The sequence below is a fragment of the Phyllobates terribilis genome, unplaced genomic scaffold (genome assembly GCF_046119375.1).
Source record: "Phyllobates terribilis strain yellow unplaced genomic scaffold, ASM4611937v1 Scaffold_11__3_contigs__length_659146591, whole genome shotgun sequence".
NCBI lineage: Eukaryota > Metazoa > Chordata > Amphibia > Anura > Dendrobatidae > Phyllobates > Phyllobates terribilis.
Genome location: NW_027362771.1, coordinates 349931891 through 350220248, shown reverse-complemented (window position 1 = coordinate 350220248; position 288358 = coordinate 349931891). Strand labels below are relative to the sequence as shown.

General features: G+C 44.4%; 4 protein-coding genes and 1 pseudogene across 8 annotated transcripts; 4 read left to right on the top strand and 1 right to left on the bottom strand.

The window, feature by feature from the left end:
* The first annotated feature begins 26862 nt into the window (after nt 1-26862).
* LOC141167275 (olfactory receptor 5I1-like) lies at nt 26863-27795 on the top strand. Its single transcript, XM_073654705.1, has one exon. The coding sequence runs from the start codon at nt 26863-26865 to the stop codon at nt 27793-27795; it is 933 nt and encodes a 310-aa protein (XP_073510806.1).
* A 142-nt stretch (nt 27796-27937) lies between these two features.
* LOC141167273 (olfactory receptor 5AR1-like) lies at nt 27938-32803 on the top strand (annotated as a pseudogene).
* A 32179-nt stretch (nt 32804-64982) lies between these two features.
* LOC141167272 (olfactory receptor 5AR1-like) lies at nt 64983-65927 on the bottom strand. Its single transcript, XM_073654704.1, has one exon. It carries the CDS (start codon nt 65925-65927, stop codon nt 64983-64985), a length of 945 nt encoding a protein of 314 aa, XP_073510805.1.
* A 36472-nt stretch (nt 65928-102399) lies between these two features.
* On the top strand, nt 102400-108442 carry LOC141167271 (olfactory receptor 5AR1-like). The gene is made up of 2 exons (XM_073654703.1): nt 102400-102777; nt 107459-108442. Exons 1-2 carry the CDS (start codon nt 102400-102402, stop codon nt 108440-108442), a joined length of 1362 nt encoding a protein of 453 aa, XP_073510804.1.
* A 35037-nt stretch (nt 108443-143479) lies between these two features.
* Nucleotides 143480-268820, top strand: LOC141166314 (uncharacterized). Of its 5 annotated transcripts, XM_073652882.1 has the most exons (8): nt 143480-143614; nt 192375-192515; nt 196200-196370; nt 209002-209056; nt 252786-252888; nt 261850-262118; nt 266303-266947; nt 267309-268820. In XM_073652882.1, the coding sequence occupies exons 1-7, from the start codon at nt 143489-143491 to the stop codon at nt 266932-266934; spliced, it is 1497 nt and encodes a 498-aa protein (XP_073508983.1). In that variant the 5' UTR covers nt 143480-143488; the 3' UTR covers nt 266935-266947; nt 267309-268820. The 5 variants fall into 5 exon arrangements, with proteins under 5 accessions (XP_073508983.1, XP_073508982.1, XP_073508985.1 ...); XM_073652881.1 differs by having other exon boundaries at nt 266303-268820; XM_073652884.1 differs by having other exon boundaries at nt 143572-143724; nt 266303-268820.
* The last annotated feature ends 19538 nt before the right edge of the window (nt 268821-288358 follow it).

The window sequence follows — 288358 nt, the reverse complement described above, 5'->3', positions numbered from 1 at the left end:
AAACACCTGAGGTAGGTCTCCAAATTCTGAATGACATGCTCAGTCTGTTCATGATTCGACTGAGGGTGGAAGGCAGAGAAAAAGGACAGCTCCACCCAGAGTGGAGAACAGAATGCCTTCCAGAACTTGGAAACAAACTGGGTCCTCCGATCTGACACCACATCAGAGGGAACCCCGTGAAACTTCACAATCCCATTTATGAACACCTGAGCAAGTGTCTTGCCTCTTGGAAGCGCAGGCAATGCGATAAAATGAACCATTTTACTGAACCTATCTACTACCAACAAAACAACCGTTTTGCCTGCTGAAACTGGTAGGTCAGTAATAAAATCCATGGACAGGTGTGTCCATGGCCTACTAGGGATAGGTAGCAGAAGAAGAGTACCCGCGGACAGGTATGCGAAACCTTAGAACATGCGCAAATACTACAAGCAGCTATGTGTTCAATTACATCCCGATGCAACCCCGGCCACCAAAAATGACGAGTGAGGAGGTCCACGGTTGCCTTACCACCTGGATGCCCAGCAAATACAGAGTTATGATGTTCCTTAATTACTTTGCAGTTCAGATCAGATGGTACAAACAACCTTCCTGAAGGGCAGGAGGCAGTGGCGTCCCCCTAAGCCTCCAACACATCACCCTCCAATTCAGGATACAGTGCCGAAATGACTACCCCATTCTGTAATATCGGGGCAGGGCTTTCATGGTTACTACCACCAGGGAAGCTCCGGGACAAAGCATCAGCCTTGACATTTTTGACCCCTGGACGAAAAGTGACAACAAAATTTAATCTAGTAAAAAAACAGGGACCATCTGGCTTGCCTAGGGTTGAGACGTTTAGCTGACTGGAGATATAACAGGTTCTTATGGTCAGTAATAACAGTAATAGGATGGACAGCCCCCTCCAACTAATGTCTCCACTCCTCGAACGCCAATTTGATTGCCAAAAGTTCCCTATTACCCACGTCATAAGTTCTCTCAGCCGTAGACAATTTTTAGAAAAGAAGGCGCATGGACGCCATTTACCAGGGGACGAACCCTGAGACAGCACAGCCCCACCCCCGATATCCGACGCATCAACCTCCACTATAAAGGGTTGAGAAACATCGGGTTGACTGCGTATAGGTGCAGTCGCAAAATGATTCTTTAAGGAAGAAAAAGCCTGGAGGGAAGCATCCGACCATTTGGAAAAATCAGACCCCTTCTTAGTCATGTCAGTAAGGGGTTTCACTATAACAGAGTAATTTTGGATGAATTTCTGGTAAAATTTAGTAAAGCCCAGAAAACGTTGTAGAGCCTTCAGGATCTCGGGACATTTCCAGTTAAGGACTACCCGGGTCTATTCAGGATCCATCCGAAAACCCGAAGATGACAACAAGTACCCCAAAAACTGCACCTCCTGAACAGGGAAAAAAACATTTTTCTAGTTTGGCATAATGTTTGTTATCCCTTAATATCTGGAGCACCTGCTTAACATGCCCCTGATGAGTCTCAAAATCAGGTGAGTAAACCAAAATATCATCCAGATAGACCACCACAAACCTCCCCACCAAATGATGAAAAATATTATTTATGATATGCTGGAATACCGCAGGTGCATTGGTCAAACCAAAAGGCATAACCAGACTTTTGACATGTCCTTCTGGGGTAATGAACGCTGTTTTCTATTCGTCCCCTTCTCTGATTCTAACCAGGTTTTAGGCTCCCCTTAAATCCAAGTTGTAGAATATCTTAGCTCCCACAACCTGGCTGAACAAATCAGAAATCAGAGGAAGAGGGTATGGATCACGGATGGTAATTTGATTTAATTCCCGGAAATCTAAACAGGGATGTAGACCGCCATATTTTTTCTTCACAAAGAAGAACCCTGCTGCCACGGGTGAAGATGAAGGTCTCATATGTCCCTTCTCCAGACTTTCCACAGTGAAATCCTTCATGGCTTGTCTCTCAGGGCCAGAAAGATTATACAGTTTGGACTTTGGTAGTTTAGCTCCGGGGGTCAGGTTATTAAGACAGTTATAATCACGATGAGGAGGCAAATCCTGACACCCCCTCTCAGAATAAACGTCCTCAAAACCAGACAGAAAAGCCGGTAATATTTCCATAGAGACAACAGCAAGAGAAATATCCAAACAGTTCTCATGGCAGTAATCTCCCCATTCAATAATCTCTTTGGCTTGCCAATCCACCAACGGATTATGTTTAACAAGCCAAGGAATACCCAAGACAATTGGTGTGGGAAGCTTGTCCAGAACATAGCAAGGAATTATTTCACAATGAACTGACCCCACCCTCAGTTTTACATTATGTACAATCTGAGTAAATGCTTTTTGTGCAAATGGTGCCGAGTCAATGGCAAAGATGGAAATAGATTCAGCTAAAGCACAGCAAGCAAGACCATGAGTTTTCACAAACTTCGCATCAACCATGCTGACTCCGGCTCCAATGTCAACAAGCATAGAAATTTTCTTGGTTTTGCTCTCTAGCACCACCTCTGCTGTCAAGACAAAGCGGGAACTGCAGTTTGGCCACAAACGCACCCCTTGTTTACCCAACTCCAGACTACCAAGAGTTAATCGAGTCTCCTTTTGCTTAGGAATTGAAGGACAGGTCCCAACAAAATGTCCCTTTTTCCCACAAAAAAACATACTCCTTTTTTCTTTCAAATCTCTGGGGAGATGTATGATGTAGAGACAACCCCTAACTGCATGGGATCCTCTACCTCCCCCAGTACTGGCTCAACCCTGAACCGCTCCCCCAGCAGAGGTACACAACCCGGACAAGAAGGCCCCGGAGAAGGTGGTCTCACCTGTCTATCCCGAAGGCATCTATCAAGACATATGGCCAATGACATGGCAGCCTTCAAGGACTGAGGGGTTTCATATACTGCCAAGGCATCTTTCAACCTTTCAGTAAGCCCCTCACAAAATTGACTTCTAAGGGCTGAGTCATTCCATTTGGAATCCGTTGCCCATCTACGGAATTCCAACTGTACGTTTCCACTGACCGATTCCCCTGCTGAAGGTGACGTAGCCTAGACTCAGCCAAGGTGATTCGGTCAGGGTCATTATAGATGAGGGCCAGAGCCCCGAAAAACCCCTCCTCAGACTGGAGAGAAATCGAGTCCTGAGTTAACGAAAATGCCAATGACTGAGGATCTCCCTGCAATAGAGAGATCACAATACCAAGCCGTTGCTCCTCATTACCGGAGGAGTAAGGATGAAGTTTGAAATACAATTTGCATGCCTCCTTAAATACAAAAACCTTGCCCTCCCGGATGGGTTTTCAGGAGGTAGGGACAACATTGGGTTCAGGTTGGACAGGCCTACCTGCAGAGACCCCCACATTGACGACCTGTAACCGCTGATGCTGCTGCTGAACCTCACGGCGGAAGTCCTTCACCTCCAGAGACAGACGGCGGAACTGCTCTGCGAGCTCTGCAACTGAACCCATACCAAGGGAGAAAGGAAAAAAAAAGTCCACACCCAAAAACACACAAAATAAAAGAAAAACAAAATGCTATATTCCTTTTCAAAACGTGCTCGGCCGGCGATAAAGTCCCGCAGGGTGTGGGAAAGACTTAGTGCAACACAGAAGGAATAGGGAAAGGGAGCCTAGACACTAGGAAAAGGGGGGATTGGAGACCTCCTAGTCTGGTCTAGTGTCACCCTGTCTCAACTACTGTCCCTATATTGGCTCTTCACCAATCGTCGCATGCGCGCCTCACCCTGACTTTTCCTGGCATATGGCTAAGGCTAGGAAAGGGAAGAGATGAGCACTGGTCGATCTCCACTAAACTCTATAGATAACAAGGGTAGACAAACAGGGGGGATTGCTTAGCTTTAGATGACTCCAGACAAATGCACACACAGCCTCAAGCTCCAGAGAGCCTCACAAGTAGTAATGAATATCGCCGGCACCTCCCTCTCAGACACACCAGGTATTTATACACTCAGGCCAGGGAGCTAATTAGCCAGGGGGAGGTAGCCGCTGGGTCCTAGAGACAGCCAGCCTCTAAGAAGATGTCTGTAATGCCAAACATAGAGATCTCCTGCAACCAACTGCAGGGCGACTGTATGTCACCTCTGACACACCCATGACAGTACGTTATGTCCAGGTCGTGCTTCTGGAGACATGCACCCGTAAATTAGGCGGGCTCTTATCACTACAGTAATGCCAAACATGTGGACGCAGACTGCAGTTTAGGCACACTGTGGAGCTCAGAAAGGAGGGGTACAGTTGGATTTGGGAGCGCAGAATTCGCTGGATTTCTTTTGGAGGGCGAGGAGCCATCATGTTTTTCCAGAGCCTTTGTGCTACCAGTAACGTGGAAGCCCCCTATATTTCTGTTAATAGATGACATACCAGAGTAGGGACTTGCTTTTTTCGTGAATGGAGTTGAAGCTTTTATTGGGAACATTTTACATAACATTTTGGATCACATTTATCCTGCGCGATACGCTGAGCACTTATATTGGGGTTTCCATCTAAATCTCCAACTGACGTGATTCAGAAACCCCCGAGGGATCCATTCACTATAATGAGACAGCAGAGTTACTTTGGACTCCGTCTGGCCTCTGTTCAGCGTTGTCCTTCTTTTCAAAAGTGCACAAAACTGTGGCCGACGGCGCTTTTATGTACGGCTAATAAAAAGACGGACTCCGCCGGATCATAGGCCAGATGGTGTCCACAGTGCCTCCATCTGCCTCATTATAGGGAATCTTCTGCTGGGGATTCCGTTTGAATCATGTATTCCAGAGATTTACACGGAAACCTCTGTATAAGTGCTCAGTGCAGACCACAGGATAAAGGTGAGCTGATCCTTACTGCGATCTTTTGGAGGCAGAATGAGCAAATCAACAGAAGTTGAAAATTTTATTTTATTTATTTTTTATGCTGCTGCTTGTGCGTTATAAGTGATTAGGTGACTTTATTCTTTGAGTCGGTGCGATTACATCGATGCCAGATTTATAGCGGGTTTTTACGTTTGGCAGCTGTGACACACTAAAAGACGCTTTTTATTGTAAAAACAAATTTTTGCATCGCCATTTTTTGATAGCTATATTTCTGCCAGAGAAATTGGCCTGGTCAGGAAGGTGAAAACAGGCTTAGGGGTGAAAGGGTTAAAGGTATCTGCTGGTAGAAATGCCACAAAAACATCTTCAAAGATGGCAGCGAAGCCGCTTCAGGAAAATGACTTTTGACGTTTTCCAGAAGCAGCTTCAACTAAAAAGAAACCTGTATGTTGGTGTCTTGGGCACATATCCTAAGAGTCAAGCTATAAACCACCTTTATGTAATTAGATATTATATAACATTAGCGATGGGCGAGCACTAAAATGCTAGGGTGCTCATTGCTCAGGTCGAGCACATTGGAATACTCGGGTGCTCGACCCGAGCAACGAGCCCAATGTAAGTCTATGGTAAACTCAAGCATTTTTCAGGCGGCTCCCCCCGGCGGTCTGCAGAGGCCTAAAAATTGCCCAAATCGATGGGAACAGTGCTCAAATGGCATGGAAACAGCATGGGGAAGACCCCAGGAAGCATTTCTGACTCCCAGGTCACTGCTGTCAACAATGTTGTCAGAGGTATTACGCCACTTTTACGGACTCACAATAAAACATACAAAAACTAAATCAAAATGGATTTTCCTGGGAAATATGTTAAGGAACATCCTTTCCAGGGTAATGACTTGTATATAAGGCAAAATAAATAACCAAAAACAAAAATACTCCTCCACACCTTGGGCTATGTTCACACGTAGCGTTTTTGATGTGTTTTTGCACTTCTGCATTGCTTTCAAGCGTGACAAATGCATTCAACAGGAAATGTCATTTTAACATGATCAGACACATCCTGTTTCATTAATGAAGGAGGGACTCTGAAAGTCACAAAGCCTATTTTTATAGGGCCATCAGGCAGCCTTTACTATTCTTAAAGGGCCAGCAGTCGGCCCTGACTATTCTTAAAGAACCATCAGCCGGCTATGCTTTGTTGTTCCCATTACTTAAGAGTGGGTCTCCTATACTGTTATTGCGTATGCAGTGAGTGGCAGGGCTACCCAAAATTTGGACGCACCCCAATACCCCTTTGAAAATTTGGACGCACCCCAATACCCCTTTGAAGAGACTTAAAGGAGAACCTCCTGAAAACAATGTTCCCATTATTAGGAAGTGGGTCTCCCATACTGTTTGCCTATGCAGTGAATGCAAGGGCTGCCAAAAATTCTCCCTGAACTTTGACAGTGTTCCCCTGCATCTGCAGGATTGGAGTTGTGTCTCTCTCGCCTGTAGTCCTTAGTTGTCCAACAAACTGTGACCTCTGTCGCCAGCGTTTTGAGATGGGAATTTTTTTAATAGTTCCGCAACAAGGGCCTTCTGGTACTGCCCCATTTTTGTATACCTGTCTGCCTCAGTAATAAGAGATATAAAGTTCTCCTTGTAGCGTGGGTCTAGAAGTGTCACCAACAAGTAATGACTGTCACCCAAAATTTTGAGAACGCGAGGGTCATGGGAAAGGCAGCGTAACATAAACTCAGCCATGCGTGCCAGACTGCTAACAAGCAAGACTTCCGTATCCTCACCAAGAGGACGACTGACCATGCTCTCCTCCTCCTCTCTGTCCTCAGGCCATCCATGCTGAACAGCCTAAACTAACACCCATGCGTTAGTATCATCTTCTATTCCAGATCCAGCTGATGCAGAAGGTTGTCATACCCTCAAGCCTGGAGATTATGTGTATGTGAAGAAGCTTGTTCGGAAACATGGACTAGAACCACTGTATGATCGACCATACCAAGTGCTCCTGACAACCGCAACAGCAGTAAAACATGAATTTTCTGAATTTAAGTCTAGTGATCCAACATGTGGCAATTCGAATGTTGGATATTGTAGCCCCCTGGGACAAATGCCTTCATGGTGTATGTTATCAAATAACACTGTTTTTATCGATTTGGTACATAAATTAGTATTACAGCACTCTGCTTTATGGGACCTGCCATCAGCCACATATTGGGTCTGTGGGAATAATGCATACAAATGGCTCCCAGTCGGAGTAGGGAGGACTTGTACGTTGGCCCGGCTAACTCCAGCCACTTATCTTACTCCCCATAGTAAAGTAGATATGAGAGCCATCCCTCTTCATACCATCTATAAACGTGCTAAGGACAACACCCCATGCCCATCAGGAAGACCTCATTTAGTACAAATGAGGATACCCAATAAGATAGCCAGTACTGTCTTCCTCTACCCTATGGTAACACAAATGTGGGACAAATTAGTGGAAGTCACTGATTACTTAGATGACCAGATTTGGAATATTTTGGAAGTAATTAATACTACTGTTGCGGTGCAGAATCAGCTTATCATAGTGGCCAATTAACATACTTTAGTGTTGGACTATTTGACAGCAGCTCAAGGAGGGATGTGTCAGGTTATAGGTCCAGCCTGTTGTCACTATATTGACCCCAACTCTACCATATGGTTAAAGACTAAAATGGAAGACATTAGGAAATTCAGGGAAGAATATAACAAACATAATGAATTGACCAAAGACAGTTGGTGGTCTGATACATTCTCCTTTTTGAATCCTGCTAATTGGTTTAAAGGGATTGGTGGATGAATTGCTGGAATATTACAAGGAGTGTTGCATATTGCTGCTTGCATCTTGTTAATGTATGTTTTACTAAAACTAGTCTTTTATTGTATCCCATTTTGCATGAGGAAAGCCTGCCAGTCATCAGAGAGGAGCAAGGAGGACGCTGTCAACCAACATCCAGTGCTACTATACACAGACCTCCCAGATGTAACCAGCATTGAGGACCTGGATGACAAGGGAATGATGACCTTTACCCGCATGCCCCGACCAACCTCACGTCTGAAGATCAGAGCTTTATGATTATATCAACTAACAAGGGGGGATGGATATGCCGCGACAGCCTCAATTGGTAACAAGGGCACTAATTGAGTGAAGACCAATGTCCCTCAGGCTCAAAGCATGACCCTGGGATAGCACCTCTATTGTTGATAATAACATAATTTTTAGGGGGGGAATGTAAAGGACATATTGATACTCATGCTAGAGCAACTCCATTTTGTCTGCTTGCTTTAAAATCATGTTATTATCACTCCTTGCATAACATACATTCTTTCCTTCTTTTCTTCTGTTCACATGCATCTTTCCCACAAACTTTTTCTCACAAGAACATTTTGTATTTTGTCAGACACTCCGCTCCTGTTAACTAACTAGTTTAGGCCAGGATTGACCTTGTAAAATTTCCATAGTGCTTCGAACTAACGATGATAATATGACCATATATGTGTTTCCGTAATAATTGTACTAACATTGGTTCAAGCCTGTAGTACGGCAGTAGATGATTGGACATTAATAAACTCAAAACAATATAAAATGCTAAGCAAAATAAACGGGATCAGAGATTCTTTGAATCCTCCCAATACAGAGCACGCATTGTCTCCGTTTGGTTTTCTGTGGATTGCGCAATCAACATAATAATTTGACACTCACTTGGTCAACCGTGAAGGGTTATTGCCCTCCCTTAACAAGTTGTGCAGGGAGTACAGTCTATAGCGCATGAAACTAGCTCCTGTTCTTCCTCCTCCTCTTCCTCATTGTCACCCAATCCATGTTGGGATGAGATGAGGCTGGGCTCTGTGTAATCACCCTGTATGGTTCCTTAGTCCATCTCCTGGTGCTCCGCCTGCAATGCATCCTCTTGACTGTGTGGAAGACAGGGTGGTGGTGGTGGTGGCTAAGTCACTGGAAGCATTATCTGCTATCCAACAAATAACATTTTCACACTGCTCTGTGTTCAATAGTGGTGTTCTGCGGTCCCCTATTAATTGGGACAGGAAGGTCGAGCGAGAATATGTGGGTGTTTGTTGTGGCACAATTTCAACTTGTCCATGGGCTCGGCCTCTGCATGCACCATCACCATCACCATCACGTCCAGTTCCCCGTCCCTTGCCACTTGCATTGCCAATTTTAAATGGAGGACAATATCTTCCACGCTCACTACAAAAGGCTGAATTTGGAGCAAACTTATATGTGATCCGTGTGACGGACAAACCACTATTTTAAATAGCTGGCCTGTAGGTAACTATTTTTAACAGCAACCTGGTGTTAATAGCTTCACTGACACACTGAAACAAAATTTCAGTGGAGGCCAGAAATGGCAATATTTTCAGTGCAATTATATGTGATCCGTGTGACGGACAAACCACAGTTTTAAATAGCTGGCCTGTAGGTATCTATTTTTAACAGCAAACTGGTGTCAAAAACTTTGCTGACACACTGAAACAAATTTTAATGGAGGACAGAAATGGCAGTATTTTCTGAAAATGTATATGTGATCCGTGTAATGGAGAAAGCACAGTTTTAAATACCTGGCCTGTAGGTAACTATTTTGAACAGCAAACTGGTGTCAATAGCTTCACTGACACACTGAAACAAAATTTCAACGGAGGCCAGAAATGGCAATATTTTCAGCACAATTATATGTGATCGGTGTGACGAACAAACCACAGTTTTAAATAGCTGGATTTTCAGTGCTGTAATATGGAAAGGACCTGGCTGTATTCTGCAGTGCCAACAAGGAAATGGTGCAGAAAAATGGTGTTCTCTGGATTGCTTTTTAAGTAAATAATGGGGATTAAGATCCAAAAAAAAATTATTCCTGGACCCTGAGACCTGGGCCTATGTGTAGAAATGTCTAACAGCAGCAGCAGCAGACAAAACTGGAATGGAGCCTCTTGTGCTATATGCACTGCAGACTGCTATATACCCTGCCTGCCTGCCTATACACCCTGCCTGCCTGATATCTCTGCAGATGGATTAGTCCTCAGAAGGACTGTTTGTTGAGATAGATATGTGTAATATACTTCTGTTCTACCTACACTCCCTAATAAACAATCAAATCTCTCCCTAGCTCAGCAGCACCTCTCCCTACACTGTCTGATTCCAGAGTGACTGTGACGAGCACGGCGGCGCCAGGTCTGATATAGACCTGATGACGCTGTGCAGCCAGCCAATCACTGTAATGCCACAACCAACATGGCTGCGGCATTACAGTGGGTGGCAGGCAATCCCTGCATGTTCATTGGCTCTATAAAGAGCGCCATACATGCAGGGAGGGGACCCGAGCTCCCGCCGAGCAACCCCAGAAATACTCGGCGAGCACCGAGCATCTCGAGCAGTGAGCACCGAGCAGTAGCGAGCATGCTCGCTCATCACTACATAACATATCAATCTTTAATTGTTATATTAAAGAGGAGCTGTCATCATATCAAAAGTGGTCAGTTTTTTTCTTATTTTATTTCATGTTGCTCTCCTGAGAATTCTTCTTTGTATTTTAATAATATTTAATAAAGATCCATATGTCACATGTGTGCATTGTATTTAACTCTTTCATGACAAGACAATCCCCACCTTTCAAGAGCCATAACTTTATTATTTTTCATGCAATGTACTGAAAAACGGAAAACCTTTTTTTTTTTCTTCATTTCACTCACTAGTTTGGACTTTTACAGACACAGCTATATCATAAAAAAGGTAAAAGAGAGGGTGGCTTGAACATTTATGTTTTGTATATTCTTTTATACTTTACAAACTTTTTAAATTATTTTTGACATTTTTAATTTATGGACCTCTAAGGGACTTGAACTTGTAATCGCTTGATTGAAGACATAGCACACTGTAATACTTTTGTAGTGCAGTGTGCAATAAATTTTGCAATCTCATCTCATATGAAGATCATAGCACTACCCAGATTGCAGGCACAAGGGTCTTTATTAGACTTGCTCCACACACCCTCTGTGCGCTTATCACACATTCTTATGTTAGGTGGTTGTGAAAGGGTTCAAATTTATGCAACTTGAGCTTTACGAGCATGCTCGGGTGTATTCCGAGTATCTTCAGCGTGCTCAGGTGTTATGTTTTAGTCACTCTGTGCGCATGATTTGCGACTGTTTGACAGCTTTAATACATGTGAGGAATGCCTGTTTCTTAGACATAACATAACACCCGAGCACGCTGATGGTACACGGCGAGCACCCAAGCATGCTCGCCGAAAGGGTTAACAGAACATACTCGCTCATCACTAGATGGGGCCTTTACCTTTTTCTTTTGCCAGCATAGATGATGTTATAAAGTGGTATTATCGCTGGTCTGCAGAACTTTCTCAGAATCCTTAAGGCCTCTCTTTGGCTACAGATGTAAAGAAAAGCACGGCACTTCTGGAAGTAAAGGTGCACAAGTAGGATCCTATTGCATTAATAATTTTCAAAAGATACTTGGCACTCATTCAGTGTGTTTAACAGGAGTATTTTATTGAGCATGGAATATCCAGAAAAGAATGTGATGTTTCAGACAACAAGACCTTCATCAGTCCTCTGGATGAAGAGAGAGACTGCATGCTGCAGCGCTGAGAGGAAGTCTGCGGCATCCACTGCATAGACATGTAGGTAGACCAGGTAGGGGCGCCGGCATTACTGTTAAAATTACTTTGCAAAGGAGTGAATAAATGTTACTTTTAACTGTATGTAGATGTATGACACCTTTGGAGGAATGATTGTTTTATAGAACTGAAAATTTATACACTGCTAAACATAATTTTAAGATCCCTAACAGAGTTAATGTTAGTCAATATAGCCATTTCTTTAGCTGCATTTTATTGCTTATATTGGAGATACTGAGAAAAAATATTGTATAAATCACTCACCATACAATGAATGATTAAATGTGTCCTTTAATGTGTGATGGGTGCTGTTTAGCACTAAAATGCTCGGGTGCTTGATACTCGGTTCGAGCAAATCGTAATGCTCGGGTGCTTGACCCGAGCAATGAGCCTAATGTAAGACAATGGGAAACTCGAGCAATTTTCCGGTGGCCCCTCCCGGAGGTCTGCAGGGGGCCTAAAAATAGCCCAAATTGATGGGAACAGTGCTCAAATGACATGGGAACAGCATGGGGAAGACCCCTGGAAGCATCTCTGACTCCAAGGTCAGTGCTGTAAACAATGTTGTCAGAGTATTACACCACTTTTACAGACACACAATAAAACATACAAAAACTAAACCAAAATGGATTGTCATGGAAAAAATGTTAAGGAACATTCTTTTCAGGGTAATGACTTGCATATAAGGCAAAATAAATATGCCCAAAAAAATGCTCCTTCACACCTTGAGCTATGTTCACATATAGCGCTTTGATGTATTTTTGCACTTTTGCATTGCTTTCAACGGTGACAAACACATTCACCAGTAAATGTAATTTTAATATTTTACTACCTTATCTGGCCATTTGGTGTGTGAGACATGATCAGACACATCAATACAGTGCTTAAAAGACATAGAAACAGCATGGGAAAGACCCCTGGAAGCATCTCTGACTCCCAGGTCACTGCCTAAAACCGTGGTCATCAAACGTGATCCCATATTACTGCAGTAATAATACAGACAATTTTGGCAACGTGACAAATATTAAACTCCGTTTAAAATGAGCAAGGCGCCTGGCAAGGGACGGGGAAGTGGCCGTAATGGTGATGGTGCACGCAGAGGCCGAGGCCGTGGGCAAGATGAAACTGTGACTGCCGAGGGAGCACAACAAGCACACACATCATGTCGACCTAGCTTCCTGTCCCAGTTTCTAGGGGGCCATGGAACACCACTTTTGAAGCCAGACCAATGTGAAAAGGTTATTGGTTGGATAGCAGATACATAAATAATGCTTCCAGTCAGTTTGCAACCACCACCTTCTTCCACACAGTCTAGTCTCAGTAGCTGTTAGTCTGGACCACAGTATTATTATTATTATTATTTATTATTAGAGTATCTTACATGTGAAAAAGGGGTATACATAGCAAAAACAATTACAATAATCTTGAACAAAAACGTGACGGAAACTGGTACAGGAAGAGAGAGGACCCTGCCCGCAGTCTACAAGGGATGGGTGAGCAAAAGGATACAGTAGGTGAAGGTAGAACTGGTCGTGAAGTGGTATGGTGGAGTGAAGGTTACTGCAGGTTGTATGCTTGTTGGAAGAGGTGGGTCTTCAGGTTCCTTTTGAAGGTTTCAACAGTAGGCGAGAGTCTGATATGTTGGGGTAGAGAGTTCCAGAGTAGGGGGGATGCACAGGAGAAATCTTGTATGCACTTGTGGGAAGAGGAGATAAGAGGGCAGTAGAGAAGGAGATCTTGTGAGGATTGGAGGTAAGTACCAGGAGACTAGGTCACAGATGTAAGGAGGAGACAGGTTGTGGAATGCTTTGCATGCCAAGGTTAGGGTTTTGAACTGGAGTCTCTGGGCAATTGGGAGCTAGTGAAAGGATTGACAGAGAGGAGAGTCCGGGGAATAGTGGGGGGACAGGTGGATTAGTCAGGCAGCAGAGCTTAGAAAAGTTTGGAGGGGTGCGAGAGTGTTAGAAGGGAAGTCACTGAGCAGGAGGTTGCAGTAGTTAAGGAGGGAGATGATGAGGGCATGCACAATTGTTTTTGCAGATTCTTGTTTAAGGAATGTGGGGAGATTTTTTTTACTTGGAGTTGGCATATTCCTCACCCTGATCCTCCTTCCTCCCACCATTTCAAGTGCTCGGAGACAACAGATCCCACACTTGGACACTCAAAAGAGGTGTTTTGTTCATCTTTCCATTTATAGATTCTGGCCTCTAGCTCGGTTCGCTTCAACCAAGGCAGCGGGAGATCACATGTAGAGATGCCCAAACATTTGAGCAGCCATGGTCACACAAAGGCGACGGTGGGAAAGTGCAATTACTGTCACAAGAGGTGGATGATGATGAGACACAATTGACAGAAAGTCAGGAGGAGGATCAGAGTGCGGAAGTTTAAGACGAGTTGGTGTACGATGAAGTCACTAATCCAGCTTGATAAGGTGACATGCATAGCGAGAAGATAAAATGCTTAAGTGAGAAACCGCACAACGCTGCAGAGTTGCTGAAAGCTGTAACGGAGCATGCAGATCTGTGGCTCTCACCACTGAACCTACAACCAGGTGTGGCGCCCCTGCTGCGCACTAGTGCCACAGATCCTAGAGGGGTGTATGAATGGATTTCTCCACAAGAGGCCCCCACAGCATACACACACCTCCACCTTCCACCTCAGACCACCAGAGGGAGCCCGTTAGGGATATAAAAAGGGAAGGTGGAGCTAGGCAGTTCAGTCTAGCAGTTCCTCTGGAGAGTTCAGCAAGTACAGGTCTGAATATAGAGTCGAGCTCAGTCTAGAGAACAGAGTCCCTGCTCAGAGCCAGAGAGGGACAGAGTTCTCAGTTCAGTTCCTCTAGTGAAAAAGCCTAGAGTGAAGCTCAGGTTAGTGAGCCCAAGGCGTGCCGACGCCATAAGAGCGGTGAAGCGCGGCAAGCTGCCGCTAGTGTGTATAGCCTAGTGAGAGCCTCGAGCGCGGCCGAAGGCTAGAGGAGTGAGTAGCATTGGGGGCAGAGGAGCTGTACAAGCTCACCCCAGAAAACATATACCGGACACCGGGTCCGCGTCTACAGGGCCGTATACCCCCCTGTAGAGACAACCGGAGACCCCTGGAAGACTTCAGGTCCCAGGATCACCCAAAAGCTGATACGTACCAGAGCCAGGAGTCACAGAGGCCCCACAAGCTGGGAGTGTGTACTCCAAGAGAAGGCCCTACCACAAAGTCAGCCGGTGCAGGACGGAGACAAAGTTAGGCCTAGCTCCAGGCAGGTCAGAAACTTACCACACAAAGGCAAGAAACAGGAGGCCCTATACCCGCTCACTGGGGAGAATCCTGATATGCACCCTTCACCCTACAGTGCTCCGGAATGTGCCTGGAATTCCATCAGTAAAAGGTACTGAAGTGAACTGTGTGTTTGCCTATCCTTCTTCATACCCGGCTGGGTCCCCCCCCCTGTCCTGCATTCCTACATCCACGCTGCCCTGAGGCCCAGCTCCACCTGTGGGGAGCTATGCCACCCAAGCTGCCTTAACACCGGCCTCAGTGGGCTGCCGCAGTGCTGGTGATCCTCACCAGACACCACAGGTGGCGTCACGAACTTTCACATAATTATCCACCCTTTTAAAGAGAGGCCCAGGGTACTGGCCTGGGAGCCGACTACCGCGACATCTCCAAGATCAGGCAACAAGGTCCGGGCGCCGAGTCATCCCCATCCCCTGGGCGCGTCATCTCTTTCCTGGCGTCACGAACAGGATTCCTTGCCCGCTGCAACGACGGAGTGTGTGGCCGTTGCCACCGGGTACTGTGCGCCTTTAATCAAAAACTGTGTATTTGACTGTGGCGAAGATTGCCGCCATTGTTGGTCCGCCGAGCGGGAAGAAGGGTGTAACCGCGGGAAACTGAGGGGCGTACCTGCAAAAAGCGCACGATGCCCCGGACACGCCCTGCGCTTCGACGTCAAACCAGGAAGCGCCAGGTCCTGGAAGGAGCGTCGCTGAACATTCTGACGTAGGACGCAAGCGACGCAAGGTCCTGAAGAAGACCGTCACCTGTGGAGCTGCGGCCTACCGGAAGAAAAGAAAAGGAGGTAGGCCACGGTTCGCTAGGGGGGCGCCAGGATGTCCGAGGAACAGCACAACGCCGGAATACCGGTCAACTGCCCTGATGCTCAACCCGCGCCCGACGCCGAGCAGGCCGGAGCAGCCGCTCCACCAGCTGGGCCTGTAACCCCTGTCATACCCATGGCCCTACCGTACATCCCTGGAGCGAAGTGGCTCCCCCAGTACAGCTGCAAACCAGATACCCTGTCTGGATTTAAGCGGAAAATATGCGGTATACTAGACATGTACTCTATGACAGGCAAGCTAAGAGCCGCTGTTGTATTAGGACAACTGACTGGTGCTACGGAGCAAGAAGTAGAAACCTGGTCGGCCGCAGACCAGGAGTCAGTGTCCGCCATCTTTAAAAAATTACAGACTGTCTTTGAGAATCGTACTGAGACAGACCTCCGGATGAGGTTCTACAACTGCTCCCAGAAACCGGAGGACAGTGTTCGGGACTATGCTTGGCGTTTACATGGGGCCCTGCGGGCTCTGAAACAGGTTAGTCCAACCAGCATCAATGATGAAAATAAAATGCTGAAAGAACAGTTTATCCGGGGACTGAGGTCCCAAGAGGAGAGCAGGACTGTGCATTGGTGGTCCCTGGATCATCCAGATGCCACCTTTGACACCCTTATGGACATGGCTATAAAAGGACTGCAGCCCCTGGAAACAACTGCTATCCAATGTTACCAGGGTGGGGCCACCCCAGTACCTGCAGTGTCCACCTTTTCCCCGGTGTCTGCTGAGGCCAAGGTTTCAGCAACGTCCCCTAGTGAGCTGGACAGCCTGCGCTCTGAAATGCGTCAGTTCAGCAAAACCCTGACCACTGTACTGAGTGCCCTGCAGCTACGGATGGAGCCCGAGGAGGAAGAAAGGATCCTGCTAGCCGATAGCCCTGAGGATGTCCCCTGGATGAGGAGGAAGAGGACAACGCCACACCCTGGGAGGATCAGCGACCAACGCCGTCCACCAAAGGACCCTGTCGGCCACCGCTGCCACAAGTCAGGTCACACCATCCAGAGTTGTCCTTTAAACGAGAAAACCCTGGGTCCGAGGGCCAACACCCAGGAATAGACTCAGCAGGCCCCTCAGACTGGCACAGCAGGTACGTGGGAGGAAGACCTTACCTGTCCATAATCCTGGACGGCATTGCGATACCTGCCCTGCTGGACACTGGATCTCAGGTAACAATTATTCCTGATGTCCTTTACAAGAGATACTGGTCCATGGACGGTCTCCAACCCCCGAACCCAGATTTTTCAGTATATGCCTCTAACGGCCTACCTCTTAACCTAGTTGGGGTTAAGGATGTAACGGTAAAAGTGGGGAGAATGGAGCTGAAGGACCAGGGACTCATTGTGGTAGAGACTGTCTCTGAGGACTCAGGACTGAATATGGTACTAGGCACTAACATTGTTGGTAACTGTTTGGAGGAAGTGGTGTTTTTGCTCCAACAGCTCGCTAACGCCGCCAGACTGGGGCAGAGAAGAGCAATCCAGAAGGAGATCCGAGCCCTGATGTACCAGCAGCAAGTAAAGCTATCCGGTGGTGAGATTGGTAATGTGCGGGTAACAGACCCCATACCCATTGTGATCCCCCCAATGAGTGAAATGCTTATCTGGTGTAGAGCAGCAATAGGTCTTAAAGGACAGAGCTACCAGGCGGTAGTAGAACCCCTTAGCTCAGAGCACAGACCTACACTCTTACCTGCCAGAGGGGTAGTGGATGTACGCAATGGGAAGGGTGTTTATGATTAGAGATGAGGGAATATTTCAATATTCTGTTCGGATTACGATCGCCGATTTTGCAATATTCACCGATTTATTTGTCCAATATTCACCGACCTTTGCCAAACGCCATTGGATTCAATAGGGGGCAAAACCAAACGCATACACAACACATTCAAACTGGCCCAAAAGCTGCCAAAACACATTAAATTAGGGGCAGACACCAGGAAAGTGCCATCAATTGACCCAGAGTACAAGTAGTTTAATTATTATTACTTATTATTATTATTATTATTATTTATTCCATGGAGCTTTACATGTGAAAAGAGGTCACCGACTGGTACAAGAGGAGAGAAAACTCTGCCTGTGAGGGCGCACAAACAATCTACAAGGGTGAGGATAGAGTAGGTGAAGTTACAGCAGGTCGCTCAGCGGTATGGTGGAGCGAAGGTTACTGCAGATTGTACGCTTGTCAGAAGAAGTGGGTTTTCAAATACGCAGTCACCCACCCACAGGCCACAATACTAAACTGCCGCATTTCTCGACTGCTTGCACTAGTAATTTTACCTTTTAGGTTCATGGAGGCGAAAGCCTTCCGCAACCTCATGGTGGCAGCTGTCCCTCGGTACTCTGTCCACAGCCGCCACTATTTCTCCTAGTGTGCCGTCCGCACCTGATACAAGCACGGGTCCCAGAACATTACCCGTGCCCTCACCACCGCAGTTACTGGAAAGGACCACCTAACCACAGACAAGCAGACAAGTGCTTGGGGCCAGGGATGGTACATCTCACTGACGGCACACTGGGTTAATATTGTGGAAGCCGGGACCCAGTTGGACCCTGGGACAGAACATGTCCTCCCGACCCAGGGGATTGCGGGCCCTGGGTTAATCAAGCTTCAACATAATGTTCACAAGGTAGACATCAGCGGTGATCGGTCTCCTAGACAACGAGCAAACTCCTTCATGATAATAGAGGCCATCATCTCCTTAGCTTGCTGCTGGTACTTGTCTGTGGGAATGAGCTTGTCTCCAACCAGCCTGGAATATTTCCAGTGGTTTGGTATTAGCACCCAGTACCGGAAGTGGAGCCTTCCACAAAGTCCTTCAGGAATATTATTTGGTAGTCTGCGTGGCTGCCCAAACATTAGTTTCTCACAAAGGAGCTGAAGACACTGAGTGGCAGTAGGTGCAAGTTTCTTCAGCATGACCTGTTTGTTAGATATCAGAGGGAGAAAAGAATTTGGCTTTGCCAAGGTGCCAGATTGCATATTCTTAAGTCGTATAGATTGCTAGAGCCAGTCCTAAGTAAAAAAAAAGCAGCCAGCCATAGAGTGTCCGGGAACCTTCACACAGACTTTTCTGACCCATTGCTGCTTCTTGGTGAGAGTTGTATTTCACCACAGCCATATCCTTTAGGTCGGATGAAAGGATTGGCATACAGTGAAACCGTATCTACTCCTTCTGTCATTTCTCCACCACCAGGTTCCAGCCATTGTCACACACGACCATGCCTGGTTGTATGTTCAGCGGTGCTAGCCACAGATCTGCCTGCTGTTACAGCTTTCAACAACTCTGCAGCAGTGTGTGGTTTGTCACCTAAGCATAAGCATATTATCTTCAGCACAGCCTGTTGTCGCTTGGCCGAGGCAGTGCTGCAGTGCTTCCAGCTTGCGACTGATGTGGTTATTTCAGAGATGGAGGCTGAAGAGGAGGAGGGGGTGCAGGAGCTGTGTGACTACACTGAGGTTTCATTGGCGAGTCTGTTTTTATGCTGTTTTTAAATTTACATTTTTTTTTACATCTCTTCAAATATGTATTGGAGTGCGTCCTAATTTTTGGCAGCCCTTGAAATTGCTGCATATGCAATAACAATATTGGAGACCCACTCCTTAATAATGGGAAGGACAATTCAAATAGATTCTATATTCTAGAATATTACATGTCTTTTCTGAAATTCATTTATTGGTGAGTTATCGCAGTATGGATAGCATATTACACTGATTCAGCCAGGTGTTACTGCCTTATACTGCGTGCTGCTGGTACTGCCAAAAAAAAATAAAAATCTATTCTATTCCCTATCGATACCGCTGTTAGATGCATTTACAATTAGGACAGGTGCTGCTAGGTGGTATCATCAGCTCGAGATGAGTGTTCATTCTGGTCACATAAATCTCTTCCACAGTCCATAACTTTTTTTTTATTATTTCTTTAGCTTTATATACAAGTCATGACCCTGCAAAGAATGTTTCTTAACATTTCTTCCAGGAAAATCCATTTTTTCTTTGTTTTTGTATGTTTTATTGTCAGCCCGTAAATGTGGCACAATAATCTGACAACTTTGTTCACAGATATGGTATTGGTCAGCGACCAACTGTGAATAGGTTTGAACACACAACTGCCATGCTTTAAATGGAGTATAATACAAGTGCTTCTCACTAAATTAGAATATCATCAAAAAGTTAATTTATTTCAGTTCTTCAATACAAAAAGTGAAACTTATATATTATATAGAGTCATTACAAACAAAGTGATCTATTTCAAGTACTTATTTCTGTTAATGTTGATGATTATGGCTTACAGCGAATGAAAACACAAAAGTCATTATCTCAATAAATTAGAATACTTTATAACAACAGCTTGAAAAATGTTTTTAAAATCCAAAATGTTGGCCTACTGAAATGTATGTTCAGTAAATGCACTCAATACTTGGTCGGGGCTCCTTTTGCATCAATTACTGCATCAGTGTGGTGTGGCATAGAGGTGATCAGCCTGTGGCACTGTTGTAGTGTTATGAAAGCCCAGGTTGCTTTCATAGCAGCCTTCAGCTCATCTGCATTGTTGGGTCTGATGTCTCTCATCTTCCGCTTGATAATACCCCATGGGGTTAAGGTCAGGCAAGATTGCTGGCCATCAAGCAAGGTCTCCCGATCTGACCCTCTTAGACTTTTATCTTTGGGGTCATCTGAAGGCAATTGTCTATGCTGTGAAGATTCGAGATGTGCAGCATCTGAAACAATGGATACTGGAAGCCTGTGCTAGCATTTCTTCTGCGGTGTTGCTATTAGTGTGTCAAGAGTGGGAGAAGAGGGTTGCATTGACAATCCAACACAATGGGCGTGCTGCCTATTTGAACACATTTTATAAGTGGTCATAAACTTGTAAATAACTCATGAAAGAATAAAGTTACGTTAAAACCAAGCACACCATTGTTTTTCTTATGAAATTCTCAATAAGCTTGATGTGTTACATGACCCTCTTCCCATTGAAAAAAATAAAGTTGGATCCGAAATGGTCAACTTCAAAATGGCCGCCATGGTCACCACCCATCTGGAAAAGTTTTCCTCCTCCCATATACTAATGTGCCACAAACAGGAAGTTGATATCACCAACCATTCCCATTTTATTTATGTGTATCCATATAAATGGCCCACCCTGTATAGCATTGGTCAGCGACCAAGTGCGAATAGGTTCAACAAAACATAGCTGGCAGACTTTAAATGGAGTGTAATATCTGACACGCTCCCAAAAATGTCATGATTATTACCGCAGTAATATGGGATCACGTCTGATGACCACAGTTTCACGCAGTGGCCTAATAGTATGGTATTGGTCGGTGACCAAGAGTGAATAGGTTCAACAAAACATAGCTAGCTGACTTTAAATGAAGTGTAATATTTGACACGCTTCTAAAAGTTTCAGGATTATTACGGCAGTAATATGGGATCACGTCTGATGACCACAGTTTCCGGCAGTGGCCTAGTAGTATGGTACTGGTCAGCAAAGAAAGTGTGAATAGGTTCAACAGAACACAGATGGCTGACTTTAAATGGAGTGTAATATTTGGCACGCTCCACAAAATGTCTGTGTTATTATCCCAGTAATATGGGATCACGTGGGATGATGGAAATGTTTCTCTGCTTCCACAATACAGCAACGCGAATAGAATCAAAAAAATCTGTCTGTATTCTGCTAACAAGCAAATGGAGCTTTTTAAACAAATAATAAAGATTAAGAGACTAAGAAAAAGACAAATGGGCAGCACTTTGAACACATTTTATAAGTGGTCAAAAACTTGAAAAAAAAACTCATGAAAGAATAAAGTTACATTAAAACCAAGCACACCATTGTTTTTCTTATGAAATTCTCAATAAGTTTGATGTGTCACATGACCCTCTTCTCATTGAAAAAAATAAAGTTGGATCCAAAATGGCCAGCTTCAAAATGGTCGCCATGGTCACCACCCATCTGGAAAAGTTTTCCCCCTCCCATATACTAATGTGCCACAAACAGGAAGTTGATATCACCAACCATTCCCATTTAATTTAGGTGTATCCACATAAATGGCCCACCCTGTATATCTTCCTGTGGAATACCTAACCTATACCTAACTATTAAACCACCAATTCTGAATCTCACTCAGCAGCACCTCTACCTACTCTGCCTGTTTCTGGGGTGCACTGTGACGAGCATAGGGTCATCAGGTCTTATACAGACCCGATGAAGCTATGCGGCCAGCCAACCATTGTAATGCCACAACCAACATGGCTTCGGCATTACAGTGAGTGGCAGGCAATCACTGCATGTTAATTAACTGTCTAAAGAGCACCAAACATGCGGGGTGGGGACCTGAGCTTCTGCTCGAGCATCCCGAAAATACTTGCTGAGCGCCGAGCATATCGGGCAGTGAGATGCTCGGGCGAGTACCGAGCAGTGGCGCAAGCACTCTCGCTCATCACTAATGCTGTTTTAAATAATGCTGACTGCCAGAAAATATGTCCAAGAAAAAGTTGTCATAGACTAAGGGCGCACACAGCGCCAGAAACGTGTAAGAGTGTTTTTTCTATCAACAACATGTAAATGTTAGTTGTTTGACATTTTTGGAATACAATTTGAAGATGTCATCTATTTTTTTGCATCTGTCAATTGACTCTTCTTGAACATATAACTAAAGTTCACAAGTTTAGTTCTGGTACCTTTTTCTCTTTTCTTCTAGAAAAGGAAAAAAAACACTCCAACTTTTTATTGCTTCCTCTGTTACCAGTCAATAATGTGTGTAGTGAATGTGTTAAAATACTTACCCATTGCTGTTGTCTGCCATTCCCAACGCCACTCTAGTCACTCTCAATGTTAGTCTACGAGACTAAGAACAAATATACTGTATAATAGCCCCATTCTGCCTCTCATAAACTTACATTGAAAATGTGAGCCCTGGTCCACACTAAAGACACAGTGTGAGCCAGCAGGTCACAATTGCACTCACGTGAAGCAGGAAAGGACCAGAGCAGCGTTGGAAATGGAAGAAGACCATAAAGGGTAAGTATATTAATGCACTCATCACATACAATAATGATTGGTAACAAAGAGGGTAATACAAAAAATGCAGGAGTGATCATTTAAAAAATCAGCATGGGTACAAAAGGGCCCAATATGAACATGAAGTTTTCAAGTCTGAGCAACGCGATACATATTTTCATATATTCTCTTGATCTCAACTATATTGAAATACAATTTATATATACATTTTCCAATTATTGGAATACAGTGGGTACTCTTTGTTTCATTGCAGCCATTTGGTAAATTCTAAAAAGTACATTTGTTTTCTCATTAAAGTACACTCTGCACCCCATCTTGACTGAAAAAAACAGAAATGTAGAAATTTTCGCAAATTTATTAAAAAAGAAAAACTGAAATATCACATGGTCATAAGTATTCAGACCCTTTGCTCAGTATTGAGTAGAAGCACCCTTTTGAGCTAGTACAGCCATGAGTCTTCTTGGGAATGATGCAACAAGTTTTTGCCTGGATTTGGGGATCCTCTGCCATTCTTTTTAGACACCGCATACATCCTGGTAGTTTAGTGGGCTAAATTATTGTGACAGCTTCTAAAGTAGAGTGAATATTCTAAAATTTGATTCAGGCATATTTGCTCAATGCAGGCAAGAGAATCAAATCTCATTGCATACATTTTGTATGAATTTTCCTCCTTGGCCCTCAATATATCTGTCTTACTGCTGCCTCTCCTCTTTCTTTTTCTAGTCTCTTCCTCTTTATTCTTCTCCTGTCTGGTTTTGGGCAACGCCATTGCTGACTAGGCTCTAATGGTCAAATGGGATGCAACCCATGTAGGGGGTGGCCAATTAAAGCCTGGGGCGAAAAGATGACCGAACTGAAACAGAATGAAGAGGAAGCACTCAGATGATGAAAGTGAAGCAGCGACGGCGGGATAGGCATACAGTGGACCAACGATGAGTCATTTTGTAAGTTTATTGTTTTTTTTACCCAGTCATCTAAATTCAGCAAAATGTTGCTGATAAAATTGTAGAGGATTTGAGTAGTGTAATATTTCTTGACCAAGTTTGCACACACTGCAGCAGGGATTTTGCCCACTCCTTCATACAAATCTTCTCCAGATCTGTCAGGTTTCGGGGCAGTCGCTGGGCAACATTGAGCTTCAACTCCCTCCAAAGATTTTTTTATTGGGTTCAGGTCTGGAGACTGGCTAGGCTACTCCAGGACCTTGAAATGCTTTTTTCAGAGCCACTCCTTAGTGGTCCTGGCTGTGTGTTTCGGGTCATTGTCATGCTGGAAGACCCAGCCACGACCCATCTTCAATGGGAAGGAGGTTGCTGTCCAAAATCTTGTGATACATGACATCCTCCCTTCAATACGGTGCAGTCGTCCTGTCCCCTTTGCAGAAAAGCACCCCCAAAGTATGATGTTTCCCCCATGTTGCTTCACGGTTGGGACGGTGTTCGTGGGGATGTACTCATCCTTCTTCTTCGTCCAAATATGGCGAGTGGAGTTGATAGGAAAAAGTTCTATTTTGGTCTGATATGACCATATGACCTTCTCCCATGTCTCCTCTGGATCATCCAGATGGTCATGGTGAGCAGTGGGACCTTGCGTGACTTGCAGGATTTTAATCCATGACAGCGTAGTGTGTTAATAATGGTAATGTTTGAGACTGTGGTCCCAGCTCACTTGAGGTTATTGACCAGGTTCTCCTGTTTAGTTCTGGGATGACTCCTGACCTTTTTCAAAATCATCCTTACTCCACCAGGCAAGATCTTGCATGTAGCCCCACACCAAGTAAGATTAACAGTCATCTTGGGTTTCTTCCATTCTCTAGCAATTTTGTCAGATGTTGTGACGCGCCCCCAGGGCCGTGGGGTACTCGGCAGCCGGGGGATATCACGGTGGCTGGCCCGGTCCGTGGCCCAGGGTGGTCACTCAAAAGGGGAAGATATTTAGGGGATTTGGGAAAGTGTTCGTGACGCCACCCGTGGACTGCGGCTAGAGGGAGCCGCTGCGGAACAGTCCTCTGGAGCTGGTGTTACGGCAGCAGGGATGGTGTGGCTCTCCATAGGTAGAGCTAGCTCCAGGGCAGTGTAGGTAAATGGTGGTTGCGCTGGGCGTTGTAGTGCAGGGAGGGAATGATGGAGCGGACGAAATAATGGGACAGAGGCGGTGCGGTGCAGTCACCCGAGTCTTTACTCACAGTTCTTTAGTTCCTCAGGGTGCACTGTCAGCTTACATCCTCCCGTGTCGCGCTGCGTTCACCAGGCAGGGGTTCAGTGCTTCCTCAGGTAGATCAGGGGTACCTGGCAGAACCCCACTTTCATGTGTTCCTATTTAGACCGTCTTCACACTGGGTCTTTCTCCCTCCTGCCCTGCGCTGCCCACTCTCAATCCCGCTTGGGTGCTCTGAAGTCCCTCCTGTGCGTCGGATCCCGGACCTACTTGACCCTCCTGGGGATTAGAATGTGGCTTACAATCCCCCTGTCTTCTGACAGGTGCAGGGCGTACGGGTGCCTTCCTGCACTCGCCGTACCCCCTAGGATCACTTCTTAGAACAGAGCCTGCTCCCTGCTCCCCTCCTGAGCCTCTGACACTGGGCCCTACTTGTGGAGCAGAGCTCCTAAAGAGACTCTGCTCCCAGACTGTTCTTCTGAACTGTCTCCTCTGTACTGAACTGCCACCCTAAGATGGCTTTCCTATATATATCTACTACTATGGTGCTCCCTTAAACTACTTCCTCCACCCACACCCACTACTGGTTGCCCCTACCTTTGGGTTCCCCCCACTCCAGCTAGGGTCAGGGCTCAGCAGAAAACATACATTGCGTCTTGCCCCTCAAGCCGGCCTGGAGCAGTGTAGTGTTGGATGCAGGTGTTGGGGTTCCGGGCAGCACTCCCTTCTTACCTGAGAGAAGGAGACACCACACCTCTGGGTGAGGTGCAGTACCTCTGTGGTGACTGAACCCTCAGGGGCGCCACAGTTGCCTTCTCACCAAACTGCTTGACTATTGTCCAGTAGCCCATCCCAGCTTTGTGCAGGTCTGAAATTTTGTCCCTGGTGTCCTTAGACAGCTCTTTTGTCATGGCCATGGGGGAGAGGTTCAAGTGTGATTGAGTGTGTAGACAGGTGTCTTTCACACAGGTAATGAGTTCAAACAGGTCTCAGTCTGTGAGATCCAGAATTCTTGCTGGTTGGCAGGTGAGCAAATTGTTTTTTTTGTAATCTTGCCTGAAGAAGGAGCCTCTGTGCTCTGAAAGCTTGCATATATATATATATTTTCTGGTTAGCCAATAAAGGTATCACCCCAAGAATACTTTTCTCATTTTTGGCATACAAGTATTTACATCGATTTGACTTAGCACCAAATTCATGAATCGCGTGCACCATTTTGAGGAATTTGGAGCCAAAAAACGGTAACAAATACCAGAATAAAAAAGGAAAGTGACTTAAAAAAAAGCTCAAATGATGAATCAAAGCCATTCTCTATCATGTTTCCATTTCTCTGGTGCTACTTGTAGGAATTACAGAACAAGATTTCTTTTAAAATCTGTTTCTCATTTTTATAAATGTCAGAAAGTGACGTTTAGCAGTTGATGTTGTTATTCTAAGATGCCTAGAATGATCCATTCAATTAGTTCAGACCATCTATTGTGTAAATGAAAAGTATGACTAATGCGAGGTTCACACTAGCTTTTATTTCCCATTCAAAGGGACTTTTTACATGGGGCCCCATATGCGTAGGTTGCAGTGAAAAGACATGAAAAGTTTATCATTATTTGTACTTTAATTGGACCTGTGCGTCTTTTCCTCTTTTCTTTAGTCTCTCAGTGATCTGAATAGTTTCTCCACTCAATATTTCCATTATTTCTAATTATATCTGATGACTGATTGTATTGGCCTCCTTAGTTGTCGAGCTCCATAACAACGGCTAGGACCTCTACCTATAGGGACTTGAAGTTGAATCTCCCGCAGTAAATTCTATTAATTTCCCTACAGACAGATGTCTGGGATAAATACAGATAACAAATAAGTCATTAATAATGATCAATTATGGGACAATTAGAAATAATAAATCCTTTTGGAACAATGCTGCTCTCAGATTGTGCAGCTCAAGAGCTTCAAAACGAATGCTTTATAAAAGTCGTGATTGCAGACATTATTCTGTGCTTTTTGCTGCCTTGCTGCCTGCAGTTTTACATACCCACATATAGTTTGAAATAAAAATATTTCTGTTCCTTTTTTTAAAAATGGAATGTTAAGCTGACACATGGAACCACAAGAATGAAGAATGAAACACGTGTGACAGAATTCATTCTCTCTGGTCTCTCCTCAAACCCAAAGCTCCAGCTTCTTCTCTATCTGCTCTGCCTAATAGTCTACATGATAACTTTGCTGGGTAATCTTATGATCATTGTATTAATTAGAGTTGCTCCTGGATTGCAGACACCAATGTACTTTTTTCTTATGAATTTATCATTTGTAGATGTCCTTTATTCATCATCTATTACACCCAACATTATTGCCAACATCTTCTCTGAAATCAGAACAATCTCCATTATCGCTTGTGCAATACAAATGTTTTTATTCATTGCCCTGGCGAGCACAGAAGGGATGATACTTGCAGTGATGGCTTATGACCGATATGTAGCTATATGTAAACCTCTGTATTATACAGTCATTATGAGCAAAGTGACGTGTGTTAAATTTATTATTTTAGTGTACACAGCAGGATGTCTTAACTCATTAATTCATACATGTGCGGCATTTCGCCTCCGGTTCTGTCGGTCTAATCGTGTCAACCATTTCTATTGTGATATCAATCCCATCTTAAGACTTTCATGTGAAGATACATTTCTTAACCAAGTTTTCTTATTTGTTTTTGCTGGTTCTATTGAAGTGGGCTCTTTTTTATGTATTGTGATATCATATGTCTACATTGTATTTGCCATATTTAGACTTGGGTCTACTAGAGGTAGGAGCAAGTCTTTATCCACTTGTGTCTCTCACTTAACTTGTGTAGCCTTATTCTACTGCCCGGTTTTCTTTATGTACTTGCGACCAAATTCTGCATATGCCGTGGATCAGGACTGGGTAGTGTCAGTGTTCTATACAGTAATAATACCTATGTTGAATCCAATGATCTATAGTTTAAGAAATCAGGATGTTAAAAAAGCTCTGCTGCAACTTAATGTAAGTAGGATTCGCTGTGTATAGATATAGCAGAACCACAATGATTCTATCACATGATGTCAGCTTTGCTGCATGTATATCCAAATGGGGTCAGGACCTAAATGACATTAAATTAAAAAAATAGTATAATGATAATTTGAAAAATCCTGGATCAAATAAATCCTAGATGACTCAAAATGCTGAAATGAGTGATCAGAGTTTATATTTCATGAATGCTTTCTTTCACTTACTGTCCTGTGGTTTTGGTTTGGTTTAATGCTCACCATTTGGTCTTTATTAGTGATGAGCAAGCACTAAAATGCTCGGGTGCTCATTGTTCAAGTCGAGCAAATTGGAACGCTCAAGTGCTCGGTCCGAGTAACGAGCCCAATGTAAGTCTATGGGAAACTAGAGCATTTTTCAGGCCGCTCCCCCCGGCAGTCTGCAGAGGGCCTAAAAAATTGCCCAAATCGATGGGAACAGTGCTCAAATGACATGGGAACAGCATGGGGAAGACCCATGGAAGCATTTCTGACTCCCAGGTCACTGCTGTCAACAATGTTGTCAGAGGTATTATGCCACTTTTACAGACTCACAATAACATGCAAAAACAAAACCAAAATGGATTTTTCTGGGAAATATGTTAAAGAACATCCTTTCCAGTGTAATGACTTGTATATAAGGGAAATTAAATAACCAAAAACAAAAATGCTCTTCCACACCTTGGGCTATGTTCACACGTAATGTTTTTGATGCGTTTTTGCACTTTTGCATTGCTTTCAACCAAGACAAATGCATTCACTGGGAAATGTCATTTTAACATTTTACAACCTTATCTGGCCATTTGGTGTGTGACACATCATCAGACACATGCATACAGTGCTGAATAGACATGGGAACAGCATGGGTAAGACCCCTGTAAGCATCTCTGACTCCCAGGTCATTGCTTAAAAGTGTGCCTATCATAAGTGATCCTTGTCGCATGCGAAGAAGTCTCCTGCCATGCACCTGTCGTTGCAGACTTGTAACAATCACCGTCCATGTCCTTGTCCCAGCGTAGCGTTCAGTTGTCTCTACCCCATTCCTTGGAATGCAAGCGCAAGTATGCAGCCAGCCACCCATCTACCTACAGGCTGCAATACTATACTGCCAAATTTTTGACAGCTGCTTGCACTTGAAATGTGGCCTTTTAGGCTCGTGGAGGCAGAAGCTGTCCACCACCTCATGATGGTGGCCGGGTGTCCATACTCGGTCCACATCCGCCTATATTTCTCCTGGTGTCGTCTCCGCCTTCCACAAGCAGGGGTCCCACAACATTACCCATGCCCTCCCCCAGGGAAGTACTGCCTAACCACAAACACATGGACAGGTGAATGTGGCCAGGGACGGTACGGTGCCAGTCCACATTAAAAAAGTAGCCATAGAGTGTCCAGGAACCTACCCAAACATATTTCTTAGCCAGGGTTGCTTCTCGGCAGGGTTGGACGGGCCCACCAGAGAATCCTCTAGTGTGCCTTTGCTTCTACTTCAGGAGAGTTCATGATAGCGCAAACTTTGCAGCTGCTATGGGGCTCTTGAGTGGGGGAAAAATTTGAGCCCTCAGAATCAAATCCTCTGGTGGGCCCAGTGTTTTTCAGTTTGAAACTGCTTCTCAGTGCAGTTGTATTTCACCACAGCCATATTCTTTAGCTTGGTGAAAGGACTGTCATAGAGGGAAACCGTATCTACTCCGGCTGTCATTTCTCCGTCACCACCAGGTTCCGCCCATTGTCACAAATGACCATGCCTGGCTGTATGTTCAGTGGTGAGAGCCACAGATCAGGCTGCTGTGTTACAGCTTTCAACAACTCTGCAGCGGTGGGCGGTTTGTCACCTAAGCATTAAGCATGTTATCTTCAGCACAGCCTGTTGCCGCATGGCCAAGGCAGTGCTGCAGTGCTTTCAGCTTGTGAATGATGTGGTAATTTCGGAGATGGATGCCGAACTGGAGGAGGAGGTGCAGGAGCTGAACAATGTGATTACATTGAGGTTACATTGGCGAGTCTGGTTTTTATACTAAACAAATATCCTACTGTGTTTTTATTTTATTTTATTTCTTTTTTTATGCTATTTTTTAAGACAAATGCATTCATCGGGAAATGTCATTTTAGCATTTTTACAACCTTATCTGGCCATGTGGTGTGTGACACATCATCAGACACATCCTGTTTCATTTATGATGGAGGGACTCTGAAAGTCACAAAACCTATTTTTATAGGGTCATCAGGCGGCCCTTACTATTCTTAAAGGGCCAGCAGTCAGCCCTCATTATTGTTAGAGAACCATCAGCCGGCTATGCTTTGTTGTTCCCATTATTAACGAGTGGGTCTCGTATACTGTTATTGCATATGCAGTGACTGCAAGGGCTGCCAAAAATTTGGACGCAACCCAATACCCCTTTGAAGAGACATATAGGAAGGTCTCAGAAAAAAAATGTTCCCATTATAAAGCAGCAAGTCTCCTACAGTGGTAATGCCCATGCTGTGATTGCAAGGGCTCTCTGATCTCTTTGTCTCTTGCAAGGGGCATTGGAGTTCCTCCAAATTTTTGGCAGCCGTTGCATCACTGCATAGGCAAACACTATGGAAGACCCACTTCCTAATAATGGGAACATTGTTTTCAGGAGGCCCTCCGACCTCTACATCTCTTGTAAGGGGCATTGGAGTTCCTCCAAATTTTTGGCAGCCGTTGCTTCACTGCATAGGCAAACACTATGGGAGACCCAATTCCTAATAATGGGAATATTGTTTTCAGGAGGCCCTCCAACTTCTACGTCTCTTGTAAGGGGCATTGGAGTTCCTCCAAATTTTTGGCAGCCGTTGTTTCACTGCATAGGCAAACACTATGGGAGACCCACTTGCTAATAATGGGAACATTGTTTTCAGGAGGCCGTCCGACCTCTACGTCGCTTGCAAGGGGCATTGGAGTTCCTCCAAATTTTTGGCAGCCGTTGCTTCACTGCATAGGCAAACACTATGAGAGACCCACTTCCTAATAATGGGAACACTGTTTTCAGGAGGAACGCCGACCACTACTTCTCTTGTAAGGGGCATTGGAGTTCCTCCAAATTTTTGGCAGCCGTTCCTTAATTGCATAGGCAAATACTATGGAAGACCAACTTCCTAATAATGGGAACATTGTTTTCAGGAGGCCCTCCGACCTCTACATCTCTTGTAAGGGACATTGGAGTTAATCCAAATTTTTGGCAGCCGTTGCTTCACTGCATAGGCAAACACTATGGGAGACCCACTTCCTAATAATGGGAACATTGTTTTCAGGAGGCCCTCCAACCTCTACGTCTCTTGTAAGGGGCATTTGAGTTCCTCCAAATTTTTGTCAGCCGTTGCTTCACTGCATAGGCAAACACTATGGGAGACCCACTTCCTAATAATGGGAACATTGTTTTCAGGAGGAACGCCGACCACTATGTCTCTTGTAAGGGGCATTGGAGTTCCTCCAAATTTTTGGCAGCCGTTTCTTCACTGCATAGGTAAACACTATGGGAGACCCACTTCCTAATAATGGGAACATTGTTTTTAGGAGGCTCTCTGACCTCTGTGTCTCTTGCAAGGGGCATTGGAGCTCCTCCTAATTTTTCGCAGCATTGCTTCATTGCATAAGCAAACACTATGGAAGACCCACTTCCTAATAATGGGAGTATTTTTTGCAGGAGGCCCTCCGACCTCTACGTCTCTTGCAAGGGGCATTGGAGTTCCTCCAAACTTTTGGCAGCCGTTGCAGTCACTGCATACGCAACAACCGTTAGTAACTCGTTAATAATGGAAACAGCAAAGCATAGCCGACTGATGGCTCTCTAACAATAGCGAGAGCCGACTGCTGCCCTTTAAGAATAGTAAGGGCTGCCTGATGATAGTATAAAAATAGGCTTTGTGACTTTCAGAGTCCCTCCATCATAAATGAAACAGCATGTGTCTGATGATGTGTCACACACCACATGTCCAGATAAGGTTGTAAAATGTTAAAATTACATTTCCTGGTGAATGCATTTGTCTTGGTTGAAAGCAATGCAAAAGTGCAAAAACGCATCAAAAATGCTACGTGTGAACATAGCGCAAGGTGTGGAAGAGCATTTTTGTTTTTGTATATATGTTTTGCCTTATATACAAGTCATTATCCTGGAAAGGATGTTCCTTAACATATTTCCAAGGAAATTTTTTGTATGTTTTCTTGTGAGTCTGTAAAGGTGGCGTAATACCTCTAACAACATTGTTGACAGCAGTGACCTGGCTGTCAGAAATTCTTCCAGGGGTCTTCCCCATGCTGTTCCCATGTCATTCATGTAATTTGAGCACTGTGCCCATTGATTTGGGCAATTTTTAGGCTCTCTGCAGACCGCCGGGGAGAGCGCCGGAAAAATGCTCGCGTTTCCCAGACTTTTATTGGGCTCATTACTCGATCCGAGCACTCGAGTATTCCAATTTGTTTGATGCGAACAACGATCACCCGAGCATTTTAGTGCTCACTCATCACTAGTAGCTATATGTAAACCTCTGTATTATACAGTCATTATAAATAAAGTGATGTGTGTTCAATTTGTTATCTCAGTGTACACAGCAGGATGTCTTAATTCATTAATTCATACATGTACTGCATTTAGCCTCCCGTTCTGTCGGTCTAATCGTGTCAACCATTTCTATTGTGATATATTAATCCCATCCTGAGACTTTCATGTGAAGATACATTTCTTAACCAAATTTTCTTATTTGTTTTTGCTGGTTCTATTGAAGTGGGCTCTTTTTCATGTATTGTGATATTATATGTCTACATTGTATTTGCCGTATTTAGAATTGGTTCTTCTAGAGGTAGGAGCTTTACTTGTGTAGCCTTATTCTACTGCCCGGCTTTCCTCATGTACTTGTGACCAAATTCTGCATATGCCGTGGATCAGGACTGGGTAGTGTCAGTGTTCTATACAATAGTAATACCTATGTTGAATCCCATGATCTATAGTTTAAGAAATCAGGATGTTAAAAAAAGCTCTGGTGCAACTTAATGTAAATAGGATTCGCTGTGTATAGATATAGCAGAACCACAATATTGTATCACATGATGTCAGCTTTGCTGCATATATATCCAAATGAGGTCAGGACATAAATGACATTAAATTAAAAAAAATAGTATAATGATAACTTGAAAAATCCTGGATCAAATAAAACCAGATGACTCAAAATGCCTAAATGAGTGATCAGAGTTTATATTTCATGAATGCTTTCTTTCACTTACTGTCCTGTGGTTTTGGTTTGGTTGAATGCTCACCATTTGGTGTTTGTGTTTGCATTACCAGTTGAATTTTCCTGAAAACCGTATAGACCAACATATGCAACTATATGCCTATTTTGTGTCAATGTCAATACAAAATGTACACCATGCAGTATATGGATGTTGTTTATGCCTGCATTTGCACATTAATGGATATAGAAAAGTAAAGTGCAGTGTATGTTCAGTGGGGAAAATAAGTATTTGATGCACTGCCGATTTTTCAAGTTTTCCCACCTATAAAAAATGGAGAGGTCTGTATTTTTTATCATAGATACACTTCAACTATGAGAGACAGAGAGAGAATCGTAATCTTGTATGATTTTTACATAATTAATTTGCACTTTATTGCACAAAATAAGTATTTGCTCACCTGCCAACCGGCAGTTTTGCTGCCTGCTTCTGATTGGTCAGCATCAAACAAGGAGAAGCAGTGAATGCCCCTAGTGAAAACTGTCTGATAACACCCACTTAGACTTTAAAAACTTAACTTATTAGGTACCAAATAATTTCATTGCTAATATCATAATTTCATTGCTAATACTGTATCTCCGCAACAGAGAGGCGAAGTTAGCAAAAACAAAAAAAGTTTTATTCCGCTCTGCAGCCACTATTACTATGTCCAGGTCAATAGGCAGAGACACAGCAGAGCGCAAGCATGCCTGCACTCTGCAGTGTCTGCAGGAGAATTCTCCCACGCTGTCAGTGACGTGCATGAGGTGAGCTGAGTTCATTGGACATGACCTCGGCTCATCTGGATGCCGTCACAGCCTGACACTGCAGAGCGCAAGCATGCCTGCACTTCTCAGTGTCTGCGGCATGGCAAGCTGGATGGCAGCTTTCGGCTGTGATCCAGCCTGTCATGTCAATGTAGCAGAGCTGGAGCCGTCCTGGGAACCATGGAAAGGTAAGGATGAGGTTGCTTTATTATTTTACTTTTATTGCAGAAGACATTAGCTTCAGCTGGAATGGGTGTGATGGTAAGTATGGTTTAACTTAGAACATTAAAAAATTGTGTGTTTATTTCAATTAAAGGACTTTATTGTGGGTGTTGTGTTTTTTTAAATACTTTACTAGAAATTCATGGCGGTCATGTCTAATATTGGCGTGACCCCATGAATTTCGGGCTTAGGGCCAGCTGATAATGCTGGCCCTAACCCCTTTATTACCTGGTGAGCCACTGCACCAGGGCCCTGGATGAGTTGGCTACAGCGCCAGAAGATGGCGCTTCTATGAACGCGCCATTTTCTGGGGTGGCTGCGGAGTGCAATTTGCAGACGGGGGGGGGGGCAGAAAGCTTGGGCCTCCCTGCGCTGCGGATTCCAGCCCCCAGCTGCCTAGTTGTACCTGGCTGGACACAAAAATAGGGCGAAGCCCCACTTATTTTTTTTTAATTATTTCATGAACTTCATGAAATAATAATAAAAAAAAGGGTTACCTATATTGTTGTGTCCGGCCAGGTACAAATAGGCATCTGGTGGTTGGGGGCAGCCCGTTCCTGGATGCTGTACCTGGCTGGCATACAAAAATATGGCGAAGCCAAAAGCTGCCATCCAGCTTGCCATGCCGCAGACACTGAGAAACGCAGGCATGCTTGCGCTCTGCAGTGTCTGGCTGTGACGGCAACCAGATGAGCCGAGGTCATGTCCAATGAACTCAGCTCACCTCATGCACGTCACTGACAGCGTGGGAAAATTCTCCTGCGCTCATCGCTTCAGCAGGAGAATTCTCCCACGCTGTCAGTGACGTGCATGAGGTGAGCTGAGTTCATTGGACATGACCTCGGCTCATCTTTATGCCGTCACAGCCAGACACTGAGGAGCGCAAGCATGCCTGCGCTTCTCAGTGTCTGCGGCATGGCAAGCTGGATGGCAGCTTTCGGCTGCAATCCAGCCTGTCATGTGAATTTAGCAGAGCTGGAGGCGTCGTGGGAACAATGGAAAGGTAAGGATGATGTTGGTTTATTATTTTACTTTTATTGCAGAAGACATTGGCTTCAGCTGGAATGGGCGTGATGGTAGGTATGGTTTAATTTAGAACAATAAAGAATTGTGTGTTTATTTCAATTAAAGGACTTCATTCTGGGTGTTTGTGGTTTTTTTTTAACTTTGACTATGGGGTTAGTAATGGGGGTGTCTTATAGACGCCTCTCCATTACTAACCTGGGCTTGATGTCAGCTGGCATTATAAGCTGACATCAACCCCAGCCCTATTACCCCACTGCCACCGCTACAGGGCAGTGGGAAGAGCGAGGCTAAGTGTCAGAATTGGCGCATCCAATGGATGCGCCATTTCCGGGGCGGCTGACGGCTGGTGTTTCTAGCCTGGGAGGGGGCCAATATTCACTGCACCCTTCCTGGGATATTAATATCAGCCCCCAGCTGTCTGCCTAGCCTTTGCTAGCTATTAAAATAGGGGGGACCCCACGTCATTCTTTGGGGGGTCCCCCATTTTAATAGCTAGTAAAGGCTAGGTATTCAGCTGGGGGCTGATATTAGTAGCCTGGGAAGCTCCGTGGGTATTACCCCCTTCCCAGGCTTCAAACATCTGCCCCAGCCATCTGCTTAACCTCCGCTAGAGACTAAAATTACAGGGAACCCCACGCCAATTTTTTTTAATAAATCCTTTATTTTAACACTAAATGACAAGTACAGTAATCAACATTATCACTGTACTTATTATATATGTGACTGACATGTTTCTATGTATCTAATCTATGTGTGATACTCTATTCTTTCTGTTCTAAATTGTCGGGTACCGGTGTATGCCGCTGCTGAATTGCTGGCCGGCTTTTTTAAAGAGAGTGTCTTCTGAGCAGTTTGTGAGCTTTTGGACACCTTTGAAGGTGTTTTCTATGTGTTTTCTATGTGTTTCTATGTGTTTTTGTTTGCCTGCCATTGGTTTTAACGGTGCTCGACGGTGTTCTAAGGTGTTCGACGAACAGTTCCACGAACATCCCAGTGTTCAACGAACCGAACCGAACCCGAGCACTACGGGGGTGGCTCAACACTAATAGCGAGTTGATTAGGAGCATCTAACTGGTCTGTAGGAGCCAGAACTCATAATGGTTTGTAGGGGATTAAACACTTATTTCTCACTGTAAAAATACAACCAAATTTATCTAATTTATACAATGTGATTTTCTTGATTTTTTTTTTTTAGTCTATCTATCTCTCGATGTTAAAATTAACCTACCCTTAAAATTATAGACTGTTCATGTCTTTGTCAGTGGGCAAACTTACAACAGCAAGAGATCAATTACTTACTTCCCCCACTGTACGCTTTGCCTATATTTGATTAATATTGTGATTTATAGAGGGACAATACACATGTACACATAGGATTCCTACACAGTAGATGTAAATGTCTAAGAAAAAGAAAATTTGAGCAAACACAGTATTTAAAGAGGACCTTTCACCAAATTTTTTATATTGACCCGGACATAGCAATAGTGGCTGCAGAGCGGAATAAAACTTTTTTTGTTTTTGCTAACTTCGCCTCTCTGTTGCGGAGATATTAGCAATGAAATTATGATATTAGCAATGAAATTATTTGGTACCTAATAAGTTAAGTTTTTAAAGTCTAAGTGGGTGTAATCAGACAGTTTTCACTAGGGGCATTCACTGCTTCTCCTTGTTTGATGCTGACCAATCAGAAGGCAGCAACACTCAACAGAAAGAAGAACACTCCTCACAACAGCTTAGAACAGATTTCTCAGTTCTGATCTCCTGGTCTAACTTTATGCAAAATTAGAGAGCACAAATGACTATCACCTTTTAGATAAGGTCCGCATAGGGTGTGGGGTAGCTGAGATAACCTGTGTCATATCACAAATCTTTTATTCAGCTCTCCCCATGCCCCCACCCCCCTCCATTACCTGTCTGGTGAAGTCAGTAATCAAACTAATGTTTGTTGTGCTCAACTTGTAATCACTGTGCAGTGAGTATGCAAGGTATCATTACCTCTCACAAAAGAGTAGTCCAGCATAGTAAGGTGCTTGAGCACAGCAGATATAAGTGTGATTAGTGACAACCTCAGTAATTTGCTGAGCTGATAGAAAAGGTTGTACAAAATTTGTAAAAACCCCAATACACCTTTGAAGATACATAGAGGGCCTGATTTAAAAAAAAAAATCCCATTATTAAGGAGCCGGTCTCCTATACTGTTATTGCGTATGTAGTGACTGAAAGGGCTGCCTAAATTTTGGAAAAACCCGAATACCACTTTGAAGAGACATAGAGGAGGGCCTCAGTAAAAAAAAATGTTCCCATTATAAAGGAACGGGTCTCCTATACTGTTATTACGTATGCAGTGACTGCAAGGGCTGGCAAAAAATTGGACACACTCCAATACCTCTTTGAAGAGACGTAGAGGAGGTCCTCATTAAAAAAATTGTTACCATTGTTAAGGAATGGGTCTCCTATACTGGTAATGCCCATGCAGTGACTGCAAGGGCAGTCAAAAAATTGTACGCAATCCAATAACCCTTTGAAGAGACCTAGAGGAGGTACTCATTAAAAAATTTTTTACTATTGTTAACAAATTGGTCTCCTATACTGGTAATGCCCATGCAGTGACTGCAAGGGCTGGCCAAAAATTGGATGCACTCCAATACACATTTGAAGAGATGTAGAGGAGGTCCTCATTAAAAATTTTTTTACCATTGTTAAAGGGAATCTGTCACCCCCTGGGAGATATGAGACCTATAATATGGGCATACAGGTTATAGAAAAGTAAATCTATACATACCTGTATGGCCAATAGTAGAGGTTTGATTGCAGAGAAATCTGTTTTTATCAACTCTGTTTTGCACAGGCTTTACATCCCCCAGATGCCAAGAAATCCCCGCCTATCTGTTTATTAATCCTCGAAATCCCCGCCAATGTGCTTATTTATCATATTCTCTGCCTCCCCTGCACGTCACAGGGCCCTGTGATGTGCTGCACTGGTCTCCCTCACTTCCCAGGCATGCGTAAATCGCCGCTCACATACAGCGCGCTTTGTTCCCTCCTTCCCCCATCTGCCTGTGCACTGTGCTGCAGGATTCTATTGCGCAGGTGCCAGGTAGTCAGTGACTCCCCAGCACCTGTGCAATAGAACCCTGTGGCGCAGTGCACAGACAAAATAGCCAAAGTGTATACCCATGTCTGGGTGTGAAGAGGTGCATAGGAACAGACCTACCAAAAAAAGACACTGGATTTGACTTTAAGTTACGCTGCTATCATCCAGTGGTGTTGAGAAGTCTGGCCAAATCAGTCCTTGTTCATTTTTATAAAAGTCAGTCTGTCAGCATTTTCAGTTGACAACCGGGTGTCAGTTATAATGCCCCAGGAGGCACTAAAAACCCACTCTGACAAAACGCTAGTGGCAGGACAGGACAGGACCTCCAAGGCGTAGAGAGCCAGTTCACGCCACGTGTCCAGCTTGGATACCCAATAATTATAATGCACAGAGGAATTAAGGAGGACGTTGGTACGGTCGGCAAGGTAGTCCTTTAGCATCTTCCAAAACTTTTCCCTCCTTGTCAGAATATCCCATGCATCAGGGCCTGGGTGCTGGGAGAGACTGAGAAAATTGTCCTACACCTTTGAAAGTGTTACCCTGCCTCTACTGCATAGTATTTGTGTCTCCCTTGCCTGTACTCCTTGGTTATCCAAGGAACTGTGACCTCTGCCGCGAGTGTTTTCAGATGGAAGTTTTTTTAACAATTCTGCAACAAGGGCCTTCTGCAACAAGGGCAACATTTTACTAGACCTCTCCACCACTATAATGAAAGATAGAAAGCTCTCCTTGTAGAGTGGGTCTAGAAGTGTGACCAACCAGTAATTACTGTCGGCCAAAATGCATACAATGTGAGGGTTACGGGAAAGGCAGCAGAACATAAAGTCAGCCATGTGTGCCAGACTGCCACCAGCCAAGTCTTCCCTGTCCTGAACAAGAGGACAACTGTCCATGCTCTCCTCCTCAGTCTCCCTTTCCTCAGGACATCCACGCTGAACAGACGGTATGAGTGTGTTGCGGGTAGTACCGTCTGTAGCGCAAGAAAACAACTCCTGTTCCTTATCATCCTCTTCGTCCTCCTCCACATTAGCACCCAATCCGCATCGGGATGAGATGAGGCTAGGCTGTGTGGCATCACCTTGTATGGTTCCTTGCTCCATCTCATCGTGCTGCGCCTGCAATGCCTCCTCTTAAATTGTGAACAGCGAGCGTTTCAGAATACAGAGAAGCGGGATGGTAACGCTAATTATGACGTCATCGCCGTTCACCATCTTGGTGGAGTCCTCAAAGTTTTGGAGAATGACACAGATGTCTGACATCCATGCCCACTCCTCAGTTCTTATGTGCAGAGGCTGACCTGAATGCCAACAGGCATGTTGAAGCTGGTACTCAACAACTGCTCTCTGCTGCTCACAAATCCTTCCCAACATCTGCAAGGTTGAGTTCCAATGTAGCACCCTGAGGATTCGGCTGCTACAGGGGTATTGCACCTCAACCCAGAGGTGTGATATTCCACTCCCGGGTAAGGATGGAGTGTGGAACTGAGCTCAGTTAGCTGCATACACTACATACATCCCATTTCCGAGGGACAGACCGATGGTACTCCCACTAGGTATATGTGCAGGTACGACAGTGTCTGTCCCTGGCTGGAGTGGGAGGGGGGTGGAACATCCCAGTAGTGTAGGGGCAGATAGGGGGAGCAGTCTGGGTAATGCTAGGAGCTCATTGGGTGCTGGTCACCTGAGCTCACACATAGAGGGAGTATATAAGGTGGGAACCATCTTAGATCAGGGTCAGTCTTCTGTAGAGGGTTAGTCAGTCCTGAGAGAGGTCCAGGAGCGCCTGCAGAGAGAAGAGAGAGGAGAAGAGAAGGACCCAGAGGGGGAGAAGAAGGAACCCCAAGAACCCAGAATTAGACCAGAAGGGTGAAGGGTTGGCACGCAAGGGAACCGGATCCCAAATTAGTGGAGGAGAGAAACAACCCTCAGCTAAGAACCGGAGGCTGCGACATTACATGTGGAGCAGCCCCTCACTAAGTCCACTAAGAAGGCACACCAGGCATAGGGTCAGGGAACCCCGAAGAGGTGCACCCACCAAGAGGCCCGAGGGAGCCGGATATAAGTGGACCCCTGGTGAGAAAGGCCAGTAGGAAGGACAGTCAGAAAGGGAGCTCAGGACCACGCTCCAGAATTGCTTGGGGGTTGGCCGAGTCCAGGACCTGGTGGACGCAGCACGGCTCGGGCGGTCACTCAAGGCCAGAGTGACCAACAGAACAGCAGTAAGTAAAAACCCTGAACTGCACAGCCCGACTCTGAGTCTTCTTACCATCCACACTGCACCACCACTACCACCATCCTCTACACCTGACCCCCTGAGGCTATACCCCTCCCGTTGGGGGTTATACTACCCGAAGCTGCACACATACCACCAGCCTCAGCGGACCCTGCTGCAGCGGCGGCCGTATTGACCGCAAATCAACGGGTGGCGTAGTCGACACAAAGAACAACTAATAACATCTGTAAAGACTGCCACACACTGAGCTTGACACCCTGGGCACGGACCGGGTCACCGCCACTCGGAGACTACAACCCCCATCTGATCCGGCTCCGGGTATTCCCCAAACAGCACTGGCCCAGGGGGCGCGTCACCAACATGTGGTGACATCGCACACAAGTCGGTGAGCTGGAAGCTGCAAATGCTGCTGAAGCATGGAAAGGGCCGCAGAAGCTGTAGGTGACTTTCTGAAATGGGCACACACGTGGTGTACTTTGACAAGCAGATCAGGCAGATCCATGTAGGTTTTGAGAAACCACTGAACCACTAGGTTGAGTACATGGGCCAGGCATGGTACGTGTGTGAGGTTACCTAGCTCCAGAGCCGCCACCAGGTTCCGGCCATTGTCACACATGACCATGCCTGGCTGTAGGTTCAGTGGTGACAGTCAAAGATCTGCATGCTCTGTTACAGTTGTCAACAACTCTTCAGAGGTGTGCGGTTTGTCCCCTAAGCATATTAGCCTCAGCAGTGCCTGTTGCTGCTTGGCCAAGGCAGTGCTGCAGAGCTTCCAACTGTAGTGGTCACTTCGGAGAAGGAGGCTGAGGAGGAGGAGTGGGAGGGGGATTGACGTGCACGTACAACAGCGGAACAAGCAGTGGTGTCACCCGCAGACAGTTTCTGGACCCTGGCATTTGGCCCACCTAGTCAGGTTCTTTGCTGTCAAGTGCCTGAGCATGCTGGTGGTGGTCAGCAGGGGCTGGCTGGCAAATTTTGGCCTGGGGGGCAAACTCACAGCAGTGGGCCACACGTTGTGGCGGCCCGTTTTAACCTCCTGCATAAAATCAGCAAAAGTAACAAGGCTGCAAAAGACAGTTATTGGGATCGAGCACACATGTGCAATCCTATATATACATTAATGATCTGTTAATAACATCGTAATCATTCAGAAAGAGCAAGAATTAGATTTACTTACCGTATTTTCTTTTAGTTGTAGGTGATGCGGAATAAATCTATCTGAAACATAATTTACATTTGTAAAAAAACAAGGCCACATTAACATACATGGTACGAATCTAGAATAAGGTGTGCTCTATATTACAACTGCAGCATCAGCCAAAATACTGGGGTTGTTCACTACTAGGACAACCCTTTCTTAAATTAAATATTTGGCCCCGATAAAAAAAATAAAATAATAAACCACTACTCCCCTCCTGTGCGGGCTCCGTTCCAGCAGTGTCGGCGGTGCTGATTGGGTGCCGGGATCATGTGTCATTCCACCGCATCAGAGCCCCGGGACCGCGAGTGTCGACACTGCTGGTACAGAACTGACATGGGAGGTGAGTATAGTTTTTTTTTTCATTTTATCAGGGCCGAACATTTAGTTCAAGAAGGGGTTGTCCTAGTAGTCAAAAACTCCTTTAAAGAATTCAAAGGTAACACTCTGCAGACTGAATCAATCACATCAATAATTGATATGTTCAACTGTATTTATACCAGGTATATGTTTTTTTAGGAGTATTATATATGTTGTGCTTTAGCATACAGACATAGACGTAAGCATAGGTGTACTAGATCTGACCATCACACTCAATGGCTCAGCGGTGCCTCTAAATACCTCATTTGTATCTTTTCATATGTACATCCTAGGCCAAAGCGAGATCGTAATGTCTTTTCTGTTTTAGGAATAAACAAGTGGAATCGATGTGCAAAATGGAGACCCCTGTGCTGCTGTTTGTATCAGTTACACAAAAGATCTGTTTTATGCATAAAATTACACTTGTCTATTCCTAAAACAGAAAAGACAAATGGCATTCCCCAATGTCGGCCCTTACAGATTTATTAAACTGGCCCCAAACATCAAATTGTTTTTACACCCATAAACATTTCTAATCACACGTATTCGCACACAATAATACACTATTCGGCCCCATTCAGACATCAGTGTTTTTCACGTACGCAAAAAAAAATTGTGTCAGTGTATGTTCCATGTGTCCATTTTTACCATCAATGTTTTTCACAGATGAATAAATAAATTACAAAGCTTCTCCTATCCATTGCAATATTAAGGGGGTTGTCCACTACTCGGACAACCCCTTTTGAATACCTACCATATTTTTCGGACTATAAGAGGCACCGGACCATAAGACGCACCTAGGTTTTAGAAGAGGAAACTTGAAAAAAAATTAAGCAAAAAATATGGTGATGCCCTGTTAAGGGGGATGGGGCCTGCTGCTGACACTGTTATTGGGATAATGTCCCTCAATTCTGTTAATATCCCCCATCCTTGTATATATGGCCCCCTCCTTCCTGTTATATATGGCCCTAACCCCATCCTGATATGCATGGCCCCCCTCATCCATCTTCCTGGTATGCATTGCACCCTTCATCCTGGTATGCATGGCATCCCTCATACTGGTATGTATGGCACCTTCATCCCTCTTCCTGGTATGTATGACACCTTCATTCCTCATCCCTGTATATATGGCCCCCCTCATCCTGGTATGTATGGCCCCCCTCATCCCCATACTGGTATGTATGCCACCCTTCCTGGTATGTATGGCACCTTCATCTCTCTTCCTGGTATGTATGGCACCTTCATTCCTCATCCTGGTATGTATACCCCCCTTCATCCTGGTATGTATGGCACCCTTCATCCCAGTATGTATGGCCCCCTCATCCCTCTTCCTTGTATGTATGGCACCCTTCATCCCTCTTCCTGGTATGCTTGGCACCCCTCATCCTGGTATGCTTGGCACCCCCTGATCCCCGTCACGCTGCATAGAAAAAAAATAAACAATCATACTCACCTCCTCTCTCCTCCAGCACTGCGTCCTGCTCTGCTGCCGACAGGGTTCTCACTGTGTGAGCCGCGCATGGCATAACTGCTATGCGCCCTCACACAGTGAGATGCTGTGCCAGAATAGTCACTGGTCCCCATGCCGGGACTCTGTGCGTGGGGAGCAGTGATCATTCATTCTCCCTAATAGCGCACACACTGCGGCCGCAGTGCGGCTCCTGCTGACGCTCTGCAGTCAGTGTGCCTGCTATTAAAGCTATTCATGGTCTTTAATAGCGGGCACACTGACCGCCAGCCGCAGCAAGAGCCGCGCTGCGGCTACAGTGTGCGCGCTATTAGGGACAGCATCTCACTGTGTGAGGGCGCATGGCTGAAGCACTGGCTCCGGAGGTGAGTTTAGGTGTTATGCTTTTAATTGGGGATATATAGGGATTGAGAAGGGCTTGTCCGAGTAGTGGACAACCCCTTCAAACAAGGACAGTACACTGATGCCATTTGTCTGCTGTATGTGTTTTTCACAGTCCCATAGACTTGTATTGCCACTTTTCATCCGTACTGCTGGAAAAAAAAACACACACGTTCCATGAAAAAACTTGAACATATAACAGCCCCATAAACTATAATTGGTACTTGGACTTTTACTCAGAAGCAGACAACTTCAAGCAGAAAGAAACAGATTAATTAGATAAAGAGCTTTGCTATCTTTGGCGCTCCCAATGAGGATGAACGGACACCCCCAGTGTCCCAGTTGTTCTTGGGACACTGGGGGTCCCATCAGGAAATTATCCCCTACTATGTGGCACAACAGCTTTAAAGGGAACTCATGAGCTGATTCATGCTGCCCAAACTGCAGGCGACGTGAACCAGATCCTGGCTGCACGATTGCAGCTAGATATACTTTACCTATTAATATAGTTAGAAGATCTGGCTGGAGATAACAGGGAGAGACGGGACTAGTCCAGCGCCGCCCCCACCCGTGGTTTGGGCAGCATGGATCAGCTGACACATTCTCTCTAACCGCTTCACAAAGAGGCAAATTTCAGTTTTTGAGTTTTCACTTTTTCCTCCCCCTTCTTACCAGAGCCATAACATTTTTATTTTTCTGTCCACATCACCGTATGAGGGCTTGTTTTTTGAAGGACAAATTAAACTTTTTAATAACACCATTTATTTTACCACATAGTATGCTGGAAAGTATATGCCAAGTGAAGTGAAATTGCGAAAAAACACAATTCTGACATTGTTTTTTGGGAATTGTGGTTTTACCGTGTGTATTGTATGGTACAAATGACCGGGCAATATGATTCTGCTCATCAGTACAATTAGCGATGCCAAACATGTCCGGTATTTTTATTACCTTAGTGGTGGAAAAAAAATCTGAATTATAAAAAAAAAATGTTTTGGGTTGTGTTGCCATTTTCTGAGACCCGTAATATTTTTATTTTTTGGCCTTTGGAGCTGTGTGATAGCTTACATTTTGCGAGGTGAAACAACGTTTTTATTGATATCATTTTGGGATAGATGCGCAGCGGCCAAACAAGTGTCATTTTGGCGTTCTTGATTCTTTTCCTTTTACAGTGTTTACTGATCGGATTACAGTTTCCACACATACCGGAGACACTGACACACATTCAAATGAATGGGTCTGCGCACATGTCAGTGCATTTTCACAGACCGTGTGTCCGTGTGCTCCACACTCTGACATGTCTGTTTTTGGCCGGTAGTACAGATCACACTGATCCATTCAAGTCAATTGGTCTGTGTAAACACGTACCGCACACGGATGCCATCTGTGTGACACGTACCGGCGCTTGAGAATCAGCGGTACAGTTAGCGCTGTTCCCAAGCACTGGGTGGTGAAAGCTGTCCTCATCATTGTCCCCTGCCCATGCTGTGATCAGCATTAGCAGGGGACAATGATTGTAGTCTGCTCCCACAGTGTTCACCTGTAAAAATAAGAATAAAATTAAAAAATCCATATACTCACCTGTCCTAAGTGTCCCCCTCTGTAATCCATGCGACCGCTCACGCCAAGGAGTCGGGGAGAATGAACCGCTGCAGCGAGCAGGCCCTGGAGCTGCACTCAGCGAGCAGTGTCCTGTCACTCACTGAGCACAGCTCCGGGGCCCGCTCGCTGCAGGAGTCATTCTCCCCGGCTCTTCTGCTCAGCGGTCACATGGATTACAGAGGGGACGCTTAGGACAGGTGAGTATATGGATTTTTTTTTTTATTCTTATTTTTACAGATGGAGACACCAGGAGCAGACTACTACTACTCTCGTCATTATCCCCTGCTGGTGCTGATCGCAGAGCCGGCAGGGGACATTGATGAGGGCAGCGTTCAGCGCCCGGCGCTTGGAAACAGTTCCACCTGTACCGCTGATTCCAAAATGGCAGGACGTGTGCTTCTGATGCGGCACACGGTTGCCACACGTGTGACACCTGTACAGGTGCACACAGACACGGATATCTCCGGTACCAAAAATATCCAGACGTGTGAAACCGGCCTAATTATTTTGATAGATTGGACTTTTTTGAACGCAGAGATACCAGATATTTATTTACCTTTATTGTTTATAGGGGAGAAGGGGGTGATTTGAACTTTTGTTCTCTTTTATTTTTTAAAACATTTTTGTTTTTACTTTTCACTGTTTTTATTAGTCTCCTTAAGGGACTTGAACCTGCAATTGTCTTGTGCTATATACCACAACGCCACAGTATTGCTGCATATAGCAGGAATCACGGTCTCTTTTGAAGCCAGGCCGCAGGGAAGGTTTCAGGGGAGCTCCAGAATGACAAGTATGGAGGTCTTCAACAGACCCCGGCTGCCATAGCAACCCGCGATCACGTCACGGGCACAAAGAATGATGTGGTACCATGCTGGCGTGTCTTAAATGCTGCTGTCAGAGTTTGACAGGTGCCTATAACAATCGCATGCGGCACTTCACTCCACCTACGATTGTTAGAGGCAGGTCCTGGCCGTAACACACAGCCATCACCTGCACGGTATGAGGAGGGTTCACCCCATGAGCCCGCCCCATACACCTGCTACCGACTTGCACCGTACATGTACTGCGGATGTTTCCCCTGTACGGACGGCGCTTTTCTACTTGCCGTCCGTATAGCCTTGTGCAGCAGGGAACTTGTGCGCAGGCGCAGGGAAGACAAAGTGACTCACCTGTGCCTGCGCACAAGTTGCCTGCTCCACAAGGCTGTATGGACGTTAGAGAGAAGAGCGCCGTCCGTACAGGGGAAACAGCGCAGGCGCGGGATCCGGCCTGGAACAGGGCCCTGTAGCGTGCAGGGGAGGTGTGGTGATTATGAAAATAGGGCTAGTAAGCGTGGATTTCTTGGTGTCCTGGGGACGCGAAACTTAGCTGAAATAATTTAATAAAAAGCTATTATACAGAAATCAGCTATTATGGGACATACAGGTAAGTATAGATTCACATTTCTATTACCTGTATGCCCATATTAGCGGTCTGAAAAGTCCCAGGGGGTGACAGATTCCCTTTAAAGTATAGAGAGCAAGACACAGTACAGTATAATATTACCTCAGGCCCTAACAGAACACGGTGCAATACCCCCTCACACAGGGTATAAAGTGTAGCCGACCCTGCAGCCCCCAGCCTCACAGGGTAACATTAATCTGTATCCTCCATAATAGTAAACTGTGCAGCCCCTAGGGTGACATATCCTGCAGCCCATAGCAGACCCCAGGGTAAAATAACCTGCAGCCCATAGCAGCCTGCAGCCCCCAGTGTAAAATAGACTGCAGCCCCCAGTGTAAAATAGATTGCAGCCCCCAGTGTAAAATAGACTGCAACCCCCAGGGTAAACTAGACTGCAGCCCCCAAGGTAAAATAGACTGCAGCCCTCAGGATAAAATAGACTGTAGACCCCAGTGTAAAATAGACTGTAGCCCCCAACGTAAAATAGACTGCAGCCCTCAAGGTAAAATAGCCTGCAGCCCCCAAGGTAAAATAGACTGCAGCCCCCAGGGTAAACTAGACTGCAGCCCCCAAGCCAAAATAGAGTACAGCCCCTAGGGTAAAATAGACTGCAGCCCCCAGGGTAAAATAGACTGCAGCCCCCAAGGTAAAATAGACTGCAGCCCCCAAGGTAAAATTGACTGCAGCCCCCAGTGTAAAATAGACTGCAGCCTCCAAGGTAAAAAAAATAATGCAGCCCCCAGGGTAAACTAGACTGCAGCCCCAATGGTAAAATAGACTGCAGCCCCCGGTGTAAAATAGACTGCAGCCCCCAGCAGGGCTGGCTCCAGGTTTTTGTGGGCCCTGGGCGAAAGAGTCTCAGTGGGCCCCTATAACACATACCATGATTCATGATGCACAGATACCGCAGAAAAAAAAAATATATACAGTACAGACCAAAAGTTTGGACACACCTTCTCATTTAAAGATTTTTCTGTATTTTCATGACTTTGAAAATTGTACATTCACACTGAAGGCATCAAAACTATGAATTAACACATGTGGAATTATATACTTAACAAAAAAGTGTGAAACAACTGAAAATATGTCTTATATTCTAGGTTCTTCAAAGTAGCTACCTTTTGCTTTGATGACTGCTTTGCACACTCTTGGCATTCTCTTGATGAGCTTCAAGAGGTAGTCACCGGAAATGGTCTTCCAACAATCTTGAAGGAGTTCCCAGAGATGCTTAGCACTTGTTGGCCCTTGCCCTTTTGCCTTCACTCTGCGGTCCAGCTCACCCCAAACCATCTCGATTGGGTTCAGGTCTGGTGACTGTGGAGGCCAGGTCATCTGGCGTAGCACCCCATCACTCTCCTCCTTGGTCAAATAGCCCTTACACAGCCTGGAGGTGTGTTTGGGGTCATTGTCCTGTTGAAAAATAAATGATGGTCCAACTAAACGCAAACCGGATGGAATAGCATACCGCCGCAAGATGCTGTGGTAGCCATGCTGGTTCAGTATGCCTTCAATTTTGAATAAATCCCCAACAGTGTCACCAGCAAAGCACCCGCACACCATCACACCTACTCCTCCATGCTTCACGGTGGGAACCAGGCATGTAGAGTCCATCCGTTCACCTTTTCTGCGTCGCACAAAGACACGGTGGTTGGAACCAAAGATCTCAAATTTGGACTCATCGGTCCAAAGCACAGATTTCTACTGGTCTAATGTCCATTCCTTGTGTTCTTTAGCCCAAACAAGTCTCTTCTGCTTGTTGCCTGTCCTTAGCAGTGGTTTCCTAGCAGCTATTTTACCATGAAGGCCTGCTGCACAAAGTCTCCTCTTAACAGTTGTTGAAGAGATGTGTCTGCTGCTAGAACTCTGTGTGGCATTGACCTGGTCTCTAATCTGAGCTGCTGTTAACCTGCGATTTCTGAGGCTGGTGACTCGGATAAACTTATCCTCAGAAGCAGAGGTGACTCTTGGTCTTCCTTTCCTGGGGTGGTCCTCATGTGAGCCAGTTTCTTTGTAGTGCTTGATGGTTTTTGCAACTGCACTTGGGGACACTTTCAAAGTTTTCCCAATTTTTCGCACTGACTGACCTTCATTTCTTAAAGTAATGATGGCCACTCGTTTTTCTTTACTTAGCTGCTTTTTTCTTGCCATAATACAAATTCTAACAGTCTATTCAGTAGGAATATCAGCTGTGTATCCACCTGACTTCTGCACAACACAACTGATGGTCCCAACTCCATTTATAAGGCAAGAAATCCCACTTATTAAACCTGACAGGGCACACCTGTGAAGTGAAAACCATTTCCGGTGACTACCTCTTGAAGCTCATCAAGAGAATGCCAAGAGTGTGCAAAGCAGTCATCAAAGCAAAAGGTGGCTACTTTGAAGAACCTAGAATATAAGACATATTTTCAGTTGTTTCACACTTTTTTGTTAAGTATATAATTCCACGTGTGTTAATTCATAGTTTTGATGCCTTCAGTGTGAATGTACAATTTTCATAGTCATGAAAATACAGAAAAATCTTTAAATGAGAAGGTGTGTCCAAACTTTTGGTCTGTACTGTATATACATATACTGTATATATAGTACAATGCCAAAGATTTCACTTCTTACATTACATGAGTGATATCTATTGTAAATTCTACAAAAGCTCACAAACCGGCGAATCCTTGCAGTGTTCAGTGCAGACCGGACAATGTTGTCCTCCATACAGTATTATGGGCATCACCTAGTCCTCCATACAGTATTATGGGCCCCATATATTGCTCCATACAGAATAACGACCCCACATAGTCCTTAATACAGTATTATGGGCCCCATATATTGTTTCATACAGAATAATGGACCCCATATAACGCTCCATAGAGGATACTGGCCCCCATATAACGCTCCATAGAGGATACTGGCCCCCATATAACGCTCCATAGAGGATACTAGCCACGTTATAATGCTCCATACAGGATACTGGCCCCCATATATCGCTCCATACAGAATACTGGCCCCCACATAATGCCCCATGCAGGCTGTGCCCCCACATAATGCCCCATGCAGAATGTAAAATGCCCCATACAGGATGTCACTCCCCCTCCCATATAATGCCCCATGCAGGATGTCACTCTCCCCCGGGCCCCCATATAATGCCTCATTCAGGATGTAACCTCTCCCCCCATATACAGTGTGTGCATAATTATTAGGCAAGTTGTATTTTAGAGGATTATTTTTATTATTGATCAACAACTATGTTCTCAATCAACCCAAAAGACTCATTAATATCCAAGCTTAATATTTTTGGAAGTTGGAGTGTTTTTTTTTAAGATTTGGCTATCTTAGGAGGATATCTGTTTGTGCAGGTAACTATTACTGTGCTTAATTATTAGGCAACTTAATAAAAACCAAATATAATCCCATCTCACTTGTTTATTTTCACCAGGTAAACCAATATCAGTGCACAAAATTTAGAAATAAACATTTCTGACATGCAAAAACAAAGACCAAAAAAATTAGTGATCAATATAGCCAACTTTCTTTATGATGACACTCAACAGCCTTCCATCCATAGATTCTGTCAGTTGCTTGATCTGTTTTCGAACAACATTGCGTGCAGCAGCCACCACAGCCTCCCAGACACTGTTCCGAGAGGTGTACTGTTTTCCCTCCCTGTAGATCTCACATTTTATGATGGACCACAGGTTCTCTATGGGGTTCAGATCAGGTGAACAAGGGGGCCATGTCATTATTTTTTCTTCTTTTAGACCTTTACTGGCCAACCACACTGTGGAGTAGTTGGATGCATGTGATGGAGCATTGTCCTGCATGAAAATCATGTTTTTCTTGAACGATAATGACTTCTTCCTGTATCACTGCTTGAAGAAGTTGTCTTCCAGAAACTGGCAGTAGGTCTGGGAGTTGAGCTTCACTCCATCCTCAACCCGAAAATGTCCCACAAGTTCATCTTTGATGATACCAGCCCATACCAGTACCCCACCTCCACCTTGTTGGCTTCTGAGTCAGAGTGGAGCTCTCTGCCCTTTACTGATCCAGCCTCTGGCCCATCCATCTGGCCCATCAAGAGTCACTCTCATTTCATCAGTCCGTAAAACCTTTGAAAAATCAGTCTTAAGATATTTCTAGGCCCATTCTTGAAGTTTTATCTTATGTTTCTTGTCCAAAGGTGGTCGTTTTTCAGCCTTCCTTACCTTGGCCATGTCCCTGAGCATCGCACACCTTGTGCTTTTTGATACTCCAGTAACGTTGCAGCTCTGAAATATGGCAAAACTGGTGGCGAATGGCATCTTGGCAGCTTCACGCTTGATTTTCCTCAATTCATGGGCAGTTATGTTGTGCTTTTTTGGCCAACACGCTTCTTGCGACCCTGTTGGCTATTTTCCATGAAACGCTTGATTGTTCGGTGATCACGCTTCAAAAGTTTGGAAATTTCAAGACTGCTGCATCCCTCTGCAAGACATCTCACAATTTTGGACTTTTCAGAGCCCGTCAAATCTCTCTTCTGACCCATTTTGCCAAAGGAAAGGAAGTTGCCTAATAATTAAGCACACCTTATATAGGGTGTTGATGTAATTAGTCAACACCCCTCCTCATTACAGAGATGCACATCACCAGATTTACTTAATTGGTAGTTGGCTCTCAAGTCTATGCAGCTTGGAGTAGGACAATATGTATAAAAAGTATCAAAGTGATCAAAATACGCATTTGCCTAATAATTCTGAGCACAGTGTAATGCCCCATGCAGGATGTTACCTCTCCCCCCATATAGTGCCCCATGCAGGATGTCACCTCCCCCCCCATATAATGCCCCATGCAGGATGTCATCCCTCCCTCCCCATATAATGCCCCATGCAGGATGTCACCCCCCCATATAATGCCCCATGCAGGATGTCACTCCCCCCATATATTGCCCCATGCAGGATGTCATCACCCCCCCATATAATGCCTCATGCAGGATGTCACCTCTTCCCTCATAATAATGCCCCATGCAGGGTGTCTCCCCCATATAATGCCCCATGCAGGATGTCCCCCTCCATATAATTCCCCATGCAGGATGTCACTTCCCCCCCATATAATGCCCCATGCAGGATGTCACTTCCCTCCCATATAATGCCCCATGCAGGATGTCACTCTCCCCCATATAATGCCCCATGCAGGATGTCACTTCCCTCCCATATAATGCCCCATGCAGGATGTCACCTCTCTCACCATATAATGCCCCATGCAGGATGTCCCCCCCTCATATAATGCTCCATGCAGGATGCCCCCCCCCTTATATAATGCCCCATGCAGGATGTCATAACCCCCCATGTAATGCCCCATGCCTCCATACATATGAAAAAAATAATCAAATACTCACCTCACTTCTCACCTGCTGCCGCTGCTCCGGACCCCTCACCCGTGCCGGCGTCTTCCCGCTCTGCGCTGTGACGGCTCAGGAGAGATCGCGGTGTAAAGACGTCACAGCGCCCTCTGACCTGAGACGTCACCATACACCAGCCACAGAAAACACCGGTCCTGCTGCGGAGGCACGGGGAGAAATAAGTATTGTGCCGTCTGCCGGGGCCCTGTGCAAGCGAGAGGGGGGCACCGTGATCCCATAGCTCGGCGGGGTGCCCAATGGTGAGTGGGCCCCCCCGCCTGCTCAGGGCCCCGACACTTGCCCGGGTGCGCCGGGTGCTGACGCCGGCCCTGGCCCCGAGGGTAAAATAGACTGTAACCCCCAGGGTAACATACCCCCATCCCATTTACCATCAATTCACTGGCCTGGAGCTTCGAGCAGGAGGGAAGCCCAGTGAAAAGAAGCACAGGAAGACGAGCAGGGAGGCGGAGCCAGCACCCAGCACAGTACAGGTCCTGAGCTGCAGGAGAAGAAGACAGCCGGGAATCCCAGGGCCTGTGATGTGAGTAAAGGAGGCATGACCGCGCAGAGCGCGCTGCCTGCTCTGTCTGCTGTATTGTCAGGCTACAGTGCTACCCAGGTTCCGGGCCTGAAAAGCTGTGGGAGGAACGGCCTGGAGGGCAATTTCCCCTCTGCACACCAGTCCAGCCCGCCCCTGGTGGTCAGGCTGGTAGTTTTGCTGCCCCTGCTGATGCTGGCCTGGCAGATGTTGCAAATGGCCTTTTTGGGGTTATCTGGACAGTCTTTAAAAAAGAACCAGACACGGGAAAAGTTAATAGTTGTACTGGCAACTTCAATTTTGTTGGTGTTCCGGGGATCTGTTGCCCACCTTGTGTCTGTGGCCACCACACTGCTTGTTTCTGCCTGTTGTGGTGCTACGCCTCCCTCCCCCTGTGGGCTGCTGTCCGCACTCTGCATGTCACCTTGCCAGGCTGGGTCAGTGACTTTATGACTTTATCGTCCACCATCTTGTCTTCCACTTCCGCACCCTGGTCCTCCTCCTGAATTTCTGGCAATTGTCTCTCATCATCATTAGCCACCTCTTGTGACAGTAATTGCACTTTCCCACCATCGCCTTCGTGTGACCATGGCTGTGTAATAGTGGGGAAGGACGTAGCCTTCCCTTGGCACTGAGATAGTTAAAGGAAATGTTCCTGAAGTCAGACCTCTCTGAACTGTTGGTAGACCAAGCTAAGGGGTTAGCTTTAGTGGTCCAGTCAGTAGAGTAGAGGGGGAACTTAGTGCTCTGATCAAGCCTTGAGTGATATAGAGCTTGTTCCTGGCATAATTCCTTGTGGGCTGCAGTACCTGTAAACAGCCACAAGATGCCACTGTCCTGGGTGCAGATGTCAGGTTGAGTCTGCTAGCAGTGTTACAGACAGTGATGAGTTAATGCTGTGCGATGATTGCTCACTGAGGGTGGGCACATTAGGAAAATCTCTGTTTAGTTTCCAGAATCAGGAAGTGATTCTTCAGTAAGAGATAGGACAGAGAACCATACAGGCAGCCTGAATATATATTGGCTGCTAGGGTAGACGGGAGCTCCTTATCCTCAGACAGTGGGATCACTAGTGTGAAAGTCTCCCTACGCAAGAGCAAGAGTCCTGTTAGCCGGCCGGAGAAACTCATCAAAGGTAGTGAGGACCCGGGGCACTTCTAGTCTGCAGGAAGCAGAGGAAGATAAATAGGACTCCAGGCTAAGATGTGGGGGAGAGATATCGGATCCAGATCACTGTTGGTATTGTGGAAGAGTCTCTTGGGCCAGAGATTAGAGTCACAGAGATGCTTCACTTAAAGAGGGAACCAGGGCTGAAGGAGTTGCCAGCGCCTGTGAGAGAGATGATAACCTGTCGGGCCTTATCCATTATATCTGCCTGTAAATATTGTATATATTCCTCTTCCCCAAGTAAAGTTCAAGTTCTGGTTAAGAACCTCGTGACCTCTGAATTTATTGCTGTCCTCGTCCCAGAAGAGAAATGCCTGGAGACAGCCGCGATCGGATGGCTTGAAGTAAGTGAAGAGCACCACATACACAGCCACTCTTCAGAGGGGGGACACGAATTGTCTGTAGGGTGCCAGAGCGAGAGGGGGCTACAGCTCGCCCACGACTACCTTGCTGGGGCACCTTACATTTAGCGTAGTCGGCAGGATACGAGCTCCTCGCATGAAGAAAGCGGGGAAGAGCCAACGCAGAACACTGAAGAGAAAGTGTTGGCAGGCATGCGGCCCAAAGAAGGATGGGCCCAGCAGTGAAGATGCGTCCCAGGATGGGACGTCCAGTGAAGAAGAGGGTGCGGCGCAAAGTAAAGTCCGGCCCAGTGAGCATCAGCACGCACAGAGAAGGGGCGCGGCTGAAGGCGGAGCTGCCAAAAGTGATGAGTGACGCAGCGGTCGCGTCAGAAGGCCGGCCCAGGAAGAGGAGGAGTTGGGCGCGCAGGACGCGCGTCACTGGTAAGCGACCAGCGCCATTTTCTGTCCAGCGCACGAGAGGAAGGAGGTGCTGCAGTGGACGCTCTGCGAAGATGGCAACCGGAGGATCGGATGACCTGTCCGAAATGAGCGGCGAGGGAGAAATTCTGGAGCTGATTACTCCAGGGGCTGCAATCAAAAATCGCTCACTTGCGGATGCTGCCCGTGAGTCGTTGCCCCCAGTGGCTGTTCATTGGTCCACTAGGCCCGATCCGGAGTTGGGCCTGCTCATCCACGAGTTTCGCATGTGGTGCTGGAGCCGGATGCCGGAAGGCATGTCCCCCTCGGCGGAGGGTAGAGAACATCCTGGAGGAGCCGGAGCAATAACTGCAGCAGGGCTTGATGGAGGTGAGCAGCCTATACCCCAGTGGCCGGTTTCGCCTGCGGCGCCTGCCGTGACAGCTTCCGCGATGACAGGGGCCCCTAGGCCTGAAAGGGGTGGTGCAGAGGCGAGGCCTCCCGGGAAGAGGGCCCCGCAAGAGAACTTCTGGCAGGTAGCGCTAGAGGCCCTGAACAACCCCTCGGCAAAGCGCTACGCTGAGCTCGGGAGTCTGAAGTGGACTACCCGTAACCCCCCGATGACACCACGAGAGCGGCGGCGATGGACTGACACTTTCCTGAGAGGTTGGCTGGAAGGGTCCAACGCGGCGCGGAGAGAGTCGATGGAGGCTTCCCAGACTCGGGGACGAGTCCTTGAGTTCCACATCCGTGAGGGGTACGGATTCCTGGAGGAAGAGTGGACCGGGCACGAGGTGTTCGTTACTCGCGAGGTAATTAAACGAGATTATCTGCCTGATCGCTTTCACAATCTGCGTGTGGGGGACATAGTGCACTTCGTTAAGTGCGAGTGTTCCGGAGGGTGGTACGCAGCTGCGCTCACCCAACCGTATGAATGGAAAGATGTCCTGGAAAAGGACGAAGAGGTCTTCAGAAGGAGGGCCAAGAGGGAGGCTAAGCAGCGCTGGGCTAAGGAAGCCCCTAAAGGCTTTCTGCCCCCACCTAAGGCCAGTGCTCCGCCAGCAGAGGAGCCTAGGAGGCGGCAGTGGGGGGAGATTGTGAGTGAGGAAGAGGAAGATCTCACAAGTGGCAATGAAGCTGATTTCCCTAGTGAGGTGCCAGAGGAGGAGTCGGCGCCACAATACCCAGGAGGGGCTGAGAGAGCTGTCGGGGAAATTCAAGCTGGCACCAGTATTGTCGTCCACAGCTTTACAGTGACCAGCTACGGCCCTACCCAGGTCGGCTGTGGCAGTGCTACATCCTCGGATGAGGACCCTGGGCCTACTAAGTACCCCAATCAGCCTTGGAGGTGGAAGAAGCCACATTCCTCTGCAGCATGGGCCACCTTCATGAAGGAACAGAAGGAGGCCCGGAAGAAGTGAGCTGGCTGAAAGGTCCATTGACCTTTCACCTATTCTTCTACTAGGACCCACCAGCTGTGGTCCTGATTCTGGGACTGTTTCCCAATGGGGGCGGAGTGCCCCATGTTGAATTAAGTTGGAGAGAAAAAATGGAGGACTGTTCCCCTACCTCCCAGGCCAGGAAGGCCTCAAGCAGCACTAAAGTTGTGTGCCCAGGAGAGCTGCTCTTTTTGTTTTTACTTTTTATTTTTATTTTTGTTGCGCTTGTTGCGCCTTTTTTCTGCTGGAATTTAAAACGCTGAGGCACACCTTGAGGATGGATATCCTCCAAATCTAAGAGACTTGCGGCCTAGTGGGAAGAACCGGTGACCCCCACTAGGGCCAAGAAGAAAGAGATTCACGGGGTGTTACCTGTGACTGTGTGCCTCAGAATGCAGCCCTTGAAGGAGATTGGGGACTATTGAGGTGTTGGCCTGTCTTAAAAACATGGACATGGACACTGTGTTTCCAGGGTCCTTACCAAGCAGGACCAGTACTCCTGAGAAAGTTTGAAAAGTTGATAATGGACTGTCCTGAGCTGCTGTTCCAGGGCCCTTAACCGAGAAGGGCCGGTCTCCCATTCAAGAAGACGTTTTTCAGGACCAGTCGTTTACTAAAATGTTTTAGTAAATTTAGTAATGTGACATAATGTCATAGCTGCTGATCTGTGTTGATTGTTTAGTGTGGTCGGGGACGACCAACATTAAAGTGTCGGGGAATGTAATAGTGGGGAAGGGCATAGCCTTCCCTTGGCACTGAGATAGTTAAGGGAAATGTTCCTGAAGTCAGACCTCTCTGAACTGTTGGTAGAAATGATTGCAGCACTGCCCCTTGATGATGTCCTGTTCCGGGAGGAGCGATAGACACTGCAGGGAAGTGAGTGCAGCTCCAGCCTTCTTTTTCCTTACATTTGAGACTCTTCTCAAACAAAATGTCACAGAATGAGCAGTAAAAAAAACTAATTTAGATATTATTTAGATAGAGAGAAGAAAAGGACATTCTAGAAGAAAGCTAATTACAAAAGTGGTAGGGTGTAAAGATAGATATTTAGAAAGAACATTTTAGATTTGAGACCACCCCTTTAATAGGAACCTGTCACCACTTTGACCTTTCTAAACTATTAATATGGGCATACAGGCTGTAGAATGCTGAAAATAGTCATAACTGTATGCCTCATATAAGATACTTTCTTGTTGATAAATCATCTTTGATCACTTTATATAAATTACCTCTTCCAGGCTCTGGGGAGGATGTTGTCTGGAAGATAACTCTGCCTACAGAGCTTGTTTTACATGAAGGGGAGTTACTAGTGTGATGTGTAATGACCGATCTCTGTTCTCCTGATCTCACTGTAGAGCTGTGTGTGATTATACCTGTACAGTGTCCATTTTAGGACATGATCAGATATCAAAATCAAACATCAGAATGATGTCAGTTTGAGGCTAAATACCCTGTCTGACAAGTGATCCTGACAAATGATTTTGACAAGTGACTTTTACAACTGTAATAATAAAAAATATTCTCTGTTTGCTGATGGGACTTGAACCCAAAACTCTACATCTAGAAGTCACTGCACTAAACACTGAGCTATAAACTCAGTTGAGAAACGCTAAGTGTTCTATTTGGTTATATGATTTTCAGTGCAAACCTGTCTGAAACTGATTGGGACTTTCAGAAATACCTCCTCCAAGCCAAAGTCAAATGATGTTTGATTTTGATGTGTGAGTCTGATGTGTGACTTTCTTCAAACATCAGAATCAGAATCACAATGACTTTTAATTACCCTGAGTATTTTCATGGTTGATCTCATAAGACAAGAAAAGCAACCAGTCAGTATCACTTTGAAACTACAATGTCTGGGTTCAAATCCCATTGGGAATGATATTTTTTTTGTAATTATGCCTATTTAGCACACAAACTACAGGGGTGTTTTACTTTTAATATCTATAACATTCTGATTGTCATCCTGACGTGTTAAGAGTTTTAGACATGCTGTCTATTTGCATGGTAAATTACAGAGCCAAAGTAAATTGGGAGTTTGCAGCTAGTTCTTGGGTGGATGGAAAATTTTTTTTTGCAATAAAGAGATTTTATCATTAGGCACCTTTAAAAAATTATGCAAATGTACAGTCACTTGGAAATAGATATGTAGTAAATTAGTGCCTCCCAATTTACTTTGGCTATGTAATTTACCATGCAAATAGACAGCGTTTCTGAAACTCTTAATACATCAGGATGACAATCAGAATGTCAGATATTAAAAGTAAAACACCCCTGTAGTTTGTGTGCTAAATAGGCATAATTACAAAAAAAAAATAACATTCCTATTGGGATTTGAACAGAGCCATTGTAGTTTTAGAGGTTGATGCTTTACAATTGATCTATCCAGTCAAGTGATACTGACTGGTAGCTTTTCTTGTCTTATGAGATCAACCATGAAAATACTCAGGGTAATTAAAAGTCATTGTGATTCTGATTCTGATGTTTGAAGAAAGTCACACATCAGACTCACACATCAAAATCAAACATCACTTGAATTTGGCTTGGAGGAGGTATTTCTGATAGTCCCAATCAGTTTCAGATAAGGTTTGCACTGAAAATCATATAACCAAATAGAACACTTAGCTTTGCTCAGCTGAGTTTATAGCTCAATGGTTAGTGCACTGGCTTCTAAACGTAGAGTTTTGGGTTCAAGTCCCATCAGAGAACAGTGAACATTTTTTTATTATTATTACAGTTGTAAAAGTCACTTGTCAGGATCACTTGTCAAAATCACTTGTTAGGATCACTTGTCAAAATCACTTGTCAGGATCATTGGCAAAATCACTTGTCAGGATCATTTGTCAGAATCACTTGTCAGAATCACATGTCAGAATTACTTGTCAGGATCACTTGACAGAATCACTTGTCAAAATCACTTGTCAGAATCACATGTCAGAATCACTTGTCAAAATCACTTGTCAGAATCACTTATCAAAATCACATGTCAGGATCACTTGTCAGAATCACTTGTTAGAATCACCTGTCAGAATCACTTGTCAGAATCACATGTCAAAATCACTTGTCAGAATCACTTGTCAGAATTACATGTCAGAATCACATGTCGAAATCATATGTCAGAATCACTTTTCAGGATCAATTGTCAGAATCACTTGTCAGAATCAGTTATCAGAATCACTTGTCAGAATCTCTTGTCAGAATCACTTGTCAGAATCATTTCTCAGACTGGGTATTTAGCCTCAAACTGTCATTATTCTGATGTTTGATTTTGATATCTGATCATGTCCTAAAATGGACACTGTATACCTGACATATCTGCAGCTCTCAGATTCAGCTTCTATTTCACATGCAGACTGGGTTGCTATATTGTTGCAGTACAGCAGAGCTCAGAGAGCTGCAAAAATGTGTTTGCAAGAAGACAAATTTAATTTCTCCTCTTCTGTGTTAGTTACTTTTCCCACACTGGTAACTCCCCCTTCATGTAAAATAAGCTCTAGAGGCAGAATTATCTTCCAAGGAGTGTTCACCCCATAGTCTTGAAGAGGTCATTTACATATAAGAAAAGCATGAATTTCTCTGGAATAAGACATTGGATTGCAGATATTAAGGTGTTGTTTTATTCAACTTCTTATGACCTGCATGCCTTTGTAGACAGCTTAGGAGGGTTGATACTACTGACAGATTCCATTTAAACACTAGCAATTATAAATGGCAGCAATCAGTGGCTGCAAAATAAAACTAATGAAAACAATGTTAAAACAGTGCATTTTATTTTGTTTTAAACATAAATGATTATATAATCAATTAATACAAAAACAAAAATGGCTACACATTGCCTTTAGCAATTATTATTCCCCACAGTTGTGTTCTGAATTGTCCAAGGACTGTCATATCCTTTGTTGTAGCCCCAAGTCACTGTTCACCTTGTTGCAGTGGAGATACTTTTTGCTTCCCTATGGTTGGTGTCTTGTTGCCAAGCCTAACATTCGAGCTGTGTGTAACATGCCTCTAAGGTGAGGCTTCTTAGAAGCCACTTTTTTAAGCTCTCATCGGCTTTCCACTGTATCATTAGAAAATAATTGCAAATTACTTGCTTATTGTTTATAGCCACACACATTTGCAAAAAGCTGCAGGTTAATAGTGTGTATAAAGATTAGATGACAGTTTGTCAAACACGCTAATTTCAGCAGGACAAGATGTCGACCTAAAATGTATATACAGTGGGGGAAATAAGTATTTGATCCCTTGCTGTTTTTGTAAGTTTGCCCACTGATAAAGACATGAACAGAACAGTCTATAATTTTAAGGGTAGGTTAATTTTAACATTGAGAGATAGAATATCCCCAAAAAAATCAAGAAAATCACATTGTATAAATTAGATACATTTTTTTGCATTTTGCAGTGAGAAATAAGTATTTGATCCCCTACAAACCATTATGAGTTCTGGCTCCTACAGACCAGTTAGATGCTCCTAATCAACTCGTTACCTGCATTAAAGACAGCTGTCTTACATAATCACCTGTATAAAAGACTCCTGTCCACAGACTCAATTAATCAGTCTGGCTCTAACCTATACAACATGAGCAACACCAAAGAGCTTTTTAAGGATGTCAGGGACAAGATCATAGACCTACACAAAGCTGGAATGGGCTAAACTATAAGTAAGACACTGGGTGAGAAGGAGACAACTGTTGGTGCAATAGTAAGAAAATGGAAGAAATACAAAATGACTGTCAATCAACATCGATCTGGGGCTCCATGCAAAATCTCACCTCGTGGGGTATCCTTGATCATGAGGAAGGTGAGAGATCATCCTAAAACCACAAGGAGGGAACTTGTTATTGATCTCCAGGCAGCTGGGACCACAGTCACCAAGAAAATCATTGGTAACACATTATGCCTTAAAGGTTTAAAATCCTGCAGTGCCTGCAAGGTCCTTCTGCTCAAGAAGGCACATGTGCAGGCCCATCTGAAGTTTGCCAATGAACACCTGGATGATTCTGTGAGTTATTGGGAGAAGGTGCTGTGGTCAGATGAGACAAAAATTGAGCTCTTTGGCATTAACTCAACTCGCCATGTTTGGAAGAAGAAGAAGGATGAGTACAACCCTAAGAACATCGTCCAAACCGTGAAGCATGGTGGGGGAAACATTATAATTTGGGGGTGCTTTGCTGCAAAGGGGACGTGACGACTGCACTGTACTGAAGGGAAGATGGATGGGGTCATGTATCACGAGATTTTGGCCAACAACCTCCTTCCCTCAGTAAGAGCATTGAAGATGGGTCGTAGCTGGGTCTTCCAGCAAGACAATGACCCAATACATACAGCCAAAGTAACAAAAGAGTGGCTCAAAAAGAAGCACAGTAAGGTCATGTAGTGGCCTAGCCAGTCTCCAGACCTTAATCCCATAGAAAACTTATGGAGGGAGTTGAAGCTCCGAGTTGCCAAGCGACAGCCTCAAAATCTTAATGATTTAGAGATGATCTGCAAAGAGTAATGGACCAAAATTCCTCCCGACATGTGCGCAACCCTCATCATCAACTACAAAAAAACTCTGACTGCTGTGCTTGCCGACAAGGGTTTTGCCACCAAGTATTAAGTGCTGTTTGCCAGAGGGATCAAATACTTATTTCTCACTGCAAAATGCAAAAAAAATTATCTAATTTATACAATGTGATTTTCTTGATTATTTTTTGGATATTCTATCACTCAATGTTAAAATTAACCTACCCTGAAAATTATAGACTGTTCATGTCTTTGTCAGTGGGCAAACTTACAAAAACAGCATAGGATCAAATACTTATTTTCCCCACTGTAGATTCCCAGTCGCAGATATTGAGATAGAGAAGGATCAGGTATATTGGATTTTTGCTGGATTTCATATTTGATCCATACAGGATTTTTGAAAAGGAGAAACCCTGAGAAGATCAAAAAGAAAACAATTTTTCGAAGGCTGTTGGTGCACCTGCAAACCATAGTATTTCCAAACCTTGGAAAAACGCTACAGGAGGAGAATGCATATTAAATTCAGGCCTAGTTTCCTCAGATAAGGAACGCAATTATCATTCCCCTATTAGGGTGTGCATATATATTGTACAGTAGAGATAGTGGCTCAAAAGTAACAAAATTAAAGTGGTTATCCTCTACTGGATAAACCTTGCCTAATCAGTGCCCCATAGAAACTAAAAACAATTTACAGTATACTCATCTCCTGCACCAAAACCATTACATTGGCTGTTCTCAACAGGTGATGTGATTTTGTGTCACGAGACTGCTACAGCAAATCGACTGCTGTTTATTGGCTGCAGCTCATAAATATTCCTTCAGAGCAAACGTTCGATCTGACAAAATAGTAAAAGCTGCGGCCAATCGGCTCCTGCTTATTGACTGCATCTCATAACCAGTCCATCAGAGCAAACATTCAATCTGACAAAATAGTAAAGTCTGCATCTGGTCGGCAGCTGTTGATTGGCTGCAGCAAACAAGTAAACAAAAACGTCATGTCACGCACTAGGAATGGCGCCACTGTGGGAGGTGAGTATACAATGTTTTTATTTTTGAAGCTCTGAATTGATTAAGCAAGGGTTATCCAATAGAGGACATCCCCTTAAAGGTTTTAAAGTGACCAGAGTCTAAATCCTGGCTTGATATGCTGTAGAGGGATTTAAATCGTAGGGTCACCAGTCTCAGAAGCTATTCTAGCAATATGTTATAGCAATAAATTATGTAAGGTTAGTTTAACCCCTGAAAGAGATATTTCTACTTCAAAAATGTATAGCATCTGTCATAACTGTGACAAGTTGAAGAGGTGTTTTAATGTTTTTATTTCTTTAATCATTAGTAGAGATGAGCAGATCTTTTGTAATTCGAATTCACCAACTTCTGCAAATTTTCCCCAAAAATTTGAATAGCGGCGAATAAATTTGTGCGAATCTCAGTACTATAAAGCTTGTAATTGCTCAGAAAATACATGTAGGGGAGAAGAGAGAGAAAGAGAGAGAGCACACATTGACCTTAAGAGCTTGCACTCTACAGGAGAGAGAGAGGACCCTGCTGACCATAAGAACTCACACAATACAGAAAGAACAGACTGAGAAAGAAAGAGAGAGGACCCCTCTGACCATAAGAGCTTACACTCTACAGGAGAGAGAGCACCCCACTGACCATAAGAGCTTATACTCTACATGAGAGAGAGAGGACTGTGCTGACCATAAGAGCTCACACAATACAGAAGGGACAGACAGAGAAAGCGAGAGAGGACCCCACTGACCATAAGAGCTTACATTCTACAGGAGGGAGAGAGGACCCCGTTGACCATAAGAGCTTGCACTCTACAGGAGAGAGGGAGAGCACCCCACTGACCATAAGAGCTTACATTCTACAGGAGGGAGAGAGGACCCCGCTGACCATAAGAGCTTATACTCTACAGGAGAGAGAGAGGACTCTGCTGACCATAAGAGCTCACACAATACAGAAGGGACAGACTAAGAAAGAGAGAGACAGGACCCCATTGACCATAAAAGCTTACACTCCTCAGGAAAGAAAGAGAGAGCACCCCACTGACCATAAGAGCTTACATTCTACAGGAGGGAGAGAGGACCCCGCTGACCATAAGAGCTTATACTCTACAGGAGAGAGAGAGGACTCTGCTGACCATAAGAGCTCACACAATACAGAAGGGACAGACTAAGAAAGAGAGAGACAAGACCCTACTGACCATAAAAGCTTACACTCCTCAGGAAAGAAAGAGAGAGCACCCCGCTGACCATAAGAGCTTTCACTCTACAGGAGAGAGAGAGAGAGAGAGAGGACCTCGCTGACCATAAGACTTTACACTACACAGGAGAAAGTGACTTACCCAGTGACTCTGGAGATGGAAAACCACTCTGTCGTATAAACTGTACTGAGAACCACTGATCTGTGATGGCCCAAGTACTGACCACCACTGTACAAATTATAATAATCTGGAAGATGTCAGAGCATTATAGGGAGGTCCAAGCGGCATAGAAAAATTACATTAGCCTGTTCGCTGATGCTTCAGCAGTGTGGATAATGGTGTCAGGCAAGTTTTTTTTTGTCGAACCACGAATCGAATTTCAGAATATTTGAATACACACATGAAACTGTGAATTTCAGGAAGTTGGACTCAAACTCAAACCTCCACAGATCAATCCACTCATCTCTAATCATTAGTGATGTAAAGTTGTTTTTTCTTACAGATCTTTTATTGGGCAGGGCAAAAATTACAGTTTCACTTAGCTTAATCAGTTATTTTTACTGCATTTACTTAATGTTTCCTAAAATGTCTGGAAAATAAAATAAAAATGTATTTTTCTATATTACTGCATATATTTGACCTAAAAGTAGATAAAGACAACCACATCAAACAAAGGAGTAAAAAATATTAGACTTTGATATTTTTTAAATGAAGTAAAGGATCAAATATCTCTTTTTTTGAGAGAATGCCAACGGGTGTAAACCCAATATCAAAGTAAGAGGGGGATACTTTGAGGAATCTGAGGTTTAACACAAATTCTGGTTAGTTTCACGTTTTTTATTCCTTTTCTTCATATGGATTGTCTGTGGTTTTGCTGCCTTCAGTCTGAATCTACAATGTGCAGATTCCAATAAAAATAAGGAAAACCATTCCATGAACAGGTGTGTCCTAACCTGACTGGTACTACAAGTTTATGCAGAGAATTGGGAGCTTCATTTTAGAACCAAGACAAACAAAAGTGTATGTAGACTGCCCAACAGGCGCTGGATTAGAGAAGGATCTGGCATGTTGCATTTCAACATGCCTGATCTTTTGTATCTACACAAGACACATTTGGCTGCTGCCTCTTTCCTCACTGAGCCAAGCAGCTAACAGCAAATATCAAAAATGTACAGGCAGCTTTAACTTGCCCTAAATACATTGCAAATATCATAAATACTAAATTGTACCAGTGCTAGTTTTACATCTTGATTTCTTAAACTGTAGATAATGGGATTCAACATAGGTATTACTACTGTATAGAACACTGACACTACCCAGTCCTGATCCATGGCATATGCAGAATTGGGTCGTAAGTACATGAAGAAAACCGGGCAGTAGAATAAGGCTACACAAGTAAAGTGAGAGACACAAGTGGATAAAGACTTGATCCGACTTCTTGAAGACTTTATCATAAACAAGGCAAAGACAATATAAGTGTATGATATCACTATACAGAAGAAAGAACCAACTTCTATCGCGCCTGCAATTACATATGCCAAAATCTCATTAAGATACGTATCTTTACATGACAGTTTTAATATGGGATTGATATCACAATAGAAATGGTTGACACGATTAGACCGACAGAACGGGAGGCGAAATGCCGCACATGTATGAATTAATGAATTAAGACATCCTGCTGTGTACACTGAGATAACAAGTCGAATGCACGTCACTTTGTTGATAAGGATTGCATAATACAGCGGTTTACATATAGCTACAAATCGGTCATAAGCCATTACTGCAAGTATCATCGCTTCTGAGCTCGCCAGGTCAATAAAGAGAAACAATTGTATTCCACAAGCAATAAAGGAGATGGTCTTGCGCTCAGAGAAGATGTTGGCCATAATATTGGGTGTAATAGTTGTTGAATAAAGGACATCTACAAAGGATAAGTTCATCAGGAAGAAATACATTGGTGTCTGCAATCCGGGAGTCATTATAATCAACATAATGATCATGAGGTTACCCAGCACAGTTATCATGTAGACTAATAGGCAGAGCAGAAAGAGAGGAAGCTGGAGGTCTGGGTTGGAGGAGAGACCAGAGAGAATGAATTCTGTCACACGTGTTTCATTCTTCATTTTAGTGCCTCAATCAATATATTTTAAAAAATGGGAATTATATTTCTGTTTTTCATGTGATTAAATACAAAAAATAAATAAATATATATATACATTTTAGTTTTAAGAAACAGTCTGGCAAGTGCAATTCAAACAGTCTGGCAAATGCAATTAAATATCTAATCTATCCCTGTACTTTTTATATCTAAGATAAATACAATTTTAGCCTTTTGGGATTCAAATAATGATATTATTCCATGAGGATTTCTTTTAATGAATAATTCCCAAGTGTCCCATTATGATTCAGTTACTATGCATAGATTGAAAATGTATAGAGAAATGCATAAAATTACAGCCTACCATTCATATTGTCGATTCTGTTTTGCTGTAAATTAATGCTTAGATATAGTATGTGCAAGTCTAGGAAATTCTTAATTTCAAACATTCTATAAGAGGCAAATAGCTCTTTTTATGTAAAGCTGAAGTAAGACAAACTGATTTTCAATTCTTCATACACCATAACAAACTCATAAAAATAATTTTCTCCACTCCAATATGCAATTCAGCCAATTACATAAAAGGTAACCAGTCATGTCGGATAATGCTATTAACCTACAGATATGGGGTTAATATACAAGTTAACAGTGTTAGGTGCCTGGCCATTGTACTGAAAGTGTGGCTCCCGTGAGAAAATGAATTTTATTCCTCCCACGTCATCACAGCTATAGTTACCACTCACAGTACTACAGCAAAGGTAAGCACGCTCTTGCACTTTGACTAACAGCCAGCTCTGCACTGCATCAGGGCACCTTTATAGTACTGTTAAACTGCAGATTAACCCTATATCTAGCATTATCTGGCATGACAGGTTCCTTTTCAAGTTGAAAGAAATTAATCAACCAATGCTGCACTCTAGAAATGCTTTCCACCAGTCCAAGTTTTTTGCTCAGAGGGTGGCGCTAGTCGGGATGCACGGTTAAATTCTAGCACAATCAATCACTTTCTATTCATGTGTCAGTTGTAGAAGTCCACCCTGTTTTGTAGTGTTCTATGCATGACTTCTTGCATCTTTGCTTTTTGTCCTGATTTTGCTTTCAGACTGCTCCTGTTATGCTTTATGAGTGTTTATCCTCTACTATCGCATGCCTTTCTCAATCTTGGATGTAAGGTATGCAGCAGATAGCCTGCTGCTCCCAATTAAAATGTGAGGAAAATTGAGAACAGTCCCATTTGGAAGTTCCCTTCTCAGAATGGAGCAGAACTACACAAGGACCCATTCTCAATGATAAGCGGTACTTTATTCTGGTAACGCTCATGCTGAAACATTTAGTAACTTAAAGGGGTTGTCCAGTACTCGGACAACCCCATCTAAATCCCTATGTTTCTCCCTAGTAAAATAATAACACTGATGCTCACCTCTGGCACCACTCTAGTGGTGTTAGAACTGGCTCTCCCGGGGATCCCAGCTGCCAATCTGCACTGGCTTCCCACTCCCTGAGATCTAGAGGAAGGGAGAGCTGCTGTTCTTCTCTCATTTCCTCCAAATGCCAATTAAGTCCATAGGAGAGTGAAGCCACCACTGATTGACTGCAGAGATTGTTATGTCACTCATCCCCGGGAGAGCTAATGCTGATGCTGACATCGCTGGAGTGGCGCCAGCACCTGAGATGGGTATAGGTGTTATTATTTTACTGGAGGGAAACTGTCACATCTCCACCAGAACCTGCTCCTGCGGTTTCTGCTTCTGTCACCAGGAGCCGCCACTACTCCTACCCAAAAACTATTTATTCCTCCCTAGTTTCGCCTTTGTATTCTTCAGGAGTCTCATGATTCTGTAGTTGCAGAGCATTCTGGTATAAACAATACCATCTGACTGGTAACCAAGAATTTTTGGTGGTCAACCATAGTTAAAGACTGTAGTGAATATGTGCTCGCTTGTGAAACTTGTGCCCGAGCCAAGAAGACCCAAACTCATCCCGCTATTTTTCTCTAGTCCCCCCCTAACCAGAGGTTTTATTGGACCCACCTCTCCATGGACTTTATTAGTGACCTTCCATGTTCTAAAGGGAAGACTATTATCTGGGTGGTGGTTGATAGGTTCAGTAAAAAGTGTCATTTTGTCACTTGGTGTGGGTTGCCTAAATCTGACACCCTAAGTAAGTTGTTCATTAATCACACTGTGCGATTACATGGAGTTCTGGAAAATATAGTTTCTGCTTGGGGGACTCAGTTCATTTCCAAATGTTGAAGGGCATTCTGTAAAGAGATCAATATTGAGTTGTTTTTTCTTCTGCCTACCACGCAGAGACCAATGGTCAGACAGAATATAGTAATCAAACACTCAAGCAATATCTTCGGTGTTATGTGTCTGATCATCAGTCTGACTATGTGGAACATCTGTTAGCTAAATTTGCTATTAATAATCAATATCAAGAATCCAATAAAACTACTACATTTTTCTGAAATCTTGGATTGCATCTTCCATTTGGTTCCTTTTCAACCGCTGTGATGGGTACTCCAGAGGTTAAAAAATCTGTGGATTAATTAAAGGTTATGTGGTCTGAAGTCAGTGAAAAGTTGAAGAGGGCGCAGGGTGGTCAGGCCTCAGCTGCTAATAAGAAACGTTCTAGAGGCCTAAGCTTTGGAGTTGGGGACAACGTATGGTTATCCATGAAAAATATCAAGCTTAAGATTCCTTCTGCCAAGCTGGGTCCCAGATTCATTGGTCCTTATGAGATTATCGAGGTCATTAACCCTGCAGCTTTCCGCCTGAAACTTCATCTTTTAAGATACCTGATGTGTTTCATAAGTCCCTCATCAAGCCATATCGTTCCCCGGTTCACCCAGTCAGAAATCCTCCTCAGTCTACTCTAGTTAAAGGAAATTTAGAGTATGAAGTGTAGAGATGGTAACAGGGTCTGTACAATATCTGGTGCAGGTTGGAGGGGTTAATACCCAGAAAAGAGATCCTGGGTCCCGACGTGTAATATTAATGCCAAAAATCAGATCAGAAAGTTTCATCTTCAGCTTCCTAATAAGCCTAGTTCTAAGGTTCCAGAAGCCCTTCATAAAAGGGGGGGTGCTGTTGTGGCATCCTGCTGCGCACAAGTACCACAGGACCCAGGGTACATGGACGGACTTCTCCACAAGAGGCCCTCATTACATACAAACACCTCCACCCTTCCACCTCATACCACCAGAGGGAGCCCGTTAGGGATATATATATATGGAGGGTGGAGCCAAGCAGCGCAGTTAGTTGTTAGTAGTCAGACTGAGAGGGAGTCTGAGAGCGTGCTGGCGCTGAGACCTGTGAAGAGGCAGCACGCTGGCTGCTGTGCTTAGGCGAACCAAGGCTTACAGCACGAGTTGAGTTCTGAGGGCCCCGAGTGTGGCCGACGGCATGAGGAGAAAGGAGAGAGGAGTTGAGGGGGCAAAGGAGCATCATAGGCTCACCCCGATATACATACCGGACACCGGGTCCGCGCCTACAGGGTCCCTTTATACCCAGTAGGGATAACCGGCATCCAAGGAGAACTACAAGTCCCTGGCTGACCTGAAGCTAGACCCACACAGGACCAGGAACCACAAGGCCCCAGCGTCCAGGGAGAGTGGTTATCAGCAGAAGGTCCTACTACCGAGCGACAGGTGAAGGAATAGCACGACACATAAGCTAGGCCCAGTTGCAGGCTGGCCAGGAGCATACAGAGAGGCAGACATGGACCAGGAGGCCTTATACCCGCTCACTGGGGAGAAGTCCTGAAGTGCACCCATCCTACTGAGTACCCTGGACCATACCTGACATCCACACCAGTAAAGGTATTGAAGCGAATCCCCTGTCTCCGTCAGTTACTCCTGCTGCGCCATCCGTCTGCACTACAAGTCCCAGCATCACCATCAAACTCCACACTGCCCCGGGGGCCCGCTCCACCTGTGGGGAGCAGAAACATCCCAGCTGCCATCCCATCACCCCCCGGAGGTCTGCAGCAACGCTGATAAACCTTACCAGGTACCACAGGTGGCGTCACAAACTATTTATTTTATTTTTATTCTCTATCCACGTTCCAACCCCCATTTTTAGTTGACCGCCCTGGGCCACGGACCGGGCCAGCCACCGTGATATCCCCCACCAGCATCCATAGGCCCGGCTGCCGAGTACCCCATTGCCCCGGGGGCGCGTCAACTTCTGGCGTCACGAACAGGATTCCGTGCTCATTGCCACCGGATCCTGTGCGCCTTAAAAGACTGTAACATTTACTGTGGTGAAGATTTCCCCCCCATTCCGGTGGTTTCCCGCCATTATCCGCCATTTTCCTGTTGCCTCGTGGGAAGAAGAGGGGCGTAACCACGGGAATCGGAGAGGCGTGACTGCTGGAAGCGCGCGAAGCCCAGGCCCCGCCTCGTGCCTTGACGCTGAACCAGGAAGAGTCAGGTCCTAGAAGGAGACCGTTGTCAAGCGCACGCTCTGACGTCAGCCGCGAGGGAGACGCAAGTTCCTGGAAGGAGGCCAGAGCAGCAGCCCCACCAGCAGGGGTCGTGACTCCATTGATACCCATGGCCCTGCCGTATATCCCTGGAGCGAAACGGCTTCCCCAGTATGATGGCTAACTAGACACCGTCTGGGTTCAAGAGAAAGATATGCGGTGTACTGGATATGTACTCAATGACTGGAAAACAGAGAGCCGCTGTTGTGCTGGGACAATTGACTGGTGCCGCAGAGCGGGAAGTTGAAACCTGGCCAGCCGCAGACCAGGAATCAATATCCATTATCTTTAAGAGACTGCAAACTGTCTTTGAAAACAGATCTCCGGACGAGGTTCTACCACTGTACCCAGAAACCTGAGGACAGTATCCGGGACTATGCCTGGCGCTTACAGGAAGCCTTGCGGGCCCTGAAACAGGTTAGTACAGCCAGCATACAAGATGAGAATAAAATGCTGATGGAACAATTCATCCGGGGGTTAAGGTCCCAGGAGGAGAGCAGAACTGTACGGTGGTGGGCTTTAGATCATCCAGACGCCACCTTTGACACCTTGAAGGACATGGCTATTATGGGCCTTCAGCCCCTGGAAACATCAGGGACTGCTATCCAGCGTTACCAGGGTGGGGCCACCCCAGTGCCCGCAGCACCCACTGCTCCTTCATTGACGGCTGAAACAAAGATGCAAACAGTGCCCCCTAGCGAGCTGGACAACCTGCGCTCTGAAGTGCGTCAGCTGAGTAAAACCCTGGCCACTGTCCTGAGCACCTTCAGCTACAGCCGGAGCCCGAGCCGGAAGGAAGGATCCTACTCGCCAACAGTCCTGAGGATGTCCCTTGGATGAGGAGAAGAAGGAGGACGACATCACCCCGTAGGAGGACAACGCCACCCCGGAGGAGGACAACGCCACCCCGTGGGAGGACCAACGACCAACGTCGCCTCCAGGAGACTTCATCTGCTACCGTTGCCACAAGGCAGGCCACACAGCGCGGAACTGTACTTTAAACGGGCAAACCCTGGGGCCGAGGGCCGACACCCAGGAGTAAATCAACCAGGCCCATCAAGCTGGTACCATCGGTTCGTAGGAGGAAGGCCTTTCCTGTCCATCGTGCTGGACGGCATAGCTACACCTGCGTTACTGGACACCGGCTCACAGGTAACCATCATACCTGATGTCCTCTACAAAAGGTACTGGTCCATAGATGAACTCCACTCGCCAGCCCCGAACCTCTCTGTGTATGCCTCTAATGGCCTTCTTCTTAACCTAGTAGGGGTTAAGGACGTGACAGTGAAGGTGGGGAGAGTGGAACTAAAGGACCAAGGACTAATTGTCATAGAATCTAACCCTAGTGATACAGACTTGTATATGATACTTGGTACAAATATTGTTGGTAACTGTTTAGGAGAAGTGTTGTTTTTGCTACAACAGATTGCTGACACTGCCAAACCAGGGCAGAGGAAGGTGCTCCAGAGAGAGATTCGAGCCCTCCTGTACCAGCAACAGGTAAAGCTAACAGGTGGTGAGATTGGTAATGTACGGGTGACAGACCCGATACCCATTGTGATTCCCCCAATGAGTGAGATGCTGATTTGGTGTCGGGCAGCAATAGGTCTCAAGGGACAGAACTACCAGGCAGTAGTGGAGCCCATTAGCTCAGAGCACAGACCTACACTCCTAACTGCTAGAGGGGTAGTTGATGTACGCAATGGGAGGGTACCTGTACGACTCCTAAATTGTGGAGATGAGGAAGTCAAATTGCCAAGGTATGCCACTGTTGCTAGATTGTATACTGTGAATGATGATGCCATACACACAGTGGAATCCTTGACCCCACCAGATGCAGTGGAGGACAATGACTCCGAAGCTCAGCTGGAGGATTGGTGTCAACAGCTCCATGTTGGGACTGACGCCACTCCTGTCCATCAAAAGCACGGTGTTTACAGAGTGGTTCAGGAATATGAACAAGTGTTTAGTAAACACCCACTTGACTTTGGAAGGGTTAAAGGGGTACAACACCACATACCCACCGGTAACCATCCACCCATTAAGGAGCGTTACCGACCCATACCACCAGCACATTATCAGAAAGCCAAGGAAATGTTACACGACATGAAAAAGGCAGGGGTATTAAGGGATAGCTGTAGCCCTTGGGCAGCTACCCTGGTCCTGGTCAGGAAAAAGGACGGTAGCATGAGGATGTGTGTAGATTATAGACAGATTAATCGCATAACACATAAAGATGCATACCCTTTGCCCCGTATAGAGGAACCCTTGGCTGCACTAAAATCTGCCAATTACTTCTCTACACTGGATCTCACTAGCGGGTACTGGCAAGTCTCTGTTGCTGAGGAAGACCGGGAGAAGACGGCCTTCACCACCCCGATGGGATTTTGCGAGTTCAACAGTATGCCGTTTGGACTCTGCAATGCACCCAGAACGTTCCAGAGGCTGATGGAGTGTTGCTTGGGACACCGAAACTTCGAGACAGTGCTGCTGTACCTGGATGACGTTATTGAGGGCTCGAGGACGTATGAGGACCATCTGAAGCACCTGGCAGAGGTATTTGAAGCATTGTCCCGGTATGGGATGAAACTAAAGCCTTCTAAATGCCACTTGCTCAAGCAGAAGGTTCAGTACCTGGGGCACGTAGTCAGCTCGGAGGGAGTAGCCACAGACCCGGAGAAGGTCACTGCCATCCAGAAGTGGCCTGAACCGAGAAGCATCAAAGAAGTACAGCAATTCCTGGGACTGGTCGGGTACTACAGGAGGTTCATAAAGGACTATACCAAAAAGGCAGCACCTCTACAAGACCTCCTGGTAGGACAGTCCAAAAGAGGTAAGAGTCCCCCATTCCAGTGGGGCAAAGAACAGGATGAATCCTTTGCAGTAATGAAGGAAATCCTGACTGGTGAAGAAATCCTGGCTTAGCCTGGCTACAGCCAGCCTTTCCTGCTGTACACCGATGCCAGCAACGAGGGACTGGTAGCTGTGTTGTCTCAGAAGCAAAATGGAAGAGAGAAGTTAATTGCGTATGCCAGTAGGAAGTTTCGCCCTACTGAGAGGAACCCGGAGAACTACAGTTCCTTCAAGCTGGAGTTCCTGGCCTTGGTTTGGGCTATCACTGAAAGGTTCAAGCATTACCTAGACTCAACGAAATTCACAGCCTTTACTGACAACAATCCCTTGACACACCTGGAGACAGCCAGGTTGGGAGCCATGGAACAGCGTTGGGTGGCCAGACTGTCAAATTATCAGTTCACCATCAAGTACCGGGCAGGTCACAAGAACACCAATGCTGATGCCCTGTCAAGGATGCTCCACCAGTCAGACACCGAGGATGAAGTGGATGATTTAGAGGAAGTTGAATTACCTGCTTTCCACCGAAGCGGAGTGGTCCATGAGCAACACGTCACCAGAAGACGTCAGGGAAGGATGCTGAATCCTCTGCCCCACCACAGTTGGATGGAGACCCAGGACAGTGACCCGGTTGTCAGCCTTATCAAAAGACTGATCACCCAGGAAAGTTCTCACCTGGAGAAGGATGCTCCTCCACAAGCCAAGCAACTGTGGAATGAGAGAAGCAGGCTGTTCATCTATAGAGAGAAGCTGTGCAGAAGATATGTCAACCCCAAGACCCATGAAATGGTGTGGCAGATTGTTGTACCCAGGATGGATATCCAGATGGTGTTGGAAGCCTACCACGATCAAGCAGGTCACTTTGGCTGGAAGAAGCTGGAAACCTTGCTGAAGGACCGGTTCTACTGGGTTGGAATGCGGAGCTCCATAGAGGGGTGGTGCCGGAATTGTGGGCCCTGTAGTCTCAGAAGAAAAGACTACGGCAGCCAGAAAGCACCCTTGCAGTCCATCAAGACAACCCAGCCCCTGGAGATCGTCGCTCTGGATCACATCAAGCTGTCACCCAGCAGGTCAGGCTACTCCTATGCCATGACCATGGTGGATATTCCCGGTTCCTGGTGGTAGGCCCTGTCAAGGACCTGACAGCAGAAACTGCAGCAAGAACGTTCCAAGCATACTTCTGCAGGCCCCATGGATACCTGGACAAAGTGCTGACGGATCAAGGCCCTGCATTTGAAGCCGAGCTATTTAAAGAATTCTGCCACCTGTACGGATGCAAAAAGATACGGAGTACGCTGCACCACCCTCAGACCAATGGTTTGTGCGAGAAAATGAACAACATCGTCATAGACCTGCTGAAAACCTTATCCTTGGAAGAAAGAAATCAGTGGCCAGACAAACTACCTGACCTGGTAGATCTGTACAATCACATACCTGTGTGTTCTACTAATTGTACTCCAGCGTACCTCATGAGATCAAGACCCGGAAAGTTGCCCATGGACCTGGAACTTGGAGTGGTAGAACCTGAAGCAGATATGTCCACTGAAGACTGGGATACAAATCGGCAAGAGCAGTACAGGAGAGTACAGGCCTGTATCAAAGACAGTCTGAACCGAGCAAGGGAAAAACAAGAAGAACAGTACAATAAACATGCACCAGAAGAACCCTTGGCACCTGGAGAGATAGTGCTAAAGCGGAAGAGAAGAAGTCACAAGCTCAATGACCAGTGGGAAAGAGAATCCTACATAGTGCTGAACTCCAGATTTGATAACGGTAAAACCTGCCTGATTAGCAAAGATGGAGGTAAAACAACTGCAACAGTCTCAAGAGACCATCTGAAAGTGTGCCCAGGTCTACTGAAGACAACAGAGGAAGAAGTGCCTCCTATAGCACCAGAAGAACCCAAGGAAGAAGTGCTTCACACAGTTCTAGGAGATTTCCCTGCGGACTGGCCTCAACTTGATGGAGCAGTCATAATACCGGTGATACACTTCTATCAACAACCAGAAGAACCTGTAAGCACCCGGAAGAGCCTGCTCAGGAACAGGAAGAGTCCCCAGAAAGAAGAGACGCACCCGTTGAAGCAGAGCCTGCAGGCCCAGTGGACAGTGTACTTGCCAGTCCCATAGAGAGATTAAGGCAGTTTTACAATCTACCAGCACGTACACCTGCTAGATTACCAGAGAGTGCATGCACAGACACTAGTGACACCCCAGTGCTACGAAGGTCCACACGCAGCACACAAGGACAAATCCCTGCCAGGTTTAGGGAATAAGAATGAAGTGTCTACCATGTATATAGTTACCCAGTAGGGTATTGCATATTGTTTATTATGTAAACTGAAATTAATATGTGCCTTTAGTTACCCGTCAGGGTACAGAGACTTGTAGGCTGAGGACTGTGAGCAGCCAAAAACTGTCCTGTAAATAGTTGCACTCATCAAAGTGCCCCCTTTACTTGACCAAAGAACAAAAACCCATTTGCGTGGCCGAAGACGTGGTCCAGCACCTGGATCACTTATGCCCTGTAGCCACGCCCAGGGCCTACGTTGAGGGTTTTCAGGCGGGTCCCTCATGTTCTTTCACCTGTGAAATGGACACCAGGTTACGGGACTTACTATAACTTAATTATTGTTATTATAATTGTTATTATTGTTGTAACCTGTTTTGAAAAAATGCTTCAGTCCAGGAGTACTGAATTGTACTAGGGGGGAATGTGGCACCCTGCTGCGCACAGGTACCACAGGACCCAGGGTGCATGGACGGACTTCTCCACAAGAGGCCCTCATTACATACAAACACCTCCACCCTTCCACCTCATACCACCAGAGGGAGCCCGTTAGGGATATATATATGGAGGGTGGAGCCAGGCAGCTCAGTTAGATGTTAGTAGTCAGACTGAGAGGGAGTCTGAGAGCGTGCTGGTGCTGAGACCAGTGAAGAGGCAGCACGCTGGCTGCTGTGCTTAGGCGAACCAAGGCCTACAGCACGAGTTGAGTTCTGAGGGCCCCGAGTGTGGCCGATGGCAAGAGGAGAAAGGAGAGAGGAGTTGAGGGGGCAGAGGAGCATCATAGGCTCACCCCGATATACATACCGGACACCGGGTCCGCGCCTACAGGGTCTCTTTATACCCAGTAGGGATAACCGGCATCCCAGGAGAACTACAAGTCCCTGGCTGACCTGAAGCTAGGCCCACACAGGACCAGGAATCACAAGGCCCCAGCATCCAGGGAGAGTGGTTACCAGCAGAAGGTCCTACTACCGAGCGACAGGTGAAGGAACAGCACGACACATAAGCTAGGCCCAGTTGCAGGCTGGCCAGGAGCATACAGAGAGGCAGACACGGACCAGGAGGCCTTACACCCGCTCATTAGGGAGAAGTCCTGAAGTGCACCCATCCTACTGAGTACCCTGGACCGTACCTGACATCCGCACCAGAAAAGGTATTGAAGCGAATCCCCTGTCTCTGCCAGTTACTCCTGCTGCGCCATCCGCCTGCACTACAAGTCCCAGCATCACCACCATCAAACTCCACACTGCCCCGGGGGCCCACTCCACCTGTGGGGAGCAGAAACATCCCAGCTGCCATCGCATCACCCCCCGAAGGTCTGCAGCAGCGCTGGTAAACCTTACCAGGTACCACAGGTGGCGTCACAAACTATTTATTTTATTTTTATTCTCTATCCAAGTTACAATCCCCCTTTTTGGTTGACCACCCTGGGCCACGGACCGGGCCAGTCACCGTGATATCCCCCACCAGCATCCATAGGCCCGGCTGCCGAGTACCCCATTGCCCCGGGGGCGTGTCACTGTCACATCTCCAGCAGAACCTGCTCCTGCGACTTCTGCTTCTGTCACTAGGTGCCGCCGTATTCACTCTGTGTGTGGCGCTAGTGATAGAAATATCAGAACCAAAAGCTCTGGGCAGTGGGCTCTTTCCAGCCACTAAGGTTAGAGAGTCTGGAACATGTAGTGCCATGTAGTCTGGCATGGTATAGATGTGTGTGCTTCCAGCTGAAGTTATCAGTTCCCCGCTCTAGCCAATTGGAGAGCACAACACCCTACTAAGGCTTCCACCTTGCTGCTGGAAGCTGCAAGATATAGCTTAGTGTTTCGCTGGCTAGGTGTGAGTATTCTGCTCCTATTTGGTTTAGTGTATTCCTGTTTCTGACTATTCTTACGGATCCTGATTTTGTCCTTGACATGACCTCTCGGCTCCAACCCTGCTTGGCCATCATTTCTACCTCTGGATGGCAGCCCTTCCATGGTGGCATTTCCACTGGGTCCTATTGTAAAACCAGATCCCTGTACAGATGTTAAAAGGTATTGTAAGTTCTCTGGAGTCTGTCAGACGGAGTGGCTTGTGCAAAGTCTGATCAACGCAGCCTTCTGAGACTGTGGCCTCAGTCAGACGTTATCAAAACATAAGGATTCAAAAAGGATTGTTTGAGTAATGGGCAAATCCTATAATAGTAGAACAACAAAGTATTTTGTCTTATAACATCCAGGCCCAGCTTCTCTCTCTCTTCCTTCCTGTTTGATCAAGGCTCTCTCTTTGTCTCTCTCTCTGCTCCTCCTGCAGATAACTCTCACAAATGGTAACTTCACACTTATGCCTCACCCCTGCCTTCTCACACTGCAATGGCAGTCCTTCACAGCAGCTTTTGGCCTTCTGAATGAGGTATCTCTCCTGGTTACAAATGCACTTTTGTTATTTCAGGTAGCAACTTCTTGCCTTTTACTGGTGGCACATTTCACCTCAATCATTCAGTTGGCAGTCCTTCCCTTGTCTTTCCTCATGCCTTGATGATACTTCCATCAACTATGCAATTGTGGCACCCCAGGGGTCTGGTTGCCACAGTGGTAGAAATACCATGTCTGAGAGCGAGCATGGGTTTTCCTGGTCAGGAGCACATTTGCATGCAACACCTCCTGCCCCAGTCCAGGGAGGGGAGGAACCTGCCCTTTATAAACTGGATGTGGGGCGGGGTTAGCCAGTTAGAGAGAAGTCTAGTTCCAGGGAAGGGACAGAGGAGCAGCAGGGAGCTCTGTAGGTGCCAGGAGCTGAAGACCAGGGACTGGAGCAGAGCTCATCCTGGCAGAAAGACGCAGAGAACCGGACAACGGAGTCCGAGGCTGTGGGGATATCTACACCCAGCAGCAGAAACCACCTGGCAGGGGATTACAGGTCCTCTGGCCATAGAAAGCCCAGAGGCTCAGTCACACGCAAGGGACCGGCACCGCCATCGAGGAGCGGCAGGCACCAAAGGCCCCAAGTCACCAGCCATACAGGTGAGCACCACACCGTACACTCAGGGACGTGGGCTACTACACGACTACAGCAGGGTAGCCAGGAAGAGTGCAGTCAGACGGGAAGGCCTATACCTCCACCTCGCCAGGGGGACTCTTGTTCGCTCACAGACTGACCAGGCCTCTAATGTTAGCCAGTACTCCCAGCAAGGCCTTCTTCATTACCAACAGTAAAGACCCTGAACTGCACTGCACGGACTCTGAGTCATTTCTGCTGCGCCCACGCACCACAACCCTCGCCATCTGCACTCACTGCCCTGAGGCTATACTCCTCCTGTGGGGAGTTATATTACCCTCTGCTGCGCACACCACACCAGCCTCAGCGGTCTGCCACGCAGCAGCGGTTCTCAGTGACCGCAATCCATGGGTGGCATAGTCGGACATTTAATCATAAAAACCACATAAAGAGACTGCCACTGGTTTTACCACCCTGAGCCACGGGACCAGGTCGCCGCCACGGAGACTATAACCCCCAGCATTATACAGAGACCCGGCTCCGGGTATTTCCCCTACACTCATGGCCCAGGGGGCGCGTCACAATACCATGGAAATCCTGAAAACATGACCTGTGGGGTCCGTGAGGACTGGAGTTTGGGAAACACTGCTCTATACGATCAGGAGCTCTACCCTTCTATGGTGGCAGCAGCTCCTAATGCTCCGGGGCAGCTTTTCCTCCTCTCCTATGGTATGCACTGGTTCTTCCGCCTGGGACACTTTGCAAAAGCCTATATGCACACACTCTGCCCACACAAACACCTTTACCTTACCTGGCTGTCCCAGAATACCTAGGAAGTGGCTTTCCAGGAACTGCTCTCACCAGCCCCAGAATCACAACTATAAGTTCACTCACCCGGCACTCAACAAACAGTGCAAAAATAAACATGTTTTCAAACATAATCCGGTGGACAGCCCAAGAGGAAACACAGAATGAGTGCAATAAACATAAGTCCAGTTAAAGGAGCTTTGTCTCTTGTAAGAGCAGTAAGAGGATCAGTCTATTTTGAAACTGCTTACATGGACTTTTAGTTTACCACCAGTGATGAGCGAGTACCGTAATATTAGTAATCGCTATACTCATAACGAGTACTTTGTAATAATCGCGTATTTGTTCCGAATAGCAAGTTAAATGTAAGTCAATGGGAAATGCGAGTAATTTTCTGCTGGACCCTACAAAGGGGTCTGGGGGCCTGAGGAAAATGCTGAAATGGATGGGAAAGTGATGAAACAGAATGGGAAGAGCCTGGAGAATATGTCTGCATGCATTTCTGACTCACATATGGTTTCTGGGAATAAGTTTGTCGCAGTATTACGCCACTTTTACAGACACACGAGAACAACTACCAAACCTAACTTAAATTGCATTTAACAGGCCAAAAAGGTTAAGAAACAGTTTTTCCTGCTTAATCACTTGTATATATGGCTAAATAAACCAGAGAAACCCAAGAAATATCCCTTTTAGCCTTTGTTCACACATACTGTGGTGGCTTTTTTACAATCGCCTTTTACAATTGGGAGGGCCCTGAGTTATATATTTTGTAGGTCCCTCTGTCATACATAATTTTTAGTTCGCTATTCCCCAGCACTTTACAAGCACAGCTAGAACGTACCAGTAGGTATGTTGATCTTTGACCTGAGAGGCCTCAGATGGCTCTGTAACATGCGTTTTGGAGGGACAGCTGTTACGTAGACATTTGGGCGGTCTCTCCATCATTGACACTCAGATAGTGGAATACATACAGTACAGACCAAAAGTTTGGACACACCTTCTCATTTAAAGATTTTTCTGTATTTTCATGACTATGAAAATTGTACATTCACGCTGAAGGCATTCAAACTATGAATTAACACATGTGGAATTATATACTTAACAAAAAAGTGTGAAACAACTGAAAATATATTTTATATTCTAGGTTCCTCAAAGTAGCCACTTTTTGCTTTGATGACTGCTTTGCACACTCTTGGCATTCTCTTGATGAGCTTCAAGAGGTAGTAACCGGAAATGGTCTTCCAACAATCTTGAAGGAGTTCCCAGAGATGCTTAGCACTTGTTGGCCCTTTTGCCTTCACTCTGCGGTCCAGCTCACCCCAAACCATCTCGATTGGGTTCAGGTCTGGTGACTATGGAGGCCAGGTCATCTGGCGTAGCACGCCATCACTCTCCCTCTTGGTCAAATAGCCCTTACACAGCCTGGAGGTGTGTTTGGGGTTATTGTCCTGTTGAAAAATAAATGATGGTCTGACTAAATGCAAATGGAATAGCATGCCGCTGCAAGATACTGTGGTAGCCATGCTGGTTTAGTATGCCTTCAATTTTGAATAAATCCCCAACAGTGTCACCAGCAAAGCACCCCCACACCATCACACCTCCTCCTCCATGCTTCACGGTGGGAACCAGGCATGTTGAGTCCATCTGTTCACCTTTTCTGCGTCGGACAAAGACACGGTGGTTGGAACCAAATATCTCAAATTTGGACTCATCAGACCAAAGCACAGATTTCCACTGGTCTATTATCTATTCCTTGTGTTCTTTAGCTCAAACAAGTCTCTTCTGCTTGTTGCTTGTCCTTAGCAGTGGTTTCCTAGCAGCTATTTTACCATGAAGGCCTGCTGCACAAAGTCTCCTCTTAACAGTTGTTGAAGAGATGTGTCTGCTGCTAGAACTCTGTGTGGCATTGACCTGGTCTCTAATCTGAGCTGCTGTTAACCTGCGATTTCTGAGGCTGGTGACTCGGATAAACTTATCCTCAGAAGCAGAGGTGACTCTTGGTCTTCCTTTCCTGGGGCGGTCCTCATGTGAGCCTGTTTCTTTGTAGCGCTTGATGGTTTTTGCAACTGCACTTGGGGACACTTTCAAAGTTTTCCCAATTTTTCTCACTGACTGACCTTCATTTCTTAAAGTAATGATGGACACTCGTTTTTCTTTACTTAGCTGCTTTTTTCTTGCCATAATACAAATTCTAACAGTCTATTTAGTAGGGCTATCAGCTGTGTATCCACCAGACTTCTGCATAACACAGAACTTTTTTGTTAAGTATATAATTCCTCATGTGTTAATTCATAGTTTTGATGCCTTCAGTGTGAATGTACAATTTTCATAGTCATGAAAATACAGAAAAATCTTTAAATGAGAAGTTGTGTCCAAATTTTTGGTCTGTACTGTATTCCATAGAAGTTTACAATGTGCCCATTGTAGCGTTGGGCTTGACCCTCCTCCTCCTCCTCCTCCACCACCATGTGATACTGCGGCCCTAAATTCAAATGTACAGAGGGCCTGCAGTAGGCAGGAAAGCTGAGTTTTGTGAGAGCCCTCGTGTGGCCCTGTAACATACATTTTGAAGTGCCCTCTAGAAATTTTGGAGGTGCCCCTTGTGTACATTTGAGAGTGACCTCACTTATTCATATTGTAGGGCCCTCACTATTATTTATCTCATTTAAGGGCAGAGACTACAGAGAAAATGGCCAAGCGACAAGGAGTACTAGAAGGTAGCAGTGAGTGCGGCCTGAACTTTGTGAACCGGAAAAATAAAGCTGCACTAGTCAACTGGATGACGAGCTCAAATATATCACTTGTGCAAGTCAATGGACAAAGGATATAAGGTACCACCCCTCCAGGATCGGTTGGAGAAGCTTCTCCAAATGGCTTTGAGATTTTGATTGTCAATATTCCCCAGATTATAAAGCAAGAGAAGACTTCTTGATACTGTACTACTTGGTCCAGTGCAGAATGTGTGCATCGTATTTCCAAAAATTACTCCTGGGGCTGGGGGCTGTGTCATAGGTGCAGGAAGAGTCCATGACAAGGGCCTCCCTTGACAAAAATTATCTATGATGAAGTACTGTAGTAGTTGTGGGCCTCAATTCAAGTTTTCACAGGGCCATCAGTCGGTCATCAACAGTCGGTGTAAATTTCTATTGAATATGTATCCCCTATCTCAACCTGTGACAAGGGCCTCCAATGACAAATATTAGTTTGGTAGGACTATTGTACATTCCAGATTTGTCCACTGCACAATGTGCATAGGGTTTGTGAAAATTAGCCCTATGCGCTGAGTTATGGTTGACGCAGCAAGCCACCATCCCAAGGGCCTCCAATCACAAATAGTAGTTAGGCTGGAGTAGGAATACTGTCCTGGTTTGTCCACTGCACAATGTGCATAAGATTTGTAAAAATTAGCCCTATGGGCTGTGTCATGGTTGACTCACTATTTTGGCTGTGCCTGTGACAGCTAGCTTGACTTGTGCCATCAACATCTGAAAATCTGTCAACAAAACCCAAAATGCCCAAAAAGCCTGTTGTTAACGGACGTGGTCGTGGTGTTGTCAGTGGTGCGTGAGAAGGCACTCAGTCTGTCAGGTCAGAAGAAGCTTGATGCATCCACTATGTTCCTGGAAAAAGTTCCCGGTCTAGAACGTAAACGTGTGTGGAAGCCAGAAGACTGAGAGCAGATTCTGTCTTGGACAGCAGACAAGGCCTCTACGCATTTGTCAAGCAGCAACAAATCTTCCACGACCACACAGTCTACTGTGGATACACAGAAGGCTGGCCCTTCCAATCCTGAAGCTGGTTCTCCTTCCTCCCGCCATTATCAGTCACAGGAGACATATGACCCCAAGCTTGGCCACTCCGAAGATCTGTTTGGTACGTATCCTTTGGTTGGCTTTGGCCTATCACCATGCAGCTTTGAAGAGGTACAAGAGGAGGTGGTGTGCGTTGATGTGCAAGTATTTGAGGACCTACGGTCAGAAGAAAGCCACTTGGAGGAACTGTCTCCAGAGGTGGAGGCTGATGATGATGAGACACAGTTGCCATCAGGTCAGCCTACAATGTCAACTGGGAAGGAGGATGAGATAGAAGACGAGGTGGTCGATGATGAGTCCACTGATCTGACCTGGACCGTTGGCAGGCATAGCCATGACAGCAACACACAGGAAGATGGATATGTAGCACCAACACAGGCACTGTTCCCAAGAGCACCCCCGCTGTGCACCAAGTCAGGGCTAGAGGGCGTTCAGCTGCTGTGTGTAATTTTGTTTTCTGAAAGTCCTTCAAAGAAAAACATTGTTGTCAGTAGCATCTGCCATACCGAGTTGAGCAGAGGCCATGGCAAAGGCAACCTGAGCACGACCAGTATGAGAAACCACATGGCAGCCAAGCACCCCAGTAAGTTGGTGAAGTACCAAATCTGCGTATGCGGGTCAAACCAATAATAATAATAATAATAATAATACTCTTTATTTATATAGCGCCAACCTATTCCGCAGGGCTTTACAATTCAGAGGTTCATATTCAACAGTCATAAGTAACATACCTAAAGATAATACAATAATGAAAGCAAAAATAATGACGACCCTGCCCGTAAGAGATTACGATCTACAATGAGGAGGGGGTGACACAAAGGACAGGGGCTTATTTACAATGATCGTTCAGCCATCTTGAGGGGATGAGGGATAGATAAAGGCTGCATGAGCTCATCACCAGCCAGTATCTGTAGTGCTTTTGGGTTCGGTGGAGACTTATGCCATGTCGACTGGGCTATGTCCTTCAGAATCTGCTGTTCAAGAAGCAGGAGCTCATACCTCCTGCCCACAAGCTGCGGTTGCTCACACACAACAAACATCAACCACATCCACTTCCTTGTGCCAGCTAAGCATCCAATTGCCTGAGAGTAAGTAAAGAAAGCGTAAATATCCAGCCACGCACCCACAGGCAACAATACTAAACTAGCATATTGCCAAATTGCTAGCTGTGGAGATGTTGCCGTTTAGGCTTGTGGGGGCACAGTCTTCCGTGATCTCTTGGCTGTGGCTGCCCGACAATACAGTGTTCCCAGCCGCCACTATTTTGTCCTTTGTGCCGTCCCTGCGTTACACAAGCATGTGTTAAACAATCTGAACCATGCTCTCACCAACGCCGTAACCCAGAAGGTCCACCTAACAACAAACACCAGGACAAATTGTTGGGTACAAGGACGATACATTTCTGTCATGGCACACTGGGGGAACCAGGCGGAAGGTGGGACAAAGGCGCAAACTGGAACATCACACATCCCACCCACGCTAAGAATAGCGAGCCCAACTTCTGTCAGGGTTTCCACCTCTTCATATTTCACTTCCTTTCTCCCCTTTTCCTGCTCCTCATCCTCTGCTGAATTACCCTCCCCATAACTGCCAAGCTGGGACCTGTGAAGCAGTGCATCGGCAAAGTGGCAAGACGCTCTTCTGAAGCTGATCTGTTTAGGTCAGAAAGCACACACTGCAACAGAGCTGAAGCAAGCTTTAAAACAACAGACCAATCAGTGGCTCTCCCCGCTGCACCTCCAACCCGGTCTGGTCATCTGCGATAATGGGCGTAACCTGGTGGCAGCTTTAAAGATCGGCAAGCTGGTACACGTGCCATGCATGGCTCACGGGCTGAACCTAGTTGTTTAGAAATTTCTGAAAACTTTACGTGACTGGCCGTACCTACTTGAGAAGGTGCGCCATATTAGCGCCCATTTCCACCATTCCTCTACTGCTTTTGCTGCTTTTACAGCACTGCAAAAGCGATTAAATTTACCAAGTCACCGACTCATTTGCAACCTGCCCACGCGGTGGAACTCAACCTATCATATGTTGGCGAGGATTAGTGAACATCAGAGGGCAGCAGCTGAATACCAACTTCAGCATGTCAGTCAGACTGAGAGTCACCCACCACACATAACAACTGTCGAGTGGGTGTGGATCACGGACATTTGTGAGGTTCTTGAGAACTTTAAGTACTGCACCAACCTTGTGAGCGGTGATCAGGCTATTATCAGCGTAATCATCCCGCTGCTGTGTCTCTTGAAGCAATCACTGCGTAATCTCAAAGAGGAAGCTTTGACTTTGAGTGCCCAGCATGTTGGTATGGAGCCAGATTTCCCAATGGGTGATACTACCCAGCCTAGCCAATATTCTGAGGCAACATTGGGTGATGAGGAGGAATATGAGGAAGGAGAGGACTTGTTTTTCTGTGCTACCGAGGGGACTCGTAATGCTACAAGGGGAACACCCAACCCAAGCTTCATGTCTGTCCAGCCTGCATGGGCTGGAGGGGAGGAGGTGGAGGAGGAGGCGAGTCAGCGTGAGGAGAGGATGGGTACTGTTTCTACTGTTGGGGACACAGAACATTTTCCTTTTGCATCTTGGCCCACATGGCACCGTTCATGTGTAAGTGTCTGTGGCAAGACCATCGCATGCTACACATTTTATCCAACAGTAATAATAGTAATAATTTTTATTTATATAGTGCCAACATATTCCTCAGCACTTTACAATTAAGCGGAGACATGTACATACAATAAATTCAGTTTAAACAGTTACATTAGGAGTGAAGTCCCTGCTCACAAGCTTGCATTCAACAAGGCAATGGGGGGACACAATAGGTGAAAAGTGCTTGTTATTTCAGGTCAGGCAATTATAATAAGTAGGGATTTTCATATAAGACTGCATGATCCGGTCATCAGCCAGTATGTTTAAGTGCAATAATCAAGTATCAAGTGCAGTTATTGTGTGCATGGAGGGTGTGGAGACAGATGAATAGTAGGGTGCAGATTCAGAATAATATTTAGAAGGAGGGAACAGGGGAAAGTTAGTTTACTTAGTAGTTGAGGTGGTAGGCTTGTTTAAAGAGATGGGTTTTATAGCACGCTTGAAGACGTGGTGGCTAGGCATCAGTCAGATCGTCTGGGGTAGAGCATTCCAGAGAACGGGTGCAGCATGATAGAATTCTTGGAGATGGAGGTGCGAGGTTCGGATTATGGGGGATATTAGTCTTAGGTCATTTGTAGAACGGAGGGCACGTGTAGGGCGATAGACAGAGATGAGAGAGGAGATATAAGGCGGTGCAGAACTGTGGAGAGCTTTGTGGGTGAGAGTGATGAGTGTATATTGGACCCTGTAGCAAATGGGCAACCAGTGTAATGACTGGCAAAAGATGGAGGCATCGGTGAAGTGGCTGGACTGAAATACAACCCTGGCTGCCGCATTCAGGATGGATTGAAGTGAAGAAAGTTTGGTAAGAGGGAGACCGATCAGAAGAGAATTGCAGTAGTCCAGACGAGAGTGAATAAGAGCGACGGTAAGAGTTTTAGCAGTTTCAAAGGTGAGAAAAGGTCGGATTCTGGAGACGTTTTTAAGGTGCAGGTGACAAGAGTGACCTATACTGGTTGGCCACCTTTCTCGATCCACGGTACAAGGAGAAGTTTCCTTCTCTCCTTTTGGAGTCAACAAAGAGTTTTACAATTGAATTGTTCAAGAGGGCCGTTGTAGATCAGTTGCTCAAAACATCACCCTCAGACAATGCTGGTGGCAGAGGTACCGGCTCTTTTTCAACACCAAGGGATAATGGGGAGAGACAAGAACACCAGCTCCAACAGAGGTAGGGGGAAAATGTGCACAAATTGGGCAATTTTCAATAGACCAGCACAACAGTAAAGGCTATTTGTGCCTGTAACAATGACAAGGAGGGATAAGTTGCAGAATATGGTCAAGGGGTACTTAAGTGACTATACGTGCTTCTTTTCTGATGCTTCAGTTCCCTTTAATTATTGGGTGTCTAAGCTGAACACTTGGCCAGACCTCTCCTTATATGCCTTGGAGGTGCTGGCCTGCCCGGCTGCTAGTGTGGTGTCTGAGTGTGTTTTCAGTTCCGCTGGGGCAATCATCACTGATAGGCGCACACGCAGGCAGACTTACTTTGATTAAATTCAACAAGGAATGGATATCTCCACAGTTTGTAATCCCTCCAGGTGAGAGCAAGCCAACCTAAATTCACCAAAAATTCAGATTCATGCTACTGCTGTTAACGTCACCCCCATCCCATAAGAACCCGTTTCCTTCCTGCGTCAACCATAACTCAGTCGATAGGGCTAATCTTTAGAAACCTTTCGCACATTGTGCAGTGGACAAACCAAGACAGTATTCCTACTCCAGCCTAACTACTATTTGTGATTGGAGGCCGTTGGGATGGTGGCTTTCTGCGTCAACCATGACTCAGCCCATAGGGCTAATTTTTACAAACTCTACACAGAATGTGCAGTGGACAAACCAGGACAGTATTCCTACTCCAGCCTAACTACTATTTGTGATTGGTGGCCCTTGGGATGGTGGCTTCCAAAATAGTGGTTAAAATGGCCTGGTGCTTGCTTTGAAGCAGGCAGTAGGAAATGTTTGGACTACTGCTTTGTGCAGGGCAATCAAAGATTTTTTTACGTAGACTAATACGGACAAAAGGCAGGCTGACACCCCAAAATAGTGGTTAAAATGGCCTGGTGCTTGTTTGTAGCAGGTAGTAGGAAATGTTTGGACTACTGCTTTGTGCAGGGCAATCAAAGATTTTTTACGTACACTAATACAGACAGAAGGCAGGCTGACACCCCAAAATAGTGATTAAAATGGCCTTTTGCTTGTTTGTAGCAGGCAGTAGGAAATGTTTGGACTACTGCTTTGTGCCGGGCAAATAGACCAGTGCTAAAAAAAAAAAAAAAAAAGGCAGCACACAATGCTAATTCTGTGTGTGCAGGAAAAATATTGCTTTGCCTCTGACAAAAGCTGTTTTAAGATGGACACTGGAAGAATACTTTATCCTCTCCCTAGCTAATACACAAGCTCTCCTCTGTACTCTGACTTTGTTGTGAGTCTTCAGCTTTGAAAAAAGCTATTTTTTGGAGGTATTATGGAGCTAGTGAGCGGCTCCTTTAAACAAAGGAGCTGCAGAGTTCCCAAGCAGAGAATGGAGTATCTGTCCATACGACCACAATAAGCTGTACACTCCATAGAGGTGGCCTTTGTGGAACAGTGGCCAGAAATAAAGCCTTCACTTACACACAAAAATTGTAAGGCTCATTTTGATTTTGCCAAAAGACATGTTGGAGACTTCCCAAATGTACAAAGTAAGGTGCTGTGGTCAGATGAGACCAAAATGGAACTTTTTGGCCACCAAGGTAAACGCTATGTCTTGCGCCAAACTAACACAGCTCATCACACCACGAACACCATCCCCACAGTGAAACATGGTGGCGACAGCATCATGCGGTGAGGATGTTTTTCGACAGCAGGGACAGGGAAAATGGTCCGAATTTAGGGGAAGTGATATTATTGAGCAAAACTGTCAGTGATTTGAAACTGGGACGGAGGTTCACCTTCCAACAAGACAATGACCCAAAGCATACTGCTAAAGCAACACTCAAGTGGTTTAAAGGGAAATGTGTATATGTTTTGGAGTGGCGTAGTCAAACCCCAGACCTTGATCCAATTGAGAATCTGTGGTCAGACTTGAAGTTTGCTGTTCACCAGAGGAAACCATCTAACTTGAAGGAGCTGGAGCAGTTTTGCCTTAAGGAATGGCAAGATGTGGAAAGCTCATTGAGACTTATCCAAAGCGACTTGCAGCTCTAATTGCAGCAAAAGAAGGCTCTAAAAAGTACTGACTTAACGGGAGGTGAATAGTTATGCACACTTAGGTTTTCAGTTATTTTGTTATATTTGTTGTTTGCTTCATAAAAAAAAGAAAACGAAATGTTCACGGTTATAGGCAAGTTCTTTACATGAACTGATGCAAACCATAAAAAAAACAGCGAAATTCCAAGCTGTGAGATAGCAAAAAACTAACAATGCCAAGGGGTGAATACTTTCACAAGCCTCTGTAAATATACTTGGAATAGAGGCCTTTTATGTTCTCAAGTAAATAAAAACTTTACTAATTCATTTTCCACCAGAAATAGTAATTACTTAGGCATAATTATCAGGGGAGACATCCTCCTGGGTATGCAGAAGACTTTATAACCTTGCAGCACTGAAACACATATAATGCCTTGGAGGTGCATTCTAAGTGTGACGGAGGAAGCATAACAGTGCTCTATGTTTCTTTCAGAGGATAAACTGCACTTGTTCTTACTTGGAAAGAGGAGCTCAAAAGATTGGCCACTGTAAGCTATTCACCTGTGTATGTAGCTGAGTATATGACTGATACATATTATTTTTTGTGTAGACCCCTAATTTTGTTTGAATGCTAATTATGCAAATTGTTTATATATATATATGTTGTGACGCCTCTTCTCGGAAGCCCTTTTATTTACCCTGGGAGATGGGGGACTCGGAGTCGGGTCCTGTGATGGAGAGTTGGGGTGCAGCTGTGGCCCGGACCCGCTCCGTGCTCAGGGCCGTCACAATTTAAAAAGGATGATGGTATGGGCTTATCTGGGTTGAGTGGCTGATTACGACTACACCACCTGTGGCACCTGGTGAAGGCCACCAGCGCTGCCGCAGTCCACTGAGGCCTGGTGTTAGGGCAGCTGGCGTTGTTACTACTGCCCACAGGCGGAGCAGGGCCTCAGGGCAGAGGGACAGGACGGAGGGGGTAGTAGTCTAGAAAGTCTGTGTCGTGCAGTGTAGCGCCGATTAAAGAAAGTCCGGAGGCCATAGGGGTGAACTTCCAAGGCTTTACTCACATAAGAGATGGCAGAAGGAAGGCGACTCCATGCTCCTCACGGAGTTCTGCGGTCACCAGGGACGGGGGTCCGACAACCTCCGAATAAGTCCAGCGTTAGATCAGGACCCTGCACCAGAGTGTTTCTAGACTTCAGACCGGGTCCTTTCCTGTCTGCGTGTGTGTGGATAGGCCGGGTCTCCCTCTGAGCTCCTCTCAGAAGCAAGGCACGGGTGGCAGCTCTGCTCTTTCCGTTACCCGGTGGGATCCTCAGGGTCTACCGGGCTTTCTCAACCAGGACGTGGAGTAGCAAGGTCGGGTGTCGAGGGCCGGTACCCCTCTTGCAGCCGGACTACCTCTGAATATATCAGGTGGGCGAGGTCAGGTGGCGTCTAACGCTCCGTCTGCATCCTCCCTGGGATCCATTTGCTATGGAGCTACACTCTTAAGCTCCGGGCCTTCTTGGTCATGGTCCTTGACCGGGCTGAGACATACATTATCAGCAGCCTGCCCCTCGACCCAAGGCCAAGGTACGAGGGCTGTGTCTCCATCCGTTGCAGGCCCACACAGGATCCGCGTCCAGGGTAGGAGATCACAGTAGTTCAGTCAAAGATCCATCACATTACATCAAAAGGACCAAGGGACAAAAGACCAAAGACCAAGATGGCTGTTTATTAAATATGAATTATTAAGTGTCACTAAAATGTAAGTCCTCCACCCTCACCCACTAAATGGTTCCCCTAGCTCTTGGTTCCCCAGTCTCCCTGTAACCAGGAGGGCAGCACCTAGTGCATTCTAGCCCCCTCTGATGGACAAATGTGGTGTTGGATGTGGAGGTTAGGTCCTGACCATCGCACTGTTCTTACCTCAGAGGAAGAACACTACACTCCATTAGAGAAGTGCAGCATCCCTGTGGCGGTCGAACCCTCAGGGGCGCCACCTATATCTAGATTCATACCTAAGGATTGCCAAATATAGCATTTCAGTCATAATCATGAGCTAGTTTTGACAGCATTGAATAGAAGTTGCTTTACATAACTGAATAAAACATCTCCTGTTTTATAGAGTTCATGCAACAAGTAGAAAAATGAATAGCAGCACTCACCAAGTCCTTTGGCGAAAAAGTCCTTTATTTCATAGTATTTTGGACAATTAGGTGCAGATGAGAGGACGACGGCCGTTTCGCGTCTTGGACCCGTAGAAGCGTTTGTAAGACGCAAAACGGCCGTCGTCCTCTCGTCTCCCCTGCACCTCAAAATAGACCGCTGCACCTGATTGTCCAGAATACTATGAAATAAAGGACTTTTTAGCCAATGGACTTGGTGAGTGCTGTTATTCATTTTTCTACTTATTGCATAGATGCCACACTTTAGCCTTTGCACCACCATTATTGTCCATACCACTGCTGGTGTTCAGCAATATAAATATCACACAGTGGTGCCTGAAGATTTTTTCCATTCTCCTGTTGGATTTTATAGAGTTCAGATTATCTCAGGGACCACAACAAAAAGCCACAAACTGAACTGTATGAGGAGAATATAGCAAGAAATATGTATCTCTGCAAAGCCTCAGTGGATCTGTTATATATTAATGCATGGGGCCCAGCTCTTGACCACGTGGATTCATAACATATTTACCAGTCTAAGACATTATAAGAATTGTCGTTGTGGTAAGGGATATTTTGAGCGGTTTGTAAGGTTTTTTATGAACAGGAATGAGGAATAAGGAATTTTTAAGTGAGAACAAGGAAACAAAATGTGCTTAGTTTTGCATTTAATTGCTTGTTATCACCTTCAGGCAAGAATATGCAATGTATTTTGTGCTTTTATATGTTGTTTACTGTACAATGATATGGAACAAGGGTCTAAGTTGTGAAATTCTGAGCAGTTAAAAGGAAACATGTGAATTCTATTGCCAAACCACAGGCATGAAACAAAAACAGGAACCAACATTGCAGATATCTACAGGGTGGGCCATTTATATGGATACACCTAAATTAAATGGGAATGGTTGGTGATATCAACTTCCTGTTTGTGGCACATTAGTATATGGGAGGGGGAAAACGTTTCCAGATGGGTGGTGACCATGGTGGCCATTTTGAAGATGGCCATTTTGGATCCAGCAATTTCAGATATCCAGTGGCATTGAGGTTTCCATTGATGATGAATGGCCCCACTATCTTTGTACCCCATATACCACACCATACCATCAATATACGAGATGTGCAGCATCTGAATCAAAGGATACTGGAAACCTGTGCTAGCATTTCTTTTGCGGTGTTGCTATCAGTGTGTCAAGAGTGGGAGAAGAGGGTTGCATTGACAATCCAACACAATGGGCAGCACTTTGAACACATTTTATAAGTCGTTATAAACTTGTAAATAACTCATGAAAGAATAAAGTTCCGTTAAAACCAAGCACACCATTGTTTTTCTTATGAAATTCTCAATTAGTTTGATGTGTCACATGACCCTCTTCCCATTGAAAAAACTAAAGTTGGATCCAAAATGGCCAACTTCAAAATGGCCGCCGTGGTCACCACCCATCTGGAAAAGTTTTCCCCCTTCAATATAATAATGTGCCACAAATAGGAAGTTGATATCACCAACCATTCCCATTTAATTTAGGTGTATCCACATAAATGATCCACCCTGTATATTTTACTTTAAAACATTTTATATAGAAAATAAAGCAAAGAACAGAGAGACTAGTTATCTGGACGGTAACTGCCTAACTCGGTTTGACCAGCACAGGTCTTTCCCTTTTGGCATATAGAAAGAGACCTTTAGAATTAGTGATGCCACTACAAAGGAATAATGCACAATTAGATCTCATTCAATTTTCCATAAACTCCATATACAGTGGCATGTAAAAATTTGGGCACCCCTGATCAAAATTACTGTCATTGTGAACAGTTAAGCAAGTTAAAGATGAAATGATCGCTAAAGGGCTTAAAGTTAAAGATGACACATTTCCTTTGTATTTTAGGTAAAAAAAGTATATATACTTTAACCAAAGTTTCAGACCTTAATTATCTTGTAAGGGTTGTGTCTTGTCTACTATCATTGTTAGGAAAGGCCACGTGATGCAAATTTATCAGCTTTATAAAAACCCAGCCTCCTCTAACCTTGTGCCAATAAAACACAACTATGAGTTTTCATAAGCAGCTGCCTAGCACTCTTGAAATGAAAATGGTGGAGGTTCACAAAGGAGGAGAAGGCTATGAGAAGATAGAAAAGCGTTTTAAAGTTGCCCTTTCCTCAGTTGAAATGTAATTAAGAAATGGCAGTTAACAGGAACAGTGGAGGTCAAGATTAGGTTTTGAAGACCAAGAAAAATTTCAGTAAGAGCTGCTCGTGGGATTGCTAGAGAGGCAAATCAGAACTCCCGCTTGACTTCAAAAGACCTTCAGAATGATTTAGCAGACTCTGGAGTTGTGGTACATTGTTCTACTGTTCAGAGACACCTGCACAAATATGACCTTCATGGAAGAGTCATCAGAAGAAAACCTCTCCTGTGTCCTCACCATAAAATTCAGCATCAGAAGTATGCAAAAGAACATCTAAACAAGCCTGATGCATTTTGGAAACAAGTCCTGTGGAACAATGAGGTTAAAATAGAACTCTTTGGCTACAATGATCAAAGGTATGTGTGGAGAAAAAAGGGCACAGAATTTTCAGAAAAAGAACATCTGACCAACCAGTCAATGGCACTGGGAACATTTCACAGTTAGAGGGAGGAAAGGATTCAATGAAATTTCAACAATTATGCAAACATAACATCATCTGTAAAAAAGCTGAAGTTGAAAAGTGTAACGGGTCTGGGAGGCGGAACCTCTGAGCTACTATACAAGGGGGCGGTCCTTGTAAAGGAGCGGGTGGCGACCAGGGAGGACGGGCAGGTAGTCACAGCAGGTGACCGGGACAGTCTCTGAGTGAACGGGTTGGAGGTCACGGCAAGTGACCGGGGCAGTCTCTGGAAGAACGGGCAGGAGGTCACGGCAAGTGACCGGGGCAGTCTCTGGAAGAACGGGCAGGAGGTCACGGCAAGTGACCGGGGCAGTCTCTGGATGAACGGGCAGGAGGTCACGGCAAGTGACCAGGGCAGTCTCTGGATAAAGGGTAGGTACGACCTGTGATGGCAGAGCCTCCAGGTAGGCTAGCAGGCAGATGGTTGATGTGTGCTCCCAGGTGAGCAAGCGAGAGTCTCTGGAATGGCAGGTGGTCACAGCTCGTGACGGCGGAGCCTCCAGGTAGGCTAGCGGGCAGGTACCAGGTGTGCGCTCCCAGGTGAGCGGGCAGGAGTCTCTGAAATGGCAGGTGGTCACAGCACGTGACGACGGAGCCTCCGGGTAGGCTAGCAGGCAGGTAACAGGGGTGCGCTCCCAGGTGAGCAGGCAGGCTGGTCCTTAGACAGACTGACAGGAGTTGGTAGGCAGACCGTCGGGCCTCAGGTAAGCAGGCAGGTAGAAGATGTGCGCTCCCAGGTGAGCGGGCAAGCTGGTCCTTAGACAGACTGACAGGAGTTTGGAAGGCAGACCGTCGGACCTCAGGCTGGCAGGCAGGTAGCAGGAAAATCAAGCAGGAGTTAGACAGCAGGCTGGCAGGAATCTGGCAGGAAACTGGCAACGGGACCTGAGGGCTGAAGCAGAGTAGTGAACTGTGCTACAACATTGCTCGGGCACCTCCATTTTGGAGGAGGTGCCTTTTATATGGGAGGTCCTCCGGCAATTGGCCGGGGACTCCTTAGGACGGCGCGCGCGGTCCCTTTAAGAGAGGGGGAGCGCACGCACGCGCGCCCTAAGCACACTGCCGGGGAAGGAGCGCGCGCCGGAAGCAGCGGGGAGAGCAGCGCTGGAGGACGCCGCGCCAGGAGCGGGGAGGTGAGAGGGACGGCGTCTCTGCCTGGAATGGGGCAGAGACGTCGATGCTACAGTACCCCCCCCCTTTAGGCCCCCTCTTTTTTTGGCCAGAAAGAAATTTTTCAAGGAGAAGCGGGGCGTTGATGTTCTCCCTGGGTTCCCAAGTTCTCTCCTCAGGACCAAACCCCTTCCAATCTACCAGAAAAAAGGTTTTTCCTCTTACCCTCTTGGAGGCCAGAATACTCTCTACCTCAAAGATGTCATCAGCGGAAACCGGAGCAGGAGGGGCACCTGGATTTTTGGAAAAAGAGTTAAAGACAACGGGTTTGAGGAGAGATACGTGGAAGGAGTTGGGGATCCGTAGGGTGGCCGGGAGTTTTAATTTGTAGGCCACAGGGTTAATTTGCCTGAGGACTTCGAAGGGACCGATGAATCGAGGGCCCAACTTGTAGGAGGGTATTTTGAGCCGCACATGTTTGGATGAGAGCCAAACCTTGTCTCCCGGACGGAATTGGGGCGGATCCAGACGTCTCTTATCAGCATATCTCTTCATCCGCTCAGAGGAGAGAAGAAGAGCGGACCTGGTGCTCTCCCAAATAGTAGAAAATTCGCTGACAAGAGACTCCGCAGCAGGGTTGTCCACAGAAACGGAGACAGGAAGTGGAATCCGGGGATGTTGACCACCAACTATAAAGAACGGGGATTTGGAAGAGGACTCGCTCTCATGGTTGTTATAAGAGAACTCGGCCCACGGTAGGAGATCCACCCAGTCCGAGTGGTGAGCATCCACGAAGTGCCGGAGGTAGCTGGACAAGATTTGATTGATCCGCTCCACTTGACCATTGGACTGAGGGTGGTAAGCGGAGGAGAAATCCAGGGTAATGTCCAGCAGCTTACAAGTGGCTCTCCAGAAACGAGAGGTGAACTGAACCCCACGATCCGACACGATGTGGAGGGGCAGACCATGGAGACGGAAGATGTGGCGGATAAAGTCTTTAGCCAACTCGGGTGCAGACGGAAGACCAGGCAGGGGAATGAAGTGGGCCATCTTAGAAAAACGGTCAGCGACAACCCAAATGACAGTACAACCGGCAGAAACTGGAAGGTCGGTGATAAAGTCCATAGCGATGTGTTGCCAAGGAGCAGCAGGTACGGGAAGGGGCAGGAGATGGCCGGCAGGTAGATGTCGGGGAACTTTGTTACGGGCACAGGATGAACAGGCCGCGACGAAGTCTACCACGTCCTTACGTAGGGTAGGCCACCAGTAATGCCGGGCAATAAGTTGAAAGGTCTTCTTTTGGCCAGCATGGCCAGCTAGTTTAGAAGAATGTCCCCAGCGAAGAACCCTCTCCCGATCTGGCACAGCTATGAACGTCTTACCGGGTGGAAGACGAGTTAGATCCAAGGGAGCCACATTCATCACCTTGGAGGAGTCGATGATGTGCGTAGGTTCCTCCTCTTGATCGGAGGACAGGAAGGACCGAGACAAGGCATCAGCTTTGACGTTCTTGTCCGCCGGACGGAAATGAAGAGTGAAGTCGAAGCGGGCAAAAAACAACGACCACCGGGCCTGGCGAGGATTGAGCCTCTGGGCATTTTGGAGATATGCCAGGTTTTTGTGATCCGTGTAGATAATTACCGGGTAGAGAGCCCCTTCAAGCAGATAGCGCCACTCTCCTAGTGCCAATTTGATGGCTAGCAATTCCCGGTCTCCAATGGAGTAGTTGCGCTCCGATGAGGAGAAGATTTTGGAGAAGAAGCCGCACGTTACCATTCTCCCGGTAGAAGACTTCTGGGTGAGCACCGCTCCGGCTCCGGAGGAGGAAGCATCAACCTCCAGGTAGAATTGTTTATTACAGTCCGGACGGTGCAGGACGGGAGCAGAGGCGAAGGCTTTCTTTAGGGAAAGGAAGGCCTCCTCGGCTTCAGGCGACCATATCCTGGGGTTAGCCCCCTTACGGGTAAGTGCAGATATGGGAGCAGTCCGAGACGAGAAGTGTGGGATGAAAAGACGATAATAATTAGCGAAGCCCAGGAATTGCTGTATCGCCTTCAAACCTTCAGGACGAGGCCATTTTAGAACGGAAGAGAGCTTCTCGGGATCCATTTGCAGACCAGTTTGGGAGATGACATAGCCCAAGAACGGAAGGGAGGTCTGATCGAAGAGGCACTTCTCGTATTTGGCGTAAAGGTGGTTCTGCCGAAGCCTAAGCAGGACCTGACGAACATCCCTCCGGTGTGTGGGGAGATCCGGAGAGAAGACCAAGATATCGTCCAGGTATACCACTACGCAGGAGTACAGGAGGTCACGGAAGATGTCATTGACTAGTTCCTGAAAGACCGCGGGAGCATTACAGAGACCGAAGGGCATCACAAGGTACTCGTAGTGACCGTCCCGGGTATTGAATGCCGTCTTCCACTCGTCTCCTTGACGGATACGGACCAGATTATACGCTCCTCGAAGATCCAGCTTGGAGAAGATCCTGGCGCCCTTGAGCCGGTCAAACAATTCGGAGATGAGTGGCAGGGGATATTTGTTTTTTACCGTAATGAGATTGAGTCCTCTGTAGTCAATACAGGGACGTAGCGAGCCGTCTTTCTTTTTGACAAAGAAGAATCCGGCTCCAGCCGGGGAGGTAGATTTTCGGATAAATCCCCTAGCCAGATTCTCTTCAATGTACTCAGACATGGCTCGGGTCTCGACTGCAGATAACGGGTATATACGCCCACGGGGAGGAGTGGTGCCAGGTACCAGGTCGATCGGGCAATCGTATGGCCTATGGGGCGGCAACGTCTCAGCTTCCTTCTTACCAAAGACGTCCGCATAGGGCCAGTAGGGAGCCGGGAGACCAGGTAAGTTAGCTGGAGTAGGCTGAGGGCGAAGTGGACGGACCGGAACCAGGCAGGTCCTATGGCAGTCAGGACCCCATCGGAGTACTTCACCGGACCGCCAGTTTAATACAGGTTCATGTGTCTGGAGCCAAGGTAGACCTAGCAACAAGGAGTGAGAAAGTCCGGACAGCACATGGAATGAGATCTCCTCAGAGTGCAGAATTCCCACCTGTAGGGTTAGAGGTTCGGTGACGAGCAGGATGGTCTCCAAGAGAAGTCTTCCATCCACGGAGGCAACAGACAATGGCTCAGCCAGGGACTTGGTGGGAATATGATATCTCTCTACCAGAGACTTGGCGATGAGGTTTCCAGCAGCTCCAGAATCCAGATGGGCGAGTTCAAAGAGACGGTTCTCTCCCCAAGCAATAGAGACCGGTAAGGTCAGAGACGGAGAGGGTTTACTTTTGTCTAGGACGACCTCTCCGAGTGGTCCTAGACACTGGCGTTTCCCGGCTTTTCCGGGCAGGAACGGATGAAGTGCTTCTTACTGCCACAATAGAAACAGCTTCCCTCGGCTCGGCGAGATTCTTGGCGAGAACCGACCATCTTGGTCTGGTCGACTTGCATAGGCTCAGGAGAGACGGAGGGAGTGACGGGTTGCTGAAAAGTAGGAGCTAGGCGTGGAAACCTCCTCTCACGGGTGACCTCTTTGGCACGCTCCTGGAACCGCAGGTCAATCCGGGTGGCAAGAGTTATCAGGTCATCGAGGGTGGTAGGAATGTCCCGACCGGCAAGTTCATCTTTAATACGGCCGGACAGACCCTCCCAGAAGACGGAAACCAGAGCGTCATTATCCCAGGCCAGCTCCGAGGCAAGGGTACGGAACCGTATGGCATATTGGCCCACGGTGAGACTCTCCTGACGGAGGCGTAGCAGTGATGATGCGGATAAGGTTTTCCGTCCGGGTTCGTCGAAGACTTTCCGGAAAGCCGTGAGAAAAGCAGGCAAGTTGGACACCAGGGGGTCTCCTCTCTCCCATAGAGGATTTAGCCAGGCCAGGGCCTCCCCGGTGAGATTGGACATGATGAATGCAATTTTGGCTCGGTCGGAGTTAAACTGATGGGACAATAGTTCAAAGTGCAGGGTGCACTGATTTATGAAGCCCCGAGCCTGGGCGGAGTCGCCTCCGAAGCGAGGAGGTGCAGAAAGCCGGGGTCCGGGGTAGGATATCATGGTATTAGTGGGCAGCGGAGCTGCCGGATTGCGAGACATGGCACTGGCGGAGGTTGCTGGTGGAGCAGTCAGAGTGTCCAGGCGAGTATTGACATTCCGCAGGTGACCCAGGATGGACTCCTGTTGGGACCTTCGACGGGACAGTTCATGACACAGGTCCGAAAGCGAGGGAGCTTGGGTGCCACCGGGTTCCATGGCCCGAGCAAACTGTAACGGGTCTGGGAGGCGGAACCTCTGAGCTACTATACAAGGGGGCGGTCCTTGTAAGGGAGCGGGTGGCGACCAGGGAGGACGGGCAGGTAGTCACAGCAGGTGACCGGGACAGTCTCTGAGTGAACGGGTTAGAGGTCACGGCAAGTGACCGGGGCAGTCTCTGGAAGAACGGGCAGGAGGTCACGGCAAGTGACCGGGGCAGTCTCTGGAAGAACGGGCAGGAGGTCACGGCAAGTGACCGGGGCAGTCTCTGGATGAACGGGCAGGAGGTCACGGCAAGTGACCGGGGCAGTCTCTGGATAAAGGGTAGGTACGACCTGTGATGGCAGAGCCTCCAGGTAGGCTAGCAGGCAGATGGTTGATGTGTGCTCCCAGGTGAGCAAGCGAGAGTCTCTGGAATGGCAGGTGGTCACAGCTCGTGACGGCGGAGCCTCCAGGTAGGCTAGCGGGCAGGTACCAGGTGTGCGCTCCCAGGTGAGCGGGCAGGAGTCTCTGAAATGGCAGGTGGTCACAGCACGTGACGACGGAGCCTCCGGGTAGGCTAGCAGGCAGGTAACAGGGGTGCGCTCCCAGGTGAGCAGGCAGCCTGGTCCTTAGACAGACTGACAGGAGTTGGTAGGCAGACCGTCGGGCCTCAGGTAAGCAGGCAGGTAGAAGATGTGCGCTCCCAGGTGAGCGGGCAAGCTGGTCCTTAGACAGACTGACAGGAGTTTGGAAGGCAGACCGTCGGACCTCAGACTGGCAGGCAGGTAGCAGGAAAATCAAGCAGGAGTTAGACAGCAGGCTGGCAGGAATCTGGCAGGAAACTGGCAACGGGACCTGAGGGCTGAAGCAGAGTAGTGAACTGTGCTACAACATTGCTCGGGCACTTCCATTTTGGAGGAGGTGCCTTTTATATGGGAGGTCCTCCGGCAATTGGCCGGGGACTCCTTAGGACGGCGCGCGCGGTCCCTTTAAGAGAGGGGGAGCGCACGCGCGCCCTAAGCACACTGCCGGGGAAGGAGCGTGCGCCGGAAGCAGCGGGGAGAGCAGCGCTGGAGGACGTCGCGCCAGGAGCGGGGAGGTGAGAGGGACGGCGTCTCTGCCTGGAATGGGGCAGAGACGCCGATGCTACAAAAAGAGGATGGCTTCTACAAATGGATAATGATCCTAAACCCAAATTCACAATAGACTACCTCAAAAGGTTAGATTACCTCTGATGGTTTTACAATGGCCCTCACCGTCCCCTGATCTGAACATAATTGAAAATCTGTGGTTAGACCTCAACATAGCAGTGCATGCAAGACAACCCAGGAATCTCATAGAACTGTAAGAATTTTCCAAGGAATGGATGAAAATCCATCAAACAAAAATTGAAAGACTCTTGGCTGGCTACAAAAAGCATTTACAAACTATGGTACATTCAAGGAAATGTGTCATCTTTAACTTTAGGCTTTTTAAAGATCATTTCATCTTCAACTTGCTTAACCGTTCACAACAACAGTAATTTTGACCAGTGGTGCCCAAACTTTTACATGCCACTGTATCTTAAAGCTACAAGAAATACTTAACTAAACAAACTCTTGATACATGGACCATAGCAAATTTGCTTGCATCAAAGAACAATTCAAAACAATTCAGCCCTGTTGGTTTCCCCTGAAGTTCTACTAAACCTTTAGACCTTGTTTGGGGCCTTTTGTTGTAAGCCTGCATGCTATGTATAAAGGTTGTAGACAATTTGAATTAATTATTTCTTTTAGAATTCTTTATAATGTTTAGAATGTTTTATATGGATCTTAGGCCTCATTCAAGTGTCCATTTTTTATGTGAAAAACTGACTATTTTTCATTAGTATTTTGTATCAGATTTTCATTAGCTTTTCTATTAGTGTTTAGTCAGTGTTTTGTATTTTACTATCAGTGTTAAATCAGTTTTTCTCATATGCAAAAAAAAAATTGATGAACGTTTCCTAGGATGACATCTGTGTGGTGTTTGAATTTTTCATTGACTCATAGACTTGAGGGGGTAAGTTTGAAAATTAACGCCTTCGCAAAATGGCCAATTTCCATTTTTGCGTTTTCATCTTTCCCTAACTTTCTTCCCAGAGCCATAACTTTTTTATTTTTCTGTCCACATAGACATATGAGAGCTTGTTTTTTGAAGGACGAGTTGTACTTTGGAATGACATCATTCATTGTACTACATAGTGTACTGGAGAAATGGGAAAAAAATTCCAAGTGGTGAGAAATTGTGAAAAAAAATGCAATTGAGACATCTTTTTTGGGAATTTGTTTTTATGGCGTACATTGGGTGGTAAAAATTACCTCACAATATAATTCTCCTCATCAGGAAGATTACAATGATTCCAAATATGTATAGTTTTTTTTTATTATTTTAGGGGTTAAAATAATCAAAATTTAGATAAAAAAAAATTGGGGGTTTGTGTCGCCATTTTCCGAGACCTGTAATATTTTCATTTTATGTTCCATGGAGCTGTGTGTCAGCTTATTTTTTGTGGGGCGGGATGACATTTTTATGGGATAGATATCACATTTTGATTGCTTGTTACAGCATTTTTTGTGGTTCTGCAGCAGCCAAAAAAAACCCCATAATTTTGGTGTTCTTTAATTTTTTCCATTTACGGTGTTCACTGATTGGGTCAATTATTTTTATATTTTGATAGATTGGACTTTTATGAAAGTGGCGATACCATATACTGTATGTGTATTTTTTTTCATTATTATTATTAGCTTTATTTTCAATGGGGGAAACAGTCAAAGGTTGACAGCGGCGTTTAACAGGTTAACAATCACGAGCGCTGCTTTGCATCACCCGTGATTGTTAGAGGCAGGTCCTGTCTGTAACACACAGCCATTACCTGACGAGTATGGGGCAAGCTTACTGTGAGTCCACTCCAAACACTTGCTTCAGGCTTGTACGGTGGATGTCATGAAGGGGTCAAAATGAACAGTGTAAAAAAAAACAGCTGTGTCTCCATTTTCTTTTATTCTTTGTGGGCAATCAGTCTGCATAATAACATAGACATGTGTACAGCTACATAGACTCTAAAGGGTAGATGTTCTAACCATCAAAAAATAAGAACATGAATGTAAAACACTATGATTTTCATTTATTAACTTAGAATGCAGCTGTCCTGATTTGAAGCCTCAATCTATATGTATCTACAGTACAATAAAATGTATAAAAAATTGCAGGAATAAAGGCTAAAAAAGTAAACTGTAACATGTAACTGTAAATGTGGATTGTTTTAACCCCTTTACGATCTATGACATATATATACGTCATAGATCACCTTGCCTTCTTTGATGCGGGCTCTGGCGATGACCTTACCCCCCAGTATGTAGAATTATTGACCCGCCTATTAATTGAGAATCTTGAAGCAAGAGTTATCTCTAAAAATGAATATGAGTTTCTGTTGCCCACCTATCCTGTCACCCCTACTTTCTATGCCCTTCCTAAACTCCACAAGGGTACAAACCCCCTTAAGGGTCGTCCCATTGTATCAGGGGTGGATTCCCTATGTCAGAACCTGGGGGTATATGTTGATAAGATACTTCGACCGTTTGTGTTCTCATTACCATCATACCTGAGGGATACATCTGACCTACTGGTCAAACTTGAGGTGATCAGTGTGAATGATGAAGTATTTTTTTGTGCCCATAGATGTTGAGGCCCTCTATAGTAATATACCACATGGAGCGGGCCTTAGAGGGCTGCAGCACTTCCTTGGGACAAGGGCAACACAGTTTGCTTCACATAACTGCTTTGTGTGCAATTTGATGTTATTCATATTGACCCATAACCATTTCTCCTTCAATGGTAAAATCTACCACCAGCTCAGGGGGACCGTGATGGGGAGTCCCTCAGCCCCATCGTATGCTAATCTCTTCTTGGGCTGGTGGGAGGAGACTGTTGTGCTGCAGGAGGAAGCGTGGTGGTTCCCACACATTTTGCTGTGGTCCAGATTTATTGACGACGTTTTCCTTCTATGGTCAGGTTCGGCAGAGGATTTCCAAAAATTTATACAGTGCCTCAATATCAATTAAATCAATATGAAGTTTACATCTGAACTTAGGGAGGATGAGTTGACCTTTTTAGACTTAATAATTGGGGGAGATCAGGAGGGTTTTATTACTACCCGAACCTTCCATAAGTCGACTGCAGCCAACAGTCTCCTCAGATGGGATTGTTACCACCCAGGTCCCCTGAAGAGGGGTATACCCAAGGGACAGTTCCTGCGCATCAGGAGAAACTGTTCCAATCAAGGAGTGTTCATGTCCCAGTCCCATGATCTAAGAGATCGGTTTAGAAATAGGGGTTACCCAGAAAAGGTTATTGAAACGGCTTACCTCTATGCCAGCGGTTAGGATAGTCAGAGATTACTATGCCCAGTGAATCGGAAGGATGATAATAGTGGTCCACCTAGAATTATTGGAAATTTTGACAATAGGGCGAATGAGGTAATGAGTATTATACTGAAACATTGAGGGGTCCTTGGAATGGACCCCGACCTCAAGGGATTTATCTCTGAATGTCCAAATATCACTTACAGGAAGGGACGATCTTTACGAGACCGGTTGGTCCACAGTTTCTACAAACGGCCAACTAGACAGGGGGGGTCGTGGCTGGAGCGTAGGACCTGTGAAACCTTTAGGTGTGGGAATTGTAAATTCTGCCCATGGTTAAGACCGTCTAAAAGTTTCACTGGCAATGTGGGTGGAAAGATCTTTTTCATGAGGGATTTTGCTAATTGCAAGACAGAAGGGGTGGTCTATATGGCTACGTGTCCCTGCCCCAAAAACTATGTCGGAAAAACCAAAAGGGAGTTGCGGAGACGTATTGGTGAACACCTTGGAGATATGCGACACGGGAGGGACACCCCCTTGGCCCGGCACATCAGGGAATCTCATTCTAATAACATCAATGCAGTTTCTTTCTGTGTAATAGAGGTGGTTCGAAAAAATGAGAGGGGGGTGACTAGAACAAGCTGTTACTCCAAAAAGAGTGCCAGTGGATTTTTAGGCTAGGTGCTCTAACTCCGAACGGTCTAAATGAGCAACAGAATTATTGCTGTTTTATTTAATTGATAGGGCCTGCAGCTATCAGCCAACATGGTTAGTTGTATAATTCTGCATAATTGTCATATATAGGTGGTTTTTATATCTCTATATCAAAGGCATCATATCCAAGTACCCTTTGCATGCCCCCCCCCCTGAAATTTCATGTGTTCCTTTCTATACTTTTTATTCTTATCCTTATTCCCCTTCTCATAGGTGTATTCCGTATCAATAAAGCAACATGTGGGATACACTAATTCACATCACTAGAATCTGATCTCCTCCCCCTTCCCCCTCCCCTTCTTTCCTCCCCTCTATGCAGTGCTCTCTGTCTATTACAGTGTATCTGGCATGGCATTTACCTACTCTATCTAGTACAGCATTAATCCCTCCCTCTTTCTGTATACACACTTTGTGGACCATTGTGGTACGGGACTGAGATTGGGATAATAACTTTTTGTGTCCCTGAAACAAGTCCCATTCTGGTACTTATATCTAGTGCACATTACTGTACCATGCTGGGATATCTGCGTTACCTACGCTATGCCTGCCGTCTGTGTTTTGCTGTTGGTGACGATTGCGCATGCGCGGGTATCGCACTATATCGCATTCTCTTCTGTAGGTAGAGGCGTGGTGAAATTACTTCTCCGTCGCCTCCCCTACTGTAATGGATGACCGCGCATGCGCTGATATCGTGCTGATTAAAAAGTGTCTCTGGGAGGAGGAGTGTCTGGTCACGACATGCATGACGTCCTATTGGAGACTTGCGCGTGCGCAGTGCTTTGCAATACCTCTAGTGGATATCAGACCTACAGACATGCGCAGTACAATAGAAGGGGACAATCATGCTAGTTAGGATATGGGGGAATTTTCTCCTCTTGATTGGGGAAGTTGTTTTCTGACTTAATACACCTGCTGGGATGGATATATAATGAGAGAGAGTGGCAGCATGGAATGGACTGCAGACTATCAGCAGGACACCGCATCAATCCTAATCTTTATTTTTCCTCCTGATGAACCTGAATAAGATGGGGAAACGCATCAAGGAGTAATTTAACCCCGTAGGACACTGGGGAGGCAGGATTCCCACACATTAACATGAGTTAACTCTTTTCTACCTTTATAATGCGTGTTACAGTTGGTACCTCTTTTTTGCTATTAGTGACAAATGATTATCTAATACATTGCTTTGGGTTTCTGGCTGATTATTTTGAATATTGACAAGGGTAGAGTTAAACCGAATTTTTATACATTTTTCATATTATCTTGTATGGGATGATACCTGCTATGTATTGTCCCTAACTGGGGAAAATATCTGTTTATAAATAGTCTGGAGTGGTATATGGTTCCTACCTGGTAAATGATTGAACATTAGCACAGGGTTGGTGTAATGAGGTGCTGTATGCAGATAATACACACATATACGCCTGCTATTTTTTTGAACCAGGTTTAATTACCGTACACGAGCAGTTATTCTCTATAGTTGGTGTATTAAGGTACTGTATGCAGATAAAACATATATACACGTGCTACACCCATTTGGAACCAGGTCTATTTATCTCTGGAACCATGACAGACCAGAAATATCTACTGGCTGCACTCCGCAGTGGTGTTTTTGTGTTTTGGTGATCTATCACTATTAAAGGTGAATGGGCTTTGGGTGTGAGGGATTTAGTGCTCTCTTGGTTATCAATATATTTGTCATAGCCCTGCCTTTGATGGAATCATTTATATGTTGGTAGTAGATGGATCACTATTTTAGATTTGTCTATTTCCATGGTATTCATTGTGAGCCTTTAGGCATTTTTAATGCAAATCATTAAAAGCTAATTTTAAATGTTTTTTTTTATGTAAGACTTATGTATACACCCATGAATTTATTCTCTATTTTTGTGCTCTGGCGCTGAGTAAGCATCATTTCAGGCACATGACAACTGATTTGATTCCACCCCTAACAGCCGCGGGTGGAATCGCGATCAACCTGTGGCTGTTAATATGTTAAATGGCAATGTCAAACTCTGACAGCGGCATTTAACATGGCCTCGCTGGAAGCACGTCACTCACTCTGCCCATTGGCGCCCCTGTCACATGATCGCAGGGCGCCGATGGATTGGCATAACAAACCGGGCTCTGCAGGAGACCCCTGTGGTTGTCATAACCGATCTGCTATGATCTCCGCCCAGTGGCTGGCATTCATAGCAGATGAGCATTTCTGCTACACATAGTGAGGCAGAAGCCCTGCTGTGTGTTGCACTAGCGACCAGAAGATCGCAGCTTCAAGTCTCCTAGGGAGACTATTGAAGCATGTAAAAAGTAAAAAAAAAAAAAAAAAAAGTCTTTAAAAAAAAATAAATAAATAAAAGTTCAAATCATCCCCCTTTTGCTCCATTCAAAATAAAACAATAACGCAGTAAACATTAAACGCCGTAACAAAAAAAATCAAAATGGCAGAATTATGTTTTTTGGGCGCTGCAACATTGCAATAAAATGCAATAACAGACGATCAAAACATTGTGTGTACACCAGAATGGTTTCTATAAAAACATCAGCTTGGCGTGCAGAAAATAAGCCCTCACTCAGCCCCAGATCCCGAAAAATGGAGATGTTATGGGTCTCGAAAATGGTGCCATTTTTTTTTTTTTACAAATTTGGATTTTTTTCACCACTTAAATATAAAAGAACCTATATAAGTTGTGAACATAGTTAAAAAAAAACAATTGTGGAATTGCACTTTTTTGCAATTTCACCGCGCTTGGAGCTTTTTTCCCATTTTCAAATACACTATATGGTAAAATCAATGCTGTCTTTCAAAAGTACAACTGTTCCCGCAAAAAACAAGCTCTCACAGGGTCATATTGACTGAAATATAAAAAAGTTATGGCTCTGGGAAGAAGGAGAGCAAAAAAGCGAAAAAGCAAAAACGGAAAATCCCAAGGTGTTGAACGGGTTAAATATGAGTCTTCATACTGTATTTCACCCAACCAGGCAAATTGTCAACAGTTGATAGGTTTCATAAGACATAATGTACTTGTATATGGCCGAATTAGTGTGAGATCCCAGTGTAGTTTAAGCCTAAACTGCATTATTCTACACTATATCAATGAGAAGCTTCATAAATATATTTATGATGGAGCCGTGACGCTTACAAAGGATCTCTATCTCATAAAGTTCCAAGAACTACAAAGGATCACTTTAAGAACATAACCAAAATATCAATTAATTTATAACTGTATATGAAATTATGTTTTTTTTTCTTTCTTTCTTCAGATGAGTCAGCCATCATTACTAGAAGTAAGAAGTCTTAGGAATTACTCAAAGACATCCACATTCCTCCTTCTCGGGCTAACACAGGATCCACATCTTCAGCTAGTGCTGTTTTATTTGTTTCTTATTATGTACCTAGTGACATTGATAGGAAATATTTGCATTTACTTAGTTGTCCACTTTTCTCCCAGTCTCCACACACCCATGTACATTTTCTTGAGCCATTTGTCGTTCATTGATCTCTGTTATGCTTCTTCTGTTGTTCCCAACACTATGAACAATCTCCTTCACGGGACAGGTTACATATCCAGGTTGGGCTGCGCAATGCAGCTATTTATGTTTTCATCCTTTGGTTCCACAGAATGTCTTCTCTTTGGAGTAATGGCATATGATCGATATGTTGCTATATGTAACCCATTTAGTTATGGAACCATGATGACAAATAAAACATGTACCATATTTGTTGCTGCTTCATACTTTGCAGCCATAGCACAAGCAGCCATTCAAACAGGCTGCACATTCAGCTTATCTTTCTGTGGTCCAAACATCATCAATCATTTCATTTGTGATGCTCTTCCTTTGATAAGACTCTCATGCTCAAGTACATTCTTAAATGAGTTACTGATCTCAGCATGTGCCGCTCTCATAGGAGGGGGATCACTTATAATTATCTTAATATCTTATGTTTTCATTGTGACAACTGTTGTCAAAATACCCTCTTCCCAAGGAAAGAAGAAAGCATTTTCCACTTGCGCCTCTCATCTAGCATGTGTCACTTTGTTTTATTGTACCGTGCTATTCAATTATCTTCATCCATCCAGTGGTGTTTTGAATGGTCATGAAATTGTGGCTTCAGTGCTGTATACGATGGTTATTCCAATGCTGAACCCTATTATCTACAGCTTGAGAAACAAAGAAGTGAGGCGGAATATGCAGCAATTCTTCGGTCAAAGAATTATTGTTCACTTATGGTTCATTAACTTCTAGAATTAGAAAGGCTGTGAGCTGGGTTGAAGGTAATCAGTGTAATCTGGTGGTAGAACAAACAATATCAAGCACCAGCAAAACTAAGAAAAAAGTCCTAAGGTGTACACTACTATAAATATTAATTAGTGCATGCACTAGTGTGGCTTGCCAAACAGCTGCCCACAGTGCATGTGTCTCTTGCCATCTCTCCTGTCCTGCTGCGGAGAGCAGAGTGCCAGGCCTGTGCGTGACTGGAGCAAACAGACCAAGTTTATCATGCTTTTTCAAGCAATATTTTTCTGTAGTGCTGTTAGCCCTGGTCGACAGCAACTACCACTGTAAAATTGTAGATATCGTGGCTTATGGAAACTTTACTGATTCCGGAATCTTCCAAGGTTCTATAATGGGTGGTAAGCAGATTTTCAATATCTAACTAGCCCCAACACCTCTTAGAGCCTGGATCCTCTGGCCCTCCTGCCCCCTTTGTTAGTTGGTGATGAGGCCTTTGTCTTGTCGCCAAATATGCTTCAGCCCTTTTCCCCAATGTAAACACATTTTTAACTGTTTGCTCACAAGAGCACTAAGATTTGTGTATTGAGACTTTGCCATCCTTTACTCCGAATACTCTTTGTTTTTTAGCTGAATTCAGCTTGAGGAACAAACATCAACCTTGTTATCCAAGCCTATGTGATTCTCCACAGCTTTGTCCATTTGTATGACACATCAGTTGACGAAGACATAGAGGTCCCCCAGGCCAACACAATTACAAAAGTACAGTCTTTAACCCAAGCAAGATCTGGAACATCTGGTTTGAGGGTTAGAAACTTTTATGCCTATTATTTTTTACCACTTTAAAGCACAGTTCCATGGCAGGATATCTCAGTTTCCTCCCAACCCTAATTGAGTTGACCTTGTTTTGTTTTAAACAACTTCTGTTCTTTTTTTATGTGATTTGTGCTGTGTTGCTCCATTGAACATTACATTGTGTTTCATTAAACAAAAAATACACAAGAAGCATCTGTTTGTTTTAATTTTTTGATTAAACAGTAACATAGGCTTTACAGTTTTAAGCTTACACGTGTTAAAAAAACCAAGATCCATATTTTAGACAATATCGTACAAAAACAAAACAATCTTTCAACATTAGAAAGCAAAATGAAAGATAACAATGAAATCTAACTAATAATTAAAATACCTGGGTTGGAATGCGCGACAACCAGTTCCTTAGCTCGGAGAGCTGTATCATTTAAATTTCTGATGTTGGGGAGAATTAGAAGGTCCACCATATGTAGATGGCAGGCACAGAAGCCGGGTATGAGGATTGTTGAGTAGATGGAGGATGAAGGGAGGGTTTGTTTGTACAAATGGTGACTCCTGGGGCTGTCTCCGGTAATATAGGGCATGATCAAGGCTTGGCCGATAGATTGGTGGATTTGTCCCATTGTCCCATAGTAGTACATGTGATGACCAGCTGGAGCTGGTGGAATAGAAGCTGAGGGGACAAAAATGTTGGAGCATTAGTGTGCCCCATGTGACCCAATGCTTCAAAGCTGTGAAGCAATCGTGTGGATCATTGGGTGGGGTGGCTGCTTTGAGTAAAATGAGTATTGCCCCTTGCGTGGGTAGCCTTAAATTCTATGGAACTTGCATAGATATGGTCTCAAACTATGTGCAAAAGTGTCCTCCACATCTTATTCACCATTGCAGTTGAGATATTGTAAAACATCAGTGTTTATATTGACTGCTGTATTACTCCCTTGCTTTGTGTTCTTTACAGCTTGGTAACAATGGCAAATGCATCTGGGGACTAAGCCAGCAGATGCGTTACTAGGCCCAGCAGTGTCAGACTCCTGTTAGAACTGGGCTAGGAGCTCCAACAGACATGATTTACAGACTTGTCAGAAACATCAGTTTCTGGTGTGGTCTCATCCTGTAGAAGATTTGTCTCACTTCTAAAATCCAAACATTTGTGCAATTAGTAAAGTAGTACAAATGTCCAAAATGAAACCAATTTAAAAGAAAAAACTTCCATGAATTATTTTCCAAAACAAACAACTACTTTGAATAACAAGCTTCATTGATGCTATTAATAAAAATGTCTCAAGGACTTGTAAGGTGTTGACGCAAAATAAAAAATAAAAATAAAATGAATAATAATAATTATTATTATTATAACAATAATAATTTATATTTCCATAGCGCCAACATATTCCCCAGCACTTTACATTTTAGATGGGACTTGTACATACAATAAAGACATTACAGAGTGCTCTCAAGGTTACAATTTAATTCCTGGTAAGGTTTCTGATATTTTATTTGACTATGGGCACATTCTAATGTTGCCGCAGACTGCTGCTTATAAATGCATGCTATTATTGCCCATAGCCTGTATTTATTTACTTTGTTCACCTTACTCAGGTTTCCTAATCCCACTGGTTACATCTCCATGCAGTGGGTATGATTTTGCGGGCCAATGGGTGCTGTGTGTTTCTGACATCATACACCTCTGTTCATCTATGCTATGATCCAATTATTTATGATGTGATGTTAAACTTTTTGATATAATAAAATTATTCACTGTTTTCTGTCATTTAGCTTCTCTATTCCTCTTTGTTTGATTATGCTTCTGGAGTTGGTATATTGCAGCTGATTCTGGCAGTGTCCAGTCTTTCAGCAAGTTTCTTTGCTTTGTGCTTATACAGGGCCGACTTGTGTATACTGGTAGGAGGACATGCAGAGCAAGGACAGCAGCACATAGGGGGAGGGAGGCAGAGCACCCCAACAGGCAGGAAGAAGCAGTGTGGTGGCCGCAGACAGAAGGCAGGCAACCGTTCCCCGTAACACCAACACGAAGGAAGTTGCCAGTACAACTATTAGGTCTTCCCGAGTCTGGTTGTGTTTTAAAGACTCTGCCGATAACCCCAAAAAGGCCATTTGCACCACCTGCCAGGCCAGCATCAGCAGGGGTGGCAAAACGACCAGCCTGACCACCACTAGCATGATAAGGCACATGGCAGCAAAGCACTCGACTTTGTGAGCCGAACCCCAGGGTCCAGGAATAGTGTCTGCGGGTGGCACCATTGCTTGTTCCGCTGTTGTCCATGCAAGCCAATCCCCTGTCCATGGTGCATGTGAAGATGCCTCCTGCCCTGCACCTGTCGTTGCACACTCTCAAGTAGCAGCATCAGGAAGCACGTCCATGTCCTTGTCCCAGCACAGCGCTCAGTTGTCCATACCCCAGTCCTTGGAACGCAAGCGCAAATATGCAGCCAACGCCCCACAGGCCACACTACTAAATTCTCACATTTCACAACTGCTTACGCTCGAAATGTTGCTTAGGCTCGTGGAGATGGAAGCATTCCGCAAACTGATGGCTGCGGCCATCCCTCGGTACTCGGTCCCCAGCCGCCACTATTTCTCCCAGTGTGCCGTCCCCGCATTACACAAGCACGTGTCCCAAAACATTAGCCGTGCCCTCAACAACGCAGTTACCGGGAAAGTCCACCTAACCACGAACACGTGGACAAGTTCTTGTGGGCAGGGAAGGTACATCTCGCTGACGGCACACTGGGTTAACATAGTGGAAGCCGGGACCCAGTCGGACCTTGGGACGGAACACGTCCTCCCGACGCTAAGGATTGCGGGCCCTCCGTCAATCAGGGTTGCCCCCATGGTCTACATCTCCTGCACCTCATCTTCCTCAGCCTCCTCCTCCTTTTCAGCCTCCATCTCCGAAATGACCACATCAGTCACAAGCTGGAAGCACTGCAGCACTGCCTCGGCCAAGCGGCAACAAGCTGTGCTGAAGCTAATATGCTTAGGTGACAAACCGCACAATGCTGAAGAATTGTGGACAGCTCTGAAAGAGCAGGCAGATCTGTGGCTCATACTGCTGACCCTACAGCCAGGCATGGTCATGTGTGACAATGGCCGGAACCTGATGGCGGCTCTGAGGCGAGGTAAGCTCACACACGTACCATGCCTGGCCCATGTGCTTAACCTCGTGGTTCAGCGGTTTCTCAAATCCTACCCAGAGCTGCCGGATCTGCTTGCTAAAGTACGCCGCCTGTGAGCCCATTTTAGAAAGTCAGCTGCACCTTCCGCCGCCCTTGTCGTGTTTCAGCAGCGTTTGCAGCTTCCGGCTCACAGACTGGTGTGTGATGTCCCCACGCGTTGGAACTCTACACTACATATGTTGGGAAGGATTTGTGAGCAGAAGAGGGCAGTTGTTGAGCACCAGCATCAACAAGGCTGTCGTTATTCAGTTCAGACTCCACACATAAGACCTCAGGAGTGGACAAAAACTTTGAGGACTCTACCAAGATGGTGAGCGGCGATGACGCCATAATTAGCATCACCATCCCACTTCTCTGTCTTCTGAAACGCTTTCTGCTCACAATCAAAGAGGATGCATTGCAGGCGGAGCACGATGAGATGGAGCAAGGAACCATACAGGGTGATTACACACAGCCCAGCCTCATCTCATCCCAACATGGATTGGGTGACAATGAGGAAGAGGAGGAGGAGGAAGGACAGGAGCTAGTTTCATGTGCTATAGACGGTACTACCTCCACAGCTGTCATACCGTCTGTTCAGCGTGGATGGCCAGAGGACAGAGAGGAGGAGGAGAGCATGGTCAGTCATCCTCTTGGTGAGGACACGGAATTCTTGCCTGTTAGTAGTCTGGCACGCATGGCTGACTTTATGTTACTCTGCCTTTCCCATGACCCTAGCGTTCTCAAACTTTTGGATGACAGTCATTACTGGTTGGTGACACTTCTAGACCCACGCTACAAGTAGAACTTTATATCTCTTTTTCCTGAGGCGGACAGTTCTACAAAAATGGGGCTGTACCAGAAGGCCCTTGTTGCGGAACTATTAAAAAAATTCCCATCTGAAAACGCTGGCGGCAGAGGGCACACTTCGTTGGACAACCAAGGAGTACTGGCGAGAGAGACACAACTTCAATCCAGCAGAGGCAGGGGAACACTGTCAAAGTTCTGGGAGAGTTTTCTCAGCCCCTCCCATCGCACAGGCCCTGAGGTGCAGGGTACTATCACAAGAAGTGAAAAGTTTGGGAAGATGCTGAGGGAGTACCTTGCTGACCGTACCAACGTCCTCCGTGATTCCTCTATGCCTTATAATTATTGGGTATCCAAGCTGGATATGTGGAATGAACTGGCTCTCTATGCCTTGAAGGTCCAGGCCTGCCCTGCCGCCAGCGTTTTATCAGAGCGGGTTTTTAGTGCCGCTGGTGGAATTATAACTGATAAGCGCATCCGCCTGTCAACTGAAAATGCTGACAGGCTGACTCTTATAAAAATGAACAAGGGCTGGATTGGGCCAGACTTCTCAACACCACCGAATGATAGCAGCGTAACATAAACTCAAATCCAGTGTCTTTTCTTGGGAGGTGTATTCCCATGCACATTTTTACACCCAGACATGGGTATACGCTTCCTGATTTTGGCTATTTGCTCTTGTCCTCCTCCTTCTCCTTATCCTTCATCACCATATCACCAGGGTGACTGAAGTCCATGATGCAACACCCACATAATTTTTTTAAAGGGTGTTTATGATGCCCGTAAAAAAAATTTTTTATACAGTATGTTCATGTATACCCCCCAGGGGTAAATGTTTGTCAGCCCATACACTTAGTGCATGGGCATTACAAGTATAGGAGGCCCGCTCCTTTCTAATGGGAACATTTTTTTATGAGGCCCTCCTCAGCGTCTTTTCCAAGGGGCATTGGAGTGCCTCCAAATTTTTGGCAACCTTTGCATTCACTGCATAGGTGAACACTATGGGAGACCCACTTCCTAATAATGGGAACATTGTTTTGAGGAAGCCTTCTGATCTCCATGTCTCTTCCAAGGGGCATTGAAGTGCCTCCAAATGTTTGGCAACCCTTGCATTCACTGCATAGGCCAGCACTATGGGAGACCCACTTCCTAATAATGGGAACACTGTTTTGAGGAGGCCCTCTGACCTCCACGTCTTTTCCAAGGGGCATTGAAGTGCCTCCAAATTTTTGGCAACCCTTGCATTCACTGCATAGGTCAACACTATGGGAGACCCACTTCCCAATAATGGGAACATTGTTTTGAGGAAGCCCTCTGACCTCCATGTCTCTTCCAAGGAGCATAGAAGTGCCTCCAAATTTTTGGCAACCCTTGCATTCACTGCATAGGCCAGCACTATGGAAGACCCACTTCCTAATAATGGGAACATTGTTTTGAGGAGACCCTCTGACCTCCACGCCTTTTCCAAGAGGCATTGAAGTGCCTCCAAAGTTTTGGCAACCCTTGCATTCACTGCATAGGTCAACACTATGGGAGACCCACTTCCTAATAATGGGAACATTGTTTTTAGGAAGCCCTATGACCTCCATGTCTCTTCCAAGGGGCATTGAAGTGCCTCCAAATTTTTGGCAACCCTTGCATTTACTGCATAGGCAAACACAATGGGAGACCTACTTCCTAATAATGGGAACATTGTTTTCAGGAGGCCCTCCTCTAAGTCTCTTCAACTCTTCAAAGGGGTATTGGGGTGCGTCCAAATTTTGGGCAGCCCCGGCACTCACTGCATATGCAATAACACTATAGGAGACCCACTCTTTATTAATGGGATCAATAAAACATAGCCGGCCGATGGCTCTCTAAGAATAGTGAGGGCCGACTGCTGGTCATTTAAGAATAGTAAAGGCCTCCTGATGGCCCTATAAACATAGGCCTTGTGACTTTCAGAGTCCCTCCTTCATAAATGAAACACGATGTGCCTGATGATATCTCACACACCACATGGCCAGATAAGTTGCAAAATGTTAAAATGACATTTCCTGGTGAATGCATTTGTCACGGTTGAAAGCAATGCAAAAGTGAAAAAAATGCTAGGTGTGAAGATAGCCCAAGGTATAGAGGAGCATTTTTGTTTTTGGTTATTTATTTAGCTTTATATACAAGTCATTACCCTGGAAAGGATGTTCCTGAACATATTTCCCAGGAAAATCCATTTTGGTTTTGTTTTGGTATGTTTTATTGTGAGTCCGTAAAAGTGGCGTAATACCTCTGACAACGTTGTTGACAGAAGTGACCTGGGAGTCAGAAGTGCTTCCAGGGGTCTTCCCCATGCTGTCCCTATGTCATTTGAGCACTGTTCCCATCGATTTGGGCAATTTTTCGGCCCTCTGCAGACCACCGGGGGGAGCCGCCTGAAAAATGCTCGAGTTTCCCATAGACTTACATTGGGCTCGTTGCTCGGGTTGAGTACATGAGTATTTCAATGTGCTCAACCCGAGTATCGAGCACCCGAGCATTTTAGTGCTCACTCATCACTAATAAAAGCCCTTTGTAATTGCCTAATTATTTTGTGATTAGTAAACGAGTTGTGGGCCCTAGAAAAGAGATATTTTTGCCAATCCAATTAATTTTCAATCTAATTAAAAGAATCATTTTTGGATGACTTGTGAAAAATCTATTGCTTCTTAGTTTTGCAAAGTGCTAAACTCTTGATTCTTTCCAAACAGGGATAATTTTTTGCATGCAATTGTATTAAAATACCAGCACTTCTTAGGTTTTCACCACCTGTGTATAAACAACAGCAAGGCAGGCATTTGCTACAAATTTATTCGCCTTAAATCAAATCTCCGGCGAAAATTGGGCGAAGTCTTCAAATTTGAATTTCAAAAGATATGCTCATCTCTTGTGGTCACACCAAATATTGACTTGATTTAGATTTCTCTTTTGTTTATTCACTTTGCATTTTGATATTTGATAAAAAATGAACTATTATCACGTCTATTTTCGAAAGCATTCTTATTCTGCAGAATTTTTTCCACACTGGCCTAAAACATTTGCACACTATTGTGCAGTATACAGTGGGTACGGAAAGTATTCAGACCCCTTTAAATTTTTCACTCTTTGTTTCATTGCAGCCATTTGGTCAATTCTAAAAAGTTCATTTTTTCTCATTAATGTATACTCTGCACCCCATCTTGACTGAAAAAAAAAACAAAAATGTAGAAATTTTTACTAATTTATTAAAAAAGAAAAACACATGGTCACAAGTATTCAGACCCTTTGCTCTGTATTGCGTAGAAGCACCCTTTTGAGCTAGTACAGCCATGAGTCTTCTTGGGAATGATGCAACCAGTTTTTCACACCTGGATTTGGGGATCCTCTGCCATTCTTCCTTTCAGATCCTCTCCAGTTCTGTCAGGTTGGATGGTGAACGTTGGTGTACAGCCATTTTCAGGTCTCTCCAGAGATGCTCTCCTGGGTTTAGGTCAGGGCTCTGGCTGGGCCAGTCAAGAATGGTCACAGATTTGTACTGAAGCCACTTCTTTGTTATTTTTAGCTATGAGCTTAGGGTCATTGTCTTGATGGAAGGTGATCCTTCGGCCAAGTCTGAGGTCCAGAGCACTCTGGAAGAGGTTTTCATCCAGGATATCTCTGTACTTGGCCGCATTCATGTTTCCTTCAATTGCAACCAGCCGTCCTGTCCCTGCAGCTGAAAAACACCCCCATAGCATGATGCTGCCACCACCATGTTTCACTGTTGGGATTGTATTGGGCAGGTGATGAGCAGTGCCTGGTTTTCTCCACACATACCGTTTAGAATTTTCACCAAAAAGTTCTATCTTCATCTCATCAGACCAGAGAATCTTATTTCTCATAGCCTGGGAGTCCTTCGTGAGTTTTTGAGCAAACTCTATGCGGGCTTTCATATGTCTTGCACTGAGGAGAGGCTTCTGTCAGGCCACTCTGCCATAAAGGCCCGACTGGTGGAGGGCTGCAGTGATAGTTGACTTTGTGGAACTTTCTCCCATCTCCCTACTGCATCTCTGGGGCTCAGCCACAGTGATCTTGGGGCTCTTCTTTACCTTTCTCAACAAGGCTCTTCTCCCACGATTGCTCAGTTTTGCTGCACGGCCAGGTCTAGGAAAACTTCTGGTGGTCCCAAATTTCTTCCATTTAAGGATTATGGAGGCCACTGTGCTCTTAGGAACCTTGAGTACTGCAGAAATTCTTTTGTAACTTTGGCCAGATCTGTTCCTTGCCACAATTCTGTCTCTGAGCTCCTTGAGCAGTTCCTTTGAGCTCATGATTCTCATTTGGTCTGACATGCACTGTGAGCTGTGAGGTCTTATATAGACAGGTGTGTGCCTTTCCAAATTAAGTCCTATCAGTTTAATTACACACAGCTGGACTCCAATGAAGGAGTAGAACCATCTCAAGGAGGATCACAAGGAAATGGACAGCATGTGACTTAAATATGAGTGTCTGAGCAAAGGGTCTGAATACTTACGACAATGTGATATTTCAGTTTTTCTTTTTTAATAAATTTGCAAAAATTTCTACATTTCTGTTTTTTTTCAGCCAAGATGGGGTGCAGAGTGTACATTAATGAGAAAAAAAATGAACTTTTTAGAATTTACCAAATGGCTGCAATGAAACAAAGAGTGAAAAATTTAAACGGGTCTGAATACTTTCCGTACCAACTGTATACACTATTTCAAAAGGATAGCATTTTATAGGTGCATTTGCATGGTATTTACCACCTTGTGTTGTTTGTAGCCACATGTTGTTGACCTTGCCTCTTCTGAAATTGTCTTTTTTTCCATTAAGCCAAAAAGTTGATAATAAATATGTATACTTGTCAAGTGACACTAGCTAAATATTTTTGGTCATTAATAGGTAAATATATTTAAATTCTATAAATACTTGGTGCCCAATACAATTTAATTGAACATATCACCCTAGTTGTTCTTTTTTCCTCATATCCAGAAGAGGTCACAATAGCAGCATGATCACTTCATTGCACTGCATGCAGCATGTAGAAGAATCTTCCTATGAAAAAATTAAGAGAAAAGTTAAGCTTTTACTGAGTTCTAGCTTCTAAGATTGATTTGCAAATGAGATCAATACTAAAAGAAATTAAAGGGTAGTCCAGGCTTTGAATAAAGGTCTGCAGTCACTCTATGTGCATGTGTGGCACCCCAGGAGTCCGGTTGCCACAGTGGCATTGCCTCCCTCACAAGGGGTGATGCCATGCCTGGAAGCAAGCAGGGGTCCCCTAGTCAGGTATACTAGCATGCAACACTTTCCTGGCTCCAGACCAGCAAGGGGAGCTCCTCCCCTTAGCAACTGGAATCTGGAGGTGGGGTTAGATAGAGTTAGTGAGAGGAGTTGAAGTCAGGACAGCGAAGAGGAAAGACCTGGGGAGTGGAGCTGCACGGCAGCTCACCCTAGAGTGGAGCGTAGAAGAACCGGACACCGGAGTCCAAGGTTGTGGGGCACTGAAGGCCCAGCATCAGAAACCGGAGAGCAGGAGACTGCAGGTTTCCTGGCCTCATCAGACGCCTGGAGGCTCAGCAGCACATAGGGCCCAGCACCGTCATGTGGGAGCGACACTCCAGGAAGGCCCGAGCTGCCTGCCATACGGGTGAGCACAAAGACGTTTTACTCAGGGACTAGGGCCACAGCACAGCTATAAGCAGCAGGGCCAAAGAGATTAGCGCAAAGGGAAGGCCTCCAACTTCACCTGGCGAGGTGGATTCCCAACTTCCATTCCAGGCCGCCCGGACCTCTACTACCAGCTAGTATACGTGCCCCGGTCTGCCTAACCACCGCAAGTAAAGATAAGAGGAAACCGCCATTAAGTTGTGTCCTAGAATTATTATCTGCGCCATCACATCTATGACATCCCCATTTCCTGCCCTGGAGCTATGCTCTGCCTGTGGAGAGCTGAACCAACTCTGCTGCGTCATCATCAGCTCCAGAGGATCTGCACCGCAGCAGCGGCCCCATGTAGTCACATACCACAGGTGGTGTCATGAACATTAACTATAAAAACTTTATTCCCCTTTTTACTTTTCCCCTTTAATTGACCACCCTGGGTCACGGACCGGGTCACTGCTACTGTGACACCCCAAGCACCGACCGGCCCAGCTACCGAGTACCCCACGGCCTAGGGGGCGCATCACATGCAGACTGCCAAACTGCGCATGCTGTCGCATTTCCCTATGGCCATCGACAGACTTGTGTCTACATGTATGGGCCATGGGAGGACTAGACTAGATTAATTTGGCTTTTTTCAATTGATTTCTATTGACAGAAGTCAAACGTGTCTAATTGGCACATGGCGGCAAGTATGCAACTCATATAACTGTGATCACGTGAACGCCGGGTAGCATGAGGAATACCAAGTAATCACGATAGCGTGCGCACCACCTGGTTTATGAGTCTGCAGACTTTTATCCCAAACCTGGACAACCTCTTTAATATATGTAGATATTTTTATGAGAGATGTGTGTGAGCAAGAGCCAGGGCCATATTTGCCACTAGAAACCTGAGAACAGGTGACAATGGTAGGAGTGTGTAAGGGGAGGCACTTTAATTAAATTTTTTTAACATTTTCCTAAAGCTTTAAAATGTTTAGATTTTATTAGGCAGATGTGAGATGCGGGTGGGGAAGGGTTGCTCTGACTGTGTACCTGGTGGTGAACTTACCATAGAAAACTTTTGTGGTGCTCTGTGCTGCAGGGGCTTTTAGACATGAAATCACATTACAGAGCCCGCTCTCAGTAAATAAGCCCAACTTTTATCAGTTAGAAGCTCAGCCCATAGAGCACACATCAGTGGCTCCATTAATCTGATCTTCTTACTAATAGAAATATGCTGGTTTTCTTCTCATTTAAAGATGACCTTTCACCAGTTTAACATGTTAAACTAGCCACATAATGGTACACTGACTGCAGAGCTCAATGAAACTTATTTTTTAATTTCTCATCTCCATTGCAGAAATATTAGCTTGTAATGTGTAGATTCTATTGTATGTTAAACCCAGGGGGGCCTTAGCCGGGATTCATATCTGTGGCAATGTACTGTAACCTCTGCATGACGTTGACCAATTATAAGCTGGTAGCGGTGTGCAGAAAAAAAATAATTACCACCAGAAAATATAAAAGAAAACTTTTTCCTGTTATACATGTAATGAAATACAGCTCGCCTCTCCATGATCTCTGCCCCTACTGTGTACAGCACAGCAGAGCAGAGTGTCATTACAAACACCTCCTGCTTTCCATTTTATGTCAGTATCAGTGTGGTGGAAAAAGAAGTACAGAAGAGCAGAATACTGTTACAAACACCTACAGCTTTCATCTTATGGCTGCCTCTTTAAGCTCTCCTCTCCCATTGCTGTCAGTTTGGAAAGATGGGGAGTGGAGCAGAGCTTATTGCAAACATCTCTTGAGGCTCTCTTCTCATAACAGACCTGTGGGAGGCGAGAATCACTTGGAATGCAGGCTTTTTCTATTCCCATGTGTTTGCGATGATTCCTTTATTAGAAGCTTAATGTGTAACTATACCTATCTGAATGGGATAGATTGAGATAATGGGATATAAAGTGATAAAGGAACAATATGGTGAATTTTTTCTTATGATGTGAATTGGGATCTGTGGGAATGCGGCAATATACTGATCTATCTATAAGGCATTTATTAATATAATATTGAGGAGAAAGAGAATAAAGGATAGATTTAATCACTTGATGCAGGTTGTTTACAAGGAATCAGTTGCATGTATAAATATAATGAGCAGTATTTTTAAAAAAATATTAAAAAAATCTTAAAACATTAAAAATCTTTTTTTAAAAAATTATAAAACGTTGAACATATTTAATGGAAAGAATATTGAGAAATGTAGATTAGAATATTTATGTAAATATTAAAATGTGGTATATTCATAGGTGGGAATAATTAAATGGAATTTATATTTTGAGATTTATGTATTAATATTTGGTTAGGGATTATTTAGGTATATAAGTTCACTTGTGATTGATGTTTTGCAAGTTAAGTTTTTAATTATTGTTTAACTTTTGTATGTTTTTGTATAGTTTTGTTGTATATAATTTTGTCGGTCTTCTTTTTTATGTTAATGAGAATTGTGTCATTTCTGTGAATTTATCTATAAATTTCTTGACTGAATGTATTTAACCACAATTGAAAAAAGCCTTGGACAGGCTGAAACGTCTTTTTGTGAGTTGCAGAATAAACCAACTAATCATCAACACGTGAGTGCCGGGATTTTCTTTTCCTACAGACATTGTTTTCCACGTGCACCACCCTAGCTACACGGAGTGCCCACTATTTTCTTTTGATACTGACTCTTCTCATAACACACTGTCAGCTCTGATGTACTACCTCTACCCCACACTGACTGCTGTGGGATGAAAGCTGAGATCCTTGTAATTACACTCTGCTCTTGTCTACTCTACTCAATAGGTGCAGAGAACATGAAGAGAGCAGAGCTGTATGTTATTACTTGTCTCACACAGAGAAAGCCTGACCTAAACTTATTTAGAGGTGTGTTATTTTTTTCCTTTTCATGATGCCTATTGCTTATGAGTGGTCAACGTCATGCAGGGGGAAAAGTACACACCCCCATTAACAAATCTCTGTTATCGCTGATGGGCTGCAGCAGTCAACTGATGACCTTTCCAACAAAGGAAGCCAATAGACTGTCAGGGCATATGTGCAACAGTACAGAGGAATTGAGATCCAGAATGTCTGTGTGTTGTTGTTTTTTTTTTTATTTTATGACCACTATGGGCCCACTTTTAAACTAAGTACAAGTAGTGGACTGCCCCTTTAAAATTTGAGGATTACTATGAGCAGGTATCGGTAACATAAAGCTACTAAATACAATAGACTTCCATCAGTGGAACCTGCCCATATCTACAGGTTTTGTCTGATAGTCTAATGTGTTTAGGGGCCCACGACTCTCCACCAACACATGATGTTGGGTGGAGATTTTTGCAGATAAGGATCCGGCAAGTCTGATTTAAGACTGCTGATCCTTTTGTTCTTGGAGAGAAGAGCCAGAACCAGAGATGTTTGGCATGAACTCTGTCAAAGAGAACAGAGGAGTTCTTGTTAGAGCATATAGAATGTATCGGACAGCTGGGCCAGGTAGCTGCCAGTTGAACCATCCTTCGGCCCTCAGTTACCTAAAGTGTATGTTGGCATACAATTCTTTTCAAAGATTCATTTATCTTTTCCATTTGTCTATTTCCATTTAGAACAGATAAATGAAAAAGATAAACATAATTAGCATCCTGTGCACTCCTGTTTCATATAGAAGAAGAGGGGCCCCACTGATTTATATGAGATCCGTCTGTCTTTAAAAAAGCTTTAACATTCAGTTAAGTAGTAGATTAGTTGTTATGCACACGCCCGGGCTAAGCGGCGTGTGCGTGTGATTGGTAGTGATTCCACTGGACCGTGCCGGAGAGTGAATGCCTGGAGGGGCGTGACTAAGTATTCACCCGATCCGACCAGGGTCGCACGACGGCATACGACGCCAGTGCACCAAGGAGGAACCGAGCAGAGGGACCAGGTGCTACTCCAGGACAGACCCCGGACACGGCTGTTGACCCACACAGGGGAATACAGGAACAGGCTGGTAGGCTGGCACACAGACTGGTGGGTATAGGCAGGCACGACTGGTATGCAGGTAGGCGGGTATGCAGGCAGGGGGGTAAAGGCAAGCACAGCTAGTGTGCAGACAGGGAGGCACTAGCAGGTAGGAACACAGGCGGGATAGGACCCAGTACACACCGGGACTCAGGAACAATACAGGCAGAGGGTTACAGGCAAGCACAGCTAGAGTGCAGACAAGGCTGAGCAGGGAGGACAGGGCTCTGTTCACACGGAACAGACAGGAAGGGAAAGACAGAGCCAGATACTCACACAGTACTTGCAGAGACAACAAGCAGGAGTTAGGTACGAGTTCAGACTCTGCAGAAAAAGGAAGGGAACGGACATAGAGGCAAAACAGGTAAAGGACAGGAGAGAGTTCAGACTGGAACTGAGTGTACGGAGGAGACCGACACTGCAGAGGGATACAGGAGCGGGTCTGGGAATACGGCCCCCAGAGAGGCGGAACGAACAGGCAAGGAGCGTGTTCAGACAGGACAGACCAGACACAGGAGCGGGTCTAGGAAATCGGCCACTAGAAGGCGGAACGAACAGGCAAGGAGCGTGTTCAGACAGGACAGACCAGACACAGGAGCGGGTCTAGGAAATCGGCCACTAGAAGGCGAGAGGAACAGGCTAGGAGCGTGTTCAGACAGGACAGACAAGAGAACAAGAAAGGACTCAGTTCAGACACGGGAGCTGATACCACAAAGCAGGAGAAATACAGGACTCAGTTCAGACACGGGAACTGATACAAAAAGCAGGAGACAAGAGACGGGACCTGGCACCTTCAGAGTGCAAGCACACACTGAAGGAAACACTATGCTCAGGCAGGGATAGAAGGGAGCTGCTGAGCTATATACCAAGTGACAGACAGCAATAGGCTGAGGACGCACAAGGGGTGTGACCCACAGCAGGTACAAAAGGCAGGAAGTGATCGGGCGCCGCCCTTAAGCAGCAGAAACAGACACAAACAGACAGCATGGAGGGAAGCCAGAGAGACATTCTGGACAGGAGATCAAGTGCGCCCTCTTGCACAGTGGGAGATGGACCACCATGCAAGGACGCCGCCAGGTATGTTACAGTACCTCCCCCCTTACGCCCCCTCTTCTTCAGGCCTGCCAGAATCTTCCGCAGGGAATTCGAGGGCCAGTCGTTCACTGGGTTGGAGGGGGACAGAGACTTAAGGGTAATCTCTGCTTCGAGGTACATCTTGTCAAGCTCACAGGAAGAAATAGACGGGTTATCAGGTACATAATGAGGAAAAGTCACTGTCTCTTTGTTATCTGGTGGTATCCCGGAGGATTCAGGAAACAACTGGAGGTCCTCCGCCGGGTCAGAAGAGTGCAGAGGCTCAGAGAAAACAACTGCTTCAGAGTACACTAGGTCGGACTCACTGGAGGAAGCAGGCGAGGTATCGGGTACCGAGTATAGGAAAGTCTCTGTCCATTCACCACCAGGTGGCACCCCGAAGGGTTCTGGAGACAGCTGGCGGTCCTCCGCCTGGTCAGAGGGGTGTAGAGACTCACGGGTAACCTCTGCTTCAGAGTACACTAGGTCGGACTCACTGGAGGAAGCAGGCGAGGTATCGGGTACCGAGTATAGGAAAGTCTCTGTCCATTCACCACCAGGTGGCACCCCGAAGGGTTCTGGAGACAGCTGGCGGTCCTCCGCCTGGTCAGAGGGGTGTAGAGACTCAAGGGTAACCTCTGCTTCAGAGTACACTAGGTCGGACTCACTGGACGAAGCAAGCGAGGTATCAGATCCAGGATATAGGAAAGTCTCTGTCCATTCACCACCAGGTGGCACCCCGAAGGATTCTGAACACAACTGGAGGTCCTCCGCCTGGTCGGAGGGGTGTAGAAACTCAGGAGTAACCTCTGCTTCGGAGTACACTAGGTTGGACTCACTGGACGAAGCGAGCGAGGTATCAGGTACAGAGTATAAGAGAGTCTCTGTCCTTTCGCTACCAGGTAGCACCCCGAAGGGTTCAGGAGACAACTGGAGATCCTCCGCCTGGTCGGAGGGGTGTAGAGACTCGGAGGTAACTACCACTTTGGGGTACCCATTGTCAGGCTCACAGGACGAAGCGGACAAAGTATTGAGTACCGGGTGTAGAGAAGTCTCTCTCCATTTGTCATCGAGTGGTATCCCGGAGGGTTCAGGAGGCAACAGGGGATCCTCCGCCAGGTAGTAGAGGTGCACAGACTCTGAGGTAACCACAGCTTTGGAGCATCCTTGGACATGCACACCGGTTAAAGAGAAAGAAGCATCTGATGCCGGGTGCAGGAAGTTCTCCTGTGTGGAGTCTGGATGGGCAGAAGTCTCTTCGGCCAGGAGAACTGGTGCACTACCCACGCACATTACCCATTGGGGTTTCTCCGGGATACAGGGAGATGAAGCTTCAGTAGGGACTTCAAGGTTGGGGTCAGGAGGTCTCAGGGAGGACAGACCCTGGCGTGACGGCTTGCCTCTAAGTCTAGCACGTCTGGACTGCCTCTTGAGGTTGAGAGAAGTATTCCGGAAAGCGTAGTCACCCTGTGAGGATTCTGGGTGGGCAGTAGTCTCATTGGGCTGGAGGACTATTGCGCTACCCACACACATTACCCGTCGGGGCTGCTCCGGGATATTGGGAAGTGAAGCTTCAGCAGGGGCTTCAGAGTTAGGGTCCTCGAAGACCATACGAAAGGCCACCAGGAAGGCCTGCAGGTCAAGGATGACAGGATCCCATGCTTCCCATAGGGGGGTGACCCATTTCAAGGCATCACCCGCTAGGTAGTCAATCATAAAGGCCACTTTAGCCCAATCGGAAGGAAAATAGAGAGGGTAGGCCTTAAAGTGTAGCATGCATTGCTCCACAAATGCACGACACTGTCTTGGATCCCCATAGTAACGTGGCGGATCCGCAGGAACGAGAGCTGATAGATCCATCTGGACGGGTGCGTAATTCGCCTGGAACTCAGCTAAAGGGGGAAAAAAATTTATTTATTTATTTTAATGCATGTATTCGCTGGAAAAACTTCTCAAAGAGCGAAGGCCGTGGGGCTCAACGGGAACCATGGCCTGAGCATGCTGTTATGCACACGCCCGGGCTAAGCGGCGTGTGCGTGTGATTGGTAGTGATTCCACTGGACCGTGCCGGAGAGTGAATGCCTGGAGGGGCGTGACTAAGTATTCACCCGATCCGACCAGGGTCGCACGACGGCATACGACGCCAGTGCACCAAGGAGGAACCGAGCAGAGGGACCAGGTGCTACTCCAGGACAGACCCCGGACACGGCTGTTGACCCACACAGGGGAATACAGGAACAGGCTGGTAGGCTGGCACACAGACTGGTGGGTATAGGCAGGCACGACTGGTATGCAGGCAGGCGGGTATGCAGGCAGGGGGGTAAAGGCAAGCACAGCTAGTGTGCAGACAGGGAGGCACTAGCAGGTAGGAACACAGGCGGGATAGGACCCAGTACACACCGGGACTCAGGAACAATACAGGCAGAGGGTTACAGGCAAGCACAGCTAGAGTGCAGACAAGGCTGAGCAGGGAGGACAGGGCTCTGTTCACACGGAACAGACAGGAAGGGAAAGACAGAGCCAGATACTCACACAGTACTTGCAGAGACAACAAGCAGGAGTTAGGTACGAGTTCAGACTCTGCAGAAAAAGGAAGGGAACGGACATAGAGGCAAAACAGGTAAAGGACAGGAGAGAGTTCAGACTGGAACTGAGTGTACGGAGGAGACCGACACTGCAGAGGGATACAGGAGCGGGTCTGGGAATACGGCCCCCAGAGAGGCGGAACGAACAGGCAAGGAGCGTGTTCAGACAGGACAGACCAGACACAGGAGCGGGTCTAGGAAATCGGCCACTAGAAGGCGGAACGAACAGGCAAGGAGCGTGTTCAGACAGGACAGACCAGACACAGGAGCGGGTCTAGGAAATCGGCCACTAGAAGGCGAGAGGAACAGGCTAGGAGCGTGTTCAGACAGGACAGACAAGAGAACAAGAAAGGACTCAGTTCAGACACGGGAGCTGATACCACAAAGCAGGAGAAATACAGGACTCAGTTCAGACACGGGAACTGATACAAAAAGCAGGAGACAAGAGACGGGACCTGGCACCTTCAGAGTGCAAGCACACACTGAAGGAAACACTATGCTCAGGCAGGGATAGAAGGGAGCTGCTGAGCTATATACCAAGTGACAGACAGCAATAGGCTGAGGACGCACAAGGGGTGTGACCCACAGCAGGTACAAAAGGCAGGAAGTGATCGGGCGCCGCCCTTAAGCAGCAGAAACAGACACAAACAGACAGCATGGAGGGAAGCCAGAGAGACATTCTGGACAGGAGATCAAGTGCGCCCTCTTGCACAGTGGGAGATGGACCACCATGCAAGGACGCCGCCAGGTATGTTACATTAGTGTTGTTCAGTCTTAAGCCATGTTCAGGTTCTATTTATTTTCATGCATAGCCCAGTAACGTTTTTATAATGAATCCACAGAGATGTTCTCTGATTTTCATCAATTAGTATTACAGAAATTCTGTGTGACACAGGCACACAGATGGACTCTAAATATGCCTCCAAGGGCAGCGCTGCTGCTGTGAGCTGAGAGTTCTTAATTTGTCACCAAGAGATTTATTAAATTAAATGACCTGTGTCTGAACAGAAGGAGCCACAATGGAGCAATAATCTCAATAACAACAACATGTTGCAAAATGTAACAGAGGATTTTTAATCAAGCAGATTAATTTGATGATCCTTGTCAAGAGAGGAAATTAGTACCATGTTCTGTGAAATGATAAAACAACCAGTTAGCTTTTAAATGAGGTCACATGTATTATTTTTGGAAACTTTCGTTTTGTAAAATTATCTCAGATCCCTGATTATGCCAGACAGGCCGCATGCACATTTTAAATATATTCTATTGCATCTCATCTAATAAATTTCACTGTGACGTAATACTAATCTTATGTTGTGTGTCAACTTTTTAATCCAATTAATTAAAAAAAGGAAAATGTTCCATTAAAAATATGATTAAAATAATAGGTGTAATTAGTCCATACTACTAATACCTACCCAATACTCACCCTTTACAGAGAGAAGAGGAAAAGATAATAGAAAAAATACCATCAAATAAAAGGGCTAACTAGAAAGACCCACCCAAGTTGCTAAGATTTTTTTATTCTAATTATTCCTTACAAATTTGGACACTCTTTCAGTCATAATCATATGTGATCTTAGGTAAACCATTTGTCATGTGTCAGGGTTCAAACCGTTGAGCCTGTGCTTTGTGGTCGGCTTCTCTGTCCACCAAGTCACAGCAGATATGCCTTTTCTCCGGGTGTTTAGTTTCTGTTATCCTTGCTTCATTATTTTTAGAGTAACAGGTGTTTTCATTTAATCATTTGTCTTCCCTATCACCGTTTGGTTGCGGCTTGATATACTTTCCCCTTGCTGGTATTTCCTGCTGGTGATAGTCTCGTTTGGATGTCCAGCCATACTGCCGTAGTTTAAGCCAGTGAGTGAAAGACCAGCTACGGTTTATCTCTCTGCTGTTTATGTCCTTTACCCTGCACCTACAGTGCTGGCCAAAAGTATTGGCACCCCTGCAATTCTGTCAGATAATACTCAGTTTCTTCCTAAAAATGATTGCAATGATCAATGATTTGATTTTTGTTTCATTCTCTTTTGTGCTTTTTCCTTGCAAGCAAATTAAATGAAGAGAATAATACCAAAGAATTTGTGATTGCAATCATTTTCAGGAAGAAACTGAGTATCATCTGACAGAATTGCAGGGGTGCCAATACTTTTGGCCAGCACTGTATCTTCTGTTTCTTTTTAGGAAGTAGGCAGCATATTCTCTAACAGTACGCATTTAATACTTTATTTTGTATTTCATGGTTTGTTTAACTCACTCTAGTATCTCTTTCTATTTCAGCACACTTTCCCTTCTGTGGGTAATTTGCACTCTGCTCTGCCCTCCGGTTGTTAAGGATGAATATGAAGAGCTCGAAGGCCTTTCAGGCACCATAGGTCCGAATTGCCATCATCGAGTCTAGGGCTATCTCAGCTCACGCAGGAACCACTAAGGACTGTGGGGTCAGGATTAGTGATGAGCGAGCATGCTCGCTACTGCTCGGTGCTCGCTCGAGCATCTCACTGCTCGAGATGCTCGGCGCTCGCCGAGTATTTCCAGGATGCTCGGGCGGGAACTCGGGTCCCCTGCCTGCATGTTTGGCGCTCTTTAGAGAGCCAATGAACTTGCAGGGATTGCCTGCCATGCACTGTAATGCCGTAGCCATGTTGGTTGTGGGCATTACAGTGATTGGCTGGCCGCACGGCGTCATGAGGTCTATATCAGACCTGGCGCTGCCAAGCTCGTCACAGTCACTCCGGATCAGACAGTGTAGGGAGAGCTGCTGCTGTGTCAGGGAGAGATTTGATTGTGTGTTAGGTAGTGTAGGGAGAAAAACCGTACATTACACATATCCATCTTAACAAACAGTCCTTCTGAGGACTAATCCATCTGCAGAGATATCAGGCAGGCAGGGTGCATAGGCAGGTGGTGTATATAGCGGACTGCAGTGCATATAGCACAAGAGGCTCCATTCCAATTCTGCCTTCTGCTGCTGTTAGATATTTCTATACAAAGGCCCAGGTCTCGGGGGCCAGGAATACTTTTCTTTGGATCTTAATCCTCATTATTTGCTTAAAAAGAAATCCAGAGAACACCATTTTTTCTGCGCCATTTGCTTGTCGGCACGGCAGAATACAGCCAGGTCCTTTCCACATTAGAGCGCTAGAAATCCAGCTATGTAAAACTGTGTTTTCTCAGTCAAACGGATCACATATACGTTGCCATAAAATACTACCATTTCTGGCCTCCATTAAAAATTTCCTTTAGTGTGTCATTCAAGCAATTCACCCCAGTTTGCTGTTCAAACTACTTACCTACCGGCCAGGTATTTAAAACTGTGTTTTCTCCGTCAAAAGGATCACATATACGTTGTCAGAAAATACTGCCATTTCTGGCCTCCATTAAAAATTTCCTTTAGTGTGTCATTGAAGCAATTCACCGCAGTTTGCTGCTCAAACTACTTACCTACAGGCCAGGTATTTAAAACTCTGTTTTCTCTATCATACGGATCACATATAAGTTCGCTCCAAACTCAGTCATTTGTAGTGAGCATGGAAGATACTGTCCTCCATTTAAAATGGGCAAGGCACGTGTCAAGGGACGGGGAACTGGATGTGATGGTAATGGTGCATGCAGAGGCCGAGGAAAAGGCCATGGGCAAGCCAAAATTGTGCCACAACAAACACACACATCTTCTCGCCTGACCTTCCTGTCCCAATTTCTAGGGGACCGCAGCACACCACTATTGAACCCAGAGCAGTGTCAAAAGGTTGTTGGTTGAGTAGTGGCTAATGCTTCCAGTCACTTAGCCACCACCAACACAACCCTGTCTTCCACACGGTCAAGTCTCAGTAGCCGTGAGTCTGGACCGCATATTCCTCACCCTGATCCTCCTTCCTCCCACCATGCCGAGTACCCACAGACAACTGATCCCACACTTGGACACTCTGAAGAGCTGTTCACTTTTCCATTTATAGATTCGGGCCTCTCGCCCGGTCCACTTGAAGTGGGGCAAGAGGAGATCGCGCGTAGTGATGCCCAAATATTTGAGCAGCCACGGTCACACGAAGGCGACGATGGGAAAGTGTCACAAGAGGTGGACGATGATGAGATACAATTGCCAGAAAGTCAGGAGGAGGACCAGGGTGAGGAAGTGGAAGACGAGGTGGTCGATGATATAGTAACTGACCCAACCTGGCAGGAGGACATGCAGAGTGAGGACAGCTGCACACAGGGGGAGGGAGGCAGAGCACCCCAACAGGCAGGAAGAAGCAGTGTGGTGGCCGCAGACAGAAGGCAGGCAACCGTTCCCCGTAACACCAACACGAAGGAAGTTGCCAGTACAACTGTTAGGTCTTTCTGAGTCTGGTTGTTTTTTAAAGACTCTGCCGATAACCCCATATAGGCTATTTGCACCACCTGCCAGGCCAGCATCAGCAGGGTTGGCAAAACGACCAGCCTGACCACCACCAGCATGATCAGGCACGTGGCAGCAAAGTACCCGACTTTGAGGGCCGAACCCCAGTGTCCAGATACAGTGTCTGCGGGTGGCACCATTGCTTCTTCCTCTGTTATGCATGCAAGCCAATCCCCTGTCCATGGTGCATGCGAAGACGCCTCCTGCCCTGTACCTGTCGTTGCACACTCTCAAGTAGCAGCATCAGGAAGCACGTCCATGTCCTTGTCCCAGCGCAGTGTTCAGTTGTCCATACCCCAGTCCTTGGAACGCAAGCGCAAATATGCAGCCAACGCCCCACAGGCCACACTACTGAATTCTCAAATTTCACGACTGCTTGCGCTCGAAATGTTGCCTTTTAGGCTCATGGAGACGGAAGCATTCCGCAACCTCATGGCGGCAGCCGTCCCTCGGTACTTGGTCCCCAACCGCTACTATTTCTCCCAGTGTGCCGTCCCCACATTACACAAGCACGTGTCACAAAATATTAGCCATGCCCTCAACAACGCATTCACTGCATAGGCCAACACTATGGGAGACTCTCTCCTTTCTAATGGGAATTTGTTGTTACTGTGGCCCTGCTCTGTGTGTCTTTAAATTCTTAGTGGGATTTTTCCTAAAATTGGTCAGCCGTTGGACTCACTGCATACCCTATAACTGTATAGCAGACCCTCTCCTTTCTAATGGGAACATGTCGTACCTTGCTACTGTGGCCCTGCTCCGTGTTTCTTTAAATTCTTAGTGTTTTTTTTCCTAAAATTGGTCATTCGTTGGACTCACTGCATACCCTATAACTGTATAGCAGACCCTCTCCTTTCTAATGGGAACATGTCGTACCTTGTTACTGTGGCCCTGCTCCGTGTGTCTTTAAATTCTTAGTCAGGTTTTTCCTAAAATTGGTCAGCCGTTGGACTCACTGCATACCCTATAACTGTATAGCAGACCCTCTCCTTTCTAATGGGAACATGTCGTACCTTGTTACTGTGGCCCTGCTCCATGTGTCTTTAATTTCTTAGTGGGGTTTTTCCTAAAATTGGTCAGCTGTTGGACTCACTGCATACCCTATAACTGTATGGCAGACCCTCTCCTTTCTAATGGGAACATGTCGTACCTTATTACTGTGGCCCTGCTCCGTGTGTCTTTAAATTCTTAGTGTTTTTTTTCCTAAAATTGGTCAGCCGTTGGACTCACTGCATACCCTATAACTGTATAGCAGGCCCTCTCCTTTCTAATGGGAACATGTCGTACCTTGTTACTGTGGCCCTGCTCCGTGTGTCTTTAAATTCTTAGTGGGGTTTTTCCTAAAATTGGTCAGCCGTTGGACTCACTGCATACCCTATAACTGTATAGCAGACCCTCTCCTTTCTAATGGGAACATGTCGTACCTTGTTACTGTGCCCCTGCTCTACGTGTCTTTAAATTCTTAGTGGGGTTTTTCCTAAAATTGGTCAGCCGTTGGACTCACTGCATACCCTATAACTGTATAGCAGACCCTCTCCTTTCTAATGGGAACATGTCGTACCTTGTTACTGTGGCCCTGCTCCGTGTGTCTTTAATTTCTTAGTGGGGTTTTTCCTAAAATAGGTCAGCCGTTGGACTCACTGCGTACCCTATAACTGTATAGCAGACCCTCTCCTTTCTAATGGGAACATGTCGTACCTTGTTATTGTGGCCCTGCTCCGCGTGTCTTTAATTCCTTAGAGGGTTTTTTCCTAAAATTGGCCAGCCATTGGACTCACTGCATACCCTATAACTGTATAGCAGACCCTCTCCTTTCTAATGGGAACATGTCGTACCTTGTTACTGTGGCCCTGCTCCGTGTGTCTTTAAATTCTTAGTGTTTTTTTTCCTAAAATTGGTCAGTCGTTGGACTCACTGCATACCCTATAACTGTATAGCAGACCCTCTCCTTTCTAATGGGAACATGTCGTACCTTGTTACTGTGGCCCTGCTCCGTGTGTCTTTAAATTCTTAGTGGGGTTTTTCCTAAAATTGGTCAGTCGTTGGACTCACTGCATACCCTATAACTGTATAGCAGACCCTCTCCTTTCTAATGGGAACATGTCGTACCTTGTTACTGTGGCCCTGCTCCGTGTGTCTTTAAATTCTTAGTGGGGTTTTTCCTAAAATTGGTCAGCCGTTGGACTCACTGCATACCCTATAACTGTATAGCAGACCCTCTCCTTTCTAATTGGAACAAGTCGTACCTTGTTACTGTGGCCCTGCTCTATGTGTCTTTAAATTCTTAGTGGGGTTTTTCCTAAAATTGGTCAGCCGTTGGACTCATTGCATACCCTATAACTGTATAGTAGACCCTCTCCTTTCTAATGGTAACATGTCGTACTTGTTACTGTGGCCGTGCTCTGTGTGTCTTTAAATTCTTAGTGGGGTTTTTCCTAAATTTGGTCAGTTGTTGGACTCACTGCATACCCTATAACTGTATAGCAGACCCTCTCCTTTCTAATGGGAACATGTTGTACCTTGTTACTGTGGCCCTGCTCCGTGTGTCTTTAAATTCTTAGTGTTTTTTTCCTAAAATTGGTCAGCCGTTGGACTCACTGCATACCCTATAACTGTATTGCAGACCCTCTCCTTTCTAATTGGAACATGTCGTACCTTGTTACTGTGGCCCTGCTCTATGTGTTTTTAAATTCTCAGTGGGGTTTTTCCCAAATTTTGGCAGCCCTTGTAGTCACAGCATGGGCATTACCACTATGGGAGACCCGCTCCTTTATAATGGGAACATTTTTTTTACTGAGACCCTCCTCTGTGTCTCTTCAAAGGGGTATTGGGTTGCGTCCAATTTTTTGGCAGCCCTTGCAGTCACTAGATATGCAATAACAGTATAGGAGGCCCACTTGTTAATAATGGGAAAACAAAGCATAGCCGGCTGATGGCTCTCTAACAATAGCTACGGCCGACTGCTGGCCTTTTAAGAATAGTAAGGGCCGTCTGATGTCCCTGTAAAAATAGGCTTTATGACCCTCCATCATAAATAAAAAAGGATGTGTCTGATGATGTGTCACACACCACATTGCCAGATAAGGTTGTAAAATGTTAAAATGACATTTCCCGGTGAATGCATTTGTCTTAAAAAATAACGTAAAAAAAAACAATAGGATCTTTCTTTAGTATAAAAGACAGCGTCACCAATTTAACCTCAATGTAATCACATTGTTCAGCTCTTGCACCTCCTCCTCCATCTCTGAAATGATCACATCAGTCACAAGCTGACAGCACTGCAGCACTGCCTTGGCCAAGCGGCAACAGGCTGTGCTGAAGATAGCATGCATAAAGTTTAATTGACAAACCACCCAGCGCTGAAGAGTTGTTGAAAGCTGTAACACAGCAGCCTGATATGTGGCTCTCACCGCAGAACATACAGCCAGGCATGGTCATGTGTGACAATGGGCGGAACCTGGTGATGAAGAAATTACAGCCGGGGTAGATACAGTTTCCCTCTATGCCAGCCCTTTCACCGAGCTAAAGAATATGGCTGTGGTGAAATATAACTCCCACTGAGAAGCTGTTTCAGATTGAAAAACATTGTGCCCACCAGAGGATTTGATTCTGAGGGCTAACCTTTCTCACCCGCTCAAGAGCCCCATAGCAGCTGCAAAGTTAGCGCTATCATGAACTCTCCTGAGGTAGAAGACAAGGCACACCAGAGGATTCTCTGGTGGGACCGTCCAACCCTGCTGAGAAGCAGTCCTGGCTAAGAAAAGTGTGTGGGAAGGTTCCCGGACACTCTATGGCTGCTTTTTTACTGAGGAGGAAACACATGCAAACACGGGGAGAACATACAAAGTCCTTGCAGATGTTGTCCTTGCTGTGATTTGAACCCAGGATCCCAGCGCTGCAAGGCTTCAGTGCTAACCAGTGATCCAATGTGCTGTTGTTCACCCTCTAATATCTAACAGGCTGGAGAAACTTGCACCTACTGCCACTCTATCTTCAGCTCCTTTGTGAGAAAATGTATTTGGGCAGCCACTCAGTCTACCAAATAAAATTCCTCAGAATGAAATTGGGGATGGCTTCGCTACTGGTACTGGGGGCAGTGCTAATAACTTGGCGTCGTACCATAGTTTGCTGGAAATATTCCAGGCTGGTAGGAGGCAAGCAAATTCCCACAAAAAAGTACCAGCAGTAATGTTCAGGCCACATTTCAAGTGCAAGCAGCCTTAGAGGACTTCCTGGGAGAAATGATACGCATGGTACATACGGTTTCCCTCTATGCCAGTCCTTTCACCGAGCTAAATACAACTCTCAGCCAAAAAAGTTGTGGACTGACTCTGTACTGTCCCTGGCCACATTCACCTGTCCACGTGTTTGTGGTTAGGCGGTCCTTCCCAGTAAGTTTACTGGGGAGGGCATGGGTAATGTTGTGGGACCCGTGCTTGTGGAAGGCGGAGGCGATACCGGGAACTATAGTGGCGGCTGGGGACGGAGTATGGACACCCGGCCGCCACCGGCATAAGGTTGTGAAAAGCTTCCGCCTCCACGAGCCTAAAAGGCCATATTTCAAGTGCAAAGAGCTGCCCAGAAATCTGGCAGTTTAGTGTTGCGGCCTGTGGGTGGTTGGGTGGCTGGCTAAATACTTGCGCTTGCATTCCAAGGAATGGGGTAGGGACAACTGAACGCTGCAGTGGGACAAGGACGTGGACGGTGATTGTTGCAAGTCTGCAATGACAGGTGCATGGCGGGAGGCATCTTTGCATGCGCCAAGGATCACTTATGATGGGCACACTTTTAGGCAGTGACCTGAAAGTCAGAGATGCTTCCAGAGGTCTTCCCCATGCTGTTCCCATGTGTTTTCAGCACTGTATGCATGTGTCTGATGATGTCTCACACACTACATGGCCAGATAAGGTTGTAAAATGTTAAAATGACATTTCCTGGTGAATGCATTTGTCTTGGTTGAAAGCAATTCAAAAGTGCAAAACGCATAAAAAACGCTACGTGTGAACAAAGCCCAAGTTGTAGAGCAGTATTTTTGTTTTTGGTTATTTATTTTGCCTTATATACAAGTCATTACCCTGGAAAGGATGTTCCTTAACATATTTCCCAGGAAAATCCATTTTGGTTTCGTTTTTGTATGTTTTATTGTGAGTCCGTAAAAGTGGTGTAATACTCTGACCACATTGCTGACAGCAGTGATCTGGGAGTGAGAGTTGCTTCCATGGGTCTTCCCCATGCTGTTCCCATGTCATTTGAGCACTGTTCCCATCGATTTGGGCAATTTTTAGGCCCTCTGCAGACCGCCGCGGGGAGCCGACTGAAAAATGCTCGAGTTTCCCATAGACTTACATTGGGCTCGTTGCTCGGGTCGAGCACCCAAGTATTCCAATTTGCTCGACCCGAGCAACGAGTACCCGAGCATTTTAGTGCTCACTCATCACTAGTCAGGATCTCTAATCTGTACAAGAACCTGCAGGATCAGTTGCAGTTTTTGTAGTGTGTTACCTATTTTCCTGAGTGAGTTGCTACACTATCATAACACCATACCTGAAAAGGAGAAGTTTTGGAATATATCCAATTCTTACAAATGATCATCATTGCAATAAGCAACAGATTTAAATTTAGCTCTTTCAAGTTTGATTTAATTACTACACCATAAAAGATCCCCAAAACACAAAGAGGTTTTAACTAATATTTCCTAATAAAAAAGTATTATTATGTGACAAGACCAGTACATGTGCACAGGGTCAGACTGGGGTGACTAGGACCCAAAGGTGGAATTTACTACAGGTGCCCCCCTACTTCTATTGTACATGTTCAGATGTTTGTGAGAATTTTATCAGACAATACAGTGTGCAAAACATAACAGTTTTATCTGCTGCACTACAACAAAGTGCATTTTCCCTTAAACAGGTTATTCTAAGTTTGGAAGTTATCCCTTATCTCCGGGAGGTGCGATCCCTTGAGATGTGCATGCCCAACCTCTGCCCTATTCAGACGTGCCTCTTTAGAACCCTAGTCATATGAAATGCAATCCTAAAGAGGCAATGAAGAGACCAATGGGGGAGATTGGGTACAGTTCCAGTGAACAGCAGGAGTACAGTGGGTGAGTTATTAATTATTTTCTGTTTTATTTCAAACCATGGGCCACTCTTTAAAAGGGATGTAAACATTTTGAAAGGAGCAGCAAAGGGCAGTGCCATTCAGTGTTTAGCAGCCGCTGCCAGGAACTGCAGATCAGCTCCTTTTCAAAAGAACAAGAGCTGTTCGGCAGTACCCGGCAGCAGCTGCTACTTTTTGAAAGGTGCTGCCCATTGTGGCTCCACTCAGTATTTACATCCGGTCGCCTCTGGAGCAAGTAACAGTTGATAAGTGGGCGCGCTGGTTGTCAGACACCCATTGATCTGATATTGATCACTTATCCATGTGGAAAGGTCTTCAATGTGTTGTGAATGGACAGCCACTACAATGTACTTTACAGTAAGGCCCTGATTCATCATTGCATTTGCATCTGTTTTTTTAATCAAAAAGAGACACGTCCACAAGAAAATCAGGGACGTGTGACTAGCCCAATAGACTATCACAGTTACACGTGATATCTGTGAAAAACACGAATAGCACTGATATGAGAACATCGGACATTGAATGAGCCCTAACACTGATTATGCCCCTAATTAGTTAATAAGGAACTGTTTGCTCACCTATGTTTTAGTAAATTCATCTTTTCTTAGAGCTCTGTGTGCCATTCCACTATTAATACTTCTAGAAATGTATGAATACAATTGGTGTTATTAGTTGGGAGCTACATAGACTGACGCTGTCCAATCAGAGCTAACAGGGCCATATTGCATAAGAAAACACCAGGTTTACCTCTCTACTGTCTTTACAGCTATCTCTAAATACTACTCTCCTTGATGATTCTCCTCTCAGGGATCTCTGTTACGGGTCCGGGTTGTGGAACCTCTGTGCTTCGGAGCAAGGAGGGACCAGAGGGGCGTGACTAAGCGCCTACTCGGTCTGACCAAGGTCGCACGGCGGCTCAATCGACTCCGTGAACCAGGGAGGGACTGAGCAGGGGGACCAGGTGCCACTCTGGGACTGACATTGTGTGAGAGCAGGTGAATCCCATGGGTCAGATGGCAGGAACTGACCGGTATAGCGGATGAGCACGGCAGGAAGGCTGACGGGTGGTCCGGGTAGAAAAGCAGGCTGGTTCGACAGATAGCCAGAAGGGGGCTCCGGGTAGGCAAGCTGGCGGGCACGACAGGTAACAGGTAGGTGCTCCAGGTAGGCTGGCTGGCGGGCACAACAGGTAACTGGCAGGTGCTCCAGGTAGGCAATCTGGCGGGCACGACAGGTAACTGGCAGGTGCTCCCAGGCAGGCAGGCTGGCGGGCACTACAGGTAACAGACAGGTGCTTCCAGGTAAGCAGGCTGATGGGCACGGCAGGTAACTGGCAGGTGCTCCCAGGTAAGCAGGCAGGCGGGCAGGACTATAGACAGACTGGCGGGCTGGACTGTAGACAGACTGGTGAGCAGGACTGACAGACAGCGGGACCTGAGAGCTGAATCAAGTGTTAGCACACAGAACAACAACCTTGCACAGGCACCTCCATTTTGGAGGAGGTGCCTTATATAGGGGCAGTCTTCCGGCCATTGGCTGGGGACTCTATAGGACGGCGCGTGTGGCCCCTCTAAGAGGGAGGGAGCTCGCGCACCCTAAGCACAGAGCCCAGGAAGCTGCGCACGGTGAGCGCCACAGCAGAAGGTGAGCGGGAGAACGCCGGACCTGGACCGCGGCAGTGAGGGGAACTGCGTCTCTGTCCGGCAGGAGGCAGAGATGCCAATGCTTCAATCTCTCTACGATCTATAGAGAAAGTCCTCTTCAGGAATCCTACCTCAATCTCTACAGACTGTCCTCTCTGGGGTTTCTTTACAATCTCTACAGACTCTACTCTTAGGGTGCTTTCACACTGCCTTCAGGCACCCGTTCATTGGCTCCTTTGGGGCTTACTTTGACACACTCCCCCGCAAACGGTGTTCGGCGTATGCGCCAATGGGTCTATAGACTATGGTAGTGAAGACAGAGTGAACGTGTGCTCTGCCGTGCATCATTTTCGGGAGTGTATGCCTACTGAAGACGGACACCTAGACGCAGTCTACTACTGCAGGGTCATTCTCCAATCTCTGCAGACTCCCCTCTCAAGGGTCTCTCTCCAATTTCTACACATATCCGCTTCGGAGTCTTTTTCCAATTTCTACACTCTCCTCTCAGGGGTCTCTCTTCAGTCTCTATAGACTCTCTTCTGAGGAGTTTTTTTGTAGTCTATCCTCTTTTGCTCATATATATGCCCCAGAGCAGTTCTTAACTGTCCACCCAGTAGCTCTGCCTCCTACATTCCAGATCTTCCTTCAGTGGCCTGTGCTGGGCAGTCAACGCATGTTCAGTAAGATAATTTTGCATGCATCATCCAGCAACACAAATTCACTTTATATATACTGTATGCAGCCAGAAATACTAAAACCAAAACAATACCCCAATATTTTATATCTTCCCCGGAAGAAGGCTTTGGTGCTGAAATGCGGGTAGGGATTCCTGGTACCACACTCCAGCTCTGGTAATGTACTAATACATACCTTTGGTTTAGTGTTTCTTATACCATGCTGTCACTGGGAGTTTATCTATATACAGTACAGACCAAAAGTTTGGACACACCTTCTCATTTAAAGATTTTTCTGTATTTTCATGACTTTCAAAATTGTACTCTCACACTGAAGGCATCAAAACTATGAATTAACACATGTGGAATTATATACTGAACAAAAAAGTGTGAAGCAACTGAAAATATGTCTTATAGTCTAGGTTCTTCAAAGTAGCCACTTTTGCTTTGATGACTGCTTGGCACACTCTTGGCATTCTCTTGATGAGCTTCAAGAGGTAGTCACCGGAAATGGTCTTCCAACAATCTTTAAGGAGTTCCGAGCGATGCTTAGCACTTGTTGGCCCTTTTGCCTTCACTCTGCGGTCCAGCTCACCCCAAACCATCTCGATTGGCTTCAGGTCTGGTGACTGTGGAGGCCAGGTCATCTGGCGTAGCACCCTATCACTCTCCTTCTTGGTCAAATAGCCCTTACACAGCCTGGAGGTGTGTTTGGGGTCATTGTCATGTTGAAAAATAAATGATGGCCCAACTAAACGCAAACCGGATGGAATAGCATGCCGCTGCAAGATGTTGTGGTAGCCATGCTTGTTCAGTATGCCTTCAATTTTGAATAAATCCCCAACAGTGTCACAGGCAAAGCTCCCCCACATCATCACACCTCCTTCTCCATGCTTCATGGTGGGAACCAGGCATATAGAGTCCATCCGTTCACCTTTTCTGCGTCGCACAAAGACACGGTCGTTGGAACCAAAGATCTCGAATTTGGACTCATCAGACCAAAGCACAGATTTCCACTGGTCTAATGTCCATTCCTTGTGTTCTTTAGCCCAAACAAGTCTCTTCTGCTTGTTGCCTGTCCTTAGCAGTGGTTTCCTAGCAGCTATTTTACCATGAAGGCCTGCTGCACAAAGTCTCCTCTTAACAGTTGTTGTAGAAATGTGTCTGCTGCTAGAACTCTGTGTAGCATTGACCTGGTCTCTAATCTGAGCTGCTGTTAACCTGCGATTTCTGAGGCTGGTGACTCGGATAAACTTATCCTCAGAAGCAGAGGTGACTCTTGGTCTTCCTTTCCTGGGGCGGTCCTCATGTGAGCCAGTTTCTTTGTAGCGCTTGATGGTTTTTGCAACTGCACTTGGGGACACTTTCAAAGTTTTCCCAATTTTTCGCACTGACTGATCTTCATTTCTTAAAGTAATGATGGCCACTCGTTTTTCCTTGCTTAGCTGCTTTTTTCTTGCCATAATACAAATTCTAACAGTCTATTCAGTAGGACTATCAGCTGTGTATCCACCTGACTTCTGCACAACACAACTGATGGTCCCAACCCCATTTATAAGGCAAGAAATCCCATTTATTAAACCTGACAGGGCACACCCGTGAAGTGAAAACCATTTCCAGTGACTACCTCTTGAAGCTCATCAAGAGAATGCCAAGAGTGTGCAAAGCAGTCATCAAAGCAAAAGGTAGCTACTTTGAAGAACCTAGAATATAAGACATATTTTCAGCTGTTTCACACTTTTTTGTTAAGTATATAATTCCACATGTGTTAAATCATAGTTTTGATGACTTCAGTGTGAATGTACAATTTTCAAAGTCATGAAAATACAGAAAAATCTTTAAATGAGGTGTGTCCAAACTTTTGGTCTGTACTGTATAGGATACTGATTATATTGGTTACTGAATATTACTCAATTATATCACTCATATAACTATGTTCCTATAGACTGTGCTATATGGTTACTCTCTTTGATCCTTTTTTGATCCATTTATACCAAATGTATTGTAAAATATAGTTACTTAGCCTTTGACGGCATGTGGTGCCAATTATTGGCTAACTTTGTATGTACCCTTTTTAATGGTTTTCATTTTCAATAATGGTTATTTTATTAATTTCTCTTAAGATGATATGTTTTTTCTACACCGTTTTTTTGTATGATATTTGTTATGATGGTGTATAACCCTCTACTACGGTCCGTGATATTGATTATTATAGAATTATAGTGAACGTTATACATAATATATATACTTTCTGATATTTATACAAGTTGCTGCTCAATGTTCCAATATCATATCTTGTGTAGAGTACAACAATTCCACAGATACTACAACCACAATTCCAAAAAAACAAGTATGCAATGATTTGGATATTTCTTATAGCCTATATATTTTATTCACAACAGAACATAGAACACATCAGAAGTTGAAAGTTAGACATTTTTCCACTTCATTTAAAAAATTAACTCATTCAGAAATTGATGGCGGCAACACATGTCTAAAAAAGTTGGGCTAGGGCCAAGTCTACCATTGTGTAGCATGTCCTCTTCTTTTTACAACAATCTGTAAATATTTGGAAAATGGGGAGATAAATTGCTGAAGTTTTGGGAGATGAATTGTGTCCCATTCTTGTCTGATGTAGGATTCTAGCTGCTCCACAGGCCTGGATCTTTTTTGACAAATTTTTCGTTTCATAATGCGCCAAATGTTGTCTATTGGTGAAAGGTCTGGACTGCAATCGGCCAGATCATCACCTGAACTCTTCTGCAAAGCCATGCTATTGTGATGGATGCAGTATGTGGTTTAGCATTGTCTTGCTGGAATATACAAGGCCTTCCCTGAAATAGTTATTGTCTGGATGAGAGGAAATGTTGTCCTACACCTCTATATAATGTTCTGCATTGACGGTGCCTTTCAAGATGTGTAAGATGTTCATGCCATAAGCACTAATACAACCCCATACCATCAGGGATGCAGGCGTTTGAACTTTGCACTGATATCAAGTTTGATGGTGCCTCTCATTTTGAGTCCGCAGGACCTGGCATCTGTGGTTTCCACAAAAAAATTTAAATTTTGTCAAGAGAACAGTTTTTTTTATTTTGCCTTAATCTATTCTAAAATAGCTTTGGCTCAGAGAAGACGGCAGTGTTTTTGGATTGTGTTGATATACGACTTCTTGCATTTGTGGATTGCACGACAAACTGTGTTCACAGAAATTGATATCTGGAAGTATTCCTGAGCCCATGCAGTGATTTTCACATCCAAATTCTGCCTATTTTTAATGCAGTGCTGGCTGAGGGTCCATAGATCCCGAGCATCCAAAATTGATTGTCGGCCTTGTCCTTTATGCACACGGATATCTCCAGAATCTCTGAATCTTTTGAGGATATTATGTACTGTTTATGGTGTAATATTCAAACTCTTTGCAATTTTATTTTGAGGAGCATTTTTTTCTGAAATTGTTCCACAATTTTCAGACTCAATTGTTCACAGATTAATGAACCTCTGACCATATTTACTTCGGAGAGACTCTGCCTCTGAAGCATGCTCTTTTCATATACAGTCACGTGACTTAGATGAAGACTGACCCTCCAGTTGATTTTCATTAGTATCACCAACTTTTCCAGCTTTTTGTTAACCCTGTCCCAACTTTTTTTTGTGTTGCTGCCATCAATTTCTAAATGAGTTAATTTTTCCTAGTAAAATGGAAAATGTATAACTTTCACCATCTGATATGTGCTATATGTTCTGCTGTGACTAAAATATGGCTAGAAGAGATTTCCAATTCATTGCATTCTTGTTTGCGTCACACTTTACACAACGTTCCATCTTTTTTGGAGTTGGACTTGTAAAACAGACTGAAGTAATATTTTTTCCTGACATGTTTATCCAACTTACACATCTGCCAGACATGACATCTTATCAGCACTGGTTGCTTCCAGTACTGAATCTGCTGATACAACTGCAGGAGATGAAATCAGATCTGCATTGATTTGCAGCAGAAGATATTGAGGTTTATAACCACTGATAAACTGTTTCACTTCATTTTTCTTTTTTATGAATAACAATAGACTATGTATGGCAGGAATGTTAGCTATCGATCTTTATGAGTATGTCAACAATTATTTTAATGCTCTTTTATGAAACAACGTATCTGCAAAGCACAGTGCAGCTTTTGACCCAGTTCCTGGTAGCTGTACTATCCTCATTCTTCCACCACACCCAGATGCAGGTGATATGTCTAACTGAATTGCCTTTATTATAGTGTACTATACGTTAAGGTTGTTGTATTCTGGTTTTCTACTTCAGTCAGGCTGGAGACATTGGAATACAAGTCAACAGGTAAAACAGAAGTTATCGATCTCTAACTTTGCTTTACTGTACATCATCTTATTGTCAACCATTATCATTTCTGTAAAACTTGGAACAGATTTACTAATAATGTCGCAGGCACTATAAAAAAGAAAGCCTTAGCACTACTGTATGCAGCATTTTAATGAAAGTGTTAAAAGATAATTGAATTTTACATTTCATTAAAAAAAGCAGACCCTACTCTCATCTTAGGATGGCCAGAGACTAAAAATGGAAATCTGGTGCATAAATTATTGTAAATGTGAAATCGACAGAGCAGGGCAATTTACATTGTGAATTATCTCTACAGTCAGTGAATGAGATGCTGTTACTGTTATGTTGAATTCATATCTCTACTTCAGTCAATGATCAGATATATTTGTATTCTGATTAGAGATGAGCGTTGTTCTACTCGAACTGTTCGCCAATCTCAAATTCGAGCTGTTTTGGGCGGTGTTCGAGCCGGTCGGCGAACACGAACAATTTGAGAAAAATTCGGCTGTTCGAGGTTATGTTTGATAACTGTTCGTGCACCAAAATCATAACTGGATTTTTTCTCAGTAATGATGAAAATTAATGTTAATACGCAGTTTGAGTGTACAGCGGAGTGGGGGGAGGGGCAGGGGATGGATCTCTGCAGGAACAATGAAGATCTCCATTTTTTTTTCTCTTTCCCTCATTTACAGTGGAGAGGTGCAATCTGTCAGCCTATCAGCAGCGCACACACGGAGCGAAGTGCTTTTTTTCACACAAGCAAGGGCATGTGTCATTGGCAGTGTATGTCACATGTCCTTGCCCTATAAGACCAAGCCATTTTCCCCGTCGCCACCATTTTCTCACTGCTGCAGCTGCGTGTTAGACGGCACCGCTGTTGCTGTGTGCGCTATACCTTGTTAATTTCAAGCCAATTTTCGCACAAATCTACAGATAGCTTGGGAGTAGGGAATAGTTGTGATTGCAGTCCTTTTAAGGACTAGGTTACAGCATTTCCTACGACTTTTATCAGGCAGGTCTGTGCTCTTAAATAGATAGGTTGTGGGAGTAAAGACTAATTGTAATTGCAGTCCTTTTCAGGACTAGGTTATATCAGTTCCTATCAGTTTTTGCCAGGCCGGTCTGTGCCAGTGCTGTGCAAGTTTTTTTCACAGCATTTGGCTGAATCTAGCAAAGCTAATCCTTTTTGGCCTATTGCAGAGTGTGTTAGTCAGTGGAGTAGCCTATCTGTGTTGCAAGATATACCACCTGTGTATAGAATACCAATTTTTTTACTGCACCTAGTGAAGTAAAATCTTTTGGGCATAGCATCATTCTATTAGTCCATCTATACTGACCTCCATCAGGTTGCAAACTGAATCTAATTTTTTTCTGCATCTAGCTCTGAAAAAATATTTGGCCTTCTAGCAGTGTGTCGGACTTTCTCTATTAGTCCATCTATACTGACCTCCATCAGGTTGCAAATTCAAAATAATTTTTATCTGCATCTACAGTACCTCTGAAAAAATATTTGGGCTTCTAGCTGTGTGTGGGACTTGTTGTATTAGTCCATCTATACTGACCTCCATCAGGTTGCAAACTGAATATATTTTTTTCTGCATCTACCTCTGAAAAAATATTGGGCTTCTAGCTGTGTGTGGGTCTTGTTCTATTAATCCATCTATACAGACCTCCATCAGGTTGCAAACTGAATCTAATTTTTTTCTGCATCTAGCTCTGAAAAAATATTTGGCCTTCTAGCAGTGTGTCGGACTTTCTCTATTAGTCCATCTATACTGACCTCCATCAGGTTGCAAATTCAAAATAATTTTTATCTGCATCTACAGTACCTCTGAAAAAATATTTGGGCTTCTAGCTGTGTGTGGGACTTGTTGTATTAGTCCATCTATACTGACCTCCATCAGGTTGCAAACTGAATATATTTTTTTCTGCATCTACCTCTGAAAAAATATTGGGCTTCTAGCTGTGTGTGGGACTTGTTGTATTAGTCCATCTATACTGACCTCCATCAGGTTGCAAACTGAATATATTTTTTTCTGCATCTACCTCTGAAAAAATATTGGGCTTCTAGCTGTGTGTGGGACTTGTTGTATTAGTCCATGTATACTGACCTCCATCAGGTTGCAAACTGAATATAATTTTTTTCTGCATCTAGCTCTGAAAAAATATTTGGCCTTCTAGTAGTGTGTCGGACTTTCTCTATTAGTCCATCTATACTGACCTCCATCAGGTTGCAAATTAAAAATAATTTTTATCTGCATCTACAGTACCTCTGAAAAAATATTTGGCCTTCTAGCAGTGTGTCGGACTTTCTCTATTAGTCCATCTATACTGACCTCCATCAGGTTGCAAATTCAAAATAATTTTTATCTGCATCTACAGTACCTCTGAAAAAATATTTGGGCTTCTAGCTGTGTGTGGGACTTGTTGTATTAGTCCATCTATACTGACCTCCATCAGGTTGCAAACTGAATATATTTTTTTCTGCATCTACCTCTGAAAAAATATTGGGCTTCTAGCTGTGTGTGGGACTTGTTGTATTAGTCCATCTATACTGACCTCCATCAGGTTGCAAATTGAATATAATTTTTTTCTGCATCTAACCCAGCCAATAGTTTTGGCCTAATACCACAGTTTGGCCACTCAGCTCTGCTCGGTTACCATCCATTGTTTTTTTGTGCAAACAACTCCAGAGTTGTGAATTAGTTAACCACCAAAATGAGTGGAAAAAGGCCTGCTGCTGGTGGAAAGGGGAATAGGCATGTTGGGAAGGGGAAAAAAGGTTGTGTCCGTGGGGTAGGTGTTAAAGCAACAGTAACATCTGCAGAAGAAAGACCATCTTCCAGCCAAACTAAAATGTCTACTTCTTTTAGCGGACAATGTGATAAGATCCCTTTCTTACGGCCACGCCAATCGCTACAAATTCCAGATGAGGCACAAAAACAGCAGGTGCTTCAACGGATATCAAGTGCTCCTTTAAGTGGGCTATCCTCCACATCAACTTCAACATCACAAATACTCCACTCCTCAAAGGTGTCACCCAAATCGCACTTGCATCCTCACAGCTCCCAAATCTCCAGCTGCCCGTCTGAGTATGAGGTAGAACAGATGGTTGAGTCTGCAGAGCTGTTTACTCATACTATAGCCTGGGAATCAGAGGTCGACTCCAGCGCTTCTGTGAATCCAGACGAGGAAATGATCTGCACTGATGCCCAGAATCTTTATGAGTCGGATCCAGGACCAGACGCAGAAGGTTCTGACCATAATGTAGACCCTCATTCCCAAACTGTAACTCCTGTTGGTGGAGACAATGAGGAAGACGATGATAAGACTCAAATACCTGATTGGAGCGACAACTTTAGTTTTTTGTCAGGGCAGGAACAGGTTGGCTCTGAGGACGACGGGTGTGATAACACACAGGGTGATGATGATGAGGTTGGAGATCCCACTTACTGTCAACCCACAGTCAGCCAAGAGATGAGGTCAGCAGAGGAGGTGGAGGAAGATGCTAATGACGACGAGGTCAGGTTGCGCCTTCCTGGACAGAGACGTAGTACTGGAAGCACGTCAACAACTGCATCCTCAAACACAACTCTGCCTCTCACCACAAGTCGTGGTGGCTCTTCAGGTCGCATGATTGCTAAGCCTTGCATAGCCTGGGCATTTTTTCAGATCGATAAAGATGACCCAACTCGTGTTATCTGTAACATTTGTCAGCAAAAGCTAAGTAGAGGCCAAAAAATACATAGTTTGAGTACTTCATGCATGAACCGGCACATGGACATGAAGCATAAGTTGCAGTGGGAAGCTCAGTGTGCTACAATGCGGCCTAGCCGGCCGGGCCAACCGCCGTCTGCCATATCTTGTGCATCCGCGGCCTCTTCATCCTCTGTGACTGGGGGGACAGCAGTCACACCTGTTTTGGGGCGCAGACCTGCCACCTCTTTACCCGCAACAGCCAGCATGATTGGCAGGTCATCATTTTCTTTGGAGGTGGTAAAACCAGCTAGTGTTGAGCGCTGTCCGACATCAATAGCACCACCTTTGGATCAAGGCAACCTAACATGTCCGCCTGCATCTTCCTCACAGACCGGCAGTTTGCCGGGGACACCCTTATCAACCCCGTCTAAGCACAATAGCCAGCCCTCGGTCCCTCAGATGTGGACAAGTAAAAGACCATTTCCTCCTAGCCATGAGAAAGCTAAGAGGTTGAATTTCACCATCTGCGAGCTCTTGGCTACAGAAATGCTGCCTTTCCGCCTGGTGGACACAGAGGATTTTCGAGACCTTATGTCCGTCGCAGTGCCCCAGTACCAGATGCCCAGTCGGCACTACTTCTCAAAGAAAGGTGTGCCTGCGCTCCACCAGCATGTCGCACACAACATCACCGCTTCTTTGAGAAACTCTGTGTGTGACAGGGTGCATTTCACCACAGACACTTGGACGAGTAGGCATGGACAGGGGCGTTACATGTCGCTGACTGGGCACTGGGTAACTATGGTGACAGCAGGACAAGGGGCTGCTGTCCAAGTCTTGCCGTCCCCACGAGTTGTGCGTCAATCCTCTTTATGTCAAAGTTCCTCCACTGCTTCTGCCTCCTCAACCTCCTCTCGGTCTTCCACCTGCACCCAAAGCCTGTCTGGTCATGCCACAAGCTTTCTAACTGTGCAGAAGGGATCCTGCACACCTCCTTACTATGCTGGCAGTAGGGCTCAACGTCATCAGGCGGTTTTTACTTTGAAATGTCTGGGAAATGTGAGTCACACAGCTGAGGAGTTGTGGTCAGCTCTGGAGAACCAATTTCATGAATGGTTGTCTCCACTGGACCTGAAACCAGGGAAGGCCGTGTGCGACAATGCTGCAAACCTGGGTGCGGCCCTTCGCCGGGGCAATGTCACACACGTGCCTTCTATGGCTCACGTGTTGAACCTGGTTGTCCAGCAATTTTTAGCCCACTATCCCAGACTAGATGGCCTTCTGCAGAGGGCACGGTCGCTGTGTGCTCACTTCCGCCGTTCGCATCCCGCAGCTCAGCGACTTACATCTCTACAGAAGTCGTTGGGCCTGCCACTTCACCGGCTAAAATGCGATGTGCCTACCCGGTGGAATTCAACTCTGCACATGTTGCAGCGACTGTGGCAGCACCGACAAGCCCTGGTGCAATACGTTCTGACGTATAGCCTGGGCCAACGAGATTCAGAGGTGGGGCAAATCACGCTGGAGGAGTGGTCTCAGATCAGGGACCTATGCACCCTTCTGCACAGTTTTGAAATGGCGACGAAGATGTTTAGTGCTGACGATGCCATTATCAGCATGACTATTCCGGTGATTTACATGCTGGAGCACATGTTAAACAGAATTCGGAGTCAGGTGGTGGCACAAGAGGAGGTGGAGGAAGTAGAGGAGGAGGAGTTGTATGCGGAAGGGCTAACATCTGCAAGGTCCAGACGGTCGGCAGCACCAAGGCGGCAGGCATGTGAGGGTGGGGGAGATGGTTTTACCAGGGCGCATGGTAGCAGCCAAACTAGTGAGGAAGGTGCAGGAGCCCAGGAAGAAGTGGAGGACGAACTGATGGAAGACTCATCAGATGAGGGAGACCTTGATCACATTTCTGTTGTGCGAGGTTGGGGGGAGAGGACAGAGGAAGGAAGCATGATTGTTACCTCGCCACCAACACAACAGGGACTTGGTGCTCCTGGATGCGCAACACACATGAGTGCCTTCTTGCTGCACTACCTGCAACATGACCCTCGAATTGTGAGAATTAGAAATAATCCTGACTACTGGGTTGCCACACTGTTAGATCCCCGGTACAAAAGTAAATTTGCAGAAATTATTCCTGCCATAGAAAGGGATGCACGCATGCAGGAGTATCAGCAGAGACTGTTGCAGAATCTTACATGTGCTTTTCCACAAAATACCAGTGGTGCACGTAGTGAATCTCACAGTTCCAACTTGCCAACCGTGGGACCGTCAAGTGTTCAGCACTCAAACCGTAACAGAACCACAGTATCTGCTGGTAACATCAATTTTGCGGAATCATTTCACCACTTTTTTAGCCCATCCTTTGCAAGGCCACAGGAGACAAGAAGTCTGACACATAGTTAACGCCTAGAGACGATGGTACAGGAGTATCTCCAAGTAAACATTGAAGCCACGACTGTGTCACTGGACCCTTGCTCTTTTTGGGCTTCCAATCTGGATAAATGGCCGGAGCTAGCCACTTACGCCTTGGAGATCTTGTCATGCCCCGCAGCCAGCGTTCTGTCTGAACGTGTGTTCAGCGCTGCTGGTGGTGTGCTGACAGATAAGCGCACGCGGCTCTCCACTGATAATGTAGACAGACTCACGTTCATAAAGATGAACAAATCATGGATCCGAAACGACTTTTCTACCCCTGTGTCATCCTGGGGAGAGTAAAAGCTTGATGATTGGTTAAAATCACCCTACCAACCGTTTTAAGCTTTCAAATTACTAATCATGTTTATCTGTATCTTGACTGGAAAATAATTTGGGCTTTGTAGCAGTGTGCAGCACTGATCCTATTAGGCCATCTATAATAAGCTCCACCAGATTTAAAATTAAAAATAATTTTTAGCTGCATCTAGCCCGGAAAATAATTTTGGGGCTCCGAGATGCGCAAGACACATAAGTGCCTTCTTGCTGCACTACCTGCAGCATGACCCTCATATTGTCAGAATTCGAAGTAATCATGACTACTGGGTTGCCACACTCTTAGATCCCCCAAACTTTTCGATCAACCTTTTCATTTTAATAAAGACCAAAAAAATGGTCATTTTTGAAATTATAAGCATTAGCAGGTTGTTAGAAACTGAAATCAAACAGTTTTCAACTCAAAACTTTATTGTAGGTGATGTTACATTTTCACATAGGACCCCTTGTTCGAAAGGAGCTTCTGAACTCTCTCGTCCATTGAATTTGTCAGGCTTTGGATGGTTTCTGCTTCAATTGTTTTGCATGAGGACAGAATACCCTCCCAGAGCTGTTGCTTAGATGTGAACTGCCTCCCGCCATCATAGACACTCCTTTTAATGATGCTCCAAAGGTTCTGAATGGGGTAGAGGTCAGGGGAGCATGGGGGTCACACCATAAGTTTGTCCCCTTTTATGCCCATATCAGCCAGAGATGCAGATGTTTTATGTGCAGCATGAGATGGTGCATTATCATGCAGAAAAATGATCTTGCTGTGAAATACACGGTTCTTCTTCTTGAACCATGGCAGGAAGTGCTGTTTGAGAAAATCCACATACATTATGGAGTTCATCTTTAGCGCCTTCAGGGATCCTAAAGGGGCCGACAATCTCTCTCCCCATGATTCCAGCCCAAAACATTACTCCACCTCCTCCTTGTTGGCGCTGTAGCCGTGTTTGCGTGGGGTGTCCATCAACCAGCCATCCTCCACTCCATCCATCTGGACCATCGAGCGCTGCACGGCATTCATCCGTGAACAAAACAGTTTTGAAATCAGTCTTCATGTAATGTTTGGCCCACTGGAGCCGTTTCTGCTTGTGTGAAGTGGATAGAGGAGGTCGACAGGATGGCGTATGCACAGCTGCAAACCTCTGAAGGACCCTGCATCTTGTTGTTCGGGGGACGTTGGAGGCACCAGCAGCTTCAAAAACTTGTCTGCTGCTATGACAAGGCTTTCTTGCCGCTGCTCTTTTAACCTGACGTAATTGCCTGTAGGAAAGAGTCCTCAATTTGCCCTTATCAGCACGCACACGTGTGTACTGTGAATCAGCTACATACTTCTTGATTGCCAAGACACTTCATCCTGATCATCGCACAATGTTGATTTTAGTCATGCCTTGACCTAAACACTCCACAATTTGTTGCTTCTCAGCAGCCGACACATCCTTTTTCTTTCCCATTTTGGCAGAAAATGTAGGCTGCTTAATAATGTGAGAGAGCCTTCTTAAGTAGTCTTGCCTTTCATTGGACACACCTGCCAAACTAATTAGCACAGGTGTCTGCAATTACTTACAGTGATATAAAGAGCCCTGACACACATCACCATCAATGAGTTTAACTGACAAACAAACAAATTCTTCCCTTATCACTCCTAAACACTTTTTGCATAATAATTTGGAACGCAGTGTACATGTGCTTTTCCACAAAACACCAGTGGTTCACGTAGTGAATCTTACAGTTCTAACTTGCCAACCGTGGTCTGTATGGAATTGTTCAATAAAGGGCCCAAAATTAAGATAACATAGATGGGAGAGGTCTCTATGAATAGGAATTCCTAAGTATTTGATACCCTGTGAGGGCCAGGCAAAGGGAAAGTTGGACTGGATGGAATCCTATATGGATTTGGGGAGGGAGACATCGAGGGCCTCAGACTTCGCTGCATTGATTTTAAAATTTTACCATGTAACAAAGTGATCTATTTCAGCCATAACAGCAGGGATGGATATATGTGATTGAGTGATATATACTAGGACATCATCAGCAAATAGAGAGCACTTGTACTCGGTGCCTCCCACCTCAATCCACCTAATATTGGGGTTATGGCGAATTGATGAGAGCAGGTGCTCCGTCACTAGGATGTATAAGAGAGGGGACAGAGGACATCCCTGCCTTGTCCCATTGGTGATTGTAAAAGGTGATGAAAATGTTCTGACGCACCCCCTGGGCCTTGGGACACCCGGAGCCGGACCCTTTTTGGTGGATGCTGGTGGTTGTAGTCTTCGTGGCGGCGACCCGGTTCCGTGGCTCAGGGCGGTCAAACCAGTGGCGGAACTATTTATGTGGTTTTGATGTTTAAATGTCCGACTACGCCACCCGTGGATTGCGGTCAGAGTGAACCGCCGCTACAGGGCAGACCGCTGAGGCTGGTGTTGTGGGTGCAGCAGAGCGTTGCATAACTCCCCACGGGAGGAGTATAGCCTCAGGGCAGTGTATGCGGAGGATGGGGGTGATGGTGCAGGGCAGCAGCAGTAACGACACGGAGTCAGTGATGCAGTCCAGGGCCTTTACTCACAGTTCTTATTATCCAGACCACGTCTGCAGGTAACGGCTGCCCACGTCGTACTGTGCTCACCAGGTGAGGGGCTCAGACAACTCCCAGATAACTTTGGAGCACTTCACAGGACCCCCTTTGTGTGTCCTTTGTCTGGCCTTTCTTACCAACACTTCTGTCCGGCTGCCTCGGGCCTCCTCTTGGTAAACTTGGCGCCAGTTTCCCTGACCCTATGTGGTGCCTTCCTAGCGGGTGTAGCGAGGGGCTGCGCCACATAAAATGTCAGAGCCTCCGGTTTCTAGCTGAGGGTCGTTTCCTGCCTCCACTAGTTCGGGGACCGGTCTCCCCCTTTGGCCTGACCCCTCCACGCAGGTGGATTCGGGCGTGCGGTGGCGACTCGCCCGTCCGCACCCCTGGGATCCCTTCATTCCTCGTTCCTGGAGCTTTCTCCGCTCCTCTTCCTTCCTTCTCCCTCTTCCAGGCCTGGGCCTCTGTTACTAGGCCCGCCTCCGGAGCAGAGCTCATGCAGAGCCCCTGCTCCCTGCCACTTCTGCTCAGACTTCTCTGCACTGAACTAAGATGGTGCCCACCTTTTATACTCCCATCTCAATGCACCCAGGAACTGCTTCCTCCCTGCTCCTGCACTACAGGGTTCCCCTTCCTCAGTGTTCCCTCCCCCCACTCCAGCCAGGGACAGGGACTGTCGTGCCCATCTCAGGGGCATATTGGTCGCCCTGCCCCACGGCAATGTGGTGTAATGCATGCAGGTGTCGGGTCCTGATCCACACTCCATCCTTACCTGAGAGTGAGATATCACACCTCTGGGTGAGGTGCAATACGTCTGTAGCAACCGAGCCCTCAGGGTGCTACAGTTCCATTTATCTTCAGCCTAGGTGACGTATTGCGATACAGGGCCGTGATTTTGGCTATAAAAGGGTCCCCTAGACCCCTACCCCAAGCTTTTTAAGAGAATCATATATGGCGTGCCAGGAGACTCTATGGAATGCTTTCTCAGCATCCAACGAGAGTATCTAATTACAAATTTTTAACTGCATCTAGCCCAGGAAATACTTTGTGCCTAGTAGCAGTGTCTGCTAGTCAGCGGATTATCCCGGCTGTTAAGCAAGCTACACCACCTGTAGTTTAGACACTTAATTTTTTCAAAGGAAATGCTTCGGGACCATGGGATACTTAGTGAAGAACATCAGGAGGCACCCCAAGGCATAGGGGCTGGGACTGGCAGTAGGATGCCTTGCGGTGGACAGCCGAGCTCGATCCTTATAAAAGCTTTTTAACTGCAGCAGCTTTAGTGGACGCTACTGGAGCTGGAATTACCGCGGCTGCTGGCATGAGTCTTGCCCTCCAATAGATCCTTGTAAATGGATTTAAAGTGTATTCATTCAAATTAGAGAGACAATTTAAATTAAAAAGCTTAGAGCTGCCTCCACCACAGGGGGGCTCGCTCGACCCACCAGCGGACAGGCACCAGTATTGGGAGAGGGGGGCTGGCCGTCAGGGTTCACCGTGGCTCTGGCACAAACCCGGCGACACGGAGGTGGCATGGGCAGGAGCGGACTGGCCGTGTCGGCTTCTCACTTTTTGGATTTTAGAAGGGCATGACATGCCTATATCTGTGTCTCCCCCTCCTTTTACTCCTCCACCTCTTTTATTTTCGCATGACTATATGTACTTGTCACTTTTCCATGTGTTAGTTATGTCTTCTGAGCAGTTTGTCAGCTTTTGGACACCTTTGAAGGTGTTTTCTATGTGTTTCTATGTGTTTTTGTTTGCCTGCCATTGGTTTTAACGGTGTTCGAAGGTGTTCGACGAACAGTTCGACGAACAGTTCGGCGAACACACGGGTGTTCGACGAACCGAACCGAACTCGAACACTACGGGGGTGGCTCAACACTAATTCTGATCACTACAATTATAGGATCGTTACAACAGAGGTTCCCAGGAAATTAGACGCCTGAGCCTTTTGCCAAAAAATGTGCATGTACAATATGTATATCCAATAGTAGAAAGAGATACAGTGGGGAAAATTAGTATTTAACACACTGCTGGTTTTGCAAGTTTTCCCACCTACAAAGAATGGAGAGGTCTGTAATTTTTATCGAAGGTACACTTCAACTGTGAGAGACAGAATCTAAAAATAAAAAACAGAAAATCACATTGTATGATTGTTATATAATTAATTTGCATTTTATTGCATGAAATAAGTATTTGATAAAATAGAAAAACAGAACTTAATATTTGGTACAGAAACCTTTGTTTGCAATTACAGAGATCACACGTTTCCTATAGTTTTTGACCAAGTTTGCACACACTACAGCAAGGATATTGACCCACTGCTCCATACAGATCTTCTCCAGATCTGTCAGGTTTCGGGGCTGTCGCTGGGCAACATTGAGTTTCAGCTCCCTCCAAAGATTCTCTTTTGGGTTCAGGTCTGATGGCTGGCTATGCCACTCCAGGACCTTGAAGTGCTTCTTATGGATCCACTCCTTAGTTGCCCTGGCTGTGTGCTTAGTGTCATTGTCATGCTGGAAGACCCAGCCATGACCCATCTTCAATGTTCTTACTGAGGGAAGGAGGTTGTTGGCCAAAATCTTGCGATACATGACCCCATCCATCCTCCCTTCAATACGGTGCAGTCGTCATGTCCCCTTTGTAGAAAAGCACCCTCAAAGTATGATGTTTCCCCCACCATGCTTCATGGTTGAGATAGTATTCTTGGTGTTGTACTCATTCTTCTTCTTCCTCCAAACATGGCAAGTGGAGTTAATACCAAAAAGTTCTATTTTGGTCTCATCTGACCACATGACCTTGTCCCATGCCTCCTTTGCATCAAGATGGTCCCATCTTTCTTCAAGTCATCTTTCTTCAAGTCACAGGAATCTGGGCTGATTCCTGACATTTCTCAAAATCACCCTTGCCCCACAAGGTGAGATCCTGCATGGAGCCCCAGACCGAGGAAGATTGACAGTCATATTGTGTTTCTTCAATATACTAATAATGGAGCCAACCGTTGCTGCCTTTTTAACAAGCTGCTTGCCTATTGTCCTGTAGCCCATCCCAGCCTTGTGCAGGTCTACAATTTTGTCCCCGGTGTCCTTAGACAGCTCTGTGTCTCTGATGTGTTTTTTTCCTGATGAAGGAGTTTGTTCAACTCTGAAATGCATAGATTAATAAAACTGCTTTTGTTCAACACCATCATCTCCATTGGAAATCTTCTTGACCAGCAGCGCAGCAGAATTATCCATATATCTCATTCTACTATTGTATTTACTGCTAGTTTATTCCAGCATGCAGAGCAACCGCAGCTGGCATCTATACCTGACACAACCCAGCCAGGAGAGCAATGCCATACTATCTACAACATTTATTGCCTGGGTCTTGCCCTATTGCGTGCTTTTTGTCAATTTTTAGCAATACTACATACTGTATTTTTCGGACTATAAGATGCACAGGACCATAAGACGCACCTAGGTTTTAGAGGAGGAAAATAGAAAAAAAATTTAAGTTAAAAATGTAGTCATGATGGATGCCCTGTTAAGGTGGAGGGGGTCTGCTGCTGACACTGTTATAGGGGTAATGTCCCCCAATTCTGTTAATATCCCCCATCCTGGTATATATGGCTCTCTCCTTCCTGTTATACATTGTCCTCATCCCCATCCTGATATGTATGGCACCCCAATCCACCATCCTGGTATGCATGGTACCCCAATCCCCCATCCTGGTATGCATGGCCCCCCTCATCCTTCTTACTGGTATGTATGGCATCCTTCATCCTGGTATGTATGGCCCCCCTCACTCCCATCCTGGTATGTATGAAGTTCAAAGCTCAATGAGGTTACAAAACCAAAAAAAGTGCTTTAGTAAGTCAGTAAAAAGTAGGTAGGAGTATTTAAAACAAGAAAATGATAAGGGTGCCCATACTTATGCACCTGTCAAATTTTGCTTGAATGCAGATTACACATTTTCTGTTAGTACAATAAACCTCATTTCAAGGCAGAAACATTACTGTGTCCAACAGTTATTACATATATCAAACTGAAATAGCTGTTGCAAAAACACCAATTTTTAAAAAACAATAAGCTTAAGATTAATAGGGGTGCCCAAACTTTTTCATATAACTGTATATCTTTACTAATGTACGCTTGTTATAAATATGAAGGTTATATAATTGGGAGGATAGAAGAACTGTGATATAATGAAGTGACATTAGAACACATCTGTGTACACTTTTCCATTGAAGAGGAAACAAAAAGATCTACGTCTCTATGTTTTTTAAATATGGGGTAAATTGAATGTACATTTTTACATATTTGCATGCATTTATTAAAATAAAGGTATATTAAAGGGACTCTGTCAGCAGGTTTTTGCTACCTCATCTGAGAGCAGCCTGATATATGCAAAGAGACCCTGAATCCAACAATGTATTACTTAGTTTACTGAGTACAGCCATTCTCACACAGAGTTTTTAGATTTAGAATCAACCAGGCTCTCCATGTAGTCCATAGACGGTGAGGTGCTTAGTTGCAGACTAGTCCGGCAATGTTAATCTCTTAGTGATGAATCCTTCACAGTTAGTAAACAACAGCACAGACTTTGACAAGTGACACATCCCTGAATTCTGTGTCTCAGCCTCTATCTCCTGCTTATTATTGAGACCTTGAAATCACATTTCATTTCCAATTACAGATGACACTTTGTAAATTTTGTATTTTTTTATAATTAATATTCACACAAACAGGTAGATTTATGATTACAGATGTACTGTAAATATAGTACACCAGTCTCTCCCTTAGGACAAGGATTTGCCAGAACCCCAAATTTTCATGACTTAAGTCACAGGAATCCAGCAAAATGGTGATCAATCGGCCGCAATTTTACTGTATTCTTTTAAGAGCCAGGAAGGAGTTAAAAAACAATAAAGTATCATACTCACCTTTCCTAGGCCTGCTCCTCATGTGTCCTGCCATTGCAGCTCCCTGTCCAGCCCTTCGTTCACTACCTTCGGTTTTGTGCTGGGGATGAAGGTTGGTAAATAGAAAAAAGCAGATCGATTGGCGGGACTCTGGTCAATCAGCCAGGTCAGTAGGTTCTGGCCGCTCAACGGGAAGCTCGCAAATCTCTTACTTACCAGGATCCCTGTCCCCTGCACAGCTTTTGCTGTGCATCATGCTACAATGAAGATATCGTGCCAGCCGAGCTAATCAAAAGTCACACCGTGGGTCATTGAAGGTAAAATATTCACAAGCCTCCCTACTAGCGGCCAGAGACTACTGACGGCCAGCCGATGGACTGGAGTCCTGAGAATCAATCAGCACAACTCTACTGGTGAGTATATTTTATTGTTTTTTGACCCCTTTCCCTATTTTTGGACCAAATTTATTTGGACTGAATTGAATCTGCCAGAAATTCAAGCGAATCTGCCCAAAATGAATTTCAGGAGATTCACTCATCTCTAGTGATGAATACAGATGTTTTTGCTCTGTCACCTAACAAGCAGTAAGTATGCTGTAGCTTTCCAGAGATGTAGGATTTCAACAATTGCATAACATATTACAACAACTTGACATATTATTTAAATGTAGGATGTTTAACATTCATATCTTCAAGATGGCAAAAGATAACGCAATTCAAGCAATTAGGGCTCATACTCATTTGTGAGAAAAATGGACAAGTGCAATCTGACAAAATATCAGATTGCACTCTCACCAATGTTAATCTATGAGTTATAGTTCATCTGCGATTTTTTTTCTCAGCTGAAATCGGACTGAAGAAAAAAATTACAGCATTCTGAATTTTGCCGCGTATCTCAAACGAGACTCGCCAACACAAGTCAATGGGGGCGAGAAAAAAATCAGACGGCACTCGGATCATGCGAGTGCCATCCAAATGCAATGCAATTTTAACATGGGCTTTTACATAGAGCAATTCTCTTTGTCATTTACACATAGTTTTCCAAGATAATATTCTTCATCACATATATATATATACACACGTGGTCAAAATTGTTGGTACTCCTCGTTTAATGAAAGAAAAACACACAATGGTCACAGAAATAACTTGAATCTGACAAAAGTAATAATAAATTAAAAATCTATGAAAATGAACAAATGAAAGTCAGACATTGCTTTTCCACTCTGCTTCCTCAGGATTTAAAAAAAAAATTAAACTCATGATGAAATAGGCCTGGACAGAAATGATGGTTCTCTTCTTGACTTAATATTTTGTTGAACAACCTTTTGAGGCAATCACTGCAATCAAACGATTCCTGTAACAGTCAATGAGATTTCTGCACCTCTCGACAGGTATATTGGCCCACTCCTCATGAGCAAACTGCTCCAGTTGTCTCGTGTTTGAAGGTTGCCTTTTCCAGACGGCATGTTTCAGCTCTTTCCAAAGATGCTCAATAGGATTTAGGTCAGGGCTCATAGAAGGTCACTTCAGAATAGTGTGAATGTTTTCCTCTTAGCCATTCTTGGGTGTTTTTAGCTGTGTGTTTTGGGTCATTATCCTGTTGCAAGACCCATGACCTGTGACTGAGACCAAGCTTTCTGACACTGGGCAGCACATTTCTCTCTAGAATCCCTTGATAGTCTTGAGATTTCATTGTACCCTGCACAGATTCAAGACACCCTGTGCCAGATGCAGCAAAGCAGCCCCAGAACATAACAGAGCCTCCTCCATGTTTCACAGTAGGGACAGTGTTCTTTTCTTGATATGCTTCATTTTTCTGTCTGTGAACATAGAGCTGATGTGCCTTACCAAAAACTTCCATTTTTGTCTTATCTGTCCATAGGACATTCTCCCAGAAGCTTTGTGGCTTGTCAACATGTAGTTTGCACATTCCAGTCTGGCTTTTTTATGATTTTTTTTCAAAAATGGTGTTCTCCTTGGTTGTCTCCCATGAAGTCCACTTTGGATCAAACAACGACCGATGGTGCAATCTGACACTGATGTTCCTTGAGCTGGAAGTTCACCTTTAATCTCTTTAGAAGTTATCCTGGGCTCTTTTGTTACCATTCGTATTATCCGTCTCTTTGATTTGTCATCAATTTTCCTCATGCGGCCACATCCAGGGAAGTTGGCTACAGTCCCATGCATCTTAAATTTCTAAATAATATGTGCAACTGTAGTCACAGGAACATCAAGCTGCTTGGAGATGGTCTCATAACCTTTACCTTTAACATGCTTGTCTATAATTTTCTTTCTAATCTCCTGAGACAACTTTTTCCTTTGCTTCCTCTGGTCCATGTTGAGTGTGGTACACACCATGTCACCAAACAGCACAGTGAGTATCTGTAGTCCTATATACAGGCCCACTGACTGATTACAAGATTGTAGACACCTGTGATGCTAATTAGTGGACACAACTTGATTTAACATGTCCTCTTTGTCACATTATTTTCAGGGGTACCATCATTTCTGTCCAGGCATATTTCATGAGTTTAATTTTTTTTTAAATTCTGTGGAAGCAGAGTTGAAAAGCAATGTCTGATTTAAATTTGTTCATTTTCATAGATTTTTAATTTATTATTACTTTTGTCAGATTCAAGTTATTTCTGTGACCATTGTGGGTTTTTTCTTTCATTAAACAAGGGGTACCAACAATTTGACCACGTGAGTATGGCTATATATATCTCTATATACATATATGTATATAGAGATATATATATACTGTATAGATAGATAGAAATATGTAATTGAGATATATAATCAGTGATTTGTGTGTGTGTAGCTTGTACAGATATACAGATAACAATAAAAAAAAGGCAGGCAGCACTCCAAAAAGTCTTTCAGTGAGAAAGCTGGACTTTATTCACCCATATGGTGTGGCAACGTTTCGGTTGTGAACAACCTTTATCAAGCCTTGATAAAGGTTGTTCACAACCGAAAAGTTGCCACATTATATGGGCAAATTAAGTCCACCTTTCTCGCTGAAAAACTTTTTGGAGTGCTGACTGCCTTTTTTTATTGTTATCTGTATATCTGTCCATCTATCATATATGTAGTGAAGAAAATTTCTTTGGAAAACTATGTATAAATGACATAGAGAATTCTTCTATGTAAAAGCCCATGTTAAATTCATATTGCAATTGGATCGCATTCACATGACAATCGGATGTAAATCGGATGCTAGGTGTGAAAAATCACATTGTTCTCGCATGAAAATCGCATGACACTTACCTGGCACTAGTCCAATTTTTCGGTCCAGATATCGGAATGTTTTTTTTCACACATATGGGTATGAGCCCTTATACATATATTCACTCCAAATGCGTGAAAAATACCTTTCTCAAACTTGCAGCAAGATTTATTATGTAGGCAGAGACATAGTATGCAGTTTATTCAGTGTGTACAACCACAACCTTTGCCTATCAGTCATACAAAGATATTCCTTGTATTTGTAACTTGCATAATAACACATTCCAGACTGCTTGAACCATGTTCTTCTACTTTCCACATTATTCTTGGATCTTTTAACCACTTCACAAACGCAAGACACACATTATAATTAATTAATTAGACAGATAAATGCATGGAATCACACACGCAGTGTTTTAGTTATTCTGGGTGCAGTTTTTTGATCCATTGCCAAGAGAAGATTCAGAAAAAAATACAAGATATAATGGACGAAATATACTTCTAGTTATGTCTATTTTTGGCTTTTGCTAAAATTCCAGCAAGTTCATGGAAAAATTGCAAATCTTTCACTTTGTTCTCTGCTCTTCTTCACATAAAACTCTTTAATTAAAATGTATACATTATCAAGATACAAAGTACTGCAAGTTTCTATAAATACTTCTTTTCACAATAGCCTACACTGACGAGCCTTGTGGCTTATTGTTCTATTCAGTTAGAAGATAATACTATTCATTAAATACACCGCCACATATTTCCATAGGGCAGTCTGACATGCTATTTTCAGAATTTACAGATAACAAACCTGCAGAACCTGCCCTAGCATATGTATTGTTTTATATTTCAACTAACTGGTTATACCTGCCAGTAAAAAACACAATGGCTCATATTATACAATCATGTGAAGAAGAGAGGAGCACATCTAGAAACCTTTATGGTAGGAATTTTTCACTTTTCTTCCTTAACTACAGGTTAAATATTGTAAGAATTCATTTATGAACTGTTAAATATAGCAACATATAAGGAAATGCTAGCAACACCATGCAAGATGCCAGACTCTGACTACTACAAAGACAATTGGTAAGTCATGATTTCAAGGTCACTAAACTAAGCTATTAACCCCTTTACCCCCGAGGGTGGTTGGCACGTTAATGACCAGGCCAATTTTTACAATTCTGACCACTGTCACTTTATGAGTTAATTACTCTGGAATGCTTCAACGGATCCCGCTGATTCTGAGACTGTTTTTTCGTGACATATTGTACTTCATGATAGTGGTAAAATTTCTTCGATATCACTTGCGTTTATTTGTGAAAAAAATGGAAATTTGGCGAGAATTTTGAAAATTTTGCAATTTTCAAAATTTTAATTTTTATGCCCTTAAATCAGAGAGATATGTCACACAAAAGAGTTAATAAATAACATTTCCCACATGTCTACTTTACATCAGCACAATTTTGGAACCAAAATTTTTTTTTGTTAGGGAGCTATAAGGGTTAAAAGTTGACCAGCGATTTCTAATTTTTCCAACAAAATTTACAAAACCATTTTTTTAGGGACCACATCACATTTGAAGTCACTTTGAGAGGTCTTTATGACAGAAAATACCCAAAAGTGACACCATTCTAAAAACTGCACCCCTCAAGGTGCTCAAAACCACATTCAATAAGTTTATTAACCCTTCAGGTGCTTCACAGGAATTTTTGGAATGTGGAAGAAAAAAATTAACATTTAACTTTTTTCACAAAAATGTTACTTTAGACCCAATTTTTTTATTTTCACAGGGGTAACAGGAAAAAATTTGTTGTGCAATTTCCCCTGAGGACACAGATACCCCATATGTGAGGAAAAAACACTGTTTGGGCACATGGCAGGGCTCGGAAGGGAAGGAGCGCCATTTGACTTTTTGAATGTAAAATTTGCTTGAATAATCAGCGGACACCATGTTGCGTTTGGGGAGCCCCTGATGTGCCTAAACAGTGGAAACCCCCCACAAGTGACCCCATTTTGGAAACTAGACCCCTTAGGGAACTTATCTAGATATGTGGTGAGCACCTTGAACCCCCAGGTGCTTCACAGAAGTTTATAACATTGAGCAGTAAAAATACAATTTTCACATTTTTCCAACAAAAATGTTTTTTAGCCCCAATTTTGCATTTTAACAAGGGTAACAGGAGAAATTGCACTATGCAATTTGTTGTGAAATTTCTCCTGAGTAAGCCGATACCTCATATGTGGGGGAAAACCACTGTTTGGGCGCACGGCAGGGTTCGGAAGGAAAGGAGCACCATTTGACTTTTTGAATGTAAAATTTGCTTGAATAATTAGCGGACACCATGTTGCATTTGCGGAGACCCTGATGTGCCTAAACAGTGGAAACCCCCCACAAGTGACCATATTTTGGAAACTAGACCCCTTAGGGAACTTATCTAGATGTGTGGTGAGCACCCTAAACCCCCAGGTGCTTCACAGAAGTTTATAACATTGAACAGTAAAAATAAAATTTTCACATTTTTCCATCAAAAATGTTTTTCAGCCCCCAATTTTGTATTTTCATAAGGGTAACAGGAGAAATTTCACCATGCAGTTTGTTGCGCAATTTCTCCTGAGTAAGCCTACACCCCATATGTGGGGGAAAACCACTGTTTGGGTGCACGGTAGGGTTCAGAAGGGAAGGAGCGCCATTTGACTTTTTGAATGTAAAATTTGCTTGAATAATTAGCGGATGCCATGTTGCGTTTGGGGAGTCCCTGATGTGCCTAAATAGTGGAAACCACACCCCCTCCCCCCAGTGACTCCATTTTGGAAACTACAACCCTCCAGGATTTTATCAAGGGGTATAGTGAACATTTTGAACCCAGAGGTGCGACACAGAATTTGATAACATTAGGTCATCATATTGAATAAGTTGTCATTAGTCTTGAGTGCAAGTGCTCGCTACTTGAGTATGCATCGGTTACTCAGGTATGCACCATGTATCGCGGGGGCTCGAGTGACATGCTTGAGTCCCTGCCCCTTATGTTTCACGGTTATTAGACACAAAGAAAAAAACATGCAGGGATCGCTCGTGCATGGCAGGGAATCCCCACGAGGTTTTTTTGGATGTATAACAGCTTCAAAACATTTTGGGCGGAGACTCGAGCATGTCACTCGAGCTCCCGCTATACTCGGTGCATACCCGAGCACCCAATGCAAACTCAAGTAGCGAGCACTTGCGCTCAACATTAGTCACCATATCGTCGTCATTTTTTTTTCTTTACTTCTGAAAAAATCCCAACCCTAACCCTAACCCAACACTTGCCCAACTCTAACCCTAACCCTAGCCTAACCCTAGCACAACCCTAACCATAGCACATCCCTAACCCTAGCCCAACCCTAACCCTAGCCCAACCCTAACCCTAGCCCAACCCTAGCCCAACCCTAACCCTAGCACAACCCTAACCCTAGCACAACCCTAACCCTAGCACCCTAAAGTTAATTTTTTACGCCGTTTCTTGTGCGGTATAAGTGATTAGACGTCTTTATTCTTGGGTCGGTGCAATTACAGCGATGCCAGATTCATAAAAGATTAATTTTTTTGCAAAGACTAGTTTTTGCATCGCCATATTTTGAGAGCTATAATTTTTCCGTAGTTTGGCCTACAGAGTCATGTAAGGGCTTGTTTTTTGCGGGACAAGTTGACGTTTTTATTGGTACCATTTTCGGGCACGTGATATTTATTGATCGCTCTCTATTCTGATTTTTAGAAGGCAGAATAAACAGAAACCAACAATTCAGGAATTTTTTTATTTTTTTTTTTGTTTGTTTTTTATGCCGTTCTGCGTGTGGTAAAATTGATAAGGCAGCTTTATTCTTCGGGTCAGTACGTTTACAGCGGTACAGCATTTATATTTTTTTTATGTTTTGCCGCTTTTACACAATAAAAATTATTTTATAGAAAAAAGAATTGTTTTTGCTTCGCTTTATTCTGAGAGCTATTAACTTTTTTATTTTTCAGCCGTTGGAGCTGTATGGCAGCTTGTTTTTTTGCGGGAAAAGATGACATTTTCAGCGGTACCATTTTTTTCTATATTCGTCTTTTTGATCGCGTTTTATTCCAATTTTTGTTTGGCGGTGTGATGATAAAACATCGTTTTATGTTTATGTTTTTTTTTTTTTTTTTACCGTGTTCACTAAAGGGGTTAACTAGTGGGGCACTTTTATAGGTCAGGTCGTTCCGGACGAGGCGATACCAAATATGTGTACTTTTATTGTTTTTTTTTTTTTTCCATAAGATTATTTATTTATGGGTACAATATATATATATTTTTTTTCTTTTTTTTTATATTTTTACATTTTTTTTTTCATTTTTTTTCACTTTCTGACATTTTTATGACTTTTATACTTTGTCCCACTATGGGACTTTCACTTTTTGCAGCCTGATCGGCTGTATAGCATAGAGAGCAGCAGCTCCCTATGCCATGCAGCCTGTCAGCGCTGCACAGGGAGAAGTTACTTTGGTCGTGCACTACGCATGACCAAAGCAACTTCCGGCCTCCTGGTGACCCGGATGTTGTCATGATGACATCGGGTCACCATGGCAACATCCGGGACCAGACTCAGACGCCGCTGGACGCCGGCAGAGAAGGTAAGTATAGCGCTTACCTCCTCTTGCCACCGGAATGCTGCGATCGATAGATTTATATAGATATATATAGATATATACATATATCTTTTTATGCCAGTTTTTATGCTACAGCTAAAAGATTATACTTTAACATCAGATTCATATATGCTGGGATTTATTGTGGATTGCATATATGTACAGTTAGGTCCATATACATTTGGACAGAGACAACATTTTTCTAATTTTGGTTCTAGACATTACCACAATGAATTTTAAACAAAACAATTTAGATGCAGTTGAAGCTCAGACTTTCAGCTTTCATTTGAGGGTATCCACATTAAAATTGGATGAAGGGTTTAGGAGTTTCAGCTCCTTAACATGTGCTACCGTGTTTTTAAAAGGACCGAAAGTAATTGGACAGATTAAATAATTGTAAATAAAATGTTCATTTCTAGTACTTGGTTGAAAACCCTTTGCTGGCAATGACTGCCTGAAGTCTTGAACTCATGGACATCACCAGACGCTGTGTTTCCTCCTTTTTGATGCTCTGCCAGGCCTTCACTGCGGTGGTTTTCAGTTGCTGTTTGTTTGTGGGCCTTTCTGTCTGAAGTTTAGTCTTTAACAAGTGAAATGCATGCTCAATTGGGCAATTGGGTTGAGATCAGGTGACTGACTTGGCCATTCAAGAATATTCCGCTTCTTTGCTTTAATAAACTCCTGGGTTGCTTTGGCTTTATGTTTTGGGTCAATGTCCATCTGTAGTATGAAACAACGACAAATCAGTTTGGCTGCACTTGGCTGGATCTGAGCACACAGTATGGCTCTGAATACATCAGAATTCATTCCGCTGCTTCTGTCCTGTGTCACATCATCAATAAACACTAGTGACCCAGTGCCACTGGCAGCCATGCATGCCCAAGCCATCACACTGCCTCCGCCGTGTTTTACAGATGATGTGGTATGCTTTGGATCATGAGCTGTACCACGCCTTTGCCATACTTTTCTCTTTCCATCATTCTGGTAGAGGTTGATCTTGGTTTCATCTGTCCAAAGAATGTTCTTCCAGAACTGTGCTGGCTTTTTTAGATGTTTTTTTTAGCAAAGTAAAGTCTAGCCTTTTTATTCTTGATGCTTATGAATGGCTTGCACCGTGCAGTGAACCCTCTGTATTTACTTTCATGCAGTCTTCTCTTTATGGTAGATTTGGATATTGATACGCCTACCTCCTGGAGAGGGTTGTTCACTTGGTTGGCTGTTGTGAAGGGGTTTCTCTTCACCATGGAGATTATTCTGCGATCATCCACCACTGTTGTCTTCCGTGGGCGCCCAGGTCTTTTTGCATTGATGAGTTCACCAGTGCTTTCTTTCTTTCTCAGGATGTACCAAACTGTAGATTTTGCCACTCCTAATATTGTAGCAATTTCTCGGATGGATTTTTTCTGTTTTTGCAGCTTAAGGATGGCTTGTTTCACCTGCATGGAGAGCTCCTTTGACCGCATGTTTACTTCACAGCAAAACCTTCCAAATGCAAGCACCACACCTCAAATCAAGTCCAGGCCTTATATCTGCTTAATCTGCACTGATATACAGTACAGACCAAAAGTTTGGACACACCTTCTCATTTAAAGATTTTTCTGTATTTTCATGACTATGAAAATTGTACATTCACACTGAAGGCATCAAAACTATGAATTAACACATGTGGAATTATATACTTAACAAAAAAGTGTGAAACAACTGAAAATATGTCTTATATTCTAGGTTCTTCAAAGAAGCCACCTTTTGCTTTGATGACTGCTTTGCACACTCTTGGCATTCTCTTGATGAGCTTCAAAAGGTAGTCACCAGAAATGGTCTTCCAACAATCTTGAAGGAGTTCCCGGAGATGCTTAGCACTTGTTGGCCCTTTTGCCTTCACTCTAAGGTCCAGCTCACCCCAAATCATCTCGATTGGGTTCAGGTCTGGTGACTGTGGAGGCCAGGTCATCTGGCATAGCACTCTCCTTCTTGGTCAAATAGCCCTTACACAGCCTGGAGGTGTGTTTGGGGTCATTGTCCTGTTGAAAAATAAATGATGGTCCAACTAAACGCAAACCGGATGGAATAGCATGCCGCTGCAAGATGCTGTGGTAGCCATGCTGGTTCAGTATGCCTTCAATTTTGAATAAATCCCCAACAGTGTCACCAGCAAAGCACCCCCACACCATCAGACCTCCTCATCCATGCTTCACGGTGGGAACCTGGCATGTAGAGTTCATCCGTTCACCTTTTCTGCGTCGCACAAAGACACGGTGGTTGGAACCAAACATCTCAAATTTGGACTCATCAGACCAAAGCACAGATTTCCACTGGTCTAATGTCCATACCTTGTGTTCTTTAGCCCAAACAAGTCTCTTTCTGCTTGTTGCCTCTCCTTAGCAGTAGTGTTGAGCCACCCCCGTAGTGTTCGAGTTCGGTTTGGTTCGTCGAACACCTTTGTGTTCGCCGAACTGTTCGTCGAACTGTTCATCGAACACCTTCGAACACCGTTAAAACCAATGGCAGGCAAACAAAAACACATAGAAACACATAGAAAACACCTTCAAAGGTGTCCAAAAGCTGACAAACTGCTCAGAAGACATAACTAACACATGGAAAAGCGACAAGTACACATAGTCTTGCGAAAAGAAAAGAGGTGGAGGAGTAAAAGGAGGGGGAGACACAGATATAGGCATGTCATGCCCTTCTAAAATCCAAAAAGTGAGAAGCCGACACGGCCAGTCCGTTCCTGCCCGTGCCACCTCCGTGACGCCTGGTTTGTGCCAGAGCCGGGGTGGACCCTGACGGCCAGCCCCCCTCTCCCAATACTGGTGCCTGTCCGCTGGTGGGTCGAGCCCTCCCACGGTGGGGGGGGGAGGAACATCAGCAGAAGAAAGACCATCTTCCAGCCAAACTAACATGTCAACTTCTTTTCGTGGACAATGTGATACGATCCCTTTGTTACGGACACGCCCATCGCTACAAATTCCTGATGAGGCACAAAAACAGCAGGTGCTTCAGCTGATATCAAGTGCTCCTTCAAGTGGGCGTTCCTCCACCTCAATTTCAACATCACAAATACTCCAGTCCTCAGAGGTGTCACCCCAATCGCATTTGCTTCCTCACAGCTCCCAAGTCTCCAGTTGCCCGTCTGAATATGGGGTAACACAGATGGTTGAGTCTGCAGAGCTGTTTACTCATACTATAGCCTGGGAAACGGAGGTCTGCTCCAGAGCTTCTGTTAATCCAGATGAGGAAATGATCTGCACTGATGCCCAGAATCTTTATAAGTCGGATCCAGGACCAGATGAAGAAGGTTCTGAGCATAATGTAGACCCTCGTTCCCAAACTGTAACTCCTGTTGGTGGAGACAATGATGAAGACGATGATGAGACTCAAATACCTGATTGGAGCGACAACTTGACTTTTCGGTCAGGGCAGGAAGAGGTTGGCTTTGAGGACGACGGGTGTGATAACACACAGGGTGATGATGACAAGGTTGGAGATCCCACTTACTGTCAACCCACAGTCAGCCAGTCGATGAGGTCACAAGGGGCCTTCGCCTGGCCTTGGGGATGTCGTGGTGGTCGGCTCCCTGGCCCGTACCCTGGGGTCACTCTTTAAAACGGTGGATAATTGTTAATTTTATAAGAGTTCGTGACGCCACCTGTGGTATCTGGTGAGAAGCACCAGCGCTGCAGCAGTCCACTGAGGCCCGTGATAAGGCAGCTCGATGGTATAGCTCCCCACAGGTGGAGCTAGGTCTCAGGGCAGCGTATGCAGGGGGAATGCAGGACAGGCGAGACCCAGCTGGGTCAGAGCAAGAACGGGAAAGGACACGGTAGTCACATCAGTACCTTTTACTGGAGGAAATTCAGGCACATCCCGGAGCACTGTAGGGTGAAGGGTGCATATCAGGATCCTCCCCAATGAGTGGGTGTAGGGCCTCCTGTTTTTTGCCTCTGCGTAGTAAGTTTCTGACCTGCCTGGAGCTAGACCTAACTTTGTCTCTGTCCTGCGCTGGCTGACCTTGTGGTAGGGCCTTCTCTTGGAGTTCACGCTTCCAGTATACGGGGCCTAAGCGTCTCCTGGCTCTGTTACGTATCAGCACCTTAGCGATCCTGGGACTTGTAGTTCTCCAGGGATTCCGGTTATGCCTTACTGGGTCATAGAGATCCCGGTAAGCTCGGATCCGGTGTCCGGTAAATGCTTCGGGGTGAGCTGGTTAAGCTCCTCTGCCCCTTATGTACTAACTCGCCACTCGCCTTCAGCCTACTCGGGCCCTCACTAGGCTATACACACTAACGGCAGCTTGCCACGCTTCACCGATCTTATGGCGCCGTCACACCTTAAGCTCTATCTGGGCTCCCTGAATCTAGCTAGCAGGAGTCTCGTGCTCCACTGCTGAACTATTAACTGAGTTCTCTTGACTAGACTGAGCTCCACTGCAGACTGACCTCTGTTAGGCTTCTCTACTGCAGGAACTCTTCAGAGGAACTGAACTGCCTAGCTCCACCTTCCCTATTTATATCCCTAACGGGCTCCCTCTGCTGGTCTGAGGTGGAAGGTGGAGATGTGTGAATGTTTATGGGGGCCTCTTGTGGAGGATTCCATCAATACACTCTTCTAGGATGTGTGATACCAAGCGCAGCGGGGCGTCACAGATGCTATTGACGACGAGGTTAGGTTGCGCCTTCCTGGACAGAGACGGAGTACTGGAAGCACATCAACAACTGCATCCTCAACCACAACTCTGCCTCTGACCACAAGTCGTAGTGGCTCTTCAGGTCGCATGGGCTCTAAGCCTTGCATAGCCTGGGCATTTATTCAGATCGATAAGGATGACCCAACTCGTGTTATCTGTAATATTTGTCACCAAAAGCTAAGTAGGGGCCAAAAAATCCATAGTTTGAGTACTTCATGCATGTACCGTCACATGGATATGAAGAATAAGTTGCAGTGGGAAGCTCACTGTGCTACTATGCGGCCTAGCCGGCTGGGCCAACCACCGTCTGCCCCATCTTGTGCATCCGTGGCCTCTTCATCCTCTGTGACTGGGGGGACAGCAGTCGCACATGTTTTTGGACGCAGACCTGCCACCTCTTTACCTGCAACAGCCAGTGTGATTGGCAGGTCGTCAGTTCATTGGGAAGTGGAAACACCTGCTGGTGTTGAGCGCTCTCTGACATCGAGAGCACCACCTTTGGATCAAGGCAACCTAACATGTCCGCCTGCATCTTCCTCACAGACCGACAGTTTGCCGGGGACACCCTACTCAACCCCGTCAAAGCACAACAGCCAGCCCTCGGTCCATCAGATGTGGAAAAGTAAAAGACCATTTCCTCCTAGCCATGAGAAAGATAAGAGGTTGAATTTCACCATCTGCAAGCTGTTGGCTACAGAAATGCTGCCTTTCCGCCTGGAGGACACAGTGGATTTTCGAGACCTTATGTCTGTCGCAGTGCCCCAGTACCAGATGCCCAGTCGGCACTACTTCTCAAAGAAAGGTGTGCCTGCGCTCCACCAGCATGTCGCAAACAACATTACTGCTTCTTTGAGAAACTGTGTGTGTGACAGGGTGCATTTCACCACAGACACTTGGACGAGTAGGCATGGACAGGGGCGTTACATGTCGCTGACTGGGTACTGGGTAACTATGGTGACAGCAGGACATGAGGCTGCTGTCCAAGTCTTACCGTCCCCACGAGTTTTGCGTCAATCCTCTTTATCTCGAAGTTCCTCCACTGCTTCTGCCTCCTCAACCTCCTCTCGGTCCTCCACCTGCACCCAAAGCCTGTCTGGTAATGCCACCTGCTTTCTAACTGCGCAGAAGGAATCCTGCACACCTCCTTACTATGCTGGCAGCAGGGCTCAACGGCATCAGTGTTTACTTTGAAATGTCTGGGAAATGTGAGTCACACAGCTGAGGACTTGTGGTCAGCTCTGGAGACCCAGTTTCATGAATGGTTGTCTCCACTGGACCTGCAACCAGGGAAGGCCGTGTGCAACAATGCTGCAAACCTGGGTGCGGCCCTTCGCCGGGGCAATGTCACACACGTGCCTTGTATGGCTCACGTGTTGAACCTGGTTGTCCATAAATTTTTAGCCCACTATCCCGGACTAGATGGCCTTCTGCAGAGGGCACGGTCGCTGTGTGCTCACTTCCGCCGTTCGCATCCCGCAGCTCAACAACTTACATCTCTACAGAAGTCGTTGGGTGTGCCATTTCACCGGCTGAAATGCGATGTGCCGACACGGTGGAATTCAACTCTGCACATGTTGCAGCGACTGTGGCAGCACCGACAAGCCCTGGTGCAATAAGTTCTGACGTATAGCCTGGGCCAACGATATCCAGATGTGGGGCAAATCACGCTGCAGGAGTGGTCTCAGATCAGGGACCTATGAAGTTGACGCGCCCCCTGGGCCGTGGGGTACCCTGAGCCGGGCCGGTAGACGCTGGGGGTTGTAGTCACTGTGGCGGTGACCTGGTCCGTGACCCAGGGCGGTCAATCCAATGGTAATTTGTATATATGGATTTTATAATGTCCGACTATGCCACCTGTGGAGTGCGTCCAAAGGGGCCGCCGCTGCGGAACAGTACTCTGAAGCTGGTGATTTTGCAGCAATGGTATTATTACTCACCACAGGAAGAGTGTAGCTTCAGGGCAGTGTGGGTGGATGATGGTGGTTGTAGTGCAGGGAGTCAGTAATGAACACAGAGTCCATGTGATGCAGTCCCAAGATCTTTACTCACAGTTGTTGCAGTCCAGATTACAGGTACCAGAGCAATCTCACCCATCGTGCTGTGCGTACTCAGTGAGGGGCTCCGGAGTACTTAGGAGGACCCCCTTCTGTGTGTCCTTTCTCTGGCCTTCTCCCTGCACCTCACACCCAGTGACACTTCTATCCGGTATCCTCGGGCCTTGGCGGGCGACTTGTGTTCCGTCCCCTGGGTCCTATGTGGCTACCTTCTTAGTGAGACTGGTGTGGACTTTTGCCTGCCGTACATGAAATGCTGCAGCCTCCGGTTTCTAGTTGAGCCTTGCTGTTTCTCCTCTAGTTGAGGGACCGGTTCTCCTTATCTGGCCTGACCCCTCTACCTCCTGGTAGCAGCGGGAGTACGGGTGGCCTTCTGCACGGCCCGTAGCCCTAGGGTCCCTTCGGTTCCTGGAGCCTTCCTGCTCCCACTCCTCTCTTCTCTCCTTCAGTCCTGGGCCTCCCAGGCTAGGCCCGCCTCCGGAGCAGAGCTCAAGCCGAGCCTCTGCTCCTGTCACTTTTTCTCCTCTGACTGGCTTGCTCTTTCTAAGATGGCTTCCTATTTATACTCTCCCTGTCATGTGCTCCCCTAAGCTGCTGCCCTAAGCACCCACTACATAGGACCCTCCCACCAGCTAGGGACCTGGGACTGTGCTCTCCCTTAGGAGCAATCTCGCCCTACCCCCACTACGGGTATGTGTTGGATGCAGGTGTTAGGGTCCCGAGCCATACGCCTTCCTTACCTGAGGGTGAGATACCACACCTCTGGGTGAGATGCAGTAACTCTGTGGCGACTGAACCCTCAGGGGCGCCACACACAATTCTGCACAGTTTTGAAATGGCGACGAAGATGTTTAGTGCTGACGACGATGCCATTATCAGCATGACTATTCCGGTGATTTACATGCTGGAGCACACATTAAACAGAATTCAGAGTCAGGTGGTGGGACAAGAGGAGGTGGAGGAAGTAGAGGAGGAGTCGTATGCGGAAGGGATAACATCTCCAAGGTCCAGACGGTTGGCAGCACCAAGGCGGCAGGCATGGGAGGGTGGGGGAGAGGGATTAACCAGGGCGCATGGTAGCAGCCAAACTGTTGAGGAAGTTGCAGGAGCCGAGGAAGAAGTGGAGGATGAACTGGCGATGGGCATGGAAGACTCATCAGATGAGGGAGACCTTGATCACATTTCTGTTGTGCGAGGTTGGGGGAAGAGGGCAGAGGAAGGAAGCATGATTCTTACCTCGCTACCAACACAACAAGGATTTGGTCCTCCTGGATGCGCAAGACAGATGAGTGCCTTCTTGCTGCACTACCTGCAACATGACCCTCAGATTGCAGAATTCGAAGATCCCCAGTACAAAAGTAAATTTGCAGAAATAATTCCTGCCATAAAAAGGGATTGACGCATGCAGGAGTATCTGCAGACGCTGTTGCAGAATCTTACATGTGCTTTTCCACAAAACACGAGTGGTGCACGAAGTGAATCTCACAGTTCTAACTTGCCAAAAATGGGACTGTCGAGTCTTCATCACTCACACCGTAACAGTAACACAGTATCTGCTGGTAACAGCAATTTTGTGGAATCGTTTCACCACTTTTTTAGACCATCCTTTGCAAGGCCACAGGAGACAAGAAGTCTGACACATAATCAATGCCTAGAGAGGCTGGTGCAGGAGTATCTCCAAGTGAACATCGAAGCCATGACTGTGTCATTGGACCCTTGCTCATTTTGGTATTCCAATCTGGAAAAATGGCCGGAGCTCGCCACTCACGCCTTGGAGATCTTGTCATGCCCTGCAGCCAGTGTTCTCTCTGAACGTGTGTTCAGCGCTGCTGATGGTGTGCTGACAGATAAGCGCACGCGGCTGTCCACTGAGAATGTAGACAGACTCACGTTCATAAAGATGAACAAATCATGGATTCGCAAGGACTTTTCTAACCCTGTGTTATCCTTGGGAGACTAAAAGCTTGAGGATTTGGTAATATCACCTCACCAACCATTTTAAGCAACTGTGGGGCAATTGATGCCACTTAACCCTAGAACGCATGACCATAAAACTCTACACTTTCATATACCTGGGGCCTTTTAGGCCCGTGTGCAAATAACATGGAATAACTCAAACTCAAATGACAGAATACATGAAGAATACCTAGAGTTTCAAAATTCTAACTAAAGTAATCTTGCAGAAAATAGAAAACAATTAACAGGGCGGGACTGCGAGGCCCCAGGTATGCGTTCTAGGGTTAAGTGGTGTCTGTGCCACAATTTTGGGAAAAAATGGAGACTCTTTTTGGAGTCCCCTTGCTGTGTCTTACGTGACGTTGGCATCGTCAATTCCAGGTGGGTTGGGTCGCTCCCTCCCCCTTTTAACTGTAAGAAACTACATACACTATGGCTTGGGGTAACACAGATGGTTGAGTCTGAAGAGCTGTTTACTCAGAGGTCTGCTCCAAATCTTCAGTGTCTGCTAGTCAGCATAGAATTTTTAACTGCATCTAGCCTAGACAATACTTTGGGCGTAGTAGCCCAGCTGCGAAGCAAGCTGCACCGCCTGTGTATCTCATAAGAATTTTTAAATGCATCTAGCCTAGGCAGACTGTGGGGACCCCGAACCAAACCCAGACGCTCAGCCCCCCTACCGCCCCCCTTTACTTGACAATACAATAATGTAACTCTTACAACTGGATGGGTGAGGATCGGTCACAGCTTTATTAACTCTTTATACTCATTCCATTAGAAAGGCATTTTATTTCTAAAATAATTCAGCTTGTTGCAGCATGCCCTGGGTCTCCACTCCGGCAAGTTGGCCAACAAGTGTAACTCTCCAACATGTCCTTTCTATTTCCAGGCCACGGAGGATCCTGCGTACTCGTATGCAGGACTCTGACCCCCACCCATCACTCTTAACGCTTGTTCCACTCCGTTCTGGAGTCCTGACAGGAATATGTCCAGTCCAATATCCATTAAGTGAACACCGTCGGGCCGTATGAGGCCTGCTTTATCTCCTTCCAGTTGTCGGTGTCGTACCACTACACCGCCTCTGTCTCTTCTAAATTTTGCCATCCGAATATTTATTATCCGCCTTGTCCGTTCGATGGCCGTGATGTCTCGCGCACCTTGCCATACCGCTATCGGCACAATCTCTGACCATACTATAGCTAGTTTTGTGAAAAATTCTCTGAAGCGTTCAGTGTCTAGTTTCATTATTGCCATTAGTTATGCGCTCTTGTGATGACCTAGGTTGTTTCCCCCGGCCTGTATAACTAAGATGACCGGACATCTTGCCTCTCTCCCTACCTTGATTACCTCCATTAGTACCTGTGGCCATAGCAGGCCTCTAATACCTCTCCAGTTGAAATATGTGTTATGAAACTCTAATTTCCTCCCGCCTGGGCAGACTTTCGCCCTTTTTTCTGCCCAATATATATACGAGTGGCCTATCACCCACACTGTTGGCTTAGCGTCACCTGTAAAAGAAACAAACCACGTTAGGATAACAAGTCCGGTCTTATGTATCTTGCCAAACACGTGGATCGCCATCTCCCTATCCTCTGAACTTCCGTTTCTGACAGTCCTGCTCTTGCTGCTTCCGTGGCCGCGCCTATGCGGAATGAGTGTGTCCCGTAATCTTTGGGGTGGTTCCCTGCCGATGTTATGCATTTATTAAATATAGCTTGGAACTGGTATCTTGATAATGGAGTTCCATCAATGTGTGATAGGAAGAAATTACTTTGTGATCTGACGGTTAGATATGCTTTTACTATTGTTACCCGACTCAGTGTACCGTTTGTGGGTTGTAGAAGTACCCAAGTGCCCCTGCCCGCTGGATCCGTTTTCGATTTGTGTATGCGTAGACGTATTGCATTATTGGCTATGACTACGTCCTGGTGTAATAAGCCTCCACTGGTGGTAATTTTGGATTGAGGGACTAATTCGCTTATGCATAGTGCCCTGAAGAAGGCGATCACAAATGCAGTAGACAGTAGTGTTGCTTCAAATTGTGAGTGTCATGTTAATGGTGTTAGGGATATGATGTGAGAAATCAGTTTTAGTGACACGGGACAGGACGTCTACACTCCTGACTTGGCTGACCCCTTTTCCACCCTTTTATGGATTGTCTGATGATGAATCTTTGTCACATCTCCCCAATTCAGTAGTTGGAAGTGAAATGCTACTCCGGTCAGACACCGCTGCGCTGACGCCCCTGATATGCCCCTCATCATTAGCTGGTGGAGAAATTCTATGGTGACTTGTGATCTGGCTTGTTCACATTGGTCAACCCGTCTGCCTGCTACTAGTCGTGTCCACTCTTCCCATGCCTTACCATATGCTTGCCACGTCGACGGGGCAACTGACGCTCTGATTAATGGCATCAACTATTCGCCACTAGATCCCATAGGGAAGGTGGGCAACTGTTGCCCGATGGGTGGGCGTTGTGGAAGAGCTCTGTGAAAATCTTCCAATTGAATTGTTATAAAGCGTTAGCAGCAGCTTTAGACCCCTCAGTATAGTGGCTAGCGCGGACCCATACATTGTATTTTAGGCACAGGAATGTGGTAGTAGGCCTAACACTGGGAGAGACGATGATGCCATCTTATTAATGCAGTGCGCTAGGCTGGTGTTTTTTGTTATGAAGCATATATTTTTATAAGCCAGGAGCGCACCCCATATTTCTATTGCTACCACTATTGGGAAGAAAAATTATTTTCAGGGCTAGATGCAGCTAAAAATTATTATTAATTTAAAAGCTGGTGGAGCTTGGTATAGATGGCCTAATACAATGATTCCCACACACTGCTAGAAGGCCAAATATTTTTTCAGAGGCAGATGCAGAAAAAAATTATATTCAGTTTGCAACCTGATGGAGGTCAGTATAGATGGACTAATAGAACAAGTCCCACACACTGCTAGAAGGCCAAATATTTTTTCAGAGCTAGATGCAGATAAAAATTATTTTTAATTTGCAACCTGATGGAGGTCAGTATAGATGGACTAATAGAACAAGTCCCACACACTGCTAGAAGGCCAAATATTTTTTCAGAGCTAGATGCAGATAAAAATAATTTTTAATTTGCAACATGATGGAGGTCAGTATAGATGGACTAATAGAACAAGTCCCACACACTGCTAGAAGGCCAAATATTTTTTCAGAGCTAGATGCAGATAAAAATAATTTTTAATTTGCAACCTGATGGAGGTCAGTATAGATGGACTAATAGAACAAGTCCCACACACTGCTAGAAGGCCAAATATTTTTTCAGAGCTAGATGCAGATAAAAATAATTTTTAATTTGCAACCTGATGGAGGTCAGTATAGAGGGACTAATAGAACAAGTCCCACACACTGCTAGAAGGCCAAATATTTTTTCAGAGCTAGATGCAGATAAAAATTATTTTTAATTTGCAACCTGATGGAGGTCAGTATAGATGGACTAATAGAACAAGTCCCACACACTGCTAGAAGGCCAAATATTTTTTCAGAGCTAGATGCAGATAAAAATTATTTTGAATTTGCAACCTGATGGAGGTCAGTATAGATGGACTAATAGAACAAGTCCCACACACTGCTAGAAGGCCAAATATTTTTTCAGAGCTAGATGCAGAAAAAAATTATATTCAATTTGCAACCTGATGGAGGTCAGTATAGATGGACTAATAGAACAAGTCCCACACACAGCTAGAAGCCCAAATATTTTTTCAGAGGTAGATGCAGAAAAAAATTACATTCAGTTTGCAACCTGATGGAGGTCAGTATAGATGGACTAATAGAAAAAGTCCCACACACTGCTAGAAGGCCAAATATTTTTTCAGAGCTAGATGCAGAAAAATATTATATTCAATTTGCAACCTGATGGAGGTCAGTATAGATGGACTAATAGAACAAGTCCCACACACTGCTAGAAGGCCAAATATTTTTTCAGAGCTAGATGCAGAAAAAAGTTATATTCAATTTGCAACCTGATGGAGGTCAGTATAGATGGACTAATAGAACAAGTCCCACACACAGCTAGAAGCCCAAATATTTTTTCAGAGGTAGATGCAGAAAAAAAATATATTCAGTTTGCAATCTGATGGAGGTCAGTATAGATGGACTAATAGAACAAGTCCCACACACTGCTAGAAGGCCAAATATTTTTTCAGAGCTAGATGCAGAAAAATATTATATTCAATTTGCAACCTGATGGAGGTCAGTATAGATGGACTAATAGAACAAGTCCCACACACTGCTAGAAGGCCAAATATTTTTTCAGAGCTAGATGCAGAAAAAAATTATATTCAATTTGCAACCTGATGGAGGTCAGTATAGATGGACTAATAGAACAACTCCCACACACAGCTAGAAGCCCAAATATTTTTTCAGAGGTAGATGCAGAAAAAAATTATATTCAGTTTGCAACCTGATGGAGGTCAGTATAGATGGACTAATAGAACAAGTCCCACACACTGCTAGAAGGCCAAATATTTTTTCAGAGCTAGATGCAGAAAAAAATTATATTCAATTTGCAACCTGATGGAGGTCAGTATAGATGGACTAATAGAACAAGTCCCACACACAGCTAGAAGCCCAAATATTTTTTCAGAGGTAGATGCAGAAAAAAATTATATTCAGTTTGCAACCTGATGGAGGTCAGTATAGATGGACTAATAGAACAAGTCCCACACACTGCTAGAAGGCCAAATATTTTTTCAGAGCTAGATGCAGAAAAATATTATATTCAATTTGCAACCTGATGGAGGTCAGTATAGATGGACTAATAGAACAAGTCTCACACACAGCTAGAAGCCCAAATATTTTTTCAGAGGTAGATGCAGAAAAAAATTATATTCAGTTTGCAATCTGATGGAGGTCAGTATAGATGGACTAATAGAACAAGTCCCACACACTGCTAGAAGGCCAAATATTTTTTCAGAGCTAGATGCAGATAAAAATTATTTTTAATTTGCAACCTGATGGAGGTCAGTATAGATGGACTAATAGAACAAGTCCCACACACAGCTAGAAGCCCAAATATTTTTTCAGAGGTAGATGCAGAAAAAAATTATATTCAGTTTGCAACCTGATGGAGGTAAGTATAGATGCACTAATAGAACAAGTCCACACACTGCTAGAGGGCCAAATATTTTTTAAGAGCTAGATGCAGATAAAAATTATTTTTAATTTGCAACCTGATGGAGGTCAGTATAGATGGACTAATAGAACAAGTCCCACACACTGCTAGAAGGCCAAATATTTTTTCAGAGGTAGATGCAGAAAAAAATGATATTCAATTTGCAACCTGATGGAGGTCAGAATAGATGGACTAATAGAACAAGTCCCACACACTGCTAGAAGGCCAAATATTTTTTAAGAGCTAGATGAAGATAAAAATTATTTTTAATTTGCAACCTGATGGAGGTCAGTATAGATGGACTAATAGAACAAGTCCCACACACTGCTAGAAGGCCAAATATTTCTTCAGAGGTAGATGCAGAAAAAAATTATATTCAATTTGCAACCTGATGGAGGTCAGTATAGATGGACTAATAGAACAAGTCCCACACACTGCTAGAAGGCCAAATATTTTTTCAGAGCTAGATGCAGAAAAAAATTATATTCAATTTGCAACCTGATGGAGGTCAGTATAGATGGACTAATAGAACAAGTCCCACACACTGCTAGAAGGCCAAATATTTTTACAGAGGTAGATGCAGAAAAAAATTATATTCAGTTTGCAACCTGATGGAGGTCAGTATAGATGGACTAATAGAACAAGTCCCACACACTGCTAGAAGGCCAAATATTTTTTCAGAGCTAGATGCAGAAAAAAGTTATATTCAATTTGCAACCTGATGGAGGTCAGTATAGATGGACTAATAGAACAAGTCCCACACACAGCTAGAAGCCCAAATATTTTTTCAGAGGTAGATGCAGAAAAAAAATATATTCAGTTTGCAATCTGATGGAGGTCAGTATAGATGGACTAATAGAACAAGTCCCACACACTGCTAGAAGGCCAAATATTTTTTCAGAGCTAGATGCAGAAAAATATTATATTCAATTTGCAACCTGATGGAGGTCAGTATAGATGGACTAATAGAACAAGTCCCACACACTGCTAGAAGGCCAAATATTTTTTCAGAGCTAGATGCAGAAAAAAATTATATTCAATTTGCAACCTGATGGAGGTCAGTATAGATGGACTAATAGAACAAGTCCCACACACAGCTAGAAGCCCAAATATTTTTTCAGAGGTAGATGCAGAAAAAAATTATATTCAGTTTGCAACCTGATGGAGGTCAGTATAGATGGACTAATAGAACAAGTCCCACACACTGCTAGAAGGCCAAATATTTTTTCAGAGCTAGATGCAGAAAAAAATTATATTCAATTTGCAACCTGATGGAGGTCAGTATAGATGGACTAATAGAACAAGTCCCACACACAGCTAGAAGCCCAAATATTTTTTCAGAGGTAGATGCAGAAAAAAATTATATTCAGTTTGCAACCTGATGGAGGTCAGTATAGATGGACTAATAGAACAAGTCCCACACACTGCTAGAAGGCCAAATATTTTTTCAGAGCTAGATGCAGAAAAATATTATATTCAATTTGCAACCTGATGGAGGTCAGTATAGATGGACTAATAGAACAAGTCCCACACACAGCTAGAAGCCCAAATATTTTTTCAGAGGTAGATGCAGAAAAAAATTATATTCAGTTTGCAATCTGATGGAGGTCAGTATAGATGGACTAATAGAACAAGTCCCACACACTGCTAGAAGGCCAAATATTTTTTCAGAGCTAGATGCAGATAAAAAATATTTTTAATTTGCAACCTGATGGAGGTCAGTATAGATGGACTAATAGAACAAGTCCCACACACAGCTAGAAGCCCAAATATTTTTTCAGAGGTAGATGCAGAAAAAAATTATATTCAGTTTGCAACCTGATGGAGGTAAGTATAGATGCACTAATAGAACAAGTCCACACACTGCTAGAGGGCCAAATATTTTTTAAGAGCTAGATGCAGATAAAAATTATTTTTAATTTGCAACCTGATGGAGGTCAGTATAGATGGACTAATAGAACAAGTCCCACACACTGCTAGAAGGCCAAATATTTTTTCAGAGGTAGATGCAGAAAAAAATGATATTCAATTTGCAACCTGATGGAGGTCAGAATAGATGGACTAATAGAACAAGTCCCACACACTGCTAGAAGGCCAAATATTTTTTAAGAGCTAGATGCAGATAAAAATTATTTTTAATTTGCAACCTGATGGAGGTCAGTATAGATGGACTAATAGAACAAGTCCCACACACTGCTAGAAGGCCAAATATTTCTTCAGAGGTAGATGCAGAAAAAAATTATATTCAATTTGCAACCTGATGGAGGTCAGTATAGATGGACTAATAGAACAAGTCCCACACACTGCTAGAAGGCCAAATATTTTTTCAGAGCTAGATGCAGAAAAAAATTATATTCAATTTGCAACCTGATGGAGGTCAGTATAGATGGACTAATAGAACAAGTCCCACACACTGCTAGAAGGCCAAATATTTTTACAGAGGTAGATGCAGAAAAAAATTATATTCAGTTTGCAACCTGATGGAGGTCAGTATAGATGGACTAATAGAACAAGTCCCACACACTGCTAGAAGGCCAAATATTTTTTCAGAGCTAGATGCAGATAAAAATTATTTTTAATTTGCAACCTGATGGAGGTCAGTATAGATGGACTAATAGAACAAGTCCCACACACAGCTAGAAGCCCAAATATTTTTTCAGAGGTAGATGCAGAAAAAAATTATATTCAGTTTGCAACCTGATGGAGGTCAGTATAGATGGACTAATAGAACAAGTCCCACACACTGCTAGAAGGCCAACTATTTTTTAAGAGCTAGATGCAGATAAAAATTATTTTTAATTTGCAACCTGATGGAGGTCAGTATAGATGGACTAATAGAACAAGTCCCACACACTGCTAGAAGGCCAAATATTTTTTCAGAGGTAGATGCAGAAAAAAATTATATTCAATTTGCAACCTGATGGAGGTCAGTATATATGGACTAATAGAACAAGTCCCACACACTGCTAGAAGGCCAAATATTTTTACAGAGCTAGATGCAGATAAAAATTATTTTCAATTTGCAACCTGATGGAGGTCAGTATAGATGGACTAATAGAACAAGTCCCACACACTGCTAGAAGGCCAAATATTTTTTCAGAGCTAGATGCAGAAAAAAATTATATTCAATTTGCAACCTGATGGAGGTCAGTATAGATGGACTCATAGAACAAGTCCCACACACAGCTAGAAGCCCAAATATGTTTTCAGAGGTAGATGCAGAAAAAAATTATATTCAGTTTGCAACCTGATGGAGGTCCGTATAGATGGACTAATAGAACAAGTCCCACACACTGCTAGAAGGCCAAATATTTTTTCAGAGCTAGATGCAGATAAAAATTATTTTTAATTTGCAACCTGATGGAGGTCAGTATAGATGGACTAATAGAACAAGTCCCACACACTGCTAGAAGGCCAAATATTTTTTCAGAGCTAGATGCAGATAAAAATAATTTTTAATTTGCAACCTGATGGAGGTCAGTATAGAGGGACTAATAGAACAAGTCCCACACACTGCTAGAAGGCCAAATATTTTTTCAGAGCTAGATGCAGATAAAAATTATTTTTAATTTGCAACCTGATGGAGGTCAGTATAGATGGACTAATAGAACAAGTCCCACACACTGCTAGAAGGCCAAATATTTTTTCAGAGCTAGATGCAGATAAAAATGATTTTGAATTTGCAACCTGATGGAGGTCAGTATAGATGGACTAATAGAACAAGTCCCACACACTGCTAGAAGGCCAAATATTTTTTCAGAGCTAGATGCAGAAAAAAATTATATTCAATTTGCAACCTGATGGAGGTCAGTATAGATGGACTAATAGAACAAGTCCCACACACAGCTAGAAGCCCAAATATTTTTTCAGAGGTAGATGCAGAAAAAAATTATATTCAGTTTGCAACCTGATGGAGGTCAGTATAGATGGACTAATAGAAAAAGTCCCACACACTGCTAGAAGGCCAAATATTTTTTCAGAGCTAGATGCAGAAAAATATTATATTCAATTTGCAACCTGATGGAGGTCAGTATAGATGGACTAATAGAACAAGTCCCACACACTGCTAGAAGGCCAAATATTTTTTCAGAGCTAGATGCAGAAAAAAGTTATATTCAATTTGCAACCTGATGGAGGTCAGTATAGATGGACTAATAGAACAAGTCCCACACACAGCTAGAAGCCCAAATATTTTTTCAGAGGTAGATGCAGAAAAAAAATATATTCAGTTTGCAATCTGATGGAGGTCAGTATAGATGGACTAATAGAACAAGTCCCACACACTGCTAGAAGGCCAAATATTTTTTCAGAGCTAGATGCAGAAAAATATTATATTCAATTTGCAACCTGATGGAGGTCAGTATAGATGGACTAATAGAACAAGTCCCACACACTGCTAGAAGGCCAAATATTTTTTCAGAGCTAGATGCAGAAAAAAATTATATTCAATTTGCAACCTGATGGAGGTCAGTATAGATGGACTAATAGAACAAGTCCCACACACAGCTAGAAGCCCAAATATTTTTTCAGAGGTAGATGCAGAAAAAAATTATATTCAGTTTGCAACCTGATGGAGGTCAGTATAGATGGACTAATAGAACAAGTCCCACACACTGCTAGAAGGCCAAATATTTTTTCAGAGCTAGATGCAGAAAAATATTATATTCAATTTGCAACCTGATGGAGGTCAGTATAGATGGACTAATAGAACAAGTCCCACACACAGCTAGAAGCCCAAATATTTTTTCAGAGGTAGATGCAGAAAAAAATTATATTCAGTTTGCAATCTGATGGAGGTCAGTATAGATGGACTAATAGAACAAGTCCCACACACTGCTAGAAGGCCAAATATTTTTTCAGAGCTAGATGCAGATAAAAATTATTTTTAATTTGCAACCTGATGGAGGTCAGTATAGATGGACTAATAGAACAAGTCCCACACACAGCTAGAAGCCCAAATATTTTTTCAGAGGTAGATGCAGAAAAAAATTATATTCAGTTTGCAACCTGATGGAGGTAAGTATAGATGCACTAATAGAACAAGTCCACACACTGCTAGAGGGCCAAATATTTTTTAAGAGCTAGATGCAGATAAAAATTATTTTTAATTTGCAACCTGATGGAGGTCAGTATAGATGGACTAATAGAACAAGTCCCACACACTGCTAGAAGGCCAAATATTTTTTCAGAGGTAGATGCAGAAAAAAATGATATTCAATTTGCAACCTGATGGAGGTCATAATAGATGGACTAATAGAACAAGTCCCACACACTGCTAGAAGGCCAAATATTTTTTAAGAGCTAGATGCAGATAAAAATTATTTTTAATTTGCAACCTGATGGAGGTCAGTATAGATGGACTAATAGAACAAGTCCCACACACTGCTAGAAGGCCAAATATTTCTTCAGAGGTAGATGCAGAAAAAAATTATATTCAATTTGCAACCTGATGGAGGTCAGTATAGATGGACTAATAGAACAAGTCCCACACACTGCTAGAAGGCCAAATATTTTTTCAGAGCTAGATGCAGAAAAAAATTATATTCAATTTGCAACCTGATGGAGGTCAGTATAGATGGACTAATAGAACAAGTCCCACACACTGCTAGAAGGCCAAATATTTTTACAGAGGTAGATGCAGAAAAAAATTATATTCAGTTTGCAACCTGATGGAGGTCAGTATAGATGGACTAATAGAACAAGTCCCACACACTGCTAGAAGGCCAAATATTTTTTCAGAGCTAGATGCAGATAAAAATTATTTTTAATTTGCAACCTGATGGAGGTCAGTATAGATGGACTAATAGAACAAGTCCCACACACAGCTAGAAGCCCAAATATTTTTTCAGAGGTAGATGCAGAAAAAAATTATATTCAGTTTGCAACCTGATGGAGGTCAGTATAGATGGACTAATAGAACAAGTCCCACACACTGCTAGAAGGCCAACTATTTTTTAAGAGCTAGATGCAGATAAAAATTATTTTTAATTTGCAACCTGATGGAGGTCAGTATAGATGGACTAATAGAACAAGTCCCACACACTGCTAGAAGGCCAAATATTTTTTCAGAGCTAGATGCAGAAAAAAATTATATTCAGTTTGCAACCTGATGGAGGTCAGTATAGATGGACTAATAGAACAAGTCCCACACACTGCTAGAAGGCCAAATATTTTTTCAGAGCTAGATGCAGAAAAAAATTATATTCAGTTTGCAACCTGATGGAGGTCAGTATAGATGGACTAATAGAACAAGTCCCACACACTGCTAGAAGGCCAAATATTTTTTCAGAGCTAGATGCAGAAAAAAATTATATTCAGTTTGCAACCTGATGGAGGTCAGTATAGATGGACTAATAGAACAAGTCCCACACACTGCTAGAAGGCCAACTATTTTTTAAGAGCTAGATGCAGATAAAAATTATTTTTAATTTGCAACCTGATGGAGGTCAGTATAGATGGACTAATAGAACAAGTCCCACACACTGCTAGAAGGCCAAATATTTTTTCAGAGCTAGATGCAGAAAAAAATTATATTCAGTTTGCAACCTGATGGAGGTCCGTATAGATGGACTAATAGAACAAGTCCCACACACTGCTAGAAGGCCAAATATTTTTTCAGAGCTAGATGCAGAAAAAAATTATATTCAGTTTGCAACCTGATGGAGGTCAGTATAGATGGACTAATAGAACAAGTCCCACACACTGCTAGAAGGCCAAATATTTTTTCAGAGCTAGATGCAGAAAAATATTATATTGAATTTGCAACCTGATGGAGGTCAGTATAGATGGACTAATAGAACAAGTCCCACACACTGCTAGAAGGCCAAATATTTTTTCAGAGGTAGATGCAGAAAAAAATTATATTCAATTTGCAACCTGATGGAGGTCAGTATAGATGGACTAATAGAACAAGTCCCACACACTGCTAGAAGGCCAAATATTTTTACAGAGCTAGATGCAGATAAAAATTATTTTCAATTTGCAACCTGATGGAGGTCAGTATAGATGGACTAATAGAACAAGTCCCACACACTGCTAGAAGGCCAAATATTTTTTCAGAGCTAGATGCAGAAAAAAATTATATTCAATTTGCAACCTGATGGAGGTCAGTATAGATGGACTAATAGAACAAGTCCCACACACAGCTAGAAGCCCAAATATGTTTTCAGAGGTAGATGCAGAAAAAAATTATATTCAGTTTGCAACCTGATGGAGGTCCGTATAGATGGACTAATAGAACAAGTCCCACACACTGCTAGAAGGCCAAATATTTTTTCAGAGCTAGATGCAGAAAAAAATTATATTCAATTTGCAACCTGATGGAGGTCAGTATAGATGGACTAATAGAACAAGTCCCACACACAGCTAGAAGCCCAAATATTTTTTCAGAGGTAGATGCAGAAAAAAATTATATTCAGTTTGCAACCTGATGGAGGTCAGTATAGATGGACTAATAGAACAAGTCCCAAACACTGCTAGAAGGCCAAATATTTTTTCAGAGCTAGATGCAGAAAAATATTATATTGAATTTGCAACCTGATGGAGGTCAGTATAGATGGACTAATAGAACAAGTCCCACACACAGCTAGAAGCCCAAATATTTTTTCAGAGGTAGATGCAGAAAAAAATTATATTCAGTTTGCAATCTGATGGAGGTCAGTATAGATGGACTAATAGAACAAGTCCCACACACTGCTAGAAGGCCAAATATTTTTTCAGAGCTAGATGCAGATAAAAATTATTTTCAATTTGCAACCTGATGGAGGTCAGTATAGATGGACTAATAGAACAAGTCCCACACACTGCTAGAAGGCCAAATATTTTTTCAGAGCTAGATGCAGAAAAAAATTATATTCAATTTGCAACCTGATGAAGGTCAGTATAGATGGACTAATAGAACAAGTCCCACACACAGCTAGAAGCCCAAATATGTTTTCAGAGGTAGATGCAGAGAAAAATTATATTCAGTTTGCAACCTGATGGAGGTCCGTATAGATGGACTAATAGAACAAGTCCCACACACTGCTAGAAGGCCAAATATTTTTTCAGAGCTAGATGCAGAAAAAAATTATATTCAATTTGCAACCTAATGGAGGTCAGTATAGATGGACTAATAGAACAAGTCCCACACACAGCTAGAAGCCCAAATATTTTTTCAGAGGTAGATGCAGAAAAAAATTATATTCAGTTTGCAACCTGATGGAGGTCAGTATAGATGGACTAATAGAACAAGTCCCACACACTGCTAGAAGGCCAAATATTTTTTCAGAGCTAGATGCAGAAAAATATTATATTGAATTTGCAACCTGATGGAGGTCAGTATAGATGGACTAATAGAACAAGTCCCACACACAGCTAGAAGCCCAAATATTTTTTCAGAGGTAGATGCAGAAAAAAATTATATTCAGTTTGCAATCTGATGGAGGTCAGTATAGATGGACTAATAGAACAAGTCTCACACACTGCTAGAAGGCCAAATATTTTTTCAGAGCTAGATGCAGATAAAAATTATTTTTAATTTGCAACCTGATGGAGGTCAGTATAGATGGACTAATAGAACAAGTCCCACACACAGCTAGAAGCCCAAATATTTTTTCAGAGGTAGATGCAGAAAAAAATTATATTCAGTTTGCAACCTGATGGAGGTAAGTATAGATGCACTAATAGAACAAGTCCACACACTGCTAGAGGGCCAAATATTTTTTAAGAGCTAGATGCAGATAAAAATTATTTTTAATTTGCAACCTGATGGAGGTCAGTATAGATGGACTAATAGAACAAGTCCCACACACTGCTAGAAGGCCAAATATTTTTTCAGAGGTAGATGCAGAAAAAAATGATATTCAATTTGCAACCTGATGGAGGTCAGAATAGATGGACTAATAGAACAAGTCCCACACACTGCTAGAAGGCCAAATATTTTTTAAGAGCTAGATGCAGATAAAAATTATTTTTAATTTGCAACCTGATGGAGGTCAGTATAGATGGACTAATAGAACAAGTCCCACACACTGCTAGAAGGCCAAATATTTCTTCAGAGGTAGATGCAGAAAAAAATTATATTCAATTTGCAACCTGATGGAGGTCAGTATAGATGGACTAATAGAACAAGTCCCACACACTGCTAGAAGGCCAAATATTTTTTCAGAGCTAGATGCAGAAAAAAATTATATTCAATTTGCAACCTGATGGAGGTCAGTATAGATGGACTAATAGAACAAGTCCCACACACTGCTAGAAGGCCAAATATTTTTACAGAGGTAGATGCAGAAAAAAATTATATTCAGTTTGCAACCTGATGGAGGTCAGTATAGATGGACTAATAGAACAAGTCCCACACACTGCTAGAAGGCCAAATATTTTTTCAGAGCTAGATGCAGATAAAAATTATTTTTAATTTGCAACCTGATGGAGGTCAGTATAGATGGACTAATAGAACAAGTCCCACACACAGCTAGAAGCCCAAATATTTTTTCAGAGGTAGATGCAGAAAAAAATTATATTCAGTTTGCAACCTGATGGAGGTCAGTATAGATGGACTAATAGAACAAGTCCCACACACTGCTAGAAGGCCAACTATTTTTTAAGAGCTAGATGCAGATAAAAATTATTTTTAATTTGCAACCTGATGGAGGTCAGTATAGATGGACTAATAGAACAAGTCCCACACACTGCTAGAAGGCCAAATATTTTTTCAGAGGTAGATGCAGAAAAAAATTATATTCAATTTGCAACCTGATGGAGGTCAGTATAGATGGACTAATAGAACAAGTCCCACACACTGCTAGAAGGCCAAATATTTTTACAGAGCTAGATGCAGATAAAAATTATTTTCAATTTGCAACCTGATGGAGGTCAGTATAGATGGACTAATAGAACAAGTCCCACACACTGCTAGAAGGCCAAATATTTTTTCAGAGCTAGATGCAGAAAAAAATTATATTCAATTTGCAACCTGATGGAGGTCAGTATAGATGGACTAATAGAACAAGTCCCACACACAGCTAGAAGCCCAAATATGTTTTCAGAGGTAGATGCAAAAAAAAATTATATTCAGTTTGCAACCTGATGGAGGTCCGTATAGATGGACTAATAGAACAAGTCCCACACACTGCTAGAAGGCCAAATATTTTTTCAGAGCTAGATGCAGATAAAAATTATTTTTAATTTGCAACCTGATGGAGGTCAGTATAGATGGACTAATAGAACAAGTCCCACACACTGCTAGAAGCCCAAATATTTTTTCAGAGCTAGATGCAGATAAAAATTATTTTCAATTTGCAACCTGATGGAGGTCAGTATAGATGGACTAATAGAACAAGTCCCACACACTGCTAGAAGGCCAAATATTTTTTCAGAGCTAGATGCAGAAAAAAATTATATTCAATTTGCAACCTGATGGAGGTCAGTATAGATGGACTAATAGAACAAGTCCCACACACAGCTAGAAGCCCAAATATGTTTTCAGAGGTAGATGCAGAAAAAAATTATATTCAGTTTGCAACCTGATGGAGGTCCGTATAGATGGACTAATAGAACAAGTCCCACACACTGCTAGAAGGCCAAATATTTTTTCAGAGCTAGATGCAGATAAAAATTATTTTTAATTTGCAACCTGATGGAGGTCAGTATAGATGGACTAATAGAACAAGTCCCACACACTGCTAGAAGGCCAAATATTTTTTCAGAGCTAGATGCAGATAAAGATTATTTTTATTTTGCAACCTGATGGAGGTCAGTATAGATGGACTAATAGAATAAGTCCCACACACTGGTAGAAGGCCAAATATTTTTTCAGAGCTAGATGCAGACAAAAAATTATTTTGAATTTGCAACCTGATGGTGGTCAGTATAGATGGACTAATAGAACAAGTCCCACACACTGCTAGAAGGCCAAATATTTTTTCAGAGCTAGATGCAGAAAAAAATTATATTCAATTTGCAACCTGATGGAGGTCAGTATAGATGGACTAATAGAACAAGTCCCACACACAGCTAGAAGCCCAAATATTTTTTCAGAGGTAGATGCAGAAAAAAATTATATTCAGTTTGCAACCTGATGGAGGTCAGTATAGATGGACTAATAGAACAAGTCCCACACACAGCTAGAAGCCCACCCAAATATTTTTTCAGAGCTAGATGCAGAAAAAAATTATATTCAATTTGCAACCTTATGGAGGTCAGTATAGATGGACTAATAGAATGATGCTATGCCCAAAAGGTTTTACTTCACTAGGCGCAGTAAAAAATTGGTATTCTATACACAGGTGGTGTAGCTTGCAACACAGATAGACTACTCCACTGACTAACACACTCTGCAAAAGGCCAAAAAGGATTAGCTTTGCTAGATTTAGCCAAATGCTGTGAAAAAAACTTGCACAGCACTGGCACAGACCTGCCTGGCAAAAACTGATAGGAACTGATGTAACTTAGTCCTGAAAAGGGCTGCAATTACAATTAGTCTTTACTCCCACAACCTATCTATTTAAGAGCACAGACCTGCCTGATGAAAGTCATAGGAAATGCTGTAACCTAGTCCTTAAAAGGACTGCAATCACAACTATTCCCTACTCCCAAGCTATCTGTAGATTTGTGCGAAAATTGGCTTGAAATTAACAAGGTATAGCGCACACAGCAACAGCGGTGCCATCTAACACGCAGCTGCAGCAGTGAGAAAATGGTGGCGACGGGGAAAATGGCTGAGTCTTATAGGGCAAGGACATGTGACATACACTGCCAATGACACATGCCCTTGCTTGTGTATAAAAAAGCACTTCGCTCCGTGTGTGCGCTGCTGATAGGCTGACAGATTGCACCTCTTCACTGTAAATGAGGGAAAGAGAAAAAAAAATGGAGATCTTCATTATTCCTGCAGAGATCCATCCCCTGCCCCTCCCCCCGCCCCGCTGTACACTCAAACTGCGTATTAACATTAATTTTCATCATTACTGAGAAAAAATCCAGTTATGATTTTGGTGCACGAACAGTTATCGAACATAACCTCGAACAGCCGAATTTTTTTCAAATCGTTCGTGTTCGTCGAACGGTTCGAACACTGCCCAAAACAGCTCGAATTTGAGATTGGCGAACAGTTCGAGTCGAACAACGCTCATCTCTACTTAGCAGTGGTTTCCTAGCAGCTATTTTACCATGAAGGCCTGCTGCACAAAGTCTCCTCTTAACAGTTGTTGTAGAGGTGTGTCTGCTGCTAGAACTCTGTGTGGCATTGACCTGGTCTCTAATCTGAGCTGCTGTTAACCTGCAATTTCTGAGGCTGGTGACTCGGATAAACTTATCCTCAGAAGCAGAGATGACTCTTGGTCTTCCTTTCCTGGGGCAGTCCTCATGTGAGCCAGTTTCTTTGTAGCGCTTGATGGTTTTTGCAACTACACTTGGGGACACTTTCAAAGTTTGCCCAATTTTTCGGACTGACTGACCTTCATTTCTTAAAGTAATGATGGCCACTCGTTTTTCTTTACTTAGCTGCTTTTTTCTTGCCATAATACAAATTCTTACAGTCTATTCAGTAGGACTTTCAGCTGTGTATCCACCTGACTTCTGCACAACACAACTGATGGTCCCAACCCCATTTATAAGGCAAGAAATCACACTTATTAAACCTGACAGGGCACACCTGTGAAGTGAAAAACAATTCCGGTGACTACCTATTGAAGCTCATCAAGAGAATGCCAAGAGTGTGCAAAGCAGTCATCAAAGCAAAAGGTGGCTACTTTGAAGAACCTAGAATATAAGACATATTTTCAGTTGTTTCACACTTTTTTGTTAAGTATATAATTCCACATGTGTTAATTCATAGTTTTGATGCCTTCAGTGTGAATGTACAATTTTCATAGTCATGAAAATACAGAAAAATCTTTAAATGAGAAGGTGTGTCCAAACTTTTGGTCTGTACTGTACATGTATTAAAATGTAGGGTTTTTTGAGAAGGGTGGAAATTGTATAATGAATGTAGTAAAAGAGCTACCTGAATTCACTCATGCCAGTTTTCTATTTTCAGAGTATCTTGTCTAATATGGGGATACTTGGGACAGACTATGCTCTCCGATCCGGGCATGTCATCTTTTTGATTCTGGTGACTAGTTCAGTGCTACTTGGGTTTAGTTACCTGAATGAGATGTATCAAAGGATCCAACTTCAGGTAAGGAGCTGTGCATGTTTCCTGCTGTAACTGCGGAGTATAGGGCTCAAAAGGGTTTTCATATTTGTAATATGTGTTATATAATAAAAGCTAGTTTATGAACAGATCTAATATAAATAGACATACCGTACATAGACATAGGGGCTGACATACAATAATTGCAAAATGAGCAGTAGAGGGCTAAAGCCTAGATAATGTAAAGGCTCCTTATGTATAAGATCATAAGTGAAGAATATTCTGTTCCTTATAAATATCTCACATTAATGGTGGATTGATAGAAGGATTTTCCAGGAGAGTCATGAATGAGGTGGCCATGCAGGTAACTATAGCCCAAGGAGCCATAGTAGCTGTTACAGAGCCAGCGATGGACGGGGGCCATTCAGGTGCAATATAACACTATCTTTTGGTGGGGACAACACATTGGTGGCTTTTTGATAACTGGCACTTCTATCTGGGTTTTCTGGTACAGCATGACTGGCCCTCTCGGATAGTCTTTCCTTTTTACTTCTGCTCCTATCTAGCACATATGTGATTTGCCTTTTAACTGTGCATATATTGTGATGTACAACAGAAAATAATCCATTCAGGACTGACCAATTTTGGGTCTTCAGGGTGAAACAATTTTTTTTCCCATCGACATAACCAGATGAGGGCTTGTTTTTTATGGGAACAGTGGTATTTATGAGTTGCATCATTTTGGGATACATGTAATATATTAACCAACTTTAATTAACTCTTTTCTTTATGGGAAACCATAGAAAAAAACATGCTGTAAAAATAAGGTGTCATATTCATTCTATGGATCAGTAAAATTATGGCAATACCAAATGTATAGTTTTATTTATGTTTTGTTACTTTTGTACATTAAATATACTGTTTGAAAAAATATATATCTTGTTAGTATATCGTATTCTGAACTATACGTTTAACAGTATTTTGTCAATAGAGCTGTGAAGCCATATTTTTTTCAAGACAATATGTTGTTTTCATTGGTACCATTTTGTGGTATGTACAACTTTTTAATACATTTTTATTACCCTTTTAGGGAGGCAGAATGAACAAAGAAACATCAATTCTGAACATTATATATATATTTACATACATATATATATAAATATATTATATATATATTTTTTAACACTGTTCAGGATAATAGTCATGCAATCTATATTCTGCGGGTCAATCCAATTGTGAAGATACTAATTTGTATATAGTTTTTATATGTTTTGCTGCTTTTGTAGAAAAAAACTGTTCTTCTAAAAAAATCTTTTTTTTTGTGGGTCCCATAACTTTTTTTATTTTTCTGGAGACATAACTGTTTTAGGGCCAGTAGTTTTCACTGGTATTTTTGGGTACATACAACTTTTTGATCACTTTTTATTCCAGCTTTTTGTTTCACGGATGAATAACACAAAAATAAATAAAAAAATAAACCTGGAATTGTTTATTTTGTTAGTTTTACACCTTGCAGTATAATTAACATGTTCTTTATCATACAGTTCAATACGATCATAGTGATATATATATATATATATATATATATATATATATATATATATATATATATATATATATATATATATATATATTTCATTTTTTTTTCTCTGGGAAGAAGGGTAACAAAAAACGAAAATGCAAAAATGGAAAATTCCATGGTCATGAAGGGGTTAATGTTGCCGCTTAGTTCTCCTGATTCATGCTGAAAGGAAAACAATATTAGGTCACATGGACATTATTGAAATGAGAATGCGCCTCCCTCTGGAGGACTTGGTGTCACCATTTGTTAAAAGGTCAACTATTGAGTACAATGACATTGTGTCATACTCTGTTGCTCGGCTGGAAATGTCAACATGGAGCAGTTCCTTTGACTGACAGCAGCTAGACTCACATTGATCAGCTCAACATTGAAGGAATAGCACAACAATTAGTTGTCTTGATTACTTAACTCTTTAAGGCTTCAATGGAACCTTGGGAGGTCCAGTTATTGTGTTAGTAATACAAATGCCAAAAAATCCATCTTATAGCCATGTGAAAGCAACTTTAAAATGGGTGTCCATCTTAAATACCATTTTTTAGGCTTTCATGTTAGAATGAAAACTGCGAAATTTGGGGGATTTTTTTCTAAATATTTACAACATAAATTTAAAAAATCTCCAAAAATTCTAATGAAATATGTTTAACACAGAACCTTGATTTAAGCAGTAGGTCAATTGCTAATGACGCTTTGACGCTTCCCTTTACGTAAACAGAATAAAGCAAGAGATAAGTAAAAGATAGCAATAGAGTTCAGTGTGCATCGGCTGCCATTGCTCTCAGCAGCATAAGTCCTTTTTACACAGGATGATGCGCTGTCAAAATTGATGATCTTTTGTTAACCGTTTTGTGTGTTTATTAGGTAATCTGCAGCTTTTTTAGTGTGCCAAATTATTGTTCAAGATGATCTTGCAGCGTAATTACTTTTTAACATAAACCTGTGTTTGTAGAACTCGTTAGACCTTTTAGGAAACAGTGCTTTGCGCCATCAAGAGAAAGCTGGATACCTTTTTACTAGCACTTATGACTATATGTTCAAAAGGTAATAGCTGGCTAACCATTTTCTGTTGTATTGACTATTTTTTTTAGAAATGCATGGGTGGTTATTATAGGTAAGAAAAGTAGTAAAACTAGTATTTCAGCTAGATGCCCTTTTTATGCTTCTTAGAATAGGTGGGGATTTAGAATCGCACAAAGCTAAACACAAACATTGAGTGACCAGAAGTCAGAGGTAACGGTCACAAGCTCTCAGTGTAAGTCTATGAAGGTCTCTTTGCTGTCTCTCATAGACTTACATTGAATTGTGACTTCCAGATCCCACAGCAAACTGTGGAGTGATCCAGCAGGTCACAAACTGCAGAAGAGCTGTGCTAATAACATATGAAGATGGTGGCTGGTAAGTATAATGCTAGTGGCAGGGAACTCCACTGGTAAAATAAAAATAATCGCTGGAGTGTTGCTTTAAGAAGGAGTTGTCCAGGTAGGGGAAAGGATAGTTGCCACATCTCGGGGGCCGGCCAAATGTTGATATCGCAAAGATTGTATTTGTGCCATTTGTGTTGTGGATTTAGGAAGCATGATGGTGCTATTTTTTAAAATACATTAATATATTTTACAGAAATAGTTTCATAGTTTTTACGGCTGTAGGTAGACATAAGTCCATCGAGTTTAACCTATAATAATGCATCAAACATTTTGTCAAAAAAAATAAAATAAAAGAAACTGTTCTTTTTTTTTAAGTAGTGTTTATTGCTGTACTATAGAACAATCCTGTTTTACTGTAGTGGTGCATAAGTAGTCAAAGTCACATGTACGTGAGGCTTTCACATTGCTTAAAGGGGTTGTCCTACCTTAGGGTATAAGTCTGCAGTTAATCTATTTGACTGGAGAAGTGTGAATTCTGTGTCAAGTCAGAATTTAGCTGAAAGTATGCAAATTGCATAATTGCAGTCACATGACCAACCGCTCCAGGAGCGCTGTGAGGATTTCCCAGTCTAAAATCACAGTGACTGCAGACTTGTATCCTAAGGCTGGACAACCCCTTTAAGGCAATCTCAGTAAATATCAAAGCTTTCAAAAAAAAATCTGCGTGCAGCTCCAGCCTTAGGAAAGCAAAGCTGCATAACTCTGCTTTCATTACTTTTTTTTCAGGAAGAGATGGCAAGACAAACACAACATCTTGTAGCAGAGCGATCGGTTGTACAACGCAAGGCATCGCTATTACAAGCACAAATAGAAAACAGGAATAAGGAGATGAAGAAGCTGCAAGATACGCATGCATTCCTATCAGAGCAGCAGAATTCCATCTGTGAAGAGGAAAGGGTAAGTAAGAAAGTGTCTATCTACATACATACCATTATTAGGCCAAGTTCTCTTGAGTGTATAAAATAATTGTCCAATTTTCATCCAGAAAAAAATGATTTTTCAACAGTATTGAATCTGTATGCAATCTGTATAGCAGCATTCATTTTTATACATCAGCAAGAAATACAATTTATAAGACCAAAACAGTTTTCTATGTAAATAACTGCAATGTATCCACAAAATCAGATGCTTTTCATATAAACATTCGGTCCGTGTAAAAAAAACGATCAACTGAAGAGCTCAATTGAATAACATTGGTCTAGAGTGCTGTGTTTTTTCCAGACAGCAGTCGAACTGAAAATACGGTCCGGTGAATGAAGCCTTGCATAACAATCCGTGACCCCGCTCCTCCATAGCACTTCCTGAAGGATGGCCCATGACCATTGTAGGAAATTAGTGACTTAAGCAGTGATCAAAGTATTTTTGTTTATTCTTAGACCACACTTGGACATTTTTTTTAATGGTGGGGACACACGGCTATATGACTCATGAACAGACTGGCCCGACACCTCTCCTGACCTGAGCATGACAGCATGATGGATTTCCATGAATCTGTCAAGCTCAGGTCAGGAGAGGTGCCGGCCAGTACAAGGTTTATTATGTGATCCTCGCAAGAGAAATAAGGCAGTATATCTGCCCTAAGGGTGGAAAACCCTTTTAAAGCGAGTGTCAACCCTTAAAGAGGTTGTCTGCTACTCGGTCAACCTCTTCTCAGTTGTTATATTCCTTGCATAAAATAAAAACACACCCCCAGAAGAAGCTAGGCGAAACACACGTTGTGGTGAAGGGACACAGAGCCAGATACTCCTCATGCAGAGATTTTCTATATTTTAAAATGTATTTACACTTTACCAGCACATGTATGATTGTATTGTATTGCACCTTTGTACTCAGACTTAATATGGAGTGGGTCATCCTAAATGTCAAAAAATAGATATAGAGTGGTGTATAAAAATGTTTGCCCCCTTCCTGATTTCTTATTCTTTTGCAAGTTTGTCACATTTAAATGTTTCGGATCACAGAACAAATTTAAATCAAAGATAACACAAGTAAACAAAAAATGCAGTTTTTAAATGAAGGTCTTTATTATTAAGGGAAAAAGAAATCCAAACCTACAGAGCCCTGTGTGAAAAAGTTATTTCCCCCCCCCATAAATTAACTGTGGTTTATCACCTCTTTGGGAAGCTGACTTCAATTTCCCTAGCCACACATAGCCCTGATTACTGCCACACCTGTTCTCAATCAAGAAATCACTTAAATAGGACCTGCCTGACAAAGTGAAGTAGACCAAAAGATCCTTAAAAGCTAGATATCATGCTGTGATCCAAAGAAATTCGGGAACAAATGAGAAACAAAGTAATTGAGCTCTATCAGTCTGGAAAAGGATATAAAGCCATTTATAAAGCTTTTGTGATCTGAAATATTTAAGTGTGACAAATATGCAAAATAATAAGAAATCTGGAAGGGGTAAAAACTTTTTCACACCACTGTATATCTATTTTTTGACATATGATTTTTTTTCCACTATTTTGACCATCCGTTTCTGTTGATAAGGTATTACCTTATTGTCTTGGCTACATCTGTGTCCCTTACGTGAGGTATCTTCTTTTAGAATAATTTTGTATTGCACTTCATATTTAATAAAGATGTATTGATTAGCTTACTTCTTTATTAGTCTGGTGTTCACTTCACTCCCAGAATGGTTTTTTGTTGCTTTATGCTCATTGAAGTGCTATTATATAGTCCCATTCCATGAAAAGGATTTTGTATTGTTCACATAAAATAAACACAGTCTATACTTACCTCCAGGGGTTATCCGAGCACGCTTGTATTCTAACCAAGTATCTTCAATGTGCTCGAAAAATAGGTTTGTTCGACAGCCACAACACATAGAGATTGCCTGTTTGTTGGTCAATCCATACATGTGTTGCGGCTGTCGAACAGCTGCGAGACATGCTGCTGCGGCGACTCAAACCTATTTTTCGAGAATGCCGAAGATACTCGTGCTACGTGCACGCCGCTAGGTTTAGATAGGGGCGAGACAGGTTTCATGAATTCTTGGAATCCTGGGGGAACCATTACTCAGGTCGACCATACATTGCAGCTTTCTCAGTCATAAAGGGGTATTGACCCTCAGGCACAGACACACTTGACAAGCGTCCTCATGAAGAGTAGAATTTAATGTAACAGCACGTCCAGTACAGATCAAGTCTCTTAAAGCAACAGACTTCAATAACAGCAACAGTCTCTTTAGCAGCACACTTCAATGCACCCACAACAACAGACTTTTCCCTCACAAAGGCACAGTAGTACACAGCATTCTTTATCCTGCAGTGAGATGGAGGGGGCGAGGGTTTGATGAGGGAGATGATCCCTGTGACACAATTCCTTCCAGTCCTTATCTTCCTACCCGATGATAGACTTCCTGAACTAGCAGTGCAGGGAATCTGACCTCAGCCCAGCTTCACCATTGACTTGAATCCTGTTCATTACAGTTCACTTGCCTGAACTTCTGTGAGATACAAATCACACACCACTTCTCCCTTCGGCTGCTGCCAGAATAATAAACAAGTTCCCCACAATCCACCTGGGGCTCTGCTCACCACTCCCTGTCTCCTGTGACTGTGTTAACACTTATAGTTGCTAGATGCCTTTGACGCAGCAGCACTACTTCTGCATGTCACATTCGATTAGCACCCAAGCGTGCCTGGATAACCCCTTATCCAAGCACGTTCGCTCATCACTAATAAGGTGCAAATCAAGTACAAAAATAACTAAATAAGTGGTTACAATCTACTTGGGAGGGTAGAAACGAACATTAGGTGAAGGTAGAAGCTGCTTATATGGCAGTATGAGAAAAGCAGGGTTAATGTAGGTTTTAAGCTTTCCAGAAAAGGTGGGTTTTAAGGTTCAGTTTGAAGGTGGGGGCAGAGCATAATCATTTAGTGCAGTGAGTTGTGGAATAAGATGGTTGCGCATGAGAGAAATGAGGAACAGACAAATGAGGTGCTCTTCTGAGGACAAATGATTACATGTGGAGCAGTAGGAGATTAAGCCAGAGATCTATGGAGGGGACGGGTTATGGATAGCCTTTCAAGGCTTTTTTAGTGTTAAATTAAATTCTCTAGGCAGCGGAGAGCTAGAAAAGTGATTGACAGAGAGGAGTGGCAAGGGAATAATGAGGGGAGAAGTGGATTTACTGCAACAGGCCTGAGGGTGGAATGGCCGAGTGCCAGAGTGTTAGAGGGTCACACACAAATATTTTGCAGAAAACTTAAGCGGGAGATGCTTACACCATGTAGTACATACTATCAATTTTGTTCATTCAAAGTTGAGGATAGAGCACATTTGAAAAATGTTTCCGAGTTTGAGGCAGCAGGAGATTTTAATGATAAATTTAAATATGAATTAAAAGATAAATTGCTTAATATATGCAACCACCAGTCATTATACATTGAACTCATTGATTACCCAGTATAAGCTTCTATGCTGCAGATAACTAGTATGTTAACTATTTCTACCTAGATATAAAATTCTGTATCAGAAAAATATGCTGTAATGATATCTCAAGAAATTATTATACATAGAATTTTGTACCTAAAGAGGACATGATGATAAAATGTCAATAAAAGAAATAAAAACACTTTAAAAAAAGGCTGCACTGATGGAAGAAAGTCTCTTGCTGCAAATGGTTCAATGAGGTCTTTTTCAAGTCACAAAAAAATGACAGAGACTTGAAAAAGACATTGGTACATCGTTGAAACATGTCTAAATAAATGAACCCTTATCGAACCATTTGCAGCAAGTCACATTCTTCCATCAGAACAGCCTATTTGTAAAGTGTTTTTATTACTTTTACGGAGATTATTACCTGGGGGCTCCCCCAGCCACGAGGCAGCAGCAAGTGGAATTCTAAAACAGGGGCACAACTCCATCCCCTAGGTGAGCAATACCTTACTTACTTTTTTCTTCTTCCATAAATAGGGTCAGCCTATTGTGTGAACGTCTCCCCTATAGCTTATTCTTCATGATAAAATTTGCAGATTCGCTTTAAAGTTTGCGTGCCCTTTTGCATATATTTTTTCTAATTGTTCATTTGCTTCTTAATGGGGTTATCCACTACTTTTACATTGATGCCCTATCCATAGGGCATCAATGTATGATCGGCCGGGGTCCCGCACGCGACACCCCCGCTGATCAGCTGTTATCGGTGCCTGCGGCGGCACCGCCGGCCGGAAGTGCTCACCTGCGGGGCTCCGTCGTCAAGTGGTAGTGGCCGCCGCGGTGTACTGCACATCCGCCTCTTATTCAGTTGAATGTGAGGCAGATGTGCAGTTCACCACGGCAGACACTACCACTTGACGGCGGAGCCCCACAGGTAAGCACTTCCGGCCGGGGGCCTCCAGCACAGATAACAGCTGATCGGTGGGGGTGCCTATGGATAGGACATTAATGTGAAAGTAGTGGACAACTTCTTTACATTAAAAGTTAAACAACTTTCTAAATAGTGTTTATTAAAATTTTTCCACCATTTTACTGCTGCAAAGCATTTGTAAGGTCCTTTGTCCGAGTGATCTAAAAAAAAAACCCAAAAACATAGAAATCCATCAGCTCTCCTGCTGATGGCTCTGATGACTCTCTTTTCCCTTTGTTAGAGAAAGCAGGAGAGAAAAGGAAAGGGTGTACAGAGGTCTGTAGTGGAGAAGGGGGTTTAAGTATCTAAAGTTTTATGGAGAGCAGAGAAAACATTATATAAACAAGGGGAAAAACACATGGAGAAGAAAATACATCAGTCTTGAAGTTGTGCTGCTTTCTTAGAGCAAGTAAAGAAAGTAGCACACTTTATATACAGAGACCTCACATCCAACCTATATTACTTGGATAGGCAATCCTACAAGAGAAAAATATGAAACTTGAATCAGGCTGTAAATGGCATATCAAGGTGTCTGAATACGAATTTAAGATAAACACTAACATATGTAAAATCATTTTTGTCCATGTCAAAGGTGTCCATAGTCTTTAAGACTGTGTGCCCACTATGCGTTTTTCAAGCGTTTATGCTGCGGAATTTCCGCAGCGTAAACGCTTCAAAAACGCTTGGTAATCCGCCCCCCATGGTCCCCAATGACAAGTCGCACTGTCAATGCCCATGCTGCGCTCAAAAATCCGCAGCATGTCCATTAATTTTGCGGAAGCGCAGCGTTTTCGCCGCCATTGACTTGCATTAGAACGCGCCAATTCCGCAAGACTGCATCTGTACTTGCGTAATTGGCGCGTTCTAATGTGCGGATGGTACCCAGGTGTGGAGAAGAGAAGACTTTCATCCACACCCAGGTACCATAGAAACTGTAAAAACAAGAATAAAATAAAAAATAAAGATTATATTCACCTTCCGACGGCCCCCGGTCTCCTTCCCTGTGCTTGCGGGCAGGACTGAAGGACCTGCGGTGATGTCACAGTCATGTGACGGCAAATCTTTCAGTGCAGTGCACCGCAATTAGCTAGCAGCCAGGAACGAGCGCAGCAACACACCCTGGGCCATCGGAAGGTAAGTATAGGTTTATTTTTTTATTTTAAACCATTCTAAAGGTCACACTATATAAATCCATGCTGTTTGCATGGATTTATATAGTGTGACCTAGTTGTCAAGCACTTTCCAAGTGATGCTAAAATCGCTTGGAAAGCGCTTGTCAATCTGCATGCGGAAATGCGAGTGAAGAACACTTCACTTCCGCATGTCCCTGGCATGAAAAACACATGTACAATCCGCATGCATTTTTTTCTGCCAGGGAGATGCAGAAACGCTCAGGAAAAAATCCTGAGCATTTCTGCATCGTGGGCACATAGCCTAAAGGAAATCAGTCAGCAGGATTTCACACTCCAAACTATTTCTATGCATAAGTAACTCTTTCCAAGCCATGTTTACCTAGACAGTTCTTTCCTGGGAAATTTGCTTGTTAATTGATATGTACAGTTAGGTCCATATATATTTGGACAGAGACAACATTTTTCTAATTTTGGTTCTAGACATTACCACAATGAATTTTAAACAAAACAATTCAGATGCAGTTGAAGTTCAGACTTTCATGTTAAGGAGCTGAAACTCCTAAACCTTTCACCCAATTTTAATGTGGATACCATCAAATGAAAGCTGAAAGTCTGAACTTCAACTGTCTCTGTCCAAATATATATGGACCTAACGGTAAATGAGACTGTAGATATGAAACCTCTTTCACTTTGGATATATTCCCCACTCTGCGCCGTCTTCTCCTGCTTGACTGACAGCCTCTATACTATGTGATTTCAAGCAAAGGAATGACTGTTCAAGCGGTCAAGCAGAAGGAGGCGGCAATGGGCGGAAAATAGAGCTGGAGTGACAGAGCTTTTAGGGCCCTAGCCTCATTTGCATATCAATTCAAGTGCTGATTCCTAAGTAACCGTATTCTTGAACTTGTCTTTGAAAGAGCAGCACACATGCAAAAATAGTTTGGGTGTGAAATCCAGCTGATAGATCCCCTGTAAGGAGTATTCAAAAACATTATAAGGCCGGTTTCACACATTCGTATATTTCCGGTAACGGAAAAACCAGTACCGGAGATATCCGTGTCCCGTGTGTCCGTGTGTGTCACACGTGTGGCAACCGTGAGCTGCCTGTGTGCCGCATCAGGATCACACGGACCAGCACCTGGGAATCAGTGCACAGTTAGAGCTGTTTCCAAGCGCTGAACACTGCCCTCATCATGGTTCCCTGCCGGCGCTGCAATCAAATAAGAAAATAAAAAATCCATATACTCACCTGTGTGTCCCCCACTGTAATCCATGCGACCGATCAGCAGAGGAGCTGGGGAGAATAAGCCGCTGCAGCGAGCGGGCCCTGGAGTGGCGCTCAGTGAGTGACAAGACACTGCTCCTGAGCGCAGCTCCGGAGCCGCTCGCTGGAGCGGCTCATTCTCCTCAGCTCCTCTGCTGATCGGTCGCATGGATTACAGTGGGGGACACACAGATCAGTATATGGATTTTTTATTTATTCTTATTTTTACAGGTGGACACTGCGGGAGCAGACTACTACTACCCTCATCATCGTCCCTGCTGCTGCTGATCGCAGCGCCGACAGGGAACCATGATGAGGGCAGCGTTCAGCACCCGGCGCTTTGGAACAGCGTTAACTGTAGCGCTTATTCCCAGGCGCCAGTACGTGTCACACTGATGACACACGGATAGCATCCATATGTGTTCAGTGTGAGACACTTTTGCAGACCGTGCATCCGCAAAAAAAGGGACATGTCAGCGTGTGGAGCACACGGACACACGGTCCATGGAAACACATTGACATGTGCGCAGACCCATAGATTTGAATGGGTCTGCGTGTGTCAGTGTCTCCTGTACGTGTGCAAACTATCACCCAGTAGTGTAGCTACCAGGGGGGCAGAGGGGGCCAGCATCGCCCCCCCCTACCATTCACCGCATCCGCAAGCTCAGGGATGGGAGAGGGAGCGATGCTCCCTCTCCCATCAGTCCCCATAGCGTCCTCTGTGTCTGACATCACTGACGTCATCACTTGGCGTCCGGCCCGCTGTGCTGAAGATGTGTGCGGGCCGGGCGCTCAGAACAGGGGGGGAACCAGGAGGAGAGAGAGGCGAGTATTGTGCTTATTTATTTTTTCTTATGGGGGGATTATGCTACAGACTGCCTATGGGGGTGGGGGGATTCTGCTAAAGACGACATATAGGGGTGTGGGGGGATTATTCTACAGACTGCCTATGGGGGGGGGGATTATGCTACAGACTGCCTATGGGGAGTGGGGGGGATTATGCTACAGACTGCCTATGGGGGGGGGATTATGCTACAGACTGCCTGTGGGGGGATTATGCTACAGACTGCCCATGGGGGTGGGGGGATTATGTTACAGACTGCCAATGGGGGTGGGGGGATTATGCTACAGACTGCCTGTTGGGGAATTATGCTACAGACTGCCTATGGGGGTGGGGGGATTCTGCTAAAGACGGCATATAGGGGTGTGGGGGGATTATTCTACAGACTGCCTATGGGGGGGGATTATGCTCCAGACTGCCTATGGGGAGTGGGGGGATTATGCTACAGACTGCCTATGGGGGGGGGATTATGCTACAGACTGCCTGTGGGGGGATTATGCTACAGACTGCCCATGGGGGTGGGGGGATTATGTTACAGACTGCCAATGGGGGTGGGGGGATTATGCTACAGACTGCCCGTTGGGGGATTATGCTACAGACTGCCTATGGGGGGTGGGGGGATTATGCTACAGACTGCATATAGGGGGATGGGGGGATTATTCTACAGACTGCCTATGAGGGATGGGAGGGATTATGCTACAGACTACCTATGAGGGGGTGGGGGGATTATGCTACAGACTGCATATAGGGGGTGGGGGGATTATGCAACAGACTGCCCATGGGGGTGGGGGGATTATGCTACAGACTGCCTATGGGGGGTGGGGGGGATTATGCTACAGACTGCCTATGGGGGGATGGGGGGATTATGCTACAGACTGCCTGTGGGGGGATTATGCTACAGACTGCCTATGAGGGGGTGGGGGATTATGCTGCAGACTGTCTATGGGGGGTCGGGGGATTATGCTACAGACTGCCTATGGGGGTTGGAGGATTTTGCTACAGACTGCCTATGGGGGGTGGGGGAATTATGCTACAGACTGCCTATGGGGGGATTATCCTACAGACTCTGCCTATGGGGAGTGCATTATACTATATTGAGAACTATCTGGCGCATTATACTATATGGAGGTTATTTATACAGTGTGGGGATTACAGTTAGGGTCATACAATGTGGGAGATTATGTGGGGTCTTTGCACAGTGTAGGGGCCATCATACAGTGTGGGAGATAATGTGGGGTCTTTGTATATTGTGGAGGCCATCATACAGTGTGGAAGATAATGTGGGGTCTTTGTACAGTGTGGGGGCCATCATACAATGTGGGAGATAATGTGGGGTCTTTGTGCAGTGTGGGGGCCATCATACAGTGTGGGAGATAATGTGGGGTCTTTTCACAGTGTGGGGGTCATCTTATAGTGTCAGAGATAATGTGTGGGTCTTTGAGCAGTGTGGGGGCCATCATACAGTGTGGGAGATAATGTTGGGTCTTTGCACAGTGTGGAGGCCACCATACAGTGTGGGAGATAATGTGGGGTCTTTGCACAGTGTGGGGGCCATCATACAGTGTGGGAGATAGTGGGATCTTTGCACAGTGTGGGGTCCATCATACAGTGTTGGAGACATCAGTTTGGAGACTACTAAGGGGTCAGTATACTGTGTGTTGGGTACTATACAGTGAGGGGGCATTATACTGAGTATAGGAGAGCATCATACTGTGTGGCTCAGTATTGGGGTATCAGCAGGAAGAGGTGTTTGTGCAGGTTGGGAATAGATGGGGACAGGGCCTGAAATGTAAGGAGTCAAATTTGTCTTTATTGTGATCTCTAGAGACATGAGACTCTGAGTCTGGATGGAGAAGTCGTCGTGTCGGTCTGGGCCAGATGGAAAAGACGAGAAAAGTGAACAATTTAATCAGAAAGAACGTCATCTGTAAGTTACTATACATAACTGTGCTGTGATCTCAGCGCTGTCATCTGCTGAGGTTTTCCTACATCCACTATCTGGGTGTGCCACCATAGCTGTAATCAGCTGTTACCTGGTTAGGGGCCCACTCAGAAGTTTCGCCCCCCTGAACCAAATCCCCTAGCTACGCCTCTGCTATCACCACACGTATTGGAAACACGGACGTGTGAAAGAGCCCTACGAGGGGGTAAAGGACTCCATAAACTTTTTTTACTATGATTTTGAGCATCTACAGTAGTTGGCACATTCTCTCCAGAGTATTTTTAGGATATATTCAAATAGTATGGGTGTGCAGCGATTCTTGCTGCACAAGTCTTAGTTTTACCCCAAATTTAAGCACATGTAAAGATTATTAAAACCGCAAAAGTCTTCTTGGATAAAACCATGTGCATTTAATTTGCATTTCTATAGCACATCCAGACTGTGAATATAACTTCATGATGAATCGTGATCAGATGTGTTATATTTGCGATTCTCACACATCAGAGGCCAACAGTAGCAGCAGTAATAATCAGGGCCAATTTTAGACAAAGTGGGGCCCTAGGCCAAAGTTTAAAGTGGGGCCCCAAATGCTAACATATTGCACCATCATACAGAAACATTTCAGTTGCATTTACATGCACTAAGTTCAGGCCGTTAAACGAGCGCTATCAACAATATTGAAGTCGTTCAACACTTGTTTCCTGGCCTCTTTACACCGACTGAGGAAGAATGATGGGCACAGAACAATCAGTAATAGATCAATCTGTCCCCAAACATATTATATATACAGATTTTTACGGAGGTGTGTAATAGTCACCAAGTAAAAAAGGAGTAACAAAGAAATATTAAAATGAATATTTTATTTGAAACATGTATAAAAATTAATAATAAAAAAAGATAAAAAGGGAAAGGTACCAATCTAGGGAAGACACAATAGGAGCTTTTTAGTATTAAGGGGATATCAGATGAATAAATTATGCAAATCGGGCTTAAATCGTCCTTCATCAAAATTTCATGGTGGAAAATATCTTGTACATATTAATTGTTAAAAAATGATTGAGTTAATACATCAAGGAATATGAAAAGTCCACAGCAGTGTTCTTTGTAAATACAATCAATAAAGTTCCAACATGATTTGATCAATCAAAAATAGTATGAAAAGCAAAGAAACACCTAAGGTTGACCTATGTGTTCCACATGACGGGGCAAATCACAGACAGCAGCATATCAGGTGCAGGGAAACAGCAGTGTTCTCGTGCATTAGGCACATAGAATAACACAGCCAATAAATATACAAGGTTCCCTTCTAACTGATATGCCTATTGCCAGAGTGAGTCCTCCGATGAGAGGTGGAATACCAGACATAAATGTCAACACATAATGAATGAATTCACAATTTAAATCATCAGAAATATCCCATACCTATGTAAACGCTCCTGCTTCCTGCCCCAACGCGCACGTTTCGCATTATCTTCTTTGGGAGGCACTAAGTTCAGGCCGTTAAACGAGCGTTATCAACAATATTGAAGTCGTTCAACACTTGTTTCCTGGCCTCTTTACACCGACTGAGGAAGAATGATGGGCACAGAACAATCAGTAATAGATCAATCTGTCCCCAAACATATTATGTTATCAGCAGCACGTCTGCAGTTTTCACCGATGTGCTGTTGAGAACAATGATTTTTGTTCTGGCATAAACAATCCAATCACTCGATGAATAGGCAGAATTTTGCTTGTTTAGTATAATACACCATAGTCCTCCACATAGTATAATACACCCCACAGTCCTCCATATTGTATAATGCACACCCCATAGTCCTTCATTTAGTATAATGTGCCCCACAGTCCTCCATATAGTATAATACACTCCCCAGAGTCCTCCATATAGTACAATGCACTCTTCATAGTATAATGCACCCCATAGTCCTTCATATAGTATAATGCACTTCCCCAGTCCTTGATAGAGTATAATGCAGCCCCATATAGTACATATAGTATAATGCACACCCCATAGTTCTTGATAGAGTATAATGCAGCCCCCATATAGTATAATGCAGCCCCCATATAGTATATATAGTATAATGCACACCCCATAGTCCTCAGTAGAGTGTAATGCAGCCCCCATAGAGTGTAATGCAGTTCCCATATTCCTCCAGTATTATGGCCACTACATACTCACTGATTTAAAAAAAATGAATACAATACTCACCTCTCCTCGTTCCCCTGCTGCTCTGGTCTCTGCAACGCATCTACTCCACTTCCCTGCACAACATAACGCACGATTAAGTGACATCATCGCTCCCGCTGCCTCAGACGCAGATGAGAATGATGGGAGAGGGAGCATTACCTGACGCTCTCTCCTCCATCATTGCTTTCAACTCTATCGGCATCTATGATGCTGATACAGTTGAATGCAAGATGCGAGGGGGAGGGGGGTGTCGAGTTCCCTCGACTCACGGGCCCCATAGCCGCCACGTGGTGTGCCGCTATTAGCAGCACGCCACTGGCTGGGGGCCCATGGGGGGTGGGGGCCCTCAGCAAATGCCTATTCTGCCTGTCCCTAACGCCGGCCCTGGTAACAATATAAGACATGATACAACAAAATTTTATCTTTATTCGGCTTAGTTCATATTGAATTGTGCTCTATACACTCATTTAAAATTCTGGATGCTTGTTTTGGCAAGTGTATTCTGTTTTTTGTACCATCGTCATTTACAGAGAGAGGAAAGTATAAAAAGGCATCAGCTTTGCCATTCACTAATATCAAAAATATGCACTACATGAGAGATAATTATGGGACTTTTATAGTCAGTTACAGTCATTAGCTGTTCATTTCAAGAAATCCTAATATATCCCATAATACTAATGTAATTGAGCTATTTACTAAATAGAATATAGGCAAGACACTGTATAAAATAGGTCCACAAAATATTGAAAAAACACCTATAGATATGTTTATTCCTTCTTTGTAAAATGTGCAATTATTGTCTTGCAGAATGATCTACTAGAGACCATTTCATCAAAGGAAGATACAATTGTGAATGTACAAAGTAAGATTAATGTGCGTTTTATCTTCCATTATGGATTCAGACAAACAACTGTTACATAGTACATTTTTATATATATTATTTTTAGTTATTGTAGATTTTACTGATCTAAATAATTTGAGATACCTTTGTGTGTACACATTAATATTCATTTAGTTTGATATGTAATTATTATATATGTGCATTTCTATTGCACAATATGCACACTATGCTGTAACATCTGGCCGCTGCTGTGTCCAATTCGCAGAGATTACTGATCGTGTGCACGTACCCTAAGACTTCGGCACCCGAACATACAGCTTTTGATCCAAATACTGACTGATGGTAGCCCATTCTTCCCTTTTCAGTGCTTTACCCCAGTCCTCTGCAGTCCAGTCCCTGTACTGTCCAGACCTCGATAGTTTTCTTGGATAGAAGTGTCCTCTTTGCTGCTCTTTTTGACAGTAGACCAGTCTTCAAAAACCTTCGCCCCACTGTGTGTGCAGATGCATTGATGCCTGCCTGCTGCCACTCCTGAGCAAGCTCTGCACTGGTGCTAAACCGATCCCGTAGCTCACTTCTCTTTAGGAGACAGTTCTGACACTTGCTGGACTTCCTTGGGTGCCCTGGGGCCTTCTTCTCAGCTACTGAACCTCTCTTTTTGAAGTTCTTTGTGATCTAATAAATGGTTTATTTACATTTGCTACTCATCTGATCTTTTTTCAGAACAATCTAGCATTAATGCTAGACACTGTAACTGAAGTAGCAAATTCTGGGAAAATCAAGATTTGTGCCACTTTTGAAAGAAATCTCCTGCACACTGTGCTTCTTTTGCTCAGCATAAACTAGCCTGCAGTGAGAGTTTCAAATCCGCAACATGTGAATTTCTCTTGTAGGTACGCTGAGTTTTATGTGCATATTTTTCCCATACACTTCTATTAGATGCGGGAAATCCGAAGGTAAAAAATGCACATATGTTTTTTATGTGTTTTGGGTGATGAAAACACTTAAAAAAATCTGCACATAACTATATCAATGAAGTGTTGTCAAAGCCAAATACCAGGAAGTATCAAAAACAAAGCAGCTTTATTTAAAACATGACACACTAACAAGAGACAAAAAACGCAGTCAAAAATGCAATAAAACCGCATGTAAAAAAACGCACACAAAAGCAATGAAAAAAACTGAAGTAATCTAATTTACTTTATATGTGCAGAAACGATGCAGAAAATCTGCAACATCAAAAACTCACCAAAAGCTAATCATGGGAACATAGCCTAACATCTAACTGCATCATGCAAATTAGGTGTCTCCTGCTTCCACGTCATGCCTCAAAGTTTGTAATTTAATCATTAGAACTGATGGCGATTTTTTCAGACAGCCATGGTTATAGTCATAACAGCCATTTTTTTTTTAAGAGAACTCTGATATATGAGGTTTTGGTTTTATTTTCAAGACAAGCTGTATTACTGCAATATCATTATTTTGCAGCTTTTTTTTAAACCTATAATGTATTAGCATACTGTATACAAATAGATCTGTATATACAGGTACATTTTTGTACTTGTATAGGTTTTTAGGTAGAGAAAATTTTCTTATGCAAAACAGTGCAGCCCATGCTGAAATCTGTGTTTTCCATACCACAGGTCCTAAGTTTTAAAGCGGCTGTCCAGACTTTTTGGTTCATGTCTGCAGTCCTCACAGTGTGCACAGTATTAGGATTCTCTAGTGCCAGCGCTGGGAGCGGGCAGGCATATGACCGCAAGTATGAGTTTTGCATACAGTACAGACCAAAAGTTTGGACACACCTCATTTAAATATTTTTCCGTATTTTATTTTCATGACAATGAAAAGTGTACATTCACACTGAAGGCATCAAAACTATGAATTAACACATGTGGAATTATATACTTAACAAAAAAGTGTGAAACAACTGAAAATATGTCTTATATTCTAGGTTCTTCAAAGTAACCACCTTTTGCTTTGATGACTGCTTTGCACACTCTGGGCATTCTCTTGATGAGCTTCAAGAGGTAGTCACCGTAAATGGTTTTCACTTCACAGGTGTGCCCTGTCAGGTTTAATAAGTGGGATTTCTTGCCTTATAAATGGGGTTGGGACCATCAGTTGTGTTGTGCAGAAGTCAGGTGGATACACAACTGATAGTCCTACTGAATAGACTGTTAGAATTTGTATTATGGCAAGAAAAAAGCAGCTAAGTAAAGAAAAACGAGTGACCATCATTACTTTAGGAAATGAAGGTCAGTAAGTGCGAAAAATTGGGAAAACTTTGAAAGTGTCCCCAAGTGCAGTTGCAAAAACCATCAAGCGCTACAAAGAAACTAGCTCACATGAGGACCGCCCCAGGAAAGAAAGACCAAGAGTCACCTCTGCTTCTGAGGATAAGTTTATCCGAATCACCAGCCTCAGAAATCACAGGTTAACAGCAGCTCAGATTAGAGACCAGGTCAATGCCACACATTGTTCTAGCAGCAGACACATCTCTACAACAACTGTTAAGAGGAGACTTTGTGCAGCAGGCCTTCATGGTAAAATAGCTGCTAGGAAACCACTGCTAAGGACAGGCAACAAGCAGAAGAGACTTGTTTGGGCTAAAGAACACAAGGAATGGACATTAGACCAGTGGAAATCTGTGCTTTGGTCTGATGAGTCCAAATTTGAGATGTTTGGTTCCAACCACCGTGTCTTTGTGCGACACAGAAAAGGTGAACGGATGGACTCTACATGCCTGGTGCGCACCGTGAATCATGGAGGAGGAGGTGTGATGGTGTGGGGGTGCTTTGCTGGTGACACTGTTGGGGATTTATTCAAAATTGAAGGCATACTGAACCAGCATGGCTACCACAGCATCTTGCAGCGGCATGCTATTCCATCCGGTTTGCGTTTAGCTGGACAATCAGTTATTTTTCAACAGGACAATGACCCCAAACACACCTCCAGGCTGTGTAAGGGCTATTTGACCAAGAAGGAGAGTGATGGGGTGCTACGCCAGATTACCTGGCCTCCACAGTCACCAGACCTGAACCCAATCGAGATGGTTTGGGGTGAGCTGGACCGCAGAGTGAAGGCAAAAGTACCAACAAGTGCTAAGCATCTCTGGGAACTCCTTCAAGATTGTTGGAAGACCATTTCCGGTGACTACCTCTTGAAGCTCATCAAGAGAATGCCAAGAGTGTGCAAAGCAGTCATCAAAGAAAAAGGTGACTACTTTGAAGAACCTAGAATATAAGACATATTTTCAGTTGTTTCACACTTTTTTGTTAACTATATAATTCCACATGTGTTAAGTCATAGTTTTGATGCCTTCAGTGTGAATGTACAATTTTCACAGTCATGAAAATGCAGAAAAATCTTTAAATGAGAAGCTGTGTCCAAACTTTTGGTCTGTACTGTACATTAGAGATGAGCGTTGTTCGACTCGAACTGTTCGCCAATCTCAAATTCGAGCTGTTTTGGGCGGTGTTCGAGCCGTTCGGCGAACACGAACGATTTGAGAAAAATTCGGCTGTTCGAGGTTATGTTCGATAACTGTTCGTGCACCAAAATCATAACTGGATTTTTTCTCAGTAATGATGAAAATTAATGTTAATACGCAGTTTGAGTGTACAGCGGGGTGGGGGGAGGGGCAGGGGATGGATCTCTGCAGGAATAATGAAGATCTCCATTTTTTTTTCTCTTTCCCGCATTTACAGTGGGGAGGTGCAATCTGTCAGCCTATCAGCAGCGCACACACGGAGCGAAGTGCTTTTTTTCACACAAGCAAGGGCATGTGTCATTGGCAGTGTATGTCACATGTCCTTGCCCTATAAGACCAAGCCATTTTCCCCGTCGCCACCATTTTCTCACTGCTGCAGCTGCGTGTTAGACGGCACCGCTGTTGCTGTGTGCGCTATACCTTGTTAATTTCAAGCCAATTTTCGCACAAATCTACAGATAGCTTGGGAGTAGGGAATAGTTGTGATTGCAGTCCTTTTAAGGACTAGGTTACAGCATTTCCTACGACTTTTATCAGGCAGGTCTGTGCTCTTAAATAGATAGATTGTGGGAGTAAAGACTAATTGTAATTGCAGTCCTTTTCAGGACTAGGTTACATCAGTTCCTATCAGTTTTTGCCAGGCAGGTCTGTGCCAGTGCTGTGCAAGTTTTTTTCACAGCATTTGGCTGAATCTAGCAAAGCTAATCCTTTTTGGCCTATTGCAGAGTGTGTTAGTCAGTGGAGTAGCCTATCTGTGTTGCAAGATATACCACCTGTGTATAGAATACCAATTTTTTTACTGCACCTAGTGAAGTAAAATCTTTTGGGCATAGCATCATTCTATTAGTCCATCTATACTGACCTCCATCAGGATGCAAATTGAATATAATTTTTTTCTGCATCTAGCTCTGAAAAAAAATTTGGGCTTCTAGCAGTGTGTGGGAATTGTTCTATTAGTCCACCTATACTGACCTCCATCAGGTTGTGAACTGAATATAATTTTTTTCTGCATCTAGCTCTGAAAAAATATTTGGCCTTCTAGCAGTGTGTGGGACTTTCTCTATTAGTCCATCTATACTGATCTCCATCAGGCTGCAAATTAAAAATAATTTTTATCTGCATCTACCTCTGAAAAAATATTTGGCCTTCTAGCTGTGTGTGGGACTTGTTCTATTAGTCCATCTATACTGACCTCCATCAGGTTGCAAACTGAATATAATTTTTTTCTGCATCTAGCTCTGAAAAAATATTTGGCCTTCTAGCAGTGTGTGGGACTTTCTCTATTAGTCCATCTATACTGACCTCCATCAAGTTGCAAATGAAAAATAATTTATATCTGCATCTAGCTCTGAAAAAATATTTGGCCTTCTAGCAGTGTGTGGGACTTTCTCTATTAGTCCATCTATACTGACCTCCATCAGGTTGCAAATTAAAAATAATTTTTTGTCTGCATCTAGCTCTGAAAAAATATTTGGCCTTCTAGCAGTGTGTGGGACTTTCTCTATTAGTCCATCTATACTGACCTCCATCAGGTTGAAAACTGAATATATTTTTTTTCTGCATCTACCTCTGAAAAAATATTGGGCTTCTAGCTGTGTGTGGGACTTGTTCTATTAGTCCATCTATACAGACCTCCATCAGGTTGCAAACTGAATATAATTTTTTTCTGCATCTACCTCTGAAAAAATATTTGGGCTTCTAGCTGTGTGTGGGACTTGTTCTATTAGTCCATCTATACTGACCTCCATCAGGTTGCAAACTGAATATAATTTTTTTCTGCATCTAGCTCTGAAAAAATATTTGGCCTTCTAGCAGTGTGTGGGACTTTCTCTATTAGTCCATCTATACTGACCTCCATCAGGTTGCAAATTAAAAATAATTTATATCTGCATCTAGCTCTGAAAAAATATTTGGCCTTCTAGCAGTGTGTGGGACTTTCTCTATTAGTCCATCTATACTGACCTCCATCAGGTTGCAAATTAAAAATAATTTTTTGTCTGCATCTAGCTCTGAAAAAATATTTGTCCTTCTAGCAGTGTGTGGGACTTTCTCTATTAGTCCATCTATACTGACCTCCATCAGGCTGCAAATTAAAAATAATTTTTATCTGCATCTACCTCTGAAAAAATATTTGGCCTTCTAGCTGTGTGTGGGACTTGTTCTATTAGTCCATCTATACTGACCTCCATCAGGTTGCAAACTGAATATAATTTTTTTCTGCATCTAGCTCTGAAAAAATATTTGGCCTTCTAGCAGTGTGTGGGACTTTCTCTATTAGTCCATCTATACTGACCTCCATCAGGTTGCAAATTAAAAATAATTTTTTGTCTGCATCTAGCTCTGAAAAAATATTTGGCCTTCTAGCAGTGTGTGGGACTTTCTCTATTAGTCCATCTATACTGACCTCCATCAGGTTGCAAACTGAATATATTTTTTTTCTGCATCTACCTCTGAAAAAATATTTGGGCTTCTAGCTGTGTGTAGGACTTGTTCTATTAGTCCATCTATACTGACCTCCATCAGGTTGCAAACTGAATACAATTTTTTTCTGCATCTACCTCTGAAAAAATATTTGGGCTTCTAGCTGTGTGTGGGACTTGTTCTATTAGTCCATCTATACTGACCTGCATCAGGTTGCAAATTGAATATAATTTTTTTCTGCATCTAACCCAGCCAATAGTTTTGGCCTAATACCACAGTTTGGCCACTCAGCTCTGCTCGGTTCCCATCCATTGTTTTTTGTGCAAACAACTCCAGAGTTGTGAATTAGTTAACCACCAAAATGAGTGGAAAAAGGCCTGCTGCTGGTGGAAAGGGGAATAGGCGTGTTGGGAAGGGGAAAAAAGGTTGTGTCCGTGGGGTAGGTGTTAAAGCAACAGTAACATCTGCAGAAGAAAGACCATCTTCCAGCCAAACTAAAATGTCTACTTCTTTTAGCGGACAATGTGATAAGATCCCTTTCTTACGGCCACGCCAATCGCTACAAATTCCAGATGAGGCACAAAAACAGCAGGTGCTTCAACGGATATCAAGTGCTCCTTTAAGTGGGCTCTCCTCCACATCAACTTCAACATCACAAATACTCCAGTCCTCAAAGGTGTCACCCCAATCGCACTTGCTTCCTCACAGCTCCCAAATCTCCAGCTGCCCGTCTGAGTATGAGGTAGAACAGATGGTTGAGTCTGCAGAGCTGTTTACTCATACTATAGCCTGGGAATCAGAGGTCGACTCCAGCGCTTCTGTGAATCCAGACGAGGAAATGATCTGCACTGATGCCCAGAATCTTTATGAGTCGGATCCAGGACCAGACGCAGAAGGTTCTGACCATAATGTAGACCCTCATTCCCAAACTGTAACTCCTGTTGGTGGAGACAATGAGGAAGACGATGATGAGACTCAAATACCTGATTGGAGCAACAACTTTAGTTTTTTGTCAGGGCAGGAACAGGTTGGCTCTGAGGACGACAGGTGTGATAACGCGCAGGGTGATGATGATGAGGTTGGAGATCCCACTTACTGTCAACCCACAGTCAGCCAAGAGATGAGGTCAGCAGAGGAGGTGGAGGAAGATGCTAGTGACGACGAGGTCAGGTTGCGCCTTCCTGGACAGAGACGTAGTACTGGAAGCACGTCAACAACTGCATCCTCAAACACAACTCTGCCTCTCACCACAAGTCGTGGTGGCTCTTCAGGTCGCATGGGTGCTAAGCCTTGCATAGCCTGGGCATTTTTTCAGATCGATAAAGATGACCCAACTCGTGTTATCTGTAACATTTGTCAGCAAAAGCTAAGTAGAGGCCAAAAAATACATAGTTTGAGTACTTCATGCATGAACTGGCACATGGACATGAAGCATAAGTTGCAGTGGGAAGCTCAGTGTGCTACAATGCGGCCTAGCCGGCCAGGCCAACCACCGTCTGCCATATCTTGTGCATCCGCGGCCTCTTCATCCTCTGTGACTGGGGGGACAGCAGTCACACCTGTTTTGGGGCGCAGACCTGCCACCTCTTTACCCGCAACAGCCAGCGTGATTGGCAGGTCATCATTTTCTTTGGAGGTGGTAACACCAGCTGGTGTTGAGCGCTGTCCGACATCGATAGCACCACCTTTGGATCAAGGCAACCTAACATGTCCGCTTGCATCTTCCTCACAGACCGGCAGTTTGCCGGGGACACCCTTATCAACCCCGTCTAAGCACAATAGCCAGCCCTCGGTCCCTCAGATGTGGACAAGTAAAAGACCATTTCCTCCTAGCCATGAGAAAGCTAAGAGGTTGAATTTCACCATCTGCAAGCTCTTGGCTACAGAAATGCTGCCTTTCCGCCTGGTGGACACAGAGGATTTTCGAGACCTTATGTCCGTCGCAGTGCCCCAGTACCAGATGCCCAGTCGGCACTACTTCTCAAAGAAAGGTGTGCCTGCGCTCCACCAGCATGTCGCACACAACATCACCGCTTCTTTGAGAAACTCTGTGTGTGACAGGGTGCATTTCACCACAGACACTTGGACGAGTAGGCATGGACAGGGGCGTTACATGTCGCTGACTGGGCATTGGGTAACTATGGTGACAGCAGGACAAGGGGCTGCTGTCCAAGTCTTGCCGTCCCCACGAGTTGTGCGTCAATCCTCTTTATGTCAAAGTTCCTCCACTGCTTCTGCCTCCTCAACCTCCTCTCGGTCTTCCACCTGCATCCAAAGCCTGTCTGGTCATGCCACAAGCTTTCTAACTGAGCAGAAGGGATCCTGCACACCTCCTTACTATGCTGGCAGTAGGGCTCAACGTCATCAGGCGGTTTTTACTTTGAAATGTCTGGGAAATGTGAGTCACACAGCTGAGGAGTTGTGGTCAGCTCTGGAGAACCAATTTCATGAATGGTTGTCTCCACTGGACCTGAAACCAGGGAAGGCCGTGTGCGACAATGCTGCAAACCTGGGTGCGGTCCTTCGCCGGGGCAATGTCACACACGTGCCTTGTATGGCTCACGTGTTGAACCTGGTTGTCAAGCAATTTTTAGCCCACTATCCCAGACTAGATGGCCTTCTGCAGAGGGCACGGTCGCTGTGTGCTCACTTCCGCCGTTCGCATCCCGCAGCTCAGCGACTTACATCTCTACAGAAGTCGTTGGGCCTGCCACTTCACCGGCTAAAATGCGATGTGCCTACCCGGTGGAATTCAACTCTGCACATGTTGCAGCGACTGTGGCAGCACCGACAAGCCCTGGTGCAATACGTTCTGACGTATTGCCTGGGCCAACGAGATCCAGAGGTGGGGCAAATCACGCTGGAGGAGTGGTCTCAGATCAGGGACCTATGCACCCTTCTGCAGTTTTGAAATGGCGACGAAGATGTTTAGTGCTGACGATGCCATTATCAGCATGACTATTCCGGTGATTTACATGCTGGAGCACATGTTAAACAGAATTCGGAGTCAGGTGGTGGCACAAGAGGAGGTGGAGGAAGTAGAGGAGGAGGAGTTGTATGCGGAAGGGCTAACATCTGCAAGGTCCAGACGGTCGGCAGCAGCAAGGCGGCAGGCATGTGAGGGTGGGGGAGATGGTTTTACCAGGGCGCATGGTAGCAGCCAACTAGTGAGGAAGGTGCAGGAGCCCAGGAAGAAGTGGAGGACGAACTGATGGAAGACTCATCAGATGAGGGAGACCTTGATCACATTTCTGTTGTGCGAGGTTGGGGGGAGAGGACAGAGGAAGGAAGCATGATTGTTACCTCGCCACCAACACAACAGGGACTTGGTGCTCCTGGATGCGCAACACACATGAGTGCCTTCTTGCTGCACTACCTGCAACATGACCCTCGAATTGTGAGAATTAGAAATAATCCTGACTACTGGGTTGCCACACTGTTAGATCCCCGGTACAAAAGTAAATTTGCAGAAATTATTCCTGCCATAGAAAGGGATGCACGCATGCAGGAGTATCAGCAGAGACTGTTGCAGAATCTTACATGTGCTTTTCCACAAAACACCAGTGGTTCACGTAGTGAATCTCACAGTTCCAACTTGCCAACCGTGGGACCGTCAAGTGTTCAGCACTCAAACCGTAACAGAACCACAGTATCTGCTGGTAATATCAATTTTGCGGAATCATTTCACCACTTTTTTAGCCCATCCTTTGCAAGGCCACAGGAGACAAGAAGTCTGACACATAGTCAACGCCTAGAGACGATGGTACAGGAGTATCTCCAAGTAAACATTGAAGCCATGACTGTGTCACTGGACCCTTGCTCTTTTTGGGCTTCCAATCTGGATAAATGGCCGGAGCTAGCCACTTACGCCTTGGAGATCTTGTCATGCCCCGCAGCCAGCGTTCTGTCTGAACGCGTGTTCAGCGCTGCTGGTGGTGTGCTGACAGATAAGCGCACGCGGCTCTCCACTGATAATGTAGACAGACTCACGTTCATAAAGATGAACAAATCATGGATCCGAAACGACTTTTCTACCCCTGTGTCATCCTGGGGAGAGTAAAAGCTTGATGATTGGTTAAAATCACCCTACCAACCGTTTTAAGCTTTCAAATTACTAATCATGTTTATCTGTATCTTGGCTGGAAAATAATTTGGGCTTTGTAGCAATGTGCAGCACTGATTCTATTAGGCCATCTATAATAAGCTCCACCAGATTTAAAATTACTAATCATGTTTATCTGTATCTTGACTGGAAAATAATTTGGGCTTTGTAGCAGTGTGCAGCACTGATCCTATTAGGCCATCTATACTAAGCTCCACCAGATTTAAAATTAATAATAATTTTTAGCTGCATCTAGCCCGGAAAATAATTTTGGGGCTCCGAGATGCGCAAGACACATAAGTGCCTTCTTGCTGCACTACCTGCAACATGACCCTCATATTGTCAGAATTCGAAGTAATCATGACTACTGGGTTGCCACACTCTTAGATCCCCCAAACTTTTCGATCAACCTTTTCATTTTAATAAAGACCAAAAAAATGGTCATTTTTGAAATTATAAGCATTAGCAGGTTATTAGAAACTGAAATCAAACAGTTTTCAACTCAAAACTTTATTCTAGGTGATGTTACATTTTCACATAGGACCCCTTGTTCGAAAGGAGCTTCTGAACTCTCTCGTCGATTGAATTTGTCAGGTTTTGGATGGTTTCTGCTTCAATTGTTTTGCATGAGGACAGAATACCCTCCCAGAGCTGTTGCTTAGATGTGAACTGCCTCCCGCCATCATAGACACTCCTTTTGATGATGCTCCAGAGGTTCTGAATGGGGTAGAGGTCAGGGGAGCATGGGGGTCACACCATAAGTTTGTCCCCTTTTATGCCCATATCAGCCAGAGATGCAGATGTTTTATGTGCAGCATGAGATGGTGCATTATCATGCAAAAAAATGATCTTGCTGTGAAATACACGGTTCTTCTTCTTGAACCATGGCAGGAAGTGCTGTTTGAGAAAATCCACATACATTATGGAGTTCATCTTTAGCGCCTTCAGGGATCCTAAAGGGGCCGACAATCTCTCTCCCCATGATTCCAGCCCAAAACATTACTCCACCTCCTCCTTGTTGGCGCTGTAGCCGTGTTTGCGTGGGGTGTCCATCAACCAGCCATCCTCCACTCCATCCATCTGGACCATCGAGCGCTGCACGGCACTCATCCGTGAACAAAACAGTTTTGAAATCAGTCTTCATGTAATGTTTGGCCCACTGGAGCCGTTTCTGCTTGTGAGAAGTGGATAGAGGAGATCGACAGGATGGCGTATGCACAGCTGCAAACCTCTGAAGGACCCTGCATCTTGTTGTTCGGGGGACGTTGGAGGCACCAGCAGCTTCAAAAACTTGTCTGCTGCTATGACAAGGCTTTTTTGCCGCTGCTCTTTTAACCTGACGTAATTGCCTGTAGGAAAGAGTCCTCAATTTGCCCTTATCAGCACGCACACGTGTGTACTGTGAATCAGCTACATACTTCTTGATTGCCAAGACACTTCATCCTGATCATCGCACAATGTTGATTGTAGTCATGCCTTGACCTAAACACTCCACAATTTGTTGCTTCTCAGCAGCCGACACATCCTTTTTCTTTCCCATTTTGGCAGAAAATGTAGGCTGCTTAATAATGTGAGACAGCCTTCTTAAGTAGTCTTGCCTTTCATTGGACACACCTGCCAAACTAATTAGCACAGGTGTCTGCAATTGCTTACAGTGATATAAAGAGCCCTGACACACATCACCATCAATGAGTTTAACTGACAAACAAACAAATTCTTCCCTTATCACTCCTAAACACTTTTTACATAATAATTTGGAACACAGTGTACATGTGCTTTTCCACAAAACACCAGTGGTTCACGTAGTGAATCTTACAGTTCTAACTTGCCAACCGTGGTCTGTATGAAGTTGTTCAATAAAGGGCCAAAAATTAAGATAACATAGATGGGAGAGGTCTCTATGAATAGGAATTCCTAAGTATTTGATACCCTGTGAGGGCCAGGCAAAGGGAAAGTTGGACAGGATGGAATCCTATATGGATTTGGGGAGGGAGACATCGAGGGCCTCAGACTTCGCTGCATTGATTTTAAAATTTGACCATAACAAAGTGATCTATTTCAGCCATAACAGCATGGATGGATATATGTGATTGAGTGATATATACTAGGACATCATCAGCAAATAGAGAGCACTTGTACTCGGTGCCTCCCACCTCAATCCACCTAATATTGGGGTTATGGCGAATTGATGAGAGAAGATGCTCCGTCACTAGGATGTATAAGAGAGGGGACAGAGGACATCCCTGCCTTGTCCCATTGGTGATTGTGAAAGGTGATGAAAATGTTCTGATGCACCCCCTGGGCCTTGGGACACCCGGAGCCGGACCCTTTTTGGTGGATGCTGGTGGTTGTTGTCTTCGTGGCGGCGACCCGGTTCCGTGGCTCAGGGTGGTCAAACCAGTGGCGGAACTATTTATGTGGTTTTGATGTTTAAATGTCCGACTACGCCACCCGTGGATTGCGGTCAGAGTGAACCGCCGCTGCAGGGCAGACCGCTGAGGCTGGTGTTGTGGGTGCAGCAGAGCGTAGCATAACTCCCCACGGGAGGAGTATAGCCTCAGGGCAGTGTATGCGGAGGATGGGGGTGATGGTGCAGGGCAGCAGCAGTAACGACACGGAGTCAGTGATGCAGTCCAGGGCCTTTACTCACAGTTCTTATTATCCAGACCACGTCTGCAGGTAACGGCTGCCCACATCGTACTGTGCTCACCAGGTGAGGGGCTGAGACAACTCCCAGATAACTTTGGAGTGCTTCACAGGACCCCCTTTGTGTGTCCTTTGTCTGGCCTTTCTTACCAACCCTTCTGTCCGGCTGCCTCGGGCCTCCTCTTGGTAAACTTGGCGCCAGTTTCCCTGACCCTATGTGGTGCCTTCCTAGCGGGTGTAGCGAGGGGCTGCGCCACATAAAATGTCACAGCCTCCGGTTTCTAGCTGAGGGTCATTTCCTGCCTCCACTAGTTTCGGGGACCAGTCTCCCCCTTTGGCCTGACCCCTCCACGCAGGTGGATTCGGGCGTGCGGTGGCGACTCGCCCGTCCGCACCCCTGGGATCCCTTCATTCCTCGTTCCTGGAGCCTTCTCCCCTCCTCTTCCTTCCTTCTCCCTCTTCCAGGCCTGGGCCTCTGTTACTAGGCCTGCCTCCGGAGCAGAGCTCATGCAGAGCCCCTGCTCCCTGCCACTTCTGCTCAGACTTCTCTGCACTGAACTAAGATGGTGCCCACCTTTTATACTCCCTTCTCAATGCACCCAGGAACTGCTTCCTCCCTGCTCCTACACTACAGGGTTCCCCTTCCTCAGTGTTCCCTCCCCCCACTCCAGCCATGGACAGGGACTGTCGTGCCCATCTCAGAGGCATATTGGTCGCCCTGCCCCACGGCAATGTGGTGTAATGCATGCAGGTGTCGGGTCCTGATCCACACTCCATCCTTACCTGAGAGTGAGATATCACACCTCTGGGTGAGGTGCAATACCTCTGTAGCAACCGAGCCCTCAGGGTGCTACAGTTCCATTTATCTTCAGCCTAGGTGACGTATTGTGATACAGGGCCGTGATTTTGGCTATAAAAGGGTCCCCTAGACCCCTACCCCAAGTTTTTTAAGAGAATCATATATGGCGTGCCAGGAGACTCTATGGAATGCTTTCTCAGCATCCAACGAGAGTATCTAATTACAAATTTTTAACTGCATCTAGCCCAGAAAATACTTTGTGCCTAGTAGCAGTGTCTGCTAGTCAGCGGATTATCCCGGCTGTTAAGCAAGCTACACCACCTGTAGTTTGGACACTTAATTTTTTCAAAGGAAATGCTTCGGGACCACGGGATACTCAGTGAAGAGCATCAGGAGGCACCCCAAGGCATAGGGGCTGGGACTGGCAGTAGGATGCCTTGCGGTGGACAGCCGAGCTCGATCCTTATAAAAGCTTTTTAACTGCAGCAGCTTTAGTGGACACTACTGGAGCTGGAATTACGCGGCTGCTGGCATGAGACTTGCCCTCCAATAGATCCTTGTAAATGGATTTAAAGTGTATTCATTCAAATTAGAGAGACAATTTAAATTAAAAAGCTTAGAGCTGCCTCCACCACAGGGGGGCTCGCTCGACCCACCAGCGGACAGGCACCAGTATTGGGAGAGGGGGGCTGGCCGTCAGGGTTCACCGCGGCTCTGGCACAAACCCGGCGACACGGAGGTGGCACGGGCAGGAGCGGACTGAACGTGTCGGCTTCTCACTTTTTGGATTTTAGAAGGGCATGACATGCCTATATCTGTGTCTCCCCCTCCTTTTACTCCTCCACCTCTTTTCTTTTCGCATGACTATATGTACTTGTCACTTTTCCATGTGTTAGTTGTGTCTTCTGAGCAGTTTGTCAGCTTTTGGACACCTTTGAAGGTGTTTTCTATGCGTTTCTATGTGTTTTTGTTTGCCTGCCATTGGTTTTAACGGTGTTCGAAGGTGTTCGACGAACAGTTCGACGAACAGTTCGGCGAACACACGGGTGTTCGACGAACCGAACCGAACTCGAACACTACGGGGGTGGCTCAACACTACTGTACATGTGGTCACATGCCAACTAGACGTGCTGTCCCAGGTGTATCAAGTGTGAGAGACAGTCGCTCTGGATTCAGCTGTAGTAGGTCACTGCGCTTGGCCTTTGCAGACGCCTTCTTGATCCTCTCATCTCTGTAGTGTAGTGATATCCTTCTTCCTTTAGGACCCAGTAGCGACATCCACCTTCTGCTGCTAATTGACACACCCTTGCTTGGTAGTTAAAAAACTCTCAGTGTCTCCAGAGAGTCACCGGTGATAGTTTTATGTTCCTCTGTCTATGCGTGGAGTACTAGTAGTCAGCTACTTTTTTCTTAGGCTTCCCTTGGAGGACAGTTGGCGTTATCTCTCTGGTGTCTTCTTATTCTAAGTGTATCCCCTTTGTATGTTTACCTTGTTGTCTTTCGTTACAGTGGGGCCTGACTAGTGTTCAGGGATTAGGTTTCCTGCTCGGCAATAGGTGTGGAACCTATATAGGGACGTTAGGGGAGCCAGGGTGATTTTAGATCTGTCTAGGGGTCTCCACTCGCCCTTTCCCTAGTTGTTGGGCTCCCTTCCCCCTCTTCCCGTCGTTGTACACTTGTTCCTTCCCTCACCTTGACACATGCATAGCGTTGCTCAACATAAGTGAATTGAGAAAGGTTAAATACTAGTGTTGATCGAGCACTAAAATGCTCGGGTGCTCGAAGCTCGGGCCGAGCTCGCCGTGATACTCGGGTGCTCGACCCAAGCAATGAGCCCAATGTTAGTCTATGGGAGACCCGAGCATTTTTGCGGCGGCACCCCCGGCAGTCTTTTAAAAGCCTAACAAGTGCCCAAAATGATAGTGACAGTGCTCAAATGACATGGGGACAGCATGGGGATCGCCCCAGGAAGCATTTCTGATACCCAGGTCACTGCTGTCAACAACATGGTCAGAGGTATTAAGCCACTTTTAAGGGCTCACAATAAAAAGTTCAAAAACGAAACTGAAACTGCTTTCCTGTGAAATATGTTAAGGAAATTCATTTCCAGGGTAAAGAAGACTTGTGTATAAGGTAAAATAAATACCCCCCCCCAAAAAATACTCCTCCACACCTTGGGCTATGTTCACAAGTAGTATTTTTTATGCGTATTTGCACTTTTGTATTGCTTTCAACCGTGACAAATGCATTCACCGGGAAATGTCATTTTAACATTTGACAACCTTATCTGGCCATGTGCTGTGTGACACATGCATACAGTGCTGAAAAGACACGGGAACAGCATGGGGAAGACCCCTGGAAGCATCTCTGACACCCAGGTCACTGCCTAAATGTGTGCCCATCAGAAGTGATCCTTGCCGCATCAGGAGATGCAGACTTGCAACTATCCCAGTGCAAGCTTTTGGCCCAGGGCAGTGTTCAATTGTACCTCCACCATTCCTTGCAATGCAAGCGCAAATATGCAGCCAACCACCCACCCACCCCCAGGCTGCAATACCATACTGCTTGCTTGCACTTGAAATTAGGCCTTTTAGGCATGTGGAGGCGGAATCTGGCCACCACGTCATGGCTGCGTTGGCGGCCTGGAATCCATACTCAGTCCCCAGCCGCCCGGCGGCCGGAAGTCCACACTCGGTCCCCAGCCGCCAGGGGGCGGCCGGGTGTCCATACTCGGTCCCCAGCCGCCCCGCGGCCGGGTGTCCACACACGGTCCCCAGCCGCCTGGGGGCAGCCGGGAGTCCATAAACGGTCCCCAGCCGCCCCTATTTCCCCTGTCAACTTCCCCCCACACACTTTTCTTAGCCCGGCCTGCTTTAGGGCAGCATTGGACGAGACCACCAGAGAACCAGACTCCTCTGGTGGGCCCTGGCTTCTCCATCAGGGGAGTTGAGAGTGCCAAGGTGAGGAGCATGATGATGATGATAGAAGTTAGCATCTGATTTGTTTTCTTTTAATGCAAGCATAAGTGTGCAGCCTGCCACCCACCCACCCCCAGGCTGCAATGCCATACTGCTAGCTTGCACTTGAAATGGGGCCTTTTAGTTTGGAGGAGTCCGAAGCTGGCCACTACCTCATGGCTGCTTCGGCAGCGAGGTATCCATACTCAGTCCCCAGCCGCCCCTATTTGTCCCGGTGTGCCTTATACATAAGATTAAGCGCGTATACCAAAACATTACCTGTGTCCTCCCCAGTGCATTTAGTGGGAAGGACAGCCTATTCCGCTGTAGTGTGTGCATGCCAAACCCCTGTTCATGGTATATGTGAAGAAGCCTCCCACCCTGCACCTGTCATTGCAGACTTGCAACTATCCCCGTTCAAGTCCTTGTCCCAGGGCAGTGCTCAATTGTACCTCTCCCATTCCTTGCAATGCAAGTGCAAGTATGCAGCCTGCCACCCACCCACCCCCAGGCTGCAATACCATACTGCTTGCTTGCTTGCACTTGAAATTGGGCCTTTTAGGCATGTGGAGGCGGAATCTGGCCACCACGTCATGGCTGCGTTGGCCTGGAATCCATACTCAGTCCCCAGCCGCCCGGCGGCCAGGTGTCCACACTCGGTCCCCAGCCGCCAGGGGGCGGCCGGGTGTCCATACTCAGTCCCCAGCCGCCCCGCGGCCAGGTGTCCACACACGATCCCCAGCCGCCTGGGGGCAGCAGGGTGTCCATAAACGGTCCCCAGCCGCCCCTATTTCTCCTTGGAACATCCCCACACACACTTTTCTTAGCCCGGCCTGCTTTAGGGCAGCATTGGACGAGCCCACCAGAGAACCAGACTCCTCCAGTGGGCCCTAGCTTCGCCATCAGGGGAGTTAAGAGTGCCAAGGTGAGGACCATGATGATGATGATATAAGTTAGCATCTGCTTTGTTTTCTTGAAATGCAAGAGCATGTATGTAGTAGCGGCTAGGCCTGAGGTGGTCAGCGTTTTGGCGCATATCCTACCTCCTCCGAGGATTGCTGGATGTTTTCCTGCTACTATTCCAGTTCTATGACTCCCATTAAAACAAAGCTTTAGGTGATAAATGATGGATGAGGTAGTGGCAAAGGAGAAAGAGCAGGAGGAACAGGGACCATTCACATCAATATCAGGCCAGTCAACCACATATGTCTTGTAGGATATGTTTCTGTAACAAAAGGAGCGGTTCGGCTACACAGTTATAGGGCATACAGTGAATGGAATGCCTACCAAAAATTTTGAAACACTCCAATGCCCCTTGGAAATGAAATGGAGGTCAGAGGGCCTTAACTAAACCATTTTTTCCATTTATAGCTACTGGGTCTCCTGTACACTGTTAGCCTAAGCAGTGAATGGAAGGCTTTCCAAAAATTATGAGGTACTGCAATGCCCCTTGAAACAGACGTGGATTACAGCGTACTAAAAATCTTCTACCCATTATTAGGGAGTGGGTCTCCCTTAGTTTTCGCCTTTGCATTGAAAAGCAAATGCTGACTAAAATTAGGAGGAAATGCAATGCCCGTTGGAAGAGTCGTGGAGGATAGAAGTAATTAAAAACAACATTTCAATGCCCCTTGGAAGAGCTGTGGAGTTCAGAGTGGCTTAAGAAGACGCTTTTGATGGCCCTATGACGAGACGTGGAGGTCACAGTAGCTTAACAAGACGATTTTAATGCCCCTCGGAAAAGACATGGAGGTCCTAGTAGCTTAACAAGACGGTTTGAATGCCCCTTGTTAGAGAAGTGGAGGTCCCAGTAGCTTAACAAGACGGTTTGAATGCCCCTTGGAAGAGACGTGGAGGTCACAGTAGCTTAAAAAGACGGTTTTAATGCCCCTTGGAAGAGACGTGGAGGTCACAGTAGCTTAGCAAGACGGTTTTAATGCCCCTCAGAAAAGTGGTGGAGGTAGCAGTAGCTTAACAAGATGGTTTTAATGCCCCTCAGAAAAGTGGTGGAGGTCGCAGTAGCTTAACAAGACGGTTTTAATGCCCCTCGGAAAAGACGTGGAGGTCACAGTAGCTTAACAAGACGGCTTGAATGCCCCTTGGAACAGACGTGGCGGTCACAGTAGCCTAACAAGATGCTTTTATTGCCCCTTACAAGAGCCATACAGTACAGCATCTTAAAAATATTATTCCCATTATTGGGGAGTGGGCCTCCCATAGTATTTGCTTATGCCTTCCAAGCAAGAGCTTCCAAAAATTAGGATGGAGCAACTTGCAATGCCCCTTATAAGAGCCATGCAGTACAGCATATTACAAACATAAGTCCCATTATTTGGGAGTGGGTCTCCCATAGTATTTGCTTATGCCTTCCAAGCAAAAGCTTCCCAAAATTAAGACGGAACAACTTGCAATGCCCCTTACAAGAGCCATGCAGTACAGCATATTACAAACATTATTCCCATTATTGGGGAGTGGGTCTCCCATAGTATTTGCTTATACCTTCCAAGTAAAAGCTTCCAACAATTAAGACGGAGCAACTTGCAATGCCCCTTACAAGAGCCATGCAGTACAGCATATTACAAACATTATTCCCATTATTGGGGAGTGGGTCTCCCATAGTATTTGCTTATGCCTTCCAAGCAAAAGCTTCCAAAAATTAGGACGGAGCAACTTGCAATGCCCCTTACAAGAGCTATGAAGTACAGCATATTACAAACATAAGTCCCATTATTGGGGAGTGGATCTCCCATAGTATTTGCTTATGCCTTCCAAGCAAAAGCTTTCAAAAATTAGGACGGAGCAACTTGCAATGCCCCTTACAAGGGCCATGCAGTACAGCATATTACAAACATAAGTCCCATTATTGGGGAGTGGGTCTCCAATAGTATTTGCTTATGCCTTCCAAGCAAAAGCTTCCAAAAATTAAGACGGAGCAACTTGCAATGCCCCTTACAAGAGCCATGCAGTACAGCATATTACAAACATTATTCCCATTATTGGGGAGTGGGTCTCCCATAGTATTCGCTTATGCCTTCCAAGCAAAAGCTTCCAAAAATTAGGACGGAGCAACTTGCAATGCCCCTTACAAGAGCCATGCAGTACAGCATATTACAAACATTATTCCCATTATTGGGGAGTGGGTCTCCCATAGTATGTGCTTATGCCTTCCAAGCAAAAGCTTCCAAAAATTAGGACGGAGCAACTTGCAATGCCCCTTACAAGAGCCATGCAGCACAGCATATTACAAACATAAGTCCCATTATTGGGGAGTGGGTCTCCCATAGCATTTGCTTATGCCTTCCAAGCAAAAGCTTCCCAAAATTAGGACGGAGCAACTTGCAATGCCCCTTACAAGAGCTATGCAGCACAGCATATTACAAACATTATTCCCATTATTGGGGAGTGGGTCTCCCATAGTATTCGCTTATGCCTTCCAAGCAAAAGCTTCCAAAAATTAGGATGGAGCAACTTGCAATGCCCCTTACAAGAGCCATGCAGTACAGCATATTACAAACATTATTCCCATTATTGGGGAGTGGGTCTCCCATAGTATGTACTTATGCCTTCCAAGCAAAAGCTTCCAAAAATTAGGACGGAGCAACTTGCAATGCCACTTACAAGAGCCATGCAGCACAGCATATTACAAACATAAGTCCCATTATTGGGGAGTGGGTCTCCCATAGTATTTGCTTATGCCTTCCAAGCAAAAGCTTCCAAAAATTAGGACGGAGCAACTTGCAATGCCCCTTACAAGAGCCATGAAGTACAGCATATTACAAACATAAGTCCCATTATTGGGGAGTGGGTCTCCCATAGTATTTGCTTATGCCTTCCAAGCAAAAGCTTCCAAAAATTAGGACGGAGCAACTTGCAATGCCCCTTACAAGAGCCATGCAGTACAGCATATTACAAACATAAGTCCCATTATTGGGGAGTGGGTCTCCAATAGTATTTGCTTATGCCTTCCAAGCAAATGCTTCCAAAAATTAAGACGGAGCAACTTGCAATGCCCCTTACAAGAGCCATGCAGTACAGCATATTACAAACATTATTCCCATTATTGGGGAGTGGGTCTCCCATAGTATTCGCTTATGCCTTCCAAGCAAAAGCTTCCAAAAATTAGGAAGGAGAAACTTGCAATGCCCCTTACAAGAGCCATGCAGTACAGCTTATTACAAACATTATTCCCATTATTGGGGAGTGGGTCTCACATCGTATTTGCTTATGACTTCCAAGCAAAAGCTTGCAAAAATCAGGACGGAGCAACTTGCAATGCCCCTTACAAGAGCCATGCAGTACAGCATATTGCAAACATAAGTCCCATTATTGGGGAGTGGGTCTCCCATAGTATTTGCTTATGCCTTCCAAGCAAAAGCTTCCAAAAATTAGGACGGAGCAACTTGCAATGCCCCTTACAAGAGCCATGCAGTACAGCATATTACAAACATTATTCCCATTATTGGGGAGTGGGTCTCACATCGTATTTGCTTATGACTTCCAAGCAAAAGCTTCCAAAAATTAGGACGGAGCAACTTGCAATGCCCCTTACAAGAGCCATGCAGTACAGCATATTACAAACATTATTCCCATTATTGGGGAGTGGGTCTCACATCGTATTTGCTTATGACTTCCAAGCAAAAGCTTGCAAAAATCAGGACGGAGCAACTTGCAATGCCCCTTACAAGAGCCATGCAGTACAGCATATTACAAACATAAGTCCCATTATTGGGGAGTGGGTCTCCAGTAGTATTTGCTTATGACTTCCAAGCAAAAGCTTCCAAAAATTAAGACGGAGCAACTTGCAATGCCCCTTACAAGAGCCATGCAGTACAGCATATTACAAACATTATTCCCATTATTGGGGAGTGGGTCTCCCATAGTATTTGCTTATGCCTTCCAAGCAAAAGCTTCCCAAAATAAAGACGGAACAACTTGCAATGCCCGTTACAAGAGCCATGCAGTACAGCATATTACAAACATTATTCCCATTATTGGGGAGTGGGTCTCCCATAGTATTTGCTTATGCCTTCCAAGCAAAAGCTTCCAAAAATTAGGAAGGAGCGACTTGCAATGCCCCTTACAAGAGCCATGCAGTACAGCATATTACAAACATTATTCCCATTATTGGGGAGTGGGTCTCCCATAGTATTTGCTTAAGCCTTCCAAGCAAAAGCTTCCCAAAATTAAGACGGAGCAACTTGCAATGCCCCTTACAAGAGCCATGCAGTACAGCATATTACAAACATTATTCCCATTATTGGGGAGTGGGTCTCCCATAGTATTTGCTTATGCCTTCCAAGCAAAAGCTTCCAACAATTAAGACGGAGCAACTTGCAATGCCCCTTACAAGAGCCATGCAGTACAGCATATTACAAACATTATTCCCATTATTGGGGAGTCGGTCTCCCATAGTATTTGCTTATGCCTTCCAAGTAAAAGCTTCCAAAAATTAGGACGGAGCAACTTGCAATGACCCTTACAAGAGCCATGCAGTACAGCATATTACAAACATAAGTCCCATTATTGGGGAGTGGGTCTCCCCTAGTATTTGCTTATGCCTTCCAAGCAAAAGCTTCCGAAAATTAAGACGGAGCAACTTGCAATGCCCCTTACAAGAGCCATGCAGTACAGCATATTACAAACATTATTCCCATTATTGGGGAGTGGGTCTCCCATAGTATTTGCTTATGCCTTCCAAGCAAAAGCTTCCAAAAATTAGGACGGAGCAACTTGGAATGCCCCTTACAAGAGTCATGCAGTACAGCATATTACAAACATTATTCCCATTATTGGGGAGTGGGTCTCCCATAGTATTTGCTTATGCCTTCCAAGCAAAAGCTTCCAAAAATTAGGATGGAGCAACTTGCAATGCCCCTTACAAGAGCCATGCAGTACAGCATATTACAAACATAAGTCCCATTATTGGGGAGTGGGTCTCCCATAGTATTTGCTTATGCCTTCCAAGCAAAAGCTTCCCAAAATAAAGACGGAACAACTTGCAATGCCCGTTACAAGAGCCATGCAGTACAGCATATTACAAACATTATTCCCATTATTGGGGAGTGGGTCTCCCATAGTATTTGCTTATGCCTTCCAAGCAAAAGCTTCCAAAAATTAGGAAGGAGCGACTTGCAATGCCCCTTACAAGAGCCATGCAGTACAGCATATTACAAACATTATTCCCATTATTGGGGAGTGGGTCTCCCATAGTATTTGCTTAAGCCTTCCAAGCAAAAGCTTCCCAAAATTAAGACGGAGCAACTTGCAATGCCCCTTACAAGAGCCATGCAGTACAGCATATTACAAACATTATTCCCATTATTGGGGAGTGGGTCTCCCATAGTATTTGCTTATGCCTTCCAAGCAAAAGCTTCCAACAATTAAGACGGAGCAACTTGCAATGCCCCTTACAAGAGCCATGCAGTACAGCATATTACAAACATTATTCCCATTATTGGGGAGTCGGTCTCCCATAGTATTTGCTTATGCCTTCCAAGTAAAAGCTTCCAAAAATTAGGACGGAGCAACTTGCAATGACCCTTACAAGAGCCATGCAGTACAGCATATTACAAACATAAGTCCCATTATTGGGGAGTGGGTCTCCCCTAGTATTTGCTTATGCCTTCCAAGCAAAAGCTTCCGAAAATTAAGACGGAGCAACTTGCAATGCCCCTTACAAGAGCCATGCAGTACAGCATATTACAAACATTATTCCCATTATTGGGGAGTGGGTCTCCCATAGTATTTGCTTATGCCTTCCAAGCAAAAGCTTCCAAAAATTAGGACGGAGCAACTTGGAATGCCCCTTACAAGAGTCATGCAGTACAGCATATTACAAACATTATTCCCATTATTGGGGAGTGGGTCTCCCATAGTATGTGCTTATGCCTTCCAAGCAAAAGCTTCCAAAAATTAGGACGGAGCAACTTGCAATGCCCCTTACAAGAGCCATGCAGCACAGCATATTACAAACATAAGTCCCATTATTGGGGAGTGGGTCTCCCATAGCATTTGCTTATGCCTTCCAAGCAAAAGCTTCCCAAAATTAAGACGGAGCAACTTGCAATGCCCCTTACAAGAGCTATGCAGTACAGCATATTACAAACATTATTCCCATTATTGGGGAGTGGGTCTCCCATAGTATTTGCATATGCCTTCCAAGCAAAAGCTTCCAACAATTAAGACGGAGCAACTTGCAATGCCCCTTACAAGAGCCATGCAGTACAGCATATTACAAACATTATTCCCATTATTGAGGAGTGGGTCTCCCATAGTATTTGCTTATGCCTTCCAAGCAAAAGCTTCCAAAAATTAGGATGGAGCAACTTGCAATGCTCCTTACAAGAGCCACGCAGTACAACATATTACAAACATAAGTCCCATTATTGGGGAGTGGGTCTCCCATAGTATATGCTTATGCCTTCCAAGCAAAAGCTTCCCAAAATTAAGACGGAGCAACTTGCAATGCCCTTTACAAGAGCCATGCAGTACAGCATATTACAAACATTATTCCCATTATTGGGGAGTGGGTCTCCCATAGTATTTGCTTATGCCTTCAAAGCAAAAGCTTCCAAAAATTGGGACGGAGCAACTTGCAATGCCCCTTACAAGAGCCATGCAGTACAGCATATTACAAACATTATTCCCATTATTGGGGATTGGGTCTCCCATAGTATTTGCTTATGCCTTCCAAGTAAAAGCTTCCAAAAATTAGGACGGAGCAACTTGCAATGACCCTTACAAGAGCCATGCAGTACAGCATATTACAAACATAAGCCCCATTATTGGGGAGTGGGTCTCCCATAGTATTTGCTTATGCCTTCCAAGCAAAAGCTTCCCAAAATTAAGACGGAGCAACTTGCAATGCCCCTTACAAGAGCCATGCAGTACAGCATATTACAAACATTATTCCCATTATTGGGGAGTGGGTCTCCCATAGTATTTGCTTATGCCTTCCAAGCAAAAAGCTTCCAAAAATTAGGACGGAGCAACTTGCAATGCCCCTTACAAGAGCCATGCAGTACAGCATATTACAAACATAAGTCCCATTATTGTGTAGTGGGTCTCCCAGAGTATTTGCTTATGCCTTCCAAGCAAAAGCTTCTCAAAATTAAGACGGAGCAACTTGCAATGCCCCTTACAAGAGCCATGCAGTACAGCATATTACAAATATTATTCCCATTATTCGGGAGTGGGTCTCCCATAGTATTTGCTTATGCCTTCCAAGCAAAAGCTTCCAAAAATTAGGACGGAGCAACTTGCAATGCCCCTTACAAGAGACATGCAGTACAGCATATTACAAACATAAGTCCCATTATTGGGGAGTGGGTCTCCCTTAGTATTTGCTTATGCCCTCCAAGCAAAAGCTTCCAAAAATTAGGAGGAAATGCAATTCCCGTTCGAAGACTCGTGGAGGTCCCAGTAGCTTAACAAGACGGTTTTAATGCCCCTTACAAGAGACATGGAGGTCAGAGTGGTATAACAAGACGCTTTTAATGCCTGTCAGAAGAGACGTGGAGGTCAGAGTGGTATAACAAGACGCTTTTAATGCCCCTTACAAGAGATGTGGAGGTCAGAGTGGTATAACAAGATGCTTTTAATGCCCCTTACAAGAGATGTGGCGGTCAGAGTGGTATAACAAGACGCTTTTAATGCCCCTTACAAGAGACATGGAGGTCAGAGTGGTATAACAAGACGTTTTAATGCCCCTTACAAGAGATGTGGAGGTCAGAGAGGCATAACAAGACGCTTTTAATGCCCGTCAGAAGAGACGTGGAGGTCATAGTGGTATAACAAGACGCTTTTAATGCCCCTTACAAGAGACGTGGAGGTCAGAGTGGTATAACAAGACGCTTTTAATGCCCCTTACAAGAGACGTGGAGGTCAGAGTGGTATAACAAGATGCTTTTAATGCCCCTTACAAGACATGTGGAGGTCAGAGTGGTATAACAAGATGCTTTTAATGCCCCTTACAAGAGACGTGGAGGTCAGAGTGGTATAACAAGACGCTTTTAATGCCCCTTACAAGAGACGTGGAGGTCAGAGTGGTATAACAAGACGCTTTTAATGCCCCTTACAAGACATGTGGAGGTCAGAGTGGTATAACAAGACGCTTTTACTGCCCGTCAGAAGAGACGTGGAGGTCAGAGTGGTATAACAAGATGCTTTTAATGTCCCTTACAAGAGACGTGGAGGTCAGAGTGGTATAACAAGATGCTTTTAATGCCCGTCAGAAGTGACGTGGATGTCAGAGTGGTATAACAAGACGCTTTTAATGCCCGTCAGAAGAGACGTGGAGGTCAGAGTGGTATAACAAGACGCTTTTAATGCCCCTTACAAGAGACGTGGAGGTCAGAGTGGTATAACAAGACGCTTTTAATGCCCCTTACTTGAGACGTGGAGGTCAGAGTGGTATAACAAGACGCTTTTAATGCCCCTTACAAGAGACGTGGAGGTCAGAGTGGTATAACAAGACACTTTTAATGCCCCTTACAAGAGATGTGGAGGTCAGAGTGGTATAACAAGACGCTTTTAATGCCCGTCAGAAGAGACATGGAGGTCAGAGTGGTATAACAAGACGCTTTTAATGCCCCTTACAAGAGATGTGGAGGTCAGAGTGGTATAACAAGATGCTTTTAATGCCCGTCAGAAGAGACGTGGAGGTCAGAGTGGTATAACAAGATGCTTTTAATGCCCCTTACAAGAGACGTGGAGGTCAGAGTGGTATAACAAGATGCTTTTAATGCCCCTTACAAGAGACGTGGAGGTCAGAGTGGTATAACAAGACGCTTTTAATGCCCCTTACAAGAGACGTGGAGGTCAGAGTGGTATAACAAGACACTTTTAATGCCCCTTACAAGACATGTGGAGGTCAGAGTGGTATAACAAGACGCTTTTAATGCCCGTCAGAAGAGACGTGGAGGTCAGAGTGGTATAACAAGATGCTTTTAATGCCCCTTACAAGAGACGTGGAGGTCAGAGTGGTATAACAAGATGCTTTTAATGTCCCCTACAAGAGACGTGGAGGTCAGAGTGGTATAACAAGATGCTTTTAATGCCCGTCAGAAGTGACGTGGATGTCAGAGTGGTATAACAAGACGCTTTTAATGCCCGTCAGAAGAGACGTGGAGGTCAGAGTGGTATAACAAGACGCTTTTAATGCCCCTTACAAGAGACGTGGAGGTCAGAGTGGTATAACAAGACGCTTTTAATGCCCCTTACTTGAGATGTGGAAGTCAGAGTGGTATAACAAGATGCTTTTAATGCCCCTTACAAGAGACGTGGAGGTCAGAGTGGTATAACAAGACGCTTTTAATGCCCCTTACAAGAGATGTGGAGGTCAGAGTGGTATAACAAGACGCTTTTAATGCCCGTCAGAAGAGACATGGAGGTCAGAGTGGTATAACAAGACACTTTTAATGCCCCTTACAAGAGATATGGAGGTCAGAGTGGTATAACAAGACGCTTTTAATGCCCGTCAGAAGAGACGTGGAGGTCAGAGTGGTATAACAAGACGCTTTTAATGCCCCTTACAAGAGACGTGGAGGTCAGAGTGGTATAACAAGATGCTTTTAATGCCCCTTACAAGAGACGTGGAGGTCAGAGTGGTATAACAAGACGCTTTTAATGCCCCTTACAAGAGACATGGAGGTCAGAGTGGTATAACAAGACACTTTTAATGCCCCTTACAAGACATGTGGAGGTCAGAGTGGTATAACAAGACGCTTTTAATGCCCGTCAGAAGAGACGTGGAGGTCAGAGAGGTATAATAAGATGCTTTTAATGCCCCTTACAAGAGACGTGGAGGTCAGAGTGGTATAGCAAGATGCTTTTAATGTCCCTTACAAGAGACGTGGAGGTCAGAGTGGTATAACAAGATGATTTTAATGCCCATCAGAAGTGACGTGGATGTCAGAGTGGTATAACAAGACGCTTTTAATGCCCGTCAGAAGAGACGTGGAGGTCAGAGTGGTATAACAAGACGCTTTTAATGCCACTTACAAGAGACGTGGAGGTCAGAGTGGTATAGCAAGATTCTTTTAATGCGCCTTACAAGAGACGTGGAGGTCAGAGTGGTATAACAAGATGCTTTTAATGCCCGTCAGAAGAGACGTGGAGGTCAGAGTGGTATAACAAGACACTTTTAATGCCCCTTACAAGAGCCATACAGTACAGCATCTTAAAAATATTATTTCCATTATTGGGGAGTGGGTCTCCCACAGTCTTTGCTTATGCCTTCCAAGCAAAAGCTGACAAAAATAAGGACGGAGGAACTTTCAATAATGGCAACACAGACCACGGTCACCCTGGTGGTATAGTGGTGGTTGAGGCTGAGGATAAGGAGAAGAACATAAAACAGCCGAAATGAGGAAGCGTATACCCATGTGTGGGTGTGAAGCGGTGCATGTGAATACACCTCCCGAAATAACACAGTGGATTTGACTTTATGTTACTCTGCTGTCATTTATTGTTGATGAGAAGTCTGGCCCAATCCAGCCCTTGTTCATTTTGATAAGGGTCAGCTTGTCAGCATTGTCAGTTGACAGGCGAGTGCGCTTATCATTTATAATTCCACCAGCGGCACTAAAAACACGCTCCGATAACACGCTAGCGGCAGGGCAGGCCAGGACCTCCAAGGTGTACAGAGCGAGTTCATTCCAAGTGTCCAGCTTGGATACCCAATAATTAAAAGGCACAGAGGAATCACGGAGGACGCTGGTACGGTCGGCAAGGTACTCCCTCACCATCTTTTGAAACTTTCCACTCCTTGTGAGAGTACCCCGCGCCTCAGGGTCTGTCCGAAGGGAGGGTCTGAGAAAACTGTCCCAGAACGTTGACAGTTTTCCCCTGCCTCTGCTGGATTGGAGTTGCCTCTCTCTCGCGTGTACGCTTTGGTTGGTCAACGAACTGTGACCTCTGCCGCTAGCGTGTTCAGATGGAAATTTTTTTAACAGTTCCGCAACAAGGGCCTTCTGGTACTGGGATATTTTTGTAGACCTCTCCACCTCAGGAATAAGAGAGTGAAAGTTCTCCTTGTAGCGGGGGTCTACAAGTGTCACCAACCAGTAATGACTGTCACCCAACATTTTGACAACACGAGGGTCACGGTTAAGGCAGCGTAACATAAAGTCAGCCATATGTGCCAGACTGGTAACGGGCAAGATTTCCGTGTCCTCACCAAGATGACGACTGACCATGCTCTCCTCCTCCTCCTCCTCCTCCCCCCTGTCCTCAGGCCACCCATTCTGAACCGACGGTATGACACTTGTACATGTACTACCGTCTACAGCGCATGATAACAGCTCCTGTTCTTCCTCCTCCTCCTCTCCCTCATTGTCCCCCAATGCACGTTGGGATGAGATGAGGCTGGGCTGTGTGTAATCGCCCACTACGGTTTCTTGATCCATCTCATCATACTCTGGCAGCAATGCCTCCTCTTTAATTCTCTGCAGAGAGCGTTGCAAAAGACAGACAAGTGGGATGCTGACACTAATGATGGCGTCATCGCCACTCACCATCTTGGTGGCCTCCTCAAAGTTTGTCAGGATGGTACATATGTCAGACATCCACGTCCACTCATGAGGTCTTATGTGTGGAGTCTGACCTGAATATCGACGGCCTTGTTGCAGCTGGTACTCCACAACTGCTCTCCTCTGCTCACAAATCCTTTGCAACATGTGCAGGGTAGAGTTCCAACGTGTGGGGACATCACACACCAGTTGGTGTGCCGGAAGCTGCAAACACTGCTGCAACACAGCAAAGGCGGCGTAAGCTGTAGCCGGCTTGCGAAAATGAGCTGACAGGCGGCGTACTTTGACGAGCAGATCTGGCAACTCGGGGTACGATTTAAGAAACCGCTGAACAACGAGGTTAAGCACATGAGCCAGGCATGGTACGTGTGTGATCTCGCCTCGCCTCAGAGCCGCCACCAGGTTACAGCCATTGTCACACACGACCATGCCTGGATGTAGGTTCAGTGGTCTCAGCCACAGATCTGCCTGCTCTTTCACAGCTGTCCACAACTCACAAGCAGCGTGAGGTTTATCACCTAAGCTTATGAGTTTCAGCACAGCCTGTTGCCGCTTGGTGGAGGCAATACTGCAGTGCTTCCAGCTTGTAACTGATGTTGTGATATCTGAGATGGAGGCTGAACATGAGGAGGAGGAGGATGATGCGCAGGAGCTGTACAATGTGGGGGCAACTCTGACTGACATAGGGCCTGCAATCCACGGTGTGGGGAGGATGTGTTCCGTCCCAAGGTCCGACTGGGTCCCGGCTTCCACTATGTTTACCCAGTGTGCCGTCAGGGAGATGTACCGTCCCTGGCCACAAGCACTTGTCAATGTTCCGTTGTCAGGTGGACTCTCCCAGTAACTGCGTTGTTGAGGACACGTGCTTGTGTAGTGCAGGGATGGCACACTGGGCAAAATAGTGTCGGCTGGGGACCGAGTACCGAGGGACGGCCACCGCCATAAGGTTGCGGAAGGATTCCGTCTCCACCAGCCTAAAAGGCAGCATTTCCAAAGCAAGCAGTCGTGAAATGTGTGAATTTAGGACTGTGGCCTGTGGGGCGTTAGCTGCGAATTTCCGCTTTCGTTCAAAGGTCTAGGATATGGACAATTGAACGCTGCGGTGGGACGTGGACGTGGATGCTGTTTCTTGAGAAACTGCCATAACAAGTGAAGACTGAGAGGAGGGGGCATCTTTATATGCAGTATGGACAGGGGATTGCCTTGCACACACAACAGGGGGTTCTATTGCATGCACAACAGCGGAAGAAGCAGTGGTGACACCCGCTGACACTGGTCGTGGACCCTGGGTTTCGCTCCACAAAGTCGGGTGCTTTGCTGCCATGTGCCTGATCATGCTGGTGGTGGTCAGGCTGGTAGTTTTGTCACCCCTGCTGATGCTGGCATGGCAGGTGGTACAAATGGCCTTTTTGGGGTTATCAGCAGAGTCTTTAAAAAAATTCCAGACTCTGGAAGACCTACCGCTTATACTGGCAACATCCCTCGTGTTGGTGTTACGGGGAACGGTTGCCCGCCTTCTGTCTGCGGCCACCACACTGCTTCTTCCTGCCTGTTGGGGTACTCTGCCTCCCTCCCCCTGTGTGCTGCTGACCTCACTCTGCATGTCCTCCTGCCACGTTGGGTCAGTTATTAGATCATCCACCACCTCCTCGTCTTCCACTTGCGCACCACGATGCTCCTCCTCACGTCCTGGCAATTGTGTCTCGTCATCGTCCACCTCTTGTGACAAATTGCCAGCGTCGACTTCCTGTGGCCGTGGCTGATCAAATATTTGGGCATCGCTACATGGGATCTCCTCTTCCACCACTTCAAGCGTAGCAGGCGAGGGGCACAAATATGGAAATGGACCAGTGAACAGCTCTTCAGAGTGTCCAAGTGTGGGATCAATTGCTGTCTGACGACACTCGGCATGGTGCGAGGAAGGAGCATCAGGGTGAGGAGGAGTATGCGGTCGAGACTCACGGCTACTAAGAGTTGACCGTGTGGAAGACAGACCGGAGGTGGTGGTGCCCAGGTAACTGGAAGTATTATCTGCTATCCAATTAATAACCTGTTCACACTGATCAGTTCGCAATACTGGTGTTGTTCTGTGCTTCCCTAGTAATTCGGTCAAGAAGTGGGAGCGAGAAGATGTGGCTGTTGGTTGTGGCACATTTTCACCTTTGCCACGGCCCTGTCCTCTGCACGCACCATCACCAGAACGTCCAGTTCCACGTCCCTTGCCACGCGCCTTGCCCATTGTAAAGGAAGTAAAATAGCTTACACTCGACTATCAATGGAAAAAGGGTAATAAGAAGTAGATTAGAACCGTGGAAGAGGAAAACCACAGTTCTATTTCTCTGGCCTACACCCTACTCTTTTAAACAATCAGAACAATCAGGGAGAAACTATTACTGTTTTTCCTTACGGAAAAAATACCAAAACCTGAATAATAGAGATTTTTTACCGTGGAACAGCAAAACCACAGTTTTAATTTACTGGTGTATATACCAGACTTTTTTAAAAATATAGATTTGTGGCTGAACAGTGAGCGACACACTCAAACTGTTTTTTTTTTAGATACCAAAGGCCCAAAACTGGATACTACAGAGATTTTACCCGTAGAACTGCAAAACCACACTGGGATTTGTCAGGCGTACACCAGACTATTTTCAACAGATATATTTTTGTGTCAGAACACTCAGGAGACACTACTGTTTTTTTTACTGCAAAAAATGCGAAAAGCAGGATAATAGAGATTTTTTACCGAGGAACAGCAAAACCACAGTTTAATTTACTGGTGTATATACCAGACTTTTTTAAAAATATAGATTTGCGGCTGAACAGTGAGCGACACACTCAAACTGTTTTTTTTTTAGATACCAAAGGCCCAAAACTGGATACTACAGAGATTTTACCCGTGGAACTGCAAAACCACACTTCTGTTTCTGTGGCCTATACCAGACTCTTTTCAACAAATATATTTGTGTCTGAAAAATCAGAGAAACACTTTTTTTTTGGGGGGGGGGAGGGGGCGGGGGGACACCAATAGGTTAAAAAGATGGGTATTTGTACAGTGTGTAGGAGGAAAAAAAAAAGAGGATTTAGATGAAAAAAAAGGATTTTTACTGGCCCCCGAGACCTGCAGCTAAGTCCAGCAATTTCAGAAACAGGAGCACACAGGACTGTAATGCAGCGTTTGCTGGTATAACCACTGCATCTCCTATACAGCCTGCCTGCCTGATATCTGGGATGGATATTAGTCCTGAGAAGGACTGTTTGTTTGTTCTGGCAGCCTTTACAGACCCTACACTAACTATTTCGCAGGAAAAATCTCTCCCTAGCTCAGCAGCGCTGTCCCCACACTGTCTGATCCGGAGCGTCTGTGTCCAAGATGGCGGCGCCCGGTTTTAAATACTCGAGGTGACGCTGTGCGGCCAGCCAATCACTGTAATGCCCACAAACAACATGGCTGCAGCATTACAGTGACTGGCTGGCAATCCCTGCATGTTCATTTGCACTGTAAAGAGCGCCAAACATGCAGGGCGGAGACCCGAGCTCCCGCCCGAGTAACCCGGAAATGCTCGGTGCTCGCCGAACATCCCGAGTAGCGTGATGCTCGGGCGAGTACCGAGCAGTGTCGAGCATGCTCGCTCAACACTATTAAATACATCTAGTCTGAATGTGGTTTGAAGCATGCAAATCACATACTTGTGGTCAAAGGACTGCCTTCTCGCGTCGCAGGCACCGGAGAATCCAGGCAAGTGTGCACACTGTGAGGATTCACAAGTCTGCCGTTACATAGAGTGACTTAAGACTTGTAGCCTAAAGCCAGACAATCCCTTTAACCTCTCTTGCTTTACTCTTCCATTAATAACCATAATAACATTAACCTTTACTCTTACATTAATAACCATAGTAACCTTAATCACATATCCACTGTGACCCTCCCCTTATGGCTCTTTATTTCAATCCGAGTCCTTTCATTTCTCAGTCATTTTCAGTTTCATTGCATATTGATGCTTTTAAAATAAGCCTAAGGGGTTCTTCTATGCCACTGTAATAAATACTGACATAAATATTTCACTACAATTTCTTAGCTTACGTCAATTCACATAATTGTTGTGTCTGCTGTACAAGCTGAACAAACACAAGAGTACAGTCACTGACCAGGAATATTTTCTTGACCTGTAATAAAAATAGGCAATAAATCAACATTTGCTGAAAAAAGGCAGTAAGAAAAAGGCAATAGTAATGAGAAAAGCTTAAGTTTACTTAAATATTAGACACAGAAATGTGTGTTCTTTCTTAATAACATTGTTTATCGCTAAATTACCAAATACAATGTTGTTCACATATGCATGCAATTTATAAATGCCTGATGATTACACCAAAATATAAAGCCGATGGCACGTATCACTCCAAAATATGTGTTCGCACATTGCCAAAATAATGTGCATTTGATGTGATGTTGGAAATGGGATTTTTGCTAATTAATTATAGAAAAATATTTTTCTGTAAGATACAAAGGACACTAAAAGGGTATTTCCAACTGATAAATTGAAGTCATCTGACTAGGGTATGCCACCTTATGATTGTAGGTGCGGAGCAGCAGCACCTGGCAAATAAGGGTATATGTTTGACGCCACTATATGGCTCACTGCTCCCCATCCCGTGTTGTTTCTCTAATATAGTACAGCACGAAAAGATACACATTAGCAGATGATTGACAAAGAACTATTAAGATGACTGAAATTTTGCAAATACTTTGGTGAAAAAACATCTTAGAGCTAGAACAATACACAGCATGGGTTGCCAGTGCCCGGAACAAGGTGGGTATTTTATTGCCCTTAACCTATGAAGTGTTCCCCCAGTCCAGTATTTGAACCCCTTGTTCCTCAAGCACATGTATTGTTTTTAAAGAAAATGCTGATGTAATTAAAGAGACGCTAGGTTCACATTTCCGAACATTTTGTTTGTCTGTTCCGTTTAGAGAAGCATTCTGAATTCTTGTGAAAAAGTTTCCGTTTGTATCAGTTATGCAAACGTAAGCAGATGGGACCCAATTGATTATTATGGGGTCAACGTGGGTTCAGTTTTGTGCCAATTTGTATAATTGAGTAAAAGATTCTGCAAGCAGGGTTTTTTATTTCATTTTTTATTTAATTTCTAAAAAGTGCCACAAATCGGAACCCAGGTGGACTCCATAATAATCAGTGGGGATCCTCTGTTTTCATTTGCATCATTAAAGAGGGTGTGCGGTACTTTTATGTTGATGGCCTTTGGTGTCTGTCCTGGTGCGGTGCACTTATATGGTGCTGGGTGGCCCTCCTAATCTAATAGTATGGGCATCACTGGAGTCCTACGCCTCATCTGTGTGTGTTTTTAATACTAGGCAATCACACGCTCCATGGATGATAGGTTTGTGAGTGGTTATTTTATCAGTATTTTTCACCTGTGCTGCCCGCACCTTTATTATGGGGGTTTGTTGCATCCTGCTAGTGTATTGGTATTGTAACCTGATGGTCCGTAAGGTTTCCTTTTTTCTGTGATTTTTTTGTTCTTATAATTAGGATAAGTCATCAATATCAGATCGGTGGTGGTGCGACATCTGCTACCCCGTCAATCAGCTTTTCCTGCTGCTGACAGCGGCCGGATGTGATCAGTTACATAGAGGAACAGTACAGCTCTATCAACTGTATAGTGGCTGCAACTGAGTACAGCAGATCCACTCCTATTCATTCAAATAGGGGCAGGTGTGCAGTACCTGGCTGTTCCCACTGGAGCTGTGCTGTGCAGCTCCGCAACTATTCACATCTGGCTGCCGCCGGCACCAGGAACAGCTGTTCAGCAGGGGTGCTCTGTGCAGCCTCTGCATCAATCTGCTATTGATGGCCTACCTAAGTACTGGACAACCTTTTTAATGCAACTGATCTTTTTTGTACATTAATTCCATTTGTCTCTTTCTTTAAACTCAACAGACAAACCAAATGTTGGCCACAATTCCAGCCCAATACCTCTCAACCCACATTTTTAATTATCTTATTCCTCCTGTCTTCAATCTGCATAGATTTATAATGAAAGAACATTTATCATTTGATGCTCTGCACATGAATACTCAGTGTGGCCTGAGTTATGCCTCCAATTAAGTAAAGTGCCACTGCCTACCCCAATGTGGGAGGAGAATAGTGCCTGCTGAGCCATTCAATGTTGTCTACAGTTTTTACTCTTACTTTATTCACTAAGAGCTGCACTGCCTGCCATACAGTATCTCAGTTGCTTTCTATACCGCAGCGCAGTAGAGTGCAGCAGTCAAGATGCTGCTGCACTCTGTGTAGGCAGCAACTGAAATGAAAAAGCTCTCAGTAAGGCTAAGTGCACATGTTCAGTATTTGGTCAGTATTTTATAAGCCAAAACCAGGAGTGGGTGAAAAATATAGAAGTAGTGCAAGTGTTTCTAGTATACTTTTCCTCTGATTGTTCCACGCCTGGCTTTGACTTACAAATACTGATGTAAAATACTGACCACATACTAAACATGTGAACTTGACCTAAAGCAGTAGAAGCAGCGCTTGCTAGCTGCTAAGTGAAGATTCCCTAGAGGCTGGTCCCGTAGGTCTGGATCACATTGATCATGGAATGGACCCAAAAATGTGTGCCCTCATAGAATTTGGTACCTGGGGCAACCAATCCAATGGCTTCCCCTACTACCCCTACTATACACAACTGCTTAGAGATAAACTTTTCTTGGAGTATGGTTATCTTTTCATGGTATTTTTATGTGGACTCTACAGGAACTAGAATACTGACTGCTTTGCACCAGTCAGGCAATATATTAACCCTTTAACCCATGCCATTTTTTATTTTTGCATATTTTTTTTAGTAGTCCCCCCACACTGCATTATGGTTCCCAGTAGTCCCTCCACTGTATGATTGTTCCCAGTAGTCCCCCCACACTGTATGATGGCCCCCAGTAGTCCTCCCATACTTTATGATGGCCCCAGTAGTCCACCCACACTGTATGATGGCCCCCAGTAGTGCACCTACACTGTATGATGGCCCCCAGTAGTGCACCCACACTGTATAATGGCCCCCAGTAGTGCACCCACACTGTATGATGGCCCCAGTAGTGCATCCACACTGTATGATGGCCCCCAGTAGTGCACTCACACTGTTTGATGGCCCCCAGTAGTGCACCCACACTGTATAATGGCCCCCACTAGTGCACCCACACACTATGATGGCCCCCAGTAGTCCACCCATACACTGTATGATGGCCCCCAGTAGTGCACCCACACTGTATAATGGCCCCCAGTAGTGCACCCACACTGTATGATGGCCCCAGTAGTGCATCCACACTGTATGATGGCCCCCAGTAGTGCACTCACACTGTTTGATGGCCCCCAGTAGTGCACCCACACTGTATAATGGCCCCCACTAGTGCACCCACACACTATGATGGCCCCCAGTAGTCCACCCATACACTGTATGATGGCCCCCAGTAGTGCACCCACACTGTATGATGGCCCACAGTAATCCACCCACAGTAAATGAGGACCCCCAAAAGCCTCTCCCTGCACTATATGGTGGCCCCCAGTAGCCTCACCCATACTCTTATAGTCCCCAGTATTTCCCCTCCACACACACTGTATGGTGGCTCTGAGTATTTCCACCCACACACACTGTATGATGGCCATCAGTATTTCCCTCCAACACACACAATATGGTGGCCCCCAGTATTATCATCCACACACCCTGTATGGTGGCCCCTAGCATCCCCCCCCACACTATGTGATGGTCTCCAGTATTAGCCCCCACACACTGTATGGTGGCCGCCAGTATTACCCCCCCACACACACACACACTGTATGGTGGCCCCCAGTATTACCCCATACACACACTGTATAGTGGCCCCTATATTACCCCAGACACCCTGTATGATGGTTCCCAGTATTTCCCTCCAACACACACAATATGGTGGCCCCCAGTATTACCACCCACACCCTGTATGGTGGCCCCTAGTATTCCCCCCCACACTATGTGATGGTCTCCAGTATTAACCCCCACACACTGTATGGTGGCCGCCAGTATTACCCCCCCCCCACACACACACACACTGTATGGTGGCCCCCAGTATTACCCCATACACACACTGTATAGTGGCCCCTATATTACCCCAGACACCCTGTATGATGGTTCCCAGTATTTCTCCCAGACACACAGTATGATTGTCCCCAGTATTACCCCCCCACACACTGTATGATGTTCCCAAGTATTTCCCCCCTTATACACTGCATGGTGGCCCCTAGTATTACCTACACACACATACACAGACTGTATGGTGGCCCCCTCTATTACCCCCAAGAACACTATTAAAATAGAATAAAATTTAAAAAAATCATATACTCTCCTAACCATGGACCCTGAGGAATCCGCCAGCAGACAGGACCAAGGCTTGGGCGGACCAACACAGTGATGTCATCGCAACTCATCCGTGCGTCTTCCTGCATTTCTGTAGGCCGCAGGCCTAAATCGACTTGCGGTCTACAGAACGGAGAGTGATAGTGCACGGAGATCAGGTCTACTTGCACTACAGTAGATTTTAACTGTATCATTGTGATGACCACGCCAATACAGTTAAGGGTAGCATCGCTCTGGGTGGGCCCCTCTGAGCGTAGTGCCCAGGGCGATTGCACCCTCTACCCCCCCACCCCGGTAGCTATGCTACCGTTCAAAATATACCGAAAGTCAGGGTGTTGAATGGTTCATTAAAATAAACTTCTGTCCTTATGCCCTATAACTACTTACAATACTACATTTATCTGCAGGAAACTGTCCTATCTTGGCCGTTTGTCATGGGTTCCAGAAACCAGACCCAAGTCAATCAGCAGGTTCAGCTAGATGACATCTGAATTTGTTTTATTCCTCTATTTAAGTGTTCAACATTTTAAACAAAAAAATGAGTCTGTCATAGCAGTTTGTTTTTAATTACAGATAATCAAACTTGCTGTGTAAGTTGGAAAATCAAATATTCTTATGGGACCTGGAGTAAATAAACTCATTATAAAGAGAGTAAGGTATCTATGTACACCAGTCATCCAAATTACTTTTGCTTTTTGTAATTAGAGCCATATTGCAATTACTGGAGAACCATGGCGGTATGTCCAGTCTAAGACCCTAATGATCTAATCTGAGCAGACAGTGTTCATTTGTTACTATTTATGTAATGATATTTTTTTTCTTGAGAGCAAATTACATCTATTTTAGATCAAAAGTTTGTCCTTACTGATCTGTCTGTATATTTACTCAGCTGCTGTATTTGTGCTTGCTAGACCATAAATGAATCCAATCTATGTCATAGTGGTTTAACCCTTAGCTAATTTTTGTTATCTGTAGAATTTGATTCTCATGAAGCAGAGGAGATGATCAGCCATTTAATCCAGCTTTAGCATAATATTTTGACGGCTAATACTCACGAATATAAACTTTAGATTATTCTTTAGCTTAAAAAACAACCCAAGCTGATGGAAATCTTCTTGGGTTTTTGCTTTTTCGGAAAGACAGGTAAAAAAAGAGGAGTATGTCCGTATGTTAAGAGTAATGTGAAAGCGAATGTTACAGAGGCAATAGCTGAGTATGATTGTGAGGAAGTTGAAACCTTGCGGGTGGAATTACATAAAGATTTAAGTGATGATAAAGTAATTATTGGGTGTAATTTATAGATCCACCTCACAACATCACTGAGGAGTTGTCAGGTTTGCTGTTTAATCAGATGGCACAGGCTGCTATAGTAGTGATTTGGGAGATTTTAACTGCCAAGATATTTACAGGGCTCATGTTTCATAGTGATAATGGTAAAAAATGATAAATGAGAACACAATAAATCTATATTTTTCAATCAAATTGCAAAATCTATTCCTATAGGTAACAAGTAGACCTATGATTATTAAGGCCATCAATGACAAAAAAATGTATAAAGAATATATAAATGTGAGAGGTCAGATCTAATAGTCAAAGCAGCTAAAATTGAAAACGAACAGCAGGTAGTCAAATAAAGCAAGACAAATCCAAGAAGTTCTTTAAATATATACATTTAAAAAAAATAAGATCTATATGTACCGAAGAAGAGACTGTGGTGGGTAGGGTCAATGCCAGTGCACTTATTATGACAACTGTTGTACCAAGTTGGACAAAAGTAGTTATGGCACAAGCTAAGTTACAAAATATAAATTCGAATGTGAACAAAGCCCCTGGCACAGATGACCTGCATCCAAGGGTTCATAAGGAACTCAGCGTTAGAGATTCTCTAGTGATTGATACTGTACCAAATGACTGGCAAAAAGCTAATGTGGTGCCCATTTTCTAAAAAGATCCCAGGTTTTTCTATGGTAATTATTGACCAGTAAGCTTTGCAATTTGAGCAAAAACTGATTTAAAGACGGCATCTAAGTATCATAAGTGGTGTTCCCCAAGGTTCAGTGCTAGGTCCTCTATTCTTCAACTTATTTATTAATGATATATAATATGAGATTAATAGTGTTGTTTCTATATTTGTAGATGACAATCAAACAATGTAGTATAATGCAGTTGATGAAGGATGTTCATAAGTTACATGCTGATAAAAAATGCAAAACGTGTACCCACATATTACCAACAAATACAGTCCACATACCAAACACAAATCGGGACTATAAAATCATGGATTTCTTTTCATGTGCATCCTCCAATGTGGTGTACATGATACAATTCACAAGGTGCCCTGGAGGTATCTATATTGGGGAAACTATGCAAAAACTCCAAACAAGGATGAATCTACACAGACACGCAATTGGGAATGAACTGGAAACACATGTGGGAAAATATTTATCTGGACCTGGACACTGTATGACAGATTTAAAAGTCTTAATTCTAAAGGGTAATTTTAAGGATGACAGAGAGAGAAAAATTTGGGAATTCAAACTGATAAAGATGTTCAATTCTTTGACAATAGGACTAAATTTAACACCTGAATTTATGACTCAATAAATGGATACAACTCACACCTACACTAGAAGGACTCCAGATAACTAACTGAACATTCCACCTACTCTCCATTTGTAACAAAATCCCTAATTTGATTTCCTTGGCTTATCTTTAAGAGGCATCACCCCTCCCAGCTCATGAACAAATGTAGTATTGCAATATCTCTTAAATGTTGTGCTCTTATGTTATTAATTCATTTGTAAACCCGCCTGAAGAAGGAGCCTCTCTGCTCTGAAAGCTTGCAAATATATATTTTGTTCTGGTAGGCCAATAAAGGAATCACTCCGAGAATACTTTTGTTATCTTTGGGCATAAAAGTATTTACATCGATGCCGATATGAACAAACTGAAGGTTTGGGTGTCCACTTGGCAGTTTAGGTTCAATGTGGAAAAATATAAAGTTATGCACATGGGCACTAACAATATGCAGGCACCATGTTCTAGAAGAAGTAAACTAGTCACTTGTAGAGAAGGATATGGGTATACTTGCAGACCATAGACTAAAAAACAGCATGCAATGTCAATCAGCTGCTTCTAAGGCCAGCAGAATTTTGACATGTATTAAAAGAGGCATGAATTCGAGGGACAGGGATGTAATCGAACCAGTCACGGAAGATGAAGTGATCAGGCTCCTTGCATCTTCTCGCCCTACTACCTGCACCAGTGACCCTATTCCCTCACATCTCCTTCAGTCCCTTTCTCCAGCTGTCACCACTCACCTAACTAAAATTTTCAACCTCTCCCTCTCATCTGGTATCTTTCCCTCTTCTTTTAAACATGCCAGCATACATCCATTACTTAAAAAACCATCCCTTGACCAGAACTGCACGGCCAACTACAGACCTGTTTCCAATCTTCCATTTATCTCTAAACTCCTGGAATGCCTGGTCCATTCCCATCTAATCCGCTATCTCTCAGACAACTCTCTTCTTGACCCTCTACAATCTGGTTTCCGCTCTTTACGCTCTACTGAAACTACCCTCACTAAAGTCTCTAATGATCTACTAACAGCTAAATCTAATAGTCACTACTCCCTGCTGATTCTCCTGGATCTCTCTGCAGCATTCGACACTGTGGATCACCAGCTCCTCCTCACTATGCTCCGCACTAGTGGCCTTAAGGACACTGTTCTCTCCTGGTTTTCCTCCTATCTCTCTGACCGCTCCTTCTATGTGTCTTTTGCCGGCTCCTCCTCTTCCTCTCTCCTTCCCCTTACTGTCGGGGTTCCTCAAGAATCAGTCCTAGGCCCCCTTCTTTTCTCCTTATACACCACTCCTATTGGACAAACAATCAGCAGATTCGGTTTTCAGTACCATCTCTATGCTGATGACACCCAATTATACACCTCTGCTCCGGACATCACCCCTGCATTACTACAAAAGACAAGTGATTATCTTTCTGCTGTGTCTAACATTATGTCCTCCCTCTGCCTAAAACTGAATCTGTCAAAAACTGAACTACTCGTATTTCCTCCCTTAACTAACCTACCTGTGCCCAATATTGCCATTTCCGTTTGTGGCTCAACCATTACTCCCCAGCAACAAGCCCGCTGTCTTGGGGTCATTTCTGATTCAGATCTTTCCTTCACTCCTCACATCAAATCACTCGCTCGTTCATGTCATCTACACCTCAAAAACATCTCAAGAATCAGGACATTTCTCACCTTTGACTCGGCAAAAACTCTTACTGTAGCTCTTATTCATTCTCGTCTCGACTATTGCAACTCTCTACTAATCGGTCTCCCTCTTACTAATCTCTCCCCTCTCCAATCCGTCCTTAACGCAGCAGCAAAGATCATATTCCTCACCAACCGCTACACCGATGCCTCTTTCCTGTGCCAGTCACTGCATTGGTTACCCATCCAATATAGAGTTCAATTTAAACTTATCATGCTTACCCACAAAGCGCTCCATGCTTCAGTACCCCCCTACATCTCCTCCCTTGTCTCAGTCTACCACCCTACACATGCCCTTCATTCTGCCAATGACTTAAAACTAAAATCCTCCATAATCCGAACTTCCCACTCCCATCCCCAAGATTTCTTGCGTGCTGCGCCAATTCTTTGGAATGCACTACCCAGGACAGTTCGATTAATTCCCAATACCCACAGATTCAAGCGGACCCTAAAAACCAATTTCTTTAGACTGGTGTATCGCCTAAACACACTATCTGTCCATCCCAGTTTTCCTCCATATTAAAATCTTCTTCAATTTCAGGTTCATACCATCCATGTACTTAATAGCCTCGGTCAGGACTGTACACATACTGGCTGGCGACCAGTCCATGTATTATTACTTATCCTATTTAGTATATCAAGGCTGCATTATACAATATATGTACACTTTACCTTTTGTGTTTCCCCCATTTCCTCATAGACTGTAAGCTTGCGAGCAGGGTCCTCACTCCTTTTGATTTGAGATATGCTTATTCTGTATTGTCTGTATAAGTCCCCCCTAAAATTGTAAAGTGCTGCGGGAATATGTTGGAGCTATAAAAATAAAAAAATATTATTATTATTATTATTATAATGCTACCACTTTATAAAGCGTTAGTGTGCCCTCATCTGGAATATGCAGTTGAATTCTGAGCTGCACTACAAACAAAGGACACCCTGGAGCTATAAAAAGTACAATGAAGAACTACAAAACTGATGAGGGCATAGAAGATATTGGTTGTGAGAAAAGATAAAAAAAAAATCAATTTATTTATTTAGTCTTGAGAAGAGACATCTAAGGGGGGACACTCTAAACTTTTCCAAATACCTAAATGTCCAATAAGAAGTTATGGTCTAAAGATGTTTCGTAGAAATACACACAATATTAATAGTACGTTTAAAGAAAAAGTGGATATCCTAAACTGAATATATATATATATATATATATATATATATATATATATATATATACCTACAAAGGGGTGAATAACCACAAAAGAAAAAAAATGTATATATATCTATGTATATATTTTCTCTTTGAGAAAGCCAAAGGTGAAATGTACGTCGAAGTCCTCGGGTCTTGATTACTGTGTTGGTCTCTCTCTGATTATATGGTATGTCAATGTGATATTTGCATTTAACTTTTCTTGTAATATCCTTTTATTTACATCATCCTTAGTCAAATTGGTGGACATAGATAGAAATATACATATATAGCACTTTTTTATTATTTAATAAAGCTGTATCCTTTGTACTCATAACATCTTTAAAATAGTAGAAAATATAACACTACTTAAATGATACCCATATCTGATACGTTTGTCATGCACTTTCTCTTGTGTATTTCCTCCCACAATTTTAATGTAAATTTATGTATTGTATGTACCAATAAAATTCACATCTAAAGCGGTTTCATGTAAAACCCCGTCAAAAGACAAAGGGACACTCCCTCAATCTGGAGAAAGATAGGTTCAATCTCCAAAGGAGAGAAGACTTGATGAGACGATGTTTAAAAAAAGGTTTAGATGCTTTTTTAAAAGAAAATATCATAAATAATTTTGAAAATATGTAAAGTTTTTTCCTGAATGTTTGGTCCAGTGGATCGACAATTGAGATCAAAAGGGAAAGATTAGCACTTTTGGGGAGGACTGGATCATGAATTATGGTTGTACATTCCCTTTATCTTTTGCAATTTCTTGGTTGAAATTGATGGATATTGTTCCTTCTCCTTAGTGTTTAAAATTGTCTTTAACATATTTTAAACATCTAAAAAACATCTGAAATCTGAATATAACAAGGAAAGTGCTAAGTATATAATCTTATCTTTCTCATGAATTATATTTGTAATGCTTTTCTTATCACTCCAGCTGAATATGGAAGTTTGAAGCAACGTTTTGAGCATCTTCGGTCTGTAATGGAGCAGTTTGAAAAGAATCAATCAAGACTTCTGGAAAAATTTTCTACTCAGTCGTAAGTTAAAATATCATTCCTAAAAAATGATAATGCTCTCATCAATTGCACCTGCAGCGTGATACAGTCACCAACTGCTGATATACATAAAAAAATAAGCATAGACTGTCATTTTTATTGAAGAAATTAGACAAAGATTATTTTTTACATTAGAACTCCCTCGTATTGTTAAAAAATCACACAAGAGTTGCAGCATGCTCTAACATATAATATTACAATGGTTTTTATTACCATCTATATACACTCTTCAACATTGAATTTGCAAGATCAAGATGTAAAAGTTGTGAACTTCACAGGATTGACAGACATATTAATGATACGCAGATGATGAAAAAATTGAAACAACATTTTCAAAATATATGTTGATGTATAGAATATGAGCGCGACACAAAGAAATACACGCATTGGCACGCTTTACCATGCTATCAGTTATTAATCATTGTCTAAAGAATATTCTGCCACACTGATTGCACTTGAGCTCACAAATCATCAAGATCTGCTGCTGGCAGCTCCCTCTGCAATTGCCGATCAATAACATACCAGATGTATGAAATGGGAGACAAGTCCGGAGATGCTGGAGGCTACGATACCATGTTTAGGCCATGCAGACCACTAACAGTAGCACAATCAACATGCGGCCTGGTATGCATCCCAGGAGCCATTTCTCAATGTCACAACACTGGGTTACAAGTTGCTCGTGCTACTGTGAGCAGATTGTGTGGCTTAAACGTGCTACCATAGACTGCAGAGTCTCCAGACTTGTCTTCCATCGAGCACATCTTGGACATCATTGGCCAGCAATTGTATAGGGAGCTGCTAGCAGAAGACCTTTATGATTTGTGTGCCCAAGTGCATGCTGCATGGCAAAACATTCCTCAGACAACAAATAGCTCATACTACTGAAAAAGATAACAAAAACACTGAGCTTGATAAAGAGAGGCATTGCTGAAATCTGTATTTTAACCTCTACTTCATGCTGTTGTGAGGGGCTCAGGGTGGTAGTGGTGGCAAGGGACTGCTGCTGTGTTCCCACACCCTGGCTCCCTGACAAAGACAAATGTCCCAATTTTCCTGTGCTGTGCGTATGGTGCGTAACACTCATGTTTTGGTTGCAGATCTCTGCTGTCTTTGGTTCTTCCACTTCAGGAACCGCCGCACACACATTATGGGACTTCCACTTCATTTTATAAAAAAGAACTTTACTTTAATGTCCAAATTCAACATAGTGGAACACGCAGTATTGGGTACATACTTTTCCTTCTCCAAAGTCCATTGCACATCACGTAATGATGTTCACTAAGCTGTCTCTTCCATACCTGACCTTTTTGGCCTATGAGACACTCGGCAGTCTTAAGAGTCCCGTACTGTTTTCTCTGTGCTATTCCCCATCCGACTTCCCCTTCTGAGAAGATTTTGAGACATGCTTCTTTGTGGCTCCTGTGAACCGTAGGCCCCGACCGTTAAAGAAATATCCACTTTTGAGTTTCTAATGGATGTTCCTCTGCTGATGGACCGACCGTGCTACTCGTGCCCCCTGGACCTCCAACTACTGCTCCTGTCACATCTCTCCCTCTGACTAACTACAACTACTTGCAATCAGAAAATGTCCCAGTTCTTCACTTTCCTGCTCCTCCCACACTGGAACAGCTCCTGAACCCCTTAACTGTTTTCTCATTAATAACTAAATACTTCCTATGCTATAGTGCCCACCTCTGCACTACCCCATTCCTAATCTAACACTCTATCTATACCTGTCCTATACTGAACCTGTAATTTACACATCAGATAATATGCAATGTGAAACACTCTTATATAAACATAAGGTACAACATTATATTCACCCAGGGGAAAGAGGCACATGACCACTCAGGTCACGCTCTTACACTGTCTTCAGATTACATAACAAAAACCTGCTGACAGATTCACTTTAACCCCTTAAGCCCCGAGGGTGGTTTGCACGTTAATGACCAGGCCAATTTTTACAATTCTGACCACTGTCACTTTATGAGGTAATTACTCTGGAATGCTTCAACGGATCCCCCTGATTCTGAGAATGTTTTTTTGTGACATATTGTACTTCATGATTGTGGTAACATTTCTTCGATATCGCTTGCATTTATTTGTGAAAAAAACGGAAATTTGGCGAAAATTTTGAAAATTTTGCAATTTTCAAAATTTGAATTTTTATGCCCTTAAATCAGAGAGATATGTCACACAAAAGAGTTAATAAATAACATTTCCCACATGTCTACTTTACATCAGCACAATTTTGGAACCAAAATTTTTTTTTGCTAGGGAGCTATAAGGGTTAAAAGTTGACAAGCGATTTCTCATTTTTCCAACAAAATTTACAAAACCATTTTTTTAGGGACCACATCACATTTGAAGTCACTTTGAGAGGTCTTTATGACAGAAAATACCCAAAAGTGACACCATTCTAAAAACTGCACCCATCAAGGTGCTCAAAACCACATTCAAGAACTTTATTAACCCTTCAGGTGCTTCACAGGAATTTTTTGAATGTAGAAGAAAAAAATGAACATTTAACTTTTTTCACAAAAATGTTACTTTAGATCCAAGTTTTTTTATTTTCACAGGGGTAACAAGAAAAAATGGACCCCAAAATTTGTTTTGCAATTTCCCCTGGGCACGCAGATACTCAATATAAAACACCCCCAGGTGCTTCACAAATTGATTCGTAAAAATGAAAAAGTGAAAAAAAAAACACTTTTTCATTTTTATGAATTAATTTGTGAAGCACCTGGGGGTTCCAAGTGCTCACTATGCATCTAGATTCGTGCCTTGGGGGGCCTAGTTTCCAAAATGGGGTCACTTGTGGGGGAGCTCCAATGTTTGGGCACACAGGGACTCTCCAAATGCAACATGATATCCGCTAACAAATTGTCGGCTCACATTGTTAGCGGACACCATGTTGCGTTTGGAGAGCCCCTGTGTGCCCAAACATTGGAGCTCCACCACAAGTGACCCCATTTTGGAAACTAGACCCCCCAAGGCACCTATCTAGATGCATAGTGAGCACTTGGAACCCCAGGTGCTTCACAAATTGATTCATAAAAATGAAAAAGTGCTTTTTTTTCCACTTTTTCATTTTTACGAATCAATTTGTGAAGCACCTGGGGGTTCCAAGTGCTCACTATGCATCTAGATAGGTGCCTTGGGGGGTCTAGTTTCCAAAATGGGGTCACTTGTGGGGGAGCTCCAAAGTTTGGGCACACAGGGGCTCTCCAAAAGCAACATGGTGTCCGCTAACAATTTGAGCCGATTTTCCATTCAATTTGTTAGCGGATACCATGTTGCATTTGAAGAGTCCCTGTGTGCCCAAACATTGGAGCTCCCCCACAAGTGACCCCATTTTGGAAACTAGACCCCCAAAGGCACCTATCTAGATGCATAGTGAGCACTTGGAACCCCCAGGTGCTTCACAAATTGATTCATAAAAATGAAAAAGTGAAAAAAAAAACACTTTTTCATTTTTATGAATCAATTTGTGAAGCACCTGGGGTTCCAAGTGCTCACTATGCATCTAGATAGGTGCCTTGGGGGGTCTAGTTTCCAAAATGGGGTCACTTGTGGGGGAGCTCCAATGTTTGGGCACGCAGGGGCTCTCCAAACGCAACATGGCGTCCGCTAACAATTTGAGACGATTTTCCATTCAATTTGTTAGCAGACACCATGTCGCGTTTGGAGAGCCCATGATGTGCCTAAACAGTGGAGCTCCCCCTCAAGTGACCCCATTTTGGAAATTATACCCCTCAAGGATTTTATTAAGGTGTATAGTGAACATTTTGAACCCAGAGGTACGACACAGAATTTGTTTACATTAGGTCATCATATTGAATAAGTTGTCATTAGTCTTGAGCGCAAGTGCTCGCTACTTGAGTTTGCATCAGGTACTCCGGTATGCACCATGTACAGCGTGTGCTCGAGTGACATGCTCGAGTCCCTGTTCCGCATGTTTCACGGTTATTAGACACCCAAAAAAAAAACATGCAGGGATCACTCGTGCATGGCAGGCAATCCCCGTAAAGTTTATTGGCCGCGAAGCATATGGGGCAGAGACTCGAGCATGTCACTCAAATACCCACGATACTCAATGCATACCAGAGCACCCGATGCAAACTCAAGTTGCGAGCACTTGCGCTCAACACTAGTCGCCATATCGTCATCTTTTTTTCTTACTTTTGAAAAAAATCACAACCCCATCACAACCCTAACCCCAACCCCAGCCCCAACCCTAGCACAACCCTAACCATAGCACAACCCTAACCCTAGCACAACCCTAGCCCTAGCACAACCCTAACCCTAGCACAACCCTAACGCCAAACCCAGCCCTAACCCTAGCCCAATCCTAACCCAAGAGTTTATTTTTGACGCCGTTCCTTGTGTGGTATAAGTGATTAGACGACTTTATTCTTCAGGTCGGTGTGATTACAGCAATACCAGAATCATATGGGGTTTTTATGACTGACAGCTGTCACACACTAAAAGACGCATTTTTTGTAAAATCTAGTTTTTGCATCGCCATATTTTGAGAGCTATAATTTTTCCAGATTTTGGCAGACAGTCATGTGATGGCTCGTTTTTGCGGGATGACTTGACGTTGTTATTGGTGCCATTTTCAGGCACGTGACATTTTTTGATCGCTTTCTATTCCGATTTTTGGGAGGCAGAATAAACAAAAACCAACAATTCAGGAATTGTTTTTTTTTGTTTTTTTTTATTCTGTTCCGCGTGTGGTAAAATTGATAAGGTAGCTTTATTCTTCGGGTCAGTACGTTTACAGCGGTACCACATTTATATCGTTTTTCTATGTTTTGCACTTTTACATAATAAAAGCAATTTTATAGAAAAAAATATTTTTTAGCATCGCTTTATTCTGAGAGCTATAACTTTTTTATTTTTCGGCTGATGGAGCTGTATGTCAGCTTGTTTTTTGCGGGACGAGATGACGTTTTCAGCGGTACCATTTTTATTTATATTTGTCTTTTTGATCGTGTGTTATTCCATTTTTTGTTTGGCGGTATGGTGATAAAGCATTGCTTTTTGCTTCGTTTTTTTTTTTTTTTTTTTTTTACCGTGTTCACTGAAGGGGTTAACTAGTGGGACAGTTTTATAGGTCAGGTTGTTCCGGACGCGGCGATACCAAATATGTGTACTTTTATTGTTTTTTTTTATAATAATATTTATTGATGGGTACATTATATTTTTATTTTTGGTGGATTATTTTTTTTATTTTTTTCTATATTTTTGCAAATTTTTTTTTTTTTTTTTTCACTTTCTGGAAGCTTATATAGTTTATTACTTTGTCCCACTCTGGGACTTTCACTTTTTTTCTCTGATCGCCTGCATGGCACAGGAGTGCAGCACCATCCCTGTGCCATGCAGGCTGTCAGCGCTGGACAGGGAGAAGATTGTTTGGAGATGCACTGCGCATGTCCAAACAATCTTCCTGCTGTCTGGTGACCCGGATGTTGTCATGACGACATCGGGTCGTCATGGCAACACCCGGGAAGCCTTTGCAGACAGCGCTGGAAGCCGGAAGAGGAGGTGAGTATCTGCGATCACCTCCCCTTGCCCCCGCAATGCTGCGATCGACTTCGATCGACTTCGATCGCAGCATCGCGGGGGTTAATGTGCTGGTAGTGGTGCAGGACCGCTCCCTGCACATAGTATCGGGTGTCAGCTGTGACAATCAGCTGACACCCGGCGGCGATCGCGCCCGCACAGCCTGTGTGTGCGCGCGATCGCCATGACGTACTAATACGGGTCTGGCTCTTAAGTCCCAGGGCACAGATGCGTATTAGTACATCAGATGTTGTTAAAGGGTTAAAGGGGTTGTCTGGTCTAAAATGAAAAGTCTGCAGTCTGCGCCCCGTAGATGGCTTCTGGCCGGGAGTATGTATATCACATAAATCACCGCCATTCCCAGCTCAGAAACCATCGAGTCCTCACAGCGCACAGAGTGTGCGCTGGGGGGATTCAAAGGTCTGAGGCACACAGAATGACTGCAGAGTGCAGACTTTTCATTTTAGACCAGACAGCCTCTTTAAAAAACTAATCTGGCCTAGAGGCAGGCATAAACATTGTACTGCAAGTTCTCCTGAAACACGAGTTAGAACTTTATGAGCACCAACTGCCATCTGTTATGATCTGCAACATGTACTAAGGAAAGATAGGGGAAAGCTGTCCCTACAGTAACACTAAGCTGAATCCCTACGATGTAGCGGGCTGCCTGTTCCTAGCGAACAGACCCGCCTTAGTCCACAGCTAGTCTGAACGAAGACCTATAGCATTAAGGGAGGGGTCCCTAAAAGAACTAAGGACTGGGACAAAATTCGGACACCTCCTAAACAGAGAAGTTGTTGCAGAACACAGAAAGACAAACTGACAAAAAGGTACTAGAGGTCCCAGAAGGACCAAGCGAACTGACAGAGAAAGGCACCGAAGCACCAGGCTAGAGAAACAGTCAAACACTGAAGTCCAGCACAGCCAGAAGGGCGGAGCTGGAATATAAAGGCAGATGGTCACGTGACCGCAAAACACAAGATGGACAAAACAAACAGGAGGGTTCTAACAGTACCCCCTCTTTTATGAGGATCCTCCGGATCCTCCAGGCCCAGGCCTAGCCGGAGTGTTAAAAGCAGTTTTCCATTCATCACCCTCCTTCACTCGTAACAAATTGTATGCCTCCCCGGAGATCAATTTTAGAGAACCACTTGGCCTCCACCATCTGGTTAAACAAGTCAGGAATTAACGGCAATGGGTAGGAATTGCGTATGGTAATCTTATTAATTTCACGAAAATCCAGACATGGACGTAAACTCGCATCCTTTTTTTTAACAAAGAAAAATCCAACTGCCACAGGCGACTTAGAAGGTCTAATGTGACCAGCAGCCAGGCTAGTCTGTATGTACTCCTCCAAGGCCTTTTTTTTTCAGGAATAGTCAGATTAAACAAGCGACTCTTGGGAAGAGTAGCTCCAGGAACAAAGTCAATGGCGCAATCATGATCCCTATGAGGAGGTAAAACTTGCGACAATAAAGGATTGTTCAGTTTTAACCAAGGCAAACCTAAAACGACCAGAGAAGGTAATTTATCTAATACAACCAAGTCCAAAATTTCTTGGTGAACTCCATTGATAGTGAGAGGAAATGCAGCAACCTTGTGAGTAATACATTTCAAGGGAGTGTTATCAATTGCAATCACAGAAATAGGTGATGACGAAGGTTTGGATTTCAATTTAAGGTTTTCCAAAAACCCTTTATCAATCACCTTAAGTGTTGAACCACAATCCACAAATACCTGAAATTCAATCAAATTTTCCTGAAAAGTAGTACTCCCAGAAAGAAATACTCCTGCTGAGTGTAAACAAGCTATACGGGCGTAACTGACTTTTTTTCTTTCTTTACTTAAACGAAGCTCACAATACTTAATCAAATGGTCAGCTTTACCACAATAAAGACACAATCCCTCGGCGAACCTCCGGTCTCTTTCCTGAGAGGAGAGCGACTTCGCCCCCACCTCCATCGGTTCTCCACCGTCAGAGCAGATTTTCTGGGGACTAGGACCTGACATTACAGAAGTCTTTACCTCATTCACCCTGGACTTCAGTCTCCTGTCCACACAAACAGCTAACTGCATGGCATCCTGCAGAGTCTCAGGTGCGGGAAATGCAATTAGCAAATCCTTAACCCTTTCACTCAGACCAGCAAGAAATAAACATTTCAGCGCAGGATCATTCCATAAGACTTCTGAAGCCCATCTCCTGAAGTGTGTGCAATAATTTTCAACATCACCTGAGCTGACCCCTGATTCAAACGCCTGAGTTCTGCCTCAGCAGATGACACTCGGTCAGGATCATCATATAATAGACCCATAGCAGAAAAAAAAATTTCTACAGACCTTAAACACGGATCATTAGGTTGGAGAGAAAAGGCCCACCCCTGTAGTTCATTGCGCAAAAGTGACATAATAAAACCAATGCGCTATGATTCATTCCCAGAGGACCTTGGTCTCAAACAAAAATATAACAAACAAGCATTTTTAAAGGAAAAAAAATCTTGCTGTTTACCATAAAAAACATCAGGCAGTCCTACCTTGGGTTCCACAAAATGCGCTCAAGAACAGCTACTCACGTGTTGCTGAAGCTTGGCCACCTCCAGAAACAATCCCTGCAGGCGTTGAGCCAAATCCTGGACTGAAACCATACTGATCCCCGAATTTCTTTCCTTTTAGTTTTTTGGACTGGACTTACGGTTATGATCTGCAACATGTACTAAGGAAAGATAGGGGAAAGCTGTCCCTACAGTAAGACTAAGCTGAATCCCTACGATGTAGCGGGCTGCCTGTTCTTAGCGAACAGACCCGCCTTAGTCCACAGCTAGTCTGAACGAAGACCTATAGCATTAAGGGAGGGGTCCCTAAAAGAACTAAGGACTGGGACAGAAATGGGACACCTCCTAAACAGAGAAGTTGTTGCAGAACACAGAAAGACAAACTGACAAAAAGGTACTAGAGGTCCCAGAAGGACCAAGCGAACTGACAGAGAAAGGCACCGAAGCACCAGGCTAGAGAAACAGTCAAACACTGAAGTCCAGCACAGCCAGAAGGGCGGAGCTGGAATATAAAGGCAGATGGTCACGTGACCGCAAAACACAAGATGGAAAAAACAAACAGGAGGGTTCTAACACCATCTACTATCTCTGCAATGGAAAAGTCGGTATTCACTGAAGACAGATTTTATGCATAAATTGAATATTTTGAGAATCGGTGATCAGTCCAGGAGAAGGAAGAAACTGATTTCTCTGAAAAATTATATTACAATGTTCTTATTTTCATATTGTACTATTGATTTATGAAAAAAATAAAATTATGGTTACTAATTAAAAACTAGGGACATTTTGATTCACCTTAATAACAATATGTTTTATTTTCCTGTAGGACTCAATGCATGAATGTCATTAATATGCTGAGTAGACTTTGCAATAAACGAAACGGAAACGTGATTGAAAAAATAGCACAAGTAACAAAACAAAAAACAAAGGAAACTGTCACTAAAAGACCTACAACACAATCAAATAATTCAGTGAATGCACCAGTGAGCTCCTTATTGGTGACACCACCTCAATATTTTTATAAGACTAAAGGGAAACAGGGCATAGAAGTCTCAAGTAAACGTCCAACTATAAAGGACACCATATTGGACTCAGGTAAGGCTTTGTTGAATTACATTATATTATTAACATAGCAGGGATATTTATTTCAAATGGCACTCTAGAAGCGTTCTTTAAAGGGGTGGTCTGAAGGCAAATCATTTTTCCTTATCTATTTAGTCCCATAATCTAAGCTAATTTCTACTTTACTTGCTTTACAAAGTTCCCTACCACCATTCTAACCCCAGGTCATTCTGGGATACTCAAACAAAGTATTATCAGGGGGCAGGGGCTACGGTCACTGTCACAGCCCCTACCCCCTCCTTGAAACAAAGCATCATCAGTGACGCTTGTTTAAGGGGTCGGTCCCTGCTCTTTCCCTGTGGTGTCTCCCTCTGTGCGCAGTCTCCCCCAGTGCCCTGTGCGATGACCACGGTGTCTGCTCTGCTGTCTGCTTAGCTGAATAATAATAAGCCGGCAGCAGGGCAGTGTCACTATACCCAGCAGAGACCAGTGACGTGACCTGCCGGGGTGACACTAATCCTTAGCATGCTGGATAGCGTGACACTGCTCTGCTCTAACTTTAGCCCCAAATTTTTTACTTTTACAAGGGTAACAGGAGAAAATGAACCCCAAGATTTGTTGTGCAATTTCTCCTGAGTATACCGATACCCGATATGTGGAGGAAAACTACTATTTGGGCACATGGCAGGGCTCGGATAGGAAGCAGCACCACTTGACTTTTGAACACAAAAATAGCTGGAATCGAGAGCGGACGCTATGTCGCATTTGGAGAGCCCCTGATGTGCCTAAACAGTGGAAACCCCCTGCAAGTGACCCCATTTTGGAAACTACACCCCTCAAGGATTTTATCCAGGGGTTTAGCGACCATTTTGAACCTACAGGTACGACACAGAATTTGATAACATTAAGTTGTCATATTGAAAAAGTTAATTTTTTTCACAAAAATCTTGCTTTAGCCCCAAATTTCTCACTTTTGCAAGAGTTAACACCAAAAAGTGTTCACTATTCACTTTCTTATGAGTGCGGTGGTCACACCACATGTAGTCAAAAAGTTCTGTTTATACAAAAAGCAAGGCTCGGAAGGGAAGAAGCAATATTTGAATTTTGAAACACAAATTGGGCGAAATAGATTGCAGCGACATGTCACATTTGCAAGGCCCCTAAGGTGCCTTAACAGAAGAAACCCCCCACAACTGACCCCATTGTGAAAACTACACCTTCAAGGATTTTATCCAGGGTTATAGTGAGGATTTTTAACCCACAGATATGACACAGAATTTGATAACATTAGGTCTTCATATTGAATATGTCGTCACTAGTGTTGAGCGCAAGTGCTCGTTACTCAAGTTTGCACCGGGTGCTCGGGTATGCACTGAGTATTGCAGGTGCTCGAATGACATGTTATAGACCCCTCCGCCCCCACATTTTTCACTGCTGTTAGACACCCAAAAAAATCTATCTAACACACTGTCTAACAGCCACAAAACATGCGGGGCAGAGACTCGAGCATGTCGAGCCAGTGTCAGGAAGTAATCCAGTGTTGTATGCGCCACATTCAATAGTGAACACTGCATGTGTGTGCACACACTCTAGAGAACAATTAAAGGGCCAGCAACCCAAGCACTGAAGCCCCCGGGAATCTGGAGGTTCACCAGCCCTGAACTACTGGAAAGTAGGCAGAAACCACATGAGAGTCAGTCAGGATTTGCAGGATGAGTAATCTTATTTGTTTTTTTGTTTGTTTTTAGAAAAGCATTCTCTGTCTTTACCAATCGATTTATATCCTGGGTAGTTTTATTTATTTTACTCACTTATACAGTAATATTAATTTCCACAACACTTTACAGACAACATCATCACCATTGGGACTCAGAATCTAGATTCCCTATCAGTATGTCTTTGAAGTGTGAGAGAAAATCAGACTGCCCGGAGGAAACCCACGAAAACACGAGAGAACATACAAACTCCTTGCAGATATTGTTCTTGGTGGGATTCAAGCCCAGAAACTCAGTGCTGCAAAGCTACAGTGCTAATCACTGAGCCAACAGGCAGACGATAGATTTCTTTCAACTTCAATCAAGGCATAAGTTTAGGCAATAACAATTTCAGCAAAATTCACTTTCCCCTTCTTGAGCAATGACTCTCCCATATAGACATTGTGAGCCACTGAGACAAGTAATTGATTGCAGTGGTCATGTGAAGTCACAACATCATGGGCAGCATGGTGGCTTAGTGGTTAGCACTGTTGACTTGCAGTGATGGGGTCCTGGGTTCAAAGCCAAGGACAATATCTGCAAGGAGTTCTACCTGTGCTTGTGCAAGTTTGCTCCGGTTTCCTCCCACACTCCAAAAATATACTGATAGGGAATTTAGATTGTAAGCCCCAATGGGGCAGCCAGTAAAAAGTCACTGGAAGCAAGGAATGATGAGTATTGCTGTACTTATTATTTTCAACATCCGTAAGCAAATGGGCTGAAGAAAGTCGAAAATGGAAGCAATTTTCTGATCAATTGATTCAACTGCCATACCAAGTCACTGCAACTGTGATTTGTTTTCATTGTTATGCTGCCACATTGCTTTTACTCTCAAAGCAAAATATAAATGTATTATTTATACTACAGTACTTACCCTATTACTTTACACAACTGTACTTGTCATGCAAAAAGTAATATATTTATATTAGCTAAGAAGAATCATTGAAAGTGAGGTCAGGTAAACTGCTATATATCTTTATTAACATATCTTGTAAAAACCAATATGTTAAAAATAAGCACAGGTTATGTATATTTTCTGTGGTAATATAGTCTGTATTTTACATCCTGTAATCTACCTCAAGGTGGCAGTGTGTCATTTCAATTAATACTCATTAGTTGATGCAATATGCATGATATGTATGTGAATGCTCATAAAACTTCCAGTTAAAATTGCTTTTGCATGCATGTAAAATCTAAGTACAGTATATTGATGTTTTGTTCAAATTAAAGAGTTGTCCAAAACCAAGCTAAATTTAATCTAATTATCTATTTGATGTAAAAAAGGAGCATAGTTTATAATATACTTCAATTAAAAATCCCTACCTTCTCTACTCCCATCTGTTTTTTTTCTTACCCACTCTGATATGGATTGTCATCAAGCACGATGCTTTCTGGTGCTGGGTTGTTCTTAGCTATATTGAGCATGTGCCGGTTATCAATATAGACACATACTCAATATTCAGTCGTTGCTCCCCACTGTATAATTTCATTGCACACTGACAGTGCACTCTCTCACTGACTCTAAAGAAAAGTTACAATCCGACAGGACAGCGCTCTCTTGTTGGCTCATCACTGACAGTGAGCTCCCTCGTCGACTCTAAAGAAAAGTGATAAACCGTCAGGAGAGCGCTCTCTTGCCAGGTTGGTTAGTGACAATGAGCTCCCATACCGGCTCCATAGATAGGTGACAAGCCAGCAGGAGACAACACTGTCAGTGATAAGCTGGCAAGAGAGCACTCACCTGAAGGCTTGTCAATTATCTTTAGAGCCAGTGAGGGTTGGTGCACAATAAAAGTAACATAGCGGCGAGCAAGGACAGCATACTGAGCATATGTTGGTATGGACAAGCAGTACATGCTCAGTAGAGCAGAAAATAACCTAGGCCCTGAAAGCATCGTCCCTGAATGATGATCCACTTCAGTTTGGGGACAGTAGCTACGGCAGCCCTCCGATGATGTCTCGTTTGAGAATCCCAAGTGCATGGTGAGAAACTAAAATGAAACCTAATAGGACTTGAAAAGAAAAACACAGGAAATTAGAGTAGTGAGGCAAGGATAGGGATTTTTTTTATTGATATATTAGTTTTTACATTGCATGGATAGAGAATCATATTAAATTCAGTTAGGTTTTGGAAAATCCTTTTAAGCAAAAAGAGGAGCCTACAAAAAATGTTAACTCACCCCATTGAGATCAAGCGATAATTCTCGATTTCAGTAATTTAAATAGTTTTTAGCTGCTATCAATAGTTAAAGTAATTGACTAATGTGTTTTGTGTCATTAGTAAGAATAAATAGTGACTCAGTAGTGATATCAGCAGTACAGTGGGAAACACACAGGTTCTTATCCAATATATCAAACTAATATTATAGATTGGCAATTAAAAAAAATATCATCTGCATATAGCAATCAATACAATCACTGACATATAATGTTATAACCATTCATTATTGTGTATTGTTATAGATAATGATAAACTAAGTACACTGAAGGCAATGCAGAAGTTACAAAAAATGTTTTCAGAACTAAAAGATAATGAAGATGAGATTATGAATTTGGAGAATATACAGTATTTGACAGAAAATATATTCAAATCAACCTCTGAAGAGGAAGACCTACATAAAAATCTAACAATAAAAGTAACTCAATTAACCACACTAGAACAAAGCACCAAACCAGAAACAAAAAACAGTGAAAACCGTCCTGCTCTAAAGGCTTTAGAATCCGTGAATCTTAACCAAACTAAGATTATCAAAGTCGATGCTCAAAAGCTAATGTTACCATCAAAAAATAAAAGTCTACAATTAACAAATATAAACAGCAGGCCGGAAGATAAAGACATCTTTACAAAAGAAGATGTTACCGATACATCAAAAGAAAACATCAAAATAGGAGAAGAGAACACGAAAAGTGACGTCAAAGTCAACCCCGTAGGAGAAATGGTGGAAGTTCAAAACAAGCCTCAGAAACTGATCGACGGAAGGGTAAAGACACCAGAAAGTTACAAAGAAAATGAAGACTATCACTACGAGAATGACATCGAAGATTTGGAAACAGATTTGGAACTGAATGATGACGAAATGGAATTTTATAATTAAAGGAGTTTTCCAGGTTTGGATGAAAGTCTGCAGTCACTCTATCTGACTTCAGACTTCTGAATCCTCACAACATGCGCACCGCATGCCGTCAGGATTCTCTGGTGCTGGTAGCGATAGTGGTGGTCACGTGACTGTACAAATGCGATTTGCATACTTCCGACCACATTCAAACTAGACATAGGCAGCCTTGCTCAATACAAGAGAACTGAGCAAGGCAGAGCATCTCCAGTTGCCAGGTGATTGCATGTATGCAAATTGCGTACTTGCGCTTATCTGACCACGTCCACACCGCTGTCTGAAGGATCCTGACAATGTGCAGTGTGTACACTTTGAGGTTTCAAAATTCTGTGGTCATATAAAATGAATGACTGCAGATTTTCATCACAAACCTGGACAAACCATTTAGGCTATGTGCCCATGATGCAGAAATGAAGCAGAAAATTTCTGCAGCGTTTCTGCATCTCCCTTGCCAGAAAAAACGCATGCAGATTGTGCATGCGTTTGTCCTGCAGAATACATGCGGATTTACATGCGGATTCACATGCGTTAACGCATGCGTTTCCGCATGTGGACTGACAAGCACTTTCCAGGCGATAGCATCACTTGGAAAGTGCTTGACAACTAGGTCAAACTATATAAATCCATGCAAACAGCATGGATTTATATAGTGTGACCGTAAAAATAAAAAAATAAAGCTATACTTACCTCCGATGCCCCGCCGCGTGTGCTGTCGCGCTCGTCCTGGCTTCTTCCTGGTTGCCGGCAAGCTGAGAGAAGCAGGACAGGTGAATATAACTTTATTTATTATTTTATTCTTTTTTTTACAGGTACAATGGTACCCAGGTCTGGATGAGAGTCTTCTCTCCTCCAGAACTGGGTACCATCCGCACACTGAAACGCATATAATCCACGTGTACAAATGTACAGACACGGATTATATGCGTCTCAATGCAAGTCAATGGCGGCAATTCCGCTGCGCTTCCGCAAAATTAATGAACATGCTGCGGATTTATGAGCGCTGCAGAAACGCTGCGGAAAAATCCGCAGCATGTGCATTGACATTGCGGAATGCCATTGGGGACCATGGGGTGCGGATTACCAAGCGTTTTTGATGCGTTTCTGCTGTGGAAATTCCGCAGCGGAAACGCATGAAAAACGCATCGTGGGCACGCAGCCTTAATGCTTCTAACATAAGTAAAAAATGTAGTAAGTAACCCTTAACTTGTCAGACAGCACAATACTTTATTAAAATGGCCATGGATTGTTACATGTGTACAGGATCAGAGCCAATAATAGTACAGAAATACATCATCAGAACCATGATCAGTACAGAAATACATCACTAAAACCCTTATCAGTACTGATATGTAGCATCACAACAACCATCAGTACAGAACTACATCACCATAACCATCGTCATTACATGAATACCTAACCAGAAGCACCATCAGCAGAGAAATACATCACCAGAATTACCATCAGAACAGAAATACATCACCAGAACCAACATCAGTACAGGAATACATCACCAGAACCATCATCAGCACAGAAATACAGCATGAGAACCACCATCAGTATAGCAATACATCACCAGAACCACCATCAGAACAGGAATACATCACCATAACCACAATCAGCACATGAATACATCACCAGACCAGCATTAGTACATGAATACAGCATTAAGTTTAATAAGGTGATCAATTGTAAGGTGAGTTCAGCCCCATGTACAATTGTATTGCATGAACCTACAACACTATGTCATTAAAATGGTAAGTAGATGCTGGGAGTTGTTATCAGTCGTTATCTGACTGTGGACCATACAGGAACCACAGTACTGATGAAGTGTAATCAGTATCAGAAATAAACATTTATGTCTAAATTCATTTTTAAGTCACATCTTCTCTGATTGGACTTGTTCTCCTTCTTTTCGTCTCCATCTGTTCCAGACTCCATAATGAATTTTCTCTGATTTTCTACAGTACATCCTGACACTGTGCTCTTAAAAATAGCAGCGTGATTATAATGCTCCTGAAGAAAAATATCCGCCCTACGCTGTGACTCTAAATAAATAATTTACGCCTGAACACAACATGACTCCCACACTGTCCCTATCGTGGAACATACTCTCCACACTGTCCTCTCCTTTCTGTAGAGTCGGCATCCCTGCCTCCTGCTAGGCAGGGACGCCGTTCCCCTTACCTCTCCGCTCCGTGCCCGGCGGCTTCCTCCCGCTCTTCTGGCAGCGCGCGCTGCTTCCCGGCCCCTGAGCTTAGGGCGCGCGCGAGCTCCCCCTCTCTTAAAGGAGCCACGCACATCGTCCTAAGGAGTCCCCGGCCAATGGCCGGAGGACCTCACCATATATAAGGCACCTTCTCCAAATTGGAGGAGCCCGATCAATGTTGTTGCAAAGCCTTTCAACTCTGCTTCAGCCCTCAGGTCCCGTTACCAGATACCTGCCAGTTACCTGCCAGATCTCTGCTTGATACCTACCTGATTCCTGTCTATCTGCTTGCATTCCTGTGGTCCGACAGTCTGCCTTCCAACACCTGTCAGTCTGTCTATGGATCTGCCCGCCCGCTCACCTGGGAGCGCTCACCTGCTACCTGCCTGCTAGCCTACCTGGAGGCTTTGCCATCACTTGCCGTGACCACCTGCCTGTCCAGAGACTCTTGCCCGCTCATCTGGGAGTGCTCACCTGCTACCTGCCTGCTAGCCTATCTGGAGGCTCTGCCGTCACTTGCCATGACCACCTGCCCGTCCAGAGACTCTTGCCCACTCACCTGGGAGCGCTCACCTGCTACCTGCCTGCTAGTCTATCTAGAGACTCTTTCCCTGCTGTCACTTGCCGTGACCACCAGCCTGTCTAGAGACTCTTATCCTGCTGTCACTTGCCGTGACCACCTGCCTGTCTAGAGACTCTTACCTGGCTGTCACTTGCCGTGACCATCCGCCTGTCAAGAGACTGTCCCCGTCACTTGACGTGACCTCCTGCCCTTCTACCCAGAGACTGTCCCTGTCACTTGCCTTGACTACCTGCCCTTCTACCCAGAGACTGTCCCTGTCACTAGCCGTGACTACCTGCCCGCCTTCCCTGGGAGCCACCCGCTTCCTTACAAGGACTGCCCCTTTGTATAGTTGCTCTGAGGTTCCACCTCCCAGACCCATTACAGTTTGCTCGGGCCATGGAACCCGGTGGCACCCAAGCTCCCTCGCTCTCGGACCTATGTCATGAACTTTCCCGTCAGAGGTCCCAACAGGAGTCCATCCTGAGCCACCTGCGTAGTGTTAACTCCCGCCTGGACACACAGACTACCTCTTTAGGACCTGCTTCCAGTCGCATGACTCCTACCCCGGCAGCGCCGCTGCCCATCAATTCCATGGCAACTCTTCCCGTTCCTCGCCTCACCACCCCGCCTCGTTTTGGCAGAGATCCCAGACAGGCACGGGGCTTCATTAACCTGTGCACTCTGCACTTCGAACTGTTGGCACACCAGTTTTCCACCGACCGAGCCAAAGTAGCCTTCATCATGTCCCATCTCACGGGGGGAGGCGCTGACTTGGCTAAATCCTCTATGGGAGAGAGGAGACCCCCTGGTGTCCAACCTGCCATCCTTTCTCACGACTTTCCGGAAGGTCTTCGACGAACCAGGACGGAGGACCTCATCCGCCTCATCTCTGCTACGCCTCCACCAAGGAAGTCTCACCGTGGGTCAATATGCCATACGGTTCCATACCCTTGCTTCGGAGCTTGCCTGGGATAACGACGCCCTGGTGTCAGTCTTCTGGGAGGGTCTGTCCGGCCGTATTAAAGAGGAACTCGCCGGTCGGGACATTCCTACCACTCTCGACGACTTAATTACACTTGCCACCCGGATTGACATCCGGTTCCAGGAGCGCACCAAAGAGGCCACCCGTGAGAGGAGGTTTCCACGCCTTGCCCCTACCTTCCAGAGACCCGTCACTTCCTCCGTTACTCCCCCGGCGCACTCACCCGAGCCTATGCAGGTCGACCAGACCAAGATGGTCAAGACCCATCAAGAATTACGCCGTGCCGAGGGGAGCTGCTTCTACTGTGGCAGTAAGGAGCACCGGATCCGTTCCTGCCCGGAGAGATCGGGAAACGCCGGTGTCTAGGGTCGCTCAGAGAGGTCGCCCTAGACAGAAATAAACCCTCTCCATCTCTAATGCTGTCGGTCTCTATCATCTGCGGGGAGAACCGTTATTTTGAACTGGCTCAACTTGACTCTGGAGCTGCCGGAAATCTCATTTCTCAGTCCCTGGTAGAGAAATACCTCTGGCTGCACCCTTATCTGTCGCCGCCGTGGATGGGGGCCTCTTACCTCATCCCATCCAACTCATCACCAAATCCATAACTCTGCAGGTGGGAATGCTGCACTCTGAGAGCATCTTCTTTCATGTTCTGCCTGGACTCTCTCACGCCCTCTTGCTAGGCCTACCTTGGCTCCAGAGACAGGCACCCGTGCTTGATTGGCAGACCGGAGAAGTTCTTCGCTGGGGACAGGACTGCCATAAGACTTGTTTAGTTCCCATTCATCCTGCTTGTCCTTCTCCTACCCCAGCCAATCTACCCGGCCTACCGGTTCCCTATTGGTCTTTTGCGGACGTCTTTAATAAAAGAGAAGCAGAGACATTACCCCCTCATAGACCATACGACTGCCCAATTGACCTGATGCCCGGCGCTACTCCTCCCCGTGGGCGTATTTACCCTTTGTCCGCTGCTGTGACCCGGTCCATGTCTGAATATATTGAGGAAAATCTGGCCCGGGGATTTATCCGGAAATCTACCTCCCCGGCGGGAGCAGGCTTCTTCTTCGTCAAAAAGAAGGACGGCTCACTCCGTCCCTGTATAGACTATAGAGGCCTTAACCAGATCACAGTGAAGAATAAATACCCCCATCCGCTCATTCCTGAATTATTTGACCATCTGAGGGGGGCTAGAATCTTTACCAAGCTGGACCTCCGTGGGGCGTATAATCTGGTCCGTATCCGTCAGGGGGATGAATGGAAGACGGCATTCAACACCCGGGACGACCACTATGAATACCTTGTAATGCCCTTCGGTCTCTGTAACGCTCCCGCCGTCTTTCAAGAGTTGGTCAATGACATCTTCCGTGACCTTCTCTACTCCTGCGTGGTGGTGTACCTGGACGACATCTTGGTCTTCTCTCCGGATCTTCTCACTCACCGGAGGGATGTTCGTCAGGTCCTGCTCAGGCTCAGGCAGAACCACCTCTACGCTAAATATGAGAAGTGCCTTTTTGAGCAGACCTCGCTTCCGTTTCTGGGCTACATAATCTCTCAGACCGGCCTACAAATGGACCCTGAGAAACTGTCTGCCATCCAGAAGTGGCCCCGACCAGAGGGGTTGAAGGTTATTAAGCGGTTCCTGGGCTTCGCCAACTACTACCGCCTCTTCATTCCGCACTTCTCTTCCCGGACTGCCCCTATCTCGGCGCTCACCCGTAAGGGCGCTAATCCTAGAGAATGGCTGCCCGAAGCAGAGGAGGCCTTCCTTTCCTTAAAACGAGCTTTTTCCTCCGCCCTTGTGCTGCATCGTCCGGACGGCAACAAACAATTCTTTCTAGAAGTCGACGCTTCCTCCTCCGGAGCCGGAGCAGTACTTACCCAAAAGTCGTCTTCCGGAAGAATGGTAACCTGCGGCTTCTTCTCCAAACTCTTCTCCTCTTCTGAGCGCAATTATTCTATAGGAGACCGAGAATTGTTGGCCATTAAGCTGGCACTGGAGGAGTGGCGTTACCTGCTCGAGGGGGCTCTTCACCCGGTAATAATTTACACGGACCACAAGAACTTGGCTTACCTCCAGAGTGCCCAGAGACTTAACCCGTGCCAAGCCCGGTGGTCCTTGTTCTTCGCCCGCTTTAATTTCATTCTTCATTTTCGCCCGGCTGACAAAAACATCAAAGCTGATGCCTTATCCCAATCCTTTTTGGTCTCTGATCTTGAGGAGGAGCCTAAACACATCATCGACCCCGCCAAAGTAATGCTGGTGGCCCCCGTGAATCTAAATCGTCTTCCACCCGGTAAAACGTTCGTAACTGTTCCTGATCGTGAGAAGGTTCTACGCTGGGGACACTCGTCCAAGCTAGCTGGCCACGCTGGTCAGAAAAAGACCCTCCAGCTTATTTCCCGGCATTACTGGTGGCCTACCCTGCACAAGGACGTAATAGACTTTGTTTCAGCCTGTGTGTCCTGCGCCCGCAACAAGGTTCCGAGACATCTGCCAGCCGGCCGTCTCCTTCCTCTTCCTGTACCTGCTGCCCCCTGGCAGCATATAGCTATGGACTTTATAACGGACCTCCCTGTCTCTGCCGGTTGTACGGTCATATGGGTGGTCGCTGACCGCTTTTCCAAAATGGCTCACTTTATTCCCCTGCCGGGTCTCCCGTCTGCATCAGAGTTAGCTAAAGACTTTATCCATCATGTCTTCCGTCTTCATGGTCTTCCTCTCCACATCGTATCCGACCGAGGGGTTCAGTTCACCTCTCGTTTTTGGCGAGCCATGTGTAAACTGCTGGGGGTCACCTTGGACTTTTCTTCTGCTTATCACCCACAGTCCAATAGCCAAGTAGAACGGATCAACCAAATTTTAACCAGTTACCTCCGGCACTTTGTTAATGCTCACCATAACGACTGGGTGGATCTTTTACCGTGGGCCGAATTTTCTTACAATAATCACGAGAGCGAATCTTCCTCCAAATCCCCGTTTTTTGTAGTCTTCGGTCAGCATCCTCGGATCCCGTTTCCCGTCTCCGCCTCAGTGGACAATCTGGCTGCGGAATCTCTCGTTAACGAATTTTCCTCCATTTGGGAAAGTACCAGATCCGCACTTCTTCAGTCATCCGAGCGGATGAAAAAACAGGCTGACAAAAGACATCTGGATCCACCACAATTCCGTCCTGGAGATAAGGTCTGGCTCTCATCCAAATATGTCCGGCTCAAGATTCCTTCCTACAAGTTAGGGCCTCGGTTCATTGGCCCAGTGGAAGTTATCAAACAGATCAACCCGGTGGCCTATAAATTGAAACTCCCGGCCAATTTACGGATTCCTAACTCCTTCCATGTATCTCTACTCAAACCCGTGGTACTTAACTCTTTTTCCAAGTCTACAGGTACGCCTCCTGCTCCGGATTCCGCTGAAAACGAGTTTGAGGTAGAGAACATTCTGGCCACCACAAGGGTAAGAGGAAAATCCTTTTTTCTAGTGGATTGGAAGGGGTTTGGTCCTGAGGAGAGAACATGGGAGCCCCGGGAGAACATCCATGCCCCTCTCATCCTTGATAAATTTCTCTCCGGCCTAAAAAAGGGGGGGCCTAAAGGGGGGGTACTGTAGCGTCGGCATCCCTGCCTCCTGCTAGGCAGGGACGGCGTTCCCCTTACCTCTCCGCACCGTGCCCGGCGGCTTCCTCCCGCTCTGCTGGCAGCGCGCGCTGCTTCCCGGCCTCTGTGCTTAGGGCGCGCGAGCTCCCCCTCTCTTAAAGGGGCCGCGCGCGTCATCCTAAGGAGTCCCCGGCCAATGGCCGGAGGACCTCACCATATATAAGGCACCTCCTCCAAAATGGAGGTGCCTGAGCAATGTTGTTGCAAAGCCTTTCAACTTTGCTTCAGCCCTCAGGTCCCGTTACCAGATACCTGAGAGTTACCTGCCAGATCTCTGCTTGATACCTACCTGATTCCTGTCTATCTGCTTGCATTCCTGCGGTCGGACAGTCTGCCTTCCAACACCTGTCAGTCTGTCTATGGATCTGCCCGCCCGCTCACCTGGGAGCACTCACCTGCTACCTGCCTGCTAACCTACCTGGAGGCTCTGCCGTCACTTGCCGTGACCACCTGCCTGTCCAGAGACTCCTGCCCGCTCACCTGGGAGCGCTCACCTGCTACCTGCCTGCTAGCCTACCTGGAGACTCTGCCGTCACTTGCCGTGACCACCTGCCTGTCCAGAGACTCTTGCCCGCTCACCTGGGAGCGCTCACCTGCTACCTGCCTGCTAGCCTATCTGGAGGCTCTGCCGTCACTTGTCGTGACCACCTGCCCGTCCAGAGACTCTTGCCCGCTCACCTGGGAGCGCTCACCTGCTACCTGCCTGCTAGTCTATCTAGAGACTCTTTCCCTGCTGTCACTTGCCGTGACCACCAGCCTGTCTAGAGACTCTTATCCTGCTGTCACTTGCCGTGACCACCTGCCTGTCTAGAGACTCTTACCCTGCTGTCACTTGCCGTGACCATCCGCCTGTCAAGAGACTGTCCCCGTCACTTGCCGTGACCTCCTGCCCTTCTACCCAGAGACTGTCCCTGTCACTTGCCGTGACTACCTGCCCTTCTACCCAGAGACTGTCCCTGTCACTTGCCGTGACTACCTACCCACCTTCCCTGGGAGCCACCCGCTTCCTTACAAGGACTGCCCCTTTGTATAGTTGCTCTGAGGTTCCACCTCCCAGACCCGTTACACTTTCCATACTGGACTCACTCTTCACACTGCTCCCCTGCAAAATATGCCCCTGCATAAGCACTCGATCACTCCATTGGCTTTTCTTCTTGGTTGCAGACCTAATCCCTTTACACTCTCAACCAAACCAAACAAAACCCATACACACAAGACATCAAACATTGGGCCTCAATTATCAAGACTAAAGAAAAGAAAAACTGTCTTTTGTTCCCCTACAGCAACTAATGACAGCGCAGCTTTTATAGATTCTGTGGAAATAAAACAGAACACGGGACACAAAAGGATCAACAACAATTCTTAAGGTCATAGACATTTTTGCATCATTATATAATGGTGTACATGTGGGTTAAATGAGGACCTTACCTATTTTATATATGTGAATTCATGTATACATCATATATTTTAACATAAAAATGCATTTTAAAGAGGCTGTCCACAGCCCCTCTCAACTAGTGTTGAGCGAATTTGTTCGGCATTTCAAATTATCTGCGTGACAGCGTGGCAAATCAGGGATGTTCATGGATGTTTTTTGGTGTGAACAAGCCGGAACCCCGAACACGAACCTGAAGTTGAAATGCCGAACAAATTCCCTCAACACTACTCTCAACTACAATACTGTTCTACTTAGAATAGAACCACCTTATACTCACTTCCACTGCTGTTATAGTGGCATCAGCGACAGGTCTCCCGGGGCAAGTGTGACGTTGTTATGCCACGAGAGCCCTACTGCCAATTCGCGCAGTTTCACACTCACTTCCTAAGGACAAAACTGACATCTAGAGGAAGTGATGGCAGCAGCAGCTATTACTTCTGGTTGTCAGCTTTCTCTGAAGGAAGTTAGTGTGAAGTAGCCCATTAGCTGCCACTGATTGGCTTCAAATATGGCACTGACATCATTGGATAGGCGACTCCGGATGTGAGTATAAGGTGTTTTTATTCTAAGTGGGGGAATATTGTAATTGAGAAGGGGTGGTCCAAATAATGGACAACCCTCTTAAGCCTATACACTGTGTGCAGAATTATTAGGCAAATGAGTATTTTGATCACATGATACTTTTTATACATGTTGTCCTACTCCAAGCTGCATAGGCTTGAGAGCCAACTACCAATTAAGTAAATCTGGTGATGTGCATCTCTGTAATGAGGAGGGGTGCTGACTAATGACATCAACACCCTATATAAGGTGTGCTTAATTATTAGGCAACTTCCTTTCCTTTGGCAAAATGGGTCAGAAGAGAGATTTGACGGGCTCTGAAAAGTCCAAAATTGTGAGCTGTCTTGCAGAGGGATGCAGCAGTCTTGAAATTTCCAAACTTTTGAAGCGTGATCACCGAACAATCAAACGTTTCATGGCAAATAGCCAACAGGGTCGCAAGAAGCATGTTGGCCAAAAAAGGCGCAAAATAACTGCCCAGGAATTGAGGAAAATCAAGCGTGAAGCTGCCAAGATGCCATTCGCCACCAGTCTTGTCATATTTCAGAGCTCTAACGTTACTGGAGTATCAAAAAGCACAAGGTGTACTATACTCAGGGACATGGCCAAGGTAAGGAAGGCTGAAAAACGACCACCTTTGAACAAGAAGCATAAGATAAAATGTCAAGAATGGGCCAAGAAATATCTTTAGACTGATTTTTCAAAGGTTTTATGGACTGATGAAATGAGAGTGACTCTTGATGGGCCAGATGGATGGGCCCGAGGATGGATCAGTAAAGGGCAGAGAGCTCCACTCCGACTCAGACGCCAGCAAGGTGGAGGTGTGGTACTGGTATGGGCTGGTATCATCAAAGATGAACTTGTGGGACCTTTTCGGGTTGAGGATGGAGTGAAGCTCAACTCCCAGACCTACTGCCAGTTTCTGGAAGACAACTTCTTCAAGCAGTGGTACAGGAAGAAGTCGGTATCGTTCAAGAAAAACATGATTTTCATGCAGGACAATGCTCCATCACATGCATCCAACTATTCCACAGCGTGGCTGGCCAGTAAAGGTCTAAAAGAAGAAAAAATAATGACATGGCCCCCTTGTTCACCTGATAGGAACCCCATAGAGAACCTGTGGTCCATCATAAAATGTGAGATCCACAGGGAGCGAAAACAGGACACCTCTCGAAACAGTGTCTGGGAGGCTGTGGTGGCTGCTGCACGCAATGTTGATCGAAAACACATCAAGCAACTGACAGAATCTATGGATGGAAGGCTGTTGAGTGTCATCATAAAGAAAGGTGGCTATATTGATCACTAATTTTGGGGTTTTTTGTTTTTGCATGTCAGAAATGTTTATTTCTAAATTTTGTGCACTGATATTGGTTTACCTGGTGAAAATAAACAAGGGAGATGGGATTATATTTGGTTTTTATTAATTTGCCTAATAATTCTCCACAGTAATAGTTACCTGCACAAACAGATATCCTTCTAAGATAGCCAAATCTAAAAAAAAAAAACACTCCAACTTCCAAAAATATTAAGCTTGGATATTTATGAGTCATTTGGGTTGATTGAGAACATAGTTGTTGATCAATAATAAAAATAATCCTCTAAAATACAACTTGCCTAATAATTCTGCACACAGTGTATATTAAAGTCAGAGTCTGGCAGTAACTAAACAGCTTATTCCTCTCAGTCACAAAAGTCAAAAAAGTTTTAGAAGTCTCAAATATATAAATAAAACTTGAGCTGATTATTTTTTACTAAGATTTTATTGTGAAAACTCCCTTTGGTTCATTTTTGTATTGTATTTAAATAATGAAACAAGGTTATAGATTAGTGAATTTATGTAAATAAACTAAAATAATAGTAAAACCTCATGGAATCAGCACTTCATAATCACATAAACTGAGAGGATCGGAGGGTTATAAACTCAAACCCCTCATTTTAACCAGGTATTAAGAGACATGAGCCTTTTACCACATATTGATGTCTACTATACATATCACAGGTATGACAGCAGAGTCAGATGATGCACTATCCCACCAATACTGATTCCTAATGAGCATAAACCATCATCTGGAATAGTGTTGTGGCTTGATGGTCTAGGCATCCACCATTGTAGCATATCTAGAACTTTAAAATGTTATAGGTTTTGTATCATGTGTTGTATGTGTGTAAATTCATATGTGTGTGAATCAGATGTTACTGTGCATGTGTATGAACAAATGTGTATTCGTTTACAATGACTGATAATCAAATAAAAATCAACTCAGCGTTAACAGTAACGCATGTCCATGGTAGCATAGTAGAAAAAAGAATAACTGGAACTTTTTGCGCGATCCTGACTATTCTTCCAGATTTACAGACCATAAATTCACATGAATGGTGTGTAATTCTTCAAAATCATAAAGTGAAAATAATACTGTCCTTTTGGTTACTTTAAAGATGGCAGGACTTTGATTTTTGACTATATCATCATTTTTATGCATATTTTCCAACTCCAAGTTGTATAAACTTGAATGCTTACTGTATGTAGCAGATCCGGTGATGTGTATTTGTGTAATGAGGGAGGGTGTGGCCTAAGGATATCAACACTCTTTATCAAGGTGTGCAGAATTACTTGGCAGTCTGTTTTCTTCAGGGAAAATTGGCCAAAAAAGAGATTTAATTGCCTCTAAAAAGTCAAAAATTGTTAAAAGTCTTACAGAGGGATGTCTAGAAACCCATACTGAAGACACAGGTTTGTTTGTCTATGGGCCTTAAATAGGTCTTGGAAGATGATGTCATTCATCTACACTGGGCAACCTGCAAAACCCAAAATGGGGCACAATGGAGGGCAGTGGACCCAGTAGAAGAGAGTGAAGCCTGAGATATCTCACACAGCTGTGTAACAGCATCAAAGTACTCCACTGCTTGGCTAAACAGTAAAGACCCTAAAGATGAAAGAATAATGACATGGCCCCCTTCTTCACCTGAACTAAACCGCATTGACAACTTGTCCCTTGGCCCTTCTTAAATAAGAGATTTACAATGAAGGAAAACAGTACAGCTCTCTGAACAATGTATGGGAGGGTGTGGTTGGTGCTGCCCAAAAAGTTGATAGTCAACATATTAAGAAATCTTAATAATCTTTTTTTTTTTATTTATATAGCGCCAACATATTCCACAGCGCTTTACAATTCAGACAATTTCCAGACATTATTGGCACTGTCCCCATTGGGGCTCACAATTTACGTTCCCTACCAGTATGTCTTTGGAAGTGTGGGAGGAAACCGTAGAACCCGGGGGAAACCCACGCAAACACGGAGAGAACATACAGACTCCTTGCAGATGTTGTCCTTGCTAGGATTTGAACCCCTGATCCCAGTGCTGCAAGGCGGCAGTGCTAACCTACTGTGCTGGAAGGTTTATGAATGTTATTGAAAAGAAGAGTGGCTCTATTGGTCACTGATATTTTGTTTTTTTTTATGTATTTTTGTACATTTTGAATTGTTTGGTCTTCATTCTTACTTTAACAGATGAAAATAAACAAATGAGGTGTGGAAATGTATGTTTTTCATTTTAGCTGCATATTAAATCTGCACACTAATAATTGCCCAATAATTTTGCACACATAGATATTCTCCTAAGAAAAAAAACTCACTTTTACTTTTTTAAATATTCAGATTTCAGGTTTATTAGTCTTTTAGACTGACCAATAGCACAGTAGTTGTAGTTGTTCAATAATAAAATGAATCATAAAAAATACAAATTGTCTAATAATTGTGCACATAGTGTATATGGTAGTACTGGTGCTGCTGGGGCTGCCATTGCTGGCCCTACTTTTCCACACATATGTTTGTCAGCTCTGTCCTAATTTTTTACAATGCAGCTTTTGCCATTGCCATTGTACAACCACACCAGCTATACATATCCTGGCTGCCCAATGTAGTTCTAGACTGTTTTTATTGTCTACCTTGCAGTTTCTGCTGTCACTGCCACACATCTCCTGGTGCAAATAGTGTTTTATACTGAAACAAAATTTACTCTATTGAGGTTACACATTATCTCAGTAAATTAGAATACTTTATAACAACAGCTTGAAAAATGTTTTTAAAATCCAAAATGTTGGCCTACTGAAATGTATGTTCAGTAAATGCACTCAATACTTGGTTGGGGCTCCTTTTGCATCAATGCGGCATGGCATGGAGGCGATCAGCCTGTGGAACTGCTGAGGTGTTATGGAAGCCCAGGTTGCTTTGATAGCAGCCTTCAACTTGTCTGCATTGTTGGGTCTGCCGTCTCTCATCTTGCTCTTGACAATACTCCATAGATTCTCTATGGGGTTAAGGTCAGGCGAGTTTGCTGGCCAATCAAGCACAGTGATACTGTTGTTTTTAAACCAGGTATTGGTACTTTTGGCAGTGTGGATAGGTGCCAAGTGCTGCTGGAGAATGAAATTTCCATCTCCAAAAAGCTTGTCAGCAGAGGGAAGCATGAAGTGCTCTAAAATTTCCTGGTAGACGGCTGTACTGACTTTGGTCTTGTTAAAACACAGTGGACCTACACCAGCAGATGACATGGCTCCCCAAACCATCACTGATTGTGGAAACTTCACACTAGACCTGTTATGATCTGCAACAAATACTAAGGAAAGATAGGGGAAAGCTGTCCCTACAGTAAGACTAAGCTGAATCCCTATGATGTAGCGGGCAGCCTGTTCCTAGTGAACAGACCCGCCTTAGTCCTCGGCTAGTCTGAACGAAAACCTATAGAATTAAGGGAGGGGTCTCTAAAAGAACAAAGGACTGGGACAAAAATGGGACACCCCCTAAACAGAGAAGTTGTTGCAGAACACAAAAAGACAAACTGACAAAAATGTACTAGAGGTCCCAGAGGACCAAGCGAACTTGACAGAGAAAGGCACCGAAGCACCAGGCTAGAGAAACAGTCAAACACTGAAGTCCAGCACAGCCACAAGGGCGGAGCTGGAATATAAAGGCAGATGGTCACGTGACCGCAAAACACAAGATGGAAAAAACAAACAGGAGGGTTCTAACAAGACCTCAAGCTGCTCCACTCTTCCTCCACACTCTGGGACCTTGATTTCCAAATGAAAATTAGAACTCTGGGACCTTGTGGAGTGTGTCAATGACTGCCTTCTGGACATCTGTCAAGTTAGCAGTCTACCCCATGATTGTGGAGCCTACTGAAACAGACTAAGGGACCTTTTTAAATGCTTAGGAAGCCTTTGTGTTTTTTGTTAATTATTTTAATTTACTGAGATAATGACTTTTGTGTTTCATTGACTGTAAGCCATAATCATCAACATTAACAGAAATAAACACTTGAAATAGATCACTCTGTTTGTAATGACTGTATACAATATATGAGTTTCACTTTTTGTATTGAAGAACTGAAATAAATTAACTTTTTGATGATATTCTAATTTAGTGAGATGCACCCGTATATAAACAGACTGCCAATCCAGGAAACCATTTTTGCCACCAAACATTGCTTCAGTATCCAAACTAGACAAACAACAATTAATGACAATTTTGTACGGACTTTGCATTGTTAAAATCAACCAACAGGTTCTACGTATATGACAGAATTTGGGGATTTATTTTTGTATACAGATAATAGATTGGACTGATGGCAAAGAGCAGTTGGAACAAACCACAGCGCTTATTTGAGCACTGAGGCCTCGACCCTGTTTACTATTTTCTGTATACCAAAACGTGATACTAGTAGTGGCAGCTGTTCAAGTAATTGCTGACCCAATTCATATGAATTACATTTGGGCCACTGTCGATCTAATATTGATGGTCTATATTTATTTTTAATATTGTTAATTCAGAAATGTTTCGTACTTTGTAACAAAACATTACAGAAATCACTAGAAGGATTTTTTTTCTCCCTATATACACTTTCCAAGACTACAAAACTGATTATACAAACTACAGTCATGAGAAAGACTACGTAAACCTTTTTTTTTTTTGGTGGTTTTATGTATTAGGACATAAAAAAATACATCTGGTCTCAAATTTAGGTAAATACAACCTCAGATGTACAATAACACATGCTAATTACACTATGTCATCATTTAACGAAAACAAAACAAAAATGCTGTGTGTGAAAAATGAAGTACACCCCATGAATCAATGGCTTGTAGAACTTTTAGCAGCAGAAACTTGAAGTAATCATTTTTTTATGACTTTCTTTATGACTTAATCACTCTCTCTTCGCTGGGGAAGAATTTTGGGCCACTCTTCTTTATAACATAGTTTAAGGTCATAGTGGTTTGTGGACACAGCCCTGCAAACAGTATAATGGCCTCCACATAGCCCTCTAAACAGTATAATGGACCCCACATAGTCCTCCATAAAAAATAAAGGCTCACACATAGTCTTCCATATAGTATAATGGCCCCTTCATAGCACTCCAAATATTATAATGACCCCCAAATAGTCCTCTAAATAGTATAATGGCCCACACATAGCCCTCTAAATAGTATAATGGCCCTCACATAGCCCTCCAGAAATTATAATCGCCCCCATATAGCCTTCCAAAGAGTATAATTGCTCCCACGTAACCTTCCATATAGTATAATGGGCCCCACATACAGTAGCTCTCCATATAGTTTAATAGGCCCCACATAGCCATTCATTTAGTATAATGGGCCCCACATAGCCTTCTATACAGTATTATGGGTCTTACATAGCCCTCCTGTCACGGGTGTGTCAGGTTTGACAGACAGTCATATGGGGTCCAGCTGTAGATGGTCGCTGTGTTTGTCCTTGCAAACATTGTCTTCATCCCTCTCCCTTTAGGACCCAGTGGTGATCCTCACCTTGCTTGGGGATTCTACCTTTAGGACCCAGTGGTGATCCTCATCTTCTGCTGCAAATTAGCACACCCTTGCTGTATCCTTAAATTCACTCAGTTTCTCCAGAGATTTGCAGGTGATAAAATGTTCTGTTCTATTCAGGCCTGGAATTCTAGTAGTTGGCTAGAATTTTCTTGGAGTTCCTTCATGGTTTGTTGCCGTGTTTCCTCCGGTGTCATCTTGAAGCTAAGTGTATTCCCTTGTTTGTTTACCTTGTGTGTACTTTAGTTTGCAGTGGGGCTGACTGGTGCTCACCCCTCCCCCTCCCTACCTAGGGCCTAGCTTTAGGGTCAGCTAAAGCCAGGTTTCATGCTCGGCGATAGATGCAGAACCTATAAAGGGTCCATAGGGGAGTCAGGGTTTGTTGTTTGAGCTGTTTAGGGGTCTCCACCCCCCCTTTCCCCATTTGTAGGGCACCCTTCCCTTTTCCTGTCGTTATATGCTGGATTTTCCCCATACCCAGCGTGACACCTCCATACAGTATAATGGGCCCCATATTGCCTTCTGTACAGTATAATGGGCTCCACATATTCCGCCATACAGTATAATGTGCCACACATTGCCTTCCAGACAGTATAATGGGTCCCACATAGTCCTTCACACAGTGTAATGTGCCCAACATTGCCTTCCACACAGTATAATGGGCCCCACATTGTCTTCCATACAGTATAATGGGTTCCACATAGTCCTCCATACAATATAATGGGTCCTACATAGTTCTCCATACAGTATAATAGGCCCCACATTGCCTTCTATATAGTATAATGCACCCCATAGCCCTCTAAACAGTATAATGGACCCCACATAGCCCTCCAGAAATTATAATTGCCCCCATATAGCCTTCCAAAGAGTATAATTGCTCCCACGTAACCTTCCATATAGTATAATGGGCCCCACATAGCTCTCCATATAGTTTAATGGGCCCCACATAGCCATCCATTTAGTATAATGGGCCCGACATTGCCTTCCATGTAGTATAATGGGCCCCACATAGCCTTCTATACAGTATTATGGGTCTTACATTACATAGCCCTCCTGTCACGGGTGTGTCAGGTTTGACAGACAGTCATATGGGGTCCAGCTGTAGAAGGTCGCTGTGTTTGGCCTTGCAAACATTGTCTTCATCCCTCTCCCTTTAGGACCCAGTGGTGATCCTCACCTTGCTTGGGGATTCTACCTTTAGGTCCCAGCGGTGATCCTCATCTTCTGCTGGTAATTAGCACGCCCTTGCTGTATACTTAAATTCACAGTATAATGGGTTACACATAGTCCTAAATACACTATAATGGGTCCCACATAATTCTCCATACAGTATAATAGGCCCCACATTGCCTTCTATGTAGTGTAATGCACCCCATAGCGATCGAAACAGTATAATGGCCCCCACAATGTTCTCATTGATTTTTAAAAAGTTAAATAAATAAATGCTCACCTCTCCTTGTTCCCCCACTGTTCCAGTCCTTGTAGTGTGTGTTCTGAAATTCTTCTCTGCTTGGCACAGTGGGTGAGAAGTAGTAACGTCATTGCGCCTGATGCGCTGAGACATCAGAGCTCAGACGCAGAGGGAAGATAATGGAAGAGAAGGCTAATGGCTCCCTCTTCTATAATTGTTTTCAAATGTATCGAGATCCAGGATGCCAATGAAGTTGAAAGTGCATTGCCAGGTGGGGGGCGGGGAAATGTGCCAGCACTGGCACTGGGCTCCCCGGACTCACAGGCCCCATAGCAGTCACGTGCATCTGCACATAAACACTAAAAGCTATAGGAAGGAACAAAAAATTTCAGACCACTATGCTTATTCTTTATGAATAAGTTGTTGAAAAATTCATTCAAAATGGTTGACCTTATTATCCTCGTTGCTAATGATAAAAGATTGAGATAAAAAGAGAGCATTGTTCAGCTATACATCACTAAATCACAGAAAGAAGAATGTGAAGAGCAGACTGCATTGAGTTTCCACTCCTGCCATGGGTTGATCAGACACATAAGTGCTGGATAGTAGTAGAGAGAGAACTGTGCAGCTCTGAAGAAGACAAATAACTTTACAAACTTACTAAAAAAAAACAAGCGCACATTATAAAAGAGCAGTGCATATTCAAGTTTTTTTTTGGCTAAGCCAAAGGACTGGAATGGTCAGGAATCCCATGAATCATCATTTACACACCTTTATCTGGGATATCTTTATGATCATTGTGTCGAGTGCAGAAGACAATGTGGTCTATCAATGCCGAACTCCCATGTCTGTGAACTGTAACACACCGGTTATTAGATTTTTGTTTCTTAGGCTAAGTGCCCACGATGCAGAAATGCTGCATATTTTTCCCGCTTCTCCCTGGCAGGAAAAACCGTTGCGGATTTTACATGCGTTTTTCCCGCCAGGTAGAAGTGTTTGTCAAGCGTTTTTGTATGCATTTCCGCATGCGGGTTATCAAGCGATTTTGGCATCACTTGGAAAAGTGCTTGACAACTTGATCACACTATATAAATCCATGCAACCGGCATGGATTTATATAGTGTGACCAAGTAATAGTTAAAAAAAAAGAATAAGAATGGTAAAAAATAAAAAATAAAGATTATACTTACCTTCCGGTGGCCCCCGGTCTTTTCTCCGCTGCGTCCGGTCTGTTGTATCAGTCGCGATGGTGTGAAAGGACCTGCCATGAAGTAATTTAGTCATGTGACAGGTCACACGGCCGCCGACGTCAGAGGTCGCATGACCTGTCACATGACTAAATGACGTCATGGCAGATCCTTTTACACCATCGCGACCCATACAACAGACCGGACGCATCGCTGAGGAGACCGGGGGCCATCACAATGTAAGTATAATCTTTATTTTTTATTTTAAATTCTTTTTTTAACAGGTTCTATGGTACCTGGGTCTGGAGAAGAGTCTCCTCTTCTCCAAACCCGGGTACCAACCGCACATTGAACCGTATGATATCCGCATGTGCAGATGCAGTGATGTGGATATCACACGATTCAATGCAAGTCAATGGCGGCGATTACGCTGCGTGTCCGCAAAATTAATGTACATGCTGCGTATTTTTCCGCAATAATAATCCGCAGCGGAAATTTCCGCAGCATGTGCACAGCACATGCGGATTATCATTGGGGACCATGGGGCACGTATTACCAAGCGTTTTTTAAGCGTTTTTGCTGTCGAAATTCCGCGGCAAAAACGCTTGAAAAACGCATAGTGGGCACGCAGCCTTAACGTGCAATATTGATTGTACATTTTCTACATACTATTTTCTATGTTCCATGTTCATGTCAATCAAATTTTTGCTGGGTTAAATCTGCTGAGACACTTAGTACATCTAATAAAAGTTCTTAATCTGAGACCAGACAGTTTAAGTCAGGGTGCTCAGTAACACAAGCTTTGTCTCCTATAAACCATTGATCCTATAACCTAGCATTTTTTGTTGCCTGGGCTCTCCTAAATAGTTGGCCTAGGTCTTCTCTGCAATTTTGCCACTAGTTATTCCTCCATAAGGCCGGGGTCGAATGAGCGATGATTCTCTCGTGCGAGAGAATCGGCTCGACTATGCTAATGACACTCGGCTCAAACTGTGTCAGAGTTTGAGACGAATGTCATCTTAACGTGATTCGAATCTCTCATTTGCGAGAATCTCAACACAGGTGCGGAGAAAATGGAGAACTTAATTTCTCCATGATCTCCATTGTCTGTGTCCGTGGTTGTCGGACTGCACCCAGATTACATCCGAGTGTAGTCCGATGTTTCACACGCACCCATAGATTTGAATGGGTGCGCATGATCTGAATTCCGGAGCCGATTTGGTCTGTAGAAAAAAATGGCAGATATGCACTGCCCCATAGTCTAACATTGATCAGAGTGCTGTCCGATAAGACATTGGATAACACTCGGCCATGTTATACGCTGAAGTGAGTGATCCCTAAGAAAAAGACAAACCTCACTTATTCGTCATGGAGAATAATTTTGAAAGCAGTAGGGATTAGTGATGAGCGAGTATGCTTTGTTAACCCTTTCGACGAGTATGCTCGGCCGAGCACCGAGTATTTATAGCGTGCTCGGGCTTTAAGTTTTCGTCGCTCTGTGAACATGATTTGCGACTGTTTGACAGATTTAATACATGTGAGGAATGCCTGTTTTTCCAGCATTCCTCACATGTATTAAATCTGTCAAACAGTTGCAAATCATGTTCACAGAGCGACGAAAACTTAAAGCCCGAGCACGCTATAAATACTCGGTGCTCGGCCGAGCATACTCCGCGAAAGGGTTAACAAAACATACTCACTCATCACTAGTAGGGATCTAACTTATTTTCCTCATGAATTCTTTCTTAGGATCTAACAAGTCACTTTGTAAATGCCGCAAAAAATGCATGTAATTCATATTGTGCAAACACAAAAAGGAAAATCAAATGGACTTTTCACCAAGAATGTAACTTTTATTTAAAAAATATGATACCCTTTGCAGTTACACTACCTATGTTCCTTGACAAAAATGACTAATGTCAAACAAAATGACTTATATACTGTTATTTCCTGATCTACACAGATCTCTAAGTGTAGATCTCAAACTTTTTGTTTCATTGACATGTATAAAGGGGTTGGCTGTCAAACGCACTTCATTACTAGCAACTAGTGTTGAGCATTCTGATACTGAAATATCGGGTATCGGCCGATATTCGCGGTATCGGAATTCCGATACTTAGTTCCGATACTTTTAGAATATCGGATACCGGAATCGGAAGTTCCCATAATGCAATGTTCCAGTTTCATTTTATTCAGCCAATGAGGATCCTAAGAAGTGTGGGCACATCCTGTTAGGCATGTAGGCATGTTAACTAATGGCATGGCTGTGATTGGCAGCTGAAATGATGTCATGATGCACTATAAAAGCCGCCGCCGCCATTTTGAGCTCACTCTGCTGTGAATTCAGTTAGGGATAGGACGCTGCTGTTCTGAGGGACAGTTTTAGCTACCTATTTGCTCTATTCTGCTTTACCCAAGCGACTTTATAAACCGCTGTGCCTTGCAGCGTTAGTGCACAGTTCTTTGTGCTGTTTACGGCTGTCTGCAAGGTCTCTGTGTGTGAGTGCAGCTCATGCTGTAGTGTGTGCTTCAGCCACGTCTGGTTGTAGTGCGCTCAGCGTGCG

Bases quoted from the DNA above. Each gene is read 5' to 3' on its own strand.
- LOC141167275 (XM_073654705.1), top strand. From the start codon at position 26,863: ATGAAGAATGAAACACGTGTGACAGAATTCATTCTCTCTGGTCTCTCC.
- LOC141167272 (XM_073654704.1), bottom strand. From the start codon at position 65,927: ATGAAGAATGAAACACGTGTGACAGAATTCATTCTCTCTGGTCTCTCC.
- LOC141167271 (XM_073654703.1), top strand. From the start codon at position 102,400: ATGACATATATATACGTCATAGATCACCTTGCCTTCTTTGATGCGGGC. The intron at 102,778-107,458 runs GTATTTTTTTGT...TTCTTTCTTCAG, and splicing joins TGATCAGTGTGAATGATGAA to ATGAGTCAGCCATCATTACT.
- LOC141166314 (XM_073652882.1), top strand. From the start codon at position 143,489: ATGAGTATGTCAACAATTATTTTAATGCTCTTTTATGAAACAACGTAT. The intron at 192,516-196,199 runs GTAAGGAGCTGT...CTTTTTTTTCAG, and splicing joins ATCAAAGGATCCAACTTCAG to GAAGAGATGGCAAGACAAAC. The intron at 262,119-266,302 runs GTAAGGCTTTGT...GTATTGTTATAG, and splicing joins GGACACCATATTGGACTCAG to ATAATGATAAACTAAGTACA.